Here is a 288,358-nt window from a genome sequence, read left to right as displayed (position 1 = left end):
CCAGACTTCCATCTTTTCCTCCAGCAGTTCCCAAGGGTTTTATGTTCAGGCTCTCTTCCTCTGAAACTCTATATAGGTTGGGTTAGAGGGGTGGAGGAAGACAGCAGCTCAGCCAGCACTGGTGGGATGGGGAGGTGTGGAGGGGTGGACCGAACTTGTGAATTGACACCACTTGCAGTTGGAAGAGGGAATCCATCACACAGAGAGGGTCAGGTTGCTGGAGAGATGCTTTGTCCTCTAAGCTGCGATGTTTCCATATGTACCCTAGGCCTCCCTGCGTGCCGCCTGAGTGTCCCCACCATGAGGTCTGAGGTGAGCCGGTGGGATTCTCGGGGAGAGGAGGGAAGATGAGTTTCTCACTCAGGAATCTGAGACTAAGCCACTGGGTGAGCAGAGCCCAGAGTCTTGTGGGAAGTGGAGTCCATGGCTACTGAGGGGAGGTTGAGCAGGTGACCCAGATGTAGGGCCCTGAAGCAGGCCTGGCTGCATTGCTTTTGTTTTTAAATGCCCGGTGTCTCTGACCTTGGGACGTTGCATGTGCCACTCCCCTGCCTGCTGTGTGAATTTCTCTCTTCCCCTGAATTCTCTCTGCATCCTGGCTCACCTTTCAGATCTCATCATCAATTTCCTTTCCTTCAGGAAGCCACCTGATCTCCTTGGATGGGGGAGGGACTATCCCATTGGGTCCTTCATTTCATGGCTATCAACTCCCTGAATCATAATGGTTGTTTTCACATCTGTGGCCACATTAGCCTGTGTGCTGCATCTACCCTGGCTCCGAGCACAGGGCATGCTACCTAGGAGGTGCTCAAGACGTGTTTCTGGAATGAATGATGGACTGAGGTTGTGTATGCAAAGCCACGGCAAGGGAGTTAGGGAGACCAGGGCCATGACAGCAGGAAGCAGACATCCCTCCTTGCCGTTGGGACTCTGGAATTAGGCACTACTGGCCTGGGTCATAGATGGTCTTGAGGGTCCTTTTCTTCTTTGGAGCCCAGGCTACTCCCTCCTGGGGCTGAAGCTGCAGCTACATTCAAATTCTTTAAATGTCTTGGGTGATTTTTCAAACGTTTTACCTCCAACGTGCTTTGCATACTGCCACACATTTTAAAACCCACATATAATTTAAGGAACATTTAATCAATAGAGTCTTGATTCATTTTTTCCCTTAAATCATCAGTATTATTGTTGTGAAGAGCCCATTTGAAGTTCAGGAAGGCTCTTAAGCATTTTTAATAACCATTTTCTTCCCCTGCGTGCTATTTTTTTAACTATATTTTTGAAAGATACTTTTTCTGATGGTTGAGCAAGCTCAAAATGCCAGGTTCCCAATTGCTTAAATTGTGTCCAATATGCAGTTCTGTAAGGAAAACGAACTCTTCCTGAATACTTTCAAACAAATTTTTTAAACAGAAGTAGTTTTTGCTGGTGGCTGTTTGAGTTATCTGAGAAGGCCTCTCGGCTCCCAGTTGTGACTTGAGGAACTCCTGCTAGGGCAAGGTAGACAGGTCTCAAGAACACCGCACCTTTTCACATCTTTGAAGCTCCAAACACACACACACACAGCAGCATTATCTCATTTCCTTGGGTCTGATGCAATTCTCTGTTCCTGTGGTGTTTTGCTTGTTTCATCTTACATTCATTGGGTGCTTAGAATATACTAGATTCCTTGCTAAAATGTTCCAGTGCACCATCTCCTGAAGTTCCTATCCCATTTTACAGACAAGGAAACTGAGTCAGAGGACTCATGTATAAGTTTCCTGTGGCCGCTGTGACAAATGACTTATTGGTTTAAAACAACAGAAATTCAGTCTCTTACAATTCTGAAACCAGAAGTATGAAATCTAGGTATTCGTGGGGCTGTACACCTTCTGGAGGTTCTAGGGGAGAATCTGTTCCTTGTTTCTTCAAGCTTCTGGTGGCTCCAGGCACTCCTTGGCTTGTGGCCACATCAAATTCTCCAACCTCTGCCTGTGCAGTCACATTGCTTCCTCCTTGTCGTGTGTGCTGCCTTCTCCTCTCTGTGTCTGTCTTGTAGGAAAACACTTGTCATTGGATTTAAGTCGTTTCCTTCAATGTCCTTAACTTAAGGACATCTTTTGCCCCATATGTGATGGTTAATATCGAGTGTCAACTTGATTGGATTAAAGGATGCAAAGTATTATTCCTGGGTGTGCCTGTGGGGATGTTGCCAAAGGAGATAAACATTTGAGTCAGTGGACTGGGAAAGGCAGGCCTACCCTCAATCTGGGTGGGCAGTGTAATCAACTGACAGTGTGGCCAGAATGAAAAGTAGGCAGAAGAACATGGAAAAACTAGAATGGCTGAGTTTTCTGGGCTCCATCTTTCTTCCATGCTGGATGCTTCCTACCCTCGAACATCAGATTCCAAGTTCTTCAGCTTTGGGACTCTTGAACCTTTGGCCACAGACTGAAGGCTGAATTGTCAGTTTCCCTACTTTTGAGATTTTGGGACTTGGACTGGCTTCCTAGCTCCTCAGCTTGCAGATGGCCTATTGTGGGACCTCACTTTGTGATCATGTGAGTCAAATAGTCCTTAATAAACTCATATATATATATATGTGTGTGTGTATCTCCTATGAGTTCTGTCCCTCTAGAGAACCCTAATACACTATACAAGGTAATACTCATAGGTTCAGGGAATTAGGATATGAACATATCTTTTTGGAGGTCAGCATTCAACCTACTAAAGCTTGAAAGAAGTAAAATCAGGACTTAACCCAGGCAGTTTGTCTGTAGGTCTGGGGCTCCCTGCTCCGCAGCTCATGTGCTAGGACAATGGTGATGCCAGCTGCTGACAGCTGCCAAACTCAGACAGCTTGGTTGGGATTTTAATTGGTCTGTCCCCCAGAGTGTGTTCATAGCCTTTCTGCCTTTTTCCCCCCTCTCCTATCTTGGCAAAAATACTTGGGTCTGACTCCATCACAGAAACTCCAGAGTTTACTCGGCTGGTGTTCTAAATTGTGGACAATGGTCTGTATTGCAGACAGTTACGTGTCTGCTGCCGGGGATGTGGGATTATGTGTATATCTGATTGAAACACCTCCAAGTGCCATAGTTTTGGTCAAGAAAGATTAAATATCAGCAATTTTATATGGTTCAATCTCATATTTGCTTAAAATATATTGCCCATCAGCATTCCTCCTGTGTCCTCCAAGGGCCAACAAAATGTTCCAGTTTCCTGCATGTGCCTTTGGCTTCAGCACATGGCTCATCTGACCCATGTCTGTTGCTTAGTTATTCCAGCACATCTTTGGCAAATTTGGTGCTCCGTCATGCCCCAGATCCCGTCTTAATTTCAACTGTCTCCAAAGAAGCCACAAAGTAGCCAGCCCATCTTGAAGTCATCAGCTTCCATCAAGGGTTCAGGAACATCTGTTTGAAACCAACATGTTATTTTCCTTCCTGGCAAATCAGTAGCAGGATTGCATACTCTGCCCACGAACACAAAGTACTTACGGGTAGTGTCAGGTTGGGTCCAAGTCTAAAAATATTCTCCTTCAGCATCTCATTTTTTTTCTGTAGAGTGGCTTGGCTCACAACTGGAACTTTGCCACACTCTAAACATTTACACATTTAATGCATCCTGAAATATTAACCAATAGTATGCACGAGCAACAGTGTGAATGCTTCCTTTCCTGGCAAGGACTGTGTTATTGGAAATCATTTACCGAGATTTACATTCTAATAGAGATGAAGGGCTGTTTGCATTGTTAAGATTCCCCAGAAGCCAAACTGGAAATTCTGGGGTTGGGGTTCCATAGAGATTTGGAGTCCCTAGAAACTCCCTCCTGGGGACGGAGCTGTCAATCAACCCATAATAGTTATTGCATGCATACCATGTATACCATGCATGTGTGCCTAGAAAATTACAGTCATACCTCACCAAGGTTGTGTGACCTTGAACAATTTCCTTTCTGTATCCTAGCTTCCTGTTTACAGGATGGGGCGATAGCAATGATACATACTTTGCAGGGTTGCTGGAAGGGCTCATGGACTTGGTCCAGAGCCAAACCTACTGGTGTGTAATTCTAATTTTAGAAGAGCATTTTGTAGGTAGTGAGTTCTCAAATGCTGAAAGTGTTTTGGCAGAGATTGAGAGATCGATGGGCAGGAGCCTTGCTGAGGGGATTCTACTACTAGAAGAGAGAAGGGGATTTGCCCACCTAGCCAGGAGAGCTAGAATTAAGTGCTACCTTGGACTGGGAAGAAAGTAAATATACCTACACTGAAAGGTGAAAGGCAAGAGAAATGATCAGAGACTTTGGTCTCTGGTGACCAGCACAGAGTCAACCACTCAGTAAGTGATTAATCATTGTATATTTGCTTAATAATAAATATTTACTGATTATCTGCCATGGTGCCAGCCCAGTACAGGGTGCTAGGGACACATAGATGGTTGTACCTAAACATCTGACCTGAAGAAATTATGTCTCAAAATGCCTAATCCCATCATGAGAAGGACTTGTGGGAAAACAGTGCAGAGAAGAGAGTGTGCAAGCTGACGTGTCAAAGGCCTGCAGTGTACCAAGCATGGTACTTTGAAAACTATGAGATACAATTGTCCCCGTTTTACAGGTGCAGAAATTGAGTCTCAAGGAGGCTATGATTTAATCAGTGTCACTGTAGCAGTCAGGATGAGCTATGTTATGCTATAGTAACAATTAGCCCCAGAATCTTAGTGACTGAAAGCAAAGACCTATTTCTTGATCATTCTATGAATCTATTGCAGGACAGCTATGGGTTTTTCTTCTTATTTTCCTTATGTAGGAACCCAGGATGGTGGAGCAGACACAATCTGAAACTTTGCTGTTTGCCATGCCAAATGGAAAAAAACAATGCATTGGTCCTTAAAGTTCTTCTTTCTTAGTTCAAAGCAAGTCCCATGGCCACACTCAGCTCCCAGCTGGTGGGAAGATCATTCTTACCGCATGCCTGAGAGGAGAGTGCTGGAATGTTGGCCAAAAGCCCTATTGATTATTGGTCTCTCAGCCGGTGGCAGAGCCAGAGTTTAAACTCAGGTCAGGCTCTCAAGTCTACACTGTTTCCAGTAGACCATGTGGCCCGGGAGGTGGGAGGTGGCCTGGGACGTGGGAGAAGGCCTGTGGACCCTGAGTCAGCTGGCTTCTGCAATGGGAAATGGTCCCACCTTGATGGCAGTGACACTGTGGTCTGGGACCAGCCCCCTCTACTGTTCCAGCTCTCAGCACCCTTAGTCCTAGGTAACATCCCTGCTCTTCTTGAGAGATTTGCCAATCACTGCTGTAAGTGGCCAGGCCTGAGAAAGGCTTCAGGCAGCCTCCTTCCCTGGGCTCTAGGAAAAGGGACAGATCCCTGTGGCACATGCAGACCAGATGGTAGTAAAAGCCCCGTCATCAAGATGGAGTAAATAAACTGGCCATGATGTGAGGAAAACAAGGGGGTAAGAGGGCTGTAAAAGATCCCAGCAGGCAAAAAGAAGTCCCTTCCTTGAAAGTGGCTATATCAATCGGCTGTGGTTGCCATAACAAGATATCCCCACAGAGTGGCTTAAACAACAGATATTTTTTTTTTCTCCGAGTTTGAGGGGCTGGAAGTCCAAATTCAAGTTGCTAGCAGGGTCGGTTTCTGGTGAGGTCTGCCTTCTTGGCTTGTTGGTAGCCACCTTCTCACTGTGTTCTCATGTGGCCTTTCTTCTGTGTACGTGGAGAGACATAGCGTGCTGATGTCCCTTCCTCTTCTCATAGGGACTCCTGTCCTACTGGATAGGGCCCCATCCTTATGACCGCATTAAACTATAATTGTCTCCTGAAAGACCCTATCTTCAAAAGCAGTCATTTTGGGGATGAGGGCTTCAAAATATGGATTTGGAGGGGACACAGTTCAGTCCATGACAGCGAATTAAAAATTCCATATTTGAGAGATGGTGGATGGTGGAGGCAGGAAAAGTGGGCTTGAGTTCCTGGTTCTTGCAGTTATGACCTCTGTGTCATCTGCTTCACCTCCATGGCTCAGTTCCTCTATCCACAGAATGAAGAATGCTGAGTTCCATGCACAGCGTGAGGCATGTAGAGAACACACAGTTGATTCCCCCCTCCCTTCTGAGCCTCAGTTTCTCTCTTGTCCAGTGGACATGGCCATTCTCTATTCACAGAACTGCTCCAACAACCAGAAAAGTGAGGTTTCCTGAACATTTAAAAGGCTAGAGTTGCCTCAGAGATGTTATCATCGCTCTTCCCCTACGTCATGCCCAGCACAGAGGTTGGGACACAGTAGAAATAATAAATGCGTGTTGAAGGAATGATGGAGCAATAAAGATTTATTTATTTATTTATATATATATATATATATATATATATATATATATAGTTTTGCTCTGTTGCCTAGGTTGGAGTGTGGTGGCATGATCTTGGCTCTCTGCAAGTTCTGCCTCCTGGGTTCAAGCAATTCTCCTGCCTCAGCCTCCCTAGTAGCTGGGATTATAGGTGCACACCACCACGCCCGGCTAATTTTTTGGATTTTTAGTAGAGATGGGGTTTCACCATGTTGGCCAGGCTAGTCTTGAACTCCTTACCTTAAGTGATCTGCCTGCCTTGTTCTCCCTAAGTGCTGGGATTACAGGCGTGAGCCAACGTGCCTGGCCTAGAGCAATGAAGTTCTAACAAGAGAATGAATAAGGTGCTTGGTGCATTGGAGGCTCTCCACCTATGCTGAGCCAGAATAGGTTAGTCTTGACCACTAGGGTCAAAGAATGACCAGGGAAAACAGCTGATGTGGGGCAGAAGACAGACCAGGAACACTGGCGACACATGCAGGGTTCACATCCTGGCCCCCAACATTTCCTAGATGTGCCATTTAGGGCAAGGTGGTATCCTCCCTGTGCCTCAGGGTCTCAGCCTCTAAAGTGGGTGTACTGGCCCCTTCTTTGTGTGAAGATGAGGAGCAGGGTCCCAAAAATTAAACACGTGAGTGGAACTCAATAAACAGTGTCTGGTATGGTTGAGATACATATCAGCTCCTTGTGGCCAATGGACATTCAGAGTAAATTCTTGTCCTTTTCAGCATCTTTCCCTGGGGTGGAGCTGCAGCCTGGTGGCTCCCTGATGATGGCATAGCAGCTATGCCCTCCTGAAATCAGTCATTCCACCTGAGCACCAACCTGAGCTCCTCCATCAATGACCTTTCCTTGTGCCTCCCTTCCTCTGCTAGTTCTTAGGCTGTGGATGATGTAGAATCACAGTGCTTTATCCTCAACAAGGTTCCTGATGGGAGGGTGTTTAAATTTGACCGATGGCTTAATATTTTGTCCTCAAGAGGAGGCAGTCTCCCTGAGGGGCCCTCTGGCTATGAATCTTTGTAATGGCCCCTCTCTGAAGTACCTGGAAGTCATCAGGAGAAAAACAGTCCCTTCTAACCTTGACTTCTGTGCATGCCATTGGTTTCTTACAAGCCCTCCTGATTTCTGCAGGTGCATTTCTCCAGGCCCTGTCTGAGGTTCCAGGGGCTCCCCATGGCTCCGGTAAATGTCCTGGTGGCTGCTTAGTTATTCCATCGCCCTCTCTTTATTACTCTTCCTCCCTCCTCATTATTCTTGCAGAACCATAGGCCGTGGGTGCATGAACTCCTTCTGGGCTGAGGCCCAGAGACGCCGCTGAACTGATGGATGTGCTTAATGGTGTTCACAGTCCAGATGGCTGGAGGCGCCATCAGGATGCCCTCAGCCATCTGGGGGTCCCGGCTGGCCTTTTAGTTGTATTCAAACCAAGTTTTATTAAGCACCCACTGTTGGCTGTGGCTATCCTTGGCAGTGGGGCAGCACTTTACAACTTACCACGTCTACTCTTCATGTGCTTAATAAGCATTCCCCATTCATTTACTCATTCATTCCCCATTCATTCATTCATTCATTCATCATGTTTATTGAGCATCTATTATACAGTGTGCAGTGCACAAGGGCTATATGCTTCCTAGTGTTAATATAAAATGGTCCCTGTCCTTTACAAGCTATGAGGGAAAAGAAAGTCACAATATCTCATTCAATGAGTGAGAAAGGAAAGCATTTTGGGAGCCCATAAGGAAAGACATTTAGTTCAGTAGTTCATGTGTTGAGAGCACAAGGTGGGAGGTATTAGCCTAGGCTTCCCAGAAAGGGTACTTCCCATGCCGAGTCTTGGGGGATCCACAGAACCTAGGTAAGCCAAGAATGCCATCAGGAGGAAGAGGGGGCAGGGGGAGATGACAGCACAGGCAAAGGCTTAGAGGCATGGTGCATTGTGCAGTAGGGCATTACAGGTCGTTTGGTTTTTCTCGGGGTAATGGGTCTGTTTAAGGGGTGTCAGGAGAAGACAATATGGGAGTTTCCCTTGGTAGAGCACTCCTTCCCTTATGTAACAGTAAGAATACATTGCTGTGCAGAGAGCCGTGGATGGGTTCTTGCCTATGAAAACCTAGAGTATGGTTGTGGAATGAGGTGGCCTTTTCGTCTCAAGGATGGAGCGGGGCAGTAAGTTGGCAAGGGGCCCATACAATGGTTCTCGTTTCAGCCCTTTTCCTTCCAAGCCCTGGTCCTGAGCTTTGGTTAAGGACTTGGACTCTAGAGGGGCTGCCTTAGACCTTCCTTTCCCTGTTCTTCCTGCCCTGTCTCCAGACACAGCACAAAGCTGGGAGGGCATCCTTACTTGGGCTGGTGGAGTGGGAACCACTGGCCTCAGTGTCAGGGCCTGCGTTCCAGCATTGGTTCAGCCCCTGACTCCAAGTGAGACCTTGGGCAAATGACTTCTCAAATTCTTGGGGTGGGGTAGGAGGCTGTGAAATTAGATGAAATGTCTCCCGAGATCTGCCCATCATGATTTTGTGCTTCTAAACATACAACTAGATCTCTGACATTGTGTTAGTTAATATGTTATTAACCATTCATTCCTAGAAACCCAATTTTTTTTTTTTTTTTTTTTTTTTTTTTTTTTGCCAAATAACCCTAAACCAATAAAATATTTGGCTGATCCAAAAGCAAAATGGAGTGAGGCAGATAACAATTGTGTTATTCTGTTTTCTAATATCACAAACTTTAGAGACTTGTATATTATAGTTACACAAAGTTGGGCAAATTACTTTCTCTAATCCCCATTTTTCTTGTCGCTAAATTGATGCTACAAATAGTGTACTCTTCATAAGGAGAGTGCTGAGTAGGGCTGCCATGTACAGTTGTGCCTGTCACACACTGCCTAAGAGCGCCTGGCTGAACGGCAAACGGGGACAGAAATCCGGCCCACGCTCTGCTCACCAAGCCACGTGTCCTGTCCCAGGTCCCTTACAAATGTACAGTAAGGGTTGGTGGCTGCCCTGGTCTTTAGCATAGCGTCTGGCCCAGAAATAAGTCCTCATTTTATTTACTTTTCTTGTGAGGAAAATTAATATTTGAGGACCTACTTGAACCCAAAGCCACAGTATCCCCATCTGTAAAGTGTAGGAAGTAGGTTTGTTCATGTCTGCTATTCTCACGAACTTGGATCATCTGTGTGATTTTCGAATCTAGGAGATGAGGACTCAACCTTGAAACTGATTGTGCATTTCTTCCCAAGCACATGCTCAAGCTGATTTGAGTCCTGAAGCCTGGCATGGATGAGACTTCCTGGTTGCATGGGCCAGTTTAATGCAGGGAAGCTTATTTCTCCACCCCAGGTTTGCCACCAGAGCCCCAAGTGAGGCATCTGGATGTGTCTTGGCAGCTAATGGAGACATAAGTCACTGCTTTGGTGAATTTCACCAAGGAAGCAAGGATGCTATTATGAAGGACCCTCTGCCAGGCTGTTCTAAAGAGTCAGGGGTAGGGGTGGGTAGAAAGGAGGATGGTCTCCTGTGTAGTCCAGAAGAACCACATCCAGGAGGGATTCCACCCCCTCAAAGAACCAGTCTGTGAATTTGTAAAAATTCCTTTCCAGTCGCTATCTTTCCTTTCCTCCTTCCTCTCATCATGTAACTTTTCTCCAATGAAGCCTACGCTTGAAGTGAGTTGAAGCAGGGTTTTCAGAACCTGAGCGACTCAGGCTGGAGGTTTTCAGGCACTTTCAAGCAGAATCTGGTCTGGCTGGCTGCCCGCCCAGTGCTCAGCCCGCCTCCAAGGCCCTGACCTGAAGGCTGCTGGACCCTCACTGGGCTTGGGATTGAGTCCTCTGTTTGGTGAGTCATCTGCCAAAGCAGCACAATTAGTGAAAACTGCCTCTGGTGGAGCCAGCTGCATTTGCCCATCAGGGCCTGTACTGGGGCCTCCTCCTCATTAGCCTTGACTTGGTCTCTGGTAGTGAGAGGAGCTGGCTCTTTGATGTTTGACACCTGCCTCTGGCTGTGAGTCCCAGAACCACCAAGCCTGGCTGTTCTCCACCTTCCAAAGGCTAGGGCATGCAACCTGCTCCACTCTCTCCAGTGTGTTTTCCACTGCGATCTCCTATTCTCTGTTTAACAGTGGCGGGAGTATTCTGGCTTAACCCAGAGACTGACATCAGTCCACTCTATTGCTTTTCCAACCTCCTTTCCCCCAGGGCCCAGCACAGTGGCAAATCAATGACTTTAAAGACTGATCCATTATGAATACTGAATATTACCAAAGGCATATCCATATGCCTTTGCCATATGACTTTGCAGTATCTTTCTATAGGAAAGGTATATTTATCTCAGTCTCATTTCTCTTTGACTTTGGACATGGCCATGAAACTTGTTTTAGCCAATAAAATGCTAGTAGGTGTGGCAAAAGCAGGTTTTTTTTGAAACAGGGTCTCACTCTTGTCACCCAGGCTGGAGTGCAGTGGCACCATCACGGCTCATTGCAGTCTTGACCTCCCAGGTTCAAATGATCCTCCCACCTTAGCCTCCCAAGTAGCTGGGACTACAGGTGTGAGCCATCACACCTGGCTAATTTTTGTATTGTTTTGTAAAGATGGGGTCTTGCTTTGTTGCCCAGGCTGGTCTTGAACTCCTGGGCTCAAGAGATCCTCCCACGTTGGCCTCCCAAAGTGCTGGAATTACAGGTTGAGCCACTGTGTCTGGCTTAATTGTATTTGTGGAGTTTTGCTCAGACTCTTGCCATTCTGCCATTTGCTGTGAGAAGACAATGCCCATATTTGCTGCTAGTCTTGGAGAGAGACATGGAGCAGACCCCAACCTGCCCCACTTCCCCATAGCCAGAACAGTAAATCTACAGACTTAAAAGCAGTAAATGATGTTGCACCACTGAGAGTTTGGACTTGTTACACGGCGGGATTGCAGAAAAACATCTGCCTGTCATAGGGATCATCTGGGAGCCAGGGCTGTGTCGTATTTGCTTCTGGCTGTCTCAGATCTTAGGTATGTAGTAGAAATGCCAAAACAATTTGCTGAATGGAAACAGGGACAGGCAGGGTAAACTCTGGACTTACTGTGCTTGGTTGACACTTTGCTCTCAGTCTGGGTCCAGACTCCCACGTTCAATCCATCACCAAGCCCAGTGGAATCTGCTGCTAAGATATAGCCCAGATTTGAGTGTGCAATCTCACAATTGTAAGGTATTGAATCAAATTGTTATGCCACTCTATAAACAAAGTAAAAACACTTCAATCCATGGATCCTGAATGTGCCCTTCTTCTAAGCCCCTGACATTGGCTAAAACATGAATGGGAGGATCGAGGAAGGCAGAATAGCAGTCAGCCTAATGGCATATCGTGTTCCTTGGAGAGTTCCTCTGGTCTGTTGAAATAGTTCAGATCTGACCAAGAGAGCACTAGCCTGAAAACTCAGGGTTTTGAGTTTGCATCCTGCTGCTACTTTGACTTGCTCTGTGACGCTGAGTGGATCACTTTCTCCCCCTGGTCCTCAGTTTTCCCATCTGCATAGTGGCTTTATCACTTACAAGCTGAGAAGGTAAGAATCTGAGAACAATTCACTAAACCTCTCCAAGTGTTAGTATCCTCATCTATAAAATGAAATACTGGCTGGGCGTGGTGGTTCACACCTGTAATCCCAGCACTTTGGGAGGCTGAGGCGGGTGGATCACTTGAGGTAAGAAGTTCAGGATCAGCCTGGCCAACATGATGAAACCCTGTCTCCACTAGGGCATGGTGGTATGTGCCTGTAGTCCCAGCTACCCGGGAGGCTAAGGTAGGAGAATCGCTTGAACCTGGGACGGGGAGGTTGCAGTGAGACGAGATCACACCACTGCACTGCAGCCTGGGCAACAAAAGCAAAACTGTCTCTCTCCCAAAAAAAAAAAAAAAAAAAAAAAAAAAAAAAAAGAAAGAAAGAAAGAAAGAAAGAAAGAAAGAAAAAGAAAGAAAGAAAGAAAGGAAAGAAAGAAAGAAAGAAAGAAAGAAAGAAAGAAAGAAAGAAAGGAAGGAAAGAAATACTGCTGCTCACCTCTCCAAGTTAAACAAGAATGGAATAAAATGACAAATGCAGCCAATAGTTCACTGCCTGGACACACAGTCCAGGGGATGCTGCTCGTAGTTATTATTTATCATTATTATTGTTTATTTCTGAGGCAGGGTCTGCTCTGTCATCCAGGTTGGAGTGCAGTGGCATAATCGTAGCACACTGCAGTGTCCAACTCCTGGGCTCAAGCCATCCTCTCATCTCAGCCTTTTGGCTAGCTGGGACTACAGGCATGCACCATCACGCCTGGCTACTTTAATTTAATTTTTTTTTTTTTTTTTTTTGTAGAGATGAGGTCTCACTGTTACCCAGGTCGGTCCTGAACTGCTAGCCTCAAGCAGTCCTCCTGCCTCAGTCTTCTAAAGTGCTGGGATTACAGGTGTGAGCCACTGCCGGCTACTGATAACTACTAACAACAATAGTAAATGGAAAATGACCTATTTCAAAACAATGCCATAGATTAGCAGAGCCTCTCCAGTGAAATAAACTTGCTTATAACTATCTTGAAGAAAAGCAGAATAATCGATTCACATAACCTGAAAGGTCAGGGATTGAGCCAGGGCCTCATATACATTGTCATCTCTCTCACTTTCCTTCTCTATCTCCCTCTGCTTTCACCCCCAATCCCTTCTTGTCTTTGCCTGAAGGATGCCCTTCATACCTTTATAGAATGTGATTGGCGTAAGCCCAAACAGAAATAGGACAGCTTTCCTTCCAAGCTATGATCCTGATTGGCTGCCCTTGGACACATCACTGTTGCTGGAGGATGAAGAGCCACATTTGGCTGCAGCTGAATGTGAGCCTTGCACTGCAGCAAGTGTGTGTGAGGTGTGCTGTCCCCAGCATTCTCTCCAGAACACTGCAGCATGAGGGAGGTGTGGCTCTCTAAAGGAGATGGGCTGGGCTGCCCCTGAGTGCTCTGCCTGACCTGTCTGGGACAGTGTGCGAAAGCTTCAAGCCAGTTGGTTCTTGGTAGATTTCATTTGGCAATTCAAGATTGGGGGATATCCCCATAGACCTCTTTGCTGTAGGATGACTAGTATAGACTGTCAGGGATAGGAGGACCAGGTGGATTCAGCAGCAGTGATGTCTTGGATGATGAAAGGATTACACAGCAATTTTTGTAAAAGCGGAATTGTCTGACATATACACGTGCAGAAAGCAGAGGCTGGATATTATATAACATAGTAAGCCAACTTGTGTTTACATGGCTGGGGAAGGCCTCATGCTTCTTTGTTTTTTATTGTTGTTGTTTTTGTTTTGTTTTGTTTTGAGACAGAGTGTCACTCTGTCTCCCAGGCTAGAGTGCGTTGGCATGATCTTGGCTCATGGCAACCTCTGCTTCCTGGGTTCAAGGGATTTTCCTGCCTCAGAGTCCTGAGTAGCTGGGATTACAGGCAGCACACGCCACCACCTGGCTAATTCTTTTGTATTTTTAGTGGAGACAGGGTTTCACTATGTTGGCCAGGCAGGTCTTGAACCCCTGACCTCAGGTGATCCAGCCGCCTCAGCCTCTCAAAATGCTGGGATTACGGGTGTGAGCCACCATGCCCGGCCAGAGCTCATGCTTCTAAATGGAAATGGGTCAGCCAGCAGCACATCCCTTGTCTCTGCTCTGTCTCCCATTGCCTTCCCCTATGACTCCTCTAGGTGGGGCCTCATCTCTGCCCCTTTAGACCTGGCTCTTTTTTTCCGGCATGCCACCTCTCTCTGCCTCCCTCCTGCCCATGTCCCATGGAGCTGCAGGTGCAGCTCTTACTGCGTTCCCCTGTTTACAAGCCTCTGCCGATTCTTATTACCCATTAGAATAAAGTGTCAGAAACTTCCTTATTTTCATATAAAACCCTTACTTTGCCCTCTGCTGCAGACCAGAATAAGTACATGTTGGAATATGACTGACCTGGATTTGAGTCTTGCTGCTTCTTTCATGTGATTTTGAATTGGACATTCATCGTCTCTGAGGCTCGGTCTCCTGTAAAATGAAGTTAAAATCTTTCTCTTCTCTCCCTCCTCTGTCTCTCTTTCTTCCTGCTCTCTTTTCATTCTTTTCTACTCTCTCTTCCCCACTTTCCCTCTCTCTGCCCTCTCTGTTATCTTCACTACTATCATTCTCTCCTCTCTTCTACTTTCTGTCACTTTCTCCACTTCTCTTTCTCCATTTCTCTTTCTCTCCCTTCCTCTCTCCTCCCCTGCACATACACTGTACAGTGATGTCTTGAGGATCAGATGATAGCACAAACCAGAGCACCCAGAGCAGCAAAGGTATAGATGGGAAACTCAGCATGTGCCTGTTGCCCAGTGTTCTCTGTTGCCTTGTACCTTTGTTGTGTAAAACAACATTTGTCTGGTCTTAGCCCTAGGTGCCTGGTACAGAGCCTGTAAAACTCTTGGATTTCTTTTTCTTTTTCTTTCTTTCTTTCTTTTTTTTTTTTTTTTGAGACAGAGTCTTGCCCTGTCGCCAGGCCGGAGTGCAGTGGTGCGATCTCAGCTCACTGCAACCTCCGCTTCCTGGGTTCAAGCGATTCCCCTGCCTCAGCCTCCTGAGTAGCTGGGACTACAGGCATGCGCCACCATGCCTGGCTAATTTTTTGTATTTTTTAGTAGAGACAGGGTTTCACCATGTTGGCCAGGATGGTCTCGATATCCAGACCTCGTGATGCATCTGCCTCAGCCTACCAAAGTGCTGGGATTATAGGCATGAGCCACTGTGCCTGGCCAACTCTTGGATTTCTTTAGTGATAGGAGTATCTTTGTTATGCAGGATCCCCTTGGATCACACCTGAGTTTATGCTGAAATTAGATGACTTGGGCTGGAGGCTGGTCACCAGGAAGACCAATTAGGTAGTTAGGTTGGAGCTTGGAGCCAGCCTTACTTCCAGTAAGGTGAGGGAGGATGGAGATTGAGTTATCAATCATGTCTATGTAATGAAACCCCAATAAAAACTCTAGACACTGAAGCTCAGTGGAGCTTCCTGGTTGGTGAATACACTGATGGGCCAGGGAGTGGCAGGCCCTGATTCTACAGGGAGAGGGCATGGATGGATGGATGGACAGATGGATGGAGGGATGGATGGAGGGATACATGGAGGGATAGAAGGATGGATGGATAGATAGGTAGATGGAGGGATGGATGGATGGATAGATGGATGGATGGATGGAAAGGTGAATAGATGCATGGAGGGATGGATGGATGGATAGGTGAATAGATGGGTGGATGGATGGATGGATGGATGGAAAGGTGGGCAGATAGATGGATAAATGGGTAGATGGACAGGGAGAGGGCACGAAAGCTCCATATTCAGGACCTTCCTGGGTCTCACCTTGTTGTTTGACTGGTCCTGATTTGTATCCTTTATAATAAAATTATAGTAATAAGTATAGTGCTTTCCTGAGTTCTGTGATCTATTTTAGTGAATTATCAAATCTGAAGGGAATGCTAGGAGCCTCCACATGTGTAGCCAGTTGGTCAGAAGGGCAGATGATGTGGGACCCCACTTGAACTGGTGTCTGAGGTAAAGACGGTCTTGTGGAGGACTGAGCCCTTATCTTCTGGGGTTTGCACTATGGGTGGTTAGTGCCAGAACTGAATCACACTTCACCATTTTAGGTTGAAATAAAATAATCTTCCACAAGACTGCCCAGCTCTGGGCTCTACTCTTGTGACATCCCTTTTTGTCTGGATTGTTCCTCTGCTCCTTATTTGACCAGAAACTCTTATTCAGCCTGCAAAACTCAGTCCAGATGCCCAGCTCTTAGAGGTTTTCTTTCTCAACTTCTTATGGAAAATTTCAAACATATGCAATTAGAGAGAATAATACAACCAACTCTCATGCACTCATTGCCAGCTTCAACAAGCACCAACTTCCTGTTGTTTGTGTTTCATAATTTACTTTTATGTTCGGGTGTATACTTTCGCCCACACCCAAACTTTCAGAGGCTCCTCATGGTCTCTGCAGTGAAACCAGGGTGCCTTCTGGGGTCAAGGAAGTGAAAACTAGGCCAAGGTCATCCTTCAGGGAGTGTGGCAGACCTGGGGTTTAGCTGCCTTGCATCAGTGACTTGTATGCAGAGGAAAATGAAATGAGAAATGCACTTACATAAAATCTGAATTGGCACGACAAGCAAATTTACAGAGAACTGCGTGTCATTTGAAATAATAAGACTAGCATTGTTTAGAAGGCAGCAGATGGGAAAGAGCACACGTCTCGTCAGCCAGAACTCGGGTTTATCTAACAGCCCCGTGTTAGTTCAGTTCACCAAATATTTCTCCATGGGTGAGGGGGTGGGCTGGACTTCACACCTACTCTGGAGGCTGGATATTAGCAAGGAAGTGGTAATGAGCAGGGGAGTGAGGAAGGGTGGGGAGGAATGGTGGGAAGAAAGGGGCTTCCAGGGTTTGCTGACATATTATCTTTCCTCTTAAAGAATTTTACTCAACTCTCTCCCTCCATCCCTTCCTCAGCTGCTTGTGGAGCTCTAGCTGTGCCAAAGCCTGGGCTAGGAGGTGGTGATGGTGGTGGTGGTGATGATCATCATGATAAAGATGATAATGATAAGAATATGTAATAATAAGCACTTACATTGACTTTAGCATGTGGCAGGCACGGTTCCAAATGTTTCACATGTACTCACTCATTTCATCCTCACAAAAAAACCTATCAAGGTCAATTGTTATATTATCTCATTTCCAGAGAGGAGACTGAGAAACAAAGAGATGAAGTCACTTGCCCAGAGTAGCAGAGCTACTAGACTTGCAGAGAGGAATAAAGCACATGGCTGCCAGCTTGCATGGGCTCCCACAGGCCAAATTTAGATCAATTTTTGAGCATCAAACAGAACAATACTATATTCATGACTCTATGGTTGATAATAGACCAGGGGAGAGAAAAAGAGAAAGAGAAAGAGGGAGAGAGAGAAGAGGTGGAGGAGGAGAGGAGCTCTTCTTTACAGAAAAATGCCAACTAATCAATGTAGATAGAATGAGAAAATTATCATTTTTCAACCTCCGTTGCAATAATATATTCAAGCAAGGAGCACAAGGGATGCTGAAACTGTCATGTCAAAGGTGCTGGGGAACAGTATATCCTTATGGTTTGAAAGAATCACCCCGCATGTTAACTACACATTACAAAGGAAAAAATGGACCTTTACCCGTGGAGAGACCTGGTATTCATCACCTTAACTAAATAATCAAATGTAGCATCACCAAAAGTCGGGACATCTGACATGATGAGCTTTTTTCTATGATACAGTAAGAAGTTGAAGACATCGTCTACATGGTTTTCTCACTAAAAATGTTGCTCTGAATCTAATCACAAGGAAACAAGTAGACAGATACACATGTGGGACATTCCATGAGACAACTGGCTCGGACTCTTCAAAAAACCAACAGAAAAAGTCACAGTCACAAGAAATAGACAAAAAAGGTATAGATGTGTGTGTCGTGTGTGTAGATTTGTGTGTATATGTATGATGTGTGTAGGTATGTGCATGTGTGTATATATGTGTATATGTATGTGTATATACATGTGTATATGTGTATATGCATGTATGTATAGATATGTGGGTATATGCATATGTTTATGTTTGTGTATACACATGTGGGCATATGCATGTGTATGTATGTAGGTATGTGTGTATATGTATGTCTATATATATGTATGTGTGTGTTTTTCAAGGCAGAGCTTTTACACTTTAACATGTATACAAATTCCCTGGAGATCTTGTTAAAAGGTAAACTCTGGTTCAGAAGGTCAGCAGGTGGACTGAGGTTGTGCCTTTCTAACAATATCGAAGCTGATACTGCTGCTGCTGTTGTGACAACCACAGTTTGAGTACAGGGGTCTGGATTTAGAGAGGTTGGAGAGCATCACCAAATTCAATGCATGGGCTTTCATTGGTCTTAGACTCAAATAAAACTATGAAGGACACTATTGGAGCAATTGGGGAGATTTGAATATGGATGATATATTAGATGGAATTATCAACTTCCTGTGAAATTTCTTATGTGATTATGTAGGGAAATGCCCCTATTGTTAGGATGAAGGCCAAAATACTTTCAAATGCTTTGCCCAGCACGCACATACACAAAGAAAATGTGTAGAACATTAATAGAGATCCAGTGAAGAGGATATGGGAGTTTGTTGTACTTTTCTTCAGTTTTTCTGTTGGGCTGAACATTTCGAGAAAAGTCCTAGGAAAAATGAGGTTGGAGGTAAGGAATGCCTATGTGGACTGCTGAGAGGTGGGAGCAGGTGTGTCTAGAATTTCAGATGGTGAACTCAGGGGGTGGGCAGGATGGTGGAGGGGTGGCAGGTGCTAGACAAGTAGCTGAGGAGTCTCAGTCTTGAGGGTTCTGAGTTCATGGTGGAAGCTGACAGACGCCGGCTGGTCATGCATGGGCCTTCAGGTACACATCACTCTAACTCAGCTCACAGGGCCCCAATAGGGTCTGCCCACAAATTAATCCATTGGGCAAATACTTATTGAACACCAGGCACCAGGGAAGGTATTGGGGAAGTGGAGTGGACAAGGCAGGTGTTGTTCCTGGCCTCAGGGAGCTCAGGTACAGTCTGGAAACACGACAGATCAAGTAAAGGGCTGTTACATAGTGTAGGTAGGGCCACCATGGGAGGGTAGGCAGAGCTGGGTGGGCTCACTGTGTGGCCTCTAATTGTCCCATGGTAGCCGAAGCTTCCTAGAGGAAGCATGCCTTGGTGGGGAGGGGGACGCTTAGAAGCAGGGATGGGGCAAGAGGGAAGGGCTGATGTGTCTGGTCAATTGCACAAGAGCAGGGTCAGGTTCACCATTTACATGATCGGGGCTGCTTCTCTTCTCTATCAGCTGGTCTTTGTGTCTGCTGTGGGGCACTCTTAAGGAGGGGGCAGTCCTATGTCCTAGCAGTCATTCAAGGGGAAGGGAGGTGCACATGAGAGGGTGTGGGGTTCCCCAGGGAGGTCATGGGGTTATGGGTCTCTTCGTCTTGTGAGTCCTGGGAGAGGCTAAGCAATGAGTTAGAATAGGTACAGACGACTCAGCCAGTGTGACCAGATGGAGGTGAAGGCTGGAGCCAGAAGGGCTAGCTTAAGGTCGGGAACCCAAAGGAGCAGGGACTACAACTGAACAGTAGCCAGAATTGGTGGTGTTCACTCTGGGTCCCCAACACCTAGAAGAGCAGTCGACACATGAGTTAAGCACATGAGTCTGCCAGCTGGTAAGTATTGGGGCTGTTCCCATCGTCTTCTCTTACCCATGGCACTACTTTTATGAGTGATAACTTAATTAGATACATATCTTTCATAGTTATTCCTACACTTAAAGGGTGACATTGTTTTCTAAGATAGGTCATGAAAAACTGCAATCCTCCACCTTTTCTTCATTTCTTCTTCCCTGGAGCAATCACTTTCAACTCTTTTAGTTGATTCTTTTGGCATGCATCTCCATATCTCTAATCCCATGTCTATATCATGTCTCTTGACTTCTCAGCTTTCAACATTATCGGACGCTGTCTCATCTGTGAATGATGGGGTGTAGCTGTCTCTCACCCTCATGCATTCTTTCAGTGCCTCATCCTCTCAACATGATTATATCATAGTGTCCATTGGATTGATCTTCAGAGTTTGCATTCTTTTGACCATGCAAATGATATCCACAGCTGAGCCATCATTATGGTCTGATTGTTTTTTCTTGCCTACAGTTTCAGGAGAGAGTTATTTTAAAAGATGAAATGCTAGATATAAGCATAGAAGGAGGAGATTTAGACAATTAGCAGGGATTTGGGGGTAGAATTAACAATTCACACCTAGAAACTAAGCACATGAAAATAAAGCAATGATTAAATCGAGGGGTAAATAAAAAAAAGTTGTGCAAATGAAAAAAAAGTCACCATAGCTCCTGTATTAGTCTGTCCTCACACTGCTAATGAAGACATACCTGGGACTGGGTAATTTATAAAGGAAATAGGTTTAACTGACTCACAGTTCCACATCGTTGGGGAGGCCTCACAATCATGGTGGAAGGCAAAGGAGGAGCAAAGTCACATCGTGCATGGCAGCAGGCAAGAGAGAGCTTGTGCAGGGGAACTTTCCTGTGTAAAACCATCAGATCTCATGGGACTTATTCACTATCAGAAGAACCACATAGGAAAGACCTGCCCCATGATTCAGTTACCTCCCATGGGGTCCCTCCCATGACATGTGGGAATTATGGGAGCTACAATTCAAGATGAGATTTGGGTGGGGACACAGCCAAACCCTATCAGCTCCCCACTCCCGTGTGGAGGAACTAAGGGGAGTCTGGAATTTTAGAATATTCACTGTGAGCCAGGAGCCAGGCTGTGATCTCCTACTGCTTGGGGAGAGAAGTAGTGGACAGTCAACCAACATCTACAGAGTGCCACGCACTGGGTTAATGTGCTAAGTTGGACTTTATTCCGCAAGCTAGGAGACCTAGTGAAGGATTCCAGAGGTTCCTGGTGCAGAGCCTTTTGGGAACCCTGTTATGTAAATGAATTTGCCTCTCAGCTTCCTGAAGACTTAGGAGCCTGTTTCCTGGGGTCTAAGTCACTTACTCCTCCTCCACTTGCTTCCCTGCATCCCATATTTTATTGTCTCCTTGCTCACTATCTTTATGTTTGCTGGTTTATTTGCTTATTTCTTTTTAAAAATCCATTTATTTTCATTTCAATGAGATTTTGAGAGACAGAAAAAGTACATATGAATGTAAAATTCCTCTCTCCCTCCCCTGCTTTTTTTTTTTTTTTTTTTTTTTTTTTTTTAAGACAGGGTCTATCTCTGTCACCCAGGCTGGAATGAAATGGTGCAATCATGGCTCACTGCAGCCTCGACCTTCCTGGCTCAAGTGATCCTCTCACCACAGCCTCCCAAAATGCTGGGATTACAGATGTGAGTGACCACACCTGTCCTGAAGTTGCTCCTTTTTAAAACTTTTTCCAGCCGGGTGCGGTGGCTCACGCCTGTAATCCCAGCACTTTGGGAGGCCAAGGTGGGCAGATCATGAGGTCAAGAGATTGAGACCATCCTGGTCAACATGGTGAAACCCCGTCTCTGTGAAAAATACAAAAATTAGCTGGGTGTGGTGGCATGCGCCTGTAGTCCCAGCTACTCTAGAGGCTGAGACAACAGAATTGCTTGAACCTGGGAGGCAGAAGTTGCAGTGAGCTGAGATTGTGCCACTGTACTCCAGCCTGGGCAACAGAGTGAGATTCCTTCTCAAAAAAAAAATTTTTTTTCCCTCCCTTCCTGGCCTTGTTGTAACCTCATTTGTACAGGAAAGTCTTGTCTTTTTAGGGTATTTGGCGACTCGGGAATGGGGGCATAAATATATGCCCTGGCTCATTTTGGATCCAGGAACAGGGCTTGGTGGGCTTCCCCGAACTGTAGAAAGAGGGTGAGCACTGTCTCACACCTAGGGACATCCCTATTCCCTTACTTCTCTGTTGTTCCTCTTAGTGCTCAGAATGCAGCTTCAACCCCCCACTTTGAACCTACATCATGATTCCTTTGTGTGCTTCAATGAATTCAACATTTGTGGGTTATAGTCCTGTTTTGAAATTAATTGGGATTGGACAAGAGGGTGAAACAAAACAAAGCCCTCCCCCACCAAAACAAAACAAAACAAAACAAAACGTGTGGAGTTGAAGCAGCTCTGGGCTGCTCACCCTGACTCGGGAGCTTCCAGCCCATTGCAGGCTGCAAAGGCTTTCCTCTTTTGAAGTGGGCTTTCTGCTCTGTGAAATATTTAATGAAGGCACGTTGCAGACAGGGCTTGAGAAGGTCTCTGAACCTACTGGCCTCCCTTCTAAAGTGCGCTGCCCTGATTCTGTAACAAAGAGCTCGGAAGCGCTTGGAGGACTGGCTGGTGCTCGGCGGCCCTGGCGAGGTGTGTCCTCTCCTCTCGGTCAGGTTGGCGTTGACCCACCCGGCACCTGCTGCCCAGCGCTGTGCTGACCCTGATTGCGCGCGTCCACATTACCTCTGCTGAAGCTGTCTCGGGGTTTGTGATGTCCAGAATGAAACATTTCTTCCTGCTGTCTGCTCTGGATTCACCCGTCTCTGCTTTGTACTTGGGTGCCCTTTGTTCCATCGTCCTCACAGGGTAGAACTTAGATGCAGCACTTCCTCTGATGTGATCTTTCCGTTTACAGTTTTACCCAGTTCCATTTCATTGCTTCTTACCCGATTTGGTTCTGAGATACATAAAGCTACCCTCTTCTCTACAAGCACTTTCATGTTGCTTCTCAGCTACTTTATCTTAAAGAGGGCATGCTTCACCATCTCCCCATGCTTCATGTTTGCCGGAAGACGAGCCTTCTTCCCAGTCCAGCCTTGTCCTAAGTTAAAGAATGCCCTTCCTCAGGGCTGGGTATGGTAGCTCATGCCTGTAATCCCAGCACTTTGAGGGGGCCAAGATGGGAGGATCATTTGAGACCAGCCTGGGCAGCATAGCAAGATCCCATCTCTGAAGAAAAATTAATAAGAAGAAAAATAAAAGAATCTTCTTTCTCAAACAGAAATTCAGCCATATCATTTCCTAGCATACTTCGCTGCTTCTACCCTGGCAAATAGAATAAATATACTCCAACTTAACCTGCATGAGGCATTCAGGAAACATTGGCTCACTGTATGAATCCATGTTGCGTCCACTGCCTGTCTCTCTGGGTTTACAGCCCATGACTTTCCCAATCAGACAGAATATTTGAAAACGCCTGACTGTTTTGTTCCCCACTTATCTCCCGCTATTTTATCCCTCTGTTCACTCGATTGATATGCACTGGGTGTCTGCCGTGCACCAACTGTTCATCCGGATCAGCACTGTCCGATAGATGTGCAAGCTGCTTATGTAATTTTAAATTTTCAGGTAGCCGGAAAAGAAAGGTTAAAAAAAATGGTGAAATAAATTTCAGGAATTTATATTTAATCCAGATTTTCCAAAACATCAATATGTAACAAAAATTCTTTTTTCTTTTTTATACTGTCTTTGAAATCACTGTGAATACTAAATTTGAGTCACATGTCAGTGCTCAATGACCACATGTGGCTACCATATTAGATGGTAGGACTGTAGGTGATGGGATTCAGCAGTGAGCAGGGTGTATGGAATTCCCCTCATGGAGTTTACATTCTAGTTGGAGAGAGATGATAACACAATGATATGTCTATAATATCAAGTGGTCACCCTTTCTGTGTCACCCCTCCCCACTCCTGTAAAGCAAAGCCCCCTGAGGACTGCTTCTGTATATGGTAGTGGTTAAAACCATCAAATGAAGGTTTCAGTCTCCCCTCTGCCCCTTACTACTGTGCTGGATAGGATCACTGGCCCCAGTGATGTCCTTGTCCTAATCCCTGGGACCTGTGAATATGTTACCTTACATAGCATAAAGGGCTTTGAAGATGTGATTATGGCTGAGGACCATGAGATGGGGGAGAGAATCCTGGATTATCCAGAGGGCCTGATCTAATCACACGGGTACTTAAAAGTCAAGCACTTTTCCTGGCTGCAGAGAACCAGAGACACTGAAACGTGAGAAGGGACAGCCTGTATTGCTGGCTTTGAAGATGAAGGAAGGGGCCATGAACCAAGGAATGGGGTGGCCTCTAGAAGATGAAAAAAAGCCAGGAAATAGATTCTCCCTTACAGCCTCCAGAAGGAACAAGCCCTACTAATACCTTGATCTTAGCCCAGTGAGAACTGTGTTGGACTTCTGACCCACAGAACTGTAAGATGATAATATGTATGTTTTAAGTCACTAAATTTGTGATGATTTGTTATAGCAGTTATAGAAAACTAACACACTAGCTTTGGGTCTAAGTGATGAGTAATTCACCTTTCTGAGACTCAGAAGTTCATTATATCTATCCTATGGGATTTTTCGGTGGATTAAAATGAGAGACCACCTGTAAAGCATTTAGCCCAGTGCCCAGCCCATTATAAATGCTCACCTACTGTCAGCTAAAACAACGTGTGTTATGGTTTCTCAAAGTGGTCAGCCTGGAGCAGGAAGTTTGTAAATGTATGCTGAATGAATGCTGAATAGACTGGCCTCTGACCTTGCCTTCCATGACATGGTTGTTGGCTTCTTACAGATCATCTGCTTCATTGTTTTCCAGATTGTGGTGCCCAAGGAGATTTGGGTGGTACACAGTCAAACCTGTTCTATTTGAGCAGTTACGCATTTTAAAGTGCATTGGGAAGAGTGGGCTGGCACATCAAATTCATTATTCACAGATAAAGGACAACAGAGAAAACCTATTTTTAAAAAGTGGCATACAAACACTGGTTCCCATGGTGAGGGTGGCAGGTAAGGGACTGAAACCATGATCTAGGCAGCTCTCTTGTTCTACAGATGAGGAGATTGAGGCCAAGCGAGGGAAGATGAGGGATGGGCCACATCCATTCCATGTGTGCCTGAGAGGTTGCATCTCTCAACTCTCTGGCTACTGTTCTTCCTCAGATCCTGAGCTGTTTTGAGTTAGGACCAGCCTTTTGGATTCCTTAGAAACCAATGCCTAATCTTCAGGCATGGAAAACTTTTCAGCTGAATCTCCCTCCTGTTACAGAACGAAGAGGCATCATTGTAGAAGAGACTCAGCTGATCCCAGTTTTACTTACCTCGTCTCCAACAAAGGACCAGGAAATGTGCACACAGGACCTCGGTATCCATCTGAACTCTTTTTGATTGTCTAAAACTAAAATATAACTACTACTGGCTTAGACAGAGGAACATTTATTGGCTCATGGATTGCAAGGGAGAATTCATTGAAGAACTAAGCCCCAGGAAGAGAGGAGACCCAGCTAGACTCTGGGCACTGACCATACACGGATCTCAGACACTGCCATCCCTCTCTGCTTCTGTGTCATCTCTACTCTCTCCTGAGAATGACTGCCCACTGCTCCTGGCCTTCATGTCAGTCTCACATCTTCTGCTGCCAGATATCAGAGAGGGTCTGGCTCTGATTTTCAGTTCCAATGTGAAAAATCCCAGAGAAGGATTCTGATTGATCAGGCTTGGGTTGAATGTCAAACCCTGGACCAATCAACTGCGTTTAGTGGGGGCTGGGCAGGGCCAAAGCTGAGGAAGAACATGGCTGCTATATTAATCTGTTCTCAGGCTGCTAATAAAGACATACCCAAGACTCGGGAATTTATAAAGGAAAGAAGTTTAATGGACTTACAGTTCCACATGGCTGGGGGTACCTCACAATCAGGGCAGAAGATGAAAGAAGAGCACAGGGACTTCTTACATGGCAGTGGGCAAGAGAGAGCTTGTGCAGGGGAACTCCCATTTATAAAACCACCAGATCTCCTGAGACTTACTCACTTCCACAAGAACAGCATGGGAGAGACGCACCCCCATGACTCAATTACCTCCCACCAGGTCTCTCTTATGACACATGGGAATTATGGGAGCTGCACTTCTAGATGGAGTTTGGGTAGGGTCACAGCCAAACCATATCAGCTGCCTTCTCTCAAGCCACAGGATGCTGTTCTGCAGAGAAGGTGCTGGTGGGGCCTGGCGATCAGACCCAACCAGAGACCACCTCTGGGTAAGCCTGTGGAATTGCAAAGCTTGTTTGCACAGCTCAGACCTCTGCTTCTCTATTTACTAGCCTTTTTACCTTGAAAACAATTCCAACTTCTCTAAGCTTCAGTTCCTCCATCTGTAAAAGTGGTAATAGAAATAATTATTTTGTAAGTTGTTAGGAGGATTGTGGGCAATAATGGGTGAAAATATCTAGTGTGGAAGAAGGGATCAAGAAATCTTCCATCTTTCCCTAGTGGCCAATTTTTCTCCTGGATTTTTGCTTAAGAAGCAGATTTCTCAGCTTATGATTGAAATCCTTCTCTTATTCTTTCTTCCTGTTGATGGAAAAAAGTAAAACTAGTTCCCTGCTATAATTACTTCTAAGACTAGTTTTAAAACATACTGCGTTAATGATAATTGGAGAACACATAGGACATCAAAAAATATGTAGGTCATGCTAATAGTGACTGCTGGAGTTCCTGAAATAAACATGATGGAAACTGTCTGGGGAAACCACATTATGCAAAATGCTGAAATGAATGGGGAGGTGATGGTAAAGGGAGGCACTGGCTGCTTCTGAGTGAACTGCCTGAGGAGGGTGGCATCAGATCATGGGGCACAAGAACAGCAGGGCTCAGCATGGACCAGGGTGGACTCCTCCCTTCAGAAGGGTCTCAGGACTTCTCTCTTGCAGAATGTCTGGGTGGTGGCCTTTGACACTTAACAGACTTCTGAGGACCAGCCCAACTGGGTGATAAGGATATAAAGAAAGGCTTTTCATAGTGGAGACAACTCATTTCTCCAGGAGACGAGGAAAGCCTGGGAAACCTCTGAGTTATTGAGACGTTCTACCTACTGGGGGAAAAACATTAAGTTCTGTCCCAACAGTCATCTTGAAAAATGCAAAAGGGTAATGAATCTGGGGTGCTAAGAGTAGAGAAGTATTGGGGGAAATTTGGCCCCTGATATTTTATGTGGGTCCTTTTCTGTTTTCCCTAAGCATCAGCTGGTCTGAGAAATAAAGGGAAAGAGTACAAAAGAAAGAAATTTTAAAGCTGGGTGTCCAGGGGAGACATCACATGTTGGCAGGTTCTGTGATGTCCCCAAAGCCACAAAACTAGCAAGTTTTTATTAGTGATTTTCAAAAGGGGAGGGAGTGTATGAATGCATGTGGGTCACAGAGATCACATGCTTCAAGGGCGACAAAAGATCACAAGGCAGAAGGTCAGGGCAAGATCACAAGGTCAGGGCAAAACTAAAATCACTAACAAACTTCCATGTCCTGCTGTACATGCATTGTCATTGATAAACAAGGCTCAAGACCAAAAAACCGGTCTGACTAAAATTTGCCAGGCTGGAATTTTCTAATCCTAACAAGCCTGGGGGCGCTGCAAGAGACTAGGGCGTGTTTCATCCCTATCTACATCTGCATAAGGCAGACACCCCCAGAGCGGCCATTTTAGAGGCCTCCTCTGGGAATGCATTATTTTCCCAGGGCTGTTAATTATTAATATTTCTTACTGGGAAAAAAATTTAGCAGTACTTCTCTTGCCCGTTTTCAGTAATAAGAGAAATATGGCTCTGTTCTGCCTGGCCCACAGGCAGCCAGACTTTAAAGTTACCTCCCTTGTTCCCTAAACATCGCTGTTATCCTGTTCTTTTTTCAAGGTGCCCAGATTTCATATTGTTCAAACACACATGCTCTACAAACAATTTGTACAGTTAACGCAATCATCACAAGGTCCTAAGGCGACATACATCCTCCGCTTATAAAGATAACAGAATTAAGAGATTAAAGACAGGCATAAAAAATCACAAGAGTAGCCGGGCGCGGTGGCTCAAGCCTGTAATCCCAGCACTTTGGGAGGCCGAGACGGGCGGATCACGAGGTCAGGAGATCGAGACCATCCTGGCTAACACGGTGAAACCCCGTCTCTACTAAAAATACAAAAACTTAGCCGGGCGAGGGGGCAGGCGCCTGTAGTCCCAGCTACTCGGGAGGCTGAGGCAGGAGAATGGCGTGAACCCGGGAGGCGGAGCTTGCAGTGAGCTGAGATCCGGCCACTGTACTCCAGCCTGGGCTATAGAGCAAGACTCTGTCTCAAAAAAAAAAAAAAAAAAAAAAAAAAAAAAAAAAAAAAAAAAATCACAAGAGTATTAATTTAAAAAACTAATAAATGTCCCTAAAATCTTGACAATTTATATTCTTCTGCCATGGCTTCAGCCAGTCCCTCTGTTTGAGGTCCCTGACTTCCCCGCAACAGAAAAGAGATCATGAAGGAACAGGGGAAGAAGTAAAGTCCTGAGGAGAAACCTCACCCCTCCACCCACGCGTGCACCACCCCTCTGTCAGCCGTCCACTCATCCATCCTCTCTTCCATCCACTTTGCTGGATACATAATTCAGTTCTATTGACCTAAGGTGGCAATAGGGTTAACTAGTCAGTGCTGGAGCAATGGAAACGAACTAAACAAGGCCTTTCTTACATCACAGACTTCACAACTTTATATTTTGCACAATGCACAGTGCAGGAAGGAAGCTTTTGTTCTGTACATGTAGCAACAAGAAAACAAGGAAAAAATATTTAGAATACATAGCACACACCAGAAAACCTGATCTATCAACTCAATTATCCCTGCTTATTCTTTTTTTTTTTTTCCTGAGCTGTATTCTAGAATTCCTTTGGGGAAATTCGCCAGATTCAGTTTGAATTGGGGTGCACGGGACAATTAGTTTTCCTGAAGTACTGGTTCCCTGCTACTTCCTTACCCTTCAAAAAATATTGCATTCTGACCTGCTAGAAATGACCAAGGCCCAGCCAGCCTGGTTCCAGCTCGCCCTTTGTGAGCAGCGATGTGGGTGAGTGGAAAGGATGCTCGCTTGGGAATTCAGAGCCTGGGTTTCTAGTCCTTGCTTTGTCCCGTTAAACAAGTCACTTCCCCACTGTTGGCTGGGCTGTATAATTTCTCGGGTTTGCACATCACAAACATTCTAAGACCCTCAGACACTTCCACTTAGGCTCTCTGTGAGCCTTGGCCAGTGTGTCAATATCTGTGGGGCAACATTATCCACTCTCCTCACTCCAGAATGGGGGATTTTGCTTGGTGGATATGTCAGTAAATGTTTGAGTGAGCCACTTTATGCCACCTTTATACCACTTCCTTTTTTTTTTTTTTTTTTTAAATAGATGGAGTCTCCCTCTGTAGCCCAGGCTGGAGTGCAATGGCGCAATCTCAGCTCATTGCAACCTCTGCTTCCCGGGTCCTGGTTCAATCAATTCTCCTGCTTCAGCCTCCCGAGTAGCTGGGATTACAGGCATGCACCACTATGCCCAGCAAATTTTTGTATCTTTAGTAGAGATGTGGTTTCACCACATTGGCCAGGCTGGTCTTGAACTCCTGACCTCGTGATCCACCTGCCTTGGCTTCTCAAAGTTCTGAGATTACAGGTGTGAGCCACCACACCCGGCCTATGCCACTTCTTTAAAAAACATTTTTTGAGAACGGTGGCTCATGCCTGTAATCCCAGCACTTTGGGAGGCTGAGGTGGGTGGATCACGAGGTCAGGAGATCGAGACCATCCTGGCTAACATGGTGAAACCCCGTCTCTACTAAAAATACAAAAAATTAACCAGGTGTGGTGGCAGGCTCCTGTAGTCCCAGCACCTTGGGAGGCTGAGGCAGAAGAATAGCAAACCTGGGAGGTGGAGCTTGCAGTGAGCCGAGATCGGGCCACTGTGCTCCAGCTTGGGCAACAAAGCGAGACTCTGTCTCAAAAAAACAAACAAAACAACAACAACAAAAATTTTCTTTGTTGCCAACATAAAATACCAACAATGCCCAGGACTCATGAAGGACACCAAATGTAGCTAAGGATAGAAGGGAAAGCCATATGGCTCTTTAAAAATGTGTGTAAGTGCACCTCTACAGTGTGCCAAGCTCTGCATGTAGCCTGGGGCTCCATGGACAGATGAAGACCTGGTCTTACCCTTGAGGAGCTCACTTTCTTTCAGGGAGGTAAGCCAGTACACAAATGTTGATGCCATGAAAGAGCCACCAGGAAAATGCATCTGAGTGCAGAGGATGGAGTGGGCAAGGATTCCCAGATAAGGGAGCATTAAACCAGGGTCTTGAGACCTGAGTAGGAATGAGATGGGTACGAGGAGATGGAGAAGAGAGAGCTCAGCTTGAGAAGATGTGAGGGTGTGCAGCTGGGTGGCGGGTTTCAACTGTGGGTAAGTGGGTGCAGCTGGCATTCGGGGTTCACATGAGGAGTAATAGTCAGGAAGCAAATTCAACCTCAATCCGTTGTCAATGCCTCCCTTCAGAAGAGTTGCTCAGAGTGTGCCATTCTTCCTGATGGTCTGATCTCTCCATGGGAGATGCTCTTCCTGGCTGCATCTAGTCAGCCATCTACCAAACCCCCATAACAGGTAATTTATCCATATAAAAAAACTCACACATGTACCCCCCCGAACCTAAAATAAAATTTGGGAGAAAAAAAAAGAAGCAAACTCTTAAGGGCCTTGAATATTAAGCTAAGGAGCTTCAGGTTCAGGTTCATCTGAAACACAAAGAGATTTTGAAAGGTTTTAAGGAAAGGAATGAAATGGTTTCTTAGTTTGGGTTTCTCTGAAAGCAGAAACTAAGATGAGGATTTCAGTGCATGTGGTTTAAGTGGAAGGTGATCCCAGGAAACAGAGGGAGCATGGGAAAGCAATGCAACAATGTTATTGAGCTAGAAACTACCATGGGCCAGGCAGATCTTAATCTTGCTGGAGGTCCTTTAATGAATGATGTGAAACATGTCTCTGAATTGTCCTACAGAAGAATGGGAACTGGGGACATTGATGCACTGACTTCTATCCTTCATTAGCAGAAGGGCGCCCTCAGAAGCAGTAATTCCTTGCATATTGGGCTGCATCTACTGATGGATTAACTGGCTTCTGGAACTTCAGAGAAAGCCTAGAGCTAGAAAAGCAGAGAGACATCTCAGTGCATCCTTGAGGTGGGATGCTGGGTATGTGGACAGGACTATCCATCACTGCTGCCTTCAACTTAGGTGGGCTTTGGGGATGTGGGACATCTGTTCTGGATATGGTCAGAGTTAGTTTTTAGAATGTCACTTTGGTCTTAGTAAGGAGTGTTAATTGGAGGGGGCAAGAAAAGTGGTAGGCAGGCTGACTTTACGTGAGACATCCTCCGGTAGTTATTTCAAATCTCATCAGAGCTATTTGACTTGAATATTTATTGGTGTCAAGCCTGGTCCATCTACAGGAAAATGTCCAGGGAAGTAGTGAGAATAAGTTTATCTAGGAGGAAGGTGGAGGGTATGAAGGCAAAGTTAGCGTGGTCTGTGATAAAGGATGTTTTTCTCTCAACTCATTGGGTCTTGAGAATTTTCTCCTTGGTGGTGTTCAACAGCAAGAGAAGTAGAGTCAGACATCAAGAAGGCAATTGGAATTTTGACCATTCCTCTTTTCTAGAGCCTCTGGAGGACAGGTAAAAATTTATGGAGTGGGAACAACTCCTAGTTTTAGAGTCAGAACTTCTATCTTATTGCTGTGGTACAATTCAGGCCCACAGCTTGTTGGGGGGAAATTAAAGATTAAATCAGAGCTTTCAAATATCCTGTGGGGTATATTACTATAAATGTGGAGCATTCATATCAGATACCTTTGGTCCAGAAAAAGGTTACTTTTTTTTTTCTAGTAGAGAAATAACATTTAGACCCTACAGACCTTTGTCCTTGCGTTTCCAATGTCTACCATGTAATTGAGGTAATTCTTCTCTTTCTTTTACATTTTCTACCTGCTACTTGGAGGAAATAGCTCTCCATTGCTTTGAAGCCATCTTTCTCTAGACTTTAGGGCAAATAAATTCATTCCCATTGTCTGGCCCTAAAAATGCTGGGAAACTCAAGAAAGAACAAGGTCAGCAGAGCAGTTACTAAATTTTTACTGGAAGTGCTGGGCCATGGCTGTGGAGCTGAACTTTGTAGGAACTGGATAGAGAGTAATCCTATTTCCTATAGCTAGGCTGTCAAAGTGTCTGTAGTTACAGGTGTGTTGTGTGAGCCATTGCTTACATGTCAGTAACACCTGTCTGCACTCAAGCTTTGCCCTCACTATCTGCATCAGAGCCTCTCATACACGTGCACAGGCAGAGTAGTTACCATTGACGACACAGAACCATGCCTGACCTTCTTCCCTCTGCTTGACCTCTGCCTCCAAGGAGTTTTAGTCCATTCTTTCTCTGCGCACAGTTATTTTAATGTTCCTAGATCAACAATCCCAACATAATAATTTGTATTGATGGGATAATGCACTCATGCCCTCCTTTCAATGATATTTTCATTGGATTCCATGCCTCCTAGGCACCCAATGAACATTTGTTGAGTGAGCAAATGAATGAATAGATGAATGAATGGGATGAAGCAAGATTCAAGGCATTGGAGAAGATAGCACTAAAATGTTAATGGTGATTAGGACCAGCTATATAATTAGCAGACCCAATGCAAAATAAAAATGCAGGGCCCTTCATTAAAAAAATTAAGAAATTCAAGATATGACAGCAGAGGCTTAAATCAAGCATAGGAACCTTCTGAGTGCAAAGTTTTTGTGGCTGCACAGGTTAGATGACCACGAAGGTAGTCTTGGTGGTATTATCTTTGAGGACTGGGATTATGGAATAAATATTTCATATTTCAAAAATTCTGTGTCAGGAACATACTTTTAATCAGAAGAAAGCTATTCTAAAATAAAATCTATATGGCCAGGCGTGGTGGCTCATGCCTGTAATCCCATCACTTTGGGAGGCCAAGGTGAGGGGATTGCTTGAGGCCAGGAGTTCGAGACCAGTCTGGCCAACATGGTGAAACCCATCTCTACTGAAAATACAGAAATTAGCTGGACATGGTGGCACATGCATGTGATCCCAGCTACCTGGGAGGCTGAGGCAGGAGAATCGCTTGAACCCGGGAGGCAGAGGTTGCAGTGAGCTGAGATCATGCCACTGCACTCCAGCCTGGGTACTGAGTGAGACTCCATCTCAGAAAAATAAAAACAATAAAACCTATAGAATATGAACGGCTGGCTGGGCATGGTGGCTAATGTCTGTAATCCCAGTGCTTCGGGAGGCCGAGGTGGGCAGATCTCTTGAGGCCAGGAGTTCGAGAGCAGTCCTATCTTGACTAAAAATACAAAAATTAGCCAGGCATGGTGGTGCATGCCTGTAATCCCAGCTACTTGGGAGACTGAGGCACAAGAATTGCTTGAACCTGGGAGGCAGAGGTTGAAGTGACGTGAGATCATGCCACTGCACTCCAGCCTGGGCAACAAAGCAAGACTCTATCTCAAGAAACAAACAAAAGAATACAGCTGCATATACACTGGACCATGAATTGGGAGATGATCTGGATTCTAATCTAGATTCTCTTGCCACTTCACCCTTGATGAGTCTTTGCACAATCTGTGTTTCTCAATTGCCTCCCCAGTAGCATTTCTGGAATGGCGAGGAAGAGGTCTGAGGCTTCCTATGCCCTATGAGTCTAGGATGCTAGGATAATCACTAGGAAAACTTACCCTAAGAGTTTCTTGGACATAAAGTTTAGAAAACCATGTGAGGGGAAGGTCTGACTAGATTTTCCTCCAAAGTGACTTTGGAAATATTCCTGGCTAGGCTGCTGGGGGCATAACCCTCTCCACAAAAATATCTTCTTGACAGAAGCTGCTGGTCTCCAGGGGGATGGATCTTTGTGTAGCTCTAAGTCAGCAAAGCAGAAGAGGATGAACCAGGCAGCTGCCTGTCATTTTAACCTGACACCTTGGCCCAGCGTAGGGGCCAGTGGGGAGGGGAGCGATCTGCGGCACGCAGTCCCCTGTTTTCTTACAGCAATTGCATGAAGACTACAAATATTTGAGCTGATTGTACTCGCTTACATGCAGCAATGAATCATCTTGTGATGAGAGGCCTGAAATATGCTGGGATGAAATTAACGTCAATTGAAACAGAAAATGGATTCTAGCTCCCACCACAATGAGCTTCAGAAGATGGGCCCAGAGCGCAGGGAGTCGACTGCTGCTATTCTTAGTGGCAAGAAAAAAAAAAAAATCCTATGCCACTGGTATTACTTTTTCTATTTTTATTTTCTTATAAAACTTCTTTTCAGCTTCTCTTATAGGGGCACCTTCTAATCAGGGACTTTGGTTCAGGCTCCTTCTTGACTTCTTGGGTCTCTGGGGATTTAAAAAAAAAAAAATACAAAACTAGAATAGATCTTTCCTCGCCTTTAAAGTATAAAGGAGAGGAAAAAATGAGGAACTGTATTCCCCCAAAACAACTGGAGGTTTGCACTTCTAAATGCTGGATGAATCAATGCTTAACAACCGAGGTAACGTATTTCTTGGTGGAGGTGGGTGTGGTGGTGTTACAAGTTTGAAGACTTAACTCTAGTGTTCCTGCCGTTTCCTTAGCTCCCCCTTACTCCTCTTTCAGTCATCATTTTGTTACTGGCTTTTGAGTTTTCAAAATGTAGCAACTAGAGATAGATTGGAGAGAGTAAATGGTGGATCTGAGCAAGGCTTCCCACCACAGCATCAGAAAAGGATTCCCTGGACTGAGCAGAGCAGACTCAGAGGGAACACAATGTGAGCTGAGATGCTGGAGTGTCTCTGGGAAAATCTTGGTCTCGTGAGAGCCTTCCCAACCCTGGAGATCCCCAGCAGGGGCACTGACACCTGTTTGCTCCAGGCGTTATTCCTGAGTTCTGGGCCCTGCTCCTCATGCCCTCCATGTCTAATGGCTGGCCACACCACTATCTGAATAGTCCTGTCCATATGCTCCAGTCACCCCACCCAGTCAAGCTCCTTGGGTGACCTAAGCCCAGAGTCAGCCCAAAACCTCTGGGCAAGGACTCAAGCTCTGTAGGGTGAACAGACCCAACGGGCTCTAGCACTTATCTTCTCTGAGCTTCGGTTTTCCCAAAAGTGAAAGGGGAATAATGTACTCAACAGAGATGTAGACCATGTAAATTATAAAACTGATAAAGCTCTTGGCTCTGCATTCATCATGTGATTGCCAGCTCGTGGTTAGTGGCTCGTTGTCTGAGGCTATAACAAGCATTGCAACTGATCTCCCTCGGCTCTGGCCTGAGTGCTGGGCCAGGGACTCAGCCTCACTCAAGCCTCTCTCTGGCTCCATCCAGTCCCCTGAGGCCCCTGTATTTTGCTTGGGACAAAATCCCCTTAAGCGAAGAGATCCAGGTCCAAAAACTTTTGGAGACCATAACAATACTGCATTGACGATATAAGTTCTGAAGGTGTGAAGACCAACCTCTAAAAGGAGGGCAGACCTCAGCTAGTGCTATGTGGACTGGTTTAGTGTGGTGCTTAGGGGCTCAACTAACTGAGTTTGAGCCTAAATCTTACACACTCAAGAGCTGTGCCAAATCACTCAAACTTTCAGTGACTCAGTTTCCTCATTAGTAAACTGATGATAACGATAGAAACTACCTCATAAGTGGTTGTGAGGATTGCATGAGTCAACACCCTCAAAGTGCGTAGGAGAATGTTAGGCATCTTGGAAATGCCCAAGAAGGGCTAGCTAGTACTGTTGCTCTATTAACATCATCTGCCCCCAACACACCATTTTTTGCCTTGGTTTGGCTTGCCAATATAATTAGGTTCTCCAGAGGGTGCAAAGACCAGGACTTTTCTCTGGCCTTTGAAGAAGAGGGCTTTCTGTAAGGTCTCTTGGACCTAGGCCTGCACCTGGAGAGCCATGTGGCACTGAGGCTGCTTAAGGGAGGAACCCCCAGCCTCCCCTTATCCACTCTGGGCCTTTGACTCCCTCACCCTTTCCTCTGCCTCTGCCTCTGCCACTCCTGCTTCCCCATAACTTGGTTCCCCATGTCTCTCCATGACCTCTTCCTTCACCTTAGAGGGCTCCTTGAGATGGACTTCAGAAGCAGATCCTGATGTGAAGATTCAAATACAAGTGGTTATTTGGAAGATGAGTCTGGGAAATATCGGAAAGTGGTTAGAGAGAGAGAGAAGCAAGGAAAAGTGGGCAAGAGAGAGAAAAGGAAGCCAATGAAGGATGTTTTATCAAGCAAGTTACCATTCTGGGCAACTGGAGCCTAATCTTTCTTGAACTCAAGACAGTGTAGAGTATGTGCTCCTGAGATAGTCTACGTAAGGGACAAGAGAGCTTGGGCGATTTATATACCAAATATAGTTAGTCGTCTTTCAGGGCCGCATTAACTCTTGCTTGTAGAGGCATTAACTCTTTGGCACTTCCCGCTTCCTCTGTATGTTGGCCAAATGTGCTCCTGCAGCCAGAGTTGCAGATGTTTGCAGACAGCAGCTTTCAGTATATAAAGGTGGGGACCTAGAGAGCATGGGAGGGGGACATTTAGAGTAATACTGGAATCCCCTCACTGCTGACTCAGAACTTGTCTCTCTATTCTGCAATTCCAGATATGAGGTGTAGGAGAGGAATGAAAGAGAGGAGGGAATAGAGAGCAAGAGAGGAAGGGATGGAAGAGAGGAGAGAAAGAGGGAGACAGAATAAATAGGAATGGGTATATGAATCTGGGAGATGCATGTCATCTCTGTTCCATCCTTGGTCTGATCAGCTATGGCCAAGAAGGAGGGATCATATGTTCCATGAAGGCCTTTGGGAGGGGAAGGTCCATTTGAGTGGTCAATCTTTTATATAATTTCCTATGGGTTAGGGTGATGGAAGTAGGTTTCTTCTGGCAGCTTGAGGAGAAGAGAGGTGAAACCCGATGGTCTCAGCCTTGCTCCTACTTTTTCCCGGCATCTACATCACAAGCTACACTGAATTTCATTCTGCTCAACAGCCAAGGTGATGAAAAGTCACATAAAGCCAGATGAAGCCCTGGGACAGTGGCCAGCTCAGAACCGTTATTTTACCTTAAAACAAGCCTCATCTTGGCTGTGTCATCATCATGAGAGAAGTCACATATGGTTGTGCTGTTTTCACTTTCACTCGCAAAGAAATTGAAGAGGAAGTAATAGCTTCAACCCCCTGACATTTTTCTTGCTCCGGGGTAAATCTCAGCTAGGAATCGTAGAATATCTTGGTCCAACCATACTGGAAAAAAAAAAAAAAGAATCAGGATTTAATTCTCTGGAGGCAGAATCACTTTGAAGGATACTTGGAAAGGGTTCTTCTAGAATAATGATATTCAAATTTAAATGTGTACTTGAGTCACATGGTGATCTTGCTTAGATGCAGATTCTAATTCAGTAGGTCTCAGATGGAACCAGGGAGTCTGAATTTTCTAGTAAGTTCCAAGATGGTGCTGGTGATGCCAATCAAAGGACTTTGAGTGGTACAGGTCTTTAGACTTAACTGGATTCCAGTCCCAGGCCCTTAGACTTAGACTTAACTGGATTACCTTTAGACTTAGACATAACTAGATTCAAGTCCCAGCTCTGCTGCTTCCTGGCTGTGGGAAGTTGGGCAAGTTACCTAACATTTTTGAACTCCAGTTCTTTGATATTGAGACTACAGAACAGAACTCAGGATTGTTGTGTGGATGTGATGGCGGAGTAGCTGCCAATGCGCAATGATCTACACTAATTATGGAGTGGTTGGGATCTTGTCATTCTACCCTTGTCCTGCTCTTGGAGCATTCCCTGGGCTCCCAACTGATTTCTTATTCTGTCCCTGCTCCCACACCTGCATGTCCACTCACTTGTTGAGTTTACAAGCACTCCTGGGCTTGCGTTGCAAGAGCTGCTTGTCCCCAGGTTGTTAGCCCAAGCAACAACTTTTTCTTCCTGTCGATCACCTCATTTTCTGAGCAATGAGCAGTTCCCTCTCTGTGTCTTGGTTTCCACATCTGTACAATGCTGAGTCTAATTCAAGCAAGCTTTTCTGGGACAGTTTTTCGCTTAGATGGGCTCAGCTACAGCAGTCCCAACATTTTTTTTTTTCTCCCCGAACTCCTTTCATTAATCTTCCTTATTGTTTGTCACTGACCATTTGCTGCATATCCTGCCCCACTTCCAGGCTCTATAGATGTAGGGCTGAAATAGTCACATAAAATAGTGTCTCCTGGAATTGTGCAGTACACAGCTTGCACAACTGCACATTGGAACCTTGCATAGCCATACATTGGAGCCTGCATAGACCTACTGCTTTGGACAACAGTACCCAATCTCTCGATTCCAAACTCTTCCAATTCTATATTGACTCCTAGATTTTAAAACCCCAGTATGAACCAGGCTTCTGGCTTTTCTTCAACCAAGGGAATTGGAGCTCCAGAGTGAAGCTGGAGGAGGCTGGGCTAGCACTCAGAGAAGTAGGGCATGAGTTGAATGTGCGTGAAGCCAGATGACAAAACCAGCACTCAGTACTGTAAGCCTTTCTTGGGCCCTACACCTCAGGCTTAATGACATGACTCATTGTTTTAGTAAATATTAGGATTTAGTGCTCTTCAGAAAGCTGCTTGCTCAGCCTAGAAATAGCATCTTGAGTCCATTCATTCTGGATACTATGTAACAAGCTCCGGTTGTTTAATAATTGTTAGTCTCTGTGGCATCCATAGCAAGAAGGCAGATCCCAATTAGGCCTCCATCAGTTTCAGCACCTAACACCAGTTCCCTTTGATGGAATTCACTTCAGTAGCTTTGTTTCAATGTCGTCATTCATGTTTTGATGTTTGCGTGTCAGCACTCACATTTTAGTGCCACTGTACTTGCCAGCAAGGAATCTGTGAGATCATCCATTTCATTTCACGCTAGAAATAAATTAAGCATATTAATATAAAACCCAGAAATGTATGATACTTTTCCCATCAAAGGAATATCATGTGCACACATGGGTGAGGGAAAGAAGAGTTGCAGTCTGTGAATGGAAGACTGAACCACACGCATGCCATGGCTCCCACTGTCCAGAATCGGAGCTGAAAATATGAGGCAAGTGTGCCAGGGTGTCCTGAGCCCAGCTTGTACCAGCTTGTGAGAGCCAATCGGGTGCATTTCTTAACAGCTCTTCCTTATTATGCCATGTTAGTGGCTTGGAACTGGCCATGGTGAGAGCATCGTCACCATAGATATTGGCTAATGTCACAAATCAGGGCTTTTCTTCTTTTTAAAGGGTAGTTGTTAAATATTTACCACTGCAAATGGGTTGCAATTTCCCGCTTCACATCCACAGCAGACCTCATTAATGGATTCCAGCACATTTTCCCCACTTTTGAGCACATATGAAGCTCAGGATCCTTTTCAGTACAATGAGTTGGTGTTAGCTCATGGAATAAAACTCGCTCAATAAAATCAGCTGACCTTGGTCCAGTGTGGCCTGATAAGACCTCCAAATGGCATAGAAGAGTAGACCTCAAACTTTTGAATTTTATAAACCTTTAAAATGTTAAATATTTTTGGAGCACATTAGAATAACCAACTTTTTCCTTAGCTAAGTAAGGGCATAAAGCAAGGGGCCATAAAACAATAAGAAATGTCTTCCACCATCTATTAGGAGGGACATTTTAACCACAACCCCTAGATATCAAGTATATAATCTCGGAATAAAGGAAACTCCATTAAAGTTAACAAATACCTTTTCATTTTCCTCATGTGCTGCATTCCAATGTAAAGTTTCTCTTGGAGCAGCTGCAAGTCCATGTAGGAGTGTTTGGGGTTCTGGGGATATTGCCTCGAAGCTATCTGTGCTCCGTATTTGTAGGGCTGCGGGGATGATTGGCATAAGATGAAGCATGCAAAAATATTTTCCTGCTAGTGTAAGGAGCTTGACAAAGTTTGACAGTCTTGCCATTTTGCAGCCACTTTTTCTTCAATGTTGCCAATTTCTCTCTAGCAAGACTAGCAAAATTAAAGTGCTGCTCCACATTAGTAATGAAAAACAAATTTTTAAAAACTAAATCCTAATATTTTTTATGGTTTGCTTGGCAGGACTTGGATCAGTGAGATGCGTATGTTTATATTATTGGGCTATTTATAGTACTAGGAATGAATTCAGTGAATTACAAGAAAGGGAATGACTCATTCATGCATTCACCTGTTTATTTATTCAACTAACATTTTTACAGCCCATGACCAGTCCTTCACTGCAACAACTTTCCCTCCCCTCACTTTTCCTCCTGTCTGGCTCCTGCCATGTGGCAGCACAGGATATCAAACTAAAAACCAAATCTGCCTAGGTCACCCCTCTGCTTAAAGTCCCCAGTAGCTCCACCTTGTTCTTTGTTCTCAAGGGGATGCTAACCTCCACTTGGGACATACAAGCCCCATCATCATGACTTAGTCATTACCTACCTTTCTAGTCCGAATCCTCCCTATTCTCCAGCATGCACCCTCTCCTGCAGATGTAACCAGTTTATTTTTCCTCTCCTCGTCTTGCTCATCTTTTTTCCTTAGCAAGGCTGCTCACTCCACCAGAATTACCTACAGCTTAGATGGGTTCGCTCGTATTCTCCTTTTAACGTTCAAATCAGGGATGGCCTTCTTTTGAAAGTCCTCTGAGCTCCCCCTGGGTCTGTATCCCCAGAACAGCACACATCTCACTATCCCCTAATTGTCCATTTGCATGTCTCTCCCACTTGTCTCAGAGCTCCTTGAGGAGGCATAATTAAATAACCTCATCTGTATTATGGCAGCTGCTTAGACATTTGTTGAATGAATGAGTGGGTATACACTAAGAAGAGAAAGAGGATATTGCAGGAAAAGGGAATAGTCACAGTAAAGATTAGCTGGTTCAGAGGAGAATGTCATATCGTGAGAAGAGAGAAACAGCCAGTGTGTCTCAGAGGAAGGGCACCTGTGGCTGGATCTGGACAGGTAAGCCTGGATGGGTGGCCTGGAGTCAGTTCCCGAAGGACCTAGAATGCCGTGTCTGGGAGACTGGGTTTAATTCTGAGCATCAGAGAGGCTTTAGAGGAAAGGGGTGAGAAGACAGGTGTGCCTGTTATCATGGAAACTGGCACAGAACATAGAATAGTGGGATAGGATAACTGGAGTCAGATTAACCAGTGACTCTGCTGTTGCCATGGTCCATGCAGTGGATGGCGATGATCTAAAGTAAGGAATTGGCAACAGAGGTGGAAGGTGGGGGGCATTTAATCTAGTCTGTGCCTAGAGTGCAGGTATATTCCTGGAAGCAGCGTCAAGACATTAGGAACAGATGTTCCTTTGCAGGATGTGGCAGAGGAGGCAATCAGGTGTGCTGCACTAGGGAAGCCTGAGATATAAATTGGTAACACTCTGAAAAATCATCCAAGGAGTCTGATTGTGCAGGTTAACATGTAGCTAATTTTATTGGGAACAAACAGTCGTGTTTATGTGGCGTGCATTCTCAGGGTTTGCCGAGTTGGAACATATTTTGATGTTTCCCTTTGCCCACTGCCCATTAGGAAAATGTAACTCTTATACAAGGTTGTTGTTGCTAAGAACATTTTTCATTAGAACAAATTTGTTTCAAAATTGACTGTAGATTATGTTGCATTTTGTTTGAAATAACTCTCTAAGTTAATACACGGAGCTGGGTATGCAAGACTCAACATTAAACAGAAGTTAAATTACCTGCAATTACGGGCATGCTCTTCTCCATGTGAGTAGAGATGGAGTCACATAGGTAAAGAATTTTAGGGCTGGAAGTTGCTTTACAGATTACTTAGTGCAGAGATGGAAGCACAGAGAGGGAAAGGAAATTGCCCAAGGTCACAAGTTAGTTGCAGAGCTGGGAATGGTTTAGGTATCCTGATGTAACTTTTTGATGAGATTTTAAAAAATGTATGTTTCTGAATTTCCATTTCATTGGATATTCAACTGTTCTTTTTCTGTGGACTAATGTTAAAATAATTTTGCATCACACAGATTCCAGAACAGATTTAAGGACAAAATATGTTTGAAGATACCCAGCGCAGTGACCAGTTCACAACACAGAATCCTGGAAAGGGCAGCACGGCAGCCACTTTTCAATGTTGTTCAGTCGAGTAGCCTTCCCCAGTCCTACTTTTTGATTGAATCTATTTTCATGAAGCTCTTTCTTTGTTTTGTTCTTGATATGGAGTCTCACTCTGTTGCCCAGGCTGGAGTGCAATGGCGCCATCTCGGCTTACTGCAACCTCCACCTCCTGGGTTCAAGCAATTCTCCTGCCTCAGCCTCCCGAGTAGCTGGGATTACAGGCACATGCCACCATGCCCAGCTAATTCTTTTTTTTTTTTTTTTTTAAGTAGAGATGGGGTTTCACCATGTTGGCCAGGCTAGTCTCAAACTCTTGACCCAGTGATTTGCCCACCTCAGCCTCCCAAAGTGCTGGGATTACAGGCATGAGCCACTGTGCCTGGCCAAAGCTGTTTTGTTTGGCTTTGAATTAGCTTGCGTGAGTGAGCACTGGATGAACACTAGGGCCAAACCTAACACTGTAGTCTTCCTTGCCCACTCTAGGCAATTCATTGCCAGTTCAGCTGATTTTGCCTCCTGGAATATGTCTCTGAGGCATATCCTCTCCACTCCATCTCCACTGCTGCTATCCTACTCCAAGCCCAATTTCATCACTCTCACTGGGATCACTGTAATAGCCTCCTATTCAATTTACCTCCCTCCCTCTTGACAAAACCTACAGGCCAGTCCCTGCACAGAAGCAAGATTTATTGTACTTTTTTTTTTTTTCAAAATTCAAATCTAATCATGTTGACCTGTTATTCCAACCAAAATTCTCATCATGGCCTGGGCTCTGTGTGGTCCATCCCAATCTCCAGCTTCCTCATTTTCCAATTCCCATCCATTCTCGGTTCCAACTCACAGATTTTCCTTCACTTCTTCATATTCAGCAGGTTCCTTCTTGCAACAGAGCTTTCACACACACTGGTCTCTCCCTTCCCAGTCCTCTAACCTCACTTTGGCTATTTAATGCCAACTCATTCCTCAGACCTCAGAAATTATTTTCTTCCTCATATAAATATTTTACTGATTTTCAAACTAGGTCAGTTTCCCATATTATTCACCCGCACAGTATGCCGTGCTTGGTCATAGCCCTTACCAAACTTACAACTTTACAGTTACTAGTGTATTGTTTGGTTAGTGCCATGCCTCTCCATTGAGATCATGAGTTCTATAAGTCACAGGGGTCCCCAACCCCGAGACTGTGGACTGGTGCTGGTCAATGGCCTGTTAGGAACTGGGCCACACAGCAGGAGGTAAGTGGCTGGTGAGCAAGCCAGTGAAGCTTCATCTGTATTTACAGTCACTCCCCATCACTCACATTACCACCTGAGCTCCACCTCCTGTCAGATCAGCTGTGGCATTAGATTCTCACAGGAGCATGAACCCTATTGTGAACTGCACATGTGAGAGATCTAGAGTGGATGCTTCTTGTGAGAATCGAATGCCTGATGATCTGAGGTAGAACAGTTTCATCCCAAAACCATACCCCGCAGCCCAGCATCCATGGAAAAATTGTCTTCCATGAAACCAGTCCCTGGTGCCAAAAAGGCTGGCGACTGCAGCTGTCAGGGATCACTCTTGTTCTGTGTTGTTGATTACCATCATATCTTCAGAACCTATCACAGTGCTAGGCACTCATAAATATTGTTGAATGAATGTCTTCATAAGATAAACCCTGGATTAAAAAGTTCCAATGATTTGGTTCTGCTGGTGATCAGAGTATATCTCAGAGTTCAAATCAGCTGATTCTATTAGTTCCCATAAGATGTTACCAAAATGCAGGATTTGTAGCCGGAGCAGTGTCTCATAAATGCACTTGGGACTCTGCAAGAATCTCTGGGATCTATGAACCTTGCGGTTCTACTTTATAGGTGAGGTGGTACTATAATCTTTTAATAGTACCTCCTTGTGTTGATCCTCCACGTGTCTGTTCCTATGTCAGGGGCCAGCGAGGTAGGCAATGGACCTGGGGAGAGGACTGTCCTGGGGTTTCATGATGAGTAATCTAGAGTGAGAGAAGCCAGAGGATGAATGCAAACCATGTCTTAGGCTCAGAATGCTGATGGCTAACCAAGTCAGATATATTCTCATCCCCAGGGTGAGAATCACAGTGGAGTTGGAAACAAAGCAACAACAACAACAAAGCAACAAAAGCAAAGCCAAAAGTGTCCAAAGCAGGACAGACTCTAAAGAAGGGCTGAGGGGAACAGCAATGGCAGCAACAAGGCAGACACATGCATGACACTGAGTGTGGTGAAGACTGTAGGCCAGAGATGGGCATTCTTCTGTGGCATCTGTGGAGGGTGGTGAGGGGGTCAGTTTGGTTTAAAAGTAGAATATCCCAGTGGACAACCTTGAGTTTCCTTTTCCTCATCAGTATTTAATTCCCATCCAACTCATCTCATTTCATTCTGGCTCTGTTCCCCAATTAGTCTCTTTCTATTTAACTAATAATTATTGTTCTGGAGTCTCCTAAGGTTCTTATGGATATTATTGTTTGTAAAACAATATATAGGTACTTACCTCAAAGTACTCACACTCTCTTGTGGAGGTAAAGTAATGCATAGAATAATTCTTAAAAAAAAATTTATTTCCATTCTGAGAAAATTCCAAGCTAGTCATTCTTACTGCAAACTTGAAGACAAGAGGGTGAAATATTGAAGTACAATAAAAAACCAAACTCCCTTGGTTACTTAAGCAGCCAATCATTTGCCAGAGTCTTGGAGGCATTCTACCAGTTATGAATGAGAAGGTAGAATTCTCAGAACAAAACTAGATGGCCATTCACCCTCTGCAAAGGTCAGACGTGAAACCATGTAAGAGGCTCCATCCTAAATCCATTTGGTGTGTAAGCACTGAGATACAATGCCCTGTCTAGAGCACCCAGCAGCTATGGCAGTACCTTGAGTCTCCTCACCTGTGTCAGTTTCTCTCATGCTGTGTCTGCTTTTGGATCCCTGCTTCTAGAATGCAGTGGTCAGGAAAAACAGGAGATGGTGGTGACATTTTGTATCCCAGCATGGATGGTCCTTCAAAACAGGGTGGTGTAGGTGGGGAATAGCCACTTCCTGCTGGGATTTAGTCTAGTAGGTATGGACATAGATTAGAAGAGAAGCATGTTAATGCTTTCTGCAAGTGTTCCCACATAGAACAGCTGAGGATAAACCATACACCTTAGCTATGTGAGGACCTACGTTCTCTGGTGACTATAATTCTCCAATTACATTTTCCAATTGTATTATATATATTCTCCAATTATATCCCTTATAGTAGTTATAATTGTTTAAAAGGCTCACAGTTTTATTCTATGCTACTTACAACCTTTGAAAATCTTTGCAATAAATGCCTTCTAGACACTGAAAATCAGCCCAGTGGTTAAATACTTAAATGTTTCTTCCAGCTTGAGATCCAAGAGAGATGGCTTTTCTAGCATCCACTGAAGGGGCCAAGAGTAATTTAATTAACCCATTTGCTACCCACACTGGTCTGTCTGATACATGACATCGCAGCCATTCAGAAAGTATTTAAGTGAATGTGTTAATGAATAAATGAACAAACAGAACTACTTCTCACAATAAAAGCTATGCTTTCTATTTAATAATCCCTTTAAACATTGTTTCATTATTTTCTTTCTTTGCTAAGGATTCATTCTTAACATACACATGTGACCTAATATCTTCCATCTTAACAAAAAAAGGGTGAAAACAACCTTGTCCCATTGACACCATCCACTGTCCTGTTCCTTTCATTCAAATTGTCTCAGAATTTACCTCTGTGGTCTGAACTTTCCCATCTTCCAGTCTCTACTCAGCTTCTTCCAAGGGCGATTGGTCGGTCCCCTTCTGACCTCCTGAGACCACAGATTTTGAGGTCACCAAATAGTTCCATGTAGCTAATTCCAACAAATCTCTCTTTCTGCTTCCTCTTGACCACTAAGTAGCATTTGGCAGAGTTGCCCATACTTTTATACTTGAAACCCTTTGTTTCCTTGGCCTCTGTGACTTTATGTGCCCATGACATCAACGTTTTAATATCCAGATCTGCTATTTCTAAATACCTTTTCAACATTTTTGTTTGACTGATTTGCATTTGGAACTTAACGTGTTGAGAATAGAACACTTGAGTATCCACTCCAGACCTCCAGATGCCCATCTTCCCCATCTCAGTAAATGTCACCCCAATGTTCAAGCTAAAAACAACCAGATTCCTCTCCTCCTTTTCTCCAGTGTCCCATTCATTCTTTCAAGGATTTCTATTGTATTTGTAATAAAATACAAACTACAGCCGGGTGCAGTGGCTCATGCCTGTAATTCCAGCACTTTGGGGGGCCGAGGTGGGTGGATCACGAGGTCAGGAGATCGAGACAATCCTGGCTAACACAGTGAAGCCCCATCTCTACTAAAAATACAAAAAATTAGCTGGGCGCGGTAGCAGGCACCTGTAATCCCAGCTACTTGGGAGGCTGAGGCAGGAGAATGGCGTGAACCTGGGAGGCAGAGCTTGCAGTGAGCCGAGATGGCGCCACTGCACTCCAGCCTGGGTGACAGAGCGAGACTCCATCTAAAAAAAAAAAAAAAAAAAAAAAATACAAACTACTTTCTACGGATTAGATTAACAAGTAGACTGTGGGGGCAGAGACACAAGTTCGGCAAACACGTGTCACTCTATTTCTTGATTTCTCCCTTGCCCATAGCAGGTATTTGTTGTTAATGTAGATTTCCCTCTAAAGCAAGATGAAACCACCCCAGCTTTTCTAACTCGATGCTTCAGGAAGCCAGTAAAATCAGGTTGGCTTGGCATAGGAAAGACAGAACAATTGGGTGTGACTGACCAGATGAGCCCAAGGGAGTATCTCAATCAGAGCTTGAGTGATAGGGTAGGTGGTGGTGGATCTAGAGGGGTCAGGGTCTTCACTGACCCCATGGTTTTAAGATCTGAGATTCAGGTCACTGGGTACACAGTCCTCTCCAGATCCCTATGTTGGGTTCTTAAGATGTTCCTGTTGCATTGCCAGCAGACCTGGCTTTTGCTGTCTCTTAAGACTAGGAGCATTAGAGTTTTTATCCCAGCAGGTAGAGTAGAAACTAGATGGGAGGGAAATGAAGTAGACACTCCCTGCCTTGGTCTATTGGGCTGCTACAACCAAATACCATAGACTGGTTGGCTTATAACAACAGAAATTTATTTCTTATAGTTCTAGAGTCTGGGAAGTCAAAGATCAAGGCACTGGCAGATTCAGTGTCTGCTGAGGGCCTCTTCCCCAGAGACAGCTACCTTCTCACTCTAACCTCATGTAGCAGAAGGGGTGAGGGGTCTTTCTCAGGCTTCTTTTATAAGTTCACTAATTCCATTCATCAGTGTCCCACCCTCATGACCTAATCACCGCCCAAAGGTCCCACCTCTTAATACCATCACTCTGAGGGTAAGAATTTCAATATAGAAATTTTAGGGGGACATAGACATTCAGACCACATCACTCCAAAATTCCATTCACCATTTACTCTGTGTACTCACCAATGCTTGATGCAGAAAGGAGGTACCCTGGGGTTCTTGTAATTTGCTCTCTATGTTTTGACCTCTATGAAAGCCCTTGTGTGTTTAACTTGGCTCCAGTGTTGAGCCCCCATCCTCTGCAAATCACCACATATCAGCAGCACATGCTCACTCTTGCTTTTGCAAGGAAGACTGACAAGGACTTGTCATAACTCAGTGTCCTCCTTCTGTTGTGGCCAAGGCTTCATGCTGGGAGCTTTGAACATCTTAGCAGTTGAAATAACAAAATGAAATGGTGTAAATGAATGTGCTATTGCAAATGCCCCACTCCTTTAGTTTAGGATTTGAGATCACATTTCACTCAATTCTGCCAAGTCACAGAGTGATTTGTGATAACACATTCTGGTGATGATTTAGCAGAACCAAAATGATATTTGAATAGAACTGCAGAGACGTCAGAGCTGAAGGACTCCCACAGGGGGCTTTATGAAATAGAACTGTTCGTTTACTTACTACCCTTTGGAACAGTGGACCTGACCTCACCTCTGCTCTGTCCCTTTAAGGTTGATGGGCTGGTCCCTCCTTTTCTCCATTGCTTCAGGCCTCTCTGAAATAATCACACTAGTGATGACAGGGGTTCACATTTATTGATTACATATATAGGGCAGGTCATATGCTTACACGCTTCATCTCATTTTAGATACTTAATGCAACAACCCTAAATAACTATAGTAGCTGTTATTACTTTATAGAAGAAAAAACCGAATTTCTGAGAGGTTAATTCGTTTCCTTGAGGTTAGCTGTGGTGGTGGAGCTGGATTTAACCCTACATCTGTCAAATTCCCAGTGGTCATAGGAAGAGTTGTTGAGATGATGAGGAATATAGGAAGCGCCCTGTAGAGAATGGGTAGAAGACGGAGGCTTTTCACCTTGAGGAAGAGGCAGCATGAGCCTGGTCCAGGGGTGCTATGTTTCTGTGTGGGTCCATGGGACAGAAGGGCAGATTTCAGTTCAATAGAATGAAGGAGTTTTCTGGTGAGATGGATGGGCCCCTCCTACTGGAGCTGAACAAAACTGTGCCGTCTGTGCCAAGGGTGCCAGGGAGGTTGGGTTACACAGTAGACAGGATTGCTTCCAACTCTTAAAGTCTATGATTCAGTTTCATGCCATAGTTCTATTCTTGAGGTCCAAAAATATCTGTATGCAACTGTACCATCATGTGGAAATTGATTTTTTCCCATCTTACACATTGTTTCCGTCATGGTGAGATTACAATCCTACTCTTGCTGCTGGTGTTGCTAACAGGCACCATTAATTGTGTTTGCAATGGTAGCTGAAAGGGATTGGATGATGAATTTAAGATCTTTAGGTCTTTCCCTAAGAATCCTGGTCACCATGGGTATGTTCCCAAATTTGAGCTCCATCATTTTCTCCCTTACTTTTAGCATAACAGTTAAGAGCTTGAACATTTGAATATGATGGAACTGGTTTAAGTCCTGGCCCTTGCCACTTACCAGCTTTGTGAATGCTGGCAAGTCATTTTGTTTCTCTGAACCTGTTTTCTTACCTATAAAATGAAGTTTGCAATACCTATTCCATGGGTTTTTCTACAGATAGAATTGCAAATGCAAAGAAAGCATTTGACCTAGTGGCACATAGTACTTATAAAATGCTACTTATTATGATTTATTCTATGTCAGTCACTATGCAATACATGTTACATTATTATTCATGGTACTTACAGCCACCTAAGTATTATCTATGTTTAAATAAATGATCCACAGCCTAAGAGATGTTAAGCCAGTAGCCCAAGGTCACCCAGCTCAAAGAGTGGCTTTCACTCTCCATTACCTCAAGTTCAGCTCCCCTGTGTTGCCTCACAGAGTGTGCCTTTCCTGGCAATGCTGCCCATCTCAGGCTGGATATCTCTCACACATGCCACACACACAGGAGATACCCAACAAATTCCTTTTGACTGAATGGACAAGGACCAGAACCTTGTCATCTCCATCTCTGTTTTCTCTGTAGCAGATCAGGCATATCCCTTCCCCTTTCTCTGGGGCCACAGTACCCTTGCATGTAACAAAATGCAAAAAGATTCTCCTTGGACCAAAAAGATTATCCTTTTGCCTAATAGGTTCTAGAATAGCACGAAGCACATAGTAGGTACCCTACATGTGACTCTTACTCGTAAGGCTGGGACTGGGGTGAGACCAGCAAAATGCCTAGGTCACAGATTTGAGAAGGCACATGCCCTGAGGGTGGTGCACGTGCAGGCTGGGGCTCTGAGAGCGTGTCCTCCTTAAATCTTGTGCCCGAAGTACCTCTCCTCTCTCTATAGTCTCAGCCCTGCTCCACAGGGTGGGTGAAAGAATTAATGACTTAGTGGCCAAAAACAGATTTATTTTTTTTCTCTTTTTAAATGCTAGGAATGTGAGCAATGATATTTTTAATAAGAATTGGCTGATACTTTAAATAGCTCTACTCAAAAATACATGCTTGAAAAAGGCTATTATTCATCTAGTTATATATTTTAGGCTTCTGGGGAAAACAGTAGGGGTACCAGGGTTGTAAGAAATAGAAGAGATGTAAAAGGGAAAAGATGGAGTTACTGAGCAACCATTAGGCTAGCCAAGGAAATAATTTCCAATGATATGGTCATTATTTGTACAAGCATTCCCTCCCCAAGAAGAGCAGATCAACAGAATTTTCACACTTACTTCTTTGGTTTAATTGTCTATTTGTTTCAAAATGAAAGCTAATTAAAAGATTATTTTCATATGCTTTAATCACACTACCGCTAACTGTTGGAAAATTTGCAATTAATTGATGCAACAGTTGACATAAGAATGCGTTTTTTAAAAAAAATAACATCACAATTTGAATATACAGAGTGAAGCAATTAGTCCTTCATTAGTTCTGAGTTATTTCAAATGCTTTGAAATACTAGTGTGTTTAATGTTTAATCAGCAAGGAAATATATCTGGCAATGGTGCTAGCTCTAGTATTATGAATTAAATATAGCCACTTCGGGAGAGGGGAGGGTTCAGGAAGAAAAATGGCAGCCTCCCCAGGCCTGGCTGTAGGCACATTCCTCCTTCCACTGGGCTCTAGTACAGTGAAGCTGTTCTGAATGCATCCATGCTTGTCACTTCACAAGAATGGCTGTGCATGCTGCAGTGGGGCGTGGTAGCATAGAGCCCTGAGTGTAGAGCCTCCTACTGGAGAGGCGAGGAGGAGGGGATGTTGGCAGCTACAGCAGAAGATGAGAGAGGGACTGCGGGTTGGCAGGTCGACTGTAGTACTAGTGGTGCCCAGCGCTCTAGTCAGAGGATGTTGCAAGAGCCTTTGGCAGGGACATGGAGGTTAGGTGGAGAGCATCTTTCCAACAACAACAGAACTTGGCAAGGGGGCACTACCTGGCAATAAAGCTTCAGACGGACACAGACATTAAGGCACTGATTGGCAGAAAATGACCATGGCTTTAGTCCACAGCTAAATCAAAAGGACCTGCCCAAACCGGCAATAAAAGGCTCCTTCCCTGGAGCATCCATATGGCCATCAGGCACAACACATGGCACGACCATAGGTCAGTTCCCCCTGGATCAAGGAAAACATACCAAAAGGCCGTAAGTTTTCACCTTCTGAAGATGTACACATAATAAACATACTTTTCTATCCAGGCTGCACACTGAGTTCTCTACATACACTTTCTTATTTAGTTCTCATAGCAGCCCAGTGAGGTAAGTGTGGATATAATCCCCACACTATAGGTAAGAAACTGAGGCACAGAATGCTTAAGCAACCAGTTAAACTGGAGCTGTTATTAATACTAATGCTTGCCTCGGCTTGTAGGGGAAATGAAACAGTGTTACCTATGGTCAAAAGGAAAATGTGGCTTATACAGATTAGAATACCTGCCAAAAGGCACACACATACATTTGGTAAGTGGCTGAACCAATGTTTGAACTCAAGTCTTTCTGACTCCAAATTCATGCAAGTCTCAGCACATGGGTATATGTGTTTGTGTATGTGCCATGCACGTCCAAATACAAAGAAGCAGCCCTCTTGGGCACCCTGCTATCACAGGAGGCTCACTCCATGTCATCAATCAAGACAGCAGAATTGTGGAAACAAATGCTGCTTCCAGGAGGCCCCAGGTTATGTTCTCTCTTCTTAGCAAAACAAGGATTCTTCAACTCAGAAATTTAAAAATATCAAAGCCTGAGACTGGGTCAATGGCAGCAAAACAAATTCCAGACCTCCCGTCTGCGGACATATCCTAAGGTCAGACATGATGGTCCTGGGGAATGCAGGACTGGGGGAAGCTGGGAGTGACCCTGGCTCTGTCTTTATTTCTAAAACTTGTGTTGAAAGTGAGTAATGAAATATCTCCGGGTCTTTCCTTTCCTCTTCCTTTTCCTTTCCGTCCTTCCTCTTTCTCTATTTCTCTCTTTTCCTTCCTTCCTTCCTTCCTTCCTTCCTTCCTTCCTTCCTTCCTTCCTTCCTTCCTTCCTTCCTTCCTTCTTTCCTCCCTCCCTCCCTCCCTCCCTCCCTTCCTCCCTCCCTCCCTTCCTCCCTTTCTCTCTCTCTCTCTCTACAGGGTTTCAATCTAGTCAGAGGATGTTGCAAGAGCCTTTGGCAGGGGCATGGAGGTTAGGTGGAGAGCATCTTTCTAACAACAACAGAACTTGGCTAGAGTTCTCATAGGCTGGAGTGCAGTAGTGCAATCAAGGTTCACTGCAGCATTGACCTCCTGGGCTCAAGGTATCCTCCTGCCTCAGCCTCCTGAGTAGCTGGGACTACAGGCACGTGCCACCATGCCCAGTTAATTTTTCTATTTTTTGCAGAGATGGGGTCTCACTATGTTGCCTAGGCTGGTCTTGACCTCCTGGGCTCAAACGATCCTCCCACCTCAGCCTCCCAATGTGTTGGGATTACAGACTTGAGCCACTGCACCTGGCCCCGCCTGTCTTTCCCAACATGAGCCAAGGCCCTAGCTCCTCTGTGCCCAGCCCTCTCTGTGCTCCATCCCCAGTGAAGACTTGAATCTAAGGTGTGGTCCTTCCACCCATAGGGAGCTGGGAGATTTGTCAGCAGGGAATGAGAAAAGACAGTGTATTCCACAGATGAGAATTAGAGTATGTCTGGGGTGGAGGTGAGGGACAAAAGCCTCACCAAATGAAGGAAGTTGCTTTCTTTTTCTTTAAGAGCCACTTACACTTATTTATTTATATTCTCTCTCTCTCTTTCTCTCTCTCTCTTTTTTTTTAACAAATGAGTGATAATGCATATCTTCTGAATTAAATCATACAAAGAAATGCAATTGAAAATAACAAAATACATTACCGAGGGAGCTGGGGCAGGGATTAGAATCTGTGAGAGCACAAGTCCTGTACCATTGCAAGTGCTGCCAAAATAGCACTGAGGGTTCCAGAGGCCAAGGCTAAGAGGGAGAAGTTGAATTTCCCAGTCCATAGTGAATACATGACACAATCAAACTGGAATCAACCTTTCCTGATACAGAAGAGGAAATGCTGCCGTGGATTCACCAAAAGGAGCCCTCCAAGAGATACATCAGGAATTTCAACAGGCTGTTTCCTCTGGGGTCCCACAATGTGGGCTGATGGGATTGCACTGAAGCTTATTTTATTTCCAGAAATTCTAAGGGCAGCAGAGCAAAGTAACATGACCGAGGCTTGCAGAATTCTCACCATCTGTCTTGATTGCAGGAAAAAAAAAATAGTGCAAAATTGATTACTTTTGTCCTTTTAAGGGATAAGCATCCTTTTTGAAAAAGCTCACTTCTTATATGCAACTCCAGTACCTACTATGCAACAGATCAGACCTCCCATTCTCTGCGTTGGGGTAGAGATAGGGAATTGGTTTCTAGGGAACCTCAGGGATACCCTCAGGAACTCCGGGGCTCTGGGAAAGGTAATCTGAAAAACTGCTGATCTAAAGGAGTGATGGACAGCATGTCCTTCAGGCAATACTCCATAAATATTATTTCTCGCAGTTGGGGTTTTGACTGGGATTGGAAGGTAGCATGTTCTGGTGGAGATTTGTCAGGTGGATGTTTTGTGCTGCTGATTACAGGTGATTTAGAAAACACTGACAAGGAGTAAAGGGTCAAATTCTCCAGGCTCACATAGTCTGCGGTCCCAGGTTTCACAGGAGCCTGCCTTTGAGAATTCAAGGCCCTGAACATGGGCTCACAGGCCATATCACCCTCACATCGGCCCTGGCGGGAGACATATTCACTCTGACAAAAATCTCTCAGGACCATGTTGCACTAGATCTTTTTAATTGTTTCTTGACATGTCATTTAAGCTGTCACACTGAAATGTGATTCCCATCTCTATTTATCTAAAGTCACTGGAGGGAGGCACTTGGAGAATTGTTACGACCAGGCATCAACCGGCAAACCCACTCTCTCCCCTCAGCGATCTCTCTCTACCTTCTGGAATGTCTCTGTAGCTGCTCAGCAACTGGCAAGGTCTTTAGCAGCAATGTTTGGAAACAGCCTTGGGGAAAGCAAACAGCTGGCTGGTTCCCCATGATGCTTGATGCTTCTCCTGGAGATTCAGTTACACGTAGCCTTGCACCTCCTCTATGCCAGCCACTGAGATGGGTAGTGGGAGATGCCCATGGGAAGGAAGGGGAATGCATGCCCTTAGGGGGCTCACCATTAGGTGGGTGAGGCCAGCACACCCACACGTGTGATATTCCTGATAAAGGAGTGCCCAGCAAGTGTAATGTGAGGGATATAGACTTTGTGACAGCAGAGCAATGGGAAGATCTGCTCCCTACCATTTTCCTGTCTATTTTCTGCCCCAGAAGCCGAATTGTATGAATGACATCAATGGGTTCGTTTTCCTGCTGCTTCCAACTGGGTCCATCCAATGTGGAGCCACACAAAGCATTTGGAGGGAGGTCAGAGAATGCAAATCATCCATCTCACCATTGTCAATACACTATGCTAAGAAACTCATTCAAACCAGCTCCAAATGCCTTTGGCTGATAGTTACAAAACAACATTATTAATCAGTACATTTCATGGCTTGACTAAGGGTCACTGTCATCCTGGTACTTGATCAAAATAGTTTGGGTCTATTCTATATTTTAGGAATTAATTTTCATAGCCAAGGATGAAGTCAGAGTATCCCCTAACAATCTTCCTGCAGAGTCCCCTCTTGGCTGGCCATGTCCTTTGACTGAAGACCATGGCTCCTCCTAAGGAAGCTGACTCTCCATGCCTCTCATTCCCTGGTTTCTGGTAACTACCTGCCTCTTAGCCTTTTGGTCCTAGGGGTGGTAAAGTTCTGCTTGTACCAATCCCCAGATATTTTCTTATCCCTTTAGTATCCTCTACCCACATTTTCCTACACAGCCCTTCAGAAAGAAACTTTTTGAGTCACTCTATTTTCAGTGTGCGATTTGTTACTTTTTGAGATCTGGATTGATTCAAGGAGGAGTAGGTCAATTCTAAAATAAGGAAAGCAGTTTTCAAGGGTTGTGTCTTAACAGACTGGGATATAAGTAGGGGGAGACAGGGCCAATGCTCAGTGGTATGTCTGGTTGGTATCACTTTAATTTACAGAATCCTACTTAACTCTCCCAATAGCCTGATGGACAGGAGTGCTCTGTAGGATAACAGCCAGGCTTGGGGAGGTCTTCTAAGAGTACACATTCTGCGTGGCACAGAGGAATTCTAACTCTGTTCAGCTCACCTCCACGGGTAAACTATCCCTTGCCCCATGTTGCTTCTTATCAAATACCTAAGTCAAAGCCCAAACAATAGGGGGGGATGGAGGGAGCAGGAAGACCTGAGAAGAAAGGAAGATGCTTTAGAGACACCTTGGATGGTAGAGGCGACCTTGGCAAGTTCTGTGTCTTGGAAGCCTAGATCATGTCAGGGCTCAGAAACTGATACCCCAAAGTGTAGCTCTTTGACATGCTGAAATGAAGAAGCCTCAAAGTCTCTCTTGCCTTTTCCCCTGCACCACTGTCTCTCCCAAAGCACAGGATGAAGTTGAAGTTCCTTTATCTGCCTAAGACCCAGACCCACCAAAAGGAACAATCGTTTTTTCTTCATCTCCCTGTAATACCAAGAATGTAACCACACCTGATATTTCACTAAATAATATCTGTCTCTCGGGCTCATTCAAATTCCCAAGAAAAATGTTTACAAATTAATCCTGTTCCAGGATCCATTAATCTCCTTACTGATCCTTTATTGCCCCTCAACAGAATTCCTCTTGTCTGCCTCCCATAACCTGTTTTGCTAGGATGGTTTATAAGCTTCTGAACCCTGTTGTGGGGGTGAGGGGAGGTGATCACCTGTGGTTCTCCCTGTATACACGTTAATACATTTGTGTACCTGTAAATGAATTGTATAGTGGTAAAGTGAAATTTTAATGTACTTGTCACCTGAGTAGTGTACATTGTACCCACATGTAGTTTTTTATCTTTCATCTCCCTCCCATCCTTTTCCCTTCTGAGTCTCCAATGCCCATTATACCAGCAGTCCCTAACCTTTTTGGCACCAGGACCAGTGTCATGGAAGACAATTTTCCCACAGAACCAGGGCTGAGAAGGGATGCTATCACAATGAAACTGTTTCACCTCAGATCATCAGGCATTAGATTCTCATAGGAGCCCACAACCTAGATCCCTCGCATGCACAGTTCACAACAGGGTTTGGGCTCCTATGAGAATCTAATGCTGCCACTGACCTGACAGGAGGCAGAGCTCAGGTGGTAATGCTCACTGGCTGCTCACCTCCTGCTGTACGGCCCAGTTCCTAACAGGCCACAGACTGGTACCAGTCCATGGCCAATGGGTTGGGGATCCCTGCATTATACCACTTTGTATGCATTATACCACTCTGTATCCCTGCATTATACCATTCTGTATACCACTCTGTATGCCATTATACCACTCTGTATGCCTTTGCATACCCATAGCTTAGCTTCTACTTGTGAGAACACACAGTATTTGGTTTTCCATTCGTGAGTTACTTCATTTAGAATAATGGCCTCCAGTTCCATTCAAATTGCAGCAAAATACATTATTTTGTTCTTTTTATGGCTGACTAGTACTCCACGGTGGAGATATACCACATTTTCTTTATCTACTCTTTGGTTGCTGGGCGCTTAGGTTGGTTCCATGTTTTTGTGGTTGTGAATTGTGGTGTGATAAGTATTGCGTGCAGGTGTCTTTTTGATATCATGACTTATTTTCCTTTGAGTAGATACTCTGTAGTAGGATGGCTCAATAGAGTGTCAGATCTACTTTTAGCTCTTTGAGAAGTGCCTTTCCTCTTATTAATCTGCCGTTTGTGAGTTGGTTTTTCAGTCAGACTTCAAGAGGACAAAGGAAAAGTTTAGCTCCTACAGTCATAATTGTTGAGAGGTGGTACAGCAATGTGGATTCGGGACTTCAAGCCCCAGAAATGTTTTGTAAGTAAGAAGTCCTGCTACCTTTCATAGCCTGGGGTTCCTCAGTCCTCACCTGGGGATAACAATTGAGTGTGCTTCAGAGGGTTGTGGTGAGAATTAAATAAGAAGAGGTGTGTACAGTATTTGGCACAGTCTCTGATTCATATTTGTCATTCAATAAATACTGGTGATTATTACTGTTGACAAGCAAGAGGTAACAGGTGTGTGGCTGTTAAGACAGAGAAGAGAGATCATAGCAATAAGATTTCATGGCATGAGAAGTCTTAGACCAGAATGTGACTGACTGCCAGAGCTGGAAGGATACCTAATTGATCATGTTCTCTAAATCTCTTCATGTTCTAATGAGGAAACTGAGGCCAGAGTGGGAAGGAAGTTTGTTCGAGGTCACAGGTACCCTGATGGTAGGACGAGGACTTGAACTTGTGTTTTCCACTTTTCTGTCTTAGTCTCCTTTCTCTGGATCCTCCCATAGAAGTCTTTCCCTTGATTTCCGCACCTCAAGGGAAGTAATGACTCTCAAGGCTTGTTAATGTTATTTTGCAAAATATTTAAGGAAATGGTGTCACTTAATCATGCCAGTTTCATTCTTTGAGGGGAAAGAACAATTGTTGATTTTACACTGGTTTAGTAATAAACCCAGAGACACATAGCTTACAGAGGTAGAGGCAGGGCTAATTAACACGCTGCCTTTTCTGATCTCCAAGTTTATATGCTCTGCTCTATATCATACTCTTTCAGCTGTTTCTCAGCTGAAATTAAGAAATGTGGCTTCAAACACAGCCACTTGCTTCACACACTCCTACTTCCTTGCTCCAAGAAACCCTGTCTTTGTGGCTAACTCATACAGTGTTGGTTGTTAAAAAATGCCGAGGGACAAGAAAACAGAGTCTGAAATGTTTCATCTGGAAAAACAAACTCACACACAGGCGAACAAGGGGACAATTAGTTTCTGTTTGGGCTGAAGCCAGAGGGGTATTTGTGTCATGTAAGTAGAAGTCTGTAGAATTTAATAGGATTATGGTAGAGTAAGAAAGTCCATTCGGAGGTGGCGAAAAACAATAAAAAACAGAGAAGCAAAACATGCCAATATACATTTTTTTATCAATACTAAAAATAAAAAAATAAAAAATAAAAGAATCCAACCTAGGAGTAACCTGGTAGGTGAAAGAACATTATTACCACCAATGACAATTGATTGTAATGTTAACAAACTACCATTAACTGTGTCTCATTGCAAGCATTCCACATACATGATCTCATTTAATCCTTGAAGGGCTTCAAAGTCCATATTATTTAAATGGACTTTATAAACATATAAAGTCCATATTTCTGCTTTGGTGGTTAAACATACTAGGGCTAAGAGGGGCTGAATATCTTGTGCAAAGTCACAAAAGTAGAAAATGGTGGCAGTGGAATTTGAGCCTCTGTCTGATGCTTCTTTCTCATTTCTGCCTCTTTTGTAATGCCCTGGGAGCAGAGGTAGGACCCAGAAACCCAGCTGATACGTGAAGAGTGACATTGCCAGTGTGGGCATCTGAGCAGGTCAAAAGGCTAGGTCAAAGTCTGTGGTTAATCCAGGATCCCAAATCAAGTATGTCCATAAAATAAGACTGATGAGTAAACAGAACACTGCCTACCCAGTGTAATTCTAATGGAAATAGGTTTGCTCTTCCCCTAAAAGTTGTAAACAGTGCCTTCTGAAGCATGGCTTCCCTCAGGCAGCATCTGCAGGATCATTTTTCTAATTCTTCTTCCTGCCCCAGATGCCCAGCAAAAATTGGTCTCAATATGGACATGCTGATCTATTGACCGACTGATTGATTGATTAATTGGTATCTTTGTGCCTCTATGACTTGGGGCTCCCAGCTGTAGTTGGGAATTGATTTTAATCTTCACAGGTTAAAACAAAAGCTATCAAATCCCTTACAGGAGATGGTGATGAGACACAATCTTATTAAAGAGAAACTGACAATTTATCATCTCCCAACAGCCCGAGGCCCAATTTTTTGTGCATTCTTGCCAGGATCTCGGCATCTTGTTCAATATCTAATTTATTTGGAGTTTTATCGAGAGAGGAGCATCTTCTGCAGTGCTAGTCTCCAATTTTAAGGCCCCCGCCCTCCAAAAAGGAGCTCACAGCAGAGAACTTGGTGGGCACACGGGGTTTAGTCTACGTAATGGGCTACATACATGTTGTCTCTGAACCCGGGGTCATGACAGTTTTCTCCCACACCCAGTTTCTTATGTTTCTATTTTTTTTTTTTCCTGACAAAACATTTCTTTGTTTCTGTGTTGTCACCTTGATTTTAAGGATTTTCTCTTTCACCTGCCAAATACTGAAATTTTTTTTAAGCAAAACTTATCATTTAAATGCATTTCACAAGCTAATTAAACCCTCAAGCAGCACATATAAATTAGACCCCCTGGCTAATGGAAATGCCCACCTCATCTGGACTGGCCAGGAGTTTATCTCACTCAGTAATTAGCACAGGACAGACAGCTCTCCCAGAAGGAGGCTACTGGGTTCTCGGGTAAGTACATGGGATTGGTTATTACCTGGCCACCATGATTGGTTTTGGGGATGCTGCAAGATCTCAGCATGGGCTACCTATCAGAACCATCCTTGGGCTTGGTATATGAGCTCTGAGAGTAGATTTTCTTTCCACTAGACTTGCTAATGTGGGTGGGTAAGAGCAAGCCTGCTGGGTCCCATCTTTCCAGGCACAGGGTGAGAGAGTGCTTAAGAAGGAAGAACGGGAAGGCAGATCACACAGATGGAGAGGTGGCCATGTCTGCAGTGAAATTCCTCAGCCCCTCATTCGTAAGACTCAGTGAATTCCTTCTCCACTCTAAGCTGGCTTAAGTTGTATTTCTGCCATTTGCAGCTAAGAGCTTTGACCAATGCAGGTAGGTTTATTTTCTCCTTTTTACAATGAGCTATACTGAGACTCAGAGAGGTTAAGAAAGAGACTTGAGGATTAAAGAAATGGTAATTGGCAAAGCAAGCTTCGAGCCAGCACCAAATATCAGTCATGTCCCCTGTCCCCTCCCAGGGTGAGTGGAGATCTTCCTGTTTTCCATTATTCCCTTGACTTACTTTATAATCATACTTCCTTATTTTCTAATGTTTTCTAATTATAAAATTAATGCATGCACATTGTGGATGTTACAGAGAAGCATAAAGAAGACAATAAATTTACTCACAATCTTGCCACCTGGAGGAAAACAGTGTTAAAATGGTTTGCTATTTTCTCTCCAGGCATAAGAAACCTAAATGTTCACTGAAGTCATCTGGTGCCTTAATGAATAGATAAAATTGGCTCCAGCCACCATTCCATGGCCTGCATGAAGTTCCGTGTCAGAGTATTGAGTCCCAGCTCTGTCCTATACGAGATGCATGATCTTGGGCAGGTTATTTAAGCTCCTCGAGTCGTTTTGTTATCTGTCCACTGAAGTCAATGATCTCCTAGCCTGAAGGGTTCATGTGAGAACCAAATGAAACAAATCAACAAACACTCTGAAAAGTATAAAGTGTGGTGCAAATAAGTATAATAATAATGGTCTACAAACTTTTTTCTTTCTAGTCACAAAACCATTTTATTAAAATATTCCTATTTGGAATCCTAGTATATAAAATAGATAAAGAGGGGTTTATCTGATTAACTCAGAGCCATTCCTATCCCAGCCAGGCTGGGCTATGAGTGCTTTCACTTAAAATCTGGACCCGGAGATGCTATTTGAAGAACCTGCCCTCTTACAGACAATTTCCAAAGTGCTTTAAGAAAACCAAGGGAAGATGGCTGAGGAGAATATACAGGCCTAAAAATAGAGGGAGTAGATGATGTGGTGAAGAAAATCCCAATACATTGACGATTGTGAATCATAAATGAACAATAACCCCACCCAGCACCCATCCTTTGAAGACAACACTGAGGAAGATGGAATTCTAATTGTGGAGATTCCTTGGCCATTGCTGTGTGCAATTAAGTTCTTCTCCTGTTACCTCCCTTCCTCAAACCACTTGCCTAGAGTGCTGGGACAAAGCCAAATACTAAGACTGCTAACCCTGTGCACACACGCACTCAAAGACACTTCCCTGGACTCTGGGAGTTATCCAAACAATATTTGGATTATTTATCCAATATTTATCCAATTTATCCAAACAAAACACTCGCTGTGTGCTAGGTACTTTGCTAGATGCTGGGGATATAGTGGTGGACAAAACCAGTCATAGCCCCACTCTCTCCCTATTCTCTGAAGGCCAGCTGAGGAGTTAGACACACACCAAACAATCCTAAAAATTAATGTAACAGTGTAGTCTTCTATGTGCCAGAAGAACCCAATTTGGGAGATCAGAAGGAGTATGGTGAAGTCATGCCACTTCAGTTACGATCTGAAGTTAACAAGCATCCTATACCTAATAAGAAAGCTGTGCAAAGGCCTTGTGGGGGATGGGGATTAGTACCCTCCAAGATCTGAACGAAAGCCTGTGTGTGTCCTGAGTGCGAGACAAGCCCGGGAAGGGAGACAGGGACCAGGAAAAGCAAGATCTCGTGGGTCATGCCAATGATTTTGCTGTCTATCTTAGGAGTCATGGGAAGCTAGAGACTGTGGAACCTACTCATTTAAGAGATAATGGAAGGGAAGGAGGTGGGGAGATGGAGAAAAGTAGATGCATCTGGGAGTTATTGAGATAGCAAAATCAAAAGGACTGGTTGGGGTAGATTAGTAGGGTGTACTGGTTCCCTACTGCTGCTGTAACCAATTGCTACAGACTCATGGCTTAAACCAACAGCAATGTATTGTCTTACAGTTCTGGTGGCCAGAAGTCAGGAATGAGTCTTAGAGGGCTGAAAATAAAAGTGTTGACAGGACTAGTTCCTTCTGGAAGCTCCAAGGGAGACTCCATCACTTGCTTCTTCCAGCATCCAGTGGTTGCTGACATTTTTTGGCTTGTGGCTGCACCACTCTAATCTCTGCTTCTGCCATCACATGGCCTTCTCCTCTTCTGCCATTAAATCTTCCTCTGCCTCCCTCTTATAAGGGATCCTGTGATTACATTTAGGATTTACCCTGATAATCTAGGATAATCTCTCCATCTCAAGAACCTTAAGTTAATCATATCTTCAATGTTCTCTTCTGCCAATAGAGTAACATCACAAGTTCCCTGGATTAGGGCCTGGATATCTTTGGGGGCCATTATTCATTCTACCATATACGACGGGGAGGGAAAGAGATCACGGATATTGCCTGGGATTCTGGTTTGCAACTTGGATTGATGGTGCTGAGATGGAGTTGGGGGTCACAAGATGAACTCAGTTTTGATTCTGCTAAGTTTGAGGTGCCTCTGAGATACCTAAGAACAGTGGTCTATCAGGCAACTTGGAAATAGAGATCTGGAGTCCGGAAGAAGGGGCGAGAGATACAACTTTGAGAGTCACCATAGTAGAGTATAAGTAATGCTGTGGCATGGATGAGATTGCCCAGGGTAAGAATACAAAACGAGAGAGAAGGGCCCATGACCAAGCCCTGAAGGACACTTATAAAAGAGGAAATTGATGAAGTCATGACAATTTTCAAAGAGGATCCATAAAGGCAGGGGGAAAACCAGAAAATTTCTGGCTCAGAAGCCGAGGAGGAGGTGATTTCAAGGAGAAGGAAGTAGCAGTGTTGTCCAAAATGCCTGAAGGCTCAAGCTGAGGATTGAACACGTCCATAAAATTTATTGTATGAACTTCAATGACAGAATGATGGGAGCAGAAGCCAGGTTAGTTTGGAGCAGGTTAAGAGGTCAATGGACAGGAAGAAAATGGAGCAAGTACAGAACACTCTTCTATATTCATATAAATTATTTTCTCTTTACATATTATACATTTGCACTTATCTTTCAGATCACACATCAACCATTCTTCGGCAGAGTGTTTCCTGATCACTTGACCCTCACTTTTACAAGTTCTTATAGCTCTATGTCTTTCTGCTATGTAGCTGTGATCAAAGACAATGGAAACGTATTTGTTTGTGTGATCATTTTATTTATGACATTCTATCTCACTGTCTTTGTTCCTTGAAAGTGGGGTCTAGGTCAATTTTTGCTCAGTATTGTATTCTCAGGACATAGCCCAAAGCTGGCACATGATAGGCACATGATTGACTTTATTGGATGAACGCATGGTCAAATGAATGCTGTAGCTCTAAGTAGGGGAGGTGGAAGCATTTTTAATTTCTAGAAAGAAGCTTACTGTAATTAAAAGAGTTTGAACTCAGACGCCCAGAGTTTTGAATTCAGAACCTTCTGTTTTCCAGTTATGTGGCTTAAGCAAAATCAGATTAGCTGACCTTTGGAGGCTTGGTTTTCACTGCTATAGAGTGAGATAATTACTTTTTTATAGATGATACCATCTACCTGACTGAGTCTGATACATTTTCTTCTTACAGCAATTATATCTTGCCAAGAGCTGACAATCAGACATACAAAACAAGTGATACCTATGAATTTTGCAAAAGTATTAGTTTGGGAAAACAGAAACCAAAACAAATTGAGAGAGAAGTGGGGGAACTAGGAGGCAGGGCGAGAGACATAGATATAGAAAGACAGGGAGAGAAGGGAGAAGAGCATGTACTGGCTGCTTCATAAATCCCATCCTTTGGTTGTGTTAGGTTTAATTTTGTCCTTAGCAAGTTGTGGTTGGGCTGTTGTAGCTACATGAGGAATGACTGCCTAATTAGAGAAGTTGTCTTGGTGGAAGCTTGTACCTGCTGATGTAGATGAGGGCTCAACATGTCTGAGCAGAGAGGTGAGGCTAGGAGGGCTTAGTTCTCCTGCATGGGGGCCTCACATTCCCCTTTCCTGATGCCTTTCCAGCTGGGCACCTGGCAAAGGAAACCCAAGCATTTTCCCTTCTGTGCCCACACCTCTGAGATCACACTCGAAGATGGGCTGCCTGCTGGAAATCTGGAGTAATTCCAGTTTATTAATTTGGGCCCGTGTAATTACACAGTCATATTAATTAGCATTTCTGCTTCTGTACCTTCCTTTTTCATGTTAGAGCTGAGACTCCAAGTAATTATTTATATGATTTTTCAATTTGTTTTGGTTTCTGTTTTCCCAAAGTGATACTTTTGCAAAATTCATATATAGCACTTGTTTTGCATGTCTGATTGTCAGCTCTTGACAAGACAGAACTGCCGTGTGAACAAAATGAATCAAATGGTTTCTGTGTTCTGGGTAGTAGTAATTCAGAGAACCCATTCCTTCTGAAGAATTTGCAAGGAACTTTACAATCTCCATATGAAGAACACTTAGTAATTCTTGCATTGTTTCATTGTGTTTATGTTTGTGTGTGTATTTTGTTGTACACATGGGAGCGTTACATTTTTTTCTATCTAACTTTTGGGTTCAAGGGGTACACATACAGGTTTGTTACATGGATAAATTGCATGGGGGTTTGGTATACAGATTATTTCATCATCCAGGTAATTAGCATAATACCAATAGGTAGTTTTCCAATCCTCACCCTCCTCCCACCCTCCATTCTCGAACAGACCCTAGCGTCTATTGTTTCCTTCTTTGTGTCCATGTGTACACAATATTTGGCTCCCACTTACAAGTGAGAATATGTGAAATTTGGTTTTCAGTTCCTACATTAATTCACTTAGAATTATAGCCTCTTGTTGCATCCATGTTGCTACAAAGGCCATTATCTCATTTTAAAAAATAGCTGTGGCTGGGCACAGTGGCTCACAACTGTAATCCCAGCACTTTGGGAGGCCAAGGTGGGTGGATCACCTGAGGTCAGGAGTTTGAAACCTGTCTGACCGACATGGTGAAGCCCCGTCTCTACTAAAAATACAAAAAATTAGCCAGGCATTGTGGTGCATGCCTGTAATCCCATCTACTTGGGAGGATGAGGCAGGAGAATCGCTTAAACCCAGGGGGTGGAGGTCGCAGTGAGCTGAGATCGCACCATTGCACTCCAGCTGGACAACAAGAGCAAAACTCCATCTCAAAAAAAAAAAAAAAAAGCTATGTAGTATTCCACAGTGCATATGTGCCATGTGCCACATTTTCATTATCCAGTCAACTGTTGCTGGACATCTAGGTTGATTCCATGTCTTTGCTATTGTGAATAGTACAGCTTGGTTTGGGCACCGTAACAATGAACCACCGTTTTGTCTTCTCAGTATTGTGTTAGAATAATGGGTCCTTGCTGTGATATAACCTATAGCATGGAGAAAGGTGGAGAGTTTTAAGGATTGGTTTGAGGGCCTTCTTTTTGCCAGCAGTTCCCTTTCATTGTTGATGGGAATGATTCCTTCCATGGGCATTTGTGGAACATGTCTAAGCAGCTACTGTCACTTAAGATGAGGTAGGCTTTGGTCCTTGTTGCTGAAGAATTTATTATGTCCCTCCAGAGAGATGAGGTCAAATTAATGAATGGGTCCACACCAGACCCCCACCAAAAACACAAGAACAGGTAGGAGATGGAGCACAGTCCTGGTGGTGACATTCATAAGATGCAGAGGCAGGAAACTGGGAGGTAGAGAGTTGGGAGAGGAAAGAGGAAAAATGAAAGAAAAAGGTGGAAGGGCGGAAGGAAATGAGCATTTATGCTATTCCTGACAACAGTTTCTTTTTCTACCTATGGTGACCTAGCAGCTTTGGTATCTAGACTGTCCCCCACCCCCTATTTTACAGACATGAAATTACAGGCTCCAGAAGGATTGAATGACTTCACCCAGGACCACCCACTAGAAGGTATCATAGCCAAGACTTAAACTCTAGCCTGTCTGATTCCGGAGCCTGTGTACCCTCCATTGTCCTATGTAGCTGCTCTTGACACTAATTAGCATGTTCTTTGGAAAACGTTAGAGAATTTTCCAGCAATTCATGACTTGCTGACCATTATATGCCAAGCTTTTTGCTATGGGCATGAGAAATTATCAGTGCAATACCAGGGAGAGAATGGATTTGGAGTCAGAATGACTTAGCCAGAAACCTTTAAGATACCAACAAATAGTAGTTAACATTTATTGAGCACCGACTGTGGTAGGCTTGTGCAAAAAACATTCTGTATTAATGATCTCATCTGATCTTCATAGCTATTGCCTGAGATAGGTACCATTCTGATCCCATTTTATAGATGAAGAAACTGAGGAACAGCATGGTTAATGGAGAAATGGGAGAAATGAATTTAAGTCAGTGCTGTCATCTAGGTCTGGCTGAGGAAGTCTTGCAGGGATTGAAGATATCATGAGTAAATGGATGCTATTCCAGCTGGAAGCCAGGCAGATGGAGCTGTAGCATCCATGACAAGCTCTGAGATCTATTCCCAGTAGAACCGAGGCATGCTCAGCAAGGTAAGTGAAGCCCAGATAGATAGCATTGAGCTGTGGGTCCAGCAACAGCAGGGTGGCCAGTGGAACAGAAAGGAAAGAGCATGGGCTTTGGAATCAAGTCAAACCTGGTTCAGATCTTGGTCCCATCTCTTACTCAATGTGTGATGTTGAGCAAGATAATTTCCCCAGGCCTAATTCCCTCTTCTCTCAAATAGAGGCAACAAGACTTGTCTTGCAGGGTTGTAATGAAGATTACACAAGCTCCCATCTGTAAAGAGCCCAGAGCGATGCTTGACACATGGGGGGCACTCTATGAATATTTGGGAAAGGATGAAAAGGAAAGATAGAATTCAAGTGAGGGAATCTTGAGATACTTCAAGGAGGAGATAGCATTTGTATTGGGCCCTCAAAGTCAGGTGGGGTTTCTGTGAACGAAGGCCAGAGATGAGTCCAGGATGGGCTGTCTCTTGGAACCTTTTGAGGCAGGCACAGCTGCTCAGGATACTCCATGGTTTCTGAGAGCCCTTGAGACAAGAAGAAGCCTGCCCCAAGGGGTCTGTACCATGGTTGGCGATCCAGTGAAAAGTATTTACTGAGAACCTACTATTAGCCAGACTCTGTGCCTGGTGGGTGCACATATTATTTCCTACCTCCCTGTAAGAGAAACTCAGTTCTAGAGAGGTTAAGTGATTTGCCCAGGGCATACTGCACGCCCTGAGTCATGCAGGGTCATGCTGAGACTGAACGGCAAGGCAGATTTGCAGCCCAAGCCCTTTCATTCCATTACATCCTGCATCTCACAGCTGAGCATTGTAAAGATGAGCCCTCAGAGCTTGTCTGCACTGCTAGACCCATTGTCCTGCTCTAACAAATAGGGGCTTGGGGCTTGACTGTCAGGTGAAGCTGAGCTTGCCAATGAAGATGCGTACATGGTTTACAGAGGCCATAATTTTTGACATGACACCTCTAGCATGAACATTTCAAATTCTAATTGTGAAAATAATTTGGAAGAAGGAGATGAAGGTTATCATTTATTTAGGGGGCTTTATCAACAGAGGGCCTCTCTGGCTTTAATAAATGAGATGTGTTGAATAGAGTGGGATCACTGAGGCATGAGATACTGTGTCTGCCCATAAAGGACTTTGAATAATTTACATCCTGAAAGGATATTTTATGACAGTGCTTATAATCTTCTTATTGGTTCAAAATCAACATTTACAGCACACGTCTTTGAACTGATGCAGCTGATAAGCTTATCTCTTTATTATGTGGCACGAATCAAGTCCTCTCAGGAAAGGGAGGTTTCATAGAAATTGATTCCTCTTTGGGCCTCAATATTTTATTCTCCAAAAACAGCCAATAAATAATAGAGGACAGCCATTAATATTTCATTTTAGATAATATATTAGTAGAGGGAACTCTTTTAATTTGAAGGGGCATGGAAAGGAGGCTTTGGAGTTTTGCAAAGATGCTTTATCTGGTGGCTCCATCTCCCATTAAATAGGTCTTGGGCTTTTCTTTAATGGGAGACTTTTTATTATTGATTCAATCTCCTTACTCATTATTGGTCTGTTTAGATTTCCTACTTCTGTGGCTTTTTTTTTTTTTTTTTTTTTTTTTTGAGATGAGGTCTCACTGTGTCACCCAGGCTGGAGTGCAGTGGCACGATCATGGCTCACTGCAGCCTTGACCTCCTGGGCTCAAGTAATCCTCCCATCTCAGCCTCTGAAGTAGTTGGGACTATGGATGTGCCCCATCACACCTTGCTAAGTTTTTGTAGTTTTAGTAGAGATGAGGTCTCATTCTGTTGCTCAGGCTGGTCTCGGACTTCTGGGCTCAAACAATCCTCCTGCCCCGGCCTCCCAGAATGCTGGGATGTGTTGTTGTATAGTTGTGCGTTGTAGTCTCTTACGAATCTTTTTCTGTGGTATCAGTTGTAATATCTTCTCTTTCTAATTTTGTTTACTTGAGTCTTCTTTTTTTCTTTGTTAGTTTAGCCAAAGGTTTGTTGATTTTATCTTTTCAAAAAGCCAATTTTTAGTTTAGCTGTTTTTTTTTTTTTTCTAGTTTCTATTTTGTTTATTTCTGCTCTGATCTTTTTTATTCCTTTCCCTCTGCTAAGTTTGGCCTTTTTTGCTCTTTTTCTTGTTCCTTGAGTTGTAACGTTAGGTTGCTTGTTTGAGATCTTTCTTTTTTTGATGTGGGCAATTATTGCTATAAGCTTCCCTTTCGGGACTGCTTTTGTTGCATCTCACAAGTTCTGGTATGTTGTGTTTCCATTTTTAAGATATTTTTAAATTTACCTTTTAATTTCTTCTGATGATTTCACTGCTGAATTCTATCAAATATTTAAAGAAAAAACTATTAGCAATCCTTCTCAAACTCTTGCAAAAACTTGAAGAGGAGAAGTACTTCTTAACTCATTTTACAAGGCCAACATTACCTTGATACTAAAGCCAGACAAGAACGCTCTAAGAAAAGAAAATTACAGGGAAATATCCCTGATGAACATAGACATAAAAATCCTCAACAAAATGCTTATAAGCTGAATTCAACAGCACATTAAAAAGATAATTCTCCACGATCAAGTGGAATTTATCCCAAGGGTGCAAGGATGGTTTGACATACATAAATCAATAGATGTGATACACCATATTAACAAAATGAAGAAAAAAACTACGTGGTCGTCTCCATAGATGGAGAAAAAGCACTTGAAAAAATTCAACATCTATTTATGATAAAAACTCTTAGCAAAATAGATATAGAAAGAATGTACCTCAACACAATAAAGGCCATGTATGACAAGCCCGCAACTAACATTCTAAACAGTGAAAAGTTGAAAGCCCTTCTTCTAAGATCAGAAACAAGACAAGGATGCCCACTTTGCCACTTCCTTTCAACATAGTAGTGAAAGTCCTAGTCAGGGCAATTAGGCAAGAAAAAAAAAGGTACTTATATAGGAAAGGAAGAAGTGAAATTGTGTATGTTTGCTGATGATACGACCTTATGTATAGAAAACCATAAATAGTCCATCAAAAAACTGTTAGAAATGACAAACTTATTAAAGTTGCAGGTTACAAAATCAACATACAAAAATTAGTAGTGCTTCTATAGATTAACAACAAACTCTCCTCAGGAGGCTGAGGCAGGAGAATCACTTGAACCAGGAGGTGGAGGTTGGAGTGAGCTGAGATCATGCCACTGTATTCCAGCCTGGCCAACATAGTGAAACTCCATCTCAGAAACAAACAAACAAAAACAAATTCTCTGAATAAGAAATTAAGAAAACAATTCAATTTACCATAGCCTTTAAAAAATAAAATAACTGAAGAGGTAAAACATCTGTACACTGAGAACTATAAAACATTGATGAAAGAAATTGAAGAAGAAAAACAATGGAAAGATATCTCATGTTCATGGATTGGAAGAATTAATATTGTTGAAATTTCCAAACTACCTGAAGAGATTTACAGATTCAATGCAATCTCTATCAAAATTCCAATGTCATTTTTCACAGAAATAGAAAAAACAATTTAAGAATTTGCATGAAACACAAAAGACCCCAAATGGTCAAAGGAATCTTTTGAGGAAAAAAAACAAAGCTGGAAGTATCAAATGCTCTGATTTCAAAATATATCATAAAGCTATTGTAATCAAAAGAGCATGGTACTTGAATAAAAACAGACACATTGACCAATGGCACAGGACAGAAAGCCCAGAAATAAACCCAAGTATTTACTATCGATAATTTAAAAAAAAAATTTTTTCCATAGGTTTTTGGGGAACAGGTGGCGTTTGGTTACGTAAGTTCTTTAGTGGTGATTTCTGAGATTTTGGTGCACTCATTACTCGAGCAGTATATACTGAACCCAATTTGTAGTCTTTTATCCCTCACACCCCTCCCAACCTTTCCCCTGATTCCCCAAAGTCCACTGTATCATTCTTATGCCTTTGCATCCTCATAGCTTAGCTCCCACTTATGAGTGAGAACATAAGATGTTTGGTTTTCCATTCCTGAGTTAGTTACTTAGAATAATAGTCCCCAGTTCCATCCAGATTGCTGCTAAGGCCATTAATTCATTCCTTTTTTTGTGGCCAAGTTGTATCCCTTTATATATATATATATATATATATATATATATATATATATAGTGTATATTTTATATTATATTATATATATTTTATATATATACACACACACACACACACCCCACAATTTCTTTATCTACTTTTTGATTGATGGACATTTGGGCTGAATTTTGACCAAGGTGCCAAGAACACACTATGGAGAAAGGACAATTTTTTAAAATAAATGGTCTTGGGAAAACCGGATATCCACATGCACAAAATGAAATTGGATGCTTATACCATATACAAAAATCAGCTCAGAATAGATAAAAGACTTCAATATAAGACCTGAAACTGTAAGGCTACTAGAAGTAAAAGGAGAAAAGCTCCATGACATTGGCCTGGGCAATGATTTCATGAATAGGACTCCAAAAGCATGGCAACAAAAACAAAAATAGACAAGGAGAGTGCATCAAATGAAAAAGCATCTGCATTACCATAGAAAAAATCCACAGAGTGATGGGTTATACTATGTATTGGGAGAAAATATTAGCAAGTCACACATCTGATAAGTGGCTAATATCCAGAATATATAAGGAGCTCAAACAAATCAGCAGTGAAAAAACAAATAACCCAATACAAAATAGGCAAGGGATCTAAGAGCAGGGACAAGATATTTCTCAAAAGAAGAGATATAAATGGTCAACAGATTTATGAAAAAAATTCTCAACATCTCTAATCATCATGGGAATACGAATTGAAGCCACAGTGAGATATCACTTCATACCTGTTAGAATGGCTGTTATCAAAAATACAAGTGATAACAAGTGTTGGTGTGGATATGAAGAAAAGAGAACTCTTGTACCCTGCTAGCGGGAATGTAAATTAGTATAGCCATTTTGGAAAATAGTATGGAGGTTCTTCAAAAAACTAAAGATGGAGCTCTCATATGATCCAGCAACCCCACTACTGGGAAGACATACAAAGGAATTGAAATCGGTATGCTGAAGGGATATCTGTACTCCCATGCTCATTTCAGCTTTATTCACAATAACCAAGATATGGAAACAACTTAAGTGTCCATCAAGGGATGAATGGATAAAGAAAACTTGGTATATATACACAATGGAATACTATACAGCCTTAAAAAAGAAACAAATGCTGTCATTTGTGACAACTTGGATGGAACTGGGGGATGTTATATTAAGTGAATAAGCCTGGCCCAGAAAGATAAATACGCTATGATCTCACTTATTTGTGGAATCTAAAATTCTGTCTTAGAAATAGTAGATACCAGAGATGGGGCAGGGGTGGGGGTAGCAGGAGAGATGGGCAAAGAGGAGATGTTCATCAAAGAGTACAAAGTTTCAGTTAGACTGGAGGAAGAAGTTTTGCTGATCAGTTGCACTGCATGATGACCGCAGTGAATAATAATGCATATTTCAAAACTGCTAAAAGATTAGATTTTTAATATCCTTGCCACAAAAAAATGTTAAGTGGGCAACGTGATAGATTCATTAATTACCTTGATTGCATCTTTCTACAGTATATACATAGGTCAAAACAGCACATTGTACCACACAAATGTACATAATTGTTATTTGTCAATTAAAGATAAATTAATTTAAAAAACTCAAAAATCCAGCCTCGAGAGATGTGTCTGCTGTTATCAGTCTCTACCCCTCAAAGAAAGGCCTAGAAATCAGTTGTCAGGGGCCGCAGTGGTTATAAGAGGGGGCTTTTCCAGGTGACCTTTTTTTTTTGTCTTGAGCCTAAACAGTCAAGACAAGAAAACCGCATCAGGTCCTCTGCAAAATATGAAAAGAGCATTTTGCTCCCACCAGCTCTGTGATGTTTGGGGCTTGCAGAAGAAAGGGTCATGGAGGGAAATAAATGATATTTTCTAAAAGCCCAAAGGGCTGTCTGTCTGGACATACATATCTAACACTCCTGGGACAATCTTGGCCTATGCACTCCTGCAGGCAGCAGCCTGGGGCAAGGGAAGGGCCCCAGGCTTTAGCATTCAGTACCAGTATTCAGACACTAGCTCTGTGTAATACTGGGAAAATTAGTCTACTTTTCTGAGCCTCCCTTTTCTCATCTATAGACTGGGATAATGAGTGTTAATCTCACAAGATTGTACTGAGAGTTGGATGTGATGATTTATGTAAACAGCATTGCACCATTCCAAACAGAGGTTAGTCCTAATATTTTACAGTGAGAAACGCTGGTGCAATTGAAGGCCAAAACATCTTTTGGATATTTGGGGTTCCTCATGCCATTCAATCAACAAGCAAAGAAGAGTGCCACTGAATTGGCCCCAGGAAGAGGTCCCAATTACCAAGGCGAATTGGGGGAGTGGGCAAAGAGGATTATATTTGTAACTCAGGATATTTGCAGGGACACCTCTTAACTCTTAATACTCCCTTTCCCAAAGTCCTAGTAAATCCAACTGTGGCAACCCAATAAAAACAAGGCTATCAAGGACTCACACCTCACAGAAATAAAGCCTTGGTTCTCTCCCAAGGTAAGGAAGTTCCCCCAAGCAGAGGCTAAGGGGAGTGTGGAATGCACATTGGAAGATGAACTATGATTACAAACTAAAACTTTGTGATCAGAGGACTGGTGTGAGTATGATCAGACTGACATTACCCTGCAACAACTCAGTGGCCGATGGGACATTATGTGTCCTCTTGTACTTAAGATGTGGAATTTTCACCTAGACAAGGGTGGATGCCCCTGGCTTTTTGTCTTGGGATGCTGATCTTTCTGGAATCCCATCTGGCCCCCTTGCCTTCTGGCTTACTATTGGTTTTGGTCAATGGCAAATACAGGAGATCAGAGGTTAAAGTGGGGCCTGGGGGAGAGGGTGCTGGGGTATTTATACTCTATGATATCTTCTTGGGGGTGCCCACGAGCTGGCTGCACCTATTGGCATAAAGCCACAGACCCCTCACCACACAGCCCCCTTGATTCTGCTTCTGGCCATTATCTCCCCTTCCCTCTTCTGGGCTGCAGTGGTGATGGCTCCTTCCTGCCCCAAGCCTTGGGATCCCACCCTGAACAGTCCCAGTGGCTTTTCCTACCCACACATAGGTGAATAGCTTTATCAAACTCTCCTTAAATATCCTTTGGAGTGAGCCATCACCCTTTTCCCACCAGGCCCTGACTAATGCAGCTGGCAACCTCACAGACATAGGGTGGGATCTAGATGGGCAGAATCTGGGCAGGTGGGCAGGTGACTGGATGGTGTGGTGGGAGTCAAGAGGCCAGGATGTGAGTGCTGCGCACCATTTATCTGTGGGTCCTTGGGCAAGTGGTTGAGTCTATCTCTATCTTTGCAACTTTAACTGAAAATGAGAACAATAATAATATCTGGCCCCCAAAATGGAATGAAATTCAAGATAAAGTTCTTTCCTGTGCTAGGTTCTCAGTGAAGCATTAGTTCTTTCCCCCAGCACATGCTATGCATTCAACTAATGTTACATAAATACACACATATGTACGTGTGTGTATATGTGTGTGTGTATACACATACATATATACACATATAGATACACATATGTACACACATATATATACATACACATACACACACACACACACATATATATATATATATGAGACACACATATATATGAGAGAGAGGGAGAATACCCAGGGGTTGGAGGAGGGTTTTACTAGAAAAGAGGTCTGTGGTCTGCCCACAAATGTCTCTGAATCAATGCAGAGATTTAAATTTGGAGAACATTCTGAAACACAGCCGCTTTGGGAGTGAGGGAATGAGGTTAGGGAAGGCCTCAAATACCAAGGTCAGTCTACAAGTCAAGGTCAGGTCATGGAGTGCTAGAGCAGAGGGAATGAGTCTTTGCAGAGGCTTAATTGTCTGCTTGCAGGCTGGGAGGTCAGAGAAGCAGCCAGGGAGGAGGCCAGGAAGGAGCAGGGTCGAGCCAGCAGAGGAAAAGGAGTGGGCCCTGCTGCCTTGTGTCCCTGTGTGAAGATCTGGGGTTCTGGCCCTCCACTCCCTGGGGCTTCCCTTGTAAGATCTGTGGCTGTTCAGACTTGACTCATCCCTCGTAAGCTAGCTGAGGGCTTGTTGGCCTGCCTAACCCCTTCTGAGTTGATCCATAACTCATAGCAAGGTTTAGGGTTTTAGAAGCATGTTGAAATTTCGAGGTGAACTCAGTCTACAGATTTACATAAGAAATCTGGGAACAAGAGCAGAAATCTGGATGTGATGCTACAGACTCACATGTGAACCCACTGCCCCAGGCAGATGGACTGGTGTATCCTTTTCTCAATTCGTTCGGCAGCTCTTGGCTTTTTAACTCCTCTATGCTGGTCAGTGGGCAGGATGGGAGGGCTGGGGGGAAAAGATTCAAACAGGCTTCTGTGGCTGTACTTGAGGAGGTGTTTGCTTCATGTAAATAAGGGAAAGTGGATCGTTGAGAGCTCTTTGCCCACTTTCCAATCAAAAGCATTGCATTAGGCATGCTGTCTTTGAGGCCCTGCTGGACCACTGGCTCAAGATGTGCACTGATTGGAGCTACGGGGAATATTCCTGCCCCAGCCGGTTGATGCTGACTGCCTTAGATGGAAAAGCAGCTCTGTTTCTTGTAGATGTCCCCAGTGGGAATTTGTGTGATGATAGAAATGGCCAGAGGGCAGAGCTCATGGGCATGATGATTAGACAACCTGCAACACCAATGCAAGGTAAACACCAATTTAGGTCTCTTACTCACTCATTCACATTTATATTGAGCATCTCTTCTGGGCTGAGTCCAGCTATGCCCTGAGGATTTATAGATAAATAGCACATGGTTTTGAGGTGCTCTGGTCAAGCTGGGGAGAGCGAGAGGGAAGCACGCCACCCCATCACAAGAGACAGGGAGATACTGGAACCCATGGGAACAATACCGTGAGCTCCATGAGAGCACAAAGTCTCTTTATTCTCCACTGTGTCCTCAGATCCTTGCACTGTGTTGAGCTAAAGAAATTTCTGAGATATTTATGAATTGGATGAATAAGTCAATGAATGAATGCAAAAGAGGCAGCACAAATGCTGAAGAGGTGTCCAGGAAGGCTTATGCAAAGGGTGGGTGACATTGAGTCTTGAAATTCATGCGAAGTTGGCCTGGACTGGGGAGAAGGAGGATGTCATTCCAGAGAGAGAAGCCATCAGAGGAAGGATGGAGGGTGATGAATTTGGCATAGGTGGCACCAAGGTCCCTTGACACAGCCCCAGCTTTCATTTCTAGGCCACCTTTAGGACATAATTGGATCAGATTTGAAACTTACATGGAGCTTCCAAAATGCTGATAGTCCCTATAACTGTGATAGTATTTGATATCTACCAATCTCTTGGATTTTTTGTTTGTTTTTTTATTTTTTGAGATGGAGTTTTACTCTGTTGCCCAGGCTGGAGTGCGATGGCGCAATCTCAGCCCACTGCAACCTCCACCTCCCAGGATCAAGCGATTCTCCTGCCTCAGCCTCCCGAGTAGCTGGGATTATAGGCATGCGCCACCATGCCCAGCTAATTTTTTTTGTATTTAGTAGAGACGGGGTTTCACCATGTTGGCCAGGCTGGTCTTGAACTCCTGACTTCAGGTGATCCATCCGCTTCGGCCTCCCAAAGTGCTGAGATTACAGGTGTGAACACTGCGCCTGGCCGATTTTTTTTTTTTTTTAACCAAAGTAACAATTATGCCACCTAACCTGTTCTTCCAGAAGGTTGGTGCGCTTGGTCTGGGGAGAAGTGGGTTGACAAGTTCGATGAGGCATATTCAGGTCACTCCCTTGTCTATTTTTATTAACGTGAAGAAAGGGATTCAGATGCAAGTGTGTCTTTACTCAGCCAGCCAGCCAACAGTTTACCTGGGTTCTCATCATCCATTAACTCGGTGACGTGTGACGGTTCACCCAGCAGCTCTCAGGTTCGGCTTCCTCATCTCAAAAGTGGAACAGAATGGTTCACCTAATTTATCAGGATAATCCTGTCCAATTCTGTTGCTGTGAAATGCCCCTAAATGAGGAGAGGGTGAACGCAGAGCTCCAGGAGTTTGACAGTATTGCCCAAAGCACAAGTCTGTTGTTTTATCTTTAAAAAGTCACAGGGTTTTTGTATTCCACTTGTCGGTATAACTTGGTTTGCTTTATTTGTGCTTATTTTAAATGACTTACTAGCTTAGTGAGCCAGCCAGGAAAAAGGTGAGGAGAGTGAGGCCCTCACCTTGAGGAACCAAAACAAACAAACAAACAAACAAAAAACAAAACAAAACAAAACAAAAAACTCAGTGATCAAGATAAATAACATTTGGATGCAATATTTTAAAGACTCAGATTGTCAAACTGGCCATTCCTGTTTGTAAATAAAGTTTTATTGGAACCCGCACTGGGATTAGGGGGAAGCAAGTGAGGCAGAGTTGTGCAAATACAGGATGGAATGCCGTTTTTACTTACAGTTTTGATGTTTTGTTCATAATGAATTTTGGGGCATTAATTTGGATTTTTAAAAAGTACTGCATTAAAATATAATTTATTTTGATTACTGATGTTTTGGCATCTTTTAAGTTTTGCTCCGAGGCAGGGGCCTCCCTTGCCTCACCCTAGTGTACTTAACCCTTCTTCACTTTTCTCCTTCAAAGCTTGAAAGACGATAGACCCTCAGGAAGATGCCGCGTGTTATTCCTGTGGCCCCCATGTGGTCACACCTGGCCGGGCACCTGCATTGAAGAGGCACTTAGATGTGTGAGGCATCTGACACAAGGCCAGGTGCCCTCGGGCTCTCTGTAAACGCTGCACCCTGAAGGCCATGGGTTAGATCAGTCTCCCTTCTCACAAACTCATCTTGCAGCTTTTGGGAAGTCCCTTACACAATCTGATTCTCCACTTCCCCATCAGCAGAATGAGGGGATAGGAACAGGTCCTTAGGGGTTCTTCAGGCTCAGTGTTCTGGGGTTCTGGGAAGGCATCCCCCTGCAGGTAGTTGGGGGTAGAGGATAGGACAGGTGCATCCCTGTGCGAAACCTTCCTATGAGTCAGGGACTGAGAAAAGGTCAGCATATAAGATCACTGGTGTTTAAAACAGAAATGCCAAAGCGATGTCGCCAGAGTGGGAGTGAGGGAGGAAATGCTTATCGGTCTCTTAAAACCCCAGAGCACACAGGGCTTGTGCCGGGCGCCGAGGGGGAATGAAGAGAGGCTTGAGAGAGCCTGAGTTCCTTTTGAATGGTTGCAAGAGAGGTTGTGTTCATAGACTGAGGTCTGATAGTGAAAGGGAGAGGGTGATGCAAGCCAAATGGTAGGTGGAAAGTCAGCACAGAGATCTACCTTACGGCTGAGATGGGGACGGTTCTTGGAAAAAGTGGGCCTTGAGAATGTGCTTCCAATAACAGAGAACATTGTGAACCCAGAGAGGAGCCTGGGGTATCCATCAGGATCCCAGAAGGAGACAGATGGTACCCTCAAATGGGGGAATTGAGGAGAGGTCAATAAATAAACCATTTGTAACAGTCTGGGAAGGTGAAGGGAAAATCAGCGAGGGATGGTGAAGCACTTTTGGGGCTAGCAACACTGGGGGCAATGATCATCTCTAGGCCTCAGTAGTAGGGCAAGAAAGGGTTCCCAGAACCTGCCATGGACCTGCAGCTGGAAGGGCGAGCTCCAGAGTGAATGCCTTGCTCCCTTTCCAACCTCTGATCTCTTGTCAGCACCTGCCAGATGGACCCAAGTGAGAGCTCCAGGGCAAGAAGCCTGCCAATGTCGTTCACACGACCCAGCAGCCCAGGGCTCAGATCTGGAGGGCAAATGAGGAGAGGCCGCACACTGAACAGGACAGGCACGGGAACCGAGAGAGACTGTGTCTGTGCAAACATCTGTGTGGTTAAAGAGAAGGGAAAATGAGCTTCTGGGCCAGGCGCGGTGGCTCACGCCTGTAATCCCAGCACTTTGGGAGGCTGAGGCTGGTGGATCACTTGAGGTCAGGAGTTCGAAACCAACCTGGCCAACATGGTGAAATCCTGACTCCACTAAAAATACAAAAATTAGCTGGGTGTGATGGCAGGCACCTGTAATCCCAGCTACTTGGGAGGCTGAGACAGGAGAATTACTTGAATCTGGGAGGCAGAGGTTGCGGTTAACTGAGATTGTGCCTCTGCACTCCAGCCTGGGCCACAGAGCGAGACTCCATCTCAAAAAAAAGAAAATGAACCTGTTTCTGGTGCTTCCAAAGCAGGAAGTGACTTAATTCTCACAATACCTGGCCGTGTAGACATTTTGCAGGAGAGGAAATGGAGGCTAGAGAGACTGACAGCTGGACTTTCCAGTCAATCATTCAGCCAGGTGCAGTCTGTGGGCATTTCCGGTGGGGAGAGGCTCCCCCAGACTCCTGCAATTTGATTCTGCCTTGTCCTGTGATTGAAAGCCTCCAGTGCAGTAAGAAGTAGCTCCTTGCTGACTCCTGAGTGGAAGAAGAACAGGGCTCCAGAAAGGGGCAAGGAGAGGGAGAGGACTCCTGCGCAGAGGAGATGAGTGTTAACTTGTGTCCTGCTAGCAGTAGGGGTTGCTAGCTGTGCTCTGACACTGGCCAGGCCATGACGGGACTTGGGGCCTCTGAGTGAGAAAGGCTGGGGTTGACTCAGGACTGGGCCAGCTGGGGGGCCTCAGACTTTAGACTTGTGTTCCTGCATGCGTGCCTTCAACCAAGCACACTTTCTGAATGCCAGTCAGGTGCTAGGTCTGGCTGCATGTTGAGGTTTCACAGGTGAACGGAAACATCCTGACACCTCTCCCTCGTGGTCCTCATCTGCCTTCTCATCACAGCCACCATTTATTGAGCTCTTGTTAGGTTTCAGGCTTTCTGTTAAGTTCCGCAAGTCAATCAATGCATTTAATCCTTACGACAACACCACAGGGGTGGGTGTCCTCACTACTGTTTTACTCGTAAGGACTTGGGCCATGGAAGGGCTTGCATTTTAGTGAGAGACAGTGACAAGAGGACAGGCAGGCACAATCGGGTGTGGGAGCAGTGCCACCATCACGGACTGTCTCCAGACATTCCACCAGGGAGTTGAGCCCTGCCACCTACTGCTGTGTGTCCTTGGTCAGGTTTCTTTGAGTCCTGGTGATCGTCTCCTAGAAAGCCCCTCTCTGGGCTGTTAGAGGAAGAACGAGATGGCCCACAGGAAGCCTTTAGCACATGCACGGCCCACAGAGGCCCTGGGCAGCTGTTACTCTTCTTGCTCTAACTATCATTGTCACGCCAACTTTTTGTCTTCTTTCTTACTTTTCTCTCCTTCTCTCTCTCTCCTCTCTTTACTCCTTTTCCAGCCCAGGGGCTTTCATTATTGGCTTGGGGGTCCCTTAAGCACAATGTTTTGAAAAGACTCTGCAATCACACCAGGTTTGTTAGGCGTATATCATGTTCATGTTCTTCCCAAGGTCCCACATTGGACCCAGAAGGATGTCTTGAAAGGGTAGAGGAATGTGTCTACTTTTTATCCCAGAGTATGGCCTCCCTCCCTCCCTGCCTCCCTCCTTACCTCCCTCCTTACCTCCCTCCCTCCCCCCTCTCTCCTTTCCTCCCTGTATCTCTCCCTCCCTCTCTCCCTCCCTCTCTCCCTCCCTGCCTCCTTCTCTCCCTCCCTGCCTCTCTCCCTCCCTGCCTCCCTCCCTCCCTCTCTCCCTCCTTTCCTCCCTGTATCTCTCCCTCCCTCTCTCCCTCCCTGCCTCTCTCCCTCCCTGCCTCCCTCTCTCCCTCCCTGCCTCCCTCTCTCCCTCCCTGCCTCTCTCCCTCCCTGCCTCCCTCTCTCCCTCCCTGCCTCTCTCCCTCCCTGCCTCCCTCTCTCCCTCTCTCCCTCCTTTCCTCCCTGTATCTCTCCCTCCCTCTCTCTCTCCCTCCCTCTCTCCCTTGTTTCTCCCTTCCCTCTTTCTCTCCCTTCCTCTCTCCCTTCCTCTCTCCCTCCCTTCCTCTCTCCCTCCCTTCCTCTCTTCCTCCCTGCCTCCCTCCCTCCCTCCCTCTCTCTCTCCCTCCCTGCCTCCCTCCCTTCCTCTCTCCCTCTCTCCCTCCCTGCCTCCCTCCCTTCCTCTCTCCCTCCCTTCCTCTCTCCCTCTCTCCCTCCCTGCCTCCCTCCCTTCCTCTCTCCCTCCCTTCCTCTCTCCCTCTCTCCCTCCCTGCCTCCCTCCCTTCCTCTCTCCCTCCCTTCCTCTCTCCCTCCCTTCCTCTCTCCCTCCCTTCCTCTCTCCCTCCCTTCCTCTCTCCCTCCCTTCCTCTCTCCCTCCCTTCCTCTCTCCCTCCCTTCCTCTCTCCCTCCCTTCCTCTCTCCCTCCCTTCCTCTCTCCCTCCCTTCCTCTCTCCCTCCTTGCCTCCCTCCCTCACTCACTCTCTCCCTCCCTGCCTCCCTCCCTTCCTCTCTCCCTCCCTGCCTCCCTCCCTCCCTGTCTCCCTCCTTTCCTCCCTGTATCTCTCCCTCCCTCTCTCCCTCGTTTCCTCCCTCTCTCCCTCATTTCTTCCCTCTCTCCCTCCCTTCCTCTCTCCCTCCTTGCCTCCCTCCCTCCCTCCCTCTCTCCCTCCCTGCCTCCCTCCCTTCCTCTCTCCCTCCCTTCCTGTCTCCCTCCCTGCCTCCCTCCCTCTCTCTCTCCTTTCCTCCCTGTATCTCTCCCTCCCTTTCTCCCTCCTTTCCTCCCTTTCTCCCTCATTTCCTCACTCTCTCCATCCCTTCCTCTCTCCCTCCCTTCCTCCCTCCCTCTCTCCCTCCCTCCCTCTCTCCCTCCTTTCCTCCCTCTCCCTCCATTCCGCTCTCCCTCCTTTCCTCCCTTTTTCCCTCCCTCTCTCTCCCCCTTCCTTCCTTGTGTAAGGGCCTGGGAAAGCAGCAACATAGCATCAAATATTTTCACAGATCACTGATGGTAGTTTCCTCTAGTTGTACAGATGTGCACATTACACCAAGATACAGGATGTGATTAGGTCATGCAGCTCACTGGAGGGGAGCGGGGACCAGCAGCAAGTCTGAGGTGATGAAATCTTGACCTCACTCCGCTCTCACCCAGTCGCCCTCACAGGTCAGTAAGCTGCTATTGTCTCCTCTTCTGGCCTTGATTTTCTGTTTGGTTTTTCTGAGGGGCCCCTCCCCTTCTCCCCTTTGTCCCTATTTTAAGTCCTTGAGTTGTCCTGAGGCTTCTGCCTGAGGCTGGGCAGGTAGGACATTGTCTCTTCATGGGGATTGCCCTTTGGAAAGTTCCAGATAGAGGCTGCATGGGCATGAGGGTAAGGGAGCGAGACTGTGAGTAAAGAGAACAAGTGAAACAGACAGGACCCCAAGGACAAAGGAAGATCCTGGGAGAGCCAGCAGAAAATGGAGCCTTCATGGGATGTCCACTTGGTTTGGTACCTGGATGCAAGAGTACCCACTTGGGCGCCAGCCTGCCCTCGGTGAGCAAGTGCTTAGGCTAGAAAGAGAGGGCCCCAAACAATCGAGGAGCTCGACAGTGGGTAATAGAGCTCTCAACCCTGTGGCACAGACATTTTTATTAGCTTGTTCATGTACAGATGTAGCAATTTTTAGAACAGGAGAATAGTGACACATACCCTGAGGCTACTGTGGCTTCTGCCTTCTTCAGCAGTAGATTCTGTATCTCAGGCTCCGAGCTGAAGGAAGGCATCGCACCCCATCTTCCAATGCTGGGCCCGGAGCCACAAGAAACCAGCCTCTGGCCTCCAGTGCTATCACGCACGCCAGACCCACGTGGTACATGGTCAAAGCTCCCCAGTTTATTCCACTGTATCAGTCTACAAACACACCATCTCAGTGCCCCCATTCATCCAATAAGCTTCTGATTTTAATGTGGATGGCAAGGTTGAGAATTACTGTCTTTGACCACTGCAGGGGGCAAAAATCCAGCAAAATAAACCTACAAAACAGATATAGCTTTTCTAATTCTTTTGTTTGATTCAACAAGTCAGATGGTAAATATTTTTGAGCATGCCTTGTGTGCCAGGAATTGGGCTGGGCACTAGAGGTGGAAAAATGAAACAGACCACAGACATCACTGTGGTGAGGTTGGGCGGTGGGGAGGCGACATTGTTAGTTGCAGGAGATACTTTCAGAATTAAATGTCTAACATACCTGTGTATATTACCACATAATTTGAGCTCATCCATTCTCAACAAACCCCTCTGCTGTTTGCATAGTGTCCTAGGGTCTTCCTGGGTCTGGCTAAACAGGGGCAATGCAACTAGTCTGCAGACAGGGAGTCGACACTCTGTGAAAGCTGATCAGATAAACAACACTTCTTCAAGATGGGAGAAACCCACCTCCTTCTCCTGTACATACATAAACCTTATACGTGGGTCATACTCCTGTAGTTCCTACACTAAGTGCTATGCTAAGGCCTGCTAGAAAAGAGAAAAAGACCTTTGGGCTTTGTCATATGTGGAAACCCAGCAGGATCAGATGAAGGTTTTGTGACTTTTCCTAGATGATGCAACACAGTCACATTGTCAATAGGAGGCCAAAATCACTAGGTAAAGACAAAGTCAAACTTCAAGTCTTTATGTGGCTCAAACGAAATGTCAGATGTGCATATAATTTGGAAACTGCAAATCCTCTGTACTTTAGTTTTCATGTTTTTTAATTATTATTACTGCATGAAATAAGATGGTCCCGTGAATTAAATCTTAGTCCAGGCTCTCCAGTCCACGCAGTGTGTGGACCCAGCCTAAGTCATAGGAGATTCAGGTGGTAGAATGCCTCCTTTGTAGGGCCTCTGGGAGGGCTGAAGATGGATGAAACATCTGGCACTCTTCCTGGTGTGAAATTATTTCAACACAGGTCAGTGGCCATTTGTCCCCATCCCCTGACTGATGTCACTGACTGTCCCTGAGAAGTCAGCGTGATAATAAAAAACTTGCTTTCTTGAGGGGAAATCTTGGCAAATGCAAACGGGATAAGGCAGAGCCAGATGAGATGATGTGGGATGTGAGCCTGGGGAGCAGGAGCAGGAAACACTGTTCTGAGGTATATTTTGTATATGCATGGCCCTAGGTCCGCAGACAGGGGAGGGACTCAGCTGTCTGTCACTTGGCATATGGTTCCTGTAGATCAGTCAGTTGAAACAAACATGTTGGTTTTCAGAGTTTCCTTGGGCGCAGATTTCTCTACCCACACAGCACTATGAATATAGACTAATTACAAGCAAACTCCAAAAATGTGTGATTATGTGATGGTTGATTTACAGCATTCTTTATTTCATCCTCTGCCTGTGGCTGGAGAATGAAAGAGCTAGGCTTTATCTGATAGACTTCCATGAGCCCCTGGGTCCCTTTGCCTTCCTTGGGCAGAGCTAGAATTCCTGTGAATTGGGTGAAGCTTTCCAGAGATTCCTCTTCGCAAAGCAGGGAGCACCCTTAGTGTCCTAGCTGGAGAGGAAGATAGTGTCTCTTCTCCTAGGTTTTATTTTCTTAGCAGTAAAAACCAGGCCAGGTGTGGTGGCTCATGCCTGTAATCCTAGTACTTTCGGAGGCTGAGGCAGGAAGATTACTTGAGGTCAGAAGTTCAAGAGCAGCCTGGGCAACATGGCAAAACCCTGTCTCTACAAAAAAATACAAAATTAGCTGGGTGTATTGGTTCACGCCTGTAGTCCCAGGTACTCAGGTGACTGAGGTGGGAGTATCACTTGAACCCAGGAGGTTGAGGCTGCAGTGAGCTGAGATCATGCCACTGGCCTGGGCAACAGAGCAAGATGCTATCTTAAAAAACAAAACAACAACAACAACAACAAAAAACCCAAAAAAACAAGAAACTAATGATGACAAATGGCATTCTTCATGTCTGCATGTAAATCAAAGTAAAATTATAAGCCCCTCTGCCCCACAACCGACCAAATGGACCCTCCTCTTGGCCAAGGGGATCCCAAAGAAAACTTAAAAAACTAGTTCAGGCCATAATATGATGGGAAAGGAGGTCATGGGAAAGTTTAGGCACGGCTGACCAGCATTATCATTAGAATAGAGCTCTTGACTGACAAAACAGACTCCTTGTAACAACAAGATACTCAACTACAACCTGACCCTGGAATAGCATTGCATGACAGACAGCAGGCCCTGGAGGAAATCAAAGTATTTTACCCCAAAATATATTTCTTTGACATACTTTGAAACGGTCCTGCAAAGCCTTTTTTTTTTTTTTTTTTTTTTTTTGGTAGGGGAAAGTTGCTTTCTGTAGAGAATCTCCTTCTCTTACTGTCTTTTCTGGAGAATCTTACACCTTTTAAGGTCTAAGGTCTGGTAAGAGACATTTGCCATCTTTTCTCTTTGAAGCCTGTTACTTAGAGGCTTCAACTGCACAACAAGAACCTTGGCTTCCACAACCCCCTTCATCTTAACTCAAGCATGTCTTTATGCTGACTTTAATTCTGCAGGCACTGCTTACCTCTTTCACCCAATTGCCAAGAAGCAATCTTTGAATCCATGCCCTGCTTTGAGATGTCTGGCCTTTCCTGGTAGAACCAATGTATACCTTGCATATATTGACTTATACATGTCTTTTCCTGTAACTTCTCCCTAAAATGCATAAAATCAAAAGGTGTAACCAAACCACATTGGACACATGTTCCCAGGACCTGCTCAGGCTGTGTCATGGGCTATGGCCACTCACATTTGGCTCAGAATAAACCTCATCAATCTATTTTACAGTTTGGCATTTTTCATCAACATGTGTATGTCTGTGTGCTTAAAAATAGACCAAAGCATTAGAAGAATAGACCTTGTAAATAAAAAATAAAATTCGAAGACCCCCTGCCAACCATCTGAATGGACTTCCTCCTCAACCAGGGCTCTTAAAATTTAACCTGAGAGACTGTTTCAAGCTATAATGCAAAGCGGGGGTGCAACATGTCTCATTATACCTCTCTGGCATTAGTCTGATAAGAGACATGGCCGGGTGCAGTGGCTCACGCCTGTAATCCCTACACTTTGAGAGGGTGAGGTGGGCGAATTGCTGAGCTCAGGAATTCGAGACCAGCCTGGGCAACATGGCGAAACCTCATCTCTACAAAAAATAAAAATCAGCCGGGTATGGAGGCATGTGCCTGTAGTCCCAGCTACTTGGGGAACCAAGGCTGGAGAGTTGCCTGAGTCCAGGAGGTTGAGGCTACACTGAGCTGTTTGTGCCAGTGCACTCCAGCCTGGGTGACAGAGCAACACCCCATCTCTTATTTATTTCCTCACGTCATTGCTTTTACACATGGGATTCCTGAGGGTTAGAAAGAGGAGAACAGACTTGTCCTTCACCTCCACTATATATGTCATGAGCCCTGTTATTGGAGACATAAAGTCCTGGGTTCACATCCCATCTCCTTTACTTAATCATCCAGGTAGTATTTTTCTTTCTTTTGAGTCTTAATTTTCTTATTTACAAAATGGGAACGATTGTAATGCCCACCTAGTAGTGTTATTATTGGGACTAAATGAGAACAATTGCCTCTAGCAATCTAGTCAGTGAACCCCTTGAAGGATGGATGAAGTACCCTCCCTGCTGCACCACAGTTCACATTATTCATCTTTATTCCTTAGTTCTCAGTCCAGTGCTGGGCACACAATGAGCACTTATTGATTACTGAATAAATAAACAGTACCTGATTATGGGAAAGGGCTCTCCGGAAGCCGGATGCATGGAATGCACCCAGGAAATGCCACTTTCCCAAGGGACATGATCGGGGAACGGTAGAATGAGAACCATCTTCGCATTTCATCGAGCAGTGCACACCTGCTGCGTGTGCTCATCTTCAAAGCCAGATTGTGCCCTTTCAGTTTTGCTGTGACTTCCATATGCTTTTAAGTTAATTACTTTAGGTGGAGTTCTTTTACTTTTGTATTTTTTTTAAAGAACACTACAAAGAAATGTCTCCCTTGGTTTTATTTCCTGCCAGTCCCTTTAAGTTCAGCATTCTTGGGCACAAACGCTGGGTAAACACCAGGCTGGGAAACACTCATGACATTTTCAATTTCTTAACTCAATGGTGCTGGTGGCCTTGGCCCTGGTCTGGAGAGAGGCCAGGGGTACTACAGAGCGTGGGTCATTTACTGCTCTCTCTTTGCCCAGTGCCTTTCTCCTCTCAGGGTTGTGGACCTGAATTCAGAGAGTCCAAGTTAAAATGGGTTTTGTGAGCTGGCCTGGGAACTCAACCACCAAATATAGGAAGGGTTCTAGAAGAAACACACTTAAACCTGTCCTTTTCTCACTAAAGGGTCCACTTCCTTTCTTGTGGTTTGGTGAGCTGTGTACCTCTCCAGCTTTCTTTATGGTCAGCACTAGAAGAACAACGGATTGGGGGTTTATGCTTTCTCATCTGAAATGGGATTCTAGGTATTAGGTGTGAGCAGCACTCACTTTCCAGGCACTGCACCAGCTGCTTACATATCTTTATAATTTAAACTTTATAACAACCTTGCCAAGTAGTGATTGTACTCGCTTTAGAGATGATGAACCTAAAGTTCAGAAAACATAAGTCCCTTGCTCAAGGACTTCTGGCTAGTATGCTACAAAGCCAGGATTTTGGGGGTTTCTAAGTCCCTGTTTTCCATGATCCCTCATTGGGTACCTGCATCATTTACCTGCAGGATTTCACCCACAGCACTGTTGTGAGGATCAGAGGACCTCCCTGGGACCTGTACCCTTGGAGATGGCCTTCTACTGTCCAGTGAGATGACTGCTGTCTCCAATCCCTTGCTCCCTTAGACAAACAGTAACTCTCAGTTCCTGAGTCCACAATTCAAGATCCTCAGTTCCCAAGTCTGCTATTCGAGGTCTCAGTGACTTCTCCGGCCTTGTCTCCACCCCTCCCTTCACAGCATCCATAATGTACCTGGGCTTCTCCCTTTTCTTTCACCAACCCTGAATTGCTAACACAATTATTATCACACCACCTTTTGGGGACAATGCTTCATTGTCTTCCCATAGACTCTAATTTTAGTTTTATGTTTCTAACTAAATGTTTCCATGCATATTTGGATTCCTCTGTTCTAGAGATTCCCAGTGATAGCATTCATTAGAACGATCTAGTTTCTAGTGGGATGGTTAAAACAGTTTGCCGTGCTCTATCCCTAGAGCCTCTGAATCAGTGCATCTGGAGTGGAGACTGAGAGCTTGTATTTCTAAGAGGTTCCCAGGTGATGTGGTTGGACTGTGTCCCCACCCAATCTCATCTTGAATTGTAGCTCCCATAATTCCCTCATGTTGTGGGAGGGACCCAGTGGGAGATAATTGAATCGTAGGGGGCAGTTTCCCCCATACTGTTTTCATGGTAGTTAGTAAGTCTCATGAGATCTGATGGTTTTATAAAGGGAAACCCGTTTCGTTTGGCCCTCATTCTGTCTTATCGCCATGTAAGACATGACTTTTGCCTTCTGCCATGATTGTGAGGCCTCCCCAGCCATGGGGAACTGTGAGTCCATTAAACCTCTTTCTTTTGTAAATTGCCCAGTTGTGGGTATGTCTTTATCAGAAGCAAGAAAATGGACTAATATACCAGGTGGTGCTGATGATGATTTTTTTTTTTTTTTAGCATTGTTCTAGTCTTTCCCTCAATACACGCTTACTAAGAATCTTCTAAGATCTTGCTACTAACAGAGTAGGGAATGGACACTACCTTTGAGAATCCACAGTCTAGGTAGTAATTCTCAAGCTCAGCTACATGTTATAGAATCATCTAGGGAGCTTTAAAAAATTATATGCCTGGTCCCATCCCAGAGCAATTGATCAAAATCTCTGAAGTGGGGCCTAGTAGTATTATCATTTGTTAGCTCCCCAGGGGATGCTAATGTGTAGCCATCCAAGGTTTAGAACCACTGGTCCAGGAAAGAACAGTCTTATCAACAGAAAATCGCTCTTTTAGAAGCAGCAGGATATTTCAAACAACTTCCTCAGGGAAGTGGCTGGGCTGAGTTAGAGCGAAGGGATTGAATTGGGTGTTAGCAGCCCTGGGTTTTTTGTTCAGTCTCTGCTTTGTGGCCTCAGGCAAATGTCTCAGCCTCTCTGATCTCAGTTTCCTCAGAGGCCCAGTGATATGGCAGTTCTGGAGGATTTCAGTGCCTCTCCCCCTTCTACAGTGATGACTCTAATGACGTGAGGATGAATTCCTATCTCACTGCAGGTATTAATAAACTTGAGGGTTGGCATATTACTGCAAACGATGAAGGAAAAGTAAAAAACCAAACAAAACAATGAACCTGGTTATTTGGGGGCATAACACCCGATGACAACACAGGCTCGATGGCCCATGAACTCCATCTCATCCATCTTGCCTTGGAGAAAGTAGCATGTTTTGCCAATGAAGCTTTCTTTGCCTACAGTAGTGGTTCTCAAACTGTGGTACCCGGTTTGGCAACATCAGCATTCCCTAGAGACTTTTTAGAAATGCAAATTCTTGAGCCCCACCCTAGACCCACTGAATCAGGAACTTTAGGGTTGGGGCCCAGCAATCAGGTGGTTGTGAGAGACCTTCAGTGTGGGAAGCTCTGTGCTGGAGAAATGCTGCTCCCTCCTGGGCAGGGAGCCCCTCCTCAACCTCACTCCCAATTGAGTACAAGGAGTTGACCTTAATTGCAAACTTTGTGTGTCTCTGTAGAATACCTTGTTGTCCAGTTTGGCTTAAAAAAAAGAAAAAAAAAAAAGAGATGGAAGAGAGTTTGGCAGTCTGTGTTTGCTACATTCATTGGCAATTTTTGCCTTGCTCAAATTATACACATTTTCTTCTACTTGTTTTTGGTTTTGAAATAAAGTTGCATATCCTTTGCTTAACATAGATAAAGGGGAAGAGGCACTGTCACCATATAGGATGACTAAGACATTATATAATTTTCTCTAAATGTGTCAATGCTCAGGTTCACTCTTGTGATGATCCTATTGTTGCATGTTCTAGCGGTCTACTTAGATTATGATGGAGAAAAGTCATTATATGGGTGTGTTGTTCTGTGTAAAGAAAGTGCCAGAACATTGGGTAGGAATGTAAATCAGCAACTGGACTCTGATTCTGGCTGGTAAAAGGGTGGGTTTAAAAGGCTTTGGAGGAGAATGGTCACATTGTATCAAAGCAGTTAAAAGGGAAGGTCTCCTTTATTTTCAGCACAAGAGGGCTGCCTATAAGGATTCCAGGTCTGCTTTTATGAATATGAGACTCTAAGAAGTGTTGCAATTGTAAGCCATGGGGGACAATGTCACCTTGATCCACCAATTTACTGCTGCCAGCAGTCAAAAGAGCTAAACATCTTCACACACTTCTCAGTCCACTTTCATTTGATCACCCAAAGAGGTGCCTGGGACAATAGTCCTGGGATGTGACATTGATGTGATATATATTTGCTTCAACTAAAAGGAGCAGGTGCCTTTGAAGAGCTTGAAACTAGGAGAGGATTCTGATTCCCCTCTAGCTCCCTGGCACCCTGAGGAAGTAAAAATAGTGTTTTGCATCAATCTGTCTCTTGCTTGACTGAAGTTTCCCCTAATGACAATCATGTCTGCAAGCCCCAAATTCATCATCGCCTCCTAAACCATCATCACAAAATCCACCTGTTGTCAGGCAGACCCCCAAAACCTTCAGCAGTGCACCCTGCTTCAATGCCTACTCACTTGCAAAGGTTTTTATTGGATTTCATCTCAAGACAATAGCAAAAAAACCAGACATTGGGTGATGGCATTTTGCTGCCTGCTCTATTTAATTGATGTCTGGCTGGTTTCTCCCCCACCCCTCTTCAATTTAGCTCTGGAAACATCTGTCTTTTTTATCCACCAATAGAGTCTCAAAAGGGTAACAAACCTGTTAGATAAAATATCAAAGTTATGAATTCTGATTTAATAAATGTGCATTCAAGAGATGATTCATGGCATGTATGATGACTTTCAATTGCTTTCTCAAACAGTTCATGCTTCATTTCATTAAGTGCTTCAGTCAATGCCAACTGATTAATTATCACAGCACTAGTCATCTTTTGTTTAGAAAACACGTGCATGGGACCCGTCTGGGGCTTGGTCATATAGAAAGTTTACTTAAAATGCAAATAAAAATGTTTTAAAATAAATACTTTTATAAATGTTTATATAATTCCACTAAAATGATGTTGAAAATGATGTGTTTCTTTGCTTGAGAAATGCCTGCCTGGTACTTACAAGGGTCATAGGCACAATGAGACTTTAAGTGCCAGAACATTGGGTGGGATTATAAATCAGCAACTGGACTCTGGCTTCATTACATTTGGCTTCAAACCTCTTCATTGGTTTGCTCTGAATGATACTGTCCCAGGAGTCAATATCTTGCCCTCAGTGAGCTTATTGTCTAACGGCTACCAACTCTATTAGGGAATTGATTTCAGTCTGAGGAATTCTGAGTCCTGATGGTTCAAGATTTATGACTTGGAGTCTCAGTTGGACCACAAAGTGACTATGTGACATTGAACAAGATGTGTCAGCGCTCTAAGACTTGTTTTCTCCTGCTTCAAGTGACATGGTTGGCCTCTGCTGCCTTTTTATTTTTTTGAGACAGAGTTTCAATCTTGTTGCCCAGGTTATAGTGCAACGGCATGATCTCAGCTCACTGCAACTTCTGCCTCCCATGTTCAAGTGATTTTCCTGCCTCAGTCTCTCAAGTAGCTGGAATTATAGGTACCTGCCACCACGCCCAGCTAATTTTTTTGTGTTTTTTAGTAGAGATGGTGTTTCACCATGTTGGTCAGGCTGATCTCGAACTCCTGACCTCTCCTAGGTTTTTCCCGTTTTGCAAGGTTTAAGAACTGAATTTCCAGATCCACCCACCTGAGCCTCCCAAAGTGCTGGGATTACAGGTGTGAGCCACTGCGCCGGTGTCTGCTGTCTTTTATGTCCCTAGTAGCACTAACACTATGTAATCTTAATACTCCATATATATTTTTTGCCTCTCACTTCACTTCTAACAAAAGGGACCCAGTGAATAAAAACATTGAGGTTTAGTGAAGACACTCATACTACCATGTAGAATTATTTTCATTTTGGCAGACTTATTCATCTTTTCTATACACTTGGAATGCTTATACAGTTGCCATAATAGCAAAAGTCAAAGAGAATATCGCATTTTAAGCACTTTAATAGGTGGAAATGGCTTTTTCATTTCATGTGTAGTGTCTTAAGGTTTTTTAAAAATGTTTTAATAAATAAGAACAATTTATTTTTAACCAAATAAATAAGGAAGCTACATCACCATTGGCTCCTGGGGACATGTGTGTTGACTAGTCTGGGAAGAAGTGACCACCCACACAGCTGGTTTCCTTGGCCGAGACTCTAAGAAGTGTTGCAATTGTAAGCTGTGGGGCGCAATGTTACCTTGATCCACCAATTTACTCCCTCCAGAAGTCAAAAGAACTAAACACCTTCATTGGCTTCATCATTGGCTTCATTACATTTGGCTTCAAACATCTTCACTGAATGATATTGTCCCAGGAGTCGTCAAAGCAAGGGTGCCCTCTTGTAATTGCATTTTTCCATGTTTGGTTTCGCTGCTAAATGATAAATTCCATGAAAGCAGGGAGCAAGCCTGTCCCATTCTGAACTGATTTCCCAGTGCCTGGCATAGTGCTGGTGTTGGATACTTGTCTGATAGATGAATAGATCTATCAGACCCCTAAACATGTAGGTCTTTGCTTTATACCCATTTTCCAGGAAGGAAAGACTGAAGTTGAGCTCTGGGCCTCTCAATGTGTACTCAAACAGCTGAGTGGCTCTTGGCTTAAATCCAGCTCTGTGTTGTCTCATCCTGCCAGAAAATATGCCTTTTCTGAGCATACTAGGTTTTTCTCATTTTGCAGGGTTTAAGAACTGAATTTCCAGCTGCCAGCAAGTGTTTATTTGTGTCTCTGTCTGACAACAGGAAAGTTCGCCTTTGCTGTCCCTTCCTGCCTGACCTCATCCTTAATAATCCCACCGCCACACTGCTCCTGCTCCCACCCCTTTATAACAGCCAGTGATACTCGCTTTTCTTTGCTAAGCCTGCCTTGGGTAGACAGCTGTTGTGGGAAATGACTGTGTTTCTGGCACCCTGAAGGGTTTTCAAATAAAGCTCCTTTATTGAAGTTCAAAGACACCTGACCATGTAGTACCAATGGTGTTACTTAACCAAAAATGGGATGCTGGGGTGCTAACCCATTCCATCCCTTTAGCTGACCTGATGAGATGGCTCTCCTTGTAGGCCATGCAAATATTTCTGAGCAGTGCACAGAGACCTTCACCTTCTGCCTATCTACCACTGTCTATGGCACATCGTGCACTGCTGGCTTCCTTTAGACCTGGGGTGGAGGTATAAAGTGCAATATTTCAGGAAACAAGCAGCTCATGAAGAAAACAGACTTGACCTGAAATTCTACTGATCTCATTTCAAGATTGCAGATGCTTTTCCTGCCCACTGTGTGGCCTTGAGAAAGTATCAGAACTTTCCTTGATCTCATCTGAAAACTAAGGTGAAGAGTCTGGAGAAATACAAAGGGCACGTTGAACTGGGGAAGGACTGAGAAGTCCTTCCTATTGGGGAGAATTGCAGGGGAGAGGATACAGCGCATGACTTCAGGAGGCCTTGACTCCAGTCTGGGCTTTGCCACAAGCCTGACCTTAGAGCTCCATCTGTCTTGCATGTCTCATAGCTGTGTCCCTTGGAGAGTGCCCAGCACAGAACAGACCTGCTATAAACATAAGCTTAGTGTTTGCTCTTGTTGGAAGAATCGATCTCTTGAAATTCCTTGGGCTCCGGTGTCCTTACCTAGAAAATGGAGATAATACCTTGTACATCTCAAGATGGTAGGGAAGGATCGAGGTGACGGATGGCAAGTGGTGGCTCCAGAATCTGGCACCTGGTCAGTACTTAAGACTGAGTTACCATTTTCATTGCTTAATTCAGGTCATCTGCTTCATGAGAGAGCACTGTCTGCTTTCTCATATTCTGGTTTTGGCACAAGATGGTGAGCAGAGCTCCACTCCAGGTCTACCTGACTCCAAAGTGGGTGCTCTTTCTACCCTGCCACCTCCTCAGACTGGGGCTGTTTGATTTACCTGTCATTCATTCATTCATTCATTCAAGATGGAATCTTGCTCTGTCACCCAGGCTAGAGTACAGTGGTGCGATCTCAGCTCAGTGCAACCTCCACTTCCTGGGTTCCAACGATTCTCCTGCCTCAGCCTGTGGAGCAGCTGGGATTATAGGCCCCCAACTCCACGCCCTGCTAATTTCTGTATTTTTCTTAGAGGTGGGGTTTCACTGTGTTAGCCAGGCTGGTCTTGAACTCCTGACCTCAAGTGATCCGCCTGCCTCAGCCTCCCAAAGTGCTGGGATTAGAGGTGTGAGCCACCATACCCAGCCTTGATTTACCTGTCAAAGTCCATGCACTCACCTTGACCCCAGAGACATCCTTGTCATGACTAGGCTGTGACCAGGCTATGACCCTTGGGCTTCCCTCATCCCTAACAGAGGATCTTTACTGCCAGATTTGGCATCCCCTGGCAGATGGTATGGATCAGGCCAATGGGTATTGGCAAAGAAATAACCACAGCATCATCACACCCTGTAACTGTGTTTGATCCAATGGCTAATGGGGTCATTAGCAAAGGAGAGTAATTTTAGGTGTGCCCTGCCAATGGTGGCCACCAGATCAATGGCTGTTTATCATCCTCTGGCTTCCCTGCCTGGGGTGCAGGCAATGACATCAGATTGGTACTGACATCAATTTCTGGGAAGGTAAACACACTTTATAACCATCCCCGGTGCTCGTCAGTGCTCTCCAGGGCCTTCCTGTGGTGGGAGCCTGCGGCTGCCTCGTTGGTGTTCCTTTGCCCAGAAATGGTCCTTGGCATCACAGCATTCTCCGCATGTGACACGCCGGGCCCTGGGGACAGATTGGAGATGGCACGTTTGGTCCCGAAGGCACCCAGCAAGCCTCCTTTTTGAAACAGCACCAGCTAGACAGAATCAATTTCCCATTGACTTTCAGCTCCATCTCAGACACTGTAATTCTTGTCTGAGGGTTTATAAAGGCCATTGACTCTCTTATAAAAGATTTAAACACTTACCTTGTGGCATGCGGGAGCTCTATCTGTCATGATGCCTTTTTGACAATTTGTGGGGGTGGGATCGGTTGGGGGAGGAGGGCTGGTTGGCATTCCCACGGCAGGTGTGGCTCAGACAGCTGGTGCCTGCCAGCCCTGCCTGCACAGATAAGGGTTGGGATGCATTGAAAGATCCTACTAATTTATCACCCAAGGGCTCTTTTCCATGGAGAGTCAGGCTCTCCTTGCTCCATTTTGAGAACAAATCGCATGTGACACAAGATAAACTTTACCCCAGCATTGCCTCTGCTGCAACCAAGGACACATCACTGGGTTATAATTGGAACCAGAGGCATCCAGGATTTTATAATTTTTGTAAACAGGGGCACAGGATTTTGCAATTAACAGCAATGAGAACAATAATGATGATCCTCTTCACTTGGACCCCCACCCCCCAAAATCCATAAGGTATGCATATGGGTTCTCTCTCTTTTTAGAGATAGGGTCTTGACTTGTTGCCCAGCCAAGAGTGCAGTGGTATGATCACACCTCACTGCAGCTTCAAACTCCTGGGATCAGGTGATCTGATCCTCCCACCTTTCAGTCTTCTGGTAGCTGAGACTACAGGCACAAGCCACCATGCCAGGCTAATTTTGTTTTTTATTTTTTACGTTTTATAGACTTGGGGTCTTGTTATGTTGGCTAGGCTGGTCTCAAACCCCTAACTCCCAGTGATTCTCCCTCATCAGTCTCCCCAAGGGCTGGGATTATAGATACGAGCCACCAAGCCTGGCCCTAGTCTCTTTTTTGATGTGTAGAATCACTCTGGAATGCAAGTAAAGCCAGGATTGCTATATTCATTTTACATATAGAGAAACTGAGATTCAAAGAGGTTCAGTGTCTTTTTGGCCAAGATAATCTCAATTTTCAGGCAAAGCAGCATTTTTCAACTTAACCTCTACCTAACCTTCTACTGCCTATTCTCCTTCCATCCACCCATTCTTTAGCCAGCCAGGTGGTGCTTCGTAGGACAAAAGAGGCATGAGATGATGGAATTTCTTTCCTGCAGGAGCTCTGTCCAGTGGGTAATATAGCCAGTGAGTAGGGTAATTGCATTCAGTGCATTTAGTGTATAATAACATTATGGTCAAGGAATATGGGAGCATAGGGAGTGTGATGGTCAGGGCTCTGGGCTGGGAAAGGGGGTTGTGGTCAGATAACCATGGCATCAGGACATAGGCACAGCTCTAAGGCATCAGGAAAGCCAGTCTTTGGAGTTGCAGCATTGACAAGTGTTAGAGAAAAGACCCGTGAGGATCAGGCTGGGGAATGACAGAGGACCATGATGTGGCCCTTTCCCTCTGTCATGGCATCTCCTTATCCTTTCCTTCTTGTCCACTTTGGCCACACTGGTTTCTATGCTGTTCCCCCAATATCCCTGCTGAACTCTCAACTCAGGGCTTTTGCATTGGCTTTTCCAATGCAAACTGCCTGGAGTGATCTTTGCTTCGAGAGCCTTGACACTAACAATCCCACTTCTTCCAAGTCTACTCCAGTGTTATTTAGGCTAATTTGGACCAACTAGTTTTGCAGCCCTCCTACCCCATCCCAGTAACTCTAGATCCTTTTTCCCCTGTCCTACTTCTTCCTTTTTCCATAGCACTTACCATCTTCTAACATACTTTGTAATATACATCCTTATAGGGTTATTAATCGTGGCTTTCTCCTTCAGCTGGAATGTAAGCTCCATAAAGGCAAGGATCATCACCTCTGATCTATCCAAGTGCCTAGAACAGCACTGGCATGGAGTAGACACTGAGTGCATATTTGTTGAGTAGATGAATTAATGAATGATTAATGAATTAATGAATGGTTCAATGATGAGCAAGCTGAAGAATTGGACTTCACTGATGTGGCTGATGACATCAGCTTCGGATTTGTTGTTGTGGGCAATGGAGTTGACGAAGTTAAGCAGAGGAGTTATGTGGTCATATTTTGTTTCAGAGATGCTTCTCAAGTGGTTGTGTGGAAGGCAGAAGAGGATCAGGAAGACACAATCCAGGTGAGGGATGAGGAGGAGGTTCTAGGCCAAGGCAGGGAGTGTGGGGATTGGGGAGAGGGAGACATATCAATGGGATTACATAGACTTGCTGCTATGAGATGCGTGGAGAAGAGAACTGAAGCTGAGGAACTCGGTGGAGAATCTGGTCATTAATTGACTCTAAGATCGTGGTTACAGAAAGCATGTTGTGAAAATGTGTGTGTATGTGTGTACATGCACACTAGCAAGGGAAGTGAATCCTTGCTGCACGGCAGACTGTGTAGTGATGTCAATGGTGGTGTACATTTGGCTTGAATGGCAGGGCCAGGAGTTGGCCTGGCCACCAGAGGTCTGAAGTGATTTAGAATGGTTAACTGGCTCAGTAGAATGCTGATGGGAAGGAAACAAAAATGAACGAGTAGTTATTGGACTACCTTCTGCTTGGTGTTCTAGGGCGAGGACCAGATGCACTGGTGAAATTATTTCTGACTCTGAGGCAACACAGTGCTTCCCCTAGTCAGAGCAGTGAGCGCAGGGCTCTGCTTCCTGGTGGGGGCCAAAGTCGAGAGTTCAGCATGTCCTGTTTCCTCTCTGTCCTGGGATTCCTGGGGCTGGGTGCATCTCTTCCCTACTCCTTTTTTTTTTTGGATCCTCTTCTGTTGTCTCCTCTTCCGTCCCGTCCTCCTCATCACATAACTGTATGGTTAACCAGGACTTTGTATCTATCACAGCCTCTGTACTAACACACATGGGGTCCCTAATCCTGAGGGGTTTCTCCTATGGGACCTTGTGGACCCCAGGCTCCTGGGGGCAGACACCCCACCCCACAGTGGTGAAGAACCAGGCTTTGGTCCCAACTCTGCTATGGGCACTATACATGAAACCTAAGGAAAATCCTCTTTTTTTTTTTTTTTTTTTTTTTTTAAATTTCAAGGATCTCATCTGGAAAGGAGGATAATAATGACTGTCCTGTATTTCTAAATCAGCATGCTCGAATTTGAGAGTTGAGGATTGCAACAAATTGTTGGTTATGCTGTGGGCAGAAGGAAAGAAGGACACTTTGATCCTGAGCTTGCAAATACCACATGAGGTAACATCCAGATCATATGAAAATTGCCCCTTATAGCATCTTCTCTGTTGGGTGACACCCTCTGTGGTAGGAAGAACCATCTCGAGAAATAACTACATAAAAATAGTTCCTGAAAAACGGGTATTTATATTATGCCATAAAAATTTCAATTTATACCGTATTTGATAAATTTTCTCTGAAATTTCTGAAAAACTTTTTATCTCCTACTAACAGCATTTTACGAAAGGGGGATATGCCTGTGGCTGAGGGGCAGTTATGTCCAGTTAGATTCTTAGTTATCATACTTCAGTTATTCCTTTGGTGACATGTTCACTACCGCTAGGCCAACAAGGGTCTCCACCATGTAGAGGAGAGCAGACTTTTGTCCTGCGACGCAGTGGGGACTATTTTAGAATGCTGAGCAAGGAGAATCACATTTCTATTTTCTTTCTTTGGCATGGAGTAGGGGCCCGACTGGGGGGTTTTAAGTAGATGTCTTTGGATGAGCTTGGAAGGCCAGAACACATCACTGATGCATGGAGAGATGGAAAGGATTTAAAAGCTATTAAGCAGATAAAGTCTGGATTGATGGAACTTTTAATGATTGGACAGAAGTGAGGAAGAGAAGGGAGTTGAGTGCAACTCCACATTTGTTACTGACCTTAGAGCAATTTTGTGGAAAGAGAGACTGCAGGGCCAGTAGCGGGTGAGGGAGCAGAGAGGGAAGGGGAAGTATAGATAACCATTTGAAGAAGCTTGTCTGTGTGATGGGGCTGGAGGGAGAGAGAAAGCCAAGGGGGATTTTGTTTTGTTTTGTTTTGTTTTATTTTTGAGCTGTAGGAGCTCTGAACATATATGTTTTTATTTTTTTAATTTTAATTTTTTTTTTTTTTTTTTTTTTTTTTGAGATGGAGTCTCCCTCTGTCACCCAGGCTAGAGTGCAGTGGTGCAATCTTGGCTCACTGCAGCTTCCGCTGCCTGGGTTCAAGTGACTCTCCTGCCTCAGCCTCCTGAGTAGCTGGTATTATAGGTGTGCACCACCATGCCCAGCTAGTTTTTGTGTATTTAGTAGAGATGAGGTTTCATCATGTTGGTCAGGCTGGTCTCGACTCCTGACTTCAAGTGATCCACCCACCTTGGCCTCCCAAAGTGCTGGGATTATAGGCGTGGGCCACTGGCCCGGCCTTCTGAGCACACTGATATGCTGAAGGCAAAGGTTCTTCCTGGTGGGGGGAAGCTGAGCCATACAGAATGCGGAAGTGACAATTGATGAGCAAAAGTCCTGAGTGATGCCCAGGCACAGAGAAAGGTGGCAGCAGACACATCTTCCAGTGAGGAGGAGGATATGGTAAGAAGAGATGTGTAGGCTTGTGTGGGCAGTGAAGCAAACTGTTGGAGAAGTTTATAGCCAACCCTTCTAATGATCACTTTGGGGTAGAAAGTGGGGCCGTCTGCTGTGAGCCGGGCATGGAGCTGGGGCTGGAGGCTGGAGGACAGTGGATGGAGCAAGTCTGCTTAGAACAATGGAGGGGATCTGCCTGGAGACCAAGGTGTGCCAATGTCACAGCTGGGATGGGACCCAGGAGAGGGCATGACTGGGTCATTTTCTCCAGCATGAGGAGGGGCTAGTGGGGCAGCAACAGGGGCAGATGGTTGGGTGCTCTTGGGAATCGCAGCAGAGGAGCTACAGAGCAAGAGCTCAGAGAATGACTGAGTGATGGATGATAGCAGCGGCATGAAGGGAGGATTAGGCCGGGAGCTGATGTGTTTACAGAACAACTCAGGGGACTGGACATCATGATAAAGTCAGACAAAGGATGCCTCATGATTAAGGGAGCTGAGAGGAAGTAGGCTGGAGTCAGGCATTAGATTTTAAGATTTTAGAGCCAGAAACTTCTGGGTGACCTTGAGGTCCAGGATGTTGGTGGGTTGGCAGCAGAGTAGAAGTGAAAATGACTATGAACATGGTTCTAAGTATAACACTCAATGATTTAGATGGATTCTCTCCTTAAATCTTATAACAATCCCTATTTTAAAGATAGGACACAGAGGCATAGAGGGAAGATGCAACTTGCTCAGGGCACAATGATTATTCATTGTCAATAGCTGGGATGTGAAGCCCCGTGGTGTCTTCCACTCCCAATTGCTACTCCTAGCACCCTGGCAGCAGTTGGCTAGGTCTACTCTATGCATGTCTGTTAGGATAATGGCAGTGGTTAGACTGGAGAGGAAGGGGATAAAACTGGGACCGAGTCTCATATGACATGTTGAGCTGTACCAAAATGATAGCCAAGCATCAATCTGCCCATGCTGGCCCACTCCCTGTAGGCACTCCATAATGGCCAGTTCCATTCTGGGTTCCAAAGAGCCAGTGAGTCACCTGCTATACATGTCACTCACCCTCATGTGGGAGCTGAGCTTCCTGAGGCTGTGACTGTGTGTCTGGGGACTGGAGATTGGCCTTTGCACAGGATTCAAGTCACAGCCATCAGTGGTACGATGCGGCAGGACTCAGCCTTGACATGGGCTGCTCCTTGTCAGGGGAGGGGAGTGCCTCCCACAGTGAAAGTGCTGTCAAACAGGGCTGCCCGGTGACCCGGGAGGATGGTGGCTTCTGTGTTCTTCTCCACACTGCCTCATCAGACCACCATGTAAAGTTTCCCTGGAGCCCTATTTTCCATGAGGTGTCAGCGCCCAGGACACATTTCAAATGGTGTAGTTGCTTTCCTCAGATAATTCTCCAGGGACAGTCTGGGTCCAGGCAACTGATATTAGGAATACTCTGGTTGTTTCCAAACTTGGTTCAATTATTCCAATTGTTTTTATTCTCTTTCTCATTCTAATGTAGATCCTTCCTCTTCTCTCTCCCCTCCCCTCCCCTCCCCTCCCTCCCTCCCTTCCTACCCACCTACCTACCTACCTACCTACCTACCTTCCTGGGTCTTGCTCTATCACCCAGGTTGGAGTGCGGTGGTGTGATCATAGCTTACTGAAGCCTTGAACTCCTGGGTTCCAGTGATCCTCCCACCTCAGCCTCCAGAGTAGCTAGGACCACATTTGTATGCCACTGTGCCTACCAATTTTTAAGAATTTTTTTTTTTTTTTTTTTTTGGCAGAGACAGGATTTCTCTATGTTGCCCAGGCTGGTCTCAAACTCGTAGCCTCAAGCTGCCCTTCTGCCTTGGCCTCCCAAAGTGCTGAGATTACAGATGTGAGCCACCATACCTGGCCTTTTTCTCCCTGTTTATCTCATCATTAAAAGGTAGCATGGTGTGGTAGAAATATCTTTATTCACTTGTTTATTTGGAAAACACTGGAATGTGGATTTGGTGTGAGGTGGCCTTGGGTTTAATCCCAGCTCTGCGGGGTATGCGTATAGGCATAGGAGGCATAGGTCACATCATCACATCCTATGGAGGACACAAATGAGTGAAGCTTTTAACCTGCAAATGATAGGGGAGCTATGACCATAGACAAATTTATTAAACTCTTGGATCCTCAGTTTCTTTCTCTGCACAGTGGAGCTTTTATCAACTTGGCATGATGTTCATGAGAAGTCAGTAAGAAAATATTAGTAAGGGCCTAGCATGGTACCTGGCATATGGCTGCATCCAAACCTGTTGATTCCTCTTCCCTGAGGTTCCTGATGGAGAAATGTCATTTCCCCAGACGAACAGGCAAGCTAGTTGCAGCGCAGTGGCCAGTGGGAGTGTCTGTTTTGTACTTGCATGGTGGGCACTGAAGGTTGTTGGCAGCCGTGGGTGGCTGTGTGTCCAATTAACCTGGCTGGGAGATGTGGAGATTTTGACTGGAGCAGGATAAGAGTTTGAAAGAGTTCATTTCAAAGCTTGTTCCTTTATTTCATATCAGCAAATCTCTAGCCTGCTTCCTTCCCTGGTTTTGTTGGTCTGGAATGTGCCGTGGTCGGATCTGCCTGACTCGGGCTTTGGACAATAATCCTTGACGTTGTGATTAAACCCAGTGTGAAATAGTCCATGATGCCTTACCATTCAGGGAATGGAAATTGCATTCTTCACAGCAGATACATTTTTTCAGATGATCCAGGCCTGTTCTTCACTGGCAGCTTTTATTTTAGCATTTCTGGACCTGGAATAAGGTCACTGTGTCCGAGCGAGAGCCCATCCTTGCTTTGGCTTTGTGGGAAGTCTGTGTTATACCCTGGCCTTGTCTGGTGTTTCACTTGGTTATGATATTGTCTGGCTTCATGTCATGTTTCATCTCACACATGTCGTACCATTTGTTCAAACATAAGAGGTGCAGTGATTCTGTGGAAAGAGCAGAGTTTAGAGTGAGGCTGCCTGAGGTTGTCTTCAGACTTGCAGCCTCTCTGAGTCTTTATGATACCAAGTCCTCAGGAGTTTTGTGAAGGCCAGTGACATAATGCATGTGAAAATGTCATGCAAAATGCAAAGAGTTATATAGATATTATTTACAGTTTTATTTATTACCTTCCAATCTATAGACTAAGACTCACATTTTAATGAAAGGTTTCAAGAGTGTGACAATTCATTTTTGTTAAAATATAATTAATCTTTCAAGTCATTCATAGAGAATAGGAATAAACTTTTTTATTAACCTTTAACGGCATGTTTGGATGGTGTTTGGATGGTGTTTGGATGGTTGGTCCGAGTTTTGAGAATCTATTTTCAGGATTTTTCTTTTTTTAGTTTAAAAAGTCAATGCATCATCCTCAATGACTTTAATGGAGATTAAGTGAATAAAGTTCACAATATTGTCAATGTTAATTTAAAAACTACATCAGCTCTCTCAGACTCAAGGAGTTGGGAATGGTAAGAAAAGTCGATGGTCTGGCTTCAGGGATGCCACTGATAATTGGCTCAAGATTCTTCTTTTTTGTTTCGTCTTGCCCCCTCTCCTCACTCTGACTCCTCTCCTCAAGAATCTGTCATGGCTCCCTGTTGTCCAATGGGCTCTCCAAAGTCTGGCTGGTGTCCTCTTTCTTTAACATTTTTCTCTCAGTCTCTCCTGCTGGTGATCTGTGTTTGGGTCTTTGTGCACTGCATTCTCCTACAGATTTACTGTCAACTTGCACATTAGTTTTTGTAAGATTAGCATCCCCAAGGTGCGCCTCCAGCAGAGTGCTGCCATCGTGACATTCCGTGCCTTTTCTCCTACAAGAAAGATATGCTTTCTATACTTTATTCAGTGCCAGTCTCACTTTCTGCAGGAATTTGTCCTACATAGAACAGAGAAGAGGACCATGCCCCTTAAGGTCGTACATACTCACAGCCAGTCGGAAAGTTCTCACAAGATGGGTTGCTTTTCAAAATGAAGAGATCCTGGTAACTGTGTTCTAACAGATCTCTGTTAGGAACAATTGCCCCCTCTTGTGAACTTGCTTGGCTGCTACCTACATACCTCATCTATCTTATAGGCTGAGCAAGTTGAGACATATTTGACTCTGTAAAATGACATAGCTTCTATCACAGTGTCCACATAGAGTGCACTCTCAATAAAATTCACTAAATGCATTAAAATCATGGGTTCTCATAGATCTTTCGAGGCCCTGGCCATTGAATCAGGAAACTCCCCAAATGCTGGTGAGCTCAGGTATCCCTCCCTGGCACATACGAAATAGGATCAAAGCATGAAGACAGTGATTGGAAGGGATTTGTTTAGAATAGTACCTGTGTTTTCCATTTCTGTAACAGACTACCATACGTTTAGTGACTTAAAACAACACAAATTTATTATCTTATAGTCCTGCAAGTTGGAAATCTGACATAGGTCTCACTAGGCTAATATCAAAGTATGAGCAGAACTGTGTTCCTTTCTAGAGCCCTAGGGGAGAATCCATTTTCTTGACTTTTCCAGTTTATAGAAATTTTCCATGTTCATGGCCTCTTCCTCCCTCTTCAAAACCAGTAATGTTGCCTCTCACTGATCATTCTTCCATATTTATATCTCCCCCGACTGTCTCTTCCACCTCCTTCTTCTGCTTTTAAAGGCCTGTGTAATTACATTGGGTCCCTCTCGATAATCCAGGATACTGTCCCTTTTTTAAGGTCAGCTTATTAGCAATATCAATTCCACCTGCAAACTAATTTGACTTCGCTCTGTAACCTAACATATTCACAGCTTCTAGGGATTAGGGCATGGACATATTTGGGAGAGCCATTATTATGCCTCCCAAAAATAGAAACTAAGATATATGGTTCCTGAATCTACTTTTTCTTCACCCAGAGTGAAGGCATTCATATATTTAAGAGATATCCACATGGAGGTCTCATCTATTGAAAGACTGTGGGCCATGGCCATGATTGAACCATTGATAAATCAGTCAACACAAAACCCATCAATCAGCTACCCAAACAGCACGCACTGACTGATACCTAAAGATTCTGAGGCAATTGATCTCATCACGGGGCATGAGAGGGAAGGGCCTAAAGGGACATGAAACAGTAATGAAGGCTTCTGAGAGGAGTGCACACATCTGCTGACTCTTGAAGGAGACATAGGTCATACAAAGGTTTTCACTGGACAGATAAGGTTGGGAGGACATTTCTAGCAGAGGACACAGAATGTGCAAGGTATAGAGGGGCAGACCAATACAGCATGTTCAAGAATCAGCCAGTAGTTCTCCTTCTGCCATTGAGGAACCTGTGGAGGCCTGCTGGGATCAGGATCTCTAAAATGCCAAATATGCCTGAAAGGATATGGCCCGCAGTCATTTTTGCTGGAAGCGTCTTCCAAACCAGAGGGAACACACAGCTCTTCTTAAAATTGAAGGTGCCTAAGATGCCTGAGATGAAGCCGGATTTTAGTTAGGCAAGAGATATGTTTATGTGTACAAAGCAAAGGATAATACAGTGTGTCCTGGTAGCAAACCAAAGCCTGAGTTATCTGGGAAAAGGTCACTTGCTCCCGTGGAAACAGTAGCGTGGTTGGTCCCAAATCCTGAAGCAACCTCTCTGTGAAGGCCATAGGACACGGAATCTGTGTTGTGTTGTACCCCTTAAGGATTAAAAGCTATTACAAATAAACAAAATTCTGGGGGGAAAAAGAATTAGACAGACGGTGCTCCTCAAAATTCACATGCTGGTCTTAAACCCTGGTATCTCAGAATGCGACTGTGTTTGGAGCTAAGGCCTTTGAAAAGGTAAGTAAGAGTATGCTGGCCACGGTGTCTCATGCCTGTAATCGCAGCACTTTGGGAGTCTGAGGTGGGTGGATCACTTGAGCCCAGAAGTTCGAGACCAGCCTGGGCAACATGGTGAACCCCCATCTGTACTAAAAACACAAAACTTAGCTGGGCATGGTGGCATGCACCTGTAATCCCAGTTACTTGGGAGACTGAGGCAGGGAAATCACTTGAACCCAGGAAGTGTAGGTTGCAATGAGCTGAGATTATGCCACTGAACCCCAGTCTGGGTGACAGTGCAAGATTTGGTCTCAAAACAAACAAGCAAACAAAACACAAAGGTAAGGTAAAATGAGATCATCAGGGTGGGCCCTAATCCAATAGAACTGGTGTCCTTATAAGAAGAAGAGACAAGGACACAGATAGACATAGAGGAAGGACCTTGTGAAGACACAAGAAGAAGATGGTCATTTGCAAGCCAAGGAGAGAGACTTCAGAAGAAATCAACCCTGTCAACACCTTCATCTTGGACTTTTAAATTTCCGTAGGTGTGAGAAGATAAATTTCTGTTGTTTAAGACACCCAGTCTGTGGTACTTTGTTATAGTATCCCTAGAAAATGAACACAGCAGGTCATAAAAAGCTATAAAAATCACTGAATAACATAGATTCTGGATGTGCTGAGGTACCACTCAGATCTCCCTTCAGGACTGATGGCTTATTCCCCTAGCTGCTGGCAGACTTCTCTCAGCTGCTGGTTCTCTTCAGGACTTGTCTTGGATCAAGGATTGCCCTTTCCAAGGCTATGCCTCTGTACCTATGGTAGCCTGAATCTGAGATTTGTTGCATGTGGGTATTAAGGCTTGGTCCTCCTGCCCAGCTTGGGTCAACCCTGAAAGGTCATCTAGCATTAGAGCTTCCTTTGCAGTTGACTGAGGCCTTTGTCGGGACTGCATCACAACCCAGTTTCTTCTCTTCAATCCTACCTCTTTCTGACCCCTTCTCTTCCTCATGAATTGTTAACAAGAGTGCTGATACATTCCTGCATGCTAATATTTGTCTCAGGGTCTATTTCTTGAAGAACTCAGCCTGTGACATTATAATAAAGAAATCAGACTTTATTTGGACAACTTTGGGGAGCTATTGAAGCTCATATTCTGATGTGGTATGATTTGTAGTGTGGCTGCTTTGAAGGGCAAATCAAAGAGGGTCAGACTGGATGCAGGGAGACCAGTTAGACATAGGGAGAGTAGGCAAAGGTAATGGAGGCCTCGTTGTTAATAGTTATTGTTCACTCAAGGCTTCTCTTGAATTCTCTCTTCTCTGGGAAACTCAACATCATTCCAGTATAAGCAATGCATGGTCCTAGCTTGACTGGCATTTACTTCTTGTTCAGAGCATTTGAAGGAAGTTCATGTCAGATCTGTTTTCCAAGATGGGAGAGCCGATCAAGACCACAGATGAATGTATCATGGGTGAATGATGATGGCTTAATGCGCTTGTACATCTCCAGGGATCCAGACAGAAATCAGAAAATAAGGGATGCACTTTCTCCTTCCAGCCTGCAAGTGTCACATGAGCTTATTTCTGGCTGGATGCAAGCTCTCACACACCAGCCCCGATTAGCTGTGACTCTCCCCTCCAAGCATGCCCTGGTCAGCCCCTGAGCATTTGCTCGTGCCATTGCCTGTGACTGGACTGTATCTCCCTCTGCTCCTTGACCTTCATTTAACTTATTCATCCACTGATCTATCTTTTCTGCACTCAGTGCTTCCAGGAAACCTTTCCTGATGGCCTCCTTCAAGCCGGATTATGTATATTTTTACAATATCTTTTTTTCCTTTAATCACAAGACCACAAACTCTAGACCATGTTTTCTTAGAGATTTGGGCAAAATAAATACTCTTCTTCCCATTCAAGGTTCTGACCATTAAAGAATACATATACAAAGAACTGATGGCCAAATGGGGATCCCTTTATCTATTCTAACAATGGTTGCAGAACACTTAGTGACCACCAAACCTGGAGACTGTAGTAAACTGTCTCCAAGCTTATGGCTTAGACCTGGGAATGAGAGGTAGCTACTACTTGCCTTTCTGTGTTTAAACCTCAGGACACACAGACTTGCACAAACCACAGGCAATAGAGCATAGCTTGTAGAGTGAGTTCCAAATCCCTTAGCTATCCAACTTTGTAAAAAAGGACTGCAGTTATACCATCATCAACCAAAGACGTCAACAGGGAGCAGATTAGAGAGAGAGGGAGAATGGTGGGCTTTTCCCCAGAAACAGGGAAGTCCTGCCCTGCTGGGATCATAATAGGAAGGTGGGGAAGGGAAGGAGATGTGTAGCACCAGAGTCTGGATGGCAAAGGGAAGAGGGAGAGTCTTTGAGGCAGCATCCCTGACCACTAGGAAAATGGAGCTCATTAAATTTAAACTGACCAATTGGATTAGATGGAAGGAGGAAACAGGGAGTGGCAAGTGAGAAGGTGGAGAATCAGAGTTCCCACCATGACATTTCCCTACATAAGGAAAATGGGTGGATAAAGGCAAAAGTTTCCACCGTTAGGAGATGAAGTGGGAACATGGGGGAAAGAGCACACGGGGCTTTTCATCCAGGCCTGTTGGCTTTTATGTCCCTAGCCACTGGCATGAAACCAGCCCAACATAGGTATCAGTTAGTGCTTGCTGACAGAATGGGTGAATGGACCATGGAATACTACTCAGTCGTGAAAAAGAATGAAATCATATTCTTTCCAGCAGCCTGGATGGAACTGGAGGCCACTATCCTAACTGAAATAACTCATAAAGTCCAATGCCATATGTTCTCACTTAAAAGTGGGAGGTAAACAAAGGGTACAGATGGACATAGACAGTAGAATAATAGACACTGGATACAACAAAAGGTGGGAGGGTGGGAGGAATGTGAGGGTTGAAAACTACCTATTGGGTACAGTGTTCATTCTTCAGGTGATGGGTACACTAAGAGCCCAGATTTTACCACTATGTGATATATGCATGGAAGGAACCTGCACTTGTAACCCCCCAAATATATGAAAATACATTGATTTAAAAATCAAAATAAAAGCATAAAAATAAATAAATTACCATAGACTTATGACAACAGGAAAAAAAAAAAAGGAATGGATGAATGGGTGAGGAGTGACAGTGGCTGATGAATTTGTGGTCATGCCCTTCTTTCCATTTCTCCCAGTTACTAATTAGTATCGCTGGGCTTTGTGGTATAAATGGAACTCATTCTCAACGTCACAAGCCTGTCACTGAAAGCCCCTCAGAATCTTTTGCAACCTCACCTTTTGTCACATCCATCATGAAGTTGTGTTGTCATCTAAGATGAGCTCCTGCTAGGTGGGCACTGGGAGGTGGACAGAACGTAGGACCAAGAGCCTGACTGTGCCGCTGCCCCAGGCCTCAGTGGCTCCTTGTTAACCTAATGAAGTGAGCGCTGTGTAGAGCTAAGCAGGCCTTGTTATCTGACAAGGGACAACACAGTAGAGAAGTTGGATGCTGGGAGTGGGTGGGGATCTGTGCTTCAACCACCTGTGGTGGAGGAGAAGCAGGGCAGATGCCTCAGTAAGGACTCAAAAGACTGACCAGGGCTTATGGTCCTCTGGAATCAGGGAGGTGTCAGAACCAACTGCAGCCTCAGTGGAGAACTAAAAAGCTGGGACAGGGAACTGGAGGCCATCACCCCATTGTAGGAGTTAGCCCACCCAGACAGGGATTACGAGTGGTCTCTCAGAAGGCAAGTCTCCTTATCTGAGTCCACGGATTCCAGCCCTGATACATGTTGGTTGCTCCGGGTTGGGCGTGAGGGGCATGCTGTTTTCCCACACTGGTGGAGACAGGCTTACTTCTTGTTGCACTGTGGTGGATGCTGTGATGTGCTGCTGAAGTCTCCCTTCAGTAAGGTCTGATGATCTCAGCTGTAGAGGGTAGTGTCGGCAGACAAATTTGAAGTCTGTCAACCTCTTTAAGGATGCTGTCAGAAACTACCCACTTAAGATCACATCCCTTCTTGGGGTGGCCTGTCCAATGAATAGTAGATATGGGAGTATAAAGTTTCTTGGCTCAACTTGAGGCAAAGATGAAAGGTCATTCTAATGCTGGAGCTCCCCATAGCGTCAGCTGAGTCTGGTATTTGGTGTGCATCATGCTTGATTTTCTCCTTTTGTTAACCAATTTCCCTCCCCTCCTCTCCTTTCCCCTCCCTTCTGTTTTAGTCCATTTTCACGGTGCTGATAAAGACATACCTGAGAGTGGGCAATTTACAAACGAAAGAGGTTTATTGGACTCACAGTTCCACGTGGCTGGGGAGGTTTCACAATCATGGCTGAAGGTGAAAGGCACGTCTCACCTGGCGGCAGACAAGAGATGAGAGCTTGTGCAGGGAAAGTCCCATTTTTAAAACCAAGAGACCTCATGAGACTTATTCACTATCATGAGAACAGCACAGAAAAGACCCACCCCCATGATTCAGTTATCTTCCACTGTGTCTCTCCCACAACACGTGGGAATCATAGGAGCTACAAGATGAGATTTGGGTGGGGACACAGAGCCAAACCATATCACCTTCCCTTCCACGGGCTTTGATCTGATCAATACTCTTAAACATACTACATGCTAGACACCTCCTGGGGAACCCAATGTGGGACAAACTGAAAACTGTCAAATGTCTAAACAAATTCCAGTAAGGAGGAATGACTTTCTCTCAAGCTCAATGGTCCCATTCTGTGGTCATCTTGATTGTAGAAAATCCTCCCTGAGCAGACACCTTCATCCATTGGTTCCTATTCTTTCTCTCAGTGTTAGCAGAGTGAACCAGAATTTGTGACGCTTGAGGACTGTTTTAGCTGAAATTAGTAATCAATAAAATCTACGGTCGATAGGCACAGGGCAAAATAAATAGTCACACGAAGGTGACCAACCCTAATTTAATGAGAGTGATTCATCACTTTAAGCAAAGTGGTATTGGCCCCAGAAATTGGAATTGGATCCTTTAGGAGGGATACTAGGAGGGCCTGGGGAAGAGGAAAGGAGGGCAGCGCATACGTGGGATCGCAGGCCTGTTCGTTCTATTGATGCCCCCGCACACAATAAATGGACCTTTCCGCAGCAAAGCTGTCACAGAGCAACATTTATAGTTACATTTAGATGGGAAAATTATTAGCATAAATATGTTTGGTGTCCCAAAACACAAGTACTGATTAGCTAGTGAGGACAGCATTAGGAGACTCATTAAGAAATATGTTTTTGTCCTTGCACTGGCCTGAGCATCACAATTACCATCCACACCCACACAAAATGCAAATATAGTTGTAAAACAAATTTTGAAAATTGAGTCCCTCAAGCTTCCTGGTTTCCATGCCAATCGTGTACATCTGATGTCAGTTGGATTCTGACTGCATGAAAAACACATCTTGTTCTAGCCCTTCCATAGCTTCCTAAAACATGTGGCTGACAATTTTTACTGTGTGTGTAAAAAATAAGGCTGTATTGTTAAGGCCCCTTTCGTGGGACATTTCACTACTTGGAACTGAAAGCATCTGTGCTGTTCTTTCAGTGACTTGCCTTTTGTGGGATCTCCCTTTCAGTAGATCTTTCCTTTCCTGCTGGTTTAAGTTTCAGCCTAAAAAACAGCTACAACCCTTTTTCATCCCACTTCTTTTCAACCTACCACTTCTTTTCACTTCCAAACTTCTTGTGTGTGTGTTCCAGTAAGACTTTATTCACAGACACTAAAATTTAAATTTCATATCGTTTTTCACATGTCACAAAATATTCTTCCCCCACCCCAAACCCTTTACAAGTGGGAAAACCATTCTTAGCTCACAGGCCATACAGTAACAGACTGTTGACCTCTGCACTGTAGTGACCAAGAGCACAGCTTCTGGAGCCGGATTGCTTGAGGTTGAATTGGTTCTGTTGTTTGCTAGCTGTGTGACCTTGGGCAAGTTACTTGATGTTTTTGCACCTCAAATCCCCATCTGTGAAATGGGGAAGTGGCACCATTCTGTATGATTTTTTAATTATTTATTTATTTATTTTTTGAGACAGAGTCTTGCTCTGTCACCCGGGCTGGAGTACAGTGGCGAAATCAGCCCACTGCAACCTCTGCCTCCTGGCTTCAAGCGATTCTCCTGCCTCAGTCTCCCGAGTAGCTAGGATTACAGGCACCCACCACCACGCCTGGCTAATTTTTTGTATTTTTAGTAGTGACGGGGTTTCACTGTATTAGTCAAGATGGTCTTGATCTCCTGACCTCGTGATGTGCCCGCCTCAGCCTCACAAAATATTGGGATCACAGGCGTGAGCCACATTTTGTATGATGATCTTCTCCTTCTCCCTCTCCTTCTCCTTCTCTACATGTGAACAACGTGTAGATTTGTTACATGGGTATACATGTGCCATGTTGGTTTGCTGCACCCATTAATGCATCATTTACACTAGGTATTTCTCCTAATGCCATCACTCCGCCAGCCCCCACCCTGAAAAACCCCAGTTTGTGATGTTCCCTGCCCTGCGTCCAAGTGTTCTCATTGTTCAATTCCCACCTATGAATGAGAACATGTGGTGTTTGGTTTTCTGTCCTAGTGGTAGGTTGCTGAGAATGATGGTTTCCAGCTTCATCCAAATCCCTGCAAACGACATGAACTCATTCTATTTTATGGCTGCATAATATTCCATGGTGCATATGTGCCACATTTTCTTAATCCAGTTTATTATTTATGGGCATTTGGGTTGGTTACAAGTCTTAGATATTGTGAATACTGCCACAATAAACATACATGTGCATGTGTCTTTATAGTAGCATGATTTATAATCACTTGGATACATACCCAGCAATGGGATCGCTGGGTCAAATGGTATTTCTAGTTCTAGATCCTTAAGAAGTTGCCACACTGTCTTCCACAAGAGTTTAGCTCATTTACACTCCAACCAACAGTGTAAAAGCGTTCTTGTTTCTCCACATCCTCTCCAGCATCTGTTGTTTCCTGACTTTTGAATGATCACTATTCTAACTGGCGTGAAATGGTATCTCATTGTGGTTTTGATTTGCATTTCTCTGATAACCAGTGATGATGAGCATTTTTTCATGTGTCTATTGGCTGCATAAATGTCTTCTTTTGAGAAGTGTCTGTTCATATCCTTTGCCCACTTTTTGATGGGGTTGTTTTTTTCTTGTAAATTTGTTTCTTTGTAGATTCTGGGTATTAGCCCTTTGTCAGACGGGTAGATTGCAAAGATTTTCTCCTGTTCTGTGGGTTGCCTGTTCACTCTGATGATAGTTTCTTTTGCCGTGCAGAATATCTGTAGTTTAACTAGATCCGGTTTATCTATTTTGGCTTTTGTTGCCATTGCTTTTGGTGTTTTGTTGCCCATGCCTATGTCCTGAATGGTATTGCCTAGGTTTTCTTCTAAGGATTTTATGGTTTTAGGTCTAACATTTAAATCTTTAATCCATCTTGAATTAATTTTTGTATAAGGTGTAAGGAAGTGATCCAGTTTCAGCTTTCTACATATGACTAGCCAGTTTTCCCAGCACCATTTATTAAATAGAGAATCTTTTCCCTATTGCTTGTTTTTGTCAGGTTTGTCAAAGATCAGATGGTTGTAGATGTGTGGTGTTATTTCTGAGGACTCTGTTCTGTTCCATTGGTCTATATATCTTTTTTGGTACCAGTACCATGCTGTTTTGGTTACTGTAGCCTTGTAGTGTAGTTTGAAGTCAGGTAGAGTGATGCTTCCAGCTTTGTTCTTTTTGGTTAGGATTGTCTTGGCAATGCAGGCACTTTTTTGGTTCCATATGAACTTTAAAGTAGTTTTTTTCAATTCTGTGAAGAAAGTCATTGGTAGCTTGATGGGGATGGCATTGAATCTATAAATTACCTTGGGCAATATGGCCATTTTCACGATATTGATTCTTCCTATCCATGAGCATGGAATATTCTTCCATTTGTATGTGTCCTCTTTTATTTCATTGAGCAGTGGTTTGTAGTTCTCCTTGAAGAGGCCCTTCACATGCCTTGTAAGTTGGATTCCTAGGTATTTTATTCTCTCTGTAGCAATTGTGAATGGGAATTCACTCGTGATTTGGCTGTCTGTTATTGGTGTATAGGAATGCTTGTGATTTTTGCACATTGATTTTTTATCCTGAGACTTTGCTGAAGTTGCTTATCAGCTTAAGGAGATTTTGGGCGGTGATGGTGGGGTTTTCTAAATATACAATCATGTTATCTGCAAGCAGGGATAATTTGACTTCCTCTTTTCCTAATTAAACACCGTTTATTTATTTCTCTTGCCTGATTGCCCTGGCCAGAACTTCCAACACTATGTTGAATAGGAGTGATGAGAGAGAGAATCCCTGTCTTGTGCCAGTTTTCAAAGGGAATGCTTCCAATGTTTGCCCATTCAGTATGATATTGGCTGTGGATTTGTCATAAATACCTCTTATTATTTTGAGATACGTTCCATCAATAACTAGTTTATTGAGAGTTTTCAGTATGAAGGGCTGTGGAATTTTGTCGAAGGCCTTTTCTGCATCTATTGTGATAATCATGTGGTTTTTGTCATTGGTTCTGTTTATGGGATGAATTACGTTTATTGATTTGCGTATGTTGAACCAGCCTTGCATCCCAGGGATGAAGTCTACTTGATCGTGGTGGATAAGCTTTTAGATGTGCTGCTGGATTTGGTTTGCCAGTATTTTATTGAGGATTTTTGCATCGATGTTCATCAGGGATATTGGTCTAATCTCTTTTCTTGTTGTGTCTCTGCCAGGTTTTGGTATGAGCATGATGCTGGTCTCACAGAATGAGTTAGGGAGGATTCCCTTTTTTTATACTGATTGGAATAATTTCAGAAGGAATGGTACCTGCTCCTCTTTGTACCTCTGGTAGAATTCGACTGTGAATCTGTCTGGTCCTGGGCTTTTTTTGGTTGGTAGGCTATTAATTATTGCCTCAATTTCAGAGACTGTTATTGGTCTGTTCAGAGATTCAACTTCTTCCTAGTTTAGTCTTGGAGGGTGTATGTGTCCAGGAATTTATCCATTTCTTCGAGATTTTCCAGTTTATTTTCGTAGAGGTGTTTATAGTATTCTCTGATGGTAGTTTGTATTTCTGTGGGATCGGTGGTGATATCCCCTTTATCATTTTTTATTGCATCTATTTGATTCTTCTCTTTTCTTCTTCATTAGTTTTGCTAGCGGTCTATCAATTTTTTGATGTTTTTTCAAAAAAACAGCTCCTAGATTCATTGATTTTTTGAAGGGTTTTTTTGTGTCTCTATCTCCTTCAGTTCTGCTCTGATCTTAGTTGTTTCTTGCCTTCTGCTAGCTTTTGAATGTGTTTGCTCTTGTTTCTCTAGTTCTTTTAAATGTGATGTTAGGGTATCGATTTTAGATCTTTCCTGATTTCTCTTGTGGGCATTTAGTGCTATAAATTTCCTTCTACACACTGCTTTAAATGTGTCCCAGAGATTCTGATATGTTGTGTCTTTGTTCTCATTGGTTTCAAAGAACATCTTTATTTCTGCCTTCATTTTGTTATTTACCCAGTAGTCATTCAGGACCAGGTTGTTCAGTTTCCATGTAGTTGTGCAGTTTTGAGTGAGTTTCTTAATCCTGAGTTCTAATTTGATTGCACTGTGGTCTGAGAGACAGTTTGTTATAATTTCTGTTCTTTTACATTTGCTGAGAAGTGCTTTACTTCCAGCTCTGTGGTCAATTTTGGAATAAGTGTGATGTGGTGCTGAGAAGAATGTATATTCTATTGATTTGGGGTGGAGAGTTCTGTAGATGTCTATTAGGTCTGCCTGGTGCAGAGCTGAGTTCAATTCCTGGATATCCTTGTTAACTTTCTGTCTCATTGATCTGTCTAATATTGACAGTGGAGTGTTAAAGTCTCCCATTATTATTGTGTGGGAGTCTAAGTCTCTTTGTAGGTCTCTTAGGACTTGCTCTATGAATCTGGGTGCTCCTATATTGGGTGCATATATATTTAGGATAGTTAGCTTTTCTTGTTGAATTGATCCCTTTATCATTATGTAATGACCTTCTTTGTCTCTTTTGATCTTTGTTGGTTTAAAGTCTGTTTCATCGGAGACTAGGATTGCAACCCTTGCTTCTTTATGTTTTCCATTTGCTTGGTAGATCTTTCTCCATCCCTTTATTTTGAGCCTATGTGTGTCTCTGCACGTGAGATGGGTCTCCTGAACACAGCACACTGATGGGCCTTGATTCTTTATCCAATTTGCCATTCTATGTCTTTTAATTGGGGCATTTAACCCATTTACATTTAAGGTTAATATTGTTATGTGTGAATTTGATCCTGTCATTATGAGATTAGCTGGTTATTTTGCCCATTAATTGATGCAGTTTCTTCATGGCATCAGTGGTCTTTACAATTTGGCATGTTTTTGCAGTGGCTGGTACCAGTTGTTCCTTTCCATGTTTACTGCTTCCTTCCTGAGCTCTTGTAAGGCAGGCCTGGTGGTGACAAAATCTCTCAGCATTTGCTTGTCTGTAAAGGATTTTATTTCTTCTTCACTTATGAAGCTTAGTTTGGCTGGATATGAGATTCTGGGTTGAAAATTCTTTTCTTTAAGAATGTTGAATATTGGCCCCCACTCTCTTCTGGCTTATAGCGTTTCTGCTGAGAAATCCACTGTTAGTCTGATTGTCTTCCCTTTATGGGTAACCTGACCTTTCTCTCTGGCTGCCCTTAACATTTTTTCCTTCATTTCAACCTTGGTGAATCTGACAATTATGTGTCTTGGGGTTGCTCTTCTCGAGGAGTATCTTTGTGGTGTTCTCTGTATATCCTGAATTTGAATATTGGCCTGCCTTGCTAGGCTGAGGAAGTTCTCCTGGATAATATCCTGAAGAATGTTTTCCAACTTGGTTCCATTCTTCCTGTCACTTTCAGGTACACCAATCAAATGTAGATTTGGTCTTTTCACATAGTCCCATATTTCTTGGAGGCTTTGTTCATTTCTTTTTACTCTTTTTTTCTCTAACCTTGTCTTCTCACTTTATTTCATTAATTTGATCTTCAATCACTGAAGCCCTTTCTTCCACTTGATTGAATCAGCTATTGAAGCTTGTGCATGCGTCATGAAGTTCTCGTGCCATGGTTTTCAGGTCCATCAGGTCATTTAAGGTCTTCTCTATACTGTTTATTCTAGTTAGCCATTCGTCTAATCTTTTTTCAAGGTTTTTAGCTTCCTTGTGATGGGTTAGAACATGCTCCTTTAGCTCAGAGAGGTTTATTATTACCGATCTTCTGAAGCCTACTTCTGTCAACTTGTCAAAATCATTCTCGGTCCAGCTTTGTTCTGTTGCTGGCGAGGAGCTGTGATCCTTTGGAGGAGAAAAGGTGCTCTGGTTTTTAGAATTATCAGCTTTTCTGCTCTGGCTTCTCCCCCATCTTTGTGGTTTTATCTACCTTTGGTCTTTGATGTTGGTGACCTACAGATGGGACTTTGGTGTCAATGTCTTTTTTGTTTATGCTGATGCTATTCCTTTCTGTTAGTTTTCCTTCTAACAGTCAGATCCCTCAGCTGCAGGTCTGTTGGAGTTTGCTGGAGGTCCACTCCAGACCCTGTTTTTCTGGGTATCACCAGTGAAGGCTGCAGAACAGCAAATATTGTTGCCGGATCCTTCCTCTGGAAATTTCATCCCAGAGGGGCACCTGCCTGTATGTGGTATCTGTTGGCCCCTACTGAGAGGTGTCTGTAAGTTAGGCTATAAGGGGTGTCAGAGACCCATTGGAGGAGGCAGTCTGTCTGTTCTCAGAGCTCAAACGCCATGCTGGAAGGACCACTGGTCTCTTCAGAGCTCAGTTGGAAATGCAGAAATAACTTGTCTTCTGCATCAATCACACTGGGATCTGCAGACTGGAGCTGTTCCTCTTCAGCCATCTTGGAATGGAGCTGCCACATTCTGTATGATTTTGAAGGGAGTAACTTGATCAGTGAAGAATACCTAATAAGTATTTAATAAATATTAACTGTCGTAATATTACGTTGTCATATTTTCATGTAATTCTCATCATGACTCTACAAGCCATGGTACCAGTGTTTTAGTGGAGAAGGACATGGTCAGTGGTTCAGCTGGACCTGACTCCATGGTATTTGCGGGGTGGACTCATCTGCTACTTTTGCCCCATTCACTCCCAAACTTCTTGGAATGACTTGCATACCTGCATCCTTGGCCTTCTAATACCTTGCCCTTTTTCCTCTTGTAACATGAACTCCATCCCTCTGTTAAGAAATCTCTTGAAAGTCTTTAGAAACATCTAAATTGCCAAGCCCAATGGATCCATTTTAGTCCCCAGATATAGTGTCTTTCACTTGTGCTCTTTTGCTCAAAGCTGCTGCTTCTGTGGCCTTCATGAACTATTCATGCTGTCTACCATATTGAAGCTTTCTCTTCTTTCCCCCTCCTTCACTCACTTGTAAGTTTCCTCTGAATGCCTTTGTCCTCTTCTTCTCTTTATCTGCACTATTTGTTTTTTCAATCTCATCTGTGTGTGTCAAGAAAGACTCCATGTAGGTGGTCTCCACATCTCCATGCTGGTCCTTACCTCCAGAACTAGGTCTTGCAACTAACTGTACACCCCTAGCCTCCATGTCTGAATGTACCTCAAATGTGGTATATCTGAAATAAAACTCTTGGCATTCTCTCACAAGCCTATATTTTTTAGGACCTGGTAATGGAGCTCTGGCTTGGTTTAGAGGCCAGATTTATAGCAAGTGTCTCAGTTTTTCTACCAAATTCCTTCCCCTGAGATAGCATATTGATCATGTACCAACAACTGTAGACTCTGGAGGAAATCAGACTTTCAGGTACTGGGAAGGAGATCTTTCCCACACAAAGTCAGTTTGAAAGGTGCATGGAGTTTCTATGTAGAAAATTCCCAGTTGCCATGAATGCCACCTCCATTCCTCCAGCCATCGAGGTGTGGAAAACTTGAGTTGTTGGTGTTTTACCATGTATCTTACCCTCATATTTGTTGGTTTTCCATCCCTGCCCCTTCTACCTGAGCAGTATTTGGACACTTCTTTCCACATTTGTTTCCCTAGTTTGCTCCCCTTTCAATTCTTGCTCAGTTTTTTTGCAACTCACTCTTAAATGGTCTTCCTGCCTCTATTCTCTCCCTTAGCCAATCTGTCACATATTCAGTCACCAAATTCATCCTCTTAAATGGCATTTACAAATTTTCAGTAATGTTCTCAGAACCTTCCATGATTTCCATTGCCTATGAAATAAGGTTTGAACTTTATGGCCTGACATTCAAAACTTTCCCTATCTGTATACAAGCCTTTCACCTTCTTGGTTAGGTTTATTCTCCAAAATTTTATTTTATTTTTGGTGTTATTGGCAGTCTATTATTCTATTCTATTGGCAAATTATTCTATTTGGTGTAATCTTTAGTGTTTTCTACATACAAGATGATGCCAGTTGCAGGCAGAGATAATTTACGTCTTCCTTTCAATCTGGATGCCTCTTATTCTTTTTCTTCCCTAATTGTTCTGGCCAGCACTTTCAGTAAAATGGTGACTAGAAGTGGCAACACTGAAGAAGGAAATTAAGACAGGCACAAATAAATGGAAAGATATACTGTGGTCATAGATTGATCATGTTACAATATCTATACTTCCTAAAGCAATCTATAAATTCAATTCAGTTCCTATGAAAACATCGAAGACATTTCTTACAGAAATTTAAAAAATTCTGAAAATCATTTGGAATCACAAAAGACTTTGAATAGCTCAAGTTATTGAGCTAAACTTGAGCAAGAAGAACAAAGCTGCTGGCATCCCATTTCTTGATTTCAAAATATATTATGAAGCTATAGTAATCAAAACAGTATGGTACTGTCATAAAAATAGACATATAGAACAATGGAACAAAATGGATACCACAGAAATAAACCCATGAATATATGGTCAACAGGTCATCAACAAGGGTGCCAAAAACATAGAATAGGATAACGAGAGTCTCTTCAAAAAGTAATGTTGGGAAAACTGGATATCTGCAAGAAAAAGAGTGAAATCAAACTCTTATCTTACACCATATGCAAAAATCAATGCAAATTGGATTAACAATTTAAACCTAAGATCTGAAATTGTAAAACTCCTAGAACAAAACAGGGAAAAAACTTCTTGACATTGGTCTTGGCAATCTTTTTTTTTTTTTTTTTTTAAATATGACAACAAAATACAGGTAACTATAGCAAAAATAGACAAAAGGAACTACATCAAACTAAAAAGCTTCTGTATATCGGCCAGGTGCCCTGGCTCAAGCCTGTAATCCCTGCACTTCAGGAGGCTGAGGCGAGTGGATCACCTGAGGTCAGGAGTTTGAGACCAGCCTGGCCAACATGGCGAAACTCCGTCTCTACTAAAAATACAAAAATTAGCCAGGCATGGTGACACACACCTATAATCCCAGCTACTTGGGAGGCTGAGGCAGGGAATACTTGAACCTGGGAGAGCCTGGGAGAGTGAGGCTCTATCTCAAAAAAATAAAAAGCTTCTGTATATCAAAGGAAACAATGAACAGAATGAATGAAAACACAGCCTCCTGAATATAAGAAAATATTTGCAAACCAGCTATCTAATAAGGGATTAATTTCCAAGATATATAAACATTTCCTACAACCAAATAGCAAAACAACCCAAAATAACTTAATTTAAAAATGTGCAAAGGACTTGAACAGTCATTCTCCAAAGAAGATATACAAATGGTTGACAAAGATATGAAAAAGTGCTCAAAATCATAAATTCAATAGAGTATTATTCACCCTTAAAAAGAAGGAACCTACGATTTGTAACCTCACAGATGAAACTTGAAGACATTATGCTAAGTGAAATCAATCAGTCATAGAAAGACAAATACTCTATTATTCTTTGCAGATGCCAAGAGTCATCTAAAATAGTCAAATGTATAGAAGCAGGCAACAGAATGATGGTTACTAGGAGATGGTGGAAGGAGTATATGGAGAGCTGTTTAATGGGTATAAAGTTACATTATACAAGGTGAGTAAGTTCCAGAGATCTGCTGTGTAACATCGTGCCTGTAATTAAAAAATAAGGTATTGTGCCCTTAAAAATTTGTTAAGAGGGGAGATCTCATGTTTAAGTGTTCTTACCATGGAAAATCTAAAAAGGGACCTAAGGAAACTTTTAGAGGTCATAAGTGTGCTTATTACTTTGTGGCAATGGTAACAGGAGAGTATGCATATTTCCAAACTCATGAAATTGTACACCTTAGTTATGTTCAATTTTTTGCATACCATGTATACTTCAACAAAGCTGGGAGAAAAAAAGCCCTTTCCAGTCTGTTCCTGAGATCTTTTCATAATTATTCCCCATTCATGAATTTCCTGCTGCATTCAAACTGAGCTTCTGCATGAAACAAATCCTTCCAAATAGTCTAGGGAGAAACTGAGGGCCTCCTTTCTCCAGGGTCTGAGTTTGTTGGTGAATTATCAGTTCTTTATCTCAGGGGAAGGAGTGTGGTAGCAAAACTGAGACAGGTGCTATAGATTTGACCCCTACACCAAGCCAGGGTCCTGTTACTAGGCCCTACATTGTCAGAGCAAGGCTGAAGTCAGGCTGCCTGGATGCAGAGACCTTTGGGGGCCTCTATGTGGGGTCCAACTGAGGCCAGTGACTCTTAGGGTCTTGAATGGAGCTACAGAAGCAAGTGATGGTCATGCATCTTTCACCATGAGCCACAGAGATGAAGAGGTGGAGACACGGGCAAGATATGAAACTTTTTTTGTTTGTTTGTTTGTTTTTTGAGACGGAGTCTTGCTCTGTCGCCCAGGCTGGAGTGCAGGGGTGCGATCTTGTTGGATCACTGCAACCTCTGCCTCCCAGGATCAAGCAATTATCCAGCCTCAGCCCCCTCAATAGCTGCGACTACATACAGGTACATGCCACCATGCTCAGCTAAATTTTGTATTTTTAGTGGAGATGGGGTTTTTATGTGCATCACCTCTGTCCTCCCCCTACTGAAGTGCAGTAACTATACAGGCAAGGTTGTTTTCTTTGGTTCACTGCTTAACCTCCAGCACCCAGAACAGGGTCTGATGAGAATTCAATACACATTTTATGAATGGATACATTGAATTTGTCAAATAAATTCTCAACAGATTCAAATATAGAAATGCATTCCAGCAGATGGTTAATTTCTGTTTAGTTGAGGTGTTCTATTTTAGCCCTTTGATCCTGGAAAGTCACTCAAGTGAGCACCAGGAAAGAAGGGGCCAGTGGCTTCTTCAACAACGAAGCCCTTGAATAGCCTCTGGCCAAATAATATTGGAAAAACCTGAAAATATGCATGTCCAGTGTGAACAGCATGCAGTCACCATAAGCAACTTTGTTTACAAATCTGCACTTATTCTTTTAGTATCAAGAGAACATGAGAAAACCGCACACCTCATTGAGGGACAGGACAAGGAAGTTGCAAAGATCTGTGGCTCTTTGGCACCTTGAAATCACTCCCAAATTGTCTTCTATTGCCAAAATAAAGTTTTTATCTGTTTTAGAAGATAATTTTTAAGAGAAATGTGTTAAGTTCAGTGACACTGGGTTTTCTAGATGTTACTTATTTTTGGTGACCAGGTGCACTGCTGGGACCGCAGGCTGGCAGCTGGAAAGGCACTAACTGGCCCTTCAAGAAGTCCCTACATAATGGAATGTTGCTGCACACAGCAATGAGGGCCCTTGGGTTTGGAGTTCTTATGGAGCTCTCAGGGAGTGCTATCCTGTTCTCCCCACTCAGCCCCTAGAATCTACATAAAGCCAGCTTGGTTTTGTGCTTTATGGTATTCCCAAGGTTTTCCTTTACCTCATGACAACACAGGGACTGGATAAGGTTGCCTGGATTCCACCAAGGCATGTTTGTTTGTTTGTTTGTTTTGAGACAGGGTTTCACTCTGTCACCCAGGCTGGAGTGCAGTGGTACAATCTTGGCTCGGGTCACTGCAGCCTCCACCTCCTGGGTTCAAACGATTCATGTACCTCAGCCTCCCAAGTAGCTGGGATTACAGGCACATGCCACCAAGCACAGGTAACTTTTTTTGTATTTTTAATAGAGATGGGGTTTCACCATGTTGGCCAGGCTGGTCTCAAACTCCTGGTCTCAAGCAGTTCTCCTGCCTCGATCTTCCAAAGTGCTGGGATTACAGGCATGAACCACCACACCTGGCCCACCAATGCATATTCTTGCTAGGAACTCTCTGTTACTCTAATTCCACAATGATAGGTAGCCTTCAGAGTGGCTCTGATCTTTATTCTGATCCCTCTTCACAGGGCACTTGGTAAAACCTGCAGGCAAAGTGGCTCTGAGAAATGTCACTTCCAGGATTAGTCACTTACCTAGATTGGAAGGTCCTCTTCTTTCATTGTTCAAGCCTCTTCTCATTCCTGAGTTTTTTATTCCCCAGGTCTTATGTTGGAATATCACTTTCTCATCTTGGGTGATCCCCAGACTTTCTGTCTGCAATTATACAAACAACAAAACTCTTTACTGAAGACATCATTAAGTGGGTCAAATAAATAATTTCTAGGATATTAATATACACCCCAAATTGCAGTATGTGCCCATCTATTTTTGACTCATCGATAAATAACTGTCTCATCACAGCCTTACCAGTTTTGAGTATTATTACTTTTTATTAGGCTTTGCCAAATTAAAAGACAAACCATGATAAAATTTCATTAGTGGTTCAGTTTTATTCCTTTAATTATCCAAGAGACTGAGCAGTTCCTCATGTTGATTGGTCATTTGCATTTCTCCTTTTGGGATTTATCTTTAACCTCAATAAATTAATGTTTTTGCATTTTCTTCTGCCCCCAGAAATGCAAATCTATTTTTTGGTTTTTCTTCTGGGTGAACTCACAAATCAAAACAGCCAACACTCAGACTCATGCTAGTATATCTGTGTTGCATTACAATTATAGAACATGCTGTTCTTATTCACCATGTGCAGAATTAAACCCAGACTCAAAAATCAACAGGAGTTTTCAACTGGACTATCTTCTGTTATTTCATTCATATATGTGTGTGCCTGTGTGTATACATACACATGCATATATATATATTACATACACATATATATTCAATTATGTTTGTTTATATATATGTCTATGTATTCAACACAGATATACAGTTGACCCTTGAACAACATAGGGATGTAGGGAACTGACCCCCCACATGGTTAAAAATCCATGTATAACATTGACTCCTCCAGAAATAAACTAATAGCCTACTGTTGACTGAAAGCGTTATTGATAGCATAAATAGCTGATTAACACATATTTTGTATGTGTATTATATATTGTATTCTCATAATAAAGTAAGCTAGAGAAATGAAAATGTTACCAAGAAAATCTTAAATAAGAGAAACTTATTTACTATTCATTATGTGGAAATAAATGATCCTAAAGGTCTTCATCTTCCTCATCTTCACATTGAGTAGGCTCAAGAGGAGGAGGACGAGGAGGAGGAAGAGGAGAGGTTGGTTTTGCTGTCTCAGGGGTGGCAGAGGCAGAAGACAATCCATGTGTAAGTGGACACTCATAGTTCAAGGCCGTATTGTTCAAGGGTGAACTGCATATTCAATTTAAAGTATGTCAGACTTTAATGGAGAAGGTTGGGAGCTATAGATTTAGTAAGAGTATTCTCAAATTGAGCCGAAATGAAAGCCTGTGAATCAAAATATATTTTTTACAGTTCCTTTATAACCCCTGAGAATTAGCCTCTGGATTCAGCATAACAGAAAATGGACTGGTCTTTAAGGGTAACCCCTGGTGTGCTTCTTGTCTCTATGCCCTCGGCCTGCTCCTTCTGCTGTTAGATGTAAGGGTAGAAACCAGTATTTTGGTGTTTAAGTGATGTGTTCCTGTGTGTTTCTTCAAAATCCATAATGCTATATTGATGCCACTTCCTAAAGTGGTGGGTTTGCTCAGCTAAAATAGGAAGATGTGATGCATGCTTTTTTCCTCCACGGAAGTTTGTGTCTATTTCTAGGGTTTGCTCCAAGGGCTTGTTCTGGGCAGGAAGGGGGTTCTCAGGAAGCAGCCAGGCTTTCAGGCAATAGTTCTGGAAGAGCTCTCTGGGTTTCTAGTGAAGCCACCGGAACCTGCGGATTTATGAGGTGCATATTACGGTGGCAATGCTGCTGTGTTTATCAGGCCGCAGAACCAGGACACTGCGGGGAGGGAAATGCAAATCTATTTTATGGTAAGATGACTTATTCAATAAACCCAGTTTATCAGAGTGCTCACAAGGTTGATGTTTAATATTTGAATATGCCATAGATCTTCTTCTAGTCCAACTTATCTGCTGCCCTATTTTTTCTACTCTCACCCTTGTGTGCTCTCTCTCTCTTCCTCCTCCTTTCCTCACTTGTTCTCTCTCTCCCCTGTCTTCTTATTGAAGCACAGGTGGGTGTCTTCCACAGACTAAGTTCATATGCCTCTTTACCTTTGCAAGCATAACTGGCCACAACCAGCAGACATAATCCATCAGAAGTCCATCCCTGTCCCAATTATTGATTCGGGTTTTCCCTCCAACTTGCACACTTGACTTTCACCTCTTCCCTCTCTGTCCCAGCTCTTTGACCCTGTCCCCATGAGCCCTGTGAGCTCACCACCCCCTACTCCACCCAGGGGTTCTGGCATCAGCCTTCCTGCTAAGGACTCTGCCTTAAGCCGCCTCCAGGGGCCAGACACCCAGCAGTCTCTGGCTAGCAGACCTTGCTGTTGCACTCTTGCATCCTGGTTTTGCACACTCCTAGGTGAGAGATGCTCAAACGCTTGGTTTCTGTCCCACAGGACCCATTCCAGTTTGGCCTGTCACTTGGCTTTTCCTGCAAGACAAATACATTAGCAATCACATAACCTTTATAATAGAAGGAGGAAGGTAATATCTATTTAGGAAACATTCACTCAACCATACTTTCTTGGATTTTTTTTTTTTCTAAACTGGATCTCACTTTGTCACCTAGGCTGGAGTGCAGTGGCAGAATCGTAGCTTACTGCATCCTCTACCTCCCAGGCTCAAGCAGTCTTCCCAGCTCAGCCTCCTGAGTAGCTGGGACCACAGGAGCATGCCACCATGCCCAGTTAAATTGTTTGTATTTTTTTGTAGCGATGGGGTTTAGCCATGTTACCCAGGCTGGTCTCAACCTGCTGAGCTTAAGCAGTGTGCCCACCTTAGCCTCCCAAAGTGTTGGGATTACAGGCGTGAGCCACTATGCCCGGCCTCTTCCTGGATATTTACTGTATATTAGAGTATCTCTCTAAACTGGTCAGACTGTGTGTGGAGTTGGGGCTCAGCTCTAGGGCCTGTACTTGTGGAGGGGAACCCATAGTGGAGCAATGGAGAGGAGAGCCGAGTCACTGCAGACACTTGTAAACAGGGCCATTAGTTCTTCACTCCCTGGGCCCATCGTTTTCCAGCACTGTCCTCCTAGCATCCAGTGCGGGCCTGATCCAGCTGCACACATAATTGGTGCTTGCTGAGTTGGTAAGTGAATGAACCATATCATAAGCATAACAGTTGAAGGACTAGTGTTGTGTAGCCAGTGAAAGAGGAAGACGGGAGAATCTAATGGGACACTTGTGGCCCTGTCACATCAAAGTGTTTCCTGTGATGCCAAAGGCCTGAATTAGGATTAAAGGGTGGCAGTTATGGAGACATAGATTTCAGCTTCCCATCAGGAACTTATCACTGTTTAATGAGGAAATGGGCTAAATCCTGGGATGATGAGCTTCTTCACATGAGAGATATTCATGTAGAATAGGCCACATGACCTCCTCATTTTGATGCCGTGGGAGTGAATTTCTGTGTGGTGTGATTGATGTAATAATTGTTAATAGGATGCCTGTTATCTGCAAGGGACTATACTGGCCTCTGGAAAGAAGAGACAATTAAGTCTTCTGTCCTCAAGAAGGGCTCTAGTGGTTTCTTGAGCTTGTGGTCCCTATCAAATAGAAGATATATACATGAGTCTCATCATGTAAATGGGGAAACTGAGGTCAGGAGAGTGAAGAGTCTTTTTCTATTGGCATCTGGCATGGAGTGCCTGTGGTGCAGCAGGTCCCATGGGAAGGGCTTCCTTACATTTTCTCATTGAGTCTTCACATCTGCCCTGGGATGAAGATAGGACTATTAGTGTTTTAATCCTGCAGCAAGACTCACCAGACTCCTGATGCTCTTCACATTCTAACAATTCACACAGGCACATTCTAGACATGCAGTCACAAAATGCTGGAGCCTCAGAAGCACAGGGCAGGGAATAAGCAGAGATTATAAACAGGCAAAGGGTGATGGGGAAGGAAATTAATGCCTCCTGAGCCTGTGGTGGGCCAGGCAGAGTTTTACCTACAGCATCTGATTTTTTATGGATAAGATCCATGAGAGTTAGATATTTTTACTGCCATTTTACAAGTGATGAGCCTGAGGCTCAGGGTGGTTAAATGACTTGGTTAACATCACAGAGGTAATACGATCTGGAGCTGGAATATTCCTATTATTACTACTGCTATTACTTTTATTGCTACCATCAGTACTCCTACTATTGCTACCATTACTATGAATACTACTTGCTTATACAATTGTTACTACTACTATAACTTTTAAAATTACTGCCATGGTTACTAGTCCTGCTACTCTGACTAGTAGTTTTACAACTACTATTTGTTCCTCTTGTTCCTTCTACTGATGACACAAAGCCTTGAGTTATTGAGTGCATATTCTGTGTGATGTCCTGGACTAAACCCTTTCCAGTTCTATCTTTTTTTTTTTTTTTTTTTTTTTTTAAGACCAGATCTCACTCTGTCACCAGGCTGGAGTGCAGTGGTGTGACCTCTTCCCCCTGAGCTCAAGCCATCCTTCCAACTCAGCCTCCCAAGTAGCTGGGACTACTGGCAAACACCACCACGCTCAGCTAAGTTTTAAATTTTTTGTAGAGATGGGAGCTTCCTATATTTCCCAGGCTGGTGTTGAACTCCTAGGCTGAAGCGATCTCCCCACTAGGTGTCCCAAAGTGCTGGGATTACAGGCATGAACCACCATGCCCAGTTCCAGTTCTATCTTATTTATTTTTTTACAAAAACTCAGGAGATTTATGGTGAGTCTTTTACCCAAAAGCTGATGGTTAATCCCACATTGTGGGGGTAAAGGTGTCCCTAATCTACAGGAAAAAGGAGGTGGAAACCAGGGTACTAGAAGCTCCTTTCCATGGATTATAAAACATACTCATGTGTTTATCTTAAGCTTGGTATTTAAAAAAAAAACAAAAACCTATTTTCATTGGATATTTTGCTTAGATTAGTCTCTCCTGAATCCAAGTCAGGTAAGGTCTCCAAAAGAAGAAAAAACTATGTGACAAAGAGGAGCAGTGTTTATCACCGGGTGTTCATTGGAGCCAGTTTCGTGGCATATGTTCTGTAAATGCTGTCTCACTTAATTCTTGTGCTGCCCTGGGAGGTAGGTTCTATCGTGCCCATTTTACAGATCTGGAAGCTGAGGCTCTGCAAAGGGAATGAGCACCTTTAGGAGGTCCCATCTCCGGGGGGACATGGGCCAGGTTATGAACGGGGTCCTTCCAATCAGGTCTTCATCTCTGGCCCCTCCCACTCCAGCGTGGGGTGTCTGTGGCAGAATTAAAATGTAAATCAAAACATAATTGGCTTTGTGTGTACAGTTTAGATAAGATTTACTTTTGAAGAATGACTTTGTGTTCTAACCCAGCAGGCCCAGCTCCACGTGGCACACTGGCAGTTAATAACAGCCAGGGAGTGCGGCCATAAATATTGCAAACGATGCAGTTTGAACGAAACGCCCTATGAACCGTAATAAAACCCCCCGTGATTAATTCCTGAATGCGCTCTGTTCATATTAGACCTGCAGTGGCTTCCCTGATGAGATCAATACAGCGTGGCGGAGTGATCCTAATAGAAGTGTTATTATCTTTTAATCTTCGGGAAAATGCCAACTTCTCGAATCCCTCACCACGCCGCCTGCTTTATTTTCTCAGTGCAACCTTGAAGGCAGTTGTTTTCCCTGAAATGAAGATACATTAGAGTATTTTCAAGGATTTATCAATAATAGGACCTGGGCCTGCTTTGCAGGGCCCCTCGCTGAAAGGCCTATTTGTATGCGGCGAGTCAGAGCTGGTCGCGGTGACCTTTGCTGTCAGCCGCTATTTTCCCAGCAGACAAATGCCTCTGGAGAGTGAGTGGTAGAGACAGATATTCACGGGAGGGAGACGGGGAAGCGAGAGTGGGGAGCGAAATACACCAACATCAAATAAGCCAGGGACGGCTTCAGGAAGCGAGGCGTGTCCCTTGTTTAGGACTCAGGCGACAGAAATGGGCTTCATGGCCCCTGCAGGCAGAGGCTGGCTTTCCCGCCGCTTCAGCAGGTCTCCAGGGTCTGGAGTGCAGGGGGACTGGCTGTGATTCTCCGTGGAAAGTGAAATGTCACTGCCCTGTCACGAGTGTCCAGGAGGGGAGGAAGGATGACAAGTATCTCTAGCCTGGTGCCTGCAGGGGAGCTGCACCTGCCGGCCCACAGGAGGCCGGAGAGCCGGTGTTTGGAGGCTTTGGTGTCATCTTGGTGAGCTCCTCACCAGGGAGGTGGAGGTAAGTGGGGCATGCCTATTGGAGGTGAAAAATGAACTAACTCGTCAGGGACAATGCTGAGAAAGTCAGGGTAGGTGCCAGTCATGCTGCTGGGTGTATCCAAATCCCTCACCTGGCATGTTCTGCTGAGTTTAAATGGAAGCTCCACACAAGCCCCAGCAGACAATCTCAAAGCCAGCCAGAGCCCATGGAAAGGAAGGAGGAGGAGTCCTCAGCATCTTTCTTCTTCCTCTCCTGCTTAAAGGAGCACACACATCTCTGAATGGCAGCCTTGGAGAAGCCTTGGGCATCATCCAGTGCCACCTGTATCTTGTGCAGAAAGGGAAACTGAGGCTCAGAGTCAGGAAGTGACTGAACACTGGGTCTCACAGCAGGTTATCTTCAGGGCTGTGTCTCTTGGGTTTCTGTAAGGGCTCTGTCTACATCAACATGTTCCATGCTGTCATCCAGGGACCCAGGCTCCTTTGGTCTGTTGGCTCGGCCATTGGCTGGGGCTCCTGAGCCTCACTTTATCATCTTCATCCAGCTTGCAATGGAACAGGGAACTTGGAGGATCTTGTGGGGAAATGTGAAGATCTGGGAGTGTGTATGAAATCTATATACCCTTTTCCCAATTCCACCAAACAAAACTCGATTATGTGGCCCCCTAAAAGCCAGGTATTGAAAAGTGTCACCTATCCAGTATGCCACAGAAAGAGAAAACGTGGAACTATGAGCTACCAGCTTGTTACTGCTATAGCATCCTCATCTGCAGAACAAGAGTACAAACCACCCCCTTACTGGGCCACAGCAGGGGCTACAAAGGAATTAAATGTATGAGTGCTTCTGACAAACAGTAAGTGCTAAATAAATGCTGATCCTACTGCTTGTCTTTGGCAGTCTCTTCTCCCATGAATTGGACTCTTTAACCCAAGTCTGAGTCTCTGTGTCCTTTTGTAGAGATATGGACAAGGCACCTTCCACATTCTGATCTGGCATCGCAGGTGGTTTTGCCTTGCCCAGCTTGTGGGGGCTGCTGAAGAGACTCTCCACTTGTCCCCTGGCCCTTCCCTACTGCCCCTGCCTCCTCTTTACTTGTTCCATTATTCTGAGACGGGCCTATCATCTGAGCCCAACAGATTCCACTTTGCCACACCTGGTGTGTTCCGGGAGTCACACTGAGCTGCCTGATATTCCATGCCCCTAAACAAAAAGCATTGATGGCATTCAAGAGCTACCTTTGGCTCATTTGTTTATGACTTTGTGGCCTTAGGTAAGTGACCTTTCCTCTTTGAGACTCATGTGGATTATATGAACTCTATAAAAAGAACAACCAACACCTAGGCTGTTAGGCGAAAACAAAGTCGTGATTGTGAAGTGCCTAAGCCCAAAGCCAGGCTTGGAGCAATTTGGAGGAAGAATTTGTCTCAGAAAGTGGCAAGACATGCTGATGTCCCTCAGGAGGCCATCCTGATTTTTGCCACTCTGCAGGTGAGGGTGCTCTGTGAGAGCTGATTATAGTGGCAGAATTGATAAGGCAGGGTTGGGGTACAGTACCAGAGTACACCTCTCTTTGGGATAGTGCTGAAAGATGTGACATCCCAGTGCCTCTCATGCTCCCTTCCCAGATCTCAGCTGGATCATTGGTTCTTTGCACTAGTCCAATATTGAGGGATGCCATAGCAGGGCCATTCTCAGCTAAGCACAGATCTGAGGGGAGCTTTTACCTTTCCAGGATGTTACTTCCAAAACCAATCCTCTGCACCCCACAGAGCTTTTAGCACCAAGCAGATGGGCTCTGAATAAACTCATCAGAGATCAAGGCAAACAGCACAGGTGAGAAGCAGTGGTGGAGTGGAGAAATGTAGATTCTTGCCTTGTGATGTAGCTCCTTTCTTATATACCTTGGGCCATCTGTTCTTCCTTTATTGAGGTACTTTCATGTTTATGTCACCTTGAGTTTAGGAGAGCACTCTCAGAGGAGGCCAGGGCTGTGCTGATGGGGAATATCAAGCACATTTCCCAGGCCTTAGCTTTTAGGCACTAGCCTGCCTTGGTGCCTTGACTCTGCTGTTCATCGGGTCAGTCCTGCCTTGCTTGTCTGGTTTACTCTATCTTATCGACGGTCCTAAGGAAATGTCATACTTCTCAGGATGCCTCTGATGGTCCCTGAGTTGGGGGGAGACTTTCTTTCTCTACACACACACACACACACACATATCTTCCTCCTGTCTACCTTGTGGCAGTTCTTACATTCCCTGGTAGATATGTGATATGGTTTGGCTGTGTCCGCACCCAAATCTCATCTTGAATTGTAGCACCTGTAATTCCCATGTGTTGTGGGAGGGACCCGGTGGGAGATAATCAAATCATTGCTGATGTGGGGGTGGTTTCCCCCATACTGTTCTCATGGTATTGAATAAGTCTCACGAGATATGATGGTTTTATAAGGGGTTTCCCCTTTCACTTAGCTCTCATTCTTTCTTGCCTGCCACCATGTAAGACATGCCTTTCACCTTCCACCATGATTGTGAGACCTCCCCAGCCATGTGAAATTGTGAGTCCATTAAACCCCTTTTTCTTTATAAATTACCCAGTCTTAGGTATGTCTTTATCAGCAGCATGAAAACGGACTAATATGTTAGTGTGCATCTTTACCCATTACGTAGCCATAGTAATAATTCTAATATTAGTAACAACCAGTCCTTATTGACTGATCTCTAGGTGCTGGGAAATTTACTGATATCATCACAGTTAATACTCATAGTGACCCCTTGGAGCAGACACCATCAGAATCATTATGATATAGAAGAGGAAACTGAGACATGCAGCTAAATAACTTGCTAAAGTTTTTTAGTTAATGAATGGTGGCTCCAGGTCATGCCTCCAAGTCCATGTTGTTGACCACTACAATTTATCTTCAGTTGAAGTATAGAATTAGTATCTTATAGATAACAGATTTGGCCACAGCATCTCAAGTAGAACACACAGAAGAGAGAATGGGTTTTGGAGTCAGATTCAATTAGAATCACCCTCTTGACTTGGGGATCTTGGGTAATCTACTTGAACTCTTGTTTTTCAATTTTTTCTTCTATAAGATACAGAGAACTGTGTGTACTTCAGGGGTGGATGTGGAGAGCTTTAACTGAAATCAGACATGTAAATCCACTCCAATAGTGTCCTGTAGGTAATAGTATTAGCTAATATTTATTAAACATGTGCCCTTTGCTACATACTTTTCTGTGTGATTCATATAGATTAGCTCATTTAACTTCTCATAAAAATCCAGTGATTGGAATGGCTACATTAATATCAGACTAATTAGATTTTAACAAAAAATGTTACTTGAGTTAAACTTTTTATAATGATACAAAGATCACTCCATCAGAAAGTTACAAGTATGAGTATGTATGCACCTAACAGCAGAGCCACAAAATAAATGAAGCAAAAACAGACAGAATTGAGGGAAGAAACAGATAATTCAAAAACAAAAGTTGGAGATGTTCAATACCCCCACTAAGAAAAAAATAAATAAGACTCAAATTACTAAAATCAGAAATGAGAGCGTGGACATTACTACTGACCTTACAAAAATAGATAAGTCAAGTATAAGGGAATACTATGAACAACTGTGTGCCAACAAATTAGGAAACTTAGATGAAATAGAAAACTTCCTATAAAGATACGAACTACCTAAAAGGACTCAAGGAGAAATAGAAAGGTCCAAATGAACCATTAACAAGTAAAGACATTAAATTAGAATTTTAAAAATTTCTGTAGAGAATACCCAGGGTCTGATGGCTTCACTGGTGAATTCTACCAGACATTTAGTTAATAAGAATTAATGCCAATTATTCCCAAAGTTCTCCAAAAAATAGAAGAGGATACCCCCACTTTCCACTTATTCTGTGAGGTCAGCATTACTCTGCTACCAAAACCAGATAAAGATATTGCCAGGAAATAACACTACAAACCAATCTCTCTTATGATATAGACATAAAAATCCTCAAAAAATACTATCAAATAAAATCCAACAATATCTTAAAAGATTATATGCTATGACCAAATGAGAATGCAAAGTTGGTTTAACATTTAAAAAGTAATGAATGTAATATGCCACCTCAATAGAATAAAGAACAGAAACCACATGATCATCTCAAAAGTTGCAGAAAAAGCATTCAACAAAAATTAAACACTACTTAATAATAAAAATACTCAACAAACTAGAAATAGAAGATAACTAACTCAACCCCATAAATGGCATCTATCAAAACCCACAGCTAACTTACATCATACTTAATAGTGAAAGACTGAATGCTTTTCCCCTTAGAGTAGGGACAAGACAGGAATGTCCACTCTCACTGCTTCCATACAACGTTGTATTTAAGCTAGCACCAAAAGAATAAAATGCTGAAAAATAAGTTTAAAAAATAAGTTCAATATGTTTACTATGAAAACTACAAAATATTTTTGAGAGAAATTAAAGAAGACTTCAGCAAACGGAGAAACAGCTTGTTTGAAAGGATTGGACAACTTAATATTGTTAAGGTGGCAATACTACCCAAAGTAATCATAGATACAATACCATCTCTGTCAAAATCTCAGCTGACTTGTCTGCAGAAATTTATAAATTATCCTACAATTCATATGGAAATTCAAGGGACTCCGAATAGATGGAAGAATCTTTAAAAAGAATAAATATGGAGGAATCATACTTCCCAATTTTAAATCTTACTACAAAGTTGTGGTAATCAAAACAGTATGGAACTTGCACAATAATAGAGATATAGATCAATGGAACAGAATTGGAAGTCCAGAATAAACCATAACATTATGTTCAAAAGGTTTTTGAAATGGGTTCAAGACTATTCAGTGGGGGAAATTATTATCTTTTTAATACATGATTTAGGAAAAATGATATCCTCATGCAAAAGAATGAAGGTGGTCACTCTACACCATTTGCAAAAATTAATTCAAAGAGATCAAATCTCTAATGTGAGAGCTAAAACTATAAAACTCTTTGAAGAAAACACTGGTATAAATCTTCATAACCTTGTTTTAGTCAATGGTTTCTTAGATATACTACTGAAGACACAGTAATGAAAGAAAAAATATTTAAACTGGACACGATCAAAATTAAAAAGGATGTGTACCTAGAAAATATAAAGACCCTATTGCAACTCAATAATTAAAAGAAAACCCAATTAAAAATGGGGAAAGAATATGAACAGACATTTCCCCAAAGAAGAGATATAAATAACCAATTAGCACATGAAAAGATGCCCAACATCATTAGCCATCATGGAAATGCAAATTAAAAATAGCACTGAATACTACTTTACACCCAATAGGATAACTATAATAAAAAAGACAGATAATAACAAGTGTTAGAGAGAATGAGGGTGATTGAACCTTCATACAGTGCAGATGGGAGGTTAAGATGTTATGACCACTTTGGAAAACAATTCCTCAAATGGTTAAATGATAGAGTTACCATATGATCCAGCAATTCCATTCCTAGGTATACACTTAGGAGAAAGGAAAATGTACATTTACACAAAACTTGTATATGAATCTTTGTAGCAGCATTATTCACAACAGCCCAAAAGCTGTAACAACCGAAATGCCCATCAAACAATAAATGGATAAACAACGTGGCATATCCGTACAATGGAACATTATTCAGAAATAAAAAGGAATGAAGTACTGAAACATGATACCACATGAATGAGCCTCATGAATATTATGCTTATTGATAATGAAATAAGCCAGTCACAAAGGACCACATATTGTATAATTCCACTTACATGAAATGCCCAGAATAGGCAAATCTACAGAGACAGTTGATTCATGGTTGACTAGGTTTAGGGGCATGGGAAGAGGGTTGGGGGAGTGATTATTATTAGATATGGGGTTTCTTTTGGGGTTAATGAAAATATTCCAGAATTGATTGTGATGATGGATGCACAATTTTGTGACTATACTAAAAGCCATTGAATTATACAGTATGGATGAATTGTATGGTATGTGAATTATATCTCAAAAAACTTAAAAAACAGTGAGGTAGAACATGATCTCATTCTTTTATATGGCTGCGTAGTGTTCCATGGTGTATCTATGCCACATTTTCTTTATCCAGTCTAGGTACTATGGTTATATCAGAGGAGCAAGCTAAGGTGCAGAGAGATTGAGAAACACCATGGTCACATAGTACTGGGAAATAGTGGAGCCAGGATCTGAGCAGTATTACTGCATTAGCCCAAGAAGCAGCACCTGTTATTGTTGCTATAGATTCACTGAACAAAGATTTATTGAGCACCTACTCTGTAAACGCATGCTCAGACTCCATCTGTGAGGTGTTGATTCAATAATGCTGGGTTTGCATTCAGGGATCCACTTATACCCACTTGCTGGTGACTCTGCACCTCAGCCATGATGGGAGACCATGGTGTGGAGGGGCATCTTAGATGTATGTGTTTGTTGAATTAATGGATGAACAAGTGCGCCATTGAAATTCTGCTGGCACTCAGGGTGAGTCTTCAAGACCATGTCTTGATCATGAATAATGCTGGCCAGCAAAGCTTGAGTCTTCACTGGCAGACTGAGCTGATGTGTGATGGTGGAAAATGCCTGCTCAGGAGACATGAGTAAGGAGAACATTTCTAGGGCCAACCCTTTGGATCAATGGTTGTTCGACTTCAGAAAGTCATGCTTGGACAGGAGTGCCAATATTAGTTGGTGTTCAGTGGTAGGAGGCAGTGACAAAAGTGTTTCAGTGTCAGTTGAATTATTTACGAGTCAACATTAGCTGAATTAACAGCATTAATCAGAGATTGGTTGCACCCTGGTGTGACAGATGCAAAATACTCCTTCACATGCCCTGTACACTGTGATCCTTGTTAAAAGAAAGCAAAATCTCAACTAGGACTTGTCATGCCTAACATCTGTGATGCTATTAAGTTACTACAGTCTGCATTGCTTAATGATAGGAATATGTTCTGAGAAATGCGTTACTAGGCAATTTTGGCATGTGAACATCATCGGGTATATTTACACAGACCTAGGTGGTATAACCTACTGCACACCTAGGTTACATGTTTGGGGTTTCTCTCCTAGGATACAATCTATACCATATGTAACTGAACTGCATACTGTAGGCAGTTGTAACACAATTGTAACTATTTGTTTATTGAAACATAGACAAGGTATAGTAAAATACCCTGTAAAAGATTAAAATTTTTACACCTGTGTAGGGTGTACCTGTATAGGGTATACCTGTAAATACCATAGAGCACTTACCATGAATGGTGCTTCTAGGAGAGGAAGTTGCTTTGGGTGAGTCAGGGAGTGAGTGCTGAGTGAATGTGAAAGGCCTTATTATTGTATACTACTGTAAACTTTATAAACACTGTACACCTACGCTACATGAAATATATACGAAGTTATTTTCTTTATTAATAAATTAAACTTAGTTTACTATAACTTACTTTAGAAACATTCAATTTTTAAACAATTTTTGACTCATGTAATAATAATTAGCTTAAAACATGAATACATTGTACAGGTATACAAAGATATTATAGAATATACTCTTATTCTATAAACTTTTTTGTATTTTAAAAATGTATTTATTTAACTTTCTAAACTTTTTAATTAAAAACTAAGACACACAAACTCACATTAGCATAGGCCTGCACAGGGTCAGGATCATTTAGATGGCACTAAGTGATAGAAATTTTTCAGCACCATAATAATCTTCTGTGACCACCATCCTATATGCAGTCCATCGTTGACCAAAATGTCATTATATGGTGCATGACTGCACTGTAAGATGCAGACCTAAAGGCCACTGAAGTTCCTCAGAGGCAACAGTGGAGTGGTCTAGATCAGTGGAGGCAGCATGGATGCGGGTTAGGAACAATGGATCTGGAGTCAGAAGGGCTAGATTCAATTTTAGCTTGTGCAAAAAAGTGATATAATCACTGGCAAACCATTTAATCCTAAGCTTCAATTACACTGTCTGTCAAATAGAGGGTAATAAGAATACCTTTGACAATTATTTTGCAGACTAAATAAAATAATGCATGGTAAGTCCCCATGCTTGGAAGAACCAGTGTTTGAAAAATATGAGCTGTTGTTATGAGCATTATGATAAAGCCTCATCCAGGTCACTGTCACTATTATGGTCTGTGTCCATCAACAAGGATGCTCGGATGCAGAGGGCATTCTCCACACATGTATATTTCCTTAGGATAGTATCAGCCTCATCTGGTAGAGGAGGCAAAAGGAGCTCGAAGAGATTAGACCATGTCTGCAGTGATCACACAGCAGAACAGTTGTTTGAACATGGTCGTTCTGACCTTCTGCCCTCTTTCCATCCTGCCACCTTCACACCATAGGGAAGGAGCAAGGCATCGCGGTGAGAGCACAGGCTGGCACTGGGGAAGGACTTAATTAGTCAGTCTTCCACAGCAATTAACTGCCTGTTTCCCAGGTGCCTCTGTTCTCTGGGTGGAACTTCTCTCGTCTGTGGATGAGCCAGGAGGAATCTTGGCCAAGTTGCTGGGTAATGGAATTCATAATTGCTTGCGGCTTGCAATGTGGGTGGATAATTCTTCATTAGTTAACGTCATCCATCCTAATGGGGGTAAGGTGAGCTGGAAATGCCAACAGCTAGCACTGTTCTGGATGCCAACTTCTTTGGGCACAGCACAATGATCTTGGTTTTCTTCTGGTTTGCTGGCCACCATGTGCAGGTTAGGGGGCTTTCGTTTTTCATCCTCATCATTATCAAGCTGCTGCCACGCTTCTTGGTAGTTGTGTCCTGATTCTTGAAAGAGAAGTTTTAACTCCTGGCCCCACAATTCAGGCTTGGACAGCAGGGATGCCCCCTGGAAATATTAAATCACCATTACTCATTTTTGCAAACGAACACACTGCAGCTTCAAGAAGTAACTTGTTCAAGGTCACACGGTTAGTGGGAGGCAGGACTTGGTCGCAGCCCATCCTCCTAAGCTGCAATGCTACATGGCCTTGGAGAACAGGGGCTCTTTGGACAAGCCTCCATCACCTCTGTCTTTGGGATTGGCTGTCAGCTCCCTTTCTTGGTTTGGGGTGGGGTTGCACACACAGAGAGAGAGAGGAAGGGAGAGACTTTTCCTACATACTCTGGGGACTCAGACTTGGGGGCTGAAGAATGGATATTCCCCAAGGCACAGGGAGAAGAGCCCTCCAGGCAGAGTGAACAGCTCACTGGGACAACCAAAGGCCTCACAGCATGCTGTTCCAGCATGTTCTCCCCAGACACTGGTGATGCCCACGCTGCATAATGGTCCTGGGGCTGAGACCTCGGAGACAATGAGGGCCCAGTTTCTGCTCAGATCTGAGAGCCCATAGACACCTGGACTTAGCTGAGCCCTGACCCTACCACAGTTTCTGCCTTTGATGTTGCCTCATGCTATTGACTTTGTGAACCACAGCTCCTCACATGTTTTCAGCTCCTGAGAGGACCAAGAGAGACACGTGATGCCAATTGGCAGGAGTGCAGAGGAGGAGGTGTTGATGGGACATGAAACAGTCCTAGAAAAGGAAGTGAATGTGAGGGGGCCTCTGGGGCCGCAGGTAGGATGTAATTCTCACTGATGGCTGCTCTTGGGTCTCTGATGTGATGAGCTATGGTACGTAGAAGACATTTGGGCAGATAGGTGCTTAATAAATATTAGTGGAATGGATGAATTGGATAAATTAAGAAAATGGCAAGGGAAGGAAAGAAGATTATGTGAATGAATGAAAACCTCAAATAGTGATAAGAGTCATCATTAGCTGGGCACTTACTATGTGTCCAGGACTTGACTTCTATTATTTTGTTTAACCTTCCTATCCATCCTGCAAGTGGGTATTTTAGAAATGTTTTCTAGGAGAAGAAAGCAAAGCCAGAGAGGTTAAGATACTTCTCCAAGGTCACAGAGTCAGGACATGAGAGAACCAGGATTCAGTCCTTGGACTGAACACAGTCCAAAGCCTGTGTTCTTTATAGACAAGTTTTCTTTGCTCTCCATTATGACTCTGGTGAAAAGTCAGTTTTCAGTGGTCATGGTTGTTTGCTGAAAAGAGCAATTCCCTTTCCTCCATCTCCAATTTTCCTCCAACTAATTGCAAATTAGTGGTAATTTTCAAATGAAAAGAGGGATCCTGCATGCCATCCATTTGTGCTTACCCAGCAAGACCTTGGGCCTGTGACAGCTCTGTTGCCATGGTAACCCTGCATCCAGGCCTTCCTGAGATCCTTGGCAGTGTTGCCCTGGGCTCCGGAGGTGGGGCCGCTCACCCTCTGGGTCAGCCTCTTCCTTTGCTCCAATGTCCTAGAATTTTAGGTTTAGCAAAGCTCCAGTCTTCCTACTTACTGCTCACTTTGATGCTCTCTACTTTTGGGAGTTCAGAATGAAAATAATAATAATACAAACAAAAAGAAGGAAAGGAGAAAAGAACCAAAGAAATCTATCCATGTGAACTGGGGATGACGTGAGAACCTGTCTCCCCTCTGCCACCTAAAACTCGGAGAGGGCATTATCCTTCTCAATTCAACTGGAAGAGGCTCCCTGCTCCGAGGCCGAGTACACGCAGGTGTCCTGCCTTCAGCAGTGCTGGCAGTTCTGGTGGATGGAAGAGGTGTGGTGGGAGAACATCATTTCAGCCCAACTCCCACCCAGAAGGGCCTCTCTGGCCAGGAGTCCCAGACCCAGAAGGTGGGGATCTTTGCAGTGCACTGTTTTATTTATTTATTTGTGGGTAGGTATTTGCTCTCAGTCCATAACGGACATGTGCTGATTACCTACTGTGTACTGAGCTCTGAGGATGAGACAGTGAAGGATTCCTATTCCCTGTTATTAACAGGCTGTGACCAGTGAGGGAGACTGATGCTCAGTGCAGTCCTGCCAAGGCTGTGACTTAGGAGTGGGGTCAGCACGATCTGCTGCATTTGCAGACTGAGGGACATGAGCCGAATCTTGAGAGGAATTAGCAAATTGCTGGAAAGATGAAGTAGGAAGAAACAAATCCCAGGTAGAGAGAATAGTGGAGGATGTAAAAGTGTGGAGGTGAGATAGAGCTTAATATATTTTGATAACTCCCACTGGTAAGAATGGCTGGGATGCAGGTAACTGGGGGAGGGGTTTGGGAACGGAGAACAACGTTTATTAAATAATTTTTTAAAAAATTATAAAAATAAATTGAGTGCTCAAGATCCTGGGCTTCAATGGATTGAGAGACAAGCCTCTATAAGGTTATAAGGTTTTTAGATCACACAATTAATGATGGGGTATGGAGACTGACATCAACACCAACTCATCTCAGTATCACCGGCAAACACCCCCACCACCATTACCCAGAGAGGTGGAGTCAAGACTCTGAAGTTTTTGGTCATGTTGCTGCAGAAAAGATTGGTGGCTCACCTTGCCCCATCTTCAGCGTCAGTTTCAAGGGCGCCCCTCCGATGAAGATGGGCATAACAGAGGGAGACAGGGTGGATTTGCAGGGGATCCATGCACTGGGTGTCTTTTGATGGGGGGTGCTCAGGATTTGCAGTTGTTTGAAGAGGAAGTTCCGTTCAATTTCTTCCAAGGGGATGTGAGTTGAGGTAGGACCATAGGGTGAAAGATGAGGGCACTGGTATAGTAGCCCTTTGGGGGTCCCTGAGAGACCCCCAAAACTCAGACCATGCACATATGAGGGACGGATGGCTGAGAACACTGGCTCTGGCTCTCTTCACTAGCAGTGCCTCCTGAACCACAGCCACACATGGCCCCAGGCTCTGTACCCTGCACCACTGCCAATGGTTTCCTACCACCCTACCGCCAGTTCTACTCTACCCTTCTCTGCCTTGCATGTTTTAAAGAGGTATTATTAGTTGAGGTTAAAATTCATGTACAGTGTCACACAATACTACAGTTTTTGACAAATGCATCCTCATGTAACCAAACCCCAACAAGATAAAGAAGAACAATCACATCTCCCAGAAAGTTTTCCCAAACCCTATAGGCAATCATTGATGATGCTTATCCTGATTTTGAAGAGGGACGGCAGGTCAGAGGACTTCAGGAAGCAGCACCTCTGAGACAGTCTGCAGAGCCCAGAGGCTCGCGTTCTGGCCCAGGTCACCTCTCTGTGCCTCCTCTGTAGAATGCAGACCACAGGGTTACACCTTCCTCTGGGAGCTATAGTGAGATGAGGCTTGTAAAATTTGTAACAGGTGCCTGGCACTTAGGAAGGGCTCAGGCTTCGTTTTTAGTATAACAGGTGGAGGAGCACAGAAATAGATGCCAGGTGTTTAAGAGAAGATCTTGACAAACTGCAAAGGAGAACACATCAGCTATCTCCTCCCATTTCACAAGGACGGTGATCATGCTAGCTAACATCTGTTGCGGGTTTGATAGACAACGGGCACTAAGTGCTCTTTATAAATATTTTCTTTAAAGTCTCATAACTCTGACAATAAGTGACTGGAGCACAGAGAGGTAGCAACTTGTCAACCATCACACAAGTAGCCCATAGCCCAGTCAGCTACTATCCTAAAAGAACTGGCCTCACAAACCTGGCTTTTTGTCATTGGCCTATACTGGGGGACATTTCTTTAAAGTATGCCCCGAATCGGCCAGGCACAGTGGCTCATGCCTGTAATCCCAGCACTTTGGGAGGCCGAGGTGGGCGGAGTTTGAGACCAGCCTGACCAACATGGAGAAACCCTGTCTCTACTAAAAATACAAAATTAGCCGGGTGTGGTGGGTCATGCCTGTAATCCCAGCTACTCGGGAGGCTGAGGCAGGAGAATCACTTGAACCTGGGAGGTGGAGGTTGCGGTGAGCCGAGATTGCGCCATTGCACTCCAGCCTGGGCAACAAGAGCGAAACTCTGTCTCAAAAAAAAAAAAAAGGTATACCCCAAATCTGAGAGGCTTGAAATAAGGTGTGGGTTACCCAGGAAATGGATCAATATGTAAGAGACAAGATTCTCTACTTCAAAATATTCTTAACAATCAGAGGTCTGAACTTGGTTCTTTTAAGTAACAAGGGAGAGAAAGAAAATCAGGGATGAGATTTGTAGCCAAGCAATCAGCTGAAACAAATCTTTCTTCACAAATGGGGTTTATACTTAAGGAGAAGAATAGTACACATGCTGAATAGCCACATTTAGGATTAATCAGAGACAAAGTGTTCCTTGAGTGTGACATTCAGGGTACTTGTCTTACATTTGCATTAAAAAAAAAAAAAAAAAAAACCACACAAAAAAAAACAGGATCAGGTTTTGCTAAGAGCAGATGACAATTGCTGTCTGTAAAGTCTTAGATGGGGCAGCTTTATTCCTGAATATTCTCATTCGTGATTTAGGATTTAGGATGCACGGCTGCGGGGAGCAACAGGCAGGTGGTACTTTGGTGTTTCAAGTCTCTGTCCCATTCAAGGGGCCTCCCAAGGAGGTTGACAGGTTCCAGCTGTTTCCTGCTTTCTAAATGGGGATTTTCTTACCTGTGCTTGGGTAAGTGTTTTTCTCCCTAGATCGGGGGTCAGGGTCTTTATACACCCTGAGAATCTTTATGCTGGACTCACACACCCCTTGGGACTTGCCATTAGACTTTGGGGGTCATATGTCCCCACAGGTTCTTCCCAAATGTATTAGTTTATAATTGAAGACCTTTTTTTCCTCTTATTTGTATTTCTTTGCATTTAGTCTCTTGGACTGTCAATTACATTGCCACTTCCATGGAAATAACAATAGTGAACTCAGCAGAATGACTGCAGGGAGTCAGTGATGTGGCTTAAGTGCATCTCTAGCAAAGAGCCTGGCATGGGAGACCCTCAGCTCATGTCAGTTCTTCCTCCTTAGTAATTCTGTTTGAAGCAAGAGAGAAGCTTCCTTTGTTTCTTTTTCCCCCTTGCTGAACAGCAATACTAGTCTCCTGGGGGTTTCCTACTTACTGGCAGCTTTCTACCTTCTCCCAGTATCATATTTCTCTTCTGGTCCTCTAACTCCCTAAGCAATAAACTTGCTACAGGATAAAATTTGCAAGGAGTAAATTTCCAATAATCACCCTAATGCCAGTTATTATTGTGAATAACAAATCAAATATAATGTGATAGTCACCATTTGTTTCATGTCTGCCAGATGCCTGGTACTATGTTAAATGCTAGATCTCTGGGATCTGGATGATAATTAATAAGCACCTATCCGATGAATGAAGTGACTGTTTACACTCACAACTACTGTGTATAGAAGCTCCACCCCACCCACCCAGTTTACAGATTAGGAAGACAGAGACTCATGAAGGATAAATGACTTCCAAGTGAAGAATATCAGAGTTAGCATTTAAAACCTGGCCTATGAACATTCGGATCCTTTAAGGAAGTCAGACCACAAAACCCCCAATTTCCCCAGACCCTGGAAAAGGTCTGCTCTTGAAAGGGTTTGACTTGACTTGTAATTTATTTGCAGATCTCAGCCTGTGGGATTGATTCTGAATTTATGATGCATGCTCAGGTCTTTCGTGACTTGTACTCTTCGAATTTCATTAGGCTGACCTGTAATTGTTGTGGTAAATGTTTACACATCTATAAATTATTATTAGGCAAGTGGGGCAAGGTCAACCTTTATCTTTTAAGGCGCTGGGAGCAGACTTCGGAGATTTCCCAGCAGACAAAAGGGGTTGGGATCTGATTAATTACGGACTGTGTTGGTGTCATATTGACAACACTGTTACTGCTAATATTGAAGCCCCAAACGGGTCATCGTTTCTGAGCATGAAAAATTATCACCCTTTTACTGATTGTTTTGTAAGTGATTCAATTTTAAATCATTAATGACTATTGGTAGCGGATCTTTTTACTCAGGAAGCAAAGCCCAAGATACCTTTGGGGTCTCGGGCTGAACTTTATTTTACTGTATTTCCTGCTACCTGTTTAAACTAATACCTTTATTGCCAACTAATGGCATGATATACTAATTATTAGAAAATGGATTGCAATAGTAACATTAAAGAAATACTTACGAATGAAAAAGAATTAACGTAACTACACATCTACTATGTGTTAGATACTTTTGTATTACGTCATCTAATGCAACAAACACATGAGGTAGGTTTCATTCCTATTTTTAAGTTATGAAACTGAGATTCAGAGTTTACATTATTCTAGGATAATGTGAAGGATATGATGTCTGGGATAATGTGAAGTAAGGTTTATGAGGTTACAAACCTAGTTCTTTCTGCCACACATTCAGGATTAACACCATGAGTCCTCTTTCCAGGTTCTGAGAACTGGGTTGAAAGGTAGAAAAAGTAGTTGTATTTCTGTTGAGTTTGGGATCATACTGGCAGCTTATACATCAGCCTTGGTGGTAGCAAAATTACCAGAAGTGATACAGCATGACCTCAATCTCAATACAACTTTCTTCCATTTTGGGAACATAGGAAAGAGCCGTGTGAGCTTTGTCACTTCTGGAAACACTCAAGGGTTATCCTCCCAATATTAACCTGCTCAAATTTCCTTTTTTTTTTTTCTAATCCCTTTCTTATTTTCACTTCTAATCTGAAACTTTCTGTAGGTCAGGTACTATTTCTTTTTCATCTCTGAAGCCTTTGTAGATAGCATAATAGCTGAGATATAGTAGGTATATTAGGATTCTCCAGAGAAACAAAACTAATTGTTTGGATGAATAGAAAAACATCTTTCTAAAGGCAGGGTTTCACTCTGTCACTCATGCTGGAATGCAGTGACATGATTATAGTTCACTGCAGCCTTGAACTCCTGGGCTCAAGTGATTAGGTGCAGGCAACCACACCAGGATAAGTTTTTAAAAATATGATTTGTAGAGATGTGGTCTTGCTATGTTGCCCAGGCTGGTCTCAAACTCCTGGTCTCAAGCAATCCTCCTGCCTTGGCTTGTCAGTGTGCTGGGATTACAGGCATGAGCCACCACATGAATCCTGAAAAACATTTTTTTTTAAATGAGGGATTGACACACATAAATATGGAGGCTAAGAAGTCCCAGAGTCTGGTGTGTTCAAGCTGGGGGCCTGGGAAGCTGGTGGTGTGGCTCTGGTTAAAGCTCTAAGGCTTGAGGAACAGAGGAAGAATTTGTGTCAGTCCCAGCTTGAGTCTGCAGGCCCAGGAACCAGGAGCACTGATGTCCAAGGGCAGGAAAAGATGGATGTTCCAGCTCAAGCTGAGAGAGAGGCAGAGAGAGAAAGAGAGAGTGAGAGAGAGCAAATCTGCCCTTCTTCACCTTTCTGTTCTATGTAGACTCTCAACAGAATGGGTAATAAGCACCTGAAATTGTGAGGGTGAGTGATCCTCTCTATTCAGTCTATTGATTCAAATGCTGATCCCTTCCAGAAACACCCTCACAGATGCACGCAGGGATAATGTCATACCAGCTTTCTGGACTCCCTTAGCCCTGTCAAGGTGACACATAAAATTGACCATCACAGTAGGTCCTTAACCAAATCTGCTGAAAGAATACATGAGTGCAAGAATCCCTATCTCCACTGTGAAGAAGTTTACAAATACAGCCATACCAGAATGTAATATCCTGTGTGTGTGTGTATGTGTATGTGTGTGTATATATATCTTCCATGTTTCTAAATTCTCTTTGTTTCCTTTTTACATAATTTCATCACTGATAGGAGGAAAGAAGTGAGTAAGAGAATTGCTCTGCCCTCTGGAAAACTAAATTGGAACCCAGTATTTTCTGAAGCCCCAAAAAGAGTGAAATAGAACCTCTGACAAGTATAACCTCAAAGTCTGTAATTCAAACCCAAAGTGTCCCTCTGTACTTTGGAAAAGTCTGGGATATGCTCCCTTGGCTCCGTTAGTGAGACCGAGGACATTAAGTCTCCAGAGGGTAATTACTGGCATTTAAGTTTTTCTCTCTGGAAGCACTGAGGCAAGCTCTTTCTACTGTTCTGCCTGCCTTGTGGGGCTTCTCCCTTATTAGTGAGAGAATTTCAAAGTTGGGCTCATTATTCTGGCTTCCTTTTTCCTCTTCCTGTCTACCCCCTCTTTGTCCAGGTTACCTCTAATAGTATAAATGCCCTTTATAGCCCAAAACGTAAGGACTCCATCAGCAAATGAATACTCAAGTTCAATTCCCAGTGACCGATTACCCACTGTGTACAGGGTCATTTAATCTCCCAGCAAATAAATTTTACCCAACCCAGCTCCTACTGTGTGTCCATCCCTTTGTCAAATGGGATGACAATGAGATTAGCAATGAATGAATGGCCTGGAATCAGCTCTCAAGACCATGTAGTCTGATGGGGACAGGGGTAGGCAGGATCTTCTAGGAATGGTGAAGGCCAAGAAGATATCACAAGACTGTAGAACGTCATTTAATGTCTTCTTATATAATTTCCAAATAAGCCAGGATCCTCATCTTTGAAGGTGTTGCAGTCTCAGTGTGTTGGTTAGAATGAACAACATTAAATTGCTTATAAAGACCTTTCTTCGCCACCTTCTTTTTGCTGTATGTAAGAGCATCCCACTTGAAAACAGGAAAGGCTGTATTTAGAATCCATCCTGGAACAGGTTGCTTGACTTGCAAACCCTGCTCACCAGCATTTTGACTCCAAATGCCCGAACTGTCTACCTTTCTCAGAAATACCTACAGATGCTCTTTAATTAGGATCTTCTCAATGCAATGCAAATATTAGTTGAGAGGATTCAATTTACTTTATGAAATTTTCCAATAAGCTTAAGCATATTTATCTCTGTCTGGTCAGTTTACTACAAACAGGTTGAAGGTGGGGCTGGTTTTGTGACCCTTGTCTTTGGACTCCATGGTTTCCTTTAGGAGCAATGATAATGAGAACATCCAGGTTCTGAGTTGCTTCCTGACTTTATCCCATTACATGGTTCTTCATTGTCTGTTGGTCCCTGACTGCAGCCTAACACTAATGGTGAGAAAAAGAGTGGAGGAAGTTAAAACAAAAGCTAAAATGAGATTTGCATTTCTAATCCATGGGCTGCAAATGTGCAGATTCTCCTTAGTATCGTGGGTGATTGAAAACCAAATGTGCCATCACTTACAGGGCAAGCTATTGTTTTTTTCTTGGCCCCATTTCCTTAACTGTTCTACAGCAAACTCCATTCCTCAACTCTCCCCTCTGGACCTTAGAGCTCTCATCTCTAAAAGTGTAGTGATAGGAGGTCTCTAAATATCCTGAGTTCTTAAATGCCATGGCATTTTGGAAGATTCAACCAACTCTACCTCAGGGATTGTTGCACCTGTTGAGAGGCATTTATACCTATCCTGTGAAGGTTTTAAAACATGGATGCAGATTCTTTAACATTTTTCCCATCTGGAGATAGGGCCTATGTCTTTGACCTTAGAATCTGGGTGAGTTTGTGACTACTTCAACCAACAGAATATGATGAAAATGATACTATGCGCCCTCCAAGGTTAGATCATAAAGGCTTTGTTCTTTCGTCTTCTTTCCTGGAATATAATGTCTGAAGCTCTGAGACCACCATGCTGGAGAAGCCATCTGTTCCTAGAGTCCGTCCTAGTGGAGCTCAGCCTTCCAGCTATTCGTCAAGGTGCAGACATGTGAACAAGGAAGCCTTCAGATGATTCCAACTCTCAGATATTCAAGTCACCCCTGGCCATTTGAGTCTTCCCAACTGGGGTCCTAGGAATTTTGGAGCAGAAACATGCCATTCCCTCTGTGCCCTATCTGAATTCCTTACTCTCAAAGTCTGTGTTCATGTTAAGCAGCTGTTGGTTATGCTGTTGGTTTGAAGTGGTTTGTTACACTCCGATAGAATGAGAATGTCTGTTAAGCAATAGAAAAACAGATATTCTCAGAGGGACACCTGGCTGGCCCTTTCGGATGAAGCTTAGAAGTGTTGTTGGTGGCCAGGCGTGGTGGCTCATGCCTGTAATCCCAGCACTTCGGGAGGCTGAGGTGGGCAGATCACGAGGTCAGGAGATCGAGACTATCCTGGCTAACATGGTGAAGCCCCATCTCTACTAAAAATACAAAAAAAAAAAAAAAAAATTTAGCCGGGCGCGGTGGCAGGCGCCTGTAGTCCCAGCTACATTGGAGGCTGAGGCAGGAGAATGGCATGAGCCCAGGAGGTGGGGCTTGCAGTGAGCCAGGATTGCGCCACTGCACTCCAGCCTGGGAGACAGAGCGAGACTCCGTCACAAAAAAAAAAAAAAGTGTTGTTGGTAAAAACGGAAATTCTTGGCTTTTAACTTGTTTGTGTGTCTGCATGAAAGTGTGTTGGGAGTCTTTGCCTCTTCTTTCCTGAGAGGGTGAGTTTCGGAGGAGACCTAGAAAGTCACCTTTTAAAAGAGAGTTGCTCTCCTCCCCTGTGCTGACACCTTCTCTCTGCTGCATCCCTTCTCGTGCTTCTGCATCCACCCTGCTGTGCGAAGTGCTGCATGGGAGCAGACCCCATCATCCCTGCATATGGAATTCCTTAGAGCAGGGTCCTCCTCGCTTCCTGTGAAAACTGTGTTCATCCTGAATGAAGTCGGCTTTCCATCAGATAGACTATAGAAGGGACTGCAAACAATGAGAGGCAATGCTCAGCCGTTTTTGCTATACATGAGGTGCTGTAGTACGAGCTTTCTTTACATGCTTCATCCCATTGACTCGTCATAGCCACTCTGTGAGAAAGGGAGGCAGGCATGAGTGTGGCCCCATTTAAGAGGTATGAGAGGGGTGGCTTAGAGGAGTTGAGTCACTTGCCAGGATTTTGATTCTAACATGACTTATGCACTTAACCTCTCTGTTATCCTGCTTCTCAGAAAGACCCCAATCTGGAAGCCTGTCTCTAATGGTTAGGAATAAGGCCTTGAGCAACTCATACCATCTAGACCTCCTCATATGTCACTTGGGGGTGAAACTTTCTGTCCTGCAAGATCAAAGCACTTTTGAGGGTCCTCATGATGCCCCATTTGTGCAAAAGCATTTATAACCTCTTGGGGTTTGTGCATTTCCAGGAAGCACTTTGCACTTTCTTCCTTAGATGCCATTATATTTTGAGATGCATAGTTTTCATGTTTAAAAAAGAAGTTCATTCCAATTTTGGTTCAACACTAGGTACACCTCTTTCTTTTGTCTTTGACAAAAGCCTAAAGCAGTCAGATTGCATGAATCTTAATCCCAAAGTAACCTCCACCTTCTCATTGCAATGAGTGCCCCGCATCTCAGAGGTCAGGCCAATCAGAACAATAAGCCCAAGATGTATTGAACTGCAGCTTGGTGATAATTATTTCTTCTTCTTTTCAGCAGATTCCTATTAGTCAGTTTAAAGCTTGCATTTGCAGAGGGCTCTGTGCTCTGCATATAACTGAGCTCACCTCCTATGCCCCAGGTCCAATTCTGAATGCAGCCACCAAGTCTATCATTACCACCAGTTCCTTCTGTGTGCTTCCTTCCTCCCACCCCTGGCAACCAGTCACCAAGGGCTTTTCACTCTTTGTAAAATCTTTTTGATATTTCCTGCCTCCTTTGCCCCACTCCTCCAACTTTATCTTTGCTGTGTCTCTTTTTGTTTGGTGTCTCATCTGCTTTCACCTGCCATGTTCTCTCACCATCCTTACTGGCTTGACAGCTGGCACCTCTTGTGTCCACAGTAATCCATTGTCTACAGCAGAGCCAGTGAGATATTTTACAAATGCAAATACCCCACCTCCCACCTGGGAAGTAGCGGGGATTATTTGAAGTGATAGAAGCAGTGGGGGAAAGGGGTTAGAGGTCACTGCCCTGTGATCATCTCTCAAGTTTGTGTCTCCCATAGAAAGCAAGCTTCTTGAGGGCAGATATTCTTTGTTCTTTATCTTCATGCTCTCAACAACCCACACAGTGCCTGCTGCAGAGGTTTAATTCTGAATGAATGAGGAGCAGTTAGGTATGGAAAGCTGTGAAGAGTAAACCTGGGAAATCACGGGAGATGGAGAAAGATGCCACCTGCTCCTAGATCTGAACTCAAGGAAAGAAGCCACACATACAGCTATCCCAGCCCAAGAGGTCAAGGAATAATGCAGGTTAATGAAAGTGGAGAATAGTTTGATGGCAGAGATCTGTCGGACTTAGTGATGTGGCAGACAGAGAGAGAAGCAGATAAGAAGGCACTAGCAAGGGTCTCACTGAGGACTTACTTGAAGACCTGGGTCTGTGGGAGCCCTCCAACTTGGATTCCATTCATGTTCTTAATCCTGATAACTCTGTAACCTGGGAAGCTTGCTTAATCTTTACAATACTCAGTTTCCCAATCCGGGAATTGAACCATATCAAGGAGGGAGAACCCTTCCTTCTCTGACAGGGTAGGAGTGGTCTAAGTGTGTGCTGTCTGGAATCGGAGCATGCTTGAATCCCAGTTGTGCCCCTCTTGTGAGTACTTGGGCAAGTTACTTAACATCTAAAAGCTTCAGTTCCATGTTCCATAAAATGGGTAATACTGATTTCACATGGGTTTCAAGAAGATTAAATGAGTATTAAAAAGTTCACACATGGTAAGTGGTCTCTGAAAAATAACTGCTTCCACTTTATCTGGGGCAAACCCAAGCTTGCCCCTTAGTGGCCCCACCCCCATCTCCTACCCTGGGCTCTGCATTCATGGTATCCACCATTCCCCAAGCCCTCTCTGCTTACTGAAGATTTTTTTCCTTCTGGATCTCCCCTGGCATTGTGAACTGCCCTCTCTCTTCTTCCTTTGAAAAGTGATTTTACATCCTTGGCTTTGTGTGGGCTCTCGACATATGTTAATGTTCGGAATATCAGCCTAGAACAGAGCAGGGAGCCCTTCCAAACATGAGCCTGGAGGCAACACATAAATTACTTTGCAGAGATGGTTCTGTCTGTTGCAAGTTAAAACTGAACGCAGAAAACAATTCCCTTCTGTTGTGGGTGCCCTGGAAGCTGTGGGTGTCCTTGCATCTGGGTCAGGAGTCCACTTGTTCTGCGGCCAGGGATGGAATCATCAAAGGTATCTTGTACTGTGTGCCCGGCATTGTGTGAGACCCTTAACACGCATATGACAGATGAGAAGCAGCCTGTTTAACAGGGTTCATTAACTTGTTCAAACTCATCTATAAAATAAATAGTTGAAGTCAGATTTGGAAGCAGACCTGTAGATTCCAAAGTCTATGTGTTCACCACTAAACTTCATAGCTTCTTAGTACGTAAAAAGTAGAGGGCATCCCTTTTTTTCAGAGGAAAAAAAGAGCATTTTGGAACGTTTCCTCTGGATGCACCATGGATTGCTGATAGGAGTTAGTGAGACTAGAGACAGCAACCAGGTAAAAGGCCTTGGTGACTGGTCATGTAGAGGCAGGTAGCCTGAGGATGCCTCATTCTTCTCAGCAGGGCGTGGCTTATCAGGCACTCAGAGACCCAGGCCTTCTCCTAGGTGCACTAGCAGCAGGTCTCTGGTAGCAGAAGGACTAACCTCAGGCTCTGTCCAAGTCCACCATAGGTTTCTGCCCTGGGTCATTCAAAGTGGTCTCTGTGCCTTGTTGTCTCTAGCTCTAGCATAATGTGATACATTGTTTACAAAATTTCCTCTCAACCTTTTGCAGTGTGACTTTGTGTTTTCTCTGATTAAGTAATGTAGTCTCTTTCTCCATCCCTTGAATCTGGATTTAGTTTAACATAAGGAACATTGCAGAATGTGATGTGAACAAAGGCTTCAAAAGCACCCTTACAATGGGGCTCACCCTCTCTCATGACTCTTTGGAGGCCTGAGACTATCAAATGAAGGAGCCTGAGCTAGCCTGCTGGAGGATGAGGCGCCATGTGGAGAGCCAAGAGGAACAAATCCAGCTGAGACCCTCTTAGAACAGCCCGACTGCCAGCCACCAGCAATGTGAGCAAGTTGCCTATCCCATGCAGCATAGTTGAGATGCCAGCTGACTCTAGAAATCAACTGAGCCAGTCCAGCCCAGGAAACCTGCCTAGCTGACCCACAGAATGTAAGAAATAATAGATGTTTGCTGTTTTAAGCCACTAAAGTTTAGAGTTGTTTGTTTTTAAGCAAAAATAACAGATAATGTCTGAGTCAATAGGCAGGATAATTTTGGGGTGCCTCTTGTTTCTGAGCTCTCACAACTTCTAGTACCCCCAGTTCAGCACATATATGTTACACCTGCCTTGAATTAGAGCCTGACCTCCCTGGCTCCATATCCTAGTGAACTGGGAGAATTCCCTGATACCCCTTGCAGGATGTACAACAGTGGTGTGGCTCTCCTATTTGGTCACTGCTGCTGCTCAAACCCCGAGGGAGGGTTAGCATGCAGATGGACAGGTACAGGAGCCCAAGTGGGCATGTGTTACAGTGTGCCCTTTTAGCCTTGCTGTCTGTGGACGGCATGAGTGTTAACCAGGTCAGTGGACCATCTGCCTTTCTGCAGGGCGGAGGGCCAGTGTGACAACTTTCCATATCTTGAGTTCTTGTCCAGTGTCCTGGAAAAATTGGGTCGCACATGAACTCAAAGGATGAATGTGGGAGTGTTATTGAGTGGCGAAAGTGGCTCTCAGTGGGATGGATGGGGAGCTGGGGAGCTGAAAGTGGGGATGGAGTGGGAAGATGATCTTCCTCTGGAGACTGGCTGTCCAGCAGCCGAATTCCTCTCTGACCGCCCCCAGTCGAACTTCCCTTGGCATTCAGACATTCCTCATCCTCTTTCTTTCTCTGTTGTGTCATTCCGCCATTCATCTGTTTGTCTCCTTGTCTCCTCTTCTGCTTGTCTGCTCTGGAGCCCGGGGTTTGGGATTTGTGTGGGTACAGGATGGGGGCATGGCAGGCCAAAATGCAACTATTTTGGCACGAAAACAGAAATGCCTATTCCCACTTAGAGCTGTGGGCTTCCAGGCTTGAGGGGCCTTTGCTGGGGAACAGCCCTCTTCTACCCAGTGTTTCCGTGTCTCCTGTCTGTATCACTAGGTCAGAGTTGAAGCGGAAGGTCACCACATCAACCTCCTTTATTCCCCAACTGGGCTTAGGCTCAGGGCAAAAAGCAGATCATGGAGGATATGATATCCCCTGGCAAAGGGCCCAGACTACATCCTGAAGGTGTTTGGGGGCCTTGAAAGTTTTTGTTTGTTCATTTGTTTTGAAACCAGAATTGAAAGTATTCTGTGTTCTGTTCATGATGGTAGGTTATGCCACCATATGTGCTTGTCAAAACTCACAGAACTCTACACCAAAAAATATAAACTTTACTGTATGTATATTATGCTTTAATACAATATTTAAAAATAAAGAAATAATTTTGAGTATGGAGACACATGAGAATTTGAATGAAATTGTGGATTCTTCAGTCCCATTATGAAGACCATACTGTTACTATGACTACATTTTGTCATACATAATTCATTAAGAAAAATTCTTTATCACTTTCATTCTTAATGCATGTTTCAGTTAAAGAAACTGTATCATGATAGAATTACAAAAATCAGCTTAGAAACAAATGCATATTCACTGTTAAAGACAGTGTGGTAATATTCTACTCATGGGGAAGGGAAGTAGATGTGCTTTTCCCTATTCCTCTTGCAAGGACTGTTAAAACTCTGGATATTATATGTGAAACAAACATAAGACGACTCTGAAAGGTAGAAAAAAGCAGACCAACGAGGGCCATTGGGACCTGAGGAACTACCCAGAGGTATGTTCCCTGGATGATGATTTTTTTTGCCTCATCTATCCCAGGCTTGGAGCTGAAGGAAACAGCAACCTAGAAACACCAGCTGGTGCAGGTTTTTTTTTTTTTTTTAAGCCTGACACAAGCATGTTCTCTTTAGGCAAAGGACCAGGTAAAGGGGTAGCCTATTGTATAAACTTTTATACAATAACCACTCTAGATAAACACCACAGAAAACACAGTAGCTCCGCCCCAAGCCATTGCAGCAAAGACCAAGTTGGGTTCCTAGACTTTCACCTTCACCAGAATATGACAGGGGCACAACAAAATCCTTGCTAGGCAATGTCAGAAAAGTCCAAATGGTGAACTGGGACTTTATCCCTGCTGGGTGGTAATAAGGAGGCTCCTCTGCATTACAGCAGCGATCACGGGGGGAATCTGGACCTCCACCCATCATGGGAATGATGAAGTGCTCCTCTTCCTCCCTGCTGGGAGGTGTCAGGGGATGTCTCATGAAAAGTCAGCACTCTGACCCCTGCCCATTTATAACAAGGCCACACACTCCTATGGTGTCACTGGAGGCCAACTGGGTAGGAGTAATGAATCCCTTCCACCCTCCCAGCCTGCGAGGTATCAACTGAGGTATATGAAGTAGAACTCTGACCTCACCCAGCAGTAATGAGGAGACCCCCTCACTTGGTTGTCAACAAAGGCCATGTGGGAAATTTGAAATTTCTACCCCCACCTAAAAGTAATGAGGTAGTGACTTCCCTTCCTCTGCCAGAGCAGTGTCAGAAAAAGTCAGCTAAAACAGGTTAAAAGAAGAGCCATAGAGTCATAACGTAATACCCAGTATATGTCCAGGTTTCAATAGAAAATCACTTATCACACAAATAACCAGAAGGACCTCAAACTGAATAAGAAAAGATGATTAATTGATGTCAATATTGAGATGACAGGGATGTTACAATTATCTGATAAAGATTTTAGGCTGGGAGTTTTAAAATTTCCATTTTTGGGCTGGCTGTGCACCTGTTATCCCAGCTACTCCAGAGGCTGAGGTGGGAGGATCACTTAAGCCCAGGAGTTCTAGACCAGCCTGGGCAATATAGCAAGACCCTATCTTTAAACATGTAAGTAAGTAAACAAATAAATAAATAAATAAGGCCAGGCATGGTGACTCACACCTGTAATCCCAGCACTGTGTGAGGCTGAGTGGGCAGATCACCTGAGGTCAGGAGTTTGAGACCAGCCTGGCCAACATGGTGAAACCCCATCTCTACAAAAAATATAAAAATTAGCTGGGCACAGTGGTGAGCACCTGTAGTCCCACCTACTCAGGAGGCTGAGGCATTAGAATCACTTGAACCAGGAGGCGGAGGTTGCAGTGAGCCAAGATCATACCACTGCACTCCAGCCTGGGTAACAGAGCGAGACTCTGTCTCAAAAAAAAAAAAAAAAAAAAAAAAAAAAAAAAAAAAATCCATCTTCCACTCCCCAAGATTTGAAGTATTCCTTTAACATGTATTATTGACCCTTGAACAATTTAGGAGTTGGGAATATCAAACTCCTGTGCTGTCAAAAATCCACAGGTAACTTTTGACTCCCCCCAAAATTAGCAGCTGTCATAAAAATGCTTCAACAAGCAATTATTAAAATACTTGAAACAAATGAATAAATAGAAAGCCTCAGCAAAGGAATAGAAGATATAAAAAAGAACCAAATTGAAATTTTATTAATTAATTAATTTATTTATTGACAGGGTTTTTATCTGTCACCCAGGCTGGAGTGTAGCAGTGTGAACTTGGCTCACTGCAGCCTCTGCCTCCTGGGCCCAAGAAACCCTCTCGCCTTAGACCCCTGAGTATCTGGGAATACAGGCACACACCACCATGCCCAGCTAATTTTTGCATTTTATTTTTGTAGAGATGGGGGTCTCACTGTGTTGCCCAGGCTTGTCTCAAACTCCTGGGCTCAAGTGATCTGCCTGCCTCAGTCTCCCAAAGTGCTGGGACTCTAGGCATGAGTCAGCATGCCTGGCCTTATTTATTTATTATTTCTTTACCTACATTTTTAAAGACAGAGTCTTGCTATGTTGCCCAGGCTAGTCTTGACTCCTGGGCTTAAGTGATCCTTCTGCCTCAGCCTCTGGAGTAGCTGGGGTAACAGGTGCACAGTCAGCCCAAATGGAAGTTTTAAAACTGAAAAAATTAAATAACTGAAATGAAAAGGTCAATGATGTACTCAATAGTAGAATGGAAGTAACAGAGGAAGGAATCAGTGAACTTGAACATAGAAAAATGGCAATTTCCTAATATGAATAACAGAGAAAAAACAGGCTAGAAAACAAAATAACAGTGTTTCATACCCCTGTGGAATTTTAGAAGAGATCACATATTTGTGTAGCTGAAGTCCTCGAAGGAGAGGAGGAGAAGGAGAAAGAGTCTGAAAAAATATTCAAAGAAATAATGGCTGGAAATTCCCTAAATTTGCCTAAAATACACATAAGCCTAGAAAGTCATGAAGCTGAGTGAATCCCAAACAGGATAAACTCAAAGAAATCCCCACCAAGGCACGTAATACTCACACTTCTGAAAACTGAAGACAAATATAAAATCTTAAAAGCAGCAAGAAAAAAATGACATCTTACCTATAGGGAAATACAATCTGAATGACAAAGAACTTCTCCTGAGACATCAGGATGCCAATAAATAAGAACAAGATCATATCCTTTGCAGCAACATGAATAGAGCTGGAGGTCATTATCCCTAGCAAACTAACCCAGGAACAGAAAACCAAAAACCGCATGTTCTCACTTGTAAGTGGGAGCTTGTAAGTGATGAGAACTCTGTGTGTTCCTGAGAACACATGGAGGGGAATGACACACACTGGGGCCTGCTTGAAGGTGGAGGGTGGGAGGAGGGAGAGGATCAGAAAAAATAAATACTGGGTTCTAGGCTTAGTACCTGGGTGATGAAATAATCTGTACAACAAACCCCTGTGACACAATTTTACCTATAAACAAACCTACACATGTATCTCTGAACCTAAAATAAAAGCTGCTATAAAGACACATTGCAAGGACAGAAAACCAAACACTGCGTGTTCTCACTCATAGGTGGGAATTGAACAATGAGAACACTTGGACACAGGAAGGGGAACATCACACACTGGGGCCTGTTGTGGGGTGGGAGGAGTGGGGAGGGATAGCATTAGGAGATATGCCTAATGTACATGACGAGTTAATGGATGCAGCACACCAACATGGCACATGTACACATATGTAACAAACCTGCAGGTTGTGCATATGTACCCTAGAACATAAAGTATAAAAAAAAAAAAAAAAAAAAGGAACGCAGGAGGTCAGAAGTAGTGGCACAACATTTTCAGGTGCTGAAAGAAAAGAACTGGCAAGATAGACTTCTATATCCAGCAAAACACTTCAGGAATCGAGAGAAATCAAGGCATTCTCAGATGATGGGAAAATAAGCAAATTGGCCACCAATAGACCTACTCTAAAATAATGGAGAAAGGGAGTTCTATAAACAGAAAGGAAATTAGGCAGAAAAAAGAGATTCCTGGAACATCAGGTAAAAAGAAAAAAGACAGTAAGAAAAATATGGGTAGGTACAAAACTTTTCTTCTTCTCTGAAGTTTTCCTAAATTTTTTAAAGGTTGGAGCAAAAATTATAACACTGTCTGATGTGGTTATAAATGCATATAGAGGAAATATATGAAGACAATTATAAATGAGGCATGGCGAAAGGATATACAAGGAGCTGAGGTTTCAATACTTCATTCAAACTGGACAGCACAGCCTGGTGCAACATTGGGTCACATTTGTAAGTTTCACATGTAGATTCAGCCAATATTTTTTGAACAGTTTCTATGTTAGTGGTTTCCAATCCTAACTGCAAGCCAGAACCACCCAAGTGGCTTTTATAAAATACTGCTGCCTAGGCCTCACACTGATGGAATCAGATTCTCTGGAGATTGGCCCAAATATTAGTGTGTTTTAAAAGCTCCCCAGGTGATATTTATCAAAATTTTCATGTTCTTTTGCATAATGTGTTAGGCCTCTTCCCACACGTTGTCTGGTTAATGTTCCCAGAAATTCCATACAATTAGTATTTTCCCCCCATTTTATGGATAAGGAGACTGAGGCTCAGAAAGGTTAAGAAAGTTTTCTTTCTGTATAGCCTGTAAAGAGCGAGTCAGAATTTAAAGCTAGTGTGGACTCCAAGGCCTTTGCTCGAAATCACTGCTCCCAAATGGGATAAAGATAAGAGGCTACATGGGGGAGAGAGGGCTGGTGAGGTGAATGGAGATTTCTCAAAGGGGTTCAGACACTTTCCTGAAGGTAATAGGGAGCCACGGAAGGGTTTTAAGCTCTGGAGTGAACAGGTGGTATCTGCACTAAAGAAAAAACTCTGTGGTGGCAGCACTTTTGCGTGTTTCTGAATCTGCTAGCCAGCACAGTAAAAAGTAAGCTAGCGTCCTCAAGGAATTAACCAGTTCCTAAGCGTCCGGAGAAATTAAGAATTGATCATGGTTCAGAGATAGTCGGGGAATCCTGGCTCCGGCTCCGCCGTTACCTGCCGCCCTCCCCATGAGACGTGAGCCTGGTGAAGGCAGAAACTGTGTCTTGCTCTTCCTGCTGTCCCTCCTGCTCAGCACAGGACCTGGCAAGGAGCGGGAGACCAACAACAGGGGCTCGCGAATTGAAACGCACAAGGCCCTCCTGCAGCTCCTTCCCAGCTGCAATTAGCAGATGGTCAAATTCCTCTCCAGGTGGTTCCTGACCTAACAGGTGCATATGTGGAAGGCCTCCCCCCTTTGCAGAGCGTTTCAGTGTCTGATTTATTATTAACAGGAAGTGCTGAGCCTGGACCAGATCCAGAAAACAGTCAGAGCCATGAGTAAAGAGGTAACAGCTCCTAGGAGGAAAGTTTAAAGTAAATACAGTCCCTTAGTCTGAGCCAGGAAAAACAGGTCATAATGTATGAGGTGCCAAACTTGTGAGGAGTCTTTGGGGAAAAGGCTCCCTCTCTCCTTCGCTGGCATCCTCCCTCCTTTCTGCCTGCCTGTAGCAAACATTGTTCTAGGTCCTACCATGTGCTAGGTGCTGTGTTAGGGGCTGGAAAGACAGAGTGGTTTATAGTGAATATTCTATGTTTTCAAAACACAATAGGGTTGGAGACAGAAAATGAACAACTGTAATAAAACATCAAGATTAAGTGGTATGAGAGGTCAAAGGGAGGAATCAGAGATCACTTCTAGCTTGAATGTTTGAAGCAAGCTACATGAAGGTAGAGGTAAACTTGAACTTGAGGGAAGGTTTGAATCGAAGCAGCAAGAATCATTGAGAATGCAGACTTTATCCAGCAGACATGGTCTGAATCCTGATCCACAGACCACTAGCTGTGCGACCTTAGTGAACTCACTTCACCTCTCTGAATATTAGCCACCTCTGTAAAAGTGGGTAAAACATTCTCCTGTAATTGTCCTTTCTCCTGCATGATAGGTCCATCTCTCTCTACTTGGATATTTTCATCAGTGCACATACATGTTGTAATAATTCCCATGGGAAAAAAACATCCTTTGAAACCACCTTCCCCATATGTCTTGCTCATCCTGTTGTCCCTCCTGCTCAGCACAGGATCTGGTAAGGAGCGGGAGACCAACAGGGGCTCATGAATTGAAATGCACAAGGTCCTCCTGCAGCTCCTTTCCAGCTGCAATTAGCAAATGGTCAAACTCCTCTCCAGGTGGTTCCTGACCTAACAGGTGCATATGTGGAAGGCCTCCCCCTTTGCAGAGTATTTCAGTTTTCGCTGCCTTCCTTTAGAAGAAATTCCTCACACTAGTTGTCTACACTTGTCTCTCCATCCTCACTCTCCATTCTCTCTTGCGCCCACTCCAATCAGGCTGTTGCCCCTATCATCCCATGGCAACTGCTAGATCACGGTCACCAATGACCTACACGATGCAGATCCCAAAGGTCGTTACTCGTCCAAATCTCACTTGACTCGGCAGCAGCACTTGACACAAATGACCTTTTTTTCCGCCTTCACGTGGCTTCCAAGATGCCACACTCCACTGGTCTTCCTTGAAGCTCCAGGTTTTGCCTTCTGAGTCTGGCTGTTCCTTCTTCATTTCCCCAAGCTTTACTAAGTGCTGGACCAGCTGAGGTTCAGTTCTAGGACCTCTTCTCTGTCTACTTGCACACTTTTGATGAACTCATTTAATAATGTCCTGACCTACAAGCCCTGACTTACCAGGTGGTTTAAGTGGCTGGAATAATGCCAACTTACGTTTCTCTTCCAGACTCTCCCAGACTCAGACACCCGCGGTCTACTGGACACATTCCCCTGGGTATGTCTCATCGGCATCTGACTCCAATATGTCCAAAACCAAACTCTTCACCATCTCCACCCACTCAGACTCCTTCAGAAGCTCCTCTTGTCTCAATTATTGACAATTCCATCATGTGCATTGCTGAGGATAAAAACTTTGTGTCATCCTCAACCCTTCTTTCTTTCCTATCCCATATGAAATCCACAGCCAATTTCATGGGCTCTACATTCAAAATACTTCCTGAATGTGACCATTTCTCACCACCTCCACTGTTCTTACCCTGGTCCAAACTACCATCTTACTCACCTAGGTTGTGAAACAGCCTCCTAAATGCCGTCTTGCTTCCACCGTTGACCAACAGCCAGAATGATCCTTTCATAATGTTTCAAATCATGTTATTCTTCTCCTCGCTGAGCCCTCCAGTGACTTCTCAATGCTCTCAGAGTGAAAGTTGAAGTCTTATTATGCCTACAAGGCCCCCATGATCTGCCCCCACCCCGTCCCTCATCTCCCATTCCAACTGTATCTCCTTTCGATCCCCCTGCTTTAACCTGTTCCAGCCATACTGGCTTCTTAGGTGTTCCTCAAATCCACAATGCATGCCCCCACTGCAAAGTGGGTTTTTGCCACAGCCTCTCTTGTCCAGAAATCTGCAAGATTTAGTGGATAGTCAGGTAGCCAAAGCAAAATTCCATAGACTGGGTGGTTTAAACAAACAGAGATTCCCCCTTTCTCCCAGTTCTGGAGGCAGGAAAGGCCAAGATCAAGGTCATGCGGAGTTTGGTTTCTGGTGCGGGCCTCCTTCCTTGCTTGTAGACAGCTACCTTCTTGCTATGTCCTTCACATGGCCTTTCCTCTATGCATGTACATGAAGAGAGATCTCTCTTTCTCTTCTTAAAAGGCCACCAGTCTTATCAGATTAGGGTCCCACCCTTACAACCTCATTTAATCTTAATTACCTCCTCAAGGTAGGGCCCCATCTCCAAATATAGTCACGGGGGGGTTAGGGCTTCAACATACAAATTTTGGAGGGTGGAGGGAGAAACACAATTCAGTCCAACTATATATATATACTTGTTATTTATTAACTGTCCCCTACTCATCTTCCTCACTTAGAAAAGAGCTTATCTGCTCTATTCACTGCTACACCACCAGTATTTGGACAAATGTCCCAACGTGTTAGGTACTCTACATAATAGCAGTGCTTCATGTTTTTGTTTGATGTATGTAAGTGCCATATTTGGTGGTACTTACATATTTACACACTTACATACTTAATGACAGTAAGTGCTGTTACCTAGTGCCTGGCACATGGAAGCATTCAATGATGGAATGCATTCAATGATGGAAGCATTCAATGAAGCATTATTAGAACGTAGCGAGAGGAAAGAACTTTGCATGGGGAGGGATCTCTAAAGCATGGACCAATTTGCAGAAGTGGGAACATATGGCTTACTTAAAGGGAATAGCAAAGAGCAAAGACTTTTTTGTTTGTTTGTTTTTTCGAGATAGGGGAGTGCAATGGCATGATCCTGGCTCACCACAACCTCTGCCTCTTGGGTTCAAGTGATTCTTCTGCCTCAGCCTCCTGAGTAGCTGGGATTACAGGCATGCAGCACAACTCCTCTGGCTAATTTTGTAGTTTTAGTAGATAGGAGGTTTCTCCATGTTGGTCAGGCTGGCGAACTCCCAACCTCTGATGATCCACCTGCCTCGGCCTCCCAAAGTTCTGGGATTACAGGCGTGAGCCACTGCACCCAGCAGGAATAACAAAGGGTTGTGTGGAACTTGGGCAACCTTTGCTCAGTTGTAGGAGGGTCTTCAGTGCCATCCTCAGGTGCTAGGAACTCAGTGGCAATTGGAAGCCATTTAATGCTTTCAAGCAGGAGAGTGGCATAGTTAGAGCGGCATTAATTCAATTCATAAAAGGATTCATTCAATTCATAGAGGATTGATTGGGGAAAAGTGAGCCTTGGGGACAGAAAACCCCAAGGAGAATTCTTCAAGTGAATCAGTTTGGCTCATGAGTTTTCACTGTTATACCATCTGCTACCCTCTGCCCTTTATATTTTATTTCAATAATGTGTTTTCACTTAAAAGTAATTATTATTTTTATTATACTTTAAGTTCTAGGGTACATGTGCACAACGTGCAGGCCTGTTACATATGTATACATGTGCCATACTGGTGTGCTGCACCCATCAACTCGCCATCTACATTAGGTATATCTCCCAATGCTATCCCTCCCCTCTCCCCTCCCCACAACAGGCCCTGGTGTGTGATGTTCCCCCTCCTGTGTCCAAGTGATCCCATTGTTCAATTCCCACCTATGAGTGAGAACATGCGGTGTTTGGTTTTCTGTTCTTGCGATAGTTTGCTGAGAATGATGGTTTCCAGCTGCATCCATGTCCCTTATTATTATTTTAGATGGAGTCTCGCTCTGTTGCCAGGCTGGAGTGTAGTGACATGATGTTGGCTCACTGCAACCTCTGCATTCCTGGTTCAAGCAATTCTTGTGCCTCAGCCACCAGAGTAGCTGGGACTATAGGTGTGTGCCACCAAACCCAGCTAATTTTTGTATTTTTTGTAGAGACAGGGTTTTGCCATGTTGGACACACTGGTCTTGAACTCCTGACCTCAAGTGATCCACCTGCCTCAGCCTCCCGAAGTGCTGGGATTACAGTCATGAGCCACCACACCCAGCCTAAAAGTAGTCCATTTTGATCTTTTTTCATATGAGTCACATAATTGCTAACCTATTTATTTAATATATAAATTAGATGATTTATTGAATTCTCTTTTTCTCGTTCTGTCTTTTGATGTTGTCTGTAACATTGCTGTGATGCCTCAGAATGATTCCTCTCTTACAAACTACTGAATGTTCTCAGAAGTCCAGTGATTTCTCTTTTATTTCTCATTCTTTTGGAGAGAAGATCTATTTGCCCATTACTGGGAGAGTAATGAGTTCTGGTAGAGTTTGAATGGGTTCTTCTTCAAATACTTGGGTCCTAGAAAAATGGGAACCGCTGCATTTCTTGAGGTTGATGTGAACTTGCTTGGGGACCTGGCTTCTGTGCAGGTGGTGGATCAGTAACATCTAGTGGTGGACATTGGGGTTGGTTGCTTTCCCAGGGGCAGTATTCTTCACCTCTATCCCTCCCACTCTAGACAGACAGAGTCCCTCGCTGGCCCCCAAATGTCTTCACCTAACTTGTAGCCTGCTCTGTGTCAGGGAAGGCTGAGGGTAAAGCTGATCTCAGCCACCCCCTTTGCTGCCCATCCATTCATCTCTACCCTTTGTCTCTGATTTTCAGATTTTCACTTACATCACATCCCTGCCACTTCCTTAGGTAGGCACTGAACCCCACCCAAAATTTTTCTTTATCTCACTGTTGTCCCAACTGTGATCTGAAGACCACCTGAATCAGAATCATCTGGAGAGATTGGTGTACATGCAGAGTTCCTGGCCTCCACCTGGGACCCTGAGCATGAAAACCTGCATTCTATTTTTTAACCCTGTCTGCAGGATTTCTTGCAGAAATAGCACATAATGTTTTACTTCTCCATGGTACTGTTGTCTGTATTATTTAGGTATTATTTATTCTATTGAAATATACAATATTCTAATTACATATATTCTAGTTATGTATTTATTGGTCATTTCAAAGGGAAAATTTGAAGCATGGGGAATGACGTCTATTGAAACATTGAAACACTTGCCACCTATTTCATCACTTCATAGATGAAATAGGATTTTTATATTCTTTATAAGGTTTTATTAGGACAATAAAACCATATTGCAGAAAACTGGAAAAATAGGGAGAAAAAACATAATTTCCCCAATTTGATGCAACGACTGTTTTCATGTGGGTATAGTCCCTTTGGGTCTCTGTACAGAAATATTCATAAATGTGTGCGGCATCATTGTTAGTGTTGGTGCCATTTGGTGTGATGTATAGTCAAAAAGAAGAGGCCAAGAGCACTGAGTCTATTCTGGGCTTCCTCCTTCCAGGAAATAGCCCAATGGACTCACGGAGAAACCCACTTACAAAAGACCCATCCCAGGGCACCCTGCAAGACCAGGTGCAAAATGTCCTAAGAGCAGATTTCCAGCTTGCCAATGTGTTGAGCATCCTGAGCCGGTGCCCATGGGGTTCTCCAATTCAGACTGTGTTTATTGTCACCTCCTATGTGCCAGTGCAATGAAGAAGACCCTGTTGCTGCCCTGGGGCTCCCAGGCCTATGGGGGAGACAGACACATAAACAGCAATTACTGCACAGTGACACACACATCACTCTGGAGGATGGTTACTTTGGGCCCTGGAGGACAGAGCACAGTCACCCACTGACCAGCCTCTGTTCTATGCCCAGACTTGTTTCAAGTGGAGCCAAGGGGCTTTAAAAAATGAAATACTGAAACTCTGAAGTGTGTAAGTCGTCACATTAGGCAGTGTCATCACTGCAGGGAGTGGCATATTCTCTCTTTTCAATTTTATTGTATTTTTATTGGAATTCTGAAATATTTACAGTATATAGAAATGGACAGAAAATGATGAAACAGACACACATATGTACATCAGACAGATTTCAACAAAGAGCTTATTTGACCACATTTGATTCATATTTTCTTTAAAAGAAATAAAACACCTCACTGTTGAAGTCACCTTTTCAATTCTTCTGGATCACACTTCCCTCCCTTCCTCTCTCCTTGCCTAGAGGAAAACACTGTTTTGAAGCTGGTCTGTGTTCTCCCCATACCTGTTTTTCTTTCATTACCTAGGTATGTGCTACATGCTTTAAGTGTATATACATTGTATCATACATGTGTTCTTCTGCAACTTACTTTTCTCCACCTCTCAATATTAAGTTCTTGAGATTCAGCCATGTGGATCGTGTAAAACCTAGTTCCCTTATTTCAACTGCTATAGCGTATATTCCAGTGTTCAGTAATAACACAATTTATTTATCCATTGTCTCTGGGATGGACATTTGGATTCCTACAGAAAACATTCTTAGGCTGGGGATGCTGTTATATGCCTATAATCCCAGCACTTTGGGAGGCTGAGGCGGGAGGATCCCTTGGTTCCAGGAGTTCAAGACCAGAAAATACTCTTCCTTATATCTCCTTATTCATACGTGTAAGAATATCTCCAGTATGAGTTCCTAGAGATAGATTACCTAGGTCCTCAGAAATGTGTATTTTCAGTTTCACTACATATTTCCAAATTGCTCTCCAAAATGTTTGTACACATTTTCACTCCTACGAGCAATGTAACACATCCCATTTTCTAATATTTGCATTATTGCACATGGCAATTTTTGACAGTTTTATGGATTCAAAACAGTATTCCACTAAGTTTTTTTTAACATATTTATCTGATTAATAGAGAAGATGATTATATTTTCATATATTCATATGTAGTTCTTTATGTATTCTGGATACCAACGTTTTTTTGCTTATATGCATTAAAAATATTTTCTTCTAATGTCTGGCTATCTTTTCTTTCTCTTTCTCTCTCTCTCTCTTTTTTTTTGAGACAGGGTCTTGTTCTGCCACCCAGGCTAGAGGGTAGTGGTACAAACACTGCTCACTCAGCCTTGACCTCCCTGGGCTCAGGTGATCCTCACCTCAGCCTCTTGAGTAGCTGGGACCACAGGTATACACCATCATGCCCAGCTTAGTTTTTTGTATTTTTTGTAGAGACAGGGTTTCACCGTGTCGCCCAGGCTGGTCTAAAACTGCTGGGCTCAAGCAAGTCTCACACTTGGCCTCCCGAAGTGCCGGGATTATAGGTGTGAGCCACCACCCCCAGCCTCTGTTTATCTTTTAATGCTGTTTTCAGCAACTTCTTTCTTATAGATATTTGTAAACCTTTCCTTTGGTGTAGTTGTGCATTGTACATTTTGTTTAAGGAATCATCTCTGTCCTGAGGCCATACATACGGTCTCCAATATTTTCTTCCAAAAGAGTCAAGGTTTTGTTTCTACATTTAAATCCATAACGCAAGTGAACTAAAGTGGTCCTTTTCTAAAACTGTGAAAAGTTCACAACATTAAAATGAACAGCTCCATTATTATAAAACAAACATAACTACAGTCTATGTCAAGACATAAAACCTCAGGGCCAGAGAAACCCTTCATGTGTCCCCTGTCAATTATAACCCCTTTCTCTTGCCCAGATTAACCATTATCCTAACTATGATGGCAGTCGTATTGTTGCTTTTCATTGTAGTTTTACTATGTATTTAAGCATCCTTAAGTAAACAATTCAAGATAGTATTTACTGTCTAATTAATTATTGAAGCATCCTTATTGTTTAGTTCTGCTTGTATTTTTAAACTATGTGTAAATGAAGTAATACAGCACATAAGCTTTCATGTCTGACTTCTTTTTCTTCAACATTCAGCCTGTGACATTCGTCCAGGTGAGGTGCAGGATCATTTGTTCATTCCCATGATGCTATGTTGTGCCCTTGGACGAATACTCCACGGTGCATTTATCCAGTCTAGGACTGGATGTTTGGAATGGGCTTATTCCCAGTCTGGGGATACAGAGGTCAGTTTAATTTCTTTCTGTATCAAAACCAGTTCTTCCACAATCATCCATTGAAAAGCCTCTCTTTTCACCACTACTTTGTGGCGGCATCTTTATCATAAATCAAATGTCCCCTTTTTGTATGGTCCCCTTTCTGGTGTCTGTTTTGTTACATTGGTCTATTTGTCTATTCTTGCATCAATACCACACTACTTTAATTAGTTAAGCTTATCATCAGTCTTGAGGCTCAGTGGAGCAAATTCTCTCCTTTATTTTTCTTCAAAGATATCTTCCATCTTCCTGGATCTTCATAATTCTAGTTTATAATTAACTTGTCAACACACACACACACACGCACAGAAACTCACACCTTTTGGACTTTTAGTTGAAAACCATCTGATTTAATTTTGTGTGTTGTGAAGTTGAGGTCTAGTTTTATTCTAGTCTATTCTATTGGGATGACCAGTTGTCCCAGCCTCATTTATTGGCTATTCATTGGTAGATTAATATAGCTGCACCATTTTTCTTTTCACTAATACAGTTGATCTTCATTATTCATAGGAATATAATTACTTGCTAGCATTTATCTGTAGCCCCAAAATCAATCCTCACGGCATTTCCATGATCATTTATGGACATGCGCAGCATTGACAAAGTTGAGTCATCTGACGGGCACGTTCCCAGCTGAAGTCAAACACGGGTACTCTGTGCCTACTTGTTTCAGCTCTTACATGTCAACAAGTGTCCTTTTCAAGGTCATTTTAATTCCATGTTTTTCACATTTTGGTGCCATTTTTTCCTGGTGGTTTTGCAGTTTAAAATATTCCCTGGCCGGGCGTGGTGGCTCACGCCTGTAATCCCAGCACTTTGGAAGGCCAAGGCGGGCAGATCACGAGGTCAAGAGTTCAAGTGAAACCTGGTCTCTACTAAAGATACAAAAAAATTAGCCGAGCGTGGTGGTACACACCTGTAATCCCAGCTACTCGGGAGGCTGAGGCAGAGAATTGCTTAAACCCGGGAGGCAGAGGTTGCAGTGAGCCGAGGTTGCACCACTGCACTCCAGCCTGGGCAACAGAGCAAGACTCTGTCTCAAAGAAAAAAAAAAAAAAAAAAAAAGTTCCCCAAGCACAGTGCTGAAGTGCTATCCAGTGTTTCTAAGCCCAAGAAAGCTGTGATGTTCTTTGTGGAGAAAATATGAATGTTATGTAAGTCTTGTTCAGGCATGAGCTACAGTTAAATGTTAAGGAATCAACACTATATATTAAGTGAATTATCTCTAAACAGACACACACATAAACAAAACATTGTCACGTATTGATCAGTTGATAAAAATGTTGTGACCAGAGGCTTATAGTAACCTAACCCTGTATTTCCCCTAGGAACAATGGTTCAGTATTTTCTAATTCAGTTTTCATGGTGAATTTATGAAACATAACTACCACGAGTAAAGAGAATTGACTTCATTTGGCTAAGATGCATTTTTCTATAACTTTACTTTCAGATTTTCTGTGTGACTCTCATAAACAGCATACAGCTGGATTCCACCCCCACCCCCCAATCTAATTTGAGAATGCCTGTCTTTTTAAAAGAATTAGTTTATTCATGAACACTAGTATATATTGGCTTATTTCTACCATTTGATTGTGTATGTTACATTTACCCTGTTTTTTGTGTATTTTTCTCTCTTTTTTTTGCTTTGTATTGAATTTCTCAAATTCTATGTATTTATGTATTTATGTTTACCCTCCAGGTTTATAAATTATACATGCTATTTTAATTCTTTTGGTAGATACACTACCGTTAAGTTGTTAACATGTGTGTTTAATCAACAAAGACTAAGGTTAAACTGTATATCTTTCCTTCTTCCACACACATAAGGATCTCAGAATATTTTTCCTTTAAAAGATTTAACTTATATTGTACATGTGATGACATCTCTTGGTCCTTAAATTTGAGTGCTCTTTCAGAGTTGAACAAGGTCTCAGTTTGCAGTTCTGAAGAATAAGGAAGGTCTAGTGTTCAAATTAGTTTGTCTGCCCCACCTGCCACTCTGTCTGAAAACATGGAGCTGGTGCTAACTGCAAAGTCCATTGTAGTATCTCATCAGGGAGATAAACAGGAAGTTATCCTCCCATGTCCCTGCTCTGAATTCAGGTTTGTGCATCAGCTTATGGCTTTGTTGGGGAGAGTTTGAACCTTGGACATGTTAAACAATTTTTAAAATGTGAAAGAGGAAAACAAAATCATAACCGAGATACCTGGGGGTCATATTGACCTTCACCTTCATACTAATGTTACAATTTAGAAATGATTGGATATTGCTACCAAATATGAGGCTTTTCTTTCCTCTTCTTTCCTTTTTATCTCTGTGAAATATTGGTTAAATGGGCTCTTGAACTCCTGCTAGATCCTGCTTAGGGCTTTATAAGTCAAAGGCCACCTCCCTTATTTTCAAGGTGGCTCCTATCAGTTGAATGTCTGTTTTGTGCTAAGCCTTGGGCTCACTGATTTTTTATCTGCAGACTCACTTCAGTCATGCACAGAATCGCCCTTTAGAGTAGACTCATTGGCTGCATTTGTAGACTAGGAAACAGAAGCCCAGTGTGGGGTCCAAGGCCAGGAACTAGAAAGACATTGACACATGTTTTAACCCAGAGGATCAGCTCCCTGTCCTGTGCTCTTTTCTCTCTAGAACAGGGGCCTTACTCTCTAGGGTATCTCAGAATCACCTGGGGAGCTGGTAAAACTGCACCTTCCCAAACGCCACTCTCCATTCATGTATTCAGTGGCTCCAAGGTGAGGCCCAGGAATCTGCCTGCGTATCCAGCCCCCTAGATGACATGGAAACACTGGTTTCAGGGCGCCAAGAACTCTGAAGGACAAGCCAAGAAAAGGTCAAAGGTCACCCCAGACAGAATGTGACCCCCTAAATGGCTATCCTGGAATCTTCTGTCAATTTCTTCTCTCTGCTCTGGTTTCTCAGCCTCAGGACTTCCTCCCTCTCTGGTTTCTCAGGATCTCATCTCCCTGACCTGGTTTTGCCTCTGGATCCTACGCCTTTCTCCTGACTCAGGAGCTACTCTGTGTCAGGCCCTTCCTGGAAAAAGACACTGTGTCTGGGGTTGAAGAACAAGCAGGTCCAGGAGGAGAGAAAAGCATTCAGATCCAGGAAAAGAGGGAGCAAAAGGATCAGTCATGATGAGGTTGACAACCGTGCCTTTCGCTCTAAGAAGCTGGAGCTGAGAGCATTTGCAGGAAGTGTAATAAGACAGAATCTGAAGAGAGACTTTGTCCTTCCCTCTCCCCTGGACCAGCAAGAGACAGAACCCACTTCCCTTATTTTGAATAGAGATTAATTTTCTCCCCAGAACACTTTAGAGAGAAAGAGAAGTAGCCAGGGTGAGAGGTAGGCACAGAATGTGTAGGCACAGGTGGGTTTGCAGGGAGCAGACATTTTATTCTAAGATAACTGTGATCCAACCAAAAATAGGTGCTTCCAGAGCCACCTGTCCGTTTCTCCCAGCAGCCACCTTACTTCTTTCTTGCTCTTCATTTGCCCCCTCTCACATTCATGGGCAGCGGCCTGAAGGCCAATTCGGGATTCAGAATGACATCACCCAGGAGGATGTTGGATTAGTATAGGTTCCCTCTCCATTGCTCAGAAGATCTTAAGGCTCCAGCTGTGCACAGGACTTGCTCCTGGGACAAAGGCACAGAAGCCTGACTGGCTGCCTCTCCTGGCTCCTAGTTCAAGCTTTCACTGGCCCAAGACTTAATGGAACCCCCATCTGTGTCTACCATAGAAAAGGAATGGAAAAATGTAGTTGAAACGGGGAGAGAGATTTGGGGACGAAATAATTCAGTCTGGAATCCTGGGGGAGCTGCATGCCAGGCCCTGCTCCAGGTGCTGGGGAATCCCAATGTGGCTTGGTTTTTCAAGGCAGACAGGAATTTCACCATGTCTCCTTTGCTTTAGAATTCACTGTTTTTTAGAGATTTAAAACCCATTAGGGAATGGCTTGAGAAGTTAATAACCTGTTACCATTCTGGAGAATTACATTTGATGTTGTTTATAGCTATTTGGCTTATGAAAATAAATACATTAAGATTGGGAGCCAATTCTTATTCATGCCACTTATTGAAGGCAGATCATACAATAATAAATAAATGTCATTAATCTTAAACCCACACGGGGAGAATTTCATTTTTAAGAATTAATTGTACTTGTGGGATTGTTTTTAAACTAGAAACTAAAAAAAAAGTGCAATAATACATTAAACTTTGCATCTCTGGTACAGAATTCGATTTGTGTGGGAAAAACAAATTAACTGTGAAATGTAACCAGGAAAAGTAATGTTGATTACAAGGAGCACATAATTAGGGCAGCTCAGATATGCACTGGATTCCTCTACCAAGGCCCCTACCAAGCCTGAACACTAGTGAATAGGTATTCAATTTGGCTTTAATGATCATGTTAGTGTCGGTCATAATTTCCATAAATGACTTTTAAGCCACAGGAATAGATACTAGAGTTAAAAGGCTTGTTCTTTCTTTTTAAGCATTTGAACATTTTATTTTTCCAAATACCAGGGCCCCCTGTGTGGGGGAGAAGAAGTCACACAAAGATGGTCATTTCTCAATGCAATAGTTCCAGTCTTTTTCTGAACCATGTTATTAGCTTCATTTCATTGGCTACAGCTTATTCCCTCACCATTAATTAGACACATTTCTTTAAATATGAGTGTGCTAGGAGCTTAGAAATTTGTCTTTTTCCTTGTATTACAGTTTTGCAGGGGAGATATACCTACATGAAAACTGTGTTTTAAATAATTAAACTGTCTCAAGATATGTAACAATCACATATATTAAGGTTGATGACGATATAAGGTGATAGAAACACAAAGAAGAGGGAGAATGAACCCTTCCAGGGATGAGGGTATGGAAAGGGGATATTTGTGTCAGGTTCTGACAGATAAATAGGAGTTTGCCAAGGCAAGAAGGGAGAAATGGCTTGAGTCAGGAAAGGGCAAGAGGCATTCGGAAGACAGAGTCAAGCTCGGGAGGCTGGAGAAATGGTTAGCAGAAGCATGGCACTGGAGAGGCAAAGTGCTCATCAGCTCGTCCCCACACCTGACTACCTGTTCCGCTCCCTGCAGTCATCTTTCACCTCAACCAGAGCAGAAGCCCCAGCACCAGTCTCTCTGCTTCCACCCTTGTCCTTCTATCATCTGTCTTCCACGTTGCAGCCAAAGGGAAACTTTGAGGAGGCTACTGTGATAATCTAGTTAAGAAACAAAGCATCCATGGCAGCAGGAATGCCCTGGCCCTGGAAGAAAATGCAGGCGATGCCCTTCCTCACTGTAGCCTGTACATTCTGGGCCCTCGTGTTAAACCCTGAAACTCCAATATTATGTCATCTCCCTTGGCCCCTGAGCTAAAGTCCAGACTTGTGTGATCCATAGAGAAGCTTTCTGAACTGGAGTCTGCTGACCTCTTAGACCTCAGGTCCTGTCAGTCACCCTCTGTCTCATTCCCTCCTCTGAGCCTTTGCACATACTCTTCCTACTGCTTGGCAAAAAAACACTGTTTTCTAAAATACTCCTCTTCCTTTTCCCCATTCCACTCTCCTCCCAGTTATTCTCTGAGACCTTTATTTTCTTGTTTCATAGCCCATTACAGTCTGTAATTATTTCTTTCATTTGATATCCGTGTGTGATTTGTCTGTCTTCCTGATTAGAATGCAAACTCCGTGTGAGGAGGGATGGTGTTGGTCTTGCTCACAGCTGTATACCCAACACCTGGCACTGGGACAAACACCTCCTACATTCTGAAAAATTACTTCTCGAGAAAATGGATGAGAGCACCATATTCCAGAAGGCCTTGAGTGCCAGGCAATAAGCTTTAGGTCTTAGTCTGTGAACAATAGGAAGCCAAGAGAGGTATTTAACCAGGCCTACAATGACTACAGTGTGAGTCTGCCTGACACAGAAAATTAAGTCTAAAATATTTTCAGTAATTTCGCTCATACTATGACTTCACTGACATCCCTCCGTGGTGATGTGGCGATGAGAGCAAAAAGCGATTTTCATTTCTAGAGTAAAACATAAAATCTATTCCTGCAGGGCCTCATGCATTCAGAATGAAAACTGCAGTGACTGGCCTTGGTCAGACAGGCAAGAGAGCTGGTTAGCAGGAGGGGTGGTGGGTCACTGACAGCAGAGGGGCCTCTGGTTTGCAATTTTAAGGGGACATAAAATGCTGGCTGGCTTTCACAGAACACTGGGCTGAGCTGCAGAAAACTGTAAAATCTCCCCGTTGCAGTATAAATATGGGATGAAAGTTGATTAACCAATTTTATGTTGTTATCTGAGCCTTCAATCCATTTGCACTTGAATTAAAAGGACAGAAATTGAATTTTGGCTGGACAGGCATTTTCCAACAGGCAACGTCGGTAAAAGAAAAGAGGCTTAAATTTCTTTTTCATCTGAAATCTTTATCTGGCAGAAGATTTTCTACCATGTCACTCTACTTGATTTCTGTGGAATGAGTGCCAGGGTTTAACACGAGGGCCCAGAATGTACAGGCTAGTGAGGAAGGGCATCGCCTGCATTTTCTTCCAGGGCCAGGGCATTCCTGCTGCCATGGATGCTTTGTTTCTTAACTAGATTATCACAGTAGCCTCCTCACTGGATTATTTGGGGGCAGCCCTGATGCATCTCTGCCCAACTCCCATGACCTCTCAGCAAACAGCCGCAGGAATGCCCTTCCATTGCAAATCTGCAGATATGACTCTCCTGCCTCCAGACTCCCCCACTGATTCCTCATTAAGCACACAGCATAATTTTTTGGTATTGATCACCAAGGCCTTCGGCAGTCTGCCTACACATGACACATTTCTAAACTGCCTCCTTTCCATTTTGACATGCCCAACTCTATTCTGTTTTTCAGGCTGGTCTATCTATTGACTTAGCCCAGAAACCATTAGGTGCTTCCACATCACCTTGCCTTGTTCCTATTGGAGAAACACCAGCCTTGCACGCCTCCATTCCCACCACTCTCACTTCTGGCTCAAATTCTGCACATTCTTTGAAACCCAGTCCAGAGACATGAGCAGTCCATTTCCTAGGAACCAACTCAGAAAGCACAGAATTAATTCTCCAGCTTTCTTGGTGGTAAGATTCAGAGGGACAGGTGCCAGGTCAGGAAGGGCCACATTTGCCAGGTGAAATAAAGAAATTTTACCCAGGGAGAGGTGTGCCCACCCATGGTCACAGTTCTAGATGACACCAATGCCCTCTCCAGCTTGGGTCCTACGGCCTTGAGCATCATGTCATAGAGGGGTCCTAGGAGGGTGTCTTCCACCTACGTATTCACAAAGACCTGAGGCCTGCTGGGGCTGAGAGTCTACACTGGGCTTCCATTCAGAGTTCTGCTTAGGTAGCTTAGACTGAATCTCCATCTCTGCTTACCACACTGTTTCCATATCCCTAGCCCCTTGATGGCTCAAATACCCTGGAAAGGCCTGTAAACAGCAGAGAAACTACTCTTGGCTTATGTACATTCAGTCTGTTCTGGAACTCTTGACCAGTTAGCCTGGCTTCATAACCCATAGCCAACAGCTAATAAGAAGGGCAGATAGTGCCTTCACCTCATTGATGGCTGACGTCCTGAGCTTTCATCTCAAGTCTCCTTTGTGGTCCACTTCTGTAATGGCCCTGCCCATCCTGTTCAGTTCTCCAGTTTTGTCTCTCATCTGTGGCCTGACCTCTATGCTTCAGCCTCCAATCTTGATTTGAATCTCTGGTTCTAACCTCTGGCTTTGGCTTTGACATTTAAGACCCACCAGAGTAATCCTCCCTGCCCTCCCTGTCCTGAATGCTGTCTTCTCATCAGGGATAGTCCTGGGCTCTGGGCTCGCCTCAACCCCAGGAGGGGACTCGCTGCATGTAAGTGTATGACTCCCTGTTGCTCCCGGCATCAAGACAAAACCTTCTGTGTCATCAAGATTATTTGTGATGCAGCATTTCTTAAAATAATCCTTAAAAGAACCAAAAAGTCACATTTTCTAGGTGATTAATCTGGCTTTGCAATTATGTAGTGCATGTCTACTATTGATGTCTGCTTTTGGAATATTGCTATTTTGAAATATTTCTGATTCACAACCTCTGCCACCCTGTCTCCACAATCATTTGATTCCTAGAGACTAAAAATAAAAAAATTAAAAAAAAACTGTGCTATTGTTTCTATGATTTTCTTTCAAGCTGCTGACACCCATTCTGTGAGTTTTGACATGGGTTCATGCAAAGACAATGATGAGTACATCATAACACCGCATGGCCAACAGTAATTATAAGACAACATCAATTATAAGGCTCAGTCTAATTTTGAGATATTAATGAATGAAAAACTGTGCATCTTGAAATTGATGAATGATAGTACTTTATGGAATTGTTCTTAGAATGAAAGCATGACTTTCTTGAAAAGCCTCTAGGGTAGCAGTACCTTGCACATGGTAGAAACTAGAATTATGGTTTTGGTTTTTTGCTTTTTTTTTTTTCTTTCCTTTTTCTTTACTCCCAGCCTGTAAATGTTGCCTCTCTGATAGTAAGTCTCCTGACTACAATGAGTGGCTGATGGATGGGAAGGGGGGTTCCAATACACAGAATGAGCATCTAATGGGGAATGGGAAAAAACTAGAGGCCATATGAAGCCCTGTGTTTCTCAGTATACATCTACAGTGATCACATAACTTATCATCCAAACCAGGACAATTTTGAGAGTAAAAGAAGTTGCTTTTAATAATTTAACTGGAATCAGGGACATCAACTGGGGCCAACCCAGATGAGCCAGGGTGTATAACAACCTACAAAAGTCCATCTTCCATCTGGCAAGTATAACTGAAATCAGATGCAAATTTCTCTATGCTTAGACTTGGAGTGTCTTCATCCAAAACCAGGAAGGCCATGAGATAAATGATGGGCATGCAGGTACTCTTGGCTCCCATCACAAGAAGGCTTAACACTATATTCCAAAATAGGTTAAAGTTCGATGCCACTGTATTGTGGGAGATGCTCCCCTTCCTCAGCTGTTATTTATGGTGCAGAGAAAAGGAACCACATTGATGATGGATCTGCTTTTATCAGATAAAAATGGGAGGAACAGTGAAAGACCATGGTGAGATATTGTGCAGGATTTCAGTAGGACACTTTAAAAATATGTATTAGAGAAAATGAATTTTTCACTGGCTAAAACGTATCCATTTACAGTCGGAGCATCCATATATTTATGAGTGTTTTAGCCCTCAAAATAGTAACCCAAGACAGAATAACAAACAGTCTCTTAATAGCCCTAATTTATCAGGCTCAGCAGTTTAAGAAAAATAAATAAAAAGAAACAGGAATGCAAGGGGCGGGGGTGGAGGGGTGGGGAAATGAAAGCTGGAATCTGAAATACTGGATATGGTACAGCCCAAAAGATTATTCCAAGTCTGTCTTAAGAGAATGCATCCTTAGCTCAGAGAAAGCCTTTTGAAAGTGGCTTTAAAAGCATCTGAGCCTGGACCCTGGGTGGGTGAGGAAAGGTAAGGATAAACAAAGCAGCTTGGCCGGGCACGGTGGCTCACGCTTATAACGACAGCACTTTGGGAGGCTGAGGCAGGCAGATCACCTAACGTCAGGAGTTCAAGACCAGCCTGGCCAACATGGTAAAACCCTGTCTCTACTAAAAATACAAAATTAGCTGGGCATGGTGGTGCGTGCCTGTAATCTCAGCTACTTGGGTGGATGAGGCAGGAGAATCGCTTGAACCCAGGAGGCGGAGGTTGCAGTGAGCTGAGATCATGCCATTGCACTCCAGCCTGGGAAACAAGAGCAAAACTCCATCTCAAAAACAAAAACAAAAACAAAAGCAGCTTAACCCTTGTGAAGGTTTATTTGATTTGGTTAAACATTATTCTGGGGGGGGGGGCGGAGCAAGATGGCCAAATAGGAACAGCTCCAGTCTCCAACTCCCAGCACCAGCGACACAGAAGACCGGTGATTTCTGCATTTTCAACTGAGGTACTGGGTTCATCTCACTAGGGAGTGCCGGACAATCGGTGCTGGTCAGCTGCTGCAGCCTGACCAGCGAGAGCTGAAGCAGGGCAAGGCATCGCCTCACCTGGGAAGCGCAAGGGGAAAGGGAATCCCTTTTCCTAGCCGGGGGAACTGAGACACACAACACCTGGAAAATCGGGTAACTCCCACCCCAATACTGCGCTTTAAGCAAACAGGCACACCAGGAGATTATATCCCACACCTGGCTGGGAGGGTCCCACACCCACGGAGCCTCCCTCATTGCTAGCACAGCAGTCTGCGATCTCGCGGTAAGGCAGCAGCGAGGCTGGGGGAGGGGCATCCGCCATTGCTGAGGCTTAAGTAGGTAAACAAAGCCGCTGGGAAGCTCGAACTGGGTGGAGCTCACAGCAGCTCAAGGAAACCTGCCTGTCTCTGTAGACTCCACCTCTGGGGACAGGGCACAGTAAACAATAACAAACGCAGCAGAAACCTCTGCAGACGCAAATGACTCTGTCTGACAGCTTTGAAGAGAGCAGTGGATCTCCCAACACGGAGGTTGAGATCTGAGAAGGGACAGACTGCCTGCTCAAGTGGGTCCCTTACCCCTGAGTAGCCTAACTGGGAGACATCCCCCACTAGGGGCAGTCTGATACCCCACACCTCACAGGGTGGAGTACCCCCCTGAGAGGAAGCCTCCAAAGCAAGAATCAGACAGGTACACTCGCTGTTCAGCAATATTCTCTCTTCTGCAGCCTCTGCCGCTGACACCCAGGCAAACAGGGTCTGGAGTGGACCTCAAGCAATCTCCAACAGACCTGCAGCTGAGGGTCCTGACTGTTAGAAGGAAAACTATCAAACAGGAAGGACACCTACACCAAAACCCCATCAGTACGTCACCATCATCATCAAAGACCAGAGGCAGATAAAACCACAAAGATGGGGAAAAAGCAGGGCAGAAAAGCTGGAAATTCAAAAAATAAGAGCACATCTCCCCCGGCAAAGGAGCGCAGCTCATCGCCAGCAACGGATCAAAGCTTGACGGAGAATGACTTTGACAAGACGAGAGAAGAAGGCTTCAGTACATCAAACTTCTCAGAGCTAAAGGAGGAATTACGTACCCAGCGCAAAGAAACTAAAAATCTTGAAAAAAAAGTGGAAGAATTGATGGCTAGAGTAATTAATGCAGAGAAGGTCATAAACGAAATGAAAGAGATGAAAACCATGACACGAGAAATACGTGACAAATGCACAAGCTTCAGTAACCGACTCAATCAACTGGAAGAAAGAGTATCAGCGATTGAGGATCAAATGAACAAAATGAAACGAGAAGAGAAACCAAAAGAAAAAAGAACAAAAAGAAATGAACAAAGCCTGCAAGAAGTATGGGATTATGTAAAAAGACCAAATCTACGTCTGATTGGGGTGCCTGAAAGTGAGGGGGAAAATGGAACCAAGTTGGAGAACACTCTTCAGGATATTATCCAGGAGAACTTCCCCAACCTAGTAGGGCAGGCCAACATTCAAATCCAGGAAATACAGAGAACACCACAAAGATACTCCTCGAGAAGAGCAACTCCAAGACACATAATTGTCAGATTCACCAAAGTTGAAATGAAGGAAAAAATCTTAAGGGCAGCCAGAGAGAAAGGTCGGGTCACCCACAAAGGGAAGCCCATCAGACTAACAGCAGATCTCTCGGCAGAAACTCTACAAGCCAGAAGAGAGTGGGGGCCAATATTCAACATTCTTAAAGAAAAGAATTTTCAACCCAGAATTTCATATCCAGCCAAACTAAGTTTCATAAGTGAAAGAGAAATAAAATCCTTTACAGATAAGCAAATGCTTAGAGATTTTGTCACCACTAGGCCTGCCTTACAAGAGACCCTGAAGGAAGCACTCAACATGGAAAGGAACAACCGGTACCAGCCATTGCAAAACCATGCCAGAATGTAAAGACCATTTAGGCTAGGAAGAAACTGCATCAACTAATGAGCAAAATAACCAGTTAATATCATAATGGTAGGATCAAGTTCACACATAACAATATTAACCTTAAATGTAAATGGACTAAATGCTCCAATTAAAAGACACAGACTGGCAAACTGGATAAAGAGTCAAGACCCATCAGTCTGCTGTATTCAGGAGACCCATCTCACATGCAGAGACATACATAGGCTCAAAATAAAGGGATGGAGGAAGATTTACCAAGCAAATGGAGAACAAAAAAAAAGCAGGGGTTGCAATACTAGTCTCTGATAAAACAGACTTTAAACCATCAAAGATCAAAAGAGACAAAGAAGGCCATTACAAAATGGTAAAAGGATCAATTCAACAGGAAGAGCTAACTATCCTAAATATATATGCACCCAATACAGGAGCACCCAGATTCATAAAGCAAGTCCTTAGAGACTTACAAAGAGACTTAGACTCCCATACAATAATAATGGGAGACTTCAACACTCCACTGTCAACATTAGACAGATCAACGAGACAGAAAGTTAATAAGGATATCCAGGAATTGAACTCATCTCTGCAGCAAGCAGACCTAATAGACATCTATAGAACTCTCCACCGCAAATCAACAGAATATACATTCTTCTCAGCACCACATCGCACTTATTCCAAAATTGACCACATAATTGGAAGTAAAGCACTCCTCAGCAAATGTACAAGAACAGAAATTATAACAAACTGTCTCTCAGACCACAGTGCAATCAAACTAGAACTCAGGACTAAGAAACTCAATCAAAACTGCTCAACTACATGGAAAGTGAACAACCTGCTCCTGAATGACTACTGGGTACATAACGAAATGAAGGCAGAAATAAAGATGTTCTTTGAAACCAATGAGAACAAAGACACAACATACCAGAATCTGTGGGACATGTTTAAAGCAGTGTGTAGAGGGAAATTTACAGAACTAAATGCCCACAAGAGAAAGCTGGAAAGATCTAAAACTGACACCCTAACATCACAATTAAAAGAACTAGAGAAGCAAGAGCAAATGCATTCAAAAGCTAGCAGAAGGCAAGAAATAACTAAAATCAGAGCAGAACTGAAGGAGATAGAGACACAAAAAACCCTCCAAAAAATCAATGAATCCAGGAGTTGGTTTTTTGAAAAGATCAACAAAATTGACAGACCGCTAGCAAGACTAATGAAGAAGAAAAGAGAGAAGAATCACATAGACGCAATAAAAAATGATAAAGGGGATATCACCACCGACCCCACAGAAATACAAACTACCATCAGAGAATACTATAAACACCTGTATGCAAATAAACTAGAAAATCTAGAAGAAATGGATAATTTCCTGGACACTTACACTCTTCCAAGACTAAACCAGGAAGAAGTTGAATCCCTGAATAGACCAATAGCAGGCTCTGAAATTGAGGCAATAATTAATAGCCTACCAACCAAAAAAAGTCCAGGACCAGATGGATTCACAGCTGAATTCTACCAGAGGTACAAGGAGGAGCTGGTACCATTCCTTCTGAAACTATTCCAATCAATAGAAAAAGAGGGAATCCTCCCTAACTCATTTTATGAGGCCAACATCATCCTGATACCAAAGCCTGGCAGAGACACAACAAAAAAAGAGAATTTTAGACCAATATCCCTGATGAACATTGATGCAAAAATCCTCAATAAAATACTGGCAAACCGGATTCAGCAACACATCAAAAAGCTTATCCACCATGATCAAGTGGGCTTCATCCCTGGGATGCAAGGCTGGTTCAACATTTGCAAATCAATAAACATAATCCAGCATATAAACAGAACCAAAGACAAGAACCACATGATTATCTCAATAGATGCAGAAAAGGCTTTTGACAAAATTCCACAGCCCTTCATGCTAAAAATGCTCAATAAATTCGGTATTGATGGAACGTACCTCAAAATAATAAGAGCTATTTATGACAAACCCACAGCCAATATCATACTGAATGGGCAAAAACTGGAAAAATTCCCTTTGAAAACTGGCACAAGACAGGGATGCCCTCTCTCACCACTCCTATTCAACATAGTGTTGGAAGTTCTGGCTAGGGCAATCAGACAAGAGAAAGAAATCAAGGGTATTCAGTTAGGAAAAGAAGAAGTCAAATTGTCCCTCTTTGCAGATGACATGATTGTATATTTAGAAAACCCCATTGTCTCAGCCCAAAATCTCCTTAAGCTGATAAGCAACTTCAGCAAAGTCTCAGGATACAAAATTAATGTGCAAAAATCACAAGCATTCTTATACACCAGTAACAGACAAACAGAGAGCCAAATCATGAATGAACTTCCATTCACAATTGCTTCAAAGAGAATAAAATACCTAGGAATCCAACTTACAAGGGATGTAAAGGACCTCTTCAAGGAGAACTACAAACCACTGCTCAGTGAAATAAAAGAGGACACAAACAAATGGAAGAACATACCATGCTCATGGATAGGAAGAATCAATATCGTGAAAATGGCCATACTGCCCAAGGTTATTTATAGATTCAATGCCATCCCCATCAAGCTACCAATGACTTTCTTCACAGAATTGGAAAAAACTGCTTTAAAGTTCATATGGAACCAAAAAAGAGCCCGCATCTCCAAGACAATCCTAAGTCAAAAGAACAAAGCTGGAGGCATCACGCTACCTGACTTCAAACTATACTACAAGGCTACAGTAACCAAAACAGCATGGTACTGGTACCAAAACAGAGATATAGACCAATGGAACAGAACAGAGTCCTCAGAAATAATACCACACATCTATAGCCATCTGATCTTTGACAAACCTGAGAGAAACAAGAAATGGGGAAAGGATTCCCTATTTAATAAATGGTGCTGGGAAAATTGGCTAGCCATAAGTAGAAAGCTGAAACTGGATCCTTTCCTTACTCCTTATACGAAAATTAATTCAAGATGGATTAGAGACTTAAATGTTAGACCTAATACTATAAAAATCCTAGAGGAAAACCTAGGTAGTACCATTCAGGACATAGGCATGGGCAAAGACTTCATGTCTAAAACACCAAAAGCAACAGCAGCAAAAGCCAAAATTGACAAATGGGATCTAATTAAACTAAAGAGCTTCTGCACAGCAAAAGAAACTACCATCAGAGTGAACAGGCAACCTACAGAATGGGAGAAAATTTTTGCAATCTACTCATCTGACAAAGGGCTAATATCCAGAACCTACAAAGAACTCAAACAAATTTACAAGAAAAAAACAAACAACCCCATCAAAAAGTGGGCAAAGGATATGAACAGACATTTCTCAAAAGAAGACATTCATACAGCCAACAGACACATGAAAAAATGCTCATCATCACTGGCCATCAGAGAAATGCAAATCAAAACCACAATGAGATACCATCTCACACCAGTTAGAATGGCGATCATTAAAAAGTCAGGAAACAACAGGTGCTGGAGAGGATGTGGAGAAACAGGAACACTTTTACACTGTTGGTGGGATTGTAAACTAGTTCAACTATTATGGAAAACAGTATGGCGATTCCTCAAGGATCTAGAACTAGATGTACCATATGACCCAGCCATCCCATTACTGGGTATATACCCAAAGGATTATAAATCATGCTGCTATAAAGACACATGCACACGTATGTTTATTGCGGCACTATTCACAATAGCAAAGACTTGGAATCAACCCAAATGTCCATCAGTGACAGACTGGATTAAGAAAATGTGGCACATATACACCATGGAATACTATGCAGCCATCAAAAAGGATGAGTTTGTGTCCTTTGTAGGGACATGGATGCAGCTGGAAACCATCATTCTTAGCAAACTATCACAAGAACAGAAAACCAAACACCGCATGTTCTCACTCATAGGTGGAAACTGAACAATGAGATCACTTGGACTCAGGAAGGGGAACATCACACACCGGGGCCTATCATGGGGAGGGGGAGGGGGGAGGAATTGCACTGGGAGTTATACCTGATGTAAATGACGAGTTGATGGGTGCTGACGAGTTGATGGGTGCAGCACAGCAACATGACACAAGTATACATATGTAACAAACCTGCACGTTATGCACATGTACCCTGGAACTTAAAGTATAATAATAATAATAAATAAATTAATTAATTAATTAATTAATTTTAAAAAACATTATTCTGGGTGTTTCTGGATGAGATTAACATTTGAACTGGTAGACTGAGTAGAGCAGGTTATCCTCTGGAATGGGGGTGGGCTGGAATGGAACAAAAAGCTGAATAAGGGAGAAGTCACTCTCTCTGCCTGAGTGTCTTCAAGCTGGGACATTTGTCTCTTCCTGCCTTTGGACTTGGACTCAAACTGGAACTCTTCCATCAGCTGTCTTGGGTTTCTAGCTTGCTTACTGTAGATCCTTGGGTTCTCAGTCTACGTAGTCACATGAGCCAAATTCCTTATAAATCTATATTTGAGAGATCTTTCTCTCTCTCTTTTTGGGATATCTATCTTTCTGAGAAAGAGAGAGAAAGAAAGATCTCCTATTGGCTCTGTCTCTCTAGAGAACCCAGACTAATACATATTTTAGTACGAGAAATAGTTCTAGAGGAAGCGAATTTTAAGCATGTGAGTTTTCTGAATTGGATCTGGGGTTTCCAGAATTGGTTCTCTAATCTAATTAGATTTCAAGATTCGAATGGCTCTATTTCCAGTAGCAAAGAGAGCATAAATAGTCCATGGCATGATCTGGCAATAGAGGTACACAAAATATTTCACCAGTGCGACCCTGTAACACCATCGTCCTTTTATGAATGAAGGCCTTTGCTTTTACTTTTTCACCTTCATTTCTTTGAATTTGAGGACTCCAAATCCCAGTCTCATAAGTGTTTTCTTCATTCTCCTGTCCCTCTCCTTGTCTGATGTCTTCTGTGACCAGAAACTGATTTATATCAGCAGCACTGGTCTGATCATTGCCTTTCTCTGGGACACAAAGATGCCACACAGTAGAAAGAACACAGAAGTTGGAGATAGATGGACATGGGTTGAAATCTCACTTCTGACACTTTTTGCTGTGTGACCCATGGCAAGTTATTGGACCTCTCTGAGTCTTGGTTTACCTTTCCAAGAAATTGCGTTGTTTACGAGGCCACCAACCCCATCCTCATATAACTTTCACTCATTATTAGAAATTTCTTTTTAACAACGGGCTGAAGTCTTCCTTCCTATAAGCTCCACCACCAACTAAAAATATGACTCACGGTGTTTTCAACTCATGATTTCAGCCTAATGAAAAACATTATTTGCAATGTAAGTATTAGTTTCCTTAATATATAAGTGCTTCTAAGAAATGAATATCAAAAACATAGCCCAATTAAAATAATAATAATAATAATAATATTAGTCAAATGTCATGATCAAGAAATGGACAAAAGTAGAAACAAAAATGACCAACAAAAAATGAATATTTACAAAAAGATGATAACCTAAATGGATAATTAAAGAAATTGAAATTAAAACAGTGCATGTGAAATTTTAAAAGGTCAAAACATAGTTGTTCAAGGGGATGGGGGGACTTCGAAATTAGTAAAACTTTTCTAGATGGCAGTTTAGAATATCTATCTTAAATATGTAGAAACATTCTGACTCTGAAATTTCACTCAAGAAACTTATCTCAAGGATGGTATTTTTAAAGTGCACAAAGATTTCTGTATAATGATGTTTATCATGTTATTTAAATTTCAGAAAATGTTAAAACATTCTAAATGCCCAACAACAAGAGATGGGTGATGTAAAGAAAGATAAAATGTAATTCTTCACAGACGTTTAATATTACGCTTTGAGGAAAATGTGGTAACAGGCAAATGTGCATAAAACAATTACTAGAAGCAAATACACAGTAGTTATCTCTGGATGGTGGGATTACAGGTCATTGTTCTCTTTTATTTGAATATTTCTATATTTTGAAACTTTCATTTTCAAGGATGAAAGGAGGAAAGAACAGAAGTTGGAAGGAGAAAGGAAGATAGACCTTGGCAAAGTAAAGTTTTGTTTCCACCATGCTTCTCTGGTGAATGCCAACTCAAATATTAGAAATAGTCACAAAAAAGGAGGCAGAATTGGATGACTGGCTCACTCACTGGCTTGCTGTGTAAGTTTCTGCTCTATCCTTAACCTCCCTGCACCTTGGTTTCCTTCCTTGTCGAATAAGGATAAAAATTGCCAGCCGGGCGTGTGAATTGGGTTGCCGAGATGATCAGAAGGGATACCATGCATGAAAGTGCTCATAAAACTGCAAAGTGCTCTACAAGTCCTGAATGGTGTAATTATTGCCTTCGTTAGTGTGATCATTCTCTCTTACTGTATTATCCTTGGCTGGAGAGCTGCTCGTCAGACTATGAAGTGCACTCGGTATTTCTACACACACAAAGTGAACTGCATGAGGCTTCCCAGACCTATTTGAATAGATCTGGCATCAAGAGAGAGCCAAACAGACAAGGAAGATCTCTGTGGCCACATGGCAGGAGCACACGTGGTTCTGAGAGAACCAGCTTGACACTGGATGACCTAGGCCAGAATCCAACTTGCCCACGGTGCGCTCAGACACCTCACTCTACCCCGCTGAGTCCCAAGCATTCATCTGTCACACAGAGAGAGTGATGCCAGTCCTGATTCTATCACATGATTATCTGGGAGAATACATCCACAGCATGTGTGTGAATCCTAACAACCACCAATCCATGCAAATAGACCCAGCATTGAGACCGTTATGTCATCTCAACCATGGTCCCGAAAATGCAGACACTACAGAATGTAGTTCTTGAAGTTACTAAGCAGTATGGAGCAGATAGGCTCTGTGGACAAAGTTTTCAGAATCACTGGATTTTATATCATAAAATTATTATTATATATTATTAATATGTCTGTAAGACTTCTCAAAGGTTTTAATACCCTCTTATATATATTAATCTCCAATAACTGGTTACATTTCCCGAACACCTTTGGACCATGGAACCCTCTTTTGATGAAGCATCTAGCTCATGATCCTTGGCACAAACTTGGTAAATGTTGACAAAGCCAGGGCAGCTGCATCTCAACCTTGTTTCTCTGCTGCCTGGCACTCCAAGGCCCTTTCATCCTAAATGAGATATGGCACCTTATTCCCTTGAAAGCAACTTTTTTTTTTTTTTTTTTTTGAGACGGAGTCTAGGTCTGTCGCCCAGGCTGGAGTGCAGTGGCCGGATCTCAGCTCACTGCAAGCTCCGCCTCCCAAGCTCCGCCTCCCAGGTTTACGCTATTCTCCTGCCTCAGCCTCCCGAGTAGCTGGGACTACAGGTGCCCGCCACCTCGCCCGGCTAGTTTTTTGTACTTTTTAGTAGAGATGGGGTTTCACCGTGTTAGCCAGGATGGTCTCGATCTCCTGACCTCGTGATCCGCCTGTCTCGGCCTCCCAAAGTGCTGGGATTACAGGCTTGAGCCACCGCGCCCGGCCGAAAGCAACTATTACTCTTACCCATTTATGCACATTAATGCCAATGTGCCTTAGCCTCTCGCCTACCTTCACATTAATGATTTGATTTGAATTAATTCATCCATCTCTCTTTCCATTCATCCATGTTTCAGTCTGTTCATCCATACGTTTATTGCTATTTAACAGACTGAAAAACTGAGGGTCCGGAATATAAGGTATTTTGTCTCAAGTTAAGTAGAGCTTAGATTCCAACCTAGATAGATATGATTCCAAAGTCGACTGTCTCTTTATTGTATCACAGCCCTCCACTTCCCACCACCACCACTAGGCCCTATAGCCGAAAGAGTCAGGAAGTCAAATAAAAAAGAAGAGAAGGAAACCATGTCAAGACAATGATATCCAAGAGCGTCAGAGTCCCGGAGTAGTAGAGAGAAATCTGGCAAGTGGAGGGGAGCTGACAGTCCCCTTAACACTGAAGGTGAGAGCTGACCTTGGGAAATGATGCTAATCCCTCTACTGTACCAGAATGATCATTAGACCTTGACCTTTGGAGCCAACAAGATTTAAGTTTAGATCTGAGATCAAAAATGTGCTAGCCACATACCATCACTGAGGCTGGTTTTCTTCTCAATAACTTTTTTTTTTTTTTTTTTTTTTTGAGATGGAGACTGGCTCTGTGGCCCAGGCTGGAGTGCAGTGGCCAGATCTCAGCTCACTGCAAGCTCCGCCTCCCGGGTTTACGCCATTCTCCTGCCTCAGCCTCCCGAGTAGCTGGGACTACAGGTGCCCGCCACCTCGCCCGGCTAGTTTTTTGTACTTTTTAGTAGAGACGGGGTTTCACCGTGTTAGCCAGGATGGTCTCGATCTCCTGACCTCGTGATCCGCCCATCTCGGCCTCCCAAAGTGCTGGGATTACAGGCTTGAGCCACCGCGCCCGGCCTCTTCTCAATAACTTCTGATAATACCAGAAGGTTTTGAGCATTCGATGAACTAATAATGTGTCCTTTATAGGCCTTAGTGAAGCTCCTGATCAAATATATTCAGTAAACGGTACCTTGTTTGATGCATTCTATCCCCAAGCTGATACTGTCTGGATAAATACCCATTCCCACTTATTGAGTCACCATGAATGGGGGGCTCACCATAGCCAAGGTGTTTTCTGGAAAAATAAAAAGGAGGAGGAGATCAGAGTCTATTTGATCTCGTTTACATTTCTACTTCTCTTAGCAGAACTTGGTGCATTAAGAGACATTTTTAAGCGCTCTGCAAAATCAGCTGAAATTTCTAAGGCTCGCCCATGTCTGAGGAAGACTGTAAAGACTGTGAATTTCTTCAGACTTGGTTGTTCTTTCCACAGAGATGAGTTTGTGTAAAGAAAGACCAAGTCTGAACAAATATTACCATGACTAATGATACCAGTAACAACAATGGTAACAGCAACCACCGCTTTGACCAAAACCACATGAAATGCTTCCTTATGTTATATTTTCTCAAATCTGCTTTTTATTTGTTACTGATACCAAATCAGCAGCCTTTCTGAGGCAGCCCTGGAAGATCCTGCACATGTTTCCCTTTTGTCTCTTTGTCCATTATAAAAAAGAAGAAAGCATTCCTTGTCATAGCTTGTCCTGCACTGCAAAGGGCACTGTACATAAAGACTGTGTTTTAGCTGAGGACACGGGGAGCAGAAAAGCTTGACTAATTATGTTACTAATCACTTGAAGCATCTTCCATGTGACAACGTAATTATGTCCGAGTAAGGTGAAATGTCTCAATTACTTAGGAAAAATAAAGGAGAAGCCCCTTCCTCACCACTCCTCCCCTTTCTGTTATCCTGGCCTCATTTTGAAACTTTCTCTCAACTCACAGGTTATTTACGAAAAATGAGGCCACAGTTGTCTCTTTCTCTCTTCAGCCATGAAGGGCCGTCTAATGTCTGTTAGATTCCTCCCCCGACCCTCCATGGCAGGATTTTGGTGAATAAATGAAGTTTGCTCAAAGGAAATAGACCTTTCAAGTGTTTACTGGCTCACTCTATTGTCCTTGGTTAAGGTTCAGTTCTCAGAGGGGTGTGACCTCCAGCAGGATCTTTAAGGATGTCACAGAAGACTCAGACATGTTAAAGCAAATAATAGTTCTTTCTTGTGGTCAGAGCCTGAACATGCCAGATCTGGAGTAGACATCAGTTCTGAGATGCCTAAGATTAATCAGCCTGGTAGATGGAAGACTGACATGGAAGCAAGGAAGTCGACAGACGTTTATAGAAAGATGTGCAGAAGGATGAGCCAGGTTAATAGAATCTTCACTCCAAGCGACTTGCACAGCTGATGGTGAAACAGACCTCACTCTCTTTCCCTTGACCTCTTGGAACTACAGTTTCCTAAATGGTACAACAACCAGTCGGATGAGCATCTTGATACACAGTGGATGGTCTAGAGACCAGCCACATCGGCATCACCCAGAAGCTTGTTAGAACTGCAGAATCTCAGGTCCCTCCTAGACCTACTGCAGTTTAGAAAGATCTCCCCACCAAGGCAATTCATGTACACATTAAAGTTTGAGAAGCCCAGAAACAGTCTATATTCCTGACATACTTTCTTTTTTCCTTTCTTTAAAGACAGTTTCAAATTAACAGGGACCACTGGTAGCCTCACATTCTGCTCCAAAATACTCACCAGCATTCTTCTCGTCTTAACTATCACCCAAGAAACCACATTCTAGCCAGGTGTAGTGGTTCATGCCTATAATCTCAGCACTTTGAGAGACCAAGGAGGGAAGATCGTTTGAGCTCAGCAACTCAAGACCAGCCTGAGCAACACAGTGAGACCCTGTCTCTATTAAAATTAAAAAGAAAAGAAAGAAAAGAAAATTAGTCAGGCATAGTGGTGCAGGCCTATAGTCCCAGATACTTGGGGCCCTGAGTGGGGAGGAGGATCCCTTGAGCCTGGGAGGTAGAGGCTGCCGTGGGTAGAGATTGCACCACTGCACTCCAACCTGAGGGGGGGAAAAAGAGAGAGAGAGAGAGAGAAAGAAAAAAGAAACCACATTCCCCCAGGTCCTTGCTTCCATCCATTTCTAGAAAGATTCTGACAGAACAAGTTTCTAGCAGGTGTGGCAAATACATGTCATCTTGGATTGATTGGCTCTGCCTACCCAGAGTGCTATTTGGATAAAGGATCATTAGACAGCATCAAGGTCCAGCAGGAAAGAGTTCTGTGATCAATTAGTGATGTCTGCTATAGGTGTACGCTGGGGATCTCAGATGTGTTCAATTCTATCTTGATGAATTAACATTTTAAAAAGAGGACTCAGAGGCAGCGCAGTGAAGAGGAAAGCCCTGAGAATCAACCAACCAGGGCTCATTGACTCCATTCTCAATTTCAGACCTTTCTTCATCTTTAAAACAAACGTGTTGAACATGGACCACAAAAGGCCCCTCCTGCCCTGAGGTTTTCTGATCCCATGGGTCTGTGATCATATGTGTATACGTCACATCCCACATGTTCATGTTCCCGGGAGAGCAGATTTTGTTCCTGTGTCACAACAATCCTAACTTCCCTTAAACCAGAGCACTCCTCTTAAATAATAATCTGGTGGTGTTTGTGGGGTAGGGAGGACAAGAGGGGAGGTTAAGAGATATGGGAGGAGAAGCTGCCAAGCACGCTGGCCTGAAACAGGGCCCCAGCCCTCTACCTCTGCCAGGCATCTGTTTCCAATGAAACTAAGGAAATTCCTGACCCACTCCTGCATGCTCTCGTTGCTGCCCTGCTCTCGCCTCCACATTGGCCTCTCCCCTCTGTGGGCTCTAAGCCAAGTCCAAAATCCCCATGGGCTCTCAGAGGCCAGGAAACAAGACAAAACCTAGAGCTGTGACTCCCCTGGGGGTGGCTAGCTGCCAGCTTTGATTATCTAAGGTCGTTTAAGGGTATCTAAGAGGAAACTTTGCCCTTGAAGGGTATATGAAGCCTGCCAGAGGTGATCCAGGACTCTAAACATGGCTGTTGCTGAGAAGAGAATTCTGAACTGAACCAGATCTCAGTGATGTGGCTTTTCTGGAGAAATCCACCCACCTGTATCAAAAATGAATGTTACTGCCCAATACTGCAAAACAGAAGGTGGAAATGTACCCAGAAATTCATAAGTGAAAGGCAGTAAGTCTCAACTGGGGGTAATTTTGCTCCTCTGGGGGAAATTGGCAATATCAGGGGATGGTTTGGGTTGTCAAAAGTAGAGAGGGGGGTGCTACTGGCATCTAGTTGGCAAAGAATGGCAAGAGATGCTGATAAACTTCCTATAACATACAGTGAGCCCCCCACACCAAAGAATTATCCAACCCTAAATGTCAATAGCTTGAGAAATTCTGACGGTAAGATAAGTTTGGATGACCAAGTACATGCCCCTAGTTTATAGATTAGGAAGCTTCAGTCCAGAGAAGGATAGAGACTTGCTTCAGGTAGCACAGTGAGCTAAATCAGATTCTCTGGCTCCATCCACCTAGCTGTATGCCCAGGGAAGGTAGAAAAGGGAAAAAAAAACCGGCCCCAAGAATAGGCCCAGCTCTAGCTTATAGCAAGTGACTGAAGAGAGTGAATCCAATATGGGAGTGATGAGCTTTAAATAGAGTCACCACACCCACTAGCAAAACATGTTTCAACGATGCTCCTGGGCTCATTCAGTTGACAACTCCTTCCTCCTCGTTGGTAATAAAGGAGTGGGGCCAGGTGTGGTGGCTCATGCCTGGAATCCCAGCACTGTGGGAGGCTGAGGTGGGTTGATCACTTGTGGTCAGGAGTTTGAGACCATCCTGGCCAAAATGGTGAAACCTCATCTCTACTAAAAATACAAAAATTAGCCGGGCGTTGTGGCAGGCCCCTATAATCCCAGCTACTCGGGAGGCTGAGGCAGGGGAATCGCTTGAACCCAGGAGGGATCTTGGGAGGAAGAAGTTCCAGTGAGCCAAGATCATGCCACTGCACTGCAGCGTGGGTGACAGACAGAAACCATGTCTCAATAAATAAATAAAGGCAGTGGGAAGCTGGGAACAGTGGATAAGCATTAAGCATGGAGGGAGGGGGCTGAGGGGACATCTTCCCTCCTATACTTACTTTTGGCCACAAAGAAGCTCAAACAACATATTTGAGCTTGGCAGAGGAACTACCCTGTTTCTTCCTCTAAAAAGTGTCTCCTGGAACACTGTTTTGAGATGTGTAAGGCACCATCATTTGCTGGTCTCAGGAAGTAAGTACACTATCATTCTGCCTGTAATTTACAATCTCCATCATGAAGAGTGGAGATCTGGCCCATGTTAATCCCAATTCAGAAAAGCAGTACTGAAGTCTGAAGGCTGGGTAAGAGCCATTTCCTTATGGTCTTCCTTCAAAATTATTCTGATGACTCACCTGTCAGGACAGCAGTACCTTCCAAAATAGATGAAGCAGATGGAAGCATTGACATGAGCCTCTGTCCCATAATCTCCATTTGGTTAAGACTGTCCTTAGTTAGTCCATCAAATCTAACCAAGTATCTCATGTCATCCAAGGGGATTTTTTTTAAATCACAACCTGCCTCAGCTTTACATACACAGATGCATTGAAATGTCCATCTCTAAATGGCCCCAAATTATGTCAAGGTCAGGACTTACTCTGCAGGGACTTTCTGAAGCCTGTAGACTCAACACCTCTTACATGGTTCTGCCAACCAAATCTTCACCACTGACATTCCTACAGCATATACAGAAGTCAGTCTCATTCTTTAAATCAATACATATTCTGATTTTAAAAGCAATTTCCTGCCGGGTGCGGTGGCTCACGCCTGTAATCCCAGCACTTGGGGAGGCCAAGACAGGTGGATCATGAGGTCAGGAGATCAAGACCATCCTGGCTAACACGGTGAAACCCTGTCTCTACTAAAAATACAAAAAATTAGCCGGGCGCGGTGGTGGGCACCTGTAGTCCCAGCTACTTGGGAGGCTGAGGCAGGAGAAAGGTGCGAACCTGGGAGGTGGAGCTTGCAGTGAGCTGAGATCACACCACTGCACTCCAGTCTGGGCAACAGAGCAAGACTCCGTTGCAAAAAAAAAAAAAAAAAAAAAAAAAAAAAGCAATTTCCTTAAAATGCAGATTATATTCACAAAAAGGTTACTTGAAATAACCCTACCAAGAAATGACCAGTGTTAAATAGTAGCATATATTCTTTCATATTTTTTCAATACATGTGTGTGCATTCATCTATATCTACCATAGATAGGATATACAAACCACAAATATTTTAAGTTTAGTCTCATTGCCTACAGAATTTCATCATCTGTTATTTTATTAAACTATGTATCACAAGTTTCTTTTCTTGTCATTAAGTTCTTTTATACATCATTGCTCCATGGTGTTCCATCATATCAATTTACCATAATTCCTATCTTACAATTAGATGACTTTTTCCTATTAATACTCTAAAAAACACTGTAATGAACATCCTTCTTGAGGATCTCAAATCTTATAGGAGAAACAGAATTGTGAATAATCATTTATCACAATGATGCAATAAGTACTATACTATTGGTATATTATGACTTTGAGTGCATCTATGGTTTACTAAGGTGAATTATTTCAAGAGAAACTTCTGGGACAGAAGTGCATGTTCCATTTTTATGACTTTTGAGACATGCCTTCAAGTCAAAAGGTCAATTTTTTTGAAAATATTGAGAGCCTCTGTTTCAGAATGCAGGCATATGAGCACTCACATTGGAAAACTAAATGGAATAGCTCCTTTGCCAAGAATTTGGTAAGTAAAGGTCTAATTCTAGTCTCAAATCCTTGTAGCTAACTTCTCATTGCTTTTATACCTGCAATTCAGTGAGTGACCACCAGTTGCCACTCTTCGGAGGATGACTGAAAACAGTCACAGAGGTATTCAATAACTGTAAATACACCAATATTATAGTACTTATTGCATCATTGTGATAAATGCTTGTTCACAATTCTGTTTCTCCACTCAGATTTGGGATCCTTAAGAAATGGAGTCACATATCCTTAATCTCAGAAAACCTGAAAATAATCAAATTGTCTTCCATAGAATGCCTATTTATTTTTGGAGTTTAAAAGTTGTCATCAATATCTAAACAAAAGCCACAATAACATCTACATAATGAGGATTCCATGAAGGCCATAGTGAAATTTTGCTGAATAAAATAGTAGACACCATTGCTAGTGTGGATCCTAGTGTCACCCTAGAAATAAATGTACTTTTAAATTCTCCCATAGAGAGGAATATATTTAAATGAAACTATTTCTTAGAAGGGAATATATAATTTATAATAAAGAAAAAAACTTAAAAATATAAAAAAGGTTGTTAGTGATATCTTAGGGTAACCAGCCAAAGGATGACATTTCTTTCCTGGTTTCCAATGCATACTTCTCAGAACAGATTAGGCTGCAAATGGAAATAAAAGTGTATATCATTCCAGGTCCTAGAAAACAGACGGTGAGAGGCAAGTTCATTCATTTCAAAAACAGAGGGGCTGACTTTTAACTGCTTGATGGTGAACAAACCAACCTTCCCTGTGATGTCTGGCTAAGGATTCTTTCTACACTGAGTGCCAAGGACATTTAATGTATGATATTTGATTTGCTAGGTGCAAAGCTCAGATGGGGCCTGGAAAATCCATCTGTACTCTCAAAGCTTTTCAAAAGGAAACAAGGTTACTAACATTTATGCAGGCTTTAGTATCATGTGTCAGGCAGAGGGAGTGAAAGAACTCATCGAGTCAAGGGGATGGATCTGGCTGACAGGCTCTCAGAACAATAAAGATAGTGGTGAATTTTGACCAGGACTCAAAGGTACATTAGAATCATACTCTTTAAGTGGCAGAAAGTAAGCCTCACAGAAAGAAAGTAACACATCCAAGATCACACAGCTTGTTAGAAACTGAGCCAAAACAAAGAAATGAAAATACATGGTTAATTGACTTGCAGGTTAACATTCTTTCTCTCTTCTCAATTCTGTTTTGCTCTTTTATCTCCCATGTGTTTCATTTCACTGAAACATGAATGTCGGTGAGAAAGTAAAGCCTTCATGTCTGACTTGGGATCATTTTCTGTAGGCTGAATGACATGCTAGAAGGGGCTTTAAAAGACCAGTGATATTTGAGACCTCGTGGACATTATTCCAAATGGTGGCAATGTTATAATGACAAAAAAAAAAAAAAAAAAAAAAAAAAAAAACATTTTGGGGTAAGAGGACAAGGCCTTGCAATTCTGAGTAGGATTTTTATTAAGAATACCCCCAATCCTTCTCCTCTTCTTTAACCCTGTGGCTTTCACATCTTTTACCTATACAGCTTCAATGGACTGCTCTCTCAGTCAATGTCCAAGTAGAATTATATAAATTATTCTAAGTATTTACACAGGAGGAATTGAATACAGGAATTTAGGTTACACTAGTGAAGGAAGAGCTGAGAATCCAAATAAGTGAGAGAATATAGAGATTCACAGCATCAGAAAGCTGTGAACCTCCTTAGATTTCAAAGGCAATGGGATGAGTTGGCATTACTAGAGTATAGGATCTGGAATCATCTAGTGGAAGCTAAAGCCACGGTAGATCTATTTAGAGAGGAATGGAAGGGGAGGAGGGAAAGAAAGAGTGAAAAAATAGAAAGAGAAATAAAACAAGTACCCTGGCTTCTCCCTGAAGCTCTGGAGCAAAGATCAAAGAAAAGGCAAAGGATGGTCCTGAGTGCCAACAGATCCAAACCCAATTCACTCCTAAATTGTTTCATTGCCTCATTTCTACCTTACACCATCTGTCCACTAGAACACTGCTTGAGTGATCTAACATGCAAGTCCAATACTATCACCCCAGGCTTTAAATTCTTCTGTGGCTCCTATTGCACTTTGGGAAAATGACCCTCACCCCAGCACAACATACAAGATTAACCTCTATCTGGGTGAATTCATTTAATTATTTCTTTTTAATTGATACATAATCATTGTACATATTTATGGAGTACATAGTAATGTCTCAATACATACAGTGTGATAAGATCAGCATATTAACAGTCAGACCAAAGCTACTGCGATGTTTTTACTCTGAAATGGGCCATCTATCAGCTTCAGGAGGGAGATGGCATGTTGTGAGTTGTACCAGGCTGACACATGATGATGAAAGATGTGAGTAGAGACCATTCCAGCTGGAAGATGATGATCATGGCAAAGAGGTGAGGGTGCACAATGTGAGAGCTCAGAGAAAGCTAGAGCTGGTCTTCAGGCCATAGGCACCCTGGTTCCAAAACCTGCCCTTGAGAAAATGGAGGTATGTGGCTCAGGAAGAGGAAACTCTTTCTTCACACCTCCCATGTGGATGTATCAAGCACCTTGTACACTCTAGGCATGTGATAGAGACAGTGTGAGGACAAAGCTAAATATGCAACTAAGGCCAAAGGACCTTGAGTACCATGCCTAGGAGCCTGAATTTCATTTGTGGGTAGGTGATGCAAGATCATCTAGGGTAGTGAAAGCCATTCTCACCCCACTGGGAAGCAAGACCTGGAGGGAAGGAAGTTGGAAGGAGGCCTTCTGTGGGAATGACTACAGCCCCCATCCAGCCCAACAGAGCACATTCTCTTCCAGCTCCAACTCAAGCTGTGTCCACGCTCCCTGCAAAGAGAGCTGTACTTTGTGCTCTTCAGAGGCAGACAAGTCAATAAATTCATTTTTTTCAAGAAAGAATATGTCACCTAGAAGGCCCTGGGGAGTTTGCCTGCAAAGTTTAATTTCTATTGAAAGATCCTGAGTAGGCAAAGAATACAGAAGGGTAGGGGGAGTATGAGAACAAAAAAAAAATGAAGGAACTAACATTTGTTTACTGAGAACTTACCTGGCACCAGAACTCTTATGTCCATAATCTCATTCAGTGCTTGCAACGGTGGAGAGATAATGAAGGCACGAGTAGAAATTGTAAGGGATCAGGGAAGTCTCTCTGATCTCTAATTCTTAATTAATTCAACAAATAATCATTGAGTGACTCCGGATACTCAACATTGAGTCAGTGGCTGGGAAGCCAGCATGGACATGACATCATCCCTTTCCTGGAGAACCTTTCAGTCTGTGTTGGAAGCAGACACGTTCACAAGCCCACAAAACTCTTTTCCAGTGAGTTGACCTCCATCCACTGTCTGCCTGATCACTCCAGGAACAAGGGAGTCTTGGTCTCCCACAGAATTCACCAAACATTCTTAAATATATGACAACATTTGTTTTCTGTTTTTATGATGTTTTGGAAATCTGGATGCATCTTGTAATCAATGCAGAAATTTAATGTAGTTAATTATTTTTCCTCAGAAAACAAACAAATCAAGCCAAAACAAAACCCACAGTGTTGTTCAATCAGTGGTGTGGCTCGATACTGTCTTAAATCTCAGTAAGCATAGAAATTGTTTATAATCAAGATATTAATACCTCCCACTTGGGAGGCACTATATAGCGTGTTTAGGGAGGAGGCAATGGGGGTAAGACTAATATCTCCTCTCTCTCTAATGATGCATTGATGCATGACTCTTTCATAACCATGATCTTTGCTATATACTCACTGTCCCATTTGAGTCCATTATGGTCCCCCTCAAAACCATGCAAAAAAGGAAACCTTCTCCTTATTGTTACTTAATCTAAACATGCAACAAATCCTTTACAGTCTTTGAAGGAGAGAGGTTGCAGATTAGCTCAGACTGGAATCTCTGACCAATGGCTCAGTCAAGATAGGAACATGGATACAAATGAGAAACTCTATCAATGTTTCTCTCAGCAATGGAATGACAGGGACCATGACAAAATATGCTGTTTTCTCATTTGCAAAGCCTGAAAACATTTCAACTTTTTCTTTGTTGAACCAACACTCAATTCTGTGTAACTTACACAAATTTCCCAAATCTCCTTGAGTCTGAAGATTGAGAACCATGTAGGCTTAAAAAGGACGAAGAAATTGTTTCAATTCCCCTTTTAAGTGGTTTTAAATTAAGTGCAATGGAAGGAAATTTAGATGAAACGCATTTTGCATACATTTGTAAGATGTTATCTACAAGGCTGGATGCTTGCTTGGAGATGAGGTGTCGTCAGAAACAAAGTGGGTTCATCAGAAAGTGAACTCACCTGGGCCAGTAAGAGGAGAGCCCTGGGCTTGGAGGGTTCATGGCAGACTTTCCTCTCTCCTCTTCAAAATGGGATAATAGAAAATGTAACAAAAGAAAAAAAAAAAAAAAACCAAACAAACAACAACAAAAAAAGCGTTCTCTTCAGCTCTGGGAGTCTCCAGGGGATGTTTGTTTTGATGAGATTTCGAGCCTGATTTTCAAGAATAAGGAGGTGCCAACTGTTTGTAAAAGCTCCTAAAACAGCATGATCTCTGGCCCTTAGGAGATTTAACTTTTATTTATACAGAGTAATTTTGAATGCCTGTTACTGAGACAAAGAAGTGACTGAGAGGCTTCATGTAAAAGGCAACACAATGTTTTTAGAGCCTACATCTAAAGAAAATATGTACATAATATTATAATTCAAATGAGTTGAAGGATAAGTAGGTTTTAGTTGTTCATTTAAACATAACTTTAATTCAGCACTATTAGGCATGGGGGAGATGAATCCAAACACAAGACTTGTTTCCTGTTATAGGGAAATGTACAGTCTAAAGAAGGAAACTGACTTGTAAAATTACAAACTTCAGTTTTAAGTGACATATGGTAGGAGAAAGGAGCCAGGACACAGAGGAAGAAGGAACAACTCCCTCCCTGGTAGACTCCATTAAGACTTTCCTGAGGAGGTTGCAAGAGTTTGGTCCAAAAAAATTGCATCCTCTTAATATAGCAATCATACTAATATTTTATGTATTGCTATATGATAAAGTATTGTGAAACTTAGTGGCATAAAATAGAAATAGACATTTATTATCACATATTGTTTCTTTGGGTGCAACTTTTCTAATTGGTTCTGGTTCATGGATTCTCACAAAGTTATAATCAAGATTCGGATCTGGGCTACAATTCTCTAGGGGCTTGACTGGATTGGAGAATCTGCTTCCAAGGTAGCTCACTTCTATGGCTGGCAAGTTGGTGCTGGTTGCTGGTGGGAGGTCTCGGTACCACCCTATGTGGAACTGTCCATAGTGCTGCTTGAGTATCCTTACAACATGGCAGCTGGCTTCCCTGGAGCTAGTGATTCAAGAAAGAGCTTACCAGGAACTGCAATAATTTTTGGGACTTAGCCTCATCAAAAGTCATTCTCTATCATATCCCCAATATCCACACTATACAATTTACTACACAAGTCAGCCTTATTCAGTGTGGAAGGGAACAAGGGTAGAATACTAGGAGGTAAGAATCATTAGGAGACATCTTGAAGGCTAGTTACCACAACCAATGATAACACCTAAAATGGTGGCATTATTACTATATTTGGTCTTTAGTGATTGGGAGTGTAATGGTGGCGGTTTAGTTCTGTGGTTAGTTGACATCAGACTTTAGAATTACATAAGTCTTGGTTCAAATATTATTCCTATCATTTACTGGCTCTTTGGCTTCTTGGCTGGTTGGGAGATGACATGACCTGGAAATGCCACAGTGGATGGAGGGATGGAAACCACATGTTGTGACAGACCCAGCTATACTTGGCCATCCTACATCACCTTCCTATGGAAGTCAAAGGAGTAAACTTTTCCTGTATTCAAGCCATTGTGTTTTAGAGTCTCTTTGTTGTAAGACTTTCACCCATACCTTAATATACTCATTGGTACAAAAATCTTAAAGTCAAAATTGACTTTCCCTCATCTATAAAGTACAGATAGAAATACCAATCTCATAGGGTTCTTGTAAAGAAAAATAAAATGATGCATAAAAGTGTGTGTCTATTGTCTGGCCCAGAGTTCACACACTCCTTGTCATCTTTGCCCTGCTTGAGTTTATGATCAGTGTCAACACACTTAATGAAATAAACATTCTGCGAATTTGGCAAATGTGTGTACCCATCCACAATGTTGCTCTAGGAAACTTAAAACAATTTGCTCTGGAAACTCCTTTTATAGGAACTTGAGGGTTTTAAATAAATAAAGTAGTGGTTTCACAGAAAAATCATTCAGTGGATTGCTTGTGGACCAAGATATTCCATGGACATCTTGCCCTATCTAGTCCTCAGTTTCTAATGCTGGAAAATAAAAGGAAAAAAAAAAAAGAAGAAGAAAGAGAAAGAAGGAGGGGAGGAAGGAGATAGAGAAAGGAAGGAAGAAAGAGAAAGAAAAAAGAAAGGAGGAAGAAAGGAAGGAGAGAGAGAAAAGAAGAAAGAGAAAGAAAAGGGAAAGAAGGAGGGAGGGAGGGAGGGAAGGAAGGAAGGAAGGACGGACGGACGGACAGACAGAAGGAAGGAAGGAAGGAAGGAAGGAAGGAAGGAAGGAAGGAAGGAAGGTCAATATTTCCCAATTCCTAAGGGTTTCAGAAAGCAACTTCAATAGTTCTGCCATTACTTGCATTACTTTTTCAGCTCTGCATTACTGGCTTTTGCTGAGGAAGGTGTTCTATTGCTTCAAACAAGTTTGTAAACCACAAGATGAACAAGAGAATCTACAAGGTGCCCTCTGGCTCTGTGAATTTTTCCTAATCCAGTTGCAGACATTTTTCCTCCAGCAATAACTCCTGCTTCAAATCAGAGAATCCCGATTCCCTCTACTCTTAGGGGCCCACAGTTTGTCATAAATGAATTAACAAAGGCAGTGGGTATTTGACTGAAGGTGCTCAGGACTTTCTTAGCCCAGCTGAATCTGTGCAAATCAGTGGGTCTGAGCCATGCCATCTAGTGAACAGATGAAGCAGTGAAGCATCTTCCAGCTCACGCACGTTCCAAGATGAACCAAGTATTCTCTATCTGGACGCAGTGGCAATTTTTATAAAAGAATCAAAATGAGGAAATGGGTTAGAAAACTAAAATGTCATCTTCATCCAATGCCCTGGGCCTGAAGTGGCTGAAATAATCAAAGCTGTCATTTTATTTTCTCCTCTCTTGGAATTACTACTTTTAATTTAATTTCTCTACTGAAGTTTCTCTGGCCAACTCATCAAATTTTCTATCAAAATTACCCACAGAATTAATTTGTATGCACTGGCTGACAAGATGGGCCACATTAGGGGTCTGGGTAGGGGTGGGGAGAGAAGCCTCCCACTCGCCCTAGGAATGTAGTAGATGCCTTCCATGGAGTGCATGCTGGATGTCCAAAATGCCCTGCACGTGTTAGCTGAATCCTTGGCTTCCTGCCTGCTGATTAATGTTGCAGACCTACAGCCTCAAGCAACGGCCAGGTCTCCTTGCTGGAGATTTTCCCTGGAGGACCAGGGCCTGACGCCAACACTACTGCGTCCCCTGGATTTCCCTCTGTAGGTAGACTCTGGCTTACAGAGGAACACCTAAGACAGCGTCGGATGTGTCAGGAAGTCCCAGAAGGTATGATGACAAAAACAAATGATGGCAGAAGAAATAAAGAGTTACACCTGCTGACATCACCTTGGTGATGAATTATGGGGAACTCGGGAGCTCCTAACTCTCCCCCTGACTCATACAGGCCACAGGCACCTGGACCCCAGGCCTGGCGATGGACTGAGAAGTCACCAGGCATGGCCGGCATGCAGAATCCATTTCCCAGCAATAGGGACAGCTGCCTCCTAGATTCTGTCCATTGTCCTCCATGTTAGAGAATTTATCTTAAGAAACCACGTGCGGCCAGGCATGGTGACTCACGCCTGTAATCCCAGCACTTTGGGAGGCCGAGGCAGGCGGATCACCTGAGGTCGGGAGTTCGAGACCAGCCTGACCAACATGGTGAAACCCCATCTCTACTCAACATACAAAAATTAGCTGGGCGTGGTAGTGCATGCCTGTCATCCCAGCTACTTGGGAGGCTGAGGCAGGAGAGTCGCTTGAACCCGGGAGGTGGATGTTGCAGTGAGCAGAGATAGCACCACTGCACTCTAGTCTGGGCAACAAGAGCAAAACTCCGTCTCAAGAAAAAGAAAAGAAACCACATGCTTTCTGAGTTCACCCCCATGATTAGGATTTTATACAAAAAAGAAAACCATAAAAACCTATGGCTGAATGTTCTTCTTTTGCCTCTGCCCATCTCAACTTCAGTTGGTTTTCATTTATTTCAATGTGTACTTTGGAATCCGAACCCTCCACATTCCCAGTTAACTCCCACCACCTGGGTTATGTTATTTTGAGGGGGACAGGAACACTGTTTCTTCCCCTGCTCCCACTCTTTTTTCGCATTGTAAAAGCAAATTGTTAAAAAGGTGGCCTCTGTCTGCAGAGAGAGAAGGGGGGAGAGAGTGCGGGAGCTCTTCCTGCTGGGCTGAGTTACAGAGCAAAGGGCTTGTGGGGGCAGTGACCACTTTCAGCCAGGAACTGCAAATCCCAGAGTCAGGCAGGGTGATGGTTCACTGAAGCAACCCCCTCTGTTTGGATCACTTTTGGGGTGAGTCTAATCAACACGGGATGTGTGACTTCAAAACAGCTGGGAAGCATTAGAGGTCAAAAGTTTAAATCAAGTTAAGAACCATCGGAATGTGCAAGCCCCGATGTTTTAATCTCTGTTTCTTCCTTTAATCTACACAACGTTCTTTGTGGGATAAAATGTCTTGGTCAGGGTTTGTGTTGACACATGGGTCCATGAAAATACATTCATGAAGCCAGAGTTGAGAGGCGGGTAGGAGGGGTATTGTATTTGCTGGTAAAATAAAGCAGCCAGCCATTTCTTTATGTATAAGAAAGAAACCAATCCCTTCTTTAAATATAAAAAAGAGACATGTAGAATCAGAGAATACTAAAGCTGAAAAAAATCATTACAAACTTTCAAACCCTTTCATTACCATGGTGGAAAATAGGGCCAGAGAGATTAATGCCTGGCTCAAATTAGTGTTTAGTGGCTAACCCACTGAAGGGGTAAACACATTTAGATTGTGCCACACTTCTGCCCAAAACCATAAAAACCAAGGGCTGAATTTTTTTCTTTTGCCTCGGCCCATCTCAACTTCAGCTGTTTTTCATTTACTTCAATGTGTACTTTGGTTTGTGCTCATCATTAGGATGAAACGACAGTTCTCTGGCCTATCAGGACTTGGGTGATGTGGTACGACTCACAGCTCAGTTTGCTGGGGCCACACCCCTGCTGCCTTCCCCCATCCCACTATGCTCTGGCACTTTGTTTTCTTGGTTTCATCAACTTGTGAAGTCCTATCCCACTTCTGAGTTTAGGGACTTGTTATCCCTGCTTTATGGAAAGTGTGTCTTCCCCCTCTGTCCTTCTCTTTACAGGGAGCTGAAAGACCACTTCCTCATCACTGCCTCCCTCATGAGTCTGTCCAGTGTGGCCTCCCTGACACCCTATGTCTCACCAGCTCACTCATGTTCTCACTGTCACCCAGGCTCTGATTACCCTCTCCCTGTGTTGCTCATTCACTATTATCCGTCCCATTAGAGTGTGAGTACCAGGGGCTGGAACCCGCAGGTACTGTCTTTCTAACCATTATACCCTTCTGTCCACCACAGGCAGTTGTTTAGTATCTATTTGGTAAACCAATTAATCAATCAATCATTTAAACAATCAATGGGTTCAAAGGTAGTCTCTTACTGTCTCCTTAATGACTAAGTGTTGAGACATGGGATAGATTCAAGATGATCACAAATCGTTAGAGTGGGGGTAGCATATGTCCCTTTCCTTGATTCTGGGTGGATTCTGTGGCCATTGAGTAAACAGAAAAATGTCAGAAGTGGCTTCTGCCACTTTCCATGTGTAGGCTTTAAGAGACCAGCAGCTTCTACTCAGGCCTCTTGTAAATGTCTCTGGAGCCCTGAGCTGCCGTGGAAATAGTTTAACTACCTTGAGATGACCACTACCCTGAAGAGGCCCCACCAAGGCATTCCAGTCACTAGCCCAGCTCAGCCCACCCTCCCAGCCATCCCCCACCCAGTACTAAGGAAGTGAATGAAAACATCTTGGACCCTCACTCTCCTGTGAGACAAGCCCAACCACCAGCTAAATACCACTGAGTGACCTCAGCCAATGCCCCAAGAAGCAGAATCAATCCCCACTGGGCTCTGCCTGAATTCCCAATCCACAACGTCCTTCCAAGTAATCAAATGGGGGTTGCTTTAAGCTGCTGAATTTCAAGTGATTTGTTACACAACAGCAGGTAACTGTAATGGGACTGTAATATTGTGAAATACATATTTGGTTTTTGTCTCTGTTTCCTGATGTACAGCTCCTAAAAATCCTTGGGCTTTCTTGAGTGATAAGTGTTTTTTTTTTTTTTTGTATGCTGAGTTGATGGCTGTGGGCCCTGGTCACCTGAAAGACCAAGGCTTGATTAGAGGGTTGAAATTCAGCCCTACCTCCCAGCCTCCAGGGAGGAGCCATTCTAAGTCGATCACCAATGATCAATGGCTTAGTCAATCAAGCCTATGATGTACTGAACATTCTATAAAATCAAAAAAGGACTGGGTTCAGAGAGCTTCTGAATAGCTGAAAACATGGAGGTTCCTGGAGGGTGGTGCACCCAGGGAAGGCTTGGAAACTCCACATCTTTTCCCACAGAATCTCACGCTGTGCATCTCTTCATCCATATCCTTTGTAATATTCTTTATAATAACCAGTCAAAGTAAATATTTCCTTGACTTCTACTTCTGTGAGCTACCCTAGCAAATTAATTGAACCCAAAGAGGGTTGTGGGGACCCCAATTTATAGCCCATTGCAACTGGTATCTGAAGTGAGGGACAGTCTCATGGGACTGAGCCCTCAACCTGTGGGATGTGATGCTATGTCCGGGTAGATAGATGGTGTCAGAATTGAATCGCACTAGAAGACACCTCACCGATATCCACTGCAGAATCTGCTGGAGGATTGCTTGGTGGGGAGAAATTCCCACACATTTTGGTGATGAGAGGTCACAGAAGTGTTGATTGTTGAGTGAGAGACTAGGAAAATCACTTTAGTTTACCTGCCTCCCCATCCCCAACACAGGGTTCCAGAGCCAGATGGTTTGGGTTTAAATCTTAATTCCATCCTTTGTTAGCTAGCTGGGTGACCTTCTGCCTGTTGATTTCTTTTCTTTAAGCATCAGTAACTAGATCATCTGCAAGAGGGGAATAATGGGATTCATTGCCCGAAGAGTTGTTAGAAGATTAAACAAAGTATGTCAAGTACTTAGCACAGTGCCTGACCAGCAATTACAAATGACCAATAGGTCTTCAGTTACTATTGTTTGTACCCTGCCAACTAAGTAGAGCTCCTCTTTCATGTATAAGTCAGAAGAAGAAGGGTTCCACGGACTCACACGTACCACTCCCTTGCCATTAATTCATCCATGCACCCTATCACCAAGGAAAAATCCAAAATTTATCAAGTCTGAAAAACCCTCACCCCTGCTTATGTTCAGAGCATTATCTCTCAGCCCTCCTCCTCTCAAATCCTGTTCTTAGCCCTACAGGCACAAGCACAGTTGTGCACCCTCCCAAAAATGGCAGGATGGATAAATATTTCCACAGTGAGTATTTCTGGTTAGGAGGATTCTAACATATTCGCTTCCTTCCTTGTGAATCCTTCCTGTATTTTCTAAATCTTCTACAGCAAACACTTTATTTTCATAAAATGTCATAAAGATTACAAAACACAGGAAGGAAGAATTTCTTCTACTTGAAAACTGAGACACTCTTTTATTTCTTTGTCTTTCTCATAGCATCTGTTCCAACATCTCTTGTGCTGTTGAATGAATGAACGAGCTAAGAGTAGAGAGGGGTTTATGGTGCAGGTATAGGAAGGGCAGCCTGGGTTTATATCTTATGTATATTTTTAAAATATAAAGTGTAAAAGTTCTGTTATTTTTAGTTCATTTGTTTGTTTGTTTTTATAATGATGCTCATGATGAAGCCTTTGTTTTAAATGAAAAAAAAAATCCTTTTATGAAGTGAATAGTCATGCTGTCATTTATTTTCTTAAGGCCAAAATGCCAGAGTTTCTTAAAATGAGTTTCTCCTTCTGCATCTATGTTTATAAACTAATGACAGGCTCTTAAACATCCATTTAGCAATGAGAAAGTTCCAGGACAGTGTGCTATATTCTGGTTAGAAAAATTCAGTTTCACTGAATAAGTGTAAATTGCTCACACCAAAGGAAGATGAGGTCTCTGGGAATACTAACCTAGCAAGCACAGGTTTGCAGCCACACACATTTCTTATCTCGGGACAGCAAGTGGGTGGACTCTGGCAGAGCCCCAGGCACAGCGGATAAGCACCCATTTTTTCCAGAAGTCCATCTCTGCCTGTGTGTTCCTTTCAGCTGCCTAGCTCGCCGCACTCAAGGCCCTTCCATCTCTGAGTCGTTCACAAATTTTCTAAATAGGTTACTAGTTCATGTGCTGGATTTTTGTGCTCTCATCAATTCACCAGCTCAGTGTAACCCAAATCAGCCCAGCCTGTGTGAGCTGAATTCAATGAACGTGGAAATTGCCTCCAAGTCCTTCATGCCTCTGATTCAGTGCGCAGGCTTCCCCAGAGCTCCTGTTTGGAATGCCTTCTGCATCAGCAGCTGAGGCGCATCTCTTCTAACTCACTAGCACCACCCTTACCCACTTCTCACCTGTGTTATCTCAGGGGCTTTTCAACTTTATGTCATCCCAACAGGCTTCTTTCTTGGTCATTTCTCATCACTTGGATCTAGAAATATTAATTACAGGCCTCATATTTTAAAGCCTCTTTGAGCATATTAACCATTTAGCCACATAAATCAATCCTAAACTAATCTTAGTGGTTCATCATACTTTCACAAGTTACAGAACTTTCCATTTCAGCTACCACTCTTCACTGTTTTTGCCAGCAACATTATTTAATGACTTTTCAATCTGCTGGGCTCTTCTTTAGATAAAGGGAACAGAAAGGGAAGCATGAAGGGAGGTATGAAGGGAGAGAAAAAGGGGGAAGAAGAAAAGGGGGGAGGAGGTAAAGGAAAAAAAAAAAAGAAACCAGGTGGAGGGAAGGAGGGAGAAAACACAGGCAAGAGGGATTAACCCAGGTCTTTCCAGTGCTGTTCTCATGATAGTGAATAAGTCTCACAAGATATATGATGGTTTTTTTTGTTTGTTTTTTTTTTGTTTTTTTTTTTTTGAGACTGAGTCTCGCTCTGTTGCCAGGCTGGAGTGCAATAGCGCAATCTCAGCTGACTGCAACCTCTGCCTCCCGGGTTCAAGCAATTCTCCTGCCTCAGCCTCCTGAGTAGCTGGGACTACAGGCTCATGCCACTATGCCCAGCTAATTTTTTTTTGTATTTTTAGTAGAAATGGGGTTTCACCATGTTGGCCAGGATGATCTCGATCTCTTCATCTCATGATCTACTCGCCTCTGCCTCCCAAAGTGCTGGGATTACAGGTGTGAGCCACCGCGCCTGGCCCCATCTGATGGTTTTATAAAGTTCTGTAAGTTCCCTTACACAAGCTTCCTCTTGCCTGCCACCATTTACTATGTGCCTTTCTCCTCCTCTGCCTTCTGCCATGATTGTGAGGCCTCCACAGCCATGTGGAACTGTGAGTCCATTAAACCTCTTTTTCTTTATAAATCACCTAGTCTCTGGTATGTCTTTATTAGCAGCATGAGAACTGACTAATAAACTGACCAAGATGGTTTCCCCAGTTCTCACTTCAAAATTCACGGAGGACAGGGTGACTTCGTCAACAATAATTTATTATGTATGTACACGTTTTTAAATACCTAAAATAGTATAATTAGATTGTTCATCACAAAGGACAAATGCTTGAGATGATGGATACCCCATTTACCCTGATGTGATTATTACTCATTGCATGCCTGTTTCAAAATATCTCAGGTACCCCATAAACATATACAACCACTACATATGCACACAAATAAGGCCGAGCACGGTGACTCTTGCCGGTAATTCCAGCACTTTGGGAGGCCGAGGCGGGTGGATCACTTGAGGTCAAGAGTTCGAGACAAGCCTGGCCAACATGGTGAAACCCTATCTTTACTAAAAAAAAATAAAAAATAAAAAAATCAAAACATTAGCCAGGCATGGTGGCACACAACTGTAATCCTAGCTACTCAGGAAGCTGAGAGAGGAGAATCACTTGAACCTGGGAGGTGAACGTTGCATTGAGCCGAGATGGCACCACTGCATTCCAGCTTGGGCAACAGAGTGAGACTCCATCTCAAAAATATATGTATATAATAATAAAATAATAAAGATTCATTGGTAGACACAGGCTCTGTGGGTGGTGCTTTTGCTGTGTGTTTCTACGCAGTTCATGCACAATCTATTAGTTCTTGGTGTATACCTCCTAGTTATATGAAAACAATGTAGCTTCCCTAGGAGCACCTGAAAAATCTTAATAGTATAGTTACTTTGCACCAGTTACCCCTAGAGGGCACCAGGACTCAGGGAGGCAGGGTCAGATCTGCCAGGGTTCAAATATTGGCTACTCCAGGTGCTGAACATTAAACCGGGGACCTCACCTCCCTGGGATGCAGTTCCCTCACCTATAGAGATTCTTCTACATAGTGCCTGTGGTTGTTATCCAGAATAAAAGAGACAATGCTACAACACAAAGTGCTCAGAGCCTGACTCATAGTTAGCGTTCGATAAATGTGAGCTTTTATTATTACCATATTTCCTCCATTCTGAGACAGCATCGATCGGAAGCCAAAGCATCAATTTAATAACTTCTCAGGGGGAAAAACAATATATTAAATACAAATTCCCATTTTAAGACATCACAATTTTAACAATATTAAAAGGTGAAAAGAAATGTGTCTTAAAAATCAATGACATATGGTCTTATTACCATTACATTTTGGAATCATTTTAAGTCATTTGCTTGTTCACTTGCCTTTTTTGTTTTATCTGGCTGCCCCAGGGGACACATAGGTTCCATGAGAGTAAGGAAGTAGGTATTTGTTCACTATTGTGCACTCAGTGCCAGACACAGGTGTCAAGCAAATGTTTGTTTGATAAGATGGTTGAATATCATCTCAATATGAAAGGCTATTGATTAAAACCCCACTAATATTGCCATTGGTTCATATATTGAAACTTCCCCTCATGTTCTTCTCAGTCCCTGCAATTGACTTTCCCACCAGTCTTGGGAGAAGGGTTGGTTTGTTTGAGTGTGTGTTTGTTGAGGATTAGAATCTTCCTTGAGCTGTAGACAAAGGAGTGAGGATGGAAGCAGGCAAGAAATGTGGAGAATCCACCATAACCCCTGACACGAGGGAAGTGGTCAGAAATCATCCTTGAAACTGAATGCAAAGAAAGGGTAGGGTATAGGCCCCCATCAGCGTCAAATGCACTGCTACTTGGAATGTCCTTAGGACTGTAGCTAGACATTAAACATCAATAATTATCCCTTTAAAGAGTCAAGTACTCAAGCCTGTAATCCCAGCACTTTGGGAGGCCGAGACAGGTGGATCACGAGGTCAGGAGATCGAGACCATCCTGGCTAACACAGTGAAACCCCGTCACTACTAAAAAATACAAAAAACTAGCCAGGCGAGGTGGCAGGTGCCTGTAGTCCCAGCTACTCGGCAGGCTGAGGCAGGAGAATGGCGTAAACCCGGGAGGCGGAGCTTGCAGTGAGCTGAGATCCAGCCACTGCACTCCAGCCTGGGTGACAGAGGGAGACTCCGTCTCAGAAAAAAAAAAAGAGTCAATTAAATGTTGTCCCTTCAATTTACAAAGCAGAAAAATAAACATTGAAGTCATCTCCGAAGTGCAAAAGACTTTTAGTTTCCCATTCAGAAATCAAAATATTAATTCAATCAGTAAACATGTATTGAGGGTCTCAGGTGTGTGCTAGGTTCTTGGAGTGGGAAGCCAGGTGGGACAGCCTGTAGGACAGAGCAGACTAATGAGGAAGACACCTGTATGTGCAGATAATTGCTCCAAGTCAGGTAGGAAGAGACAATGACTAAGGGACAGGGGAACCCCAAGGTGAGAAGCAGAGAGGAGTTCAGAGAGAAGAGAGTATCTGTCTCATCAGAATGACTGGGATGGGGAATCTCTAGTTTTGCACTGCACCAGCCCTTTCAGAAAATTCCCTGCAACCTGAACTAAATCCAAGGCCAGGGAACCTGTCAGACTTTAGGTGATACTCTAGGGACGTGTTAAATATGAAATGGCTTCTTGTGAAAAACAAAGCAAATTTTAGTCATTCCACTGCCTGGGGGAGGGGGATAATTACATAAATAACGGTTGCTTTTAACTTATCACACAACAGCAATTCTCAAATAATTAGCATCAGCAAGAAATTAGGTCCACTTACCCCAATAGCAAAGGAAAATTGTTTGACAAGAGACAGCTCCAGGGTGCACTCTTCTTTGATGAGGATGAGGACAATTTATCAGAGGACCCTGAAAGCAGCCTCATGATCAGAACAGGACACAAGAGGGACTGAGAAAAGAAGAAATCTGCAAGCCCAGTTCTCAGACCCAGCGCTCAACAGGTCAGCACTGGACTGAATGGCTTGGACCACATGATGCATCCCAGGTCATTGAGCTAAGCTTCTTGGAGACTGGAGCAGGAAGTGGTGTTGGAACACTATGGCTCTTAGCTGGTCTTCAACCACGAGAAGAAATTCAATATTAGCAGAAAGGAAGGAAGGTCACTCCAGGCTGAGAGAGCACCCAAACAACAAAGAAGCTAATCCAATATGACACCCAGACACAGAGATAAAGTCGGTGATGAAGTGGGAGCTATTGGCAGGGATTGTTCAAGGTGGATGCTGATTGTATAAGAAACTCAGAGGTGTGTTTTCTTTTTTTCCACTGACACTGAGGATCCTGAAAGTTTTGAGCAGCAAAGGGATTTCTGATGTGTGTTTCAGGGAGACAATTCAGGTGGTGCTGAGGCTTAACTGGGAGAATGAGAAACAGGGGAAGGAAAAACAATGATTGCAAAAGTTCAGACAATGAATGGCAGGGTCGGGCATCAAACAAGGAGGTGGATGTATGGGTGTTCAAGATCAATTGGATGAGGAGCAAGAGGGTATGGAGAAACATCCTGGCCTCCTAATTGTTAGAATTAAGAACGTCATCCCTTTATGTTCACCTAAGGAATATACTGAAACACTCACAGCAGTGCTCTTCCTAATGGTCACCTGAAAAGTGCTCAGTGTCCATGACACAACAAAATACCACATGGCTACATGAAGAAGGATCTCCAGCAGAATGCGTCAGCTTGGGTGAATTGCACAATGCTGAGTGAAAGAAACAGGAATGTTCCATGTACCCACCAAGAAAAGTATATATAGCATCATTCCATTTATGTTCTGTGATCCAGGGAACACAGGGAGCACCTCTAGGATGAGTTCTGATGACCCAGGTCCAAATTCTGCTTGCTCAAATGTGTCCACTATATGAAATCCATCCAGCCATATACGTATTACTTATGGGCACTTCTATCAAAATATATTATGCTTGAGCTTTTTAAAAGAAAACTGTCCTGATAGTGTCCTTTATGCAACATTAAAGCAATTTTAATCATAACAACAATAATGCCTCCCATTTTGGAATGTGCTAGAAAGTAGTAGGTGCTGACAGCAACCTTGTGCAACAGATTTTCTTCTTTTTTTTTTTTTTTTTTTGAGACAGGGTCTCACTCTGTTGCCCAAGCCGGAGTGCAGAGGCACAATCACAGTTCATTGCAGCCTCAGCCTCTCTGGCTCAAGTGATCCTCCTACTTCAGCCTTCTGCGTAGCTGGGGACCACAGGCATGTGCCACCATACCCTGCTATTTTTTTTTTTTTTTTTTTTTCAGTGATCGAAGTCTCGCTTGGTTGCCCAAACTGACCTCAAACTCCTGGGCTCAGCAATCCTCCTGCCTCAGCCTCCCAAAGTGCTAGAATTACAGGTGTGGGCCACTGTGCCTGGTGCGAGATAGATTTTAAACCTTCATGTTATAGATAAGGACAGGAGGGCACTGAGATGTTAAATAATGTACTCTAAAGCCACTATCATTCTTCAGGAACAGAACAAGATTAGAACCCAGGAACTCCTACATTATACTGACTGAAGATTCCACAGGAGTATTCCAATAAATGTGGCCGTGATGACTCTACTTCAGACATTGCATTGGCTATGTCTACATGGCCCTGCTTTTCTGGAATAAGCTGAATCTGTCACTCATGCATTTCCAAACATTTGAGTTATTGATGGGCTCAGCACTCAGCTTCTTTCCACAATCCCAGACCTCTCCAATACATGCCTTCTTTATAAAATGTTCAATCAAACAAATGAATTTAACCCAGAAAAGCAAACACATTTTGGCTAGAACAGTCATCTTTTTAAATCAGTTTTTGTGTTTCCTATATAAACCAGCAGCCCAGAGGTACTATTTCTGAAAGCATTTTGTAATGGAAGGTTTTACCTGAGTGCTATTTAGTATTATCATTATTATCCTTGTTATTAATAATCATGATTTATGGAGTAGATTGAGGAGGCACTTCTATTTAGAGACTAGGAACACAAGCCTGACTTGATACTTAAGTCAGCAAATGTAATAGGAAGAGGAAAAGGCAAGGGGAGAAATTAAAACAGATGGCTCTATCTTGGGCAGACATCTACCTTCAGGGACCAAGAAGCAGGTAATATGAAGGAAAGATTCAGCAAAAACAAAACCCAAGGACAAACATTTCTCCACTGTGTCTGCAGGAGATACATTCTGCTGAAACTCACTAACCTCAGCCAAGTGCTGTCTGTAGCACCCTGACGGGTTAATTTCCAACATATAGATGTTCTAGGAGTATTTTCAAAACAGTTTTACAAATAAGATTATATCACACATGACCTTCACAAGAATGCGGTGAGCTAGACATGGTGGCATGGCTTTTTATCGCTGCCCCATCATGCTGATAAAAGTATCGCAATCTGTATGAGCACAACACTGTGTGACCACATCACAGAAGGGCACCCTGGCCACTCTACCATGTAAACATGCTACAGCAGGAAAATGATCCTAGGGCCTATCTTGTCCAGCAACCCACAGATGTCATTGACCCTGGACCTGGGTGGGACCCAGGAGTTTATATTCTAAAAATAACACTTCCTGAAAAAATAATTATAGGATATAAAAGAAGAACTCGCATCTTCAAAATGATAGACTCACTTGGAGTGTTGCAGAGGATGAATAACCCAAAAATTCTCTCACTAACATCCTGGGGAGAGTCCAAAATAGCAAAGATGAAGAGAAAAATCCTAAAAGCTTAGAGAGAAGAAGGGTGTTATCTTCAATGGGATAGTAATCAGATTCACATCAGTTTTCACCCTTTGAGGAAAAACGTATTTCAATTATACACACCTAGCCAACATACATATAAGTACACTAATGTGTCTGCAAAGACCATTTTCTGCAAAACAACGATAAAATTGACACTACAGTCAACTGAAAAAGAAATCCAAGAAAAATAGAAAAAGAGTCCAGGAAATCCAAGGAAAAATGGAAACTAAATCTAGGAGGGGAATCAAGTGAAATCTCAAGATGAGGAGTGTGCAGCAGAAAGCAATCAGTCCAAATGGGGCAGGAAATCGACCTGTGCCAGAAATAACATCTTCAAGAGAAAGCAGACTTTGTCATTTAATTTGTGTGATGAAGAAGCTGCAACTTCTTAATGGGAAAATGAAGGCTTAGACTTTTTTCTATCAAAAAAACTAAAGGAACCCCATGGAAAAACAAAAACATCCACATGAAAGGCATGAGCTGAATATGAAATATTAAAATGTAGCATATTTTTGAGGAATTAATTAGGTATAAGTAAGGGAAGAGTTTGAGTTTTATTTTTTGTTTTTTTTTGTTGTTGTTGTTGTTTCATGTTTTACCCACATTCCTTTGAGTGGTATGAGTTGAAAGAAACAGCCTTTCAGTCCCTCTTTGAGTCCAGGCAGACACGTGACTCTGCTGTGGGTAACGTGGACCCTGGAGGCCACAGAGCTGACGGGCTCTGAGAAGAGCTCCAAGGTCCTGGACTGCGCGCATACTGCCTCTGCCACTTGCTAGCTCTGTGACCTTGGGCAAATTAGTTCACCTCTCTGTGCCTCTATCCTCTCATCTCTAAATTGTCATCTCCTTCATAGGACTGTTGCAGAGATTAAATGAGCTACTATATGAAATGCATGTGGAATGGTAAGTACCCAAAGATTCTGTGTTATTACTATTATTATTACAAAATCAAAATATAGAAATAGTTGATTTCCCATGCAAAGGCTATTATTAAAATTACCCTCTTAACGAAAAAAATGAAAGATTAAATCAGAATTAAATAACACAAAAGAAATATAAAAATCAGAAAGGGAAAAATAATGGCATAACTAATGAAGTAGAGAGGTTGCTGGTGAGGAGGGAGATTGCTCATTCCTTTATCGAAAGTGTAAGTAACTGGATACTGTGAAAAGTGAATACATCAAGCAAGAAAAGATTTTGTGTCTGTCTATATAATTTCAAATATTTTCATTAATAATTATAATTCATTTTATTATTTTTTTCATTAGTAATATAAATGTATTCATATATTTGATGTACATATGAATATTTATATAGTTTGTATATTTGTAACTACTTACAATAATCAATATATTTAACTGTAATTTTAAAATGTAAAATAAGCACTTAACATAGTATTTATCAGTAACAGAAAGCAGGTGGTGGAGAGAGAAGGCAAATTAAGAATGAGTACTGACATCTGCAGAGTGCTTACTATGTGCCAGACACTGTTCCAAGAGGTCTACATATATTATTTCATTTAATCTTCTAACAAGCCTAAAAGTTAAGCATGATTATTATTATTGCAGCCATTTTACTGATAAGGTATTTGAGGCAGAGAAACTAAGTCTTTCCCCAGGTTCTATGAGTAGTGAAAGAGAAGTGCCTCTTGGCCACTATCTCTAACAGTGTTCCTCTCTCAGAGAGGGGAGTTTCTAAGAATGGTTTATATATAGGATTTAGCCTCAGGGTGGCCAATACCAGAGGGAAAAACAACAACTATATTGGGATAATACAGTTCCTCAAATGTTCCTCAAAATGTTCACGTCTACTCAAAACCACAGAATGTGACCTTACATTGAAATACAGTCTTTGCAGATTTTATTAGTTAAGATGATGTCATACTAGATTATGGAAAACCCAATGATGGGTGTTGATATGGTTTGGCTGTGTCCTCACCCAAATCTCATCCTGAATTGTAGTTCCCATAATCCCTATGTGTCATGGGAGGGACCCAGTGGGAAGTAATTAAATCATGGGGTGGGTTTTCCCTGGGCTGTTCTCATGATAGTAAGTCTCACAAGATCTGATGGTTTTATAAAGGGGAGTTTCCCTGCACAGGCTCTCTTGCCTGCCGCCATATAAAATGTGTCTTTGCTCCTCCTTCACCTTCTGCCATGATTGTGAGGCCTCCCCAGTCATGTGGAACTGTGAGTCCATTAAACCTCTTTTTCTTTATAAATTGCCCAGTCTCAGGTATTTCTACATAGCAGTATGAAAATGGACTAATACAGGTGCCCTTATAAGAAAAGGAGGAGACAAAGAAACAAATAGGGGAAGACCCATGGGACAACCACAGCAGAGACTGAAGTGACGCAGCTACAGGCCAAGGGTCAGGGATTGCTGGGAGCCACCAGACTGTAGGAAGAGGTGAGGGGAAATTCTTCCCCAGAGCTGTAAAGGCTGTATGGCCCTGCAGACACCAAGCCTCCAAAACTGAAGAAATCATTTTCTACTGTTACATGTTACTCAGTTTGGGTAATCAGCTACACCAGCTCTAGGAGACTGCAACAACAACCATCCCAAAACTTTACATTGAAATGGTCCAAATTAGAGGAAGAAAAGAGAATGTTACGTTATGCTTCAACTCTCCTGTGTTCCTTTCTGCGGGGGGTGGACTCCAGGGTGGCCCCAGAATCCCCACCTCTTAGTGTTCTCATATTGTCTGATACTCAAAAAGCAGAGGACTCAGTTAAGCTGCACACAAATCCTTGACCCACAGAAGTTGATATAAAAACATCAGGCTGTTTTAAGCTACTAAATTTGTGATAATATTGCCATGTATCAATAGCTAACTAATATTCTCCTATAATTAAAAAGAGCAGTAGTAAGCATTTCAATTAGCAACGGTTTTCCAGAATTAAAAGTAAATTTAAGATGACAAATTACTGTGATGAACAAAGTCATTTGGGAACAAGTCCCTCATTAAACAAATAAGGAAACCAAGGCACAGAGAAGTTAGGCAAGTGGGCAGGTGCACACAGGTGATTAAGAACTGAAATGTCACTGAGGCACACACATCCCCACTGACCTACCATTTTCCACCTCATTGCTGCCTGCAGAATGACAACTGGAATGAATCTATAGACAGATATATATCTATAGAGATATATATATATAGAGAGAGAGAGAGAAGAGGAAGAGGAGGAGGAGGAGAAAGAAGAAGAAGAAGAAGAAAAGTAGCCAAAAGCAATATAATTGCTCAAATCAAAGGCAAAGATCCAGTTTTGTCTCAGATTATATTCATGGTAAGCACTGTTCCCAACATTTCCCCCCAGTTTCTGGGAGGGTAGATGTGTTAAACAGGCACTTATTAAACAGTTTTTTTGACAACTGCTGCATTTGCAATTACTGTAATATGATTTTTTTTTCTTCTGAATAGCTGCAGATTTGTTTTTGTCTGAGCTGAGGTGGAAAATTGAGAAATAGCGGATTCAACAATAATTGACTTTATTAGGAATATGAATGTGTTACACCCATCATATATTAAAAACTCATTGCTTTTATATTGGCCTGGAACACTGTACACTACTTTTATGGTTCCCTAGTCTCCCCGTTCCCCCTACTTTACTGTTCCCATCAGCTTTATGTTCCTCATTCCCTGTCACACGGAGGAAATAAATGGTTAAAAAGCTAAGTGCTCATCAGACACAAACCAGAGTTCATAAATGAAAGTGGGCATCCTTGGGTAATTTAAGATATTGCTGTGAGCTGGTGTTGCCAAAAACGATGCACTTATTGAACCATAAACAAAAGCAATTAAGATGAGATGTTGATTACTGTGAAGGGAAGTTCCCCAGTAGTGTAGAAAACACAGGCCACAGAGGGAGTCTCATTTGCATAAGCAACTCTGGAACCCTGGGATATCCAAGAAGGTCTGTGGAGGCTCGTCTGCAAAAGGATCCTTAGGATTTCCCAGGAGAAATCCTAAGAAGGCTCCCTGGAACATTCTGCACAGGGAATCACAACTACTAGGCAAAGACAGGAGACAACGGCTATTTCTTTGTGGCACAGCCAGGAAGTAAGGCAAGTCCCTCTGAAGTACATGAAAGGCATAAAGACACATGCAAACTGCAGTTGGAATGTAATGCTGTTGAAAGCTACCTGGCAAAGTATTGCCCATGCCCAATGACAAAGAACTCATTGGAGAAGGTCTTGCTTCAGGGAAAGCTGAGGAGACCTTCTGGAGCCATTCTTAATGGCTGGACCCTCCAGGCTTGGCCAAAAGGCAACTGTGCTAGCAAGATCCCAGGAACTTAAGTCTAAATCAACAGCTGGTAGAGCACTGGTGATGACGCCTCACGACAGAAGTTGCAAGAACCACAGAAGCGAAAAGGCATCTGAGTTGTTACAAAGGAAGAAAGGAAAGGATGCAGGGACGTTTTTAAACCTGAAAACAAAACTAGGCAACAGGTCAGGGCAAATGCCATAGCAACAACCAACCTCCCACCCCACCCGGGCCTAGGTGCTCCACCACCCCAACAGCTGGAGCAGCTGCACAGTTGATGATCAGAGTGGAAATCCGTGAACACACTGGGTCTCTAAGATTCTCTTTCTGGGGTGGAAAGGCAATCCTGATTATGGAGAATCATGCCTAAAAATCCCCAAGAGCCAGGCACACGGTAGGTGCACAGCAATTTTTTATAGAAGGAAAAAACAGAAAACAAGGAATGGCTGGATGCACCGATGGAGTGAATAAGTGTGTGCATCACTGAGTCTCATCACTGAGACTGAAGTTAAGCTGGGACTGACATTTAGAGCCGCCTGGAGGAGGCAGAGAGGGTGGAAAGAGCACGCCAGGGCAAAGCGCCCTGAGACATGTCTTAAGCATTGAGCAGGAACAAGACAGGCAGGAGAAGAAAAATGAGCGTCCAGCCAGACAGATGATGTTGGGTCAACTGAATCCTTCCCCGTCTGTCTGGAGCAACTCTGCAGGCACACATTCCAGCATGCCGAACAGCCAAAGGGAGCAGTGATTGGCATCTCTGAGCCAGCACCTGTGAGCAGACTGACATTCAGGGAGACAGGTCCAAATGCCACTGGTCAAAGGCCAGAGCACCTTGCAGCCTGACTGGGGCCACTCAGACAGGTGGGGTGACAGCCGATCCCATGCAATCACCCTGAGCAGTGGTTTGAATTTCACTGTGAGTGGCCAGTTCATTTAACCAGGAGGTATATCTGTGTTCCTCTAGATTTAAAAGGTGTGGAAACCCAGAGAAAGCAAACTAACATGTAAAGACCACCTACTTTGTGCCAGGCTCTCTGCTAACAGCACAATGCTATCCCTTTGAATAGTCAGCAAAATTCTAAGTAGGGGGTTGTTAGCCGTATTTTATAGATAGAGAACCTCAGGCTCTGATTAATCAAATGGTCTTTAAACATTCACACAGGCCACGAGATAGGACCCAGATCAAATCTTCATTTCCTGCCCCATGGAAGTCTTGTTCTTTCTTCCACTCTGACATTGACACTGAGACATACAGAGATATATGCAAGGCAGGATATTTTTCAAGACAAAGAGACGGAGGTGGAAGAATTTTAAGTGTTTCCTTGACCACTGTTGTTACTATTCTGCAAGTGAAAGAATCCATGGGGCAGATGGAAAAATAAGATGGCACGCAGGGGTAGCCAGAAGAGACAGTAGTGTCGTTTCTGGTGTGGAGCTTGTACTTCATCCAGAATTCCATGATAGAAGGGATGAGGTTGGTTACGAGATGGAGGCTGAGGCTTGGGTCATTGTTTCTGACAAAACTATGGTCCCAGGGCAGACTCCAAAAGATCACCAGGAAGGTAAAAATAGGTTATATACAGAGAAAACTCTGATACCCTGTGCCAGCCTTGAAAGGGACTCAGTCACTGAGTGATGACCACTGCTCTCATCCCTGTGGATACAAAAGCCCATGGGAGGAAGATATACATTGGCAAGGTCACAAGATGAAGCTCTCTTTAGGGAGACGTAGCTTCCGAGACCATGTTTATAGGATTCTGTGATTTAATTCATTTATTCAATAAACACCTATAGGAGTAGCTCCCTTGGAATGAACTATTGTAGGTTCTAGGAATAGATCAGCAAACAAAATGGATAATAAAATCTCCGATCCCCTTGGGGTCCTATTATAGGGCCATGTATTCTGTTTACATCCAGTATTACCATGTTTCTTCTCCAGGTTTCTATCGGAATAGTCCTGTTGCCTTCCTTCACAAAGAAGTGAGCAGTGAAGATGTAGGGTGGGGTTTTTACATACAGGATGCCTTAGATTTGAATCCTAGATTTGTCACAACCTAACTAAAACATCCTCAAAAATAACAAGCTGCAAGGGTATTTCTTATACTATTGGGGAAAATAATATTTTTCTTGAGGGGTGTTGGAAGAGTTCATTTACATATGCTAAGTCATTTAGGCTGCTACATAAACACTGAAAATACAAACATCTCTTCTTTAGTTCTGATCTCTCTCTCCCCAAGCCTGAGTGCTGTATCAGATAGTAAATCATGTATTCCAGCTTCCAGTCCTAACCCTGTTCCCACAGCAGCTTCTGCACACAGAGGGCATATGCATTGTTTGCAAATGCCACTTATGTTCTACAATCATAGAACAGAGGAAACCCCAAATCTTTCATGGCCAGGGGAGACAGAGGAAGGAAGGAGAGGCAGGGAGACCAAAATGAGGCATTTCTCTGGTACGAGGCAATGAGCCTCTTCACCAGGAGTGTGATCCAGTAGACAAGGAGGAAATGTGTTGGAAAGATTTTTAGGAAGTCTTTATCTATAGGTCATGCCTACTGATGAGATGTTAGGGCTGAGAGAAAGGGCAGCATCTAGCATTTCCCAGTTTCTGATTGGAGCTACTGAGTGGGGAATAGTGCTAAAGACTCAGCGGGAGCAAGGCAGAGTTATGAACTGCAGATATGTTGAAATTGACATGCCCAGTGGGTATTCAGGAGGTGATGACAACTAGGGGTTAAATAGAAGATCCTGGACTTTGTAGGAGAAGTCTGGGCAGGAAGTTGAGATGTGGGGTTCCCTGGCATGTAGGTGGCACTTGTTACAAGGAGGGCAAATGAGATGATTGGGAGAGGGTTAGTAGAGTGTGAGAAGGGAGTTGAGTAAGAAGACCAGGGGTAGTGCTGTTTACAAGTGGCCAAGCATGTGAAGTCAATGAAGTGACTATGAAGAGGCACACAGAGCTGGAGACTTAGAAACTACAACTGAACTTGTCACCCACTGTGATGGGGGCTAAAGACACAGCAATCCTGCCACATTCAACCCCCCAACCCCACCACCACCAGCTCACAGCAGCAGGCAGGCTGCCCTTGCCAATAGGTCCCTGGGACACACCTTTCTGCAAGGAGTGCAGAGGGAGGGCTCTGAGAATAACACAAACAGCCATAAGTTCTGCCCAAAGAAATGTCACATTGAAAGAGCCCCAGCCCCAGAAAGGTAGGATGTTGGGGCAATGACCGAAATTGTAGCTGAGATGGGAAGCTCTAGAGATGAAGAACATTCATTTGGTTTCCTAGGACTTCCTGAATGATTCATTCTTCTTCTCCTCGGTGAGGTGGAAATGCGTTAGAAAGAAATCTTCTACGGTTATAAGTTCTCTCGGTTCCTTCTTAACCAGTCAGGCAAGATTGATGGACTAAGCTGGTTGACACAGAAGCAATTGGGAATATCGTTATTTGCCTTGTATTTATCTGCATTTATGTTAATGGCTTTGTTCTTGATCAGAGCAGCCAGGAAACTAGGGGAAATGTTTATTGCACTCAAAGTTTTCCTGTGATGAATTATGTGGGAGTCGTAGAATAGCCAATGCACATAACGTGTTGAAAATATTTCCCTTTTCTGCTTCTGATCCCAACAGCACAGACCTCCTGCATACTTGAGACCAAACCGACTCAATTTTTTATATTCTGCTTTGTCATCTGATTGATTTAATGCTTCTTGTGTTCAGATTTTGCAGAGAAAGTGATACCCATACAATTTCTCTCTCTGGCAAGCTCTTGCTTGCTTGCTCCTTTTTCAAAGGGCAATTTCATAAAAATCACAGGACCAGGAGGGACCTTTGTCCACATTTCTTCCCAACTCCTCACTGTACAGAAGCACTTGGGAAAAAAAGGATGAGAAGGAAAGAAGCCACTTTTTAAAAATCTTTTGGAGGTCAGGCTATGTGCTCAGATGCTTTACTTGTATTAACCTATTTAATCTTTATGAAACTCTATTATCCCCATGCTGAAGATGAATAAATTGAGGCTTGGAGAAAGTCAGACACAAGCTGGCAAACCACTCTATGTTGTCCAAATCAAGCTCAGCTTCTGATTTTGTAAATAAAGTTTTCTTGGAACACAACCAAGCTCACTTGTTTACATATTGTTTATGGCTGCTTTCAAGTCACAATGGCAAAGTTGAGTGGCCGCAGCCAAAATCATGTGGCCCACAAACCCAAAAATGTTTACTATTTGGTCCTTTATAGAAGAAGTTTACTGACCCTTCATTTAGGAAAATTGTCATGGTCACAGATAGCATATCACCTGTGCATTGTAAGACCTTGTTCTGTCTCACTCCAAACCTCTGCTCTTTCCTACCACGGTACTGTTACCCCAATTCACAGTGTCCACCACATACAGGAAGAATTCACTCAATTGGTCCCTCTGTGCATTTTCAGATCAAAAAGTCACCTTCTTGAAAACCTGTAAGGCTTCTTGCAGGCAATTATAGGCAGCAGCAAGGGTACGTGTGCTTGTGAGGCATTTGAGGAACAGGTCTTCCCTAACCCTTCATGCCACAGTGGGTTCCATTTTCTGTTTCGCAAAAAGGAAACCAAAATGGAGACTAGTTTAAGTAGAACCTTTCTTCCTTTACTGGGGAAGGTTTCCTGGAAGAAGTGGAATTTAAGTTCTTCATGTCACAGGTCATGCAAATTTCTCCAAAAGATTCTGAGGGAAATGAGAAGGGGTGAAAAATGCTTTTGAAGACTGTAAACCATTCCAAATGGTGATGCTGAGGAAGGCGAGTGAAGGCGGTAATGCCAGAAGCAGCCATTTGCTGAACGTGTCATGGGATTTACATAAAGTTCAAGTTTACATGAAGTTTCTCCAATCTGCACTGCCCTTGAAAAGGTAGGTAATTTTGTGACAGGAGGAAAGAGAGACCCAGAAATGCGAAGAGACTTACCCAAGATTCCACATTTAGTAAATAATGCAGATAGGACTTGAATCCCAGTATACATGCAAAGCCCACTCTTTCCCCATGTGCCAATTCTTAAATGAAGCCAGCAGAATGAAGAGGTCACTTTGAGAACTGGCTCTAAGGATCGTGTTCAAGCTTTCTCAGGGTTAGCTTTTCTTAGAAGTGAAGTAAATATGAATTAACGGAAGCCAACCAAAGGCAGATATTTGTGGTCCTCATTGGAGTTGGAAGTCTGAAGATGAGAGAGAAGGGGATATGGTCTAAGACGGTGTTGAGGGGAGAGCTGAAGGGAAACTAAAATAAAGAAACAAAACTTTCCATGGAGGCTCCCTGGACTGGGAGACCTGTGGGTATCAGAGCTAGAAGGAGATCCACAAGAGACCAAATGTGCAAAACAAAATGTTAACAGCAAATAAGAAGGTGGAAGAGATGCCCATCCATGGAGGCAAAGTCTATAAGGCATCTGAAGTGTGATATCTGACCCTGGGAATCTGATCCGAGGTGAGATCTTTACACAATTAGAGGGTCTGTTTAATCAGAGAATTGTAGAACATCAGGTGCAGAGGGAATTTATGGGACATTTGGTCTGATCCTCATCTAATCCTGATGGTGCAGGACAGGCATGCCCCAAAGTGGGGCTCAGCCTGTGAGGGTTCTTGGCTTCACCCAGGAAGGACTTCAAGGGTGAGCTGGTGGTAGGGTAAAAGAAAACATCTTTAATGAAGGGGCAGTGTTACAACTTTGGCAGTGTTAGAGCTCCATGACTGCTCCTGCAGAACAGGGATATCCCACAGGCAGTGCTCAGGGCACTTTTGCAGTCATGTTTACACCTATACTTAATGTAGATTACAAGGTGGGGGTGGTTTATGCAGAAATTTCTAGGGAAGGGGCAGTAACTTTTGGGTTATTGGGTCATTGCCATGGAAAGGGGCAATAACTCCTGGGTGTTTACCATTGCCGTGGCACACTGGCAGGCGTGTCTTATAGAAAGCTGCTTTTGCCCCATCCCTGTTTTAGCTAGTCCTCAATTTGGTCTGGTGTCTGAGCCCCACCTCCCGAGTTGAGTCTGGCATCCTCTACCTCACTGACACTCCATGATGGCCACCACTGAGGATGCACAGACCCCACTTGATCACCTTTAGAGACCAGGAATCAGCCGGGCACAGTGGCTCAAGTCTGTAATCCCAGCACTTTAGGAGGCTGAGGCAGGCGGATCATAAAGTCAGGAGATCAAGACCATCCTGGCTAACATGGTGAAACCCTGTCTCTACTAAAAATATTTTTAAAATTAGCTGGGTGTGGTGGTGGGCACCTGTAGTCTCAGCTACTCGGGAGGCTGAAGAGGTAGAAGAATGGTGTGAACCCAGGAGGCGGAGTTTTCAGTGAGCCAGGATCATGCCACTGTACTCCAGCCTGGACGATAGAGCGAGACTCTGTCTCAAAAAAATAATAATAATAATAAATAGAGACCGGGAATCTAGTTCCTACAGCACCAGGCGGCTCCAATTCAAACAGGTGATTTCCCTGTGACTTATATCAATCAATCCCAATTCTGCCTGCAGGATGGTAGATAGGACAAACCTAACTACTGCTTTTCTACATACAATTTATTAAAATATGCAGACAGCTAGCATATACCCGCAGGACCATCCTTTCCAAGTTAAACACAAAAATCACCACCAACAGATGCCTTCTGTGCATGATCAGCCTGCTAGGAGCATTATATGTTATCTTACATCCATAAGAGGTCTTCATTACCACCTGCACTTTATAGAAGAGAAAACTGAGGCTCAGAGAATGTAAGTAACTTCCCCATGATTCACTTGTAAAAGAGATGGATTTCTAACATAGATCATTCTTTGAATCCCCTGTGGTTTCTGACACCAAGATTTTGAGCTCCCTCACCAATATGGTAATTTTAGACTTAAAAAAAAAAAAAAGCAGAAAAGAATAAGTGGGCATGTTTTATTTTTTTCATTCAATTGACATGGAGGAGAAAAAGTAAATTATAAGTAGACTTGAGTCAGAGTTGTATAAGAAAAACAATTCACTAGTTGAAAAATGACTTCCTATAAAATGCTTTCTTAGGTTGTTTTTAATGTTTAAAATAAAAATCAGTGGTATGTGTCTCTGTAAATCCAGGGGAGAAATTCACCCAGTTTCCCAGGAATAGTCAATAAAATCATCTTCCCTTACATTTATCAAACAATGGGAATATATATTTGATAATTAGGTAAACTTCCTCTCTTTGTCATTTTAAAATAAATAGCACCTTTAAAATGTATTTTCATAATAATCTCTTCTAATAAAAAGTGTCAGAAGAGGCAGTTTCATGGACTATAACTTTATAGACAATGAGGTTAATCAAGGTGGATACGTTTTCAAAAATTGTTATGAGTTCTCAAGCCTCCAAGGTCGAAAGACAAAAATCAACTATAAAATTTTGGTGTTTAAATGGCACCATAAAGGCCAATGCCAGTTACAATTTCCAGCCTTTTTTCCTTCAATGCTTATGCCCAACACCATTTCTAATTAGGAAACTGGCCTTCTGTGGGCACCTTAATGAAGTTGTAACTCCTGCGAATTCTTCCGTCTGGAACATCTTCCATGTGTTACAGATGAAACCATCCACAGCCATATCAGCCGAAAGTTTGACTTCCAAAGGCCCAGGGCACCTACTGCCTGACAAGCACTTACTTTCTGAATATTTTAAAGACAAGGGGATTAAACACTTCAAAAATAACAGATTCTTCTTTGCATGAAAATATAATATGTTTCCATCTTAATGATGTAAAAGAATAGCTTGTTATCACGGTACATCTGAAGAAAAAAACAAATTACACATGCAAATGTTTTTTTAGCTAATTAATTCAATTCTGAAGATAAAATTGGGACAGTACAGAATTTCAAGCAGATTCCTAATAAGATGTGGAATCTAGCAATTTCAACTAAGGTACCAGAACATCTATTTCCAGGAGACAAAGCTTCTCATGGCCGCTTAGGTTGGTCATTCCAGACCAAGCTTTGCAAAAAGCATTAATATACTGATTAGATATTTGTCCCATCACTCCTGCAAATGTAAAAATCTCAGGATCAAAATTTAGACTTAATTGGTGGAAACTCTCATAACTTTGTACAAATTAAAATACCACCCAGGAGAATGGAATTCACCTATAATAGTGATATAAAGATGACATTATAAAACCTACATCAGTTACACAATTAAATCGGTCTTTGAATTTTTAAATTTGTGGAAAGGACATGGGTTTGAAGTCATACATATCCAGATTTTGATAATTAATCTGCCAGCTATTTGCTATGTGAGAGAACAAAACATCATTAAAAATCCCTAATATGTACTCAATTTTTTTTAAAATCTGTGAAGTGGAATTAAAAATATCCACCTCAGGGTTTTGTCACTGTTGTTATAAGAATTAGAACCAAAATGCATTGGTGTTTAAGAAAAAAACATAAATCATTGTAACCCCCAGCTGCCTTTTATACATGTTTGCTCCTAATAAAAAGAAGAATCCTTTTGTTTTGTCATGAAACCAAGATCTTTTGAACATCACAAAAATCTCAAGGAAGTCTTTAGACTGCGAGAAGGCATCAATAGAGGAGGTGATTAAGGTTGTTTCATCCAGAATTCCAGCATCTAGAAAGATTCTAGATCAGGGGTTCCCAACCCCAGGGCCGCGGACCAGTCCATGGCCTGTTAGGTATCAGGCCCAACAGCAGGAGTTGAGCACCAGGCAAGCCAGCATTATTGCCTGAGCTCCGCCTCCTCCCAGATCAGCAGCAGCATCAGATTCTCACAGCAGCGGGAACAGTATTGTGAACTGAGCATGCAAGGGATCTAGGTTGTACACTTCTTATGAGAATCTGACTCATGCCTCATGATCTGAGGTGGAACAGTTTCAACCCAAAACCATCCCCCACACCCCACCTGCCCGTCCATGGAAAAATTGTCTTTCCACGAAATCTCTCCCTGATGCCAAAAAGGCTGGTGACCTCTGCTCTAGATGACACAGTAAATAAACTATCTCAGAGCCTGGTATATAGTAGATGCTCAAGAAACTCTTTCTTTCTTGTCTGGAAGCATTGTTTCTGTGCTAGAATATCTTTGTTTTTGAGAAGTACCACCAAGTTTTCTATTTTCTTTTTCATTTTTTTTTTTTAACTTTTATTTTAAGTTCAGGGATTCATGTACAAGTTTGTTATATAGGTAAATTGCATGTCACAGGTGTTTGGTGTGCAGATTTTCTCATCACCCGGGTATTAAACATAGCACTCAGCTGCCACTCTCCCTCCAGCCTCAAGTGGGTCCTGGTGTCTGTTGTTTCCTTCGTGGTGTCCGTGTGTACTCAACATTTAGCTCCCACTTATAAGTGAGAACATGCAGTATTTTGTTTTCTATTCCTGTGCTAGTTCACTTAGGAAAATGGTCTCTAGCTCCATCCACGAAGCACCAAATCCCTCCAGCCCTGCAGCAAGGAGACAGAATTTTTACTCTGTCTCTGGTGAAAAAAGTATACAAAAGGGGCATAAAGTAGAGCCATACAGTCCACCATACCCTGCCCTGTGGCCAGGAAAGACATCGCTGGTCTGTCGCAGAGCTGCATGAGAGATCAAGTAAATTTCTATTATTCACATGTACCAGTAAAAGAGAGACTTTCTGGTATCTTGACCCAAGGTCATGACTCTGAGTGTCCCTAGCAGTGAGAAAAGAAAAATGCTGAGGGTCCCTGAGTTGGAAGAACCCTCCTGGGTTGCACCAGATAGACTTGTCCAGACCAAAGACGTCAGAGCTTTAGCCTGGAGTCCAGAGAAATAAGGACAACCTGAGCGAATTGTCCCAGAAAAAAAGCTGAAAGCAAGGCAAAGAGACAACAGCACCAGGTAAAGGGCCCAGTCAGGAAGAAATAATGGAGTTTGGATAGAGAGCTAAAGTGGGACACTGAGTCCAGAAAATGCTGGCAGGGGCAGTAGATCAGGCTGGAATTTTGGAATTTCCCACATTTCCCATACCTAAAAGGACTTGGAACAGTATTGTGAACTGAGCATGAGGAAGAGACCCAGAGCAGGGGATACCAGGGGAAGGTGGGAGTCTGGAAAACTGAGAAGAGGTCACAGGCAGGACCACCCATGACTCGGAGCTTGGTCCCAGGGATGGGGACCCATGGAACTCATAGAACAGCTGTCATTGTCAAAATAATTTTTATCTCCAAGGAACACCCTAGACCCTATACTTCATCCAGGAGAATCCCAAAGACAAGGAAACATTTATTCCTAGTCAAGGCGGTTGAGGCCACTTTGATCTTCCTGCCTGTGTGAATGAATCACAAATCCCTCCAAATCCTGTTGAATGAATTCAACATGAGTAGAGATGCTTCCTTTTCTTTTCTCTAAAATATACCACCAACATCTCTTTTCTTAAATGCTCCTGAGGTTCTCCCACTGGCCATTGACTTCTCTGAACCTCAGTCTTCTCATCTATCAAATGGTGAGAATAATATTGAGATGGTGACAAGGCTTAAGAGGGAATTTCAATAGGAATCAGGGAAGCCATCCTAGGCTCTCTGGTTAAACAGTGAGAATTCTGGAGTTAAATGTCTCAGTATCATGGCCCTTGTTTGATGTTCTCTGAAATTCAATTCTGAAAGAGCCATATCTAGAAAACAAAGCCACCCATAGATGACCTGAATGCTCTCTTGCTTTGAACCTTTTGTCTTCATCTCAAGATAGTACAGGAGTCCACTTCATGCAATCTTGCTGAGTATCAGCAGCACGCTGCCTCACTTGGGAAAGACCCCAGTGATATCAGCAATGTCAGGAGTTCAGGAAAGTCCAGATGTGTACAAAAACTGTTCAGGGATTGCAGGTGATTGCAGTGTGTCCCTAGAAGGTACAATTATTTGGGAAAAGCTCAGGAAGTTATTTGAGTCTCCATCGTCTCCATTCTTTACTTATCAACATAGGTGTGGGTCTTTATGGTAATGGCAATAATATCTACAATTTATTAAGTATTTATATCGGGGATGGTTAAGTATATTATATGCATTGTCTCTTTATAACTACCCTATGAGATGAGTAATGTCATTTATCTTCATTTTAGCAGTAAGGCAACTGAGGCACAGCAGGATGAAATAACTTGCCCAAGGTTACCCAAACATAAACTGGTAAAGCTAGTATTTCAACTCAGGCTGGTGATCCAGAACCCAACTTATAAGCTTCTGCCTCTACTGCATTCTGAGTTGGGGGAAGTAGATGATCTTGGAAGAGATTTTTAAATTGGACAGGGAGGGTTGATTTCTATAAATATTGGTGGCAACATTCCCCTTGATGCTGAGATTTACACACCATAATGCTAGGGGCTTGATGAATTAATAGGGTTGACTTTATGTGAGTCAGACCTGTTCTTATCTTCTGTGTGTGACTCCAGCCCCAAAGGGGAAGTGAGAGAAGACAGAAAAGCAGAAGACAAGAATACTGACCACCTGACCCACCCACCAGGCACAGCCAGGGTCAGGGTTGCCCAACTCCAGGTCTCTCCCCAACTAACCTTCTAATTTTGTTGATTTCCAAATCCCAAATGCCCCACCCATGCAGGATTGTGGGGAGAAGAGAAGCATGTCATCCTTGCTTTTTAATTCCTTTTTTCATCTTCTTATCACAAGTTCCTTGGTAATTTTCCAATTTCAAAGGAAATATTTGGAAGGATATCTGAGGACTGAATGCGTTCATGTTTTACACCAAATGCTTTCAACATGAGAATCCGCCCAGTCGTATCTAATAAAAATATCCTTCCTGAGCTGGTACCAGGAGGTTTCATTAAAATAGCAGTCGATAAGCAGAGCTGATTTGGCACCAAGGAAAAAAATCACAGGCATATCATGCCTTTGGAATTCAAGAGTACAGCTGAATCAAGACCCTTTTTAGTTGTCTTAGGACCATATTCTAAGTTTTGCCTTATCAGATACTGAGGAACACACTGTGGGGGAGAAGAAAAAGCTTTTCTTCCCATCTCAGGCTCATGGCTGAAACCCCTATAACAAAAGACAGATTAACAGGAGAAAAGCATACAAATTTATTTAATGCAAGTTTTATGTGACACAAGAACCTTTGGAAATGAAGATCCAAAGAAAAGGGGAAATCTGCATATTTCTGTGCTAAGTTTGGGGTTACATGTCTGAACCCAATCAGTACTATGTCAAATTATACTGAACTGTCAAATTGAGAGAAGTTTCAGAAATCTTTTCTCTATCCATCATGCCAGAGGCAGAGAAACCTGCCATGGACCATTGCTGATGCCCTAGAAATCAGGTCCCCTCCTGCCTGTGACTCAAAGCCTCTGCGAGCATTCTGAGAGATTTATTCCCAGGGTTTCATTCTCCTGAACACAATTGCCCAATTAACAAAAAAGCCAGAATAGGGGCCCAGACAAACGGTTCCTAATATGTTCATTAATACGTTTTCAAAGTTATTGCATGTCACAAACTTATTGCATATCACCATGGGCTTGGTCCTCTGTGAGTGTTGGGGACTCCCAATTGAACAGGGATCTCACCTACAAGGAGCTTACCATCAAACAAGGGAGGTAAGATGTACACAATGCAAGATAGGAAGTAATCATTGCTACAAGGGAATGAAAAGGAGGAAAGAATTATTCCCAGCTAGGAGGAGGCATCTGAACCAAGTTTTGATTGTAGGTGAGAAGTGGGTATCAAGGATGGGAGGGAGCATTCTCCAAGCATGCTTGGAGGAACCAAGCATAAGAGGATAAAAGACCAGAGCTGTGTGCAAACAAAGGGAACACTTAGACATTCAGGCTGCCTGGACTTAAAGGTGTATGGTTGGCTTTAATGGAAAAAAATGGTCAAACTATAGTAATTGGCTTCTGTTTTCTGTATATAAGTTTGCTCATTAATCCAATGCACATACTGAGGTCCTTTCCAGTACAGTTAATTTCTACTTCTAACTCCATCATTTTGATACAGCAGAAACCTTGGGGTTTTTATAAAGGTGAGAGGTATGGAGAGGCATGAGCTAAAACTCTGGAAAGCAAAAGCATCCTTAAAGCCCTCTAATTTTTGTCACTCTGGTCTAATTCGGATGCCTTTGCCTATTATGATTCCCTGATGGACATACCTTTCTCCTTTATCTTTCTCTGGGGTTCTAGAAATTCAATTCAAATATCATCTCTTCTGTGAATGAAGGCTGCCCTCTTCCTGGCCAACTAGCAGTTCTGAGCTCCAGGTTCTCTCTTCTGCTTCCCCATCACACTCCACCCAACCATTCAGCCCTTGTCACACTCTGCTACATTTATCTGTGTAAGTAACAACAGCAATGGTAAGGACAGACACCGTTTCCTGAGCGCTCAGGATGTGCTGGGTTTTCCCTGCACCATCCATCACTTCCTCAGAGAGACTGGAACTTATTACGGACAGGGACCTTATCCTATAGTGAAGGGTATTGACCTCGAACCAGACTGCCTGGGTTGGCATCCTGGTTTTGCCACTTCTTTAGCTGTGTGAACTTGGGGAACTTGCCAGCCTCTCTGTGCTTTGGTATTTCTCCTCTGAAATGTAGGGATAGCAATAACACATATGTCATGAGTATTATTGAAATGGCCATGAATCATAAGAGAAAACAGAGGCCCCCACAGTTTTAGTGGAGGGTGGTATGTAATGTACCCAGTAGGCACCCTATACAGAAATGTTTATTTTTAAACTCAGAGTTCTCTATGCTTAGGAACTGTGTTAACCCATTTATGCCTAAGGTTGCAATTTTTTGAATATTTGCCATCAGACCTTGGCTATGACCTTGAGCAGTAAGAGTAAATAACTCCCTCATGCTCAGCGTCCCAATAATGGAACACTAGGCATAAACGGGTTTTAAGCACATGAGCGAATTTCCCAAGGTCCCTCCCACCTCCAGTATTTCCTAGTCCCAGCTGCCATTCAGTAGCCTTGGTGTCACTTGGGAATGTCGTGTCATCCCGACGCATCAGGGTAGTGTCCCCCTAGGGGTAGACCCTCCTAGCCAGGGCAGGGCACCCAGTACACAGATGTTTCAGTTTATGCCCGAGACTTACAGCTATGGAAATACCACCCTTCAAAACATGATGCCTTTTTTGTTTCTAATACATGAATTAGGTCTCAAAAAGAAGAAAAGAAAAGGAAAGGAAAAAAAAAAAAGAAACGTAACAGATCTGTTTTGCGCCAGAGCTGTCTGGTCCCTCCAAACACTTAATCCAGCCGTTCTCATTGTCTGGGATCAAAGCGCCTTCCCAACACTGTAGCTTTGTTCTACTTGGAGCAGATGAACAGGCTGAAAGGAGAACCCCTTCAGGCTTCCTGCCCCCTCCCTTCCCCTGAACTTTGAGAGAACAAAGAGATTTACAAGGCAAGGATCCCAACTACAAGGTGCTAATGATCAGAATCACATGCATCTGAGGTCTGGACAAGTGTTCTTAAGTCAGAAGGCTTCCAGGAGTGGGAGGCGCTTAAGGGAGAAGAAAGGCAGTTGGGAACTAGGAACCAGGAATCAGGAGCTTGGAATTGCCTGGAGATGACAACAAAACCTCGATCCAGGAGTGTTCAGGAATCGCCTTGTAGAATACAAAGCACTCCCAGGCATAAGTGCAACTCACCCAGGAAGGATACCCTCCCTCCGAAGGACCCCTGCCCCTGAGAATGAGGCAGGCTCCACTGGGCCCTCCCTGTTCCTCCCCTGCCCCAGCACCTGAAAGTAGCTGTTTAGTCTCAGCCTGTGCTGAGAATGACAAAAGGGTTTGCTAAGAGTGGCAGAGCACAAGCTCTAGGAGACCAGTTTAGCGTGAATCAGCATCACCTCAAGGGTTTGTTAAAATATAGATTGCTAAGCCCCAGGCTGTGAGTTTCTGATTCAGTAGGTCTAGGTAGAGCTCCAGAATTTGCATTTCTAACAAACTCCCAGATGCTGCTGGTTCAGGGACAATCCTTTGAGAACCTCTATTCTGAACAATTAACTCTCCAGGTTCATACACAATAAACCATTCGGAGCCAACATAGTCTCCAATCTCGGCTTCCAGCTGCCTCTCCCAAGGATCTGGAGATACCATATGCAATGAGCAGAGTGAGCAGTGATTGCCCAAGTTAGATCTCGGTCCTTTCGTGTGCATCCCAGCATGGTTTGGTCGAGATGAAAACATGCACGTCCAACTCTAAAACTCTTAATATAAACCACAGAGATGCACTGGATAATGCTGTGAAAAGCAGAGTAACCTGTGTCATAGCAGAGTGGGTGAGAGAGGAGATTTCTAAGGCAGACTCCCTGGATCCTGCAAGCCCACTTACTAACTGGGTGATATGAACAAGATGCTTAAACTGTTAGCCTCTGTCTTCTTCCTTGAAAATTGTGGAGCAAAATGAACTTCCCATCACAGGGTTGTTGGAAAGATTAAACAATATAACCTCACATCAGGCTCTGTGGACAGTGATAGTTTTAAAAACCAACTTAAACTATTAACCTGCCTCCAATCAAACTCTGCCTTTTTGTGGGCTCAGCTTCTGCCTGCTACCTGTGGCAGTAGGTAGGATGATTTCAACATCAGTGAGTGAAATAAATGCCTTCTCACCTGAAGTCCCAACAGCTGATAGATACCTCACTGAGCAGAGACAGGGGCACTGATATTTCACATATGTACCTCATTACTCACCCCCACCCCTGGCAGCAAGAACATGTGGCATTCCTGTTTAACTTGGCCATGCCCAAGTTTCTGACATTTACATTTACATTCCAGCCCACACTGCCAGGGCAATGCCTGTTTCATGGGAAATGACCTTTGCTGGGGAAAGGGTCTCATTACATTTGCAGATAAGCGCTGGAACTTATGGAATTTCTGAGCGATTCTTTAAAGACAACCTCTAGGAACAGAATGTTAGCTCAAGTCGTCAGAACAAATAAATCCCCAAACATTTTGTCTTAGTCCATTTTGTGCTGCTATAACAGAGTGCCTAAGATTGGATAGTGGGTAAAGAAATGAAATTTATTTGACTCACAGTTCTGGAGGCTGTAAAGTCCAAAGGCATGCACCAACATCTGTTCAGCATCCATTGAAGGTCTTCTTGCTACATTATCCCACAGCAGAAGGTGGAAGGGCAAGAGAGCATGCAGGCACACGCTTGCTAACCTATAGTTAGGGAAGAAAGGGGGGTGAACTCACTCTTTAATCACGAGCCTACTCCTGAAGTTATGGCATTAATCCATCCGTAAGGGTTCTGGTCACCTCTAAAATGTGCTACCTCTCAACACTGTTGCATTGGGGATTAAGTTTTCAACACATGAAATTTGGGAGACATTTTTGGACCATTGCACATTTTCTATTTGAAATAAAAAGAGCAAAAAACATTATGGTGATTTTTTTCTCTTTGTCTTGTGAACCTTGATAGTAGATGCATCAGGACTGACTCCCTCAGGACTCTGCTTAAGGAAGTGTTGAAAGGGAAGAACATCAGCTTCAGTTTAGCTGTAAGCACTTTCTGTCCATGGGCTAATTTTCTGAAGTTCTCTGTGAGAAAGTTAAGACTTTCTGTGTGGTCTCAAAATAATCAAATCAATGACCAGATACCTTCGATGTCACACAGCTGAAGCAACTGTGAGGGGCAAGATAGTTCCCACAGGCTGCCAGCTGGGCTCACAGTCACTACATAATCATGGACATGGTACAAAAGGCAGACTCGGGTCCCCAACTGCTCAGAGAATCGAACAAGAGGTGTCCATGTCAAGACAGAAACTGGAGAGTTTAATAGATGCACTGTACCTTGTGAGCAAAAACTGTACCAAAAAAATAGTACACAAGGTGGTAGAACATGCCCATTAGTGCAAATAGTTCTCAAATCACTTTCTCAAGTGCCAGTAAGATAAACGGTATTTTTGAGAATGTATGTCATCAAGTCAAGCTGTCTACAACCAACCAAAGTGGCTCTTCCTTGGCGAATCCAACCAAGTACTGTTTTGAGTGTTTAACTTTGGGGTTTGGGACAAGGCAGTGTTGCCTGTACCTGGAAAGGAAAGCCTTATCTCTCTGGGCCAGATTCCCACATTTCAGACTCACTGAGATAAACAAGCAAAGTAGTAATATATTCACTCCTCTCCAGAAATTCAGTTGTTACATAAGCCAGTCCTTTCTTCTTCATGGTTTGTCTGTTCTGCCATGTTTCATATACACTAGGGAAAAGGTCTCCTGAGGAGTCTCAGATCAGAGCATGAGCCAAGCTGAAGATCCACAGTAGATGAAGGTCAACAAGGAGGCCCAATACACTCATTGGTCAGAGCTCCTGAGCCTCCAGTTATAGTTGCTGAACTAGTGTGGTAGACTGAATAACAGTACCAAAGACATCCACGTTCTTATCCCTAGAAGCCATAAATGCCTTAAATGGCAAAGGGGGTTTTGCAGTGGTGATTGCATTAAGGATCTTGAGAAGCATAGATTATTTTGAATTATCGAAGTGGGCTCTAAATGTAATCATAAGTGTTCTTATAAGGGAAAGGCAAAAAGAGATTTGACCGCACAGACAGGAATTCATGATGAGATGACTGCAGCAAGATGCTATAGGGCTAGCCTTGAAGATGGGGAAGGGGTCGGGAGCCCAAGATGGGAAGAAATGCAGCTGTAGAAGCTAGAAAAGGCAGAAGATCACATTCTCCCTTGGAGCCTTCCGAGGGTGTGCAGTCTTGGACCTTGATTTTGGCCCAGTGATTTTGGACTTCTGACTTCCAGAAGTGTGAGAAAATAAACATGTGTTGTTTTCAAGCATCAAATTTGGAATAATTTGTTACAGCAGCCACAGGAAACTAATACAACTGACCACTACCAAAATGCTGCTTCACTGAACTGCCCTTTGCTCTGTTCCCTATAGGCTCTTCCCATATTCTCCTTTTAACACCATCTTTCCCAGTGAGTCACCCACAACTCCCTGGCCTTCCACACCTGTTAATCATGCGTGGCAACCACCAGGTCACTTCGACAGGAGTTGAGACTGGGTGGAGTTGTATTGGGTTGTCTGTGTGTGTCTAAGGCCTGGCAGGCATCCAAGGTGTGTCCAAAGATGTGAGTCCTATGTCCTTGACTGTGACATTTAATCACTTAGGGCACAGGGTGTAAGATCTTAATGAGCTTTTTGACTCTACATTTCTATTTTAAACTGCAGGGATTTTTCACTTTTTCTTAAAAAAATGACAATAACTTTGTAAGATTTTGGTGAGCATCAAATATATTTTTTTTCCACATTCTCACAAATGCTTGCCTTTTTACTTTAACTTTTAAGTTCAGGGATACATATGCAGGTTTGTTACACAGGTAAGTCTGTGTCTTGGGGGTTTGTTGTACAAACTATTTCACTACCCAGATATTAAGCCTAGTACCCATTAGTTACTTTTCCTGATCCTCTCCCTCCTCCCACCCTCCACCTTCGAATCAGCCCCAGTATATGTTGTTCCCCTCTATGGGTCCATGTGCTGTCATCATTTGTAATTTTATAGGTGAATTCTTTCTATAAACAACCAGTAATGGTTAACCGCTATGGAGTCTAATTTTCCATGTCACACGTAAGGGTGTGACACATACAAGGGTGACTCTATGACTGAACACACAATAGCCCTGTGCCATGGGGTACTCTTATTATGCCCATTGTACAGATGAGAAAACTGAGTTCTAGAAAGTTTAGGGAATGTGTGCAAGGTTACATGGCTGATCAAGGTCACATAGGCAGTCAAGCTGGCACTGGAGCCTAAGCATTCTGACTCCAGGGGTCTGTCCACTTAACTGTCTCATACCACCACACTGAATGTATATGAGAATGACTGTAACAGTCATTATAGATACCTTGGATCCTGAGGTAGTCCTGACCATTGCCGCTGCCCGGTGTGCCTTTACCAGGTCCTGTCACCCCCCAGAGGCTGAGACCCGTGTCTTCCCAATTCAGGAGACATGAACAGAAGCCATAGCTCAGTACTGATGCTAATCACCTCCAAGTCTGTATGTTCCATAATGAGACCACCTAGCAAGCAATGGGCTGCCCACTGGCAAGAAAACATCCTTGTCCCACTTCCAAAGCTTATGATTTGAGGGAGATGAAGCTCAGGTGGAGCTCCAGGGCTAAGTCTGAGCCTTGTCAACCGCAACTGAAATTTTGGTTGAAGTGTGAGGCACTCTGTTACCGACATTCAAGAGCAGTTTAAACACATTGAGTCCCTTGAAGAGAGAAGCTCCCAATGTGCCTCCCCGTGTTTTATTCCAGCCTTCTGCACTGATCCATTTCATAAATATTCATTAAGCATCTAGTACTCTCTTCTGGACACGGGGGCTGGAACAAGGAAGGTAGCTCCACTCTATGCATAAAAGAAACATGCAACATGGGGCACAGGCCATTCCAGTCATGAGGATCTGGTGCTGGGGCCCAGGGAGACAGTGGCTAAATTGACCCAGAAGAATTGAGGAAGGATTCAGAAAGACATTAATGTTTACTGGAATTGTTAAGTCTTGCCAAACACGGAGGGAAGGCTGCCCTATCAAAGAGAGGGAGAAGCTTACATATACACAAACTTGAATGTGTTAATGAAGAAACATCAGTGTGGCTAGAACACTAGGGATATGGGAGGAGAGTTGGGAGAAGGTTAGGCTTACAGTCCTAAAGGGAAGAGATGCCCTTCCAGACCACAGCCTGATTGGGATTAAGATTATATACCAGGCTTACTGCAGTGAAATCTTACATGGACTGAACATTCAACCTTTCTTCCCTCTCTTGCTTCAAACTCTTGAACCTGAGCTCCAAAACGTGTCACCGCAATGCTCCCATGTTAATGAGCAAACAACGTCAAGGCATCTCATTCATATGCAAATGCTCTGACACAGACGCTATATGAAATGAATTCAGATGGAATATGCCAGCATCCTTTTTTTTTCTTAATCCTTCCAGAGAGTTATGATGTTGCTACATAAGTTAATGAGAGGAATGGAAGAGCAAACACCGCTCTTGAAACCTGTCAACAGTATAACTATTTAGATGGATATTAAAGCCAGACACTGTCATATAATTTGAGGGTATGGCTGAAGACATCTTAAGAATATTTTGTTTCTGACAATTGAATCATAATTTTAATAGACATCTCCAAAAAGAGAAACAATGGTAGCAGCCATGTAACGTTTATTTAGGAGCTAGTGAAGATCTTTGATTCAAAGTGCTGGCTGAAATGACAGAACCCAGCTCTTGGGATGTCAGAGCTGCTAACAGAATTTTATTAGAACAGTAAGTGGCGAAGAAATATCAACACCATGCTCGATAGGTAGGTACTATGCAAAGTGTTTTATGTATATTATCCATTGAATCCTCACAGGAGTTTTAGGTGGCAACTTTTATTGCTCTCCTTTATGGATGAGTAAACTGAGGCAGACAGAGGGCAAGCAGTTTGTCCAAGGTCACACAGCTAATGAGTGAAGGGGTTGAGATGCCAACCTAACAATCTGACTTGACTCTTACCCGCTGTCCTTTACTCCCTGTGGGCAATTAATTCTAGTGCTCTAGTCCCAAAGGTGAGGAAATAGAGCCTAGTTCAGGAAAAAGTGACCTCACCAAGCCTCCTGCAGACACTTAGCAATAAAAATATTAGCCCTTAACCCCAAGTTAAAGTGAGACTTTTATCAAGTACTGCAAAGAGACAGTGTGGATTTCTGAAAGAGGAAGAGTCTTTAGAGAAGCTAAAAGCTGGAGTAGAATCCCGGTTTTGGTGTTCATTAGGTCTGTTGGCTACAGCAAATGTCTAAACTTCCTCTGCCACAGTTTGATCAAACATATCATAGGGAGACACTTACCTACCTTACAGGATTGTCACTGGGAGGAGTTAGGCCCTAAATTAATGTTCATGCAAAAGAACCTGACTTCTGTAATTGTCCCCAAGTTCCACCCAACAGCCACACTGAGCTTCTGGGGAAGTGAGTTTTAGGACAAAAGCTTTTAGCACAAAAGTTGCACAACCATCTCAGAAAATTGACACCACTAGATTGTCAAGGAAACGTATTCAATGTCCATCCACATTAAATGACCATGTGGTTTGTGGTGTAATTACCCAATGGAATAGCATACAGCAATGCAAATAAACAATCTACAACTACTTACAACATTGATGGTTCTTCAAACATAGCAGCAAGTGAAAGAAGCCAGAAGAGAGGACATGTTGTAAGATTCCATTTATATAAGATACAAAGGCAGGGAAAACTATCCCATAGAGGTTCCTCTGACAGGAGACCAGTGACAGGAAGAGACAGTGGAGAGGGGGGATTGTTTGCTGAAACTCTGGCAATGTTTTGCTTGTTATTGTGGGAATTAATGCATAGATTTGTTAATTTTGCAAAAATACAACAAGCTAAAGTCTGACAACATATTCACCTTTCTATATATTCCAATTTTTAAAAGTTTAAGAACTCCAAGGGTTTAAAACTCCTCTCACAAAGAACAAAGTCTCTGATCCCACAAAGAAGGTGCAAGCCATGTCCCACCTAACAAGAGGAAGCCCACTACGTTAATCTGATCTCACGCTGCTAAGAAAGACATAACTGAGGCTGGATACTTTTACAAAGGAAAAGAGGTCTAATTTACTCACAGTTCCACATGGCTGGGGAGGCCTCACACAAAGGAGGAGCAAAGTCACATCTTGCATGGTGGCAGGCAAGAGAGAGCTTGTGCAGAGGAACTCCCCTCGATAAAACCATCAGATCTTGTGAGACTTATTCACTATCATGAGAACAGCACAGAAAAGACCCACCTACATGGTTCAATTACCTCCCACTGGGTCCCTCCCAGGATATGGAATTGTGGGAGCTACAATTCAAGATGAGATCTGGGTGGAGACACAGCCAAACCATATCACCCACCCAGTGCAGCTCCCTAGAAAGGACAAAATGCCTACTCGTGCCCCTCCTAGGAGAGAGTTTTGATGCTAACATGCTAAAAGGCAGGGAACTGGGTCTCGGTTGTGAGTGCAGATGGGGAGAGCCCTAGGAGAAGAAAAAAACCAAGAGATAAGTTGGAGACCAGAAGCCACCACCCCAGTCATACCTGTTCCTGCTGAGGGTGTGCCCATTATGCACACACACACATCCACTGCATTCTGATCACTGCAAGGCATCACGTATTTCATCTGCACAACAACTTTCTAAGATGGGTTTTACTATCCCTCTTTACAAATGGTGGAATCAAGGCTTTGGGTGAATAAGTTACTTGCTCAAATGTAGCAGTAAGCAACAGATCTGGAATTTGAATCCCATTGTTTAGTTGCAAGACTTATCCTTTGACCAAGACCCTGTTCCTCCTCTCCATAGAAAGATAACTTTATATACTTCCTAATCTGTGGCAAAAGTTGGTTAATTATGATCCTATGTGGGTGAAAATGAACCAAAACGCTTTAACCTTCGGCTGATTGATATTTACTGATTCAACCTCTTGTTAGATCCTAATGACATCAAGAAACCGAGAGAGATGCAATGGCAATTCCCATTCAAAGTATCCCAACGGCAGTGTTTCTAAAGACCTGGCCCTTGGTAGGTACTCAATGAATTAATGAATGAAAGGAGTGATGACCAACTTTCCCACGGTTGTGTTGCTGTCAAATTGCCTTTCATCCTCACAATAAACAGGGAAACAGTTTTTTATCCCCATTATACAGATAAGAAAGTGAGAACCCAGAGAGGTTGAAGTGACTGGTCTAAACATCCCCAGAAGGGAGTGGCAGTGCCAGAAACAGCTAGGTCTATTTATATACACTAGGAAAACTTCCGCCAGGATGTTAACACCCGAGCCTTTTGTTTAGACAGTGAATCCTCAAAACCATGTTAAAGAGAAGCCTCTCTTTACTTAATGAAGCCCAATGATCCTTTAAAAATAGTGCTGCTATTTATTGTATTTCTGGAGCTCACAGAAGCTGAGCAGAATATTTTAGTGCCATGTTCTGAGAAAGATGCAGGTTTTAACCAGAGATGCAACTGGCAAACCATAAGAATAGACTTGACTGTGATATTTGGACAAATTCCCCTTTCTGCTTTCTTCTTTGAGGCTTCTCAATGGCATCTTCTCCCTGATTGAGACCAAAGGCAGAATAACAGGGGGTCTGCTTCTCACTTCTGAGTCTATATATCATAGGTAAAATGATTTAGCAATTGCCAACTCCAGTCCAATCTCCATCACCCTCAGGCACTCGATCAATTAATACTGACACTAAGTGGGGTGACTCTGCTGGGGCTTCCTCCTCTAAAGTTCTAAGACAGCAACAAATGGCTAGCACTTTATTAGGTGCCATGGAGAGAAAGAAGACAAGCAAGAGTATGCTCCCTCTTATGCTTTGTTCTTACTGAAGAGATTATATCACAAGCCTAAAGCAGAAATAACCAGGGAGCAAATATAAGACAAAAAGAATCTCCACACAACCCAATGGAGGCCACCTGAAATGGCACCTTCTTTCTGCACAACCCCCTCCAGTGTGAACCAGTTCCTTCTGCTTCAAACACACCAGTCCCCAGAAAGTAACAAGCCAGGAATTTGAATGCAATGTAGACAACAACTATATTTTACATGATTATTTTCCATTCTCATTGAACTGCTGATTAATGTATCCCATTTTTTGTTTTCTTTTTATAATCTTTGCAAAATAAAAAAACAATGTCATCACTGACTTTTAATTTGTACACTGCAGCACACATCCTGCTGCATCAGTTCTGAAGATGGTATCCACCGCTAGAGTCGACTCTCTTGATACTGCCCTCCTCTGTCCCTTAGGCTCTCTCCCTCTCTCTGGGGCCTGCTGTGCTTTCTCAAAGCTGTCTTATCAATATCTCTGCCAGCCTCCACTTTCAGGCACAAGAGTTGAGATCGCTGACAAGACCGGGTTCACTTCTCCAAAGAATCCAGCCCCTGCCTGCCTCCCAGTGAGCAGAAACTGCACAGCTCAGGGCTACTCCTTTGTTAATTAGGATCAAATCTCAATCCCTGATAACCCAAAGAAAGGATAAAGGCAGCCAGTCAGGCTAAGAGGCTGTAAAAGAACTTCCGCTAATCCTCCCAAAGCACTCAAGAAAGGGCTTTCTGCCAAGTCAGGGTCATTTAATGTATTCTGCTTTGGAAAAGATATTAAAAATGATTAAGTTCATTAAAAAAGAAAGAAAAGAAACCTCCTCTAAAGCAATGACCTCTACTCAGCAGCTGTGATAAAACAAGTACCTTTTCTTAGGATCTGAAATGTGCTAGAAATGTCAACAAAACTGTGTAGAAAGGCAAGGTACACCCACACCAGGGAGTGAATATTTCTGGCTACCAACCCAGCAGAAGTCAGAAGCAAACATCACTCTAGGCTTGGTGCTAAAGAGGGATCAGAAGGGGGTAATACAGTCTCTGTCCTCAAATATCTTACAGTCTGGAGAAAGAGATGACACACAGACAGAAGATAAACTACCTGATGGGTGCAGAGGGGACACAGTAAGAGATCCCTGGAGAGGGGACTTGACGTGCTGAACCTTAAATGAGGAGTTGAATTTGGAAGAGCAGAGAGGAAGATGAGACATTCCAGGCAGAGAATATTTTGAGCCAGTGCAGGAAATTTACAATAAGGGAAATGCATGTCTGGCCCAGAGGGAAAGTGGGTAAGACAGATGGAGTCTTTAAGAGCTTAAACACCAACCAACGAGCTGTGAGGTTGCTCTAAACATCAGTATAACTGTATTTTTACATGAAAGAGGATGAACAAGATCACCTCTTGACTGGACTCTTTTCTATTTCTATCTCCAGAGCTCTGAATTCTCAAGTTCCTGTCATGTTCTTTCCTTCCATTATTTTTCCTCTCTGAATTACCTCAAGGAGTTTTCAACTGGGGCAGTACTCATCCACAGGACATTTAGAAATATCTTTGGAGCATTTGGAGCCATAATTATGATTGAGGATAAAAAAGGGCCTTTATGGGTAGAGGGTAAGGTTGCAAAATGCTGTTCGTTGCTCAAGGAAGAGGTGTCCTGACTAAACTGGCAATATCGCCCCTTTGAGTTGCACCTGCTGTGATAACAATGATGATGATAACAAAACAACAATAATAAACTCACAGATCTAATCAGTTCTATGACTGAGATCTAAGCTGGGTCCATATAAGTCAAAATATTCTATTTACACCATGGTGACAGGCTCTGTAAATGTTCATAGGGGACATGGCTGCCTTTCATTTCTGAGTAGACCACAGCCACACCCAACTTGCTGCATCCTCTTCCTGCAACTTTCAACATAACTTTCCTTCATGGATAAACCATAAGAGCCCTTTCTAAAGATAGGAAATCAAAGCAAAGCAGATGGTGTCATCATGTCGTCTCCCAATAGTTCCAAAACTCACAGGGCCATCATGACTTTGTATTTCAAAGAAGGAACTGTGGTTTACTGTCATGGCACAACAAAGAATGAATGTTCTCCTTACAAGTCCGGTTTCCTACATCAACTATAGAAAATACTCAAAACATGACATGGGCATATTGACCATTGCTCCTCTCATAACAGGAAATGGGTTCTGACTCAAGGCTTGCTGAACCTGCCAAAGGGAAGAGGAACAGAAAGAGAAAACTTCTCGTGTGGTGTGCTAGGCATCAATGTAGTAGCCTGAACAACCTGGGTTTCAAGGAAGCAGCCAAGATTAGCATGAGGATTATGCGGTCCTGAATGACCCAATCAGATTAGAATAGGACCTTGGTGGTGTGACTTGATTTTGTGGAAGGAAAACAAGTTAGATTTAGCAATCCTTTAGGGCCCTAACCAAGCATATTGGAACTCCAGGAAAGATCTCCATTCATCAATTCAACACATACCACTGGGCATCTACCATGAGCCAGGATGTCAGGATTTTTCTACATGCTATAGTGACCTGGACAATGCTCCCTACAGTCACAGCAGGAACTGAAGTATTAAGCTAAATCTAAAGCTGAGGTCCTTTTGGAGTCCTCCACAGATTGCGGTGGGGGCAAGAAAGGCTGATATTGAGGATACCAAATAAGGGGACAGTAATAATCACTCCACAGCCATCCGGCCAGGCTTGCCTGAAGCTCAGGGTTGAAGGATGTTGGTGAGAGTAGGATAACCAACCATCCTGATTTTCCAGAAACTGAGGGGTCTCTAGGCACAGGAACTTTGTCCAGGAAAATCCTAGATAAACTGGGATGAATTGGTTGCGGTAGGCAGGAGACACCATCTTTTGTAGCTGGGAAAGACTAAAATAGGCAGAATTCGAGAGCCTGAGCCCAGTCTGGACTTTTTGCTTCATTCCATCTCCGAGCTCTTTCCTGCTTCTTCCCAGTTTCACCATGTTTCTTTCCCTGACTCTGTTCCCCCAGTTTAGGTCTCGAGGCACCACAACGTGCTGTTAATTTGGTGTGTCCAGTTAAAACCCTTGAGTCTTATTTGACCACTACTACTAATCTACTTATACCACTACTACCCCTGACACCAAGATAACTACCATACATTGAGCATCTAATACATGATGGGTGGGGGCTTTGCGCAGTTTAGCTAATGGAACACTCATAACTGTTCTGTAAGAGGAGGAGGATTCCTATGGTAGAGACTGGAAATTGAGACTCAGGGAAATTGACTACCTGAGAGACTCACTTCTAAACCTATTTGCAAGTAGAATAAGCCCTGTTATCATCAGACCTTGGAGTCCTGTAGCCCTTCCCACCCAGTTCATACTCCAACTCCAACCAAGACAAAGGGGATTTTCATAGCGTCATCCACATTTGTATACTTTTCTGATGACTCAGGATGCCCCTGGAAACCAAGCCAGGCAAAGCCACCATATGGTGAAATATTCTCTTCTAGACTAGCAATATTTACTTGTTTATAACCTTCAGTATGAGAAACATCCTTCAGGCCTTTGTAAGTGATATAATCCCTTACAGCAGGTTTCTAGAAATGCAACACTTTTCTAACACTTCAGACCTTTAGGGACAACGTGGAGAATTCCTATTATCAGCTACCCTTTTTACCAGGCATTAAATGTGACAAAACACTTCCAGTGCAGGGATTTCCTTCTTGAGAAGACCCTATAATGAACCTCTTCATTTGTACTTTTATTTTTCCTCCAAAAAGGAGCCAGGAGGCATGGGGCAAAGTTGAAGCTGGACATCAGAAACTCCGTGCCCTTCAGCTCAGTCTTTCCAACAAACCTTCACAGATGAGGAGATGGAGGTGGAGAAAGGATAAGTTCCTTGAGCAAGGCCATAAGGCTAGTTAGTAAAGAGCCTGGGATTTGGGTCCAGGTCTCTGGACCAAACCCATTGCTCTGTCTCTCCTCTTGAACTATTCACTCCTGCTCATGGAGGGGATGTAGAAGCAGGGACAAGAAAATATTCGGGGCTTACGCCTGTAATCCCAGCACTTTGGGAGGCCGAGGCAGGCAGATCACTTGAGGTCAGGAGTTCGAGACCAGCCTGGCCAACATGGTGAAACCCCGTCTCTACAAAAAAATAGTTGGGCATGGCAGTGTACGCCTGTAATCCCAGCTCCTTGGGAGGCTGAGCGAGGAGAATCACTAGAACTCAGGAGGCAGAGGTTGCAGTGAGACGAGATCGTGCCACTTCACCCCAGCCTGGGTGACAGAGTAAGACTCCATCTCAAAAAAAAAAAAAGAAAGAAAAAAAAAAATATATTCCGGCATTTTCCAAAATGCCTAAGTTTAAACACCACCGCAATTCTTTCCTCCTGGAAGGTTCTAGTACTCTGCTTTCATATCACTTGGGGGAAATGTGTATTTTGAAAAGTTTCAGAGGCTGAGGAGGGTGGATCACCTGAGGTCAGGAGTTTGAGACCAGCCTGGCTAACATGGCAAAACCCCATCTCTACTAAAAATACAAAAATTAGTCAGGCGTGGTGGTGGGCGCCTATAATCCCAGCTACTCAGGAGGCTGAGGCAGCAGAATCGCTTGAACCCAGAGGGAGGAGGTTGCAGTGAGCCGAGATCGCACTACTTCACTCCAGCCTGGGCAAAAGAGCAAAACTCCGTCTCAAAAAAAAAAAACTTTCAAAGATATTCTAATAAGACATCTCACATTTGGAGTTTTAAATCTTTACAGACCTTCAAGCCTCCTAGGAGCAGGCATTTAGGACTGAAGCCCACAGATGAACATCTCAAAGAATGTGAACCCCCTGAGAAACATCCAGTATTCTGTGCACATACCATGTGCATTATTCCAGGAGCCAGCCCACAATTTCCATTAGATTCCCAAACCAGTTCCTACTCAAGGCGAGCTTAGAAACTACTACTTTGGAGAAAATGAGTTCCTTCTAAAGCAGTGATGTGAATTCTATCCTTTCCAGCCTCAACAGGCCCTGGACACATGTAATTCTAAGCCATTATTCAGGCCACTCACTTACCTTGCATTTAAGGGAATGATGTTTCCCCAACTTAATGTAATATTGCTATTGGCAAATAGATCACTCTCAGAGTTATCGAGCCCGCCAACTTTTATATCCACCAAGGTAAAAGCATTCGTCAGATTTTTGTCTTTTCATTCTCTTAACTGGCTTTAATAGATTTCTGTCTAGGATCAAAAGGTTGGCTGAACACTGGCCATGCATAAAGTTTTGTGGGTTAATTAAGATGATCATTAGCTGCTCATGCTCACTCTCAGCTTCATGATTTGTTAAGTAGAGACTTTGTTTCTATCAGATGCAGTTGCTCCACTGGGATCAACCTGTGTGTGTGGAATGTTCAAACAGACGAAATCCCCTTGGAGGAAACCTGACTGGTTTCTGATACCAGTCTTGGCACTCACCATCCAGATAGGGTGCTTTTCTCTCTGTTTGACCCTGCTACACCATTGTGGTAGGAAATTTATTTTGTTTTAGAGACAAGGTCTTGCTTTGTTGCCCAGGCTGGAGTGCAGTGCTGTGATCACAGTTCACTGTAACCTCTAACTCCTGGGCTCAAGCATTCCTCCCACCTTACCCTCCCTAGCAGCTCTGACTACAGGTACACGTCACCACACTTGGCTAATTTTTTAAAATTATTATTAGTATTTTAGAGACAGGTTCTGGCTATGTTGACCAGGCTGGTCTCAAACTCCTGGCCTCAAGCAATCCTTCCACATCAGCCTCCCAAAGTGGTTGGATTACATGGGTGAGCCGCCGCGTGTGGCCTAGAGTTTTTGTTTGAACATTTGTGAGCAATCCTATCTCTGTTTCAATCACTTTCTTACATTCTCTGTTGGTGTGTGTCTTTTTCATCAATGGTTATAGCAGTTCATCCACTGTATTTCTGTCTGTGCAGTGAACATTATTATGTTCATGGGTCCAAACATCTAGTAGACATCTACCATGTGCCAGATGGGCTGCTAGGCACTGAAGAATAAAAGTGAGATGGGACATATGATCTGGGTCCTCATGGAGCTCCTCACAGCCTTGTGGAAGAAAGACATGGATCAGCACAGTGAGGTAAGAGCTTAGGTGGGGCTGGATTGCCTGCAGGAGAAAACATTGGATCTTGAAAAGATGAAAGGGTGAATGGGAAGTGCATGGAGAACAGGCTGATTCCAGGCAGAGGAAATAGTACGCACTGGGCCAGGGAGCAGGCAACAATAAGGCATGTCATGGACCAAGCCCATCACAATGGCTGAAATAGAGATTGTCTGTTGATCATGCAGACATCACTATTCCTCTTTTAAAAATGCAAGGAGTTTCGACAAGGTTAGTTGGTTTGCTCAGAAGTAAAGCTGCTGTTATTGGCTAATATTTATGTCCCCAATCTCCCAAATCCATATGTTGAAGCCCTAATCCCCAATGTGATGGTATTGAGATAAGATCATGAGGGTGGGACCCTCATGATGGGATTAGTGCCTTTATAAGAAGAGGAAGACAGATCAAATGCAGTGGCTCACACCTATAATTCCAGCACTTTGGGAGACCAAGACAGGCAGATCACTTGAGGTCAGGAGTTTGAGACCAGCGTGACCAACATGGCAAAACCTGGTCACTACTAAAAATACAACTGGCTGGGCATGGTGGCATGCACTTGTAATCCCAGGTACTGGGGAGGCTGAGGCAGGAGAATCATTTGAACTTGGGAGGTGGAGGTTGCAGTGAGCCAAGGTCATGCCATTGCACTCCAGCCTAGGTGACAGGGCGAGACTCCATCTCAAAAATAAAGGCGGCGGCAGATCATGAGCGTGCACCGAGGAAAGGCCCTGTGAGCACACAGCAAGGAAGAAACTGTCTACAGGCCTAGCAGCAGTCTTCACCAAGAACCCCATCTGCTGGCACCTTGATCTTGGACTTTTCATCCTCTGGAACTGTGAGAAATAAATGTTTGTTGTTTAAGCCACCCAGACTGTGGTGTTTTATTACAGCAGCCCAAGCTGACTAAGACAGTTGCTACCTCAGGAAGCTTTGAGAACTATGCCTGCAAACCCAAAGGACAGAGGCCTCAGTGACCCATGATATCTGGAGCTGAGCCATCTGGAGGTGTTCAAGGCAGGAGGTATGAGGAGTAGCAAGAGGAAAGGGCCTTCCATTTGCTACCAGATGGCTACATGCCAGATACTCTCCCTGTGTTTTCTTATCTTAGAGATGAGGGCACTGAGGCTCAAGAGATTAAGAATCTTGCCCAAGACTGCATAGTAATTTATTGGTGGCCTCTGCAGTCCCTGTTCCCTGATGATTTTCTGGGCTGTAACTCTTTGCTGGCCAAATCAAAATGCCACCCCTTTGGCTTATTGAGATTCCAGAAAGAACGCAATTAGTTTGTTTTGTTTGCTTTTTGAAAAGCACTATTAGATGCAAATATATAACCTGACAAAAACATTCACCAAGTACCTTTTATGTGTCAAGATGCTATACTGGGCACCTCATAAACAATATGTCTAATTATGGCAATAGCCCAGCCAGCTACCTGTCACTGCTCTCATTTTACATTTAGACAGAATAGCTCAGGGAGGGTGCTGAACCTGCAAAGTCCCACAGTGTTAAAGCCACAGTTGAAACCTTGAAGGGAAAATTCATGGGGACAAGAACTTGTTTTCTTCAAGTGACAAAAAACATGGAAGAAAAGTTTAAGCAGAGAATCTAAGACCCAATATTCAAAAAAGCTTGACCAAACCAGAATAGGCTTAGAATAACCAGATGTTTCTAAGATTCTACATTTAGTTATTTTTAAAATAAAATATATGAGAGTGAGATGTAACCTGGCAGCAGTTGATATAACAGAGACTTAGAAATGGCCGAAGGTCTTAGGGGACCACAAGCTCAATGTAAACCAATAGCATGTTATGGTTACCAACATGAATTTAGGCTGCACTAATAGAATTCGAGTAGCATTGGGAAAGGCTGCTTGCTTTGGTGGCTTTAATTATCCCATTTGCTGAAAATGAGGGGAGTGGAATAAGTGAGTGTTCTCAAGTTCCCATGATGAGAGAATCCCTCCCCATCATTAGCTAGTTCCAGTTCTTACTCACTGGGAAGTGGAAGCAATGTCAGGCACATCCTGTTTGGAATGTAGAGAGAGCATAATGTCAAAGAAAGCATGCACAACCCAAGGCCGATCAATGAAACTGGCTCTTGAAACTAGATCCTTGAAACTGAGGTGCTGTGAGAAGGCTGCATATCACTGCACTCCCGGCAAATGCAGGCCTGGGATCTTTGCAGAGACCAATCCAGGTAATAGCCCAAGACAGACATAGCCACTGCCGATTGCAGAAAACCAGGAATGCGTGCTGAGTACCCATGACCCACAGATCATCTCGGATTTGAACAAAAACAATGTAAAGATGTAAATAAGGTAGACTTTGGGTAGAAGCTCAGGTTGTAACCTTCATTTATAAACAAAGTGAACTTAACGCAATCAATATGGGAGACTTTGCAAATATCCAAAAAAGCTTTCTATCCTAAGAAAAGCCATCATCAGGTGGAAAAGAACACCTTCAGACATCCCTGGGATGGATTAGTGCTCACATCCCAAAAGCTTGGATTATCTTCTCCTACTCCTATGCCCCCACGGCAGTTGGTTTATAGTAGTTTCTCAAGTTCAGATGCAATTAACATTTGACTCTGCTGAAAAAGAACTTATAAGAAAGCCTATTGTCATATCCAGTGGACATGTGTTGGTACACGCTTACTGCAGGGGACTATGCTAGGCTTTGGGGCCACAAGGATCTGTGAGGAGCCAGCCTAGCCTCAAAGAGACTGCCATCCAAAGCCAAGTCGGACACACACCTAGATAACTTGATTTGTGTTATAGCAGAGACCAAAGCCATGCAAAATGTGGGGCTTAAATGCCGGCTCTTGATTTTCTAGAGTGATAATAGCTAATGGAGGTGAAATGACCCTTATTTACTAAATTTTCAACAAAATAAGTCAGCTTCTTTTAGAAAACCCAAGATGATCAACCAAAGAGAGTGATGTGATATGAAGCTTAAACTAGATGACATTTTACACCCAGAGTGAATTTCTTACAACTCTCCTGGCACTTTTCCTAGGACTGCTAATAAACCTCACCCCTTACAAGGCTTGGGGTGTGGATGGGGGTGATGGGGGAAGAGAAGGAATTCCGTAAGGGTGCCCACTTAGGAGAACACTACCTTTCCAAGTGTCTGTACCATATCAAGGGCCCATGGAGTTTAATGGCTCCGGTTGAAGACTATTAGACTATTCGTCTTTTTAATTTTGGTTACCTCAGCATTTTTCAAGGATTTTCACCTCCAATCAGCCTCCACTACACACCTTTTGCATTGTTGTTTTTTCTGGGTTTTGTTGTTTTGTTTTTGCTATTTTGTTCATAACACTATTAATCATCTCAAGAATCCCAATTTAGAAAAATTGTGTAAGACCAGTGCCAAGACCCACATACACATACTTACACATTCACTGGTATAAAAGAAAAGGCTGGTCTGCAAACAGCTGTTATCTTTATGTGATGTGTTTCTATTTTACTTTATTTTTACTGTAATACTTTTCTGTATTTCTAAAGCTTCCAAATTATTTTACTTTCATAATTCAGGAGAAATTATTTCTTGGTTTTAAACCAAATAAATGGCCATTTATGGTATTCAGGGATGCTTTTTATTTACTACTGTGTCAGTTGTAGAAGTTGAAGTTGGTTTTTACAGATAGTTGGGGAATTTTTGAACAGTTTGAAGTTGCTGAGACATGGAAATGGAGGATCTTTAGTTTTTCTGTACCAGTGTTTCTTAAAGTACAGTTCCTGGGCCAGCAGTATCACCTGGGAACTTACAAATACAAACATCTCCCCTCTACACACACACACACACACACAGTTTAAGAACCACGTATTCTAGGCTTCAAGAGTCCTGAGCAGGTCCAGGCATGGTGGCTCACACCTGTAATTCCCAGCATTTTGGGAGGCCGAGCAGGCAGATTGCTTGAGGTCAGAAGTTCAAGACCAGCCTAGCCAACATGGTGAAACCCTGTCTCAAAAAAAAAAAAAGCCCCAAATTAGCTGCATGTGGTGGTACATGCATGTAATCTCAGCTACTCAGGCGACTGAGGTTGGAGAATCGCTTGTACCTGGGAGGCAGAAGTTGCAATGAGCAGAGATTGTGCCACTGCAACACTCCAGCCTGGGCGACAATGTGAGACTCTGTCTCAAAAAAAAAAAAAAAAAAAAAAAAGAGTCCTGGGCAGGCTCTCCATATTACAGGTGGCTTGATGATTCCGATTTTTCTCCTTTCCAACTGTCACCCACCGTCAGCTTGTTCTCAGGTCAGTAGAGGATGGGGAATCAGCCACCGCCTAAGTAAATTCCTGCAGGTGTCTGCGAGGAGTAACAAGTTGCCTCATCTTAATCAGCCTTCAGTGGTTGTTGTTTTCATTAGTCAAACTGCATCAATCAGCAAGCGGGTCCTACAGCTGGAGAGCTCCAGGCACCAGGAGTAGTAATGAGGAACTTCCCTCGACTTTCCCTAAGCGGGGTCTCTCCCACCTCCCCTCATCCCTCCTCAGGGAGCCCAGCCATGCAGGCACGCTGTTCAGCATGCAGTGGGCCCCTCTTCTCTCCAGCTTCACTGTGCCCTTTGCACAGTGACAGTGCTCATCCACAGACAGGAGGGATGTTTCACCCGGGATGCAACCCAGAGACCATCCCTGCCGAACCCCTCATTTAACAGGTGAGAATTCGAGGTCTAAAGAAGGCAAGAATAGGGCATGTCCCACCCTGGAACTCCAGATTTCCACTTCTCAATTCAAATCCCTTTGCGTGACACCCTAATGTGAGCTGAATATTTTTATGAAATAAATACACATAGCAAAGAATAAATCACCATCTTGTTATTGCAACAGATATGATATCAGTATCTATCATCTATCGGTTACCATGTAAAGCTGTACCATCGAGGACAGATTGCAAATTACACAAAATGGCCTTGCATGATGCTCTTTTCCAGGGCTGTTTTTAAGGATCCCAGTCTGCCCTTTACTCAAATTGTAGCAATCAGTAACCATTTCGCCCCTGGTCTTTTCAGGCTCTGCCAACCCATGATTGAGGCAGTGGGAGGTGCTGGGAAAAGATGACTGGCTTCCAGCAGTCCCCAACCTGCTGCTCACCCTCACTGTGACCTTGAACATGTTACTTAGAAACTCTGGCCTCAGTCCTCCCATCTTTGAAACATAGGGGCTAGTTAATGAACTTTAAGGGTCCTCCCATGGACAATAAGGCACACTTCATTCTCACTTCCAATTTGCTGGCACTGGGCAAACAAAAGTGTCTCCTACAAGCCGCCGGAGACAGGCAGTGTCTGCCCCGCCTGGACCTCCTTAGTCACTTCCACTCATCAGCATCCTCGTGGCAAGGTTCAATACAGTTTGTGGCACTTGGGAGTCAGAAGTCCTGACTACTGACAGCACGGCCAGAAAACCAGCCTTAGGCTCATCTGGCATTCCAGTGACATTTGGCTTTGGCTCTGGCAGTAACTGTCCCAGACCCTCTGAATGGCTGTCTTGGATGTTATGAAATTAGAGATTAAAATACAGAACATTGATGCACCCCCTCTCCACCCTGTGAACACTAGAGACTCTTTTGCCTTTTACAGCCCTGAGAAGAGCCAGTCCCCACTCAGGGCAGCTGGAGTCAGTCTTAAATTACCTAAAGATTCTGAGTGCTGGGCCTGGGCCCCATTTGTTTACAAAATAGGCACTTTCAAAGGCCCTTTACTAGGGACTGGCAATTCCCTGGTCCCCTGCTATAGGCTGATGCATAATGCATAAGATGCTGGGAAATGTGTATTCATGAGGGCGGCCTGGCTTTTGTCAAAAAGAACTGTGAAATATTACGATGGAACAATTTTCATTTCTGCCACATTGTTTTTATAGCGCATTCATGACTGGGGATTGAGGGCTTTTTGAGTTTTGTCTGGTGCAGATGTTGCCGTGCTGAGAGCTGCTTCAGACGTCCGTATTTTCCAACTTTGTTGCTGACAATTACATGAAGGTAGGGAGGGGGCTCTCACAGGGAGACAAAGGATATACGTCCTCAAGTGATCTTGCCAGAATTCATCCAGGAGAGTGGAACCAGAGGAGGGAAGGAAGAGGGAGGAAGGGAGAGAAGAGGAAGAAATGAAAGAGGGAGGCAGAGAAGGAGGGAAGAAGAGGAGAGAGGGAGAGAAGGAGGAAGGCAGAAACTAAGGTTTGGTGAAACCTCCTAAGGGCCCAGCTTAGAAGCCCTTGTCTAGGGCTTCCATCCTTATTTCTCAAGCACTGCTGCAAAAGAGCATTATCTCCATTTTACATATGAGGAAACAGGCGCAACAAGGTTGAGCCATTTGTCTGAAATCACACAGCCAGTGAATGATTTTGATCCTCATCTAGATGACCAAGTTTACATTCTTCTATGACCCTAGGCTGCCAGGAGAATGGAAGCCAAGGAGAAACACACTCCATCTGCAATCCATCTGAGAAATGGTTGTGAGACATAAAGGGGAGAGATACAGAAGCTGCCACTGGGTCTCAGAAAGAAAGATGCTGAGGAACCCACATCCAGAGACAAGCTGGGAGTCAGCGACACTGAGCAGATGCCCATGCCAGGCACACTCCCACAGCTTCTCCTGCCCGGGCTGTGGGGCATCCTGGCTGCCACGTATATGAAGGGACTTGTCCAAGCTTCCACTCCTCCTGCCTTTCTGCACTGCATTCTAGCTCGGGTTTCTGGATGGCAGATTCCAGCCTTGTCTCATGGTGCCACTGGGCTGCCTCCTTGTCCCTGAGATTCTGGCCCCTCCTCAGCCAGGAGGCTATGCATTCTGGAAGGCAGGAATTGTGACTTAATTTCCCTGGATGCCCAAGGCTCACATAGCTCCAGGCAAGCTCAGAGTGCAGGCTCCACACATAGACAACAAGTGTATTCCTCCTAACAGAGAGGTCCAGGCTCTTTGCAAACCCCAAGGCAACAGGGAAGGAGAGTAATCTGTTAGAGGGGACAATTAGGGAAGCTAAGCAAAGAAAGGGAGATGATGCCCATGGCCTTGCCCTGGAGCAAGGTGTGGGTGGGCATAAGACTCCTAAGGCCAGTGCATGTTCACAGCATAGAATCCTAGAGAGAGGGCAAAGCAGAGAGCAGAACCAGGACATAAGGAAAGACAGACACACAGGCAGGTCACCTTACACAGGTGAGGCCAAGGCAGAGCCTCAAAGCCCAAGCAGTAGGAAGAAGAGACAGGGCTTTGGCTTGAGGGAGCTCAGGAAGATGAAGTCCCCAAGGCAGCCACTGAGCACCCAAGGCTCTTGCTTAAGATGGGAAAAACCTAAGTGGGTTTGAAAGTCCTAAAAGCAGACACACATGGAGACAATGATTTGTCTCCAGAGAGTTTGTCCGGCTGGGAGTTCATCATCTTCCAATTACATTCAAGTCACTCTGCTTTCTTGTCCATGCCAAAGACTTTGCGGTTCTGAAAAATCTGGGCCAGGCATGATGGCTCACACCTGTAATCCCAGGACTTTGAGGCCAAAGTGAGTAAATCACCTGAGGTCAGGAGTTTGAGACCAGCCTGGCCAACATGGTGAAACCCCTTGTCTATTAAAAATACAAAAAAAAAAAAAAAAATTAGCCAGGTATGGCAGTTCATGCCCGTAATCCCAGCTACTTGGGAGGCTGAGGCAGGAGAATCCCTTGAAACCGGGAGGCAGAGGTTGCAGCAAGCCGAGATTGCACCACTGCACTCCAGCCTGGGCAACAGTGAGACTCTGTCTAAAAAACAAAAGAAAGAAAGAAAATCTGTGCACAGAGGGATTAGCTTGGACTCCTAGTGGTCAGGTACTAGAGTGAGGGTGGTGAATCTCACTGTAAACCCAGCCCCACAAAACTCTCTTCCAGTTTCTAAAGCAGACCAAGTTCTTTCTTGCCTAAGGCTCTTTGCATTGGATGTTCCCTGTGCCTGTCTTGTGCCCCACCTCCCTCTATAGTCATAGAGCTGGTAGTGTCTCACCCTTCAGATCTCTATATGGCTGGGTCTCCCATCCCGTATTTCCCATCAGAGTGCCAGGTTTGGATTTGCTGCTGCTGCTGCAGTTGTCATTGTCTTGCTATTCCCATCTGTCTCCAACTGTAATATACAGTCCATGATAGCAGGAGTCAGGTGTGACTGGTTCATCCTCCCATCCCCAGCCTTAAGTATCACGCCTAGGACATAGACAGGGCTCAGTAAATGTTTGAGAATGAAGGAATGTGTTCACAGTGTGATGTGCAAGAGCATTAATAAGGCGTACCTAAAGGGATTAAAATCCAACAATTTGTTCTCACACTGCATAGGGCGCTCCTGCCTGTTTGGATAAGCAAACCGGGTCACGGGCAAGGAACAAAGCATTGGAAAGAGATCAAAGCTCCCAGCAAGAAAGTCCAAGAGGTCCCTGTCCCTTTTGCCCCTTGGCAGGAAGGCAGTGTCTTGTATAAAATTAGAACAAATGTAGTTTCAAAACTCCACATTCCGAGATACAAATTTTGCAACCATTAACCTCAGTTCCTATATCTGTATAAAGGAGAGTCAAGCCACCTGCCATTAATATTGCCGTGAGTATTGAGTTAGAGCAGAGTTTCAACTGGGGGTGATTTTGCTCCTCGGAGAACACTGGGCAACATCTGAAGCCATTTTTAGTTGTCACAATTGGGGAGATGCTGGGGATGCTGTTAATCCCCCTACAATACACTAGACAGCCCCCCTCCACAAAGAATGATACTCAGCCCAAAATGTCAACAGTTGTGAGGTCCAGAAGTACTGAGTTAGAGAATTGCAGTTGTATAGGAAGCATCTCTAGCTCTCCCTTATCCATGATCAGCTCCACCTGCAAGCCCCTGCAAGAAGTCCGACAGCCTCTTCTGAATACTGACTGAATTATCCTCTGCTAGGACTCAGCCCACCTATATGCCTCATCTGGCTTGCCTGTCTTCTAATTATTAAGGCTCTTTTTGCACATCAGCATCCACCAAGGCGCCTCCACCCATTCTCTCCACTCTTAGTGGTCTTCTTTCTCTTGCACTACGCATCCAGAGCCACAAATGCAGCTGCCCCTTCCTCCAGCCATCCCGATGCTTGGTCACAAAGCATCGCCTCCTAAAGAGACAACTTGATTGATGAAAAAGCAAAGAACTTCCTAGGCGGACACATCTAGAGTCCTAATTATATAGTTTCTTCCGAATTGTCTGGCTTTTCTCATCTGCAAAATGGGCACAATTGAATCCGTGTGTCAGGATCTGCTTGAATATTTGAGGCACCGTATGTGATGTGTTGCATACAGTAGGCAATAAAATGCAACATTCACACGCGGAGCTTCTGATACATTGAATGCAAAATCAAGCTCTCTTTGGCAGAGTAGGGTTTTTAATTCCTTGAGAGCCAAGCACACTGCCAGGTGGGATAGGAAGACGTCAGACTTTAAGGTGTATATTTAGAAGAGAACATTATCTTCCAGAGATTTTTCTGTTTCATCTCTCTACTTATGCAAAATTAAATGGATTCTTTCAGTAGTAGTAGTTTTACAGCGTAAATTCCTCAGCTCTTCTGATCTGATTATACCTCCTAAGTGTGGATCTACCACCTACCACCATGATGCATGCCAAGCTACCTGGGGAAACTGCCATTGCCTGGTCTGCACTCTATCTATAGCTGCTTGAGAAGTGTGCATATGAGGGCAGGGAGGATCTACAATAACCAACTCAAGAAAAGAAGCAGGCTGGCTCTTTATACTCCCAGTTGTAATTTTGTAAGCACCTAGTGAATCTAGAAGCAGAGTGATAAAGGGTCTTGGTGACTTAGAGGAGTGGGCAAGAAAGGATTCACCTCCAGGCTATTTTGGCTAGTCCTGCATAGACAGGGGCATAGATTCAGGCCACCTGTGGGCACTCACAGCTTTCTTTACTTATAGTGTATTAGTCTGTTCTCACTTTGCTAATAAAGACATACCCAAGACTGGATCATGTATAAAGGAGAGAGGTTTAATGGACTCACAGTTCAGCATGGCTGGGGAGGCCTCACAAGCACGGCAGAAGGCAAAGGAGAAGCAAAGATGGGTCTTACATAGCAGCAGACAAGCGAGTGAGAGGCAGGAGGAGGAACACCAGACTCTTATAAAACCACCAGATCTCGTGAGAACTCACTATCACGAGAACAGGATGGGGGAACTGCCCCCGTGATTTAATTATCTCCACCTGGTCCCACCCTTGACACATGGGGATTATTACAATTCAAGGTGAGATTTGGTGGGGACACAGAGCCAAACCATATCAGTGGAGGAGTGCCAAATTCATGTTAAAACCCTAATTCCCTGCCCAGGTGCGGTGGCTTATGTCTGTAATCCCAGCACTTTGGGAGGCCGAGGTGGGTGAATCACGAGGTCAGGAGTTCGAGACCAGCCTGGCCAACATGGTGAAACCCCCATCTCTACTAAAAATACAAAAATTAGCTGGATGTGGTGGTGGGCACCTGTAATCCCAGCTACTCAGGAGGCTGAAGCAGGAGAATCGCTTGAACCCAGGAGGCAGAGGTTGCAGTGAGCTGAGATCACAATGCTGCACTCCAGCCTAGGAAATAGTGTGAGACCACCTCAAAAAAAAAAAAAAGAAAGAAAAAGAAAAAGAAAAAACAACCCTAATTCCCAACATGATAGTACTAGGAGGTGGGACCTTTGGGTAGTGCTATGTCATAACGGTAGAGCCCTCATGATGGGATTAGTGTCCTTATAGAAAGAAACTTGCTGCTCTCTCTTCTCTCTCTGCAGCATGAGGACTCAGCAAGAAGAGTCCTCTGCAAACCAAGAATGGGGCATTTGCCAGGAACTGAGTCAGCTAGCACCTTGATCTTGGACTTCCCACCCTTTAGAACTGTGATAAAGAAATCTTTGTTATTTAAGCCACCCAAGTCTATGGTGTTTTTGTTATGGCAGCCCGAACTGATTAAGACAGAGAATATGATAATCCATCGCTGAAGAAGTCCAACTACTAGCACATGTTTTCAAACTAATTACATATGTCCTATTGTATTACATCATTAGGTTTCAGAAGGTCTCAAGTCCCCCCCACCCCCAAGGAACTCAGGAGAGGAGACCCCCAGAACACGAATGTCTTTCCACCTCATCTCCATTAAGCCTTACTCCAGAACACATATGACCAAACAGAAGATGCTGCCAGAGCTTTATCCGCTTACTCTAAAGAAAGTCTTGATAATGTGTGCAGCTGTCCAAAGATAGAGGACTGCCTCGGGAGGCAGCCAGGTTTCCATCTCTGGAAGCATTCAAGTAGAGGTGAGCTAACAATTTAGTAAAAAAGCAGACGGCTGTAGCAAAGATTTATCTGCAGACACAAGGAGCGGCGACTTGAGGAGGCCAGCTGACAGGAGCAGCTGAAAAATATTTTATTTCAGTGATTCACAGTTAAACTACTTCTGAGAGGCTAGTCACAGCAAAGACTGATCAGACTTAATACGTAAAACATAACCCAGAAACATGCAAACAGACCATTATCCCAAAGCTGATTGATAGCAGGGACATCACAAGAGGCCCGGAGTGCCAGAGGCGGGGCTGGACTTGACTGGCTGCTCGTGTCCAGAGAATGGAAGAATTCCAAAAACAGTGAGACAGACCAGACACGGTGGCTCACGCCTGTAATCTCAGAGCTTTGGGAGGCCGAGATGGGCGGATCACGAGGTCAGGGGTTTGAGACCAGTCTGGCCAACGTGGTGAAACCCCGTCTCTACTAAAAATACAAAAAATTAGCCAGGCGTGGTGATGGGCACCTGTAATCCCAGCTACTCGGGAGACTGAGGCAGGAGAATCGCTTGAACCCAGGAGGCAGAGGTTGCACTGAGCCGAGACTATGCCACTGCACTCCAGCCTGGGTGACAGAGCGAGAGTCTGTCTCAAAAAAAAAAAAAAAAAAAAAAAAAAAAAAGAGATAAACCCTTAACCATTGAAGGGAAGTTTTTATTCTAGAAGCTGCTGCTGTCCTTCCTGACCTCACGAATTCCCACCGTTTCACACCGTCACAGTGCCCTGCTTTGAAACACTTACTATGGCTATCATCTTACAATTTTCCCTGTGGTCCTTCAGTGTTTGTCTCAGACATAATAAGACTGTAAACACTGTGTAGGCAGGTGCCGTATCCTCTTTGCTCTAGCTGTCATTTTTGTGTTTTCTTACCATGGCCTCCCAATTCATGTCTTTATGTTTGTTAAATGACCGAACAAATGAATAAGCCTGAACTCTATGGTGTTTGAAATAAACTGTGCTGCAAACCTCCCCCTCCAGTCACTACGGATATATCATCATGACAGTGTCCTCAGGCTCGAAAATCAAACATACGCCTCTCTTAGAGATCATTATCTCTTCCTGAAATTTAGCAGGTTAATGAAGGTGGCCAGTATTTATTCCATTTCTTGGGGCTATGGAGTCTTTTCTTATCTGCAAATGACTTAAAAATATCGCTCAGACGTCCTGAAACATTTTAGAGATTTTATTAAGTTTTCTCTTAAAGAGAGAGTGAGCAAAACTGGTTTTGCCTGTATGGTTTCCGGCAACCAACCACATGTGTATAAGCAAAGTCTGAAACTGGAACTGTTGGCTGAATTTTAGAAAAAATGTGACTACAGTAGGTTAAATATCACTTTGTACTGGTGGCACAGTGCATGGCAATTATTAATCCTTAATTATGTGGAAATGTAAAGATCTACACCCTTTAATCAAGAGTCCAGTGGTTTCTAATATGTGGACTACAGTTATTATATTTGTTGGAGAAAAAATCAGTAAATGGTGCTCTGCATTCTGCTGCCACTTACGTTATAGCCAACTCCATTTTCTCCGAACTTTTTGAGGATAAAAAAGTTCACAAAAGAGTAATTTTTAAAAATAGGGTTGTTTTTTTTTTTTTTTTCTCCTTGGCCTAGGTTAAATTTCCGCTCTTTTTACAGTGAGCTTTAGCTAATAGCATCATTAACTTGGTTACACACCCGTTTGGCAAGGGAACAGGTGGGCAGAACAGAGATAATGGTGCTAAAATGAAGAGAGTAGCAAAAAAGGAATTGTTCAAAGGTGCCCCAATGACTAAACAATTACTGTCTTTGTAGTTTATATTGTAGATCAAGTAGCATTTACCCTAGACTGCATATTTTGTCTCAGAAACTCATCTGCCTCTTTTGGCTGTATGTCAATCCCCTTTCTCCGCGATGAAATTTCATCTCTCCTGGAGCTCTTTGGTGAGCAGAAGCTTCTACTCTCTGGCCAAATGAACAAGGCTTGGACTCTGTGCTCCTCATCCTGCACCCAGCCCCGATTTCCAAATGGAATATTATCTTCCTGATAGGCTCTTGTGCCCCACTGTGTCTCTCCCCACACTGATTCAGAGGTTGTAACTCCTTCTCTGAATACCCAAGGGTGCAGACGAGATGGCCTCCCACTCAAAGTGGATTTCCAATTTTCAGAGGCCATTATTCAGTTCCACATGCACATATCCTCACAACTTGTGCACGTCTGTTATAATAAAGTAACAGAGCACTCCTGTGAAGCCAAGTCCAGACCCTCTGCCCCTGTATGCTGCAGGGTTAGAAATTGATTAAATTCTAGTATCTGATTGGGAGTTTGCACGTTTGGAGACTACACATGGTCCACACATCACTGAGATGATCCAGTAACTATGATGGATATATATGCTTACATGTATGTGATAACACAGGCACCCGAGGCCTGAAAACAAATGAGTTTTTGTTGAGACAAAAGGAGCAAATCACAGATTGGGGGCTGCTCCTGAAAATACAAGGTGATAAAAGTGTCATAAATTTGGACCAATGTCAAGGTTCCGTGCAACTAGAAACGGTCCCCAAAATCCAGCCAAAGAAGAGTATCAAATTGTGAGAAGGCCGATTCCTGTGATCTCTCTAGGAAAAAGAGTTTTGACTCTAATACTCAGCTGGCTGTGCCTCATCGGGGTCTCTGTCTACACTAAGAGGGGATCTTTATCTCCAGCTCCTTCCTTAAGACGGTAAGTGCATTTATTGAATATGCTGAAGTTCACGCTCTGGAAGGAGAATTTGATCATGTTACTCCACAAATTGAAATAAATAAGCAAAATAGAGAATAGCAGTGGGCTTTGAGTCTAAGCCTCACTGCTGACAGTGAAGATAGGAACCACCAACTTCTGCTTCACCTGGGATTCTGCAGCAGTGCACACTCTTGGGATCCACTCCAGACTTACTGAATCGGAATCTGCACTTTTATCAAGACCTCCATCCAGAAAGCATTTCTGATCATCTGTGACCCAGGTAGGGGAGGCTACAGGTCACTTCTGGCTCACATTTCAGCCCCTAGAATGTGGCTCTATGAGGCAATGATTTTGTCTTTATCTCCACTCTAGTAACCCCTTAATAGATATGTTTGGAGTGAATAAATTGGTATTCCTGAGACTCTTGTCCCCCATGGTCTATATACACTGGACTGTCCACTTCTGGCTTCAGGAACTATGTTTCTAAGTCTTAAAGTTTGCTTACAAGTTGTCAGCTTCTTCTAAGTCTAGCCTCTAAGTTCTAATGTTTTTAGGCTAACCTGAAGATTAGCAGCATTTTGTAGCTCGGTTGTGAACTCTGGGGCAAACCTTTGCTTTTGCCTTTGCCCTGTGTATTTTTAAACCACTGTTACTAGCAAGAATCACTTCCGGTTTGCTATTAGAAGCCCAAAATGCAGAGTCAGGACACATACTGTTTAATATTTTTGAATTTCCCCCTGACAGAGCCATGACCCAGCCTGTGTAACACTATTGAACTTCCCCCTGACAGAGCCATGACCCAGCCTGTGTAACACTGTTGAACTTCCCCCTGACGGAACCATGACCCAGCCGATGTAACAGTATTAAACATCCCCCAGCCAGCATTAACTCCAATCTTGACCATGACTGCTTTGTCCCAAATATCAGTGAAAACAGAATATAAAATAGACTCTCTTGCTTCCTCAGTCACACTTTTCAAAATAGAGTGGATGTGTCTCTTTTTAGTCTGACTTAGCTTTATTGCAAGCAATCATAAAACAAAACAAGAACAATATTGAAAAGGAGGCTGGGAATGTGAAAAGTGAACAATATTCAGGGCAACTTTAATGATTGTTTCACCATCTTTATTTAATTAGTGCAGGGTGAACGGGAATCTCGGAAACAGGACAGTCGTTACCTTTGGTTCAATCTTCTCTACTGTCCCACCTACAGGGTGAGAGGCCTCTTTACTTAACCTCCTGTCCAGATCTGGAGTTCAGCCTCCCCTGGCATTGGCCAAACATGCCCTCCTGAAGGCCCATTTCCTATGTCCCTGACACCCCTCACACAGGCTTGTCACCTTCACATACTGTCCCCTCCCAAGTACAAGCACTCATTTACCATCACCCTCACTTCTTCACATTCCATCAAAATGTGTCTTTACTTTCGCATTGTCCCCAACTAGGAGACATGGTAACCCAATTGAGAAAGTGTGGACTTCGGAGTATGATACCAGTGATTTAAAATCCCGGCCCTAACTTCTGATTGTCTAATGACTTTCAGTAATTCACTGAGCATCTTTATAACTCCATTTCATCTTCTGTAGAATGAAAATAATAGGATAGTGAAGAACCACATAGTGTTGTTCTCCAGGTTTAGAAAGTTAGCTCATGTAAGATACATAGGACAGGCCGGGTGTGGTGGTTCACGCCTGTAATCCCAGCACTTTGGGACGCCAAGGCAGGAGGATCACCTGAGGTCAGGAGTTGGGGACCAGCCTGGCCAACATGGTGAAACCTTGTCTCTACTAAAAATACAAAAATTAGCGGGACGTGGTGGCGGGTGTCTGTAGCCCCAGCTACTTGGAGGCTGAGGCGCAAGAATTGCTTGAAGCTGGGAGGCAGAGGTTGCAGTGAACCAAGATTCCACTGCACTCCAGCCAGGAAGACAGAAAGGAACTCTGTCTGAAAAAAAAAAGATACGTAGATACATAGGAAAATGGTTAGTACCTGATAACTTCTTCCACTTTATTTACCATGCCCTCGTAAACCAAAAACAAAATTCTAAGACCCCTCAACCATCAGAATGGACCGGACCCCTCCTGTCGGCCAAAGGCATTCTGGAGTTAACCTGAAAATCTAGTTTAGATCATGATGAAAAAGGGGGTTGGACATGACTTCTTTTACCCCTCCAGTGTTAACATCAACACAGATGTTAAGTCCTATAAGAAACAGACCTTAAGTCCTATAAGAAACATTTACGATCTGTTCTCTCTGACGCCTGCTACCTGGAGGCTTCGTCTGCATGATAAAACTTTGGCCTCCACAACCCCTTATGGAAAACTAGACATTCCTTTCTACTAATAAGAACTCCTTCAATCAATTGCCAATCAGAAAATTTTTAAATCCACCTATGTTCTGAAAGTCCCCCCTCCATCAAACCAATGTCAATCTTACATATAATGGTTGATGTCTCATGTCTCCCTAAAATGTACAAAAGCAAGCTGTACCCCAACCACCTTAGGCACATGTTGTCATAACCTCCCTAGGCTTTTCAGGGACGTGTCCTTAACCTTGGAAAAATAAACTTTCTAAATTGACTGGGACCTATTTCAGTTATTTGAGGTTCCTGAGGAGTCTACAAATCAGGCCAGCCTAGAGCGGGGATGAGAGGATTCCGGGAGCCCACATCACCTCATATGTGAGATTAGATCCAATCTTTTATCTCTCCAACTGTCACAGAAAATGCAAAAACCAAGACATCTTGAAAACCGGTGAGTGGAATTTGAAAGTCTAGAAAAAAAAATGTATTACAGAGAAAAAAGACACTGATTTTCGAGACACTGGCAATTGAACTCCGCCTCTGACAAGCTGTGTGACCGCAGGTAACTCACTTGAGCTTTCTGAGCTCTCATTTCCTCATCCGTAGAATGGGGATAGTCATGGCTCCACACAGAGCAGGCTGTGAGATTAAATAAATGTGTTAAAACATCGAAAACAGCAGATCCACTCCTGGAGATAAATAAGTAAGAGTCTGTCATCTCTGTTGTCTTTTCAAAAAGGGTCAGGGACTGTCAACACAGAGGAGGCGACATCACAGCCTGCTCCTCAAGCAGACACAGCGACTCATGAGCCATCAGCACAGGAGTGATCACTTGAGCTGTTCATTATAAATATTCCACAACAATGTCATTTTAATGCTCCCAAAAGAGCACCTGTTATCTATGCCACAAATTGGACACTCTGTGGCATAAATCATCAAGATGCACTTCCCATGTGTCTTAAATGAAGGAATGCCATTCCAACCAATAAGGTAAATATTAAACAAAACAAAAACAGACAAAGCACAGAAACACCCCGTGCTGTGACTTTAATAGTTGATCAATTGCAGAGCAAGAGCTTTAATTTCTCTTCAGCTTTGGGTTGACAGCAGGCGCCAAGTTCCCACTCTTTTAGAGATGATTGCTGAAAAACAAAGGCTCCATTCATCAGACCTTGGCCAACAAACACATTCAAACCTGGGACTCTCCCAGAGACATATCCAGAACAGCACCATAACACGGTTAAATGACCCCCACACAGCGGTGGATGGCTGCAGATTTTATAAGAAGGCTTGGGAAGGCAGTGTCTGATTTACCTAGGGCTCACAGGTTGGTTTGACCAGCTGTGACATTTATATAGCGTGTGGGGAAGGCTGGTCACCCCACCCCAATCTTATTATGCAGAAGAGCTTTCCACTTGGCCAGCACCGTCTTGCTGGCTCCTTAACTGTACATGTGGCTACCGAAAAGAGAAGATGGAGCCGCCATTTTGAACATTCCTAGTCCAAGGTAGTATATTCCTATGGGCAGGACTGCTGGTATTCACCTGTGCAAGCATCCAGCTCATTTGTTTATGTCTGCAGCCCAATTTTATGGGCTGCTCTTTGTTAGAAAAGAAAATGATTTGGGGGCTGGTTTTCATTAAAAGGAAAACCTTACCAAGGACTTCCATATCCTCACTATCTGCCTCAGGATTTTCTTTTTAACTCCTATATCATTGCTAATAATAATTATTATAACAATAATAACCTGCATTACTTCCAGTCCCACCTAGAACATTTTCTGGATCACACCCATTTCATCTGACAGCATCTGTGTCCTCAACTGATGATGATGGAGGCATTGCCATCTTCCAATGCTGGGAGAGGATGGGGGTACATAGAGATACTGTGTCCATTGGAATCAAACAGCCCAGACTGGAATCATGGCTCTACCGGGTAATATCTGAATGGCCTTCAGCAAGTGATTTAAATTCTCCACAAAATGGTATAATGAAATGTATCTCATGAGCTATTCATTCATTCTACAAATATTTATGGAGTGCCTTATTTTCCAGACACTGATATAGACACTGGGAATTCTGCAGTGAGCAGAAAACACTATTCCTGATCCTATTCTGGTGAGGTGCAGAGGGCTAGCCTCTTTGAAAATTGGTAGTCTTTAGGAATAACTCAACAAATATACACTTATTTCATTTGTAATGCCCAGAACTATGCTTTGACATAACACCTGCTCCATAAATAATAAGAAAATAAATTAAGTAATTGCTTCTAAATTAGCCAAAGCCAGATGTAGCATACTTTAAGCAACATGACTATTTATCCTGCTAATTAGGTGTAATTCAGTTCAATTGTCATGGCATGTGTCTTCACGGAGTCAAACCTATTGGTTTGGGGAATACCAAAAGGAATAGGTCATATTCTGCTGGGATGGGAGGAAAGTGAGATGTAAACAAGTAAATATAAAAACCATGGAATATGCACATGGAAGACCAATGTACAAGGCTATACAGAGGAAGGAGTGAATGTTCAGGTTAGAGGTGGCCTCCCTGAAGAGATCACATCTGACCAGGCTGGGGTAGTGGGGGCAGGGAAGTTTCGTTACTAGATATTCAGCTGCTCCCTACTCATCTGATACATACTTATTGAATAGCTCTGTGTGTCCAACCCCATGCGGGCTTCTAAAGGTCAAGTTTAAGGCTCTGACCCAAAGTGTCTGCAGAGGAAGTAGATCTTTCCCAGAGGAGCTGGTGAGGAGCTCTGTGGTGCTCAGAGATTGGTCTGCCCTGAAGTAGTCAGGGAGGGCCCCTTGGAAGAGGGGCATGTGAACCCTAAAGAGAGAGCAGCGTTGAAGCAAAGTGGGAGGGGACACACCCTCAAATGTGGGCCGCATTTCCTGCATTTCCTCTTCTGGCATTTTTCTCTTAGGCATGACTTCTTCAAGCATGAACCATCACCCTCTATGGAAGAATGAGCCAAAGAGAAAAACTGCCACTGAGAACAATTATTTTTGACTTCAAAGGGCATCTCGGTGGCCTTCAGAGCAGGGTATCACTTCACACTGGGCAGAAAACAGATGCCAGACAGCCTGGTCTGCAGTCACTGGGAGAGCGGGTTACACAAGAGGGCAGACCTCAAACCTCCCCAGCAAAGAGAAGCTGTGAGAGGCCCTGTGTGGCCCTAGAGCTGGTGGGAGGCACAGGTGGTGGTGGTTCCTGGCTCTCTTTTCTTGCCTGAATCTATGAATTACAAACTGCCTGACCACCACCAGCAGTCAGTGCTGAGCTCAGCAAAGCGAGCAACCCAGGCCTAGGCTAAAGTTCGGCTGCTTTCTGCCTTTCTCTACTGGTCAAAGTCCTTTCCACTCACAAGAGCTGCACGTTTAAGAGAGATGACAAGAGCCAGGCAGAAGGAGTGATGGATGGAGGATCAGAATTGTAAGACGGAATGTTGAATAGCCCTAACCTCCTCCAGAGCCCTTATATTTTTCTCTTCCTTCCTCATTGTTTCTGTCAGGTGTCACTAATAAAATCTTGATGCACACATTATCAACAATAGAGTGAAATTCAACAGCTGACAGTCTTGCGAGCCTCTGTGCTGGCAGGAGAAACAGAGAAAGCCTGGGCTGGTACAGGGAGTGTCCTCTAATGTCTGGCCCTGTGGGAATGACACTCACCAAAGGGGTACATAGAGTGGGTTAAAGGACCTGAGGCCTGCAGAAAAGGAAAAACCAGGTGTCCATCTGTCTCTTCCTGGAGCATCTTTGTCCAGTCTCTTCGAATGCTTTCAATTACTCTCCAACTTTGGCCAACCTGCACTTGGTCACGTGAAGGGAAATTACTTGATCATCGTTATGGGCTGAATTGTGTCCTCAAAATTAATAGATTGAAGCTCTATTCCCCAGGACCTCGGAACATGGATCTTGAAGACCCTGGTAGACGAGGACTACAAAGAGGTGATTAAGTCAAATGAAAGTCATTTGGGCAGGCCCAAATCCAATCTGACTGGTCTCCTTATAAGAAGAGGAGATTAGGACATAGTCACACCCAGATCGAGGGTCTACTATGTAAGGACACAGGGAGAAGGCAGCCACCTGCCACCAAGAAGAGGAGCCTCAGGAGAAAACCACCTGCTGACACCTTGATCTCACACTTCCAGCCTCCGGGACTGTCAGAGGCATTTGAACCAGAATGACTCTAGAATAGGACCTGGGTAAAATGAGGGGGAGACCTACTGGGCTGCATTCCCAGGAAGTTAGGCATTCTTAGTCACAGGATGAGCTAGGAGGTCAACACAAGATACAGGTCACGAAGACCTTGCTGATAAAACAGCATGCGGTAAAGAAGCATGCGGTAAAGAAGGTGGCAAAATCCCACCAAAACCAAGACAGTGATGAAAATGACCTCTGGTCATCCTCACTGATCATTAAACGCTAATTATAATACATTAGCATGCTAAAAGACACTCCCACCAGTGCCATGACAGTTTACAAATGCCTTGGCAACATCAGGAAGTTACCCTATATGGTCTAAAAAGGAGGTGAACACTTAGGTCTGGGAATTGCCCACCCCCTTCCTGGAAAACTCATGAATAACCCATCCCTTGTTTAGCATACAATCAAGAAATAACCATAAAAATAGCCAACCAGCAGCCCATGCTGCTTCTTTGCCTATAGAGTAGCCATTATTTGTTATTTATTTTATTATACTTTAAGTTCTGGGGTACATGTGCAGAACGTGCAGGTTTGTTACATAGGTATACACGTGCCATGGTGGTTTGCTGCACCCATCAATCCATCATCTACATTAGGTATTTCTCCTAATGCTATCCCTCCCCTAGCAGCCTACCCCCGACAGGCTCCAGTGTGTGATGTTCCCCTCCGTGATTTTTTTTTTTTTTTTTTTTTTTTTTTTTTTGAGACGCTGTTTCACTCTTGTTACCCAGGCTGGAGTGCAATGGCACTATCTCAGCTCACCGCAACCTCTGCCTCCTGGGTTCAAGCAATTCTCCTGCCTCAGCCTCCCTACTAGCTGGGTTTACAGGCATGCACCACCACACCCGGCTAATTTTGTATTTTTAGTAGAGACAGGTTTTCTCCATGTTGGTCAGTCTCGTCTCGAACTCCCAACCTCAGGTGATCCGCCTGCCTCTGCCTCCCAAAGTGCTGGGATTATAGGCGTGAGCCTCTGTACCCTGCCAGAGTAGCCAGTCTGTTATTCCTTTACTTTTTTTTCTTTTTTGAGACAGAGTCTCACTCCGTTGCCAAGGCTGGAGTGTCTAGTGGCATGATCTCAGCTCACTGTAACCTCTGCCTCCTGGACTCAAGCGATTCTCCTGCCTCAGCTCCCAAGTAGCTAGGATTATAGGCACCTGCCACCACGCCCGGCTAACTTTTGTATTTTGAGTAGAGATGGGGTTTCACCATGTTGGCTAGGCTGGTCTCGAACTCCTGACCTCAGGTGATCCACCTGCCTTGGCCTCCCAAAGTGCTGGGATTACAGGCATGAGCCACCGCCCCCAGCTTATTTCTTTACTTTCTTAACAAACTTGCTTTCACTTTATGGGCGCGCCCCAAATTCTTTCTTGCATGCGATCCAAGAACCCTCTCATGGGGTCTAGATCAGTACCCCTTTCCAGTAACAGAATTATGCGAAAATAAGTCTGTTGTTTAAGCCACTCACTCTACAGTCCTTTGTGATGGCAGCCTGAGCTGACTAAGACAGAGTCTACCGTTACATCTGACATAGACAACTTGAAACATGGCACATTCAGACTGACAAGAAGTGTGCTGGGCCAGAAAGGACCAAGCCCACACACGCACATGAACACACATGACATGTTCACTCACCCCATTTGTGGTTGACATGATGGAATACTCAGAACTTCCAAATGTCCAGTTCTCTCTTTTGAAAGAAGCAAATCCTTTTTTTTTCTTTTTCTTTTTCTTTTCTTTTCTTGTTTGAGACGGAGGTTTGCTCTTGTTGCCCAGGCTGGAGTGCAATGGCGCAATCTTGGCTCACCCCAACCTCTGCCTCATAGGTTCAAGCGATTCTCCTGCCTCAGCCTCCCCAGTAGCTGGGATTACAGGCAGGCGCCACCAAGCCTGGCTAATTTTGTATTTTTAGTACAGACGGGATTTCTGCATGTTGGTCAGGCTGGTTTCGAACTCCCAACCTCAGGTGATCTGCCCGCCTTGGCCTCCCAAAGTGCTGGGAGCCTCAGCCTCCCAAAGTGCAGGTATGAGCCACTGCACCCGGCCTGCAAATCCTTTTTCAGTAGCTTTGGGGTGGTGGGATTGCAGAACTTTCCTTTTTAAAATGTTGTCATTTGCCATTTTGATGGGCTAGTTTAACAAAAAAGAAATTTTTAATCATAGAAAATATTTGCTCACTTTGAGCTAAGTGGTCAAATTGCCCCTTTGAGGCAATGGCTGTTGTAGGTCTAAACCAGGAAGTTTGTCCTTCAGGGCACAGGGGAGTCCCATAAAAAACCACATAGACACAGAGCCACATTTGCTATCTCTGAGCTCAGCTGTCTCTGAGAGTTCGGGACATGTGTGACATCTGTGGTCCTGCTAGGACAATTCCCCACATCCCTTTGTAACCTGATGCCTTTGTCATACTGAAGAGTTCTAGCCGGGAGAAAAGGGACTAATTGAAGGCCCAAGGTTTCCATTCCTTCAGGGAGGAAACTCATTTCATGGCTTTTTCATCTCTGCCTGTCAATCAGCTTGCATGTATTGTCAGCCAACTGAGTGTGGGGCACCAGGGTGGTTGTAGAAAATATACAAATTGGAAGAAACAAATACCCCACTGGCAACATTATTACAAATTACCTCCCCAAAATAACAAGATGTGGGGCAAAAGCCATCATTCCTTCCAGGGAATCCTAAAATGTAATATTCTCTGCATTAACACAGCACCTTACTCTGTAATGATGAGCTTATGTTCTCTCCTAACTTAGCCCACAATACTTTGGCCTTTATTTCCTGCCTACTGCCTACTTCCTACCTAGTTAATTCTGATGGAGCACGTGGGGCATGAAACACACAATGCACCAGCACACAAGTGCACACACCTACCTAAGTTAATTTCCCCGCAGTGGCTGTGGTCTCAGATATCTCCACCACCTCTCCTTCCAATCTTTTCTTCAATTACCACAAAGCATCTAGGTGTTGAATTAAGGCTGCACGTTAAGTGGACATTTTCCCTTAGATGGATGTCTATTTAACCCCTCCCTGTAGCTAATCGTGCCAGAGGATGCGATTTCAGCTGTTCCTTTCACATGCACACACACTGCTTGAAATTTGCCAGCAGGTCCTCAATAAAGAAATAGCCGTGATTGCTCATTAAAAGCAGGAGAGAAAGCAATTAAAATACAAAAGGCAGAGCAAAGCTTAGTGCTCCAAAGTTGAAAGTTGAGCAAGCATTGTGGAAGGTGTGGAGTGAGTTCTGCAGCAGGTGGGAGGAGGAGAGAGGATTGAGGTCTGTACTCAGTGAAGTCAGTAAAATCACAAATGCAACAGACACAGCCTTCCTGGCCCTGGAGGAGAAAGAGAGCAGGCAGCACAGCCCCAGCAGGCCTGGTGCTAAGTATTCAGTGTTTTCATTAATTTTATTTAAATATACTAATTTTGTTCATTGAAATGAGCTACACAAGAAATATTTCTTTTTTCTAATTTTTTCTCCCTTTTTTTTCCTCTGTAAGGCTCACATTCTACTACTAGACAGAGCCAGCTTCATAAGCATGTTTGCAGGAAAACAAAAGTCACACTTAGAAGGGCCCCACATGGGCTTTAATGTTCTACTATTGTTGTCTTGTGAGAGAAATAAAAACAAAATTCTAAGCTTCCCCAAACAACTTAACGGACCCCCTCTTAACCAATGGGACCCCAGAAAAACCTTGAAAACTGAACTGCTGGCCATATGGGCTGGGAGGTTGGACATACCTCATTATGCCGTCTCCCTTGCTAACCACCATTAGGCTTTGTTTCCTAAGGGCTAACCAGAAACCACCCCTATGGAAAGACTTGTTCCAGTTCTGATTTCAACCACCCTTGTGACTGCCCCTCCCTTTGTGGTTTTGTTATGGTCTCACCAATGCACCACAACATAGCAGTCTCTCATAGCCCGAGGTATCACCCGAAGTTCTTTGTCTCACAGCTGAGAAAGTTAAGGAGCGTGGACATCAAGGGTGAGGTTGGAGGAAAAGTTTAATAAGCGAAAGAAAGAGAAAGCTCTCTGTCGCAGAGAGGGGTCCCAAAAAAGGGTTGCATTTCACAGTTGAATACAGAGGCTTTTATAAGAAACTGATGAGGGCTGGATGTCTCATTTGCATAAGGTGTGAATTTCTGGTAGCTCCACCTCTTTCTCCTAGTGCACATGGGATGTGGGCCCTTAGCTTGAGTTACTCCACATTGCTTTGTTCCCTTTACTGTGCATGTGTCAGGGGACAGAATTTTCCATCACGAGCATGTCTGGGCAAGTCTCCTGTGTAGCCTTTCTTATCTGTGTGGCTCTAGGCATGTCTTAGGCAAGCCCCCTGTGCAAGTTCCCTCATCTGTGCCTACAGGCTATTCTTTTGTTTGAAAGAACTCAACTGAGGATCTTACTGCCTGCCTGACTGGTTTCTTCCTTCCTCCTCTCTCAGTTTCAACATAGCAACCATCCAATATTCCTTCCTGATAAGAGACCACCACCAACAGAGTGGTTCTGGCCAACGAATGGAGGATGTGCAGTGAGTGTTTTCATTTCCTCTGATTCTCTTTTTGACATCAGAAGGCCAAAAACTCCATCCCTGGATCATACTATTCCACAATTTTTTGAACATGGAACCCATGAAGAAGAATAAAGCTCAATTTCCCATGTGCATTTTTGTCCTTTCATGAATATCCTCCTGTAACCTATTGAATATGTATATTTGACCACTCCATTAGTATGATCCAAGGATGGAGTTTTTGGCCCTCTGATGCCAAAAAGAGAATCAGAGGAAATGAAAACACTCAGTGCACATCCTCCATTCATTGGCCAGAACCACTCTGTTGTGTTCTCTGAGAGAAAAGGAAGAAGCTGGTAAGGCAGGCAGTTAGGGTGGGTCCTCAGTTGAGTTCTTTCAAACAAAAGAACAGCCTGTAGGCACAGATAAGGGTTTGACCACATGAATTCCAGTCTGATTCTTCCCACCCTCAAAGCACTTGTTTCTGGCTTCTGACTGATGGCTAGGCTTCCCAGACTGTCAGAATGGCCACCCTGCAGGTGCAATACTTTATGAGAAACAAAGTTCTCCTTTCCAAATTTATAAAGCTCACCATTCTTGAGTTGACACTTGAAATTAATTTTTGAACAAGGAACTCTACATTTTCATCTTGTACTGGACCCAACAAATTGTTGACAAAGATTCATTTTTTGGCCAAACTTTGGTCAGGCTCCTGAGCCTTCTCCTAGGATCATCTGTGCCCTTGGCAGATTTTGCAAGGAGCCCAGAAAAATCAGGTTAGCCAGAAATCCCCACTCTTGGTATCTGATCACCTTCTATACCTAATCAGGTTCCTCACCCTCCACCATTCCCCGTCTGGTGTCTGATCACCCTGGCCTTTCTTCAGCAAGAATCTTGTTAGGTCAGTTTAGCCAAAAATCCTTCCCCTTATCTCTGATGTTTCCTCTCAGTAATTTTCCATCCACTGGCCCCAACCCTGCACCTTGGCTATAGATTTTTGGCTTGTCCATACACGTTTTGACTTGAATCCAGTCTCTCTCTCTGATTGCAAAACCCCATTACAGTGGTCCCTATGCCTATTGACATGATCCTGAGTAGTCTACTTTACCAAGAGTTAACAAGTATTGAATTTTTTTTTAACATTATGTAGCCGGTCCTGCTTGTAGAATAAATTATTGTCCAACCCAGGTTTAATCCTTTATAAACCCTATTCTAGAACCCTGGAAAGGAAAACTTCCCTTTCCTACAGCTCCCTCTCAGCCCTGCATCGTCTGTTCTGTTCTTCTCTGGCCTTTCCTGCAGATCTGTTGGTATCACTTTGAAAGAGGAGGAAGGAAGAAACCAGTCAGGCAGGCAGTTAGGGTAAGTCCTCAGTTGAATTCTTTCAAACAAAAGAATAGCCTGAAGGCACAGGTAAAGGAACTTGCACAGCCAGGCTTGCATAAGACATGTCCACAGCCACACAGATAAGAAAGGCTACAAAGGTGAGTTGCTCAGACATGCCCCAAATGGAAAATTCTGTACCCTGATACATGTGCAGTAAGGGCAACAAAGCAATATGGGGTAACTCAAGCTAAGGGGTTGCATATGCCCTAGGAGGACAAGATGGAGCTACCAGAAATTCATGCTTTTTGCAAATGAGACACCCAGCCCTCATCGGTTTCTTATAAAAGCCTTTGCATTCAACTGGAAAAATGGCAACCCTCCTCTGGGTCCCCTCTCCATAGCAGAGAACTTTCTTCTTTTGCTTATTAAACTTTTCCTCCAACCTTATCCTTGGTGTCCATGCTCCTCAACTTTCTTGGTCATGAGACAAAGGACTCCAGGTACCACCCTGGGCAATGAGAGAACTGCTACATTATGGTGCTTCCAAGATCGACTATAAATTAAAATAAGAATCCTGGAGAGCATTTCCTGGGAGGATTTTTGGTTGGCCTGAATTATTTGTGGGGAAGTGATTCTCCCTTCAAATTGTTCCACTTCTGTGTAAGAAACAGAGGACTACTATCACCATAGAACAATTGTACCAAGCAATGAAAATTCATCTGAGGTGTTAATTAGCTCAATATTTATCTCATCTAATATGCAAATTAAGACACTGTGGTCTCATTAGTGTCATCTGTGTTTCCTTTAAGCAAAACGAAATCTCTTGCCAATGCAGAAAAAGAAAAAAAACCCAGTATTTCTCTTTGAAGCTAATGAGGGTGTGATTTGGCTCTTCCTTTGTTATGAGGTAGCAAGTTAGGAAAAACATGTTTTAAATATGCAAAGTATGGCCTGACCTCATCTATCAGAGGCAAGATCACAGCCTTGATGATGTGTGGTTATTAGGTTATCCGCATCACACTTGTCCAAAGAACCAGGTCTAAGGAGCAGGTGGGTGAGTTTGCAGTGAATCACCAATGAGGAGATGAACAAAAAAAGGAGATGCAGCCTTCAAGAGGCTGCTCAGCAAACAGATGCGGTATTACTTCAATGATAAGAGGGGTAGGAAATTAATTTATTTAATACCATGAATCTTAAAATCAGAAAATGTATCTCAAACTGAAAAAGAGCGAAGAGAGTTCAGCTCAAAATTTCTTCCAGCTTCCAATTTTCAGATTTCAGAATTTATACAGGCAATAATCAAACAGTCATCAAATACCCACATTGTCCCCCAAAATGCAAGCTATATGTGCTGGAGATATAACAACTCTACAAAGCACCAACGTCAGTAACTCCAACATTCTGGATCTTTGGCCAGCTACCAGGAATTCCACATTGATGGGGTTCAAAATATGACTGTAGGAGACCAGCACATGCCACCTCAAAATATGCCTCTTTGGCATAAGGATAATTTCGACCAGTTATTTTGAGAAACTGCAGACACAGAAGAAGCCCTGAGAAAGTGAACTCTTTTGTCAGAGAAATTTACATTTAGAAAGGAAATCTCCATTTGTAAGGGTGTCTCCCTCTCTGTACCAGGGAGAGAGGGAAAACTAAATCACTAAAGACTTAATCAATAGAGAAGGCACTGAATTACTTAAAACTGCATAACAAATTTTACCTTTGTTTTACTGTGATTTGGTGAATTCCTAGCCATCTTGTCTTAATCAGGCTCCCCTCTACCCTTCCCACACCTTTCTTTGTTTCAGAAAGTTTTTGGTTGTTTTTTTTGTTTTGTTGATTTGTTTTGCTTTGTTTTGTTTTTGTTTTTGTTTTTTTTTGAGATGGACTCTCTGTCGCCCAGGTTGGAGTGCAGTGGCATGATCTCAGCTCACTGCAACCTCCGCCTGCCAGGCTCAAGCAATTCTCCTGCCTCAGCCTCCCAAGTAGCTGGGACTACAGGCGCGCGCCACCATGCCTGGTTACTTTTTTTGTATTTTTAGTAGAGACAGGGTTTCACCATGCTGGTCAGGTTGGTCTCAAACTCCTGACCTCGTGATCCTCCTGCCTTGGACTCCCAAAGTGCTGGGATTACAGGCGTGAAGCACTGTGCCCAGCCTTGTTTCAGAAAGTATTTAAACCTGAAGTCTAAGACAACTCTTGGAGATCTAATCTAGAGATGTATTCATTTCACTTTGTTAACTCCCATAGATACAGGATGTATACATGTTCTTATTAAACTTCTGTTTGGTTTTCTCTTGCTAATATGTCTTTTGTTACAAGGAGTCCCAGCTAAGAACTCATGAAGGGCAGAGAAGAGCATTATTTTTCCACCCCTACAGCATGCATTAACTCTCATCTTCAAAATAACTCAGCAGGGCGTGGTTTCCTTCTTTTATACAGATGACGACATTGTGATTCAGGGCAGTTAGGTCACTTGGCCAAGGTCATGCAGCTAAAACTTGGCCCAGGTGGGGCCAACAGATCAAAGGAATGTGACCAGCCACAGGGAAGGCAGCTTAATTAGCGAGGTGTCCTGCAGGCAGTGACAGGAGGGTTGAAAAGGGGCCTGCCTCGGTCTCACCCTGAAGACACCTTGTGGATTTTCCCTTTCCTAAGGCCACAAGTCCCAAGTGACTCCTTGCTGTCCCCATTTCCCAGTTTTGACAAGTTATTTGAGACCTGTGTTGTGAACACAGCCTGCTCTCTAGGGCAGTAGAGAGACCGGTCTGCATTCCGACACCTTCTGGGACCTGGAAACTGAAAACCACTCCACAGGTAGACGGAGGCTGATTTCCATATGTTGCAAATCATGTCAAGTGTCACAGCCAAGATGCAAGGACTCCCGGCTGTGGCGACCAGGGACAGGCAATGGGAGTCGGAGGAGCTGCCTTCGGCTCCAAGACAAAGCAGGAGAAAGAGACCATGACCTCCTTGTGACCCTTGGCCCACGAATGACAGATTCCCCCAGGGCACTTTCATCTTGTCAGATTCCACGCCTGCGGGCTCAGCCTTCACCTGGAACACAAGCAGCTGAGCAGAAGGGAAGGTAAAAGAATGATTGGGGCTGGGCATGGCGGCTCATGCCTGTAATCCCACCACTTTTGGAGGCCGAGACAGGCGGATCACTTGAGGTCAGGAGTTCCAGACCAGCCTGACCAACATGGTGAAAACTTGTCTCTATTAAAAATACAAAAAAATCAGCCAAGTCTGGTGGTGGGTGCCTGTAATTCCAGCTACTCGGGAGGCTGAGGCAGGAGAATCGCTTGAACCTAAGAGGCAAAGGTTGCAGTGAGCCGAGATCACACCAATGCATTCCACCCTGGGTGACAGAGCGAGACTCCATCTCAAAAAACAAACAAACAAACAAACAAACAAAAAAGGATGACTGGGCTGACGGGGAGGTGGGCTTGTGAAGCTGCTACTGTCATGACCAGTGACTCTATAACCTACGAGGAACACGTGGGCTATCAGAAAGCTGCATGGACAGATGCTTCAAAACTCTGCAGACATTTACACCCCACCACTGGAACTTCAGGAGGATGCTTTCCACCCGTCCCAGCACTTCCCTTTCCATCTCTGCCTCTGAGGCCCACAAATAGGCAGAAATGGATATGCCCACTTGATAGATGAGAATACTGAGGCCCCCAAAGGACAAAATGGCCCTCTCATGCAGGAGAGCTAGGGTAGCCTGGGAAATAAATCTGTCTCTGCACTGTCTCCTCTGTACCCGTTCCCATGCTGGGGGTGACCACATTTGCTTTCTGGAATTATCACAATGTCCTTCTGAAGTAGGTGCTGGGGCTCTCATTTCAGGGCTGGAGAAACTGAGCGTGAGCCTGTCAAAAACAGGAAAAAGGAAATGAATCCTTGTGAGTCCTTGTTGAGTGCCTTGTGCTGGAGGTGTTACATAGATATAAAGACCACATGAAATAGAAACAGGTAGCAGAGAGAGAGGTGGCCTGGGAGTTCCATGTACTAAAAGACCCTGTGAGGAGATGTGCTGTCCTTCCTCCTTAGATGAAAAAAGCAAGAAGGAAAGATCGATAATGACCTCCCCGCCAAAGTAAAACACTCCCCATTCCCATACTCCCCCTGCCCCAGGGCCAGCATTGCTGGGAGCAACAAGCTGAGTGCTAAGTTGTGCACAGGTGGGAGAGGTGGACACAGAAGTCCCATCCCATGGCCTGCCACACCTGGGGAGGAAGGGAAGAAAGCCACACCTGCTGAGTGCAAATGGAATGGGTTTTGAAACTTAGTGTTGCCTAGAGTTTCTGTGTCTTTTTGCTGTCTCTACATCTGATGATCGATATCGGTCTTGGATTTTTTTTTTTTTTTTTTTTTTACCATTCAATAAACCTCTTAACATAAACTTACTTTCAGAGTGGTTGCCTTGGGTTTCTTTAAATTTTGTAAATTTTATATAAAACGAAGTACATATTTGGTATATACAAGTTATAAAGCAAAATCATAAAACTCATACCCATGCGCAGAACCCTTGGCCTGAGAAGTAGAGTGTCACTAAAGTGCTAAGGACCCCTGAAGCCTTCCCTCTCAGAATTTGGCCCCTAGAAATATATTCTATTCAACTAATTTTAACAAGAACTCATGAAAAAAATTCTCTTACAGTGGGTGCTATAGATCCTGTTGGTTCATTTAATCCTGTCCCCATTTTACAAATGGCGATGTCAAATGTAGAGGGATTCAGTAACTTAGTCCCTCAACCGGTGCCCCATGGAGCCAAGATATATCCCTGGAACTGCCTAACACCCCCTAGATGCAGAGCATTGCACAAATCCAGGAGGCTCCTTTTGCTGGCAGTATATGGGACTGGTGCCTTCCCTTGAGGGCTGTGTGATGTTGGTGTCCTGCCAAATCTCCTGCTTTTACCCCTTCACTTTGCATCCAGAGTGGGGCTGATATTTTAACTTCTGCCAGGACAGACTAGCTAGTTTTTAAGAAATTTGACACTGCTGGTGTACTGGGTGTACTGCCTCAGTCTTATTTGTTTTATTTCCTATTTATTCTATTTGTGACAGTGAACCAACTAAAAATTCCTTTCAACTCAGATGGCCTCCCCATGCAATATCATCCTGGGAAAATCACATTTTGGATTACTGTGAAAACGTCTTGCCTGCTTTATTGTCCCCAGCAACCAGAAAGAAACGTAAGCACTGAATGATATGACAGTTTGGAAGAAGATGATGAGAAACTCTAAATGAGATTTTGGCTGTTAACCAGGGTTACTGTACAGCTGTATTAATCAGACTAGGAGTTAAAATGCAGCAAGGAAAAGAAAGGAACTGTGTCTCTTGAGCATGGACAACATGCCAGGTACTGACAAGAAGGTTTTTCATACACGTTACCATGTTCAATTGTCACAGCAGCCCTGGAGGCAAAACGCTTTTAATCCCCATTTTACAGGTGAGCAAACTGAGGCTAAGTGTCCCACCAAAGGGCAGCATCTGGTCAGCTTGTTGACCTGCAATTAAACTATTTTCTTCTGATCCAACCTCCTGGTTCTTCCAGCATTATAACTTGATGACTTATGCTTGCTTGGAGCCGAAACTCATTAAGCATCTATTGAGTGTGAAATTCACAGATGCATGAGGAATTTTGAGTCAGAGGACTTTCTAATAGAGCAAACAACTCTATCTCCAAAATGTAGAAGGAGCTTCAGAGATCATCTTGTACTTGTTCCTCTGTTTTGTGCAGCAAGAACCAAATTGGTGAGGAGACTTGGCGAAGTCACACACTTCAAACGGCCCCTCTCTTCTGGGACATATTCACTGTTGTCCCAGAGGAACTCATAATTGCATATTCATTGTCACATTAACTTTGCATGTTAATTTTTTAAGTTTAAATAAACTTTTTATCCCTAAGTAATGTTAGATTAACTGAAATTTCCAAAAATAATATGAGGAGTTCCCATAGGGTCTTTATCCATCTTCCCCCAATGTTAACACCTTCCATAGTCATGAAACTGTCCTTATAAACTATAAAATTAATAAATTAATCAGGGAAAAAGGTAGAGAGAAAAATGAAAATAGGCCAGGCTTGCGGCTCACTCAGCATTAATCCTAAGCCTGCTCCCTGACCTGCTTCCTAATAGTTGTTTGGTGCCTGTTGTCCTAGAATCACATAGACCCTGCTACAAGGTTATTGTCCCCCTTAACTGCTCTATAGATAACAACTTGAACATTATAAAACATTGTTTTCCCTTTTAGACATTCTTTTAGGTCCTGTGGTACCAGTGAAATTACAGATGTCAGCCGGTCTGAAGGAACCACAGGAGCTTATTCACCAAATAACTCAATTTCTGCATCTTGATGATTTTATCCCCCTTGCCCCAACAAATCAACAACCCCAGGTTTCCAGTCCCTCATCATCCACTATCCCCTCAAAAATTCCATCCCAGAACTCCTCAGGGAGATGGATTTGAGGATCTCCTCCCATCTCCCCACTCAGCACTTTGCAATCATTAAACTCTTTCTCTGCTGCAGACTCTGCTGTCTCAGTATAATTGGTATATGTTACTATACAGAGGGCATACAAACTTACTGGTCCTATAACAATCATAGCAGATTTGTCAGAACTAAGACAGTAACATTGGTATAATACCATTAACTAAACTACAGGCTGTATTTGGATAACATCGGTTTTGTTACTAATGTCTTTTTCTCTTCCAGGATCCAATCCAGGATTTTAGATGCTAATTCAATTATTTCTAAGTCTCTTAACTTTAAAACCAACCTGTGTGTGCCTATTCACTAGGCAATGAGACTTCCCAAAAGGCAAAGACTCCAGGTAACAACCACAAGATACGCACTTACTAAACATGCACAAGCAATATAGACTTAGCAAACGTTTCTTATGCTGCTGATCAATGCAAAGACCTCAAAAGTGGCACCAACGCCACAGTCTTTTCCATCTCCCCATATTTCCATTAAAATTATGTGCAGATAATCCAGATACACAGATAATACACACATCTGTGTGTAATGCATAGCTACACATACACATTTTACAAACACATATAGGCACATGTTCCATGACTAAGAAGTCATTTCAAATCAATTGGGAAATGTTGGGCAATTCAATAAATGGTATGAGAACAACTGGCTATTCATATGACATAAGCAACTAAATAGACGACTATCTACTCCTGACCTAATATCATTTCCAAAAATAAGTCTCAGAATTATTAAAGTGTCAAATATTGAACAAGTAAAAATATCAAATGATTAAAAGAAAACCCAAATAAATATACTTATCATGTGGTAAATCAGGGCTTTTCAAACACAAATGCTGTGAAAAGAAAGAGTAAAACATTGGATTACAAAATTGGGTGAAAAATATTTTCAAAATATATAGCAGACAAAAGATTAACGATGAGAACACATAAAAATGTCTACAAATCAATAAATAAAAGACTTAAACCAACAGAATAATGACCTAAGGATTTATATCGGCAATTCACAGAAACAGAAGTACACACAGCCCATGCATATTAAAGAATATTTGCCTTCATGTTAATCAGGAAAAAAAATTGAAGCAATGACAAGATGTCATTTTCACCCACAGGGTTGCCACTGGTTAAACAAATGTGTGTAAATGTGGAGTTTGGGTGAGGGTGAGGGTGAGGGTGAGGGGACTCCAGCCTTGAATGACTTGAATGAGTTGAGCTGTTGGAAGAACTGCCAGCAGGAGCAAGCTGACCTGAGGGTGATTTGTCCTGAACCACCAAAGACAAACCCCACATCTGTGGATAACAATTGCTGCATTTTCAGCCTCTAATCTGGGCCTAGGTGGTACCTGAGAGATGGGCATGGCACAGACGTCACTGCAGACTCAAACCAGAGTACCAGGGCCTAGAGCCCAGGTAGGAACTTATTTAGTTCAGGAGAAACATAGAAAATGTTCCTGGTGGGTGCTGAGTCACTGCATCCAGGTGCCCCTGGCCCATCCTCACTCCACTGACATCTCTACCCCCAAATCAACACCCTAAAATCTTCTGATGCGAGTTTAGGAAGAAAGGCAGGAGACCCTCAGCTGCAAGGATGGCTGAGGATGCTGCTAGTGGCTCCCTCAGACTCCCCGGCTCTTCTGTAATTTACACCCAGGCCTTAGAGCCCTGTCAGAGGAGAGCCTCATCACTGCCTTCCTCAGGGCCAGCCATCGGGTTCTGCTTTCTCAGGAAGAATCCCAAAAATGCTTTCTAAAAGAACCACCCTCATTTACTGCCCTAGACTCCCTCCCTTCTCTATGAAGTTTTATTTAGAGCCTTAATACCGAGAGGCCCTTGACGCCACACCCAACAGGGCTCCTATTTACTATGCTCCTCGTGAACCATTTTTGCTGCCCTAGAGAAAGGCCAAACATTTCAGGCTCTTTCTGGGAGCATTTGCATGACTTATGAGGTTTGTTTAGGGCCTAAGAGTGTCTCCCTTGAGATGGAGAGAGGCTGGGCCTCCTCCTGGCCAGAGGCCAGGTCAGTAATATGCCTGAAAATGTGCTGGTGAGAAGCTGTGATGCTCTCCCCACTTGGCAAGGCAATTTGTTCTGGAGTCTAAAGATCTGGGGCAGGTGTGGGGTGGGAGAGCGCTGTACAAGTGAGGAGTGGGGACCTGAAAAATACTATTGAGGAAACAGCTTAAAAGTCCCCAAATCCAGACTTTGCAGCCTGCTAAACAGGGGCGTTTCCAGGGCTTCAACTAGTAAAGTACAAGACCTTCTAAATGGCATTAGCTTAAATTAGTCAGTAAGCTTGGCAGCTGGATGTACAAACCCAAAAACCAAGGACATTTTGGCAGAGAGAGCATTCTGTTGTGTTGCTGGGTTTAAATGCTCTGCAGACACCACTCCCCATTATGGTCTACACCCAGTGTGCACTGTCCTCACCACCCTGCCTGTGTTATGCTGCGTTTGAGACCTGGTATTTAAAAATGTGACTGCTGGGCCGGGTGCGGTGGCTCATGCCTGTAATCCCAGCACTTTGGGAGGCCGAGGCGGGTGGATCACGAAGTCAGGAGATCGAGACCATCCTGGCTAACACGGTGAAACCCGGTCTCTACTAAAAATACAAAAAAAATTAGCCAGGCATGGTGGCGGGCGCCTGTAGTCCCAGCTACTTGGAAGGCTGAGGCAGGAGAATGGCATGAACCCAGGAGCAGAGGTTACAGTGAACTGAGATCGCGCCACTGCACTCCAGCCTGGGGGACAGAGCGAGGCTCCGTCTCAAAAAAAAAAAAAAAAAAAAAGAAATTTATATATATACACATATATATATTTTTATATATGACTGCCTATTTATTTTATTTTATTTTTTGAGATGGAGTCTTGCTCTTATCACCCAGGCTAGAGTTCAGTGACATCATCTCAGCTCACCACAACCTCCACCTCCCAGGTTCAAGTGATTCTCCTGCCTCAGCCTCCCAAGTAGCTGGGATTACAGGCACCTGCCACCATGCCCGGCTAATTTTTGCATTTTTAGTAGAGACGGAGTTTCACCATGTTGGCCAGGCTGGTCTAGAACTCCTGACTTCAGGCGATTTGCCCACAGCAGCCTCCCAAAGTGCTGGGATTACAGATGTGAGCCACCGTGCCTGGCCTGACTGCTTATTTAAGGTATGGAAAAAGACTTTCAAAGACGTAGCTATCAAATCTTTTTTAGTTGTGCATTTAGTGGCTCATTCTTGGTGGAAAGAAGAAAATTATGTGAAATTCAGACCGCGATCTGCATTCTGCGGCCAAGCAGGCTGGAGACACTAAAGTTGACCTCAACCTTCCCTACAATCCTCCCGGTATCTGGCCACACCCTCGCTCACTTCTACCCCTCAGGTGCATGGCCCTTTCCACAACAGTCTCAGTTCTGCTCTGTCACTCTTCCAGGCATCCCCTGGTCTAGGGCAGGGATCTCCTGTCTGGTTCTCCCTCCTTCCCTGGGGGGCCCTCCAATCCATCCTTCTACGCTGCAGAGGCAGAAGATTTTCTGCACGTGCATTTATTAACACCATTCTTTCAGTGTCTGACCCCTTCCCACCACTGAGGATGCATCTACTGCCTCTGCTCCAAAGCCAGCCCGCTCCCCCAGATCCAAGCTACTGCCGGGCTCCAGATGTGCTGTTTGACCCTTCCACCCCTTTAGCTAAGCTGTTTCTGCTGAAAGCCTAGCCTCTTGTCTTCCTCAGTTTAACCTGCTTCACCCTTCCAAATCCATCCCATTGTTCCTTTTCTGGAGGGTCCTTCCAGTACTTCCAATTTTGCACTATCAGTGGCCCTACCTCAGTAAGCTGTTTATACACCTGTCCCCAACTAGATGTTATATTGCTTTTGGATTCCTATCTCTAGATGCTTCCTGGCTTCTAGGTCATGCTCAGTGGAAGAGGGGAAAACAAATTAGTGAATTCATGGTGTGGGATCTCTAATCCCTGCAGACAGCTAAAAGACTTGGGAATTCAAAGACATTGGTTGTGACGGTTTGTAGATGGGATTTCATAGAAGATGGGGATGGATTCTGGGGGCCCGGGCCTCTCAAAACGGCAGCCCCTCTCCAGAGTGTTAAACAGATGGGATTATCCACCCCTTGAATCTTAGAGCAGAATGAGTGCAGGAGCCCCTCACCCTGAGCACAGCACACAGGATGCCCCAGGACAAGCCAGTCTCTGCTGTGGCCCAGCTTGATGTGCCATGGGAAAAAGTGTGGGCGAGTAGAAACTGAGCAGAAGCAGCCCCATCCATCCTCCAGGTCCGGAAATAACTTCTACTGTGTGACAAACAGCAGAGCCAGCTAGCCAGGTTGCTGCTGAACATTAGAGTTCATGATCTGGTTCTGCTGAAGAGCACACATGCCAGAGCTAGCCAGAGATCCTAGCCAGGCCAGCCAGGCCCTGCCTCATGTCAGAATGTCACCTGAGCCTTTGGCCTGTGCAGGAAGCTGCATCTGGTAGGAACCCCAGGACCTGCTCATGAGGCTTGGGTTCAAATTCCAGTCTTATCTTTTACTTCTTCTGTTACGCTGGGTGAGTCACTCTCATTTCTCTTCCTTAGTTTCCTTCCCTATTAAAATGACAAGACAAGACAAGAAACAGCCAATAAGATTCCCACAGTTCCTCCTAGCAGTGACTTTCTTGAGGGCACTTCTCCCCTGCCCCTGACCATGGAACCCCTACCTACCCACAAAGGCTTCAGAGACAAGTGGAAGGATGAGATTGAATGGTCATGGGCAAGAGGTATCATGCACTTTCCAAAATGAGTTTGGCAGGATGTAGGTAGGTTAATAGGAATTGGAGGTAGTGAGGGTTTTGTTTGTTTGTTTGTTTGTTTTCATGTAAGTTTGCAGGACTTCTCATAGCCTTTAGTAAGCAAATAAATACTGCAAGCAAATTGTGAATTGTCAATTATAAGACATGAATCTCACCATATTTCAGTTTTATCTGAGCATGTATCTTTTTATTCTCTCTAACAGAGATTTTCCTAGGACCAAGTATTATGTAGAACATACCTTCAGAAACCCTAGTAGGGCAGAAATCACTATAAAATCTGAGCCAAATTCTAGCTCACCATTTATCTATGTTAACATGGGTACATTTCAGGCTTAGTTTACTGGATGAAAATGGAAATGTTTATCATCTCTAACTAGTGGTTTTTCTTTTCTTTTTCACCTTTGTTTTCCAAAATTTCTATAGTAAGCATTTTTAGTAACCACTCCTTACAGTTATGAATGATATGTTTAGAGTGCAGAGTAAAATTTCAAAGCCGCCTCCTAAGTCCCAAGCTCCATGTCTTAAGAAAATTGTAACATTTGTTTTGCATAAACCTTTAGTACTTCCACATGAGCATTTTCCTTTTTTTTGAATAACTAAGTTTTGTTTTAAAATCATAGTTTCAATGACCTCCAGCTCTGGTGGTTGCTGTGAAGAAGGAGAGCCTGGCTATGCACATTGACAAGCCCAGCCCAGAGCTTGGCACGTGACAGGCACCTATAAATATGGGTTAGAAGCAGACTTCTGCCCTGGGATTGGAGCACTCAGTCAGGGAGCCCTGTGCCAGCTGCTTCCAGAGTTGATGACTTCCAGAAGTTGCTGCTCTGTGCAAATTCAGAAAGAAATTTACACCTTCCTGGCTGGAGCCTCTGGAGCTTCTGAAAGCGCACAACTGGAAAGAGACCTGTCCTGCCCCTCAGAAGGGCCACGGGGCTCCACAGGAGGCCCCTTGTCTGCCAGGGGCACTCACACTTTCCTGATGGTGATGCTGAGAAATCTCTCTGTCCAGGGGAGTGTGTGGTGGAGCAGGGAGAAGGCAGGGGATGGGGTGTCTGCTCCACCAGCAAAGAGCTCACTCTCCTCTCTCTTGAGTTCTCTCCAAGCCCTTCACCGGCCAAGCTGAGGAAAGCTCCTTGTGGATTTTTATCATGGTCAAATTACTCATTTACAAAAAATGCTGCCGCAGATGGGCAAGTCCCCATGAAACCGTGCCAGGGACTCTTTAGGGCAGATCCTGCTGCTTGGCATAATGAAGCTCTGGTTACTGCAGCACTGAGGGGTGTTGGGCTTGCCAGAGGCCCGCTTTTAATGAACTTTCCCATCCAAAGTTGGCCGAGACAACGCAAGTCAGATTTTGCCAATCAATTGGAATTGATTACTTCTCGAAATCCATGCCTTAGCTTGCAGGAAACACGCGCAAACACACCCAACATGTGAGGGTTCATTCGATTTCTTGGAGAAAAAGGAGTTCTTTGCAGCCTGAGATAATGACGGATCAGCATTTTCCAGATTCCCAGGACACTGGAAAGAACTGGTGTGTCTTGAAGGAACCTGGGAAAGATGGAATATGCTTTGGTGGCTTCAGAGTTCAGATTATGCCTGGAGCTCCTTTATTTTAGTTACGTATTTATTTATTTTTATTCATCTGCTCATCCTTCCACCCATGCATCTCTGTCTATCAGAACTTACCGACTGAGAGTTGATTATGTTCCAGGTTTGGTGTCAAGTTCTGGGATACTAGAGATGAGATGGCTCCTGTCCATTGAAGGGACTAGACCCACTGAGATGCAGTAATGGAGGCTCTTTCTGGAGGACTACGAGAAGGAGCTATAGGGACTTGAAGGACCAAGGTTCAAGGCTGGGCTGAGTCTGGAAGGATAAAGCTATATTCTCCTGGGGAACAAGGAGAAATGTTCTCCTTGACCTCTAAGGTTTCACAGCAACTGTTCCTTTTGCTTGGACAATTTCCAACTCTCCTTCCTCTCTCCCAGGCTCCACAACAAATACACCACCCCTTTACCAGGAAAATCTAATCATATACATCCTTCAGCATCGCAGCTTGAGAGAGCACGTGCCCAGGGCAGGCTTTCCTAAGCTGTGCTGGCTTGGCTGTGCCTCCCACTGACTCAGGCCCTCAGGAGTCTCATGCACTCTCCCCAGAGCCTGTACCCCTTATATTTTCCTGGCAGGGAGATGCCATGATCACAGAGCCTGCACCCCGACATCATCAGCTATCATCTGTCTGATTTTGCCCATAGAACAGGAGCCCTGTGATGACAGGAGTCATGCCTGGCTTGTTCCCCACTGTATAGGGGTTGGATGGCACCTGGCACAATGCCAGGCACTTCATGGGTACTCCATGGATGCTCGCTAAATGCAGAGTGAATGAACACATGAGACCATAAAGGGCTGCCCCCAGGACAGAAGATGAGGACACAGAAGAACGGCATTTGTGGAGAACCCATTGTGTGGATGGCAGGTTCTCCAAGGCTCCTCACACACACGATGGAGGAGGTAGGTGGATTTGGGTGGAGTCCTCTGGAAGGGAGGCCTACAGGTGGCTGAGGGCAGAGGCAAGGTCAAGCTCACACAGCTTGACTTCTTGCTTCTTGACTCCCTCCACTCTCAGAGTAATAGCCCCCCATCTTGTGGGGTGAGGGGATTTCATCAACATGTCCAGGCTGAGAGGACCTCCTAGAGGGGTTGGGGGCAAATGGTCTGGCTCAGAGAGGGAGGGGGAGGCCCTCATTAGGGCCAGGGACTGAGCCATCAGGCAGCATCACCCAGGGATTTAGACATCCAGGGCAAGACAGACCCAAGCTAGGGTGGGTGGTGGCTTCTGACAGAGGCCTAGTGGACCCAGCCAAGCCTGTAAAGGCAGAAACAGAGTGGAAAGGGGCCAGTGAGGGCAACTGGGAGAATCAGGGAAGAGACAGCCAGGACAGAAAGAGGCATGGCCAGAGAGGGGAGCAAGGGAGGGGAGGCAGGTGGGATGGGCAATGTGTAGAGAGGAGGGAAGAGAAAAAGAAACTCAAAAGCAAATGGAGTCACAAGGGAAAAAATGAACTGAAGGAAAAAATGTCAGAGGGGCCGGCATAGAATAGGAGAGAACTGGAGACAAAGGCAGGAGAAAATGACCTGCGGTCATGAAAGGCAGTCTGGGAAAGCCAGGCAATGCCTCTAACCCCTATGGGAACATGGCCCAGCCCTCCCCTGGGGTCTTGGCTCCTCAGCCCTCCTGCTCTCATCCAGGCTATCAATAGCTGCCTGTCTAGTATTGAACTCGATTCTGTTCTAATTCTTAGACATCTAGCTCCCCTGTGACATCCCAGGTCCTTTGTGGGGCATGCTGGAAGATAGGACGATGGAAAGAAGGTGAGATGTAGGAAGGAGGGGTGAGACCCCAGGGCTGTGTGCTCCAGACAGCAGACCCATGTCAGATGCCATGAGGATGGGCTCCTGACCGCTCGGCTTGCTCCTGCCTGACCGCTGAATGTGAAGCAACCTGACTGACCCATGACTGGCCCAAGGTGAGTACATGGCAGGTCCCACTCAGACCTTTCCATGGGGCCTGAGGAAGGGATCCTGGGGGCTTTCTAACCCCAGCCCTGGCTGGGTGTCAGGGCTGAGCTCCTTCATTATTCTGAACCTCTGCTTCCTCAACTACACAATCGAATACCAAGTAATCATCTAATAAATGGTGTTTAATGGTAAAAGTGGTCATGAACGTGTAAACGTAATAAGCCTGCTGCCCAAAGCACACAGTGAGTCAATACACTGAGACACTGGGATGCAGCAGAGCCAGAGGTCTAATCAGAGGGTCACTGAACGAGGAGACGGGAGGGAACCTCAAATATATCTCCCCAAGGAGTTGGGGGCTAGGGTTTTTAAGGGTTTTGGAGGGGGCCGAAGTGTGGAGATTATCAATTGGTTGAAGAGTGCAGGATGAAGTGTGAAGTTGTGAGATGGAGAGAGGAAGAAGCTGTGTTCTCATACTCATCCTGTTCCTCTGTGGGGGTCTTCAAACTGGTTGTTGGAATTCAGGGTCTGTAAAACATGTGAAGCCATCCTTAAACAGAAGCCTCATGATTTCAATGTCAGAAATTCTGTCTCTAGAAACGACGAGGATGGAAATGGTCAGTATCTAGTGCTGCCTGAATTTTAGCAACAAGGAAGCAGGCCAGAGTGCAGCCTGATGAATGCTTAATTCTAACTACATATCTGTCCAGAACCCGGCATGCAATTCTTGTCAACCCTGCGGGGATGGTTTCCCCACCTATCCCCATCCACATGGCTCCAGCTCGTCCTTCCTGCTGGACAAGCTGGGCAGCTTGAAGAATGTTCATTCCCGTCTGTAGTCTTCTCTGAAGAAAGCACGGCACTGACCCAAGTAGGGCAGCCAGTCTTACTTATTTTTCATTTTCCCTTAGCCAGGGAAAGCCTGCCATTACCCTCCCTTCTGTTTAACCTATAGATATCTATAGGGTTTCTCCAGAGCCTGCCAAAAGAGCCCTGTTTCAATTAACTTAAAATTCTTTTTTAATGAGCAGTAGCATGAGATAATAGACATGTAAAGTTGGAATGGGACTTTGGAGATCTTCTAATCCAACCAGAAAATTCTATAGCCCAGGACACCAGGCCCAGAGAGGCACAGTGACAAGGAACAAAGTCACCCAACTGAATAGAGACATTGCAATTTGAACTTAGTTATCCTAATTCCCAAGCCAAGGCTCTTTGCATAAAACTACTGTCTTTCATTTGTTTGCTGATTAATTCATTTATTAATAAGTGTCTGGACTTGCAATATACATCTCTCTGTTTTGACTTCTCATGGATCCTCCCCTTTCCCCTGGTGCAAACAGTCCCTTTCCATCGGATAACTGTCCCTGCCCCATATCATGTGGTCCTGGGAGAACAAGCACCTCTACTGTCCACCCTCACTCCAGAAAGCTAGGATGAGAGGCAATGGAAGCCGATGCTGTAGCATGTATTAATGCTATACCATCTCCCTTACATGACCTGCAGGCAGAAATGTGACCCAGGCATGTCAATCAGTCCTCCTGGAGACTAAGGCTCAAGGAAGCCTTAGCAGGGGAGAAAGAATCCTCAGTCCCCTTCCAGCTGCCCCCACTGGAGTGCTAAGCTATGCGGATGTGATTCTGCTTTGGAATTGCCACCTTCCATCTTTCTAACCACTGAGAGAAAGCCTGCCTGAAGCAGAAAGCCAGCACACAGGGGCCGGCAGAGCCAGGAGTCCAGAAGAAAGGCAGAGTCCTGGCAGCAACACTGGAGCTGTGGGTCCAGCTGGCTCCTCAAGGAGCCCCATCTTCTAGGGAAGAAAGCCACCAAAAATTGCATACGGCAAAGCCGCAAAAAGAAAAACAGCACCTGTCTTTCATTCTGATGCTGACATTACCTCATTTAACCCACAAAACAATTCCATGAAGTCAGTATGGTTAAATCCACTTGACAGGTGAAATAATTAAGCCTTTGAGAAGTGAAA

Source organism: Macaca fascicularis, chromosome 20, assembly GCF_037993035.2.
Source record: "Macaca fascicularis isolate 582-1 chromosome 20, T2T-MFA8v1.1".
In the NCBI taxonomy this organism is placed as follows: domain Eukaryota; kingdom Metazoa; phylum Chordata; class Mammalia; order Primates; family Cercopithecidae; genus Macaca; species Macaca fascicularis.
The sequence above is the reverse complement of the archived record's forward strand: the minus strand, read 5'-3'. Positions refer to the sequence as shown.